This window comes from Carcharhinus amblyrhynchos, chromosome 34, assembly GCF_965287045.1.
Source record: "Carcharhinus amblyrhynchos chromosome 34, sCarAmb.v2.hapA, whole genome shotgun sequence".
Lineage (NCBI taxonomy): Eukaryota > Metazoa > Chordata > Chondrichthyes > Carcharhiniformes > Carcharhinidae > Carcharhinus > Carcharhinus amblyrhynchos.
This window is the reverse complement of record NC_137357.1, coordinates 8,213,659-8,437,073: the sequence shown is the minus strand read 5'-3', so window position 1 is coordinate 8,437,073 and position 223,415 is coordinate 8,213,659. Positions and strand designations below refer to the sequence as shown.

At 44.4% G+C, this 223,415-nt stretch overlaps 1 protein-coding gene across 3 annotated transcripts; it reads left to right on the top strand.

Moving 5' to 3' along the window:
• Positions 1–55,933: 55,933 nt before the first annotated feature.
• Positions 55,934–210,091, top strand: LOC145361388 (tetraspanin-15). Of its 3 annotated transcripts, XR_013889827.1 has the most exons (9): positions 55,934–56,080; positions 82,740–82,925; positions 105,308–105,382; positions 117,013–117,108; positions 146,562–146,678; positions 174,887–174,934; positions 184,129–184,245; positions 205,560–205,859; positions 206,170–210,091. XR_013889827.1 is itself a non-coding variant. In XM_080217085.1 (8 exons), the coding sequence occupies exons 1-8, from the start codon at positions 55,988–55,990 to the stop codon at positions 205,806–205,808; spliced, it is 981 nt and encodes a 326-aa protein (XP_080073211.1). In that variant the 5' UTR covers positions 55,934–55,987; the 3' UTR covers positions 205,809–210,091. The 3 variants fall into 3 exon arrangements, 2 of the variants coding, with proteins under 2 accessions (XP_080073211.1, XP_080073212.1); XM_080217085.1 differs by having other exon boundaries at positions 205,560–210,091; XM_080217086.1 differs by lacking the exon at positions 55,934–56,080 and adding an exon at positions 56,306–56,381 and having other exon boundaries at positions 205,560–210,091.
• The last annotated feature ends 13,324 nt before the right edge of the window (positions 210,092–223,415 follow it).

The following is a 223,415-nucleotide window of genomic DNA, read 5'->3' as shown; positions in this document are numbered from 1 at the left end:
AGAAACATTGATGGCAGTTAAGGAACATACAGATTCTAAAAAGGAATCAATACTCAAAAGAGAATACGCCATTTTATTTCTGCTATGTACACTAATAATACTTGCTTTAAGTATTTTATTTTTCCCAGCTCAGCTTGTATTTTATTGCTCCTAATACAACTGGGGGAGATTTTCACAGTGCTCAAGCTACACCAGAGAAAATGTTGTCTAATAAAAAGCAGCACGCAAAAAATGGTGTGTTTTACTTTAAGGCTGCAAAATCCAACTATTCCTTGCACTGGGTTCATACAAAGAGCAGCAACGAGGAGGGGTTCATGGCCTAGAGACTGGTTAAGGCTTATTTTCAAACACAAAGGTTGTGGCTCAAGGATTTGCCTGCACCCACTCCCGTTGAGGCAGACAGCATACAAATGTGGTGTTATTGACATAACCATGGTGTTGGCCTGAGTGAGTCTGCACTGCAGGCTGCCTTAGCCTTCAGCAGGGGGCTTTGCAGCAGGCACTTACTTCTCCATGTGGTGCAGCCAGCCTGCTCCTTTTAAAGGCAGTCTGTCCCTCTTACTCGGGAATTGCAGCCAGTGTAATGATGTTGCTGCTGACTGCCTGGACTGACTCTGATTGCAAGCTGAATCTGCCCAAGTTGAACACAAGGGAAGAGAGAAGGTTCCTAAGTTCACACAACAGCTCTGGGGGGGCCTTACTGGGAGATGAAAGGTCATGTTTCTGTGGGGCACAGGAGGCTGTCAGAGCAAATCCTTGAAAAGGAATAAGAGAAGATGGTCAGGGAGGTTAGTTCCCAGAGACTGGCTCTGAGGATCCGACAGCAAGAAGTTCAATGACTTTTTGCAGGGTGGTTAAGATCAGTGAATGCATCTTCACTGCATTGGGGAATTCCTACGCAGTGCACCACCAACCTTGCATGCTGCCCAATTTACCACCATCCCTGGGCGCTCAGGGCGCAGACTAAATATCTTGCTATTCCACCTCCTCCACTGATACATTGCAATGATGCCAGCTTCTCAATCTGTTCTAACTGCTTCTGAATGCCTTGAGGTATGAAGCTACGGTAGAGATATCACGTAAACACAGTGACGCACAATCAATGTCATTCTTCCCTCTCTCTTGCATTGTGGGTGGCATGATGGCACAGTGGTTTGCACTCACAGCACAGGGACCCGGGTTTGATTCCCGGCTCAGGTCACTGTTTGTGCGGAGTCTGCACGTTCTTTCCCTGTGTCTGCATGGTTTTCCTCTGGGTGCTCCAGTTTCCTCCCACAGTCTGAAAGTCATGCTGGTTAGGTGCTAAATTCTCCCTCAGTGTAACCCAAACAGGCACCGGAGTGTGGCGACTAGGGGATTTTCACAGTTACTTCATTGCAGTGTTAATGTAAGCCTTACTTGTGACACTAATAAATAAACTTAAAAAGGACAAGATGGCAAAAGAATACAAGGAATAGGAGCAGGAGCAGACCAGATTGCCCATCAAGCCTGCTCTGCCATTCAATATGATCATGGTTGATCTTGACTTTTCCATCTTTCTCTCCATATCCCTTGATTCCCTGAGAGAGCAGAAATCTGTTTGTCCCAGCCTTCGATGTATTCAGTGATGGAACATCGATATCCCATTGGGGTAGAGAATTCCAAACATTCACAATCCTTTAATTAAAGTAGTTTCTCCTCATCTCAGTCAACTCCAAACTTGTGTTTTCGATCCCCAACCCACTGGCACAATGGCCGGAATTTTACCGCTGGAATCGGAGCAGGCGAGGGACGGAACATGGAAAGGTTTTGATGGTTTTGGGACGAATGAGGCTGTAAAATCCTGCCCAATATCTCAGCCTCCACACCCAATCAAGCCGCTTCAGAATTTTCTAGGTTTCAATGAGGTTGCCTCTCCAATTGTCCTAAACGCCAAAGAATATAAGTTCAATTTACACAGCCTCTCAGCGTGGGACAACCCCTTTACTCCAACGACCAATTTAGTGAACCTGCAGTGTACCACCTCCAATGAAAGTATATCCACCTTTAAATATGGACACCAAGGCCGCGAATCTCCCATCCGCGCCTGGATCTGGCTGGGAGACTCGCATCTGCCACCTTGAACAGGGATTTGCACATCTCCCAGAGCCAGCAAGCAGTCACCGGCCAGACCAGCGTGAAGGCAGGTAAATCATTGAAATATGTTTTTAATCTATTTTAAATATGTATATTAGGTAATTATTGGGACCTTTCAGATCAAAATCGAAGCTCCCATCCCGCCAGGAATACTTCATTCTGGTGGGGTTCAGACAAGCTCCCCAGGCTGCCTCCAGGGGGATTTGACCCGGGGGGGGGGGGGGTGTCAATGGGGGAGGTGGGAAGTGAGGGGGTGGGGGGATCGCCACTGCTGGGTGGGAGGGTGGGGGGTGGGACCTCGGCATCGGGATGCTTCTGGACGGGGGGAGTCAAGGCCTTTGTTGTGGGGGCCGCGATTGGGCCATGGTGGGGGAAGCAGCATTGCTGAGATCCCGGGCTGGCCAGCAATCTTATTTGTGATGGTCATTGCCTGGCATTTGTGTGGCACAAATGTTACTTGCCACTTGTCAGCCTAAGCCAGGGTATTGCCCAGATCTTGTTGCATTTGAATATGTATTGTTTTGTTATCTGAGGAGTCGCGAATGGTGCTGAACATTGTGCAATCATCGGCGAACATCCCCACTTCTGATCTTATGCTGGAGGAAAGGTCATTGATCAAACAGCTGAAGATGGTTGGGTCTAGGACAGTACCCTGAGGGACTCCTGTAGACATCTCCTGGAGCCAAGATGATTACCTTCCACAACCATGACCATCTTCTTATGTGCCAGGTATTGTTCCAACCAGCGGGGATTCTGCCCCCGATACCCATTGATTCCAGTTTCACTAAGGCTGCCTGATGCCACACTCAGTCGAATGCAGCCTTGATGACAAGGGCTGTCACTCTCACCTCACCTCTGGAATTTACCTCTTTTGTCCATGTTTGAACCAAGGCTGTAATGAAGTCAGCAGCTGAGTGACCCTGACAGAACCCAAACTGGGCATCACTAAGCAGGTTGTCGCAAGAGGCTTTCGTGCTCCAATCCTCTTGCGAAAAAGGCACACAGTAGAAGATTGGGGGTTCAAGTTCCATTCCAGAGACTTGAGCACATAATTTCAGCAAGGTTACATTGTTGGATTACGTTTGATTTATTATTGTCACATGTATTAGTGTACAGTGAAAAGTATTGTTTCTTATGCACTATACAGACAAAGCATACCGTTCAAGGAGAAGAAAAGGAGAGGGTGCAGAATGTAGTGTTACAATCATAGCTAGGGTGTAGAGAAAGATCAACTTTGTGCAAGATAGGTCCATTCAAAAGTCTGATGGCAACAGGGAAGAAGCTGTTCTTGAGTCAGTTGGTACATGACCTCAGACTTTTGTTTTTTTTTTCCTGACGGAAGAAGGTGGAAGAGAGCATGTTCAGGGTGTGAGGGGTCTTAATTATGCTGGCTGATTTGCTGAGGCAGCAGGAAGTATAGATAGAGTCGTTGGAGGGGAGATTGGTTTGCATGATGGACTGGGCTTCATTCATGACCCTTTGTAGTTTCTTGCAGCCTTGGTCAAAGCAAGAGCTGTGATACGAGAAAGAATGGTTTCTATGGTGCATCTGTAAAAGTTGGTGTGTCGCAACGGACATGTGAAATTTTCTTTGTCTTCTGAGAAAGTAGAGGGGTTGGTGGGCTTTCTTAACTATGGTGTCAGCATGGAGGGACCAGGAAAGGTTGTTGGTGACCTGGACGCCTAAAAACTTGAAGGTCTTGACCATTTCTATTTCATCCCCATTGATGTAGACAGGGGCATGTTCTCCACTGCACTTTCTGAAGTTGATAACTATCTTCTGGATGACACATTAAACAACAGCCTCATTTGGTCTTTCAGGCCAAATCCCATGGCACTATTCCAAAGAAGAAGAATTCTCCCAGTGACTTATCCAATATTTATCCCTTAACTGACATCACCAAAGCTGCTTACCTGATCATTTATTTTGCTGATGTTTGTGAAATCGTGACGTAAGAAATTGGTTCTCGTGTTTCTCACATTACAACAGGAATCGCACTTCAGAAGTACTTCATTGGCTGTGAAGGGCTTTGGAATGCTTTGAGATCATGAGAGAGACTATATAAATGCAAATCACTTCTTTATAATAATTTCCTATCTCTGATTTGAAAGAATATTTTGTTTGAAAACACACAAAGTATTTGATTGCCCAGGTTCGGGCTGGTTCCTTATTGGTTTTCTTACAGTTAACTGATTGGATATTTGATTGGAAACATGTTTTCTTTCCAGTTATGTCTTTTGCTGGATGAATGTGCAAAGATTTATTTCATTCTCTGACCTGCCACCTTTTGGAAGCTGCTATCCATCAAAACCCATTGACCTCAAGACATCTCAGGCCCCAGTTCTGCTGCATATGATACCGAGTGTCTGACATTTAATTCCATTGGCTGCAATGGAACTGTGTTATAGTGCCTGAGCACTCACTGTGAGATGACATTTGGCTGGGTCCAGTCTTCTGTTAAATGAATGATAGCTAGTGGAGGCAGGATACTGCCATCAATGATGTACCAGTCTGTACTTGCAATTATGACTCCACGTTTCTCTCGGAGATGCATTTGAATCGTTTCTTCTTTCTCAATTTATGCTTTTGGACGATGAAAGGTGATTAGATAAACACAGGCTGTTTGTTACTGGGGATGTCTAGTCATATCCTCAAGATAACCTCACAGCTTATTTATTTGATTAAGATTTAATGCAAGTCACCTTCAGTACCCCAGGGGTCTGTTAGGCAGCACGGCTGTCTGACGCAGTGTCGGCAGGTCGAGTCGAATGAAGACATTAAGGAGTCAGCACCAGTTTGGAGATGGGGAGGAAACCTTGGTCTAATGAGATCATACATAAAATTGTTTGAACTAATGCAGAACGAAATTGTCAGAGCAAGCCCTCCTTAATACCTAACATCCAAGCTAATTTTGCTGCTAATCTCTTGTAAATTTGTTAGAGTTCTCTTTTCCCATTACCAAGCATCTGCAGGGACAACTGTTACCACTGACTTCAACATGATATTTAGACAAGTTATATTTGAGTCCCTTGTCACAGTGTAGACATACACTGAATAAATTTGAGCGCACAAGGAGGCAGTCTTCAGTTTCAAGCTGATTTTGCAGTTAACTTTGTTAATCCACGGTCATTTGTCTTGGAGATGCATCATTGCTTGCGGAAGGAACTTTAGAATGTAATTGTTGGGTCAAACAGCCTATTTCTTCATGGTTTCTGTGAAAATGAAGCTGCTGTTGTTGTTCCATAGCCTTACAGCTCAGGACAGGGAAGAAGCCAAAGGTCAGGAAGGTGCGATAGATCTGGAGACACTCAGCCAATGGGATCTTCTAGGTATCAGAGCTTCACTTGCCTCGTGTGTATCCAAACTCTTCAATGGAGTGGTCTGAATGGTTCAGCCTTCTTTTCACTGGACTCCTCATCAGAGGACTAGGCTATCTCCATCAATTCTACTTCTGCAAGGTCCGGCAAAGTAAATGTTCGCCATGAGAGAGACTGGCTGGTGAATGTTGGACACTGCCACCTGGTCTATTTAGGCATCTGAATCACACTTTATGACTTCATTATGATGACATCTGGGCACTTTAAGCATCAACCATTACTAAGAACATCGGTCCTTCAAAAGATCCTACAAAGTCAATGTCCACCCATTCCCAAGGATGCAGCAGTGATAACAGTGGCAGGTTTTGTACCTTCACATATAAAGAACACATTCAAAATTTATTCTAATCTCCGTGTCCAATTCAAGCCTCAGAAAAGCAACCAGCATAATTAAGGACCCCACACATACTGCGGACGTACTCTCTTCCACCTTCTTCCATTGGGAAAAAGATACAAACATCTGAGAACACATGCCAACCAACTCAAGAACACTTTCTTCTCTAACTGCCATCAGACTTTTGAATGGTTCTACCTTATATTAAGCTGATCTTGCTCTATACCCTAGCTATGACTGTAACACTACAATCTACACCTTCTCCTTTCCTTCTCCCCTATGTACTCTAGGCAGGGTATGCTTTGTCTGGATAGCTCGCAAGAACCAATGCTTTTCACTGTATCCCAATGCATGCAACAATAATAAATCAAATCAAACCAAAAACTTGTTCACATGTTTTAGTGCCTGGCTTTTCTGGTTGCACTAAACTTCTGAGGAGATTGAATGTTGTTCCCTCTCCCTCCATCGTGCTTAGGAACATGGGAACCCTGGTATCTTCTTCTTGTTTACCTGCACAAAATAGTGAAAACGCTCAGCATAGGATCCCATTGCTCCACATTTTCATTGAAGGGTCCTCCACCACCAAAAACTCCTGTTGTTTTAGTTCTAATGGAGATTCTTCATATCCACAAGGTGTTTTCAGCAGTTACCTTCTTTTTCTATTTAAACAAAGAAAGCCAACACAAGCTTCAGCCTCTTTTGCAAGTACCCCCAGCTCTATTATTCTCTGCAAGGATCAAAGACCATAAGATACAGGACCTGAATTAGGCCATTTGGCCCACTGAGTCTGCTCTGCTATTCAATCATTGCTGACATGATTCTCACTCCCATTCTCTTGCCTTCTGCCCATAACCTTTGACCCCCTTATTGATCAAGAACCTATCTACCTCTGTCTTAAAGACACTCAATGACCTGGCTTCCACTGTTCTCTGTTCCACAGATTCACCACCCTCTGGTTGAAAAAATTCTTCCTCATCTCGCTTTAAAGGATGTCCCTTCACTCTGAGATTGTACCCTTGAGTTCTTGTCTCTCCCACTAATGGAAACATCCTCTCAATATCCACTCTATCCAGGCCTCTCAATATTCTGTAAGTTTCAATTAGATTCCACCCCCCCCCACCCACTTATTCTTCTAATCACCATCGAGTATAGACACAGACTCTTCAACCACTCCTCATATGACAAATCGTTCCTCCTGGGATCATTCTTCTGAACCTCCTCTGAACCCCCTCCAAGGTCAGTACATTCTTCCTTAGGTATGGGGCCCAAAACTGCTCACGATATTCCAAACGGGCTCTGACCAGAGCTTTGTGCAGCCTCAGCAGTATATCCCTGCTCTTGTAGAACTGAATGCAAACATTGAATTTCTTCTGCCAACTTCACCAACATGTTAAACTTAAGGGAATCCTGAACCAGGACTCCCAAGTCTCTTTGTGCTTCAGATTTCCAAAGCCTTTCCCCATTTAGAAAATAGTCTACACCTCTGTTCTTCCCACCAACTTTCCCACACTGCATTCCACCAGCCACTTTTTCACCCGCTCTCCTAACCTTTTCAAATTCATTCTGCAGCCTCCCCATTTCCTCAGCACTACCTGTCCCTCTACATATCTTTGTATCATCTGCAAATTTAGCAACCATGCCCTCAGTTCCATCTTCCAGATCATTAATGTATACAGGAAAAAGTTGTAGTCCCAACACTGATCCCTGTGAAATACCACTCGTCACTGGTTGCCATCCTGAAAAGGAGCCCCTTATTGTTACTCCTGTTACTCATGTCCACTTCACCAGTGATGTCTGGAGCACATGTGAGAACTTTTCTTCTATGTTTTCCTTTCTGACATTCTGTTACTTCCCTTTTCCCCCCTCTTGGGTGGGTCACAAGCGTCATTTAAAGTCCTCATTGACAATTGTGTATTGACGCAAGGAAGCACGGAAGATTGAAAAATGAACGGAGCTCTATTTATAAGATGTCTTCACTACAGGCTGCTTTTTCACTCTGGCAGTTTCCCACTGTAGCAACATGCGTCATCACTGTCTTGATGCCATGCATATATTAATGCACAGAGCGTACTGCAACTACTGACACTTCATATCAATATATAACACCCATGTTCTTGCATCTCATAGCACAGTGGTCTCTGGCCAGCTGGCCTCCACCTTCTCCTTCTCCTCTTACCCTCACAAGGTGTCCCCAAGAGTTTGTACAATTCCCACAGGGACAACCTTCCACAGCACAAATGGTGCAGTGCTCAACAATACAAGAGTGGTTTCTTTATGGCTTTTTTACTGATGAATTGCCCTTCAACCAAAATGATATGAAATGCAACATTTCCAATACTACCTCAGCAGACTCTTCTGGTAAAGTCAAGCCTGTCACCCTTGCAGTCTTTACCTCTGCCTTTTCAGCTGTACCTGGGAAAGCAGAATTTAGCACTGGCTGTGTTTCTTGGGAGCCCGCTGCATTATGGTACGGGGAATGTTTTATCCCAGTCAATTGGATTAATTGCTTGTTAATTAACTATTCCAAAATGGCAGGTAGACTATCGATTAAAGCTCCTGCCCGCTTACTCAGAGAGTGGATGGGGTGTGGAATACATTGCCTGCTGTGATAGTGGAGTTGGACACTTTAGGGACTTTCAAGCAGCTATTGGATAGCCACATGGAGCACACCAGAATGATAGGGAGTGGGATAGCTTGATCTTGGGTTTGGACATAGCTCGGCACAACATTGAGGACCGAAGGGCTTGTACTGTGCTGTACTGTTCTGTTTATCATATTATAGTGAACTGACTCGATGCCATTTTCTTCATGCTGATTTGAGACATTAGTGGGGCTGTGGCAGTGCTGCTTTCCCAGTTTAAAATTCAGCCCATTCAACTCAGAATTCAAGGCTATAGACCAGGTACTGGAAAATGGGACTTTGATAGATGAGTGCTTAATGGCAAGCACAGACATGATGGGCTGAAGGGCCTCTTTCTGCGCTGTTAAAACTTGATGACGACAATGTAGGGACAATGTAAGAAATTCTCCAATTCTCTGTACTCAGCAGTAATGAGTGGGTGGATGTTCAAATCGCATCCGTCCCTTAGAAAAGAAATTCTTGTCAAGCCACAGCTTCTGGAATGTAAGAGGAGATTGATTTGTTCTGTTCTCTCCCTGTGGGGGTCACTGGAAAGGGGGAGGTTGCTCTCACTCAGTGAATGAAATCTTGCTGTTTGACCAAGTTGATGAATTGGTGGCCAGTTTGCAATTTAAGAAATAATAGATTTCTCCAAAGTCCCTGAAGGCAAACAAAAACACAAGAAAGTGCTGGAGCCTTATGTGTTCAGTTATAGCATTATGTAGTGCCCAGCTCTTGATGTAGATTGTAAAAAAAATGTATTCAGGTCAACACAGCCTTGAAGTCTCTTTGTTCGAGAGGTTTCTAATCACTCTTTGCCTCAAAGGTTTTCACCCCTCGAGCATGAAAATGAAAATAAACCTTTATGTGTGGGACAAAAGCAAAAGTTCCTCTTCACCTGAGCACCAAGCTTTGATAGAATTAGTGAGGTGAAGATTCCCCCTTCACCAGCTCTTAACTCGTTGGTATACACATGAGGTGTTTCAAGGTTGTCCGGTAGCCTGTGAAAAGAGGTAACTTGTCATCGCTGGATGGGCATGAGATTGCTGTTGGCCATTTCTGTGACACAAGGAACATTGAGTATAGCTACTATATTTCCGATAGTCAAACAGCATGCAAATGTTTCCTGATGGGACCCATAAGAGAAAAAGTATGGTTGACAAGCTAATGGAGGTATCTGCAATATTCATGCATATAGTCACTGAGGAAGGTGTAACTGGATCCAGATATAGAATTGACACCAAAGATAGAATCAGCACCAGAGTTGCCCTTGGGCAATTATTAAACAACCTAAATGTCCAGGACTTTACTATAATATGATAATGATTCATGCTATTGGTAAGGGCCTTATTGCAGCAGACCATCAGGAATCGTTCACTTGAGTTTCTGTCTAAGAGAGACAGAAAAGATACGTATGATATTATTACCAGTTCTAATCATGGGATATGGGCATCACTGGCTGGCCAGCATTTATTGTCCATCCCTAGTTGCCCCTTGAGAAGGTGGTGGTGAGCTGCCTTCTTGAATCGCTGCAGTCCTCGTGCTGTGGGTTGAGTCACAATGCTGTTAGGGAAGGAATTCCAGGATTTTGACCCAGTGACTGTGAAGGAACAGCTGATATATTTCAAAGTCAGGATGGTGAGTGGCTTGGAGGGGAACTTGCAGGTGATGATGTTCCCCATGTATCTGCTGCCCTTGCCCTTCTGAATGGAAGTGGTCATGGATTTGGGAGGTGCTGTCAGAGAATCTTTGGTCAGTTGCTCTAGTGCATCTTGTAGATAGTGCACACATGCTGCTACTGAGCATCAGTGGTGGAGGGAATGGATGCTTGTGGCTGTTTGTAGATGTGGTGCCAATCAAGTGGGCTGCTTTGTCCTGGACTCAAACTTCTTGACTGTTGTTGGAGCTGCTCCCATCCAGGCAGTGGGAAGTATTCCCTCACAGTCCTGACTGGTGCCTTATAGATGGTGGACAGGCTTTGGGGAAATCAGGAGGTGAGTTACTCACTGCAGTACTCCCAGCCTCTGACCTGCTCATGACCTCTGTGCTTATGTGGCGAATCCAGTTGAAATTTTGGTCAATGGTAACCCCAAGGGTGTTGACAGTGGGGGATTCAGTGATGATAACACCATTGAATGTCAAGGGGTGATGGTTAGAGAATCTCATTTTGGTGATGGTCATCTCGCATCTGTGTGGCGCGAATGTTACCTACCACTTAGCTGCCCAAGTGCAAGATAAGTCTACCAAGAAACACATATAACTGGGCCACAATTCAATATGCAGCCTAAAGGATTACAGAGTTTAGGACATGAGCAAATGCTGCAAGGCCCTGGAATTTCTTCCATCTCTTGCAACATACTATTCCCTCTGTCCCAACGGAATTTCCCCAGCAAAGTTCCAGACCTTCAGGCACCAGTTTCCTCCAACTGTTGTTGCCCACGGGTTCTCCTGCAATTACTGATATATTACCATTCAGCCATTCCACTGGCATTCTCTTGAAAAATCTGAGGGCTTCTTTGGCAAATTTAATTTCAACTCTACACTGTACATCCTAATTCTTTTAATACATTTTTAAGACATAAGTATAAATCACATTAAAAATTTAAAAGCTTCTCTTATTACAAAATGTCAACCCTGCAGGGCAGTGGTGCATGCATGATGGTTAAATAAGTTTAATTTAGTGTTTGCCTCAATCTCTAATTGTTTCCTCTCATTTGTGTCCATTTCAAGTTCTGAAGGGTTCTAGTGAGACTCATGGTCTAATTTAGCAACATCAATATGTGCTTACTTTCAGATCTAACTTCCAGATTGCACACTCGAGGAAACTCAAAGGTAGAAAGTCTTACAACATCTCGGAATAAAGAACTACTGCAGAATGTGAGGGGTAGACTGTAGAAAATGGTGCTCAATACATCACAAAGCTGCAATCACACTGTGACACAGATCTTCATGTGTTCTGGATAGTCAGAGACTGGACATACCCCTGAAGGTGTGCTACAGGAATCCCTCAGAGTTTCCACCACATGATTTTACAGTAATTGCCTGGGAAGTTTCAGCTTCCAATGGACAGCCCTCCTGATCCCCAGCACCCTCCGAAAAAGTCTCCAACTCCAATTTAGAGTCAAAAAATTGGGAGGGTTCCAGTTACCTTCAGTTACCGAGACAGGTACCCTGTAAATATTAGACAGAAAAGAAACAATGTCTAACTCCTCGGTAACTAGACAACTGGTCCCCACTGACTCTCTGCTGATCACCCCACCAAGTACAACACTACTCACTATTACCCCCTATCAACCCTATGACTCTATAAGCTACTAGAATGAGAGCAGGAAAGTTTGGTCTTTCTCAGTGGAATAAAGAAACATAGAAACAGAGAAAATAGAAGCAGGAGTAGGCCATTCAGCCTTTAAGCCTGCTCTATCATTTGTTCTGATCATGGCTGATAATCAAATTCAATATCCCAATGCTGCCTTTGTCCCTTATCCCTTGATCTCTTTAGCCCCAAGAGCTAATTTCTTCTTGAAATCGCAAAATATTTTGGCCTCAACTACTTTCTGTGGTAGTGAATTCACCACCCTCTGGGTGAAGAAATTTCTCCTCACTTCAGTCCTAAAAAGTTTACCTCTTAACCTCAAACTATGAGGCCTAGGATCCGGACTCCCCCGCCACAGGAACATTCTTTCCGAATCTACCCTGTCTAATCCTGTTAGTATTTTATAAGTTTCTGTGAGATCGCCTCCACTATTCTAAACTCCAGTGAATATAATACTAACCCACTTAATCTCCACTCATATGACTGACCTGCCATCCCAGGAATCAGCCTGGTAAACCTTCGCTGTACTCATTCTATAGAAAGACATCCTTCCTCAGATAAGGACTGCACACAATAGTCCTGGTGTGGTTTCATTGATATCCTGTACAACTGCAGTAAAACATTCCTATTCTCTCACTGTGAAGGCCAACACTGTTGCCTTATTTACTGCCTGCCTGCTGCACCTGCACGTCCGCAACCCCCCCCCCACCCCCGCCCTTGCTCAGTCCCCATGACAATTCTCGGGCCACTACTGACCCCCTGCCCTGGAGCACCCTGGTGTCTAGCCCATCCCCAAGCAGTGGCGATTCCCTCCTCCCATCTCCCACCACAACAGGCCACCACCCCCCCTCCCCCCTGGCAGACACAACCCACCCCACCCACCCACCACCCCTCCTTCCCCCTGGAGGCAGACTCCCCTGATGGGAGGCAGATCACCCCCCCCCAGCAGACCGCTCCCCCACCCCAGCCCGTCCCAATCGCTGGCCTCCTTCCAGCCCAGACTGATCCCTATGCAGAGTGGCAGCGGGAACCCCCACCCCCACCAATTGTCCCAAGGCCCTGCCCACAAAAGATCTTGCTCCCTTGGCACTGCCCCATGCCCAAGGGCAGTGCCAAAGTGATGCCTTGGCATGGGCACTTTGCCTCTTGGGCAGTGCAAGGGGGCACAGGCTTGGCACTACCTAGATCCCTGCTGTCTGACCCCCTGGGGGACCCTAATTGTCCCCCTTAACTCTGGTGGGGTCTCCAAGTAGCTCCCCGAATATGGGGAGTTACTCTAAGCCCCGCCGGAGTGAAGTACTCCTGGCAGGGTGGGAGATACTATCAGGCTCGGCACAGAACTTACCTGGCCCAATAATGACATTTAAACTGCATTTAAAATATATTTAAAACCTCTCTTCCCACTGGTTTCCAGTGCAGTCCCGACTGCGCCTGTTCCCTGGCTCTAGAAGGTGTGCATGCATCGGGAATGCAAGCGCGAATCCCATAAACTGGCTGACACACAATTCCTCTGACCCGACCTGCCAGAAAATTTGAGGGTTGCGATGGGAGAATCGCACCTTGAGTTCATGAGTCATGTATTTAGTTTAGGTTTTAGCAATACACAGCCTCAGAAGAAAACCGCCATGAACAAAGCACATATATAAACATTTTGGAACAAGTATTATAGAGTTAAACTGTAGTTTTGTATTTTCTTGTGAGCATTGGCCAACAAGCAATTTATCCCTCAGCACAACGGGAAATAAGTTTAATTAGACAGACCTCATTCTGTTGTAGCAATGAAGCAGTGAGCATATATCTGCAGGGGCAGGCCAGGCAACGACAAGCAACCAGGAGTTTTGAAAATGAAAAGAAGTATTTAGCCTCCAGTAATAAGAAAACAGACAAGAATGATGACTCCCTTCTTGTTCCCAGGACTGCAGGCGTTAAAATGACCCTTGAACCTACTGGATTTGCATATGTAAGATTACTAGGCAATGGGGGGAAGAACCTCTGGGTTTGGTTGACCAATGAATTCCTAATTCTGCTGGAAGGTAAAACGTTATTGGCCGAAGTAAGTGAGGTGTACTAATGTAATTGGACCATCCAGCTTGGATGACAGGTTGGGTGGGAAGATCAAATCTTCAGAAATGTATATCTGCTGTGCTCATGTGATACATTGTGGACAAGTCCCCAGGACCAGATGGAATGCATCCAAGGGTTCTGAAGAAAATGGCGGACGTGACAGTGGATGCCTTGGTGATTATTTTCCAAACGTCGCTGGATTCCGGGGAAGTGCCAGAAGACTGGAAAACGGCTAATGTTATGCCGTTGTTTAAGAAGGGTGGCAGGCAAAAGGCGGGGAATTACAGGCCGGTTAGTTTAACGTCTGTTGCAGGAAAAATGTTAGAATCCGTGATCAAGGAGAAAATAGCGAGGCATCTTGAGGAGAATTGTTTGGTAGAGCAGACGCAGCACGGTTTCGTTAAAGGGAAGTCGTGTCTGACAAATTTATTGGAGTTCTATGAGGATGCGTCTAGGGCGGTGGATAGAGGAGAGCCAGTGGATGTGGTCTTTCTTGATTTTCAGAAGGCGTTTGACAAGGTGCCTCACAAGAGGTTATTGCAAAAGGTCACGGGGCATGGAGTTGGGGGTAGGGTGTTAGCGTGGATAGAGGATTGGCTGTCAAATAGGAGGCAGAGAGTGGGGGTCAATGGGTGCTATTCGGATTGGCGGTTGGTGACTAGTGGAGTGCCCCAGGGGTCGGTGCTGGGGCCTCAGCTATTCACCATTTATATAGATGATCTGGAGGAGGGAACCGAGTGTATGGTGTTGAAATTTGCTGATGACACCAAGATTGGTGGAACGGCAAATTGCGCGGAGGGTGTGGAGAGTCTGCAGAAGGATCTAGATAGGCTGGGCGAATGGGCCAGGAACTGGCAAATGGAATTTAATGTTGGCAAATGTGAGGTTGTCCACTTTGGTAGGAAGGACTATTACTTATGTGGCGAAAAACTGCAGCATGCGACGGTGCAGAGGGACCTTGGGGTCCTTGTGCATGAGTCGCACAAACCCAGCTTGCAGGTGCAGCAGGTGGTCAGGAAGGCAAATGGGATGCTGGCCTTCATAGCGAGGGGGTTTGAATATAAAAGTAGGGAGGTCTTGCTGCAGCTGTACGGGGCACTGGTGAGGCCGCAGCTGGAGTACTGTGTGCAGTTTTGGTCGTCGCACTTACGCAAGGATATTTTGGCCTTGGAGGGAGTGCAGAGGAGGTTTACTAGGCTGATTCTGGAGTTGTGGGGGTTGAACTAATGAGGAGAGGCTGAATAAACTAGGCTTGTACTTGTTAGAGTTTAGAAGAATGAGGGGAGATCTCATTGAGACGTATAAGATGTTGAATGGGATGGATAGGATAGAGGTGGAGAGGCTCTTCCCGCTCAGAAAGGACAGTAGGACTAGAGGGCACAGCCTCAGGATAAAGGGGGGGCGGTTTAGAACGGAGTTGAGGAGGAACTTCTTCACTCAAAGGGTGGTGAATCTCTGGAATTCTCTGCCCGTTGAAGTGGTGGAGGCTGCCTCGCTCAATATTTTTAAGACGCGGGTTGATAGGTTTTTGATAGGCAAGGGGATTAAGGGTTAAGCAGGACATAAATAGGATGCAGGACTGGGCGGAGAAATGGCAGATGGACTTCAACGCGGATAAATGTGTAGTCGTCCATTTTGGCAGAACCAACGGGATGAACGAGTACACTATCAAGGGCAAGAGTCTTAGTAGTGTTGAAGAGCAGAAGGATCTTGGGGTCCGGGTCCACAGGACTCTTAAATCGGCCTCGCAGGTGGAGGAGGTGGTCAAGAAGGCGTATGGTGTACTGGCCTTCATTAATCGAGGGATTGAGTTTAGGAGTCGGGAGGTAATGCTGCAACTTTATAAGACCCTTGTCAGGCCTCATTTGGAGTACTGTGCGCAGTTCTGGTCGCCTCTCTATAGGAAAGACGTAGAAGCTATTGAAAGGGTACAGAGGAGATTTACAAGGATGTTGCCTGGACTGGGAGGCATGCCTTATGAAGTTAGGTTGAAGGAGCTGGGACTCTTTTCCCTGGAGAGACGAAGGTTGAGAGGCGACCTGATAGAAGTTTATAAAATGTTGAGAGGAATAGATAGGGTGGATTCTCAGAGGCTATTTCCCCGGATTGAAATGGTCGCTACGAGAGGACACAGATTTAAGGTGCGGGGAGGAAAGTACAGAAGTGATGTTAGGGGTAAGTTTTTCACTCAGAGGGTGGTGAGAGAATGGAATCGGCTGCCGTCAGTGGTGGTGGAGGCGAACTCGCTGGGGTCTTTTAAAAGACTTCTGGATGAGTATATGGGGTTTAATGGGATTGGGGGTTATAGATAGGTCTATAGATTGGTAGGTGTTGATGTGTTCGGCGCAACTCGTGGGCCGAAGGGCCTGTTTGTGCTGTAGTGTTCTATGTTTCTGTATGTTTCTATGTTATGGGGAGAGGACGGGAATGTGGAACTGAGCCATGACAGATCAGCCACGATCTTATTGAATGGTGGGGCAGGCTCGAGGGGCTAGATGGCCTACTCCTGCTCCTATTTCTTATGTTCTTATGTTCTTATAACGTCAGAGAGAAGTTGGAATCCTATAGCCGTGTCTCTCCCAACATGTATTGGTCAAATAAATAGCACCTAGAACTGCATTCGGTCTTTCGCAAGTCTTTGTGTTAGCTGAGTTTGGCTGAATATAAGACCCTCCCCAGAGGCATCCCCTGAGAAAATCCCCTGACATACCTTTATCGAGATTCAGAACTTTGGTCTCAGAACCTCATGATGCAAGTCGACAAAGAATTCTACCATATTATGGTCACTCATCCCCAAGGGTTCTCTCGCTACTGGATTGCCAACTAATCCTTTGTCATTGCACAATACACAGTCCAAGATGTCCTGTTCCCTTGTTGGTTAAGATTTTATAGGACGTAATAAAGGATTACAATCGTGTGAAAGATCTTGACTTTCTAAGTAGGGAAAATTGGTATGCTGGTTGCAAGTTGATAATGGAACAATAAATTCCGGATTCTCGTGAGAAGGATAACGAGTGGTTAGAAAACAATGCTTTGTAGGATCCAGAAGATTCCAATCACAAAAGCCTCATGAGATTACATTATCTGACCATAACGGACAGGGAATGGAACAGGTGGCTCCTGACATTAAGCTGGTACTTTCATGGGTGTGACTGGCTGAATGGCCTTCATTCTGCTGTCTGATTCTTAAGGAACTAGAATCAAGAGCCTGAGACACAACAGACATGAGGAGAAGAAAGGGGAGGACAATGGAAAGGCTAACTGCTAAGATCAAAGCATTTTCATGGCTTCAGATTGTGCAGGCAATTAGAAGCCTTCATCAGACCCACAGGACTTGAAAGGCCCAATGAATCCTTTAAAGGCAAACATCCATTTAAGCAAAGATGTGATTTAAATCAATGCTGCATGTATGAGGGCACTGGAACTATCTTCCCAGGTTACTACATAAAAAAAACTGGATCTGCAGGGCAAAAATCTACTTTGAAATACAAGTTGTAAGATGGACATTTGATAATCAATATCTAGCTGTAAGTTGTGTGGGCTACGTACCCCGCTGAGATTGCTCACTGCAAGCATAGAGCGAAAATCATATTTAATAGTCTGGTAATACAGTCATTACAGGGCTACACAAGTCCTTCATTTTATTGTAAGTCACCGACATAGCAGCAATTGGGATAGTTAAAGGTGCAGAATGAGGGCTAATATTAAGGTGTTGTTGGAAACTCAATGCTGGGTTGATTTATCAAGCTAAGAGATTGATAGAGATTAAAACTCTAGAAATCTGAATTAAAAAGGGAAAACCGCTAGTTCACAGCAGGTCAGTGATCAACCGAGAAGTAGATTAGCCTAGAATCCCTTCATCAAAACTGGTCTGCACAGATAGGATATTCCATTGCCAGAAGAATCATCGAAACACTACAGTGCAGAAAGAGGCCATTTGGCCCATCAAGTCACAACTGACCACAATCCCATGCAGGCCCTACCCCGATATCTCTACACATTTACCTGCTAATCCCTCTAACCTACGCATCTCAGAACACAAAAGGGCAATTTTAGCATGGCCAGTCAACCTAGCCTGCACATCTTTGGACTGTGGGAGGAAACGGGAGCACCTGGAGGAAACCCACGCAGACACGGGGAGAATGTGCAAACTGCACACAGACAATGACCCACGCTTTGTCGATGGAAAGGTGGTAGGACTGGAGGGTCTTAATGACATTACTGTTACTAGAGAGGCAGTGCTCGACAGACTGGAGGGGCTGATTGTGGACAAGTCCCCAGGACCGGATGGTATGCATCCGAGGGTTCTGAAAGAAATGGCGGAGGTGATAGTGGATGCCTTGGTGGTTATTTTCCAGACGTCGCTGGATTCCGGGGAAGTGCCGGAAGATTGGAAAACGGCTAATGTTACGCCGTTGTTTAAGAAGGGTGCCAGGCAAAAGGCAGGGAATTATAGGCCGGTTAGTTTAACATCTGTTGTAGGTAAAATGTTAGAATCCGTCATCAAGGAAGAAATAGCGAGGCATCTTGAGGGGAATTGCTTGATAGAGCAGACGCAGCACGGTTTCGTTAAAGGGAAGTCGTGTCTGACAAATTTATTGGAGTTCTATGAGGATGTGTCTAGGGCGGTGGATAGAGGAGAGCCGGTGGATGTGGTCTTTCTGGATTTTCAGAAGGCGTTTGACAAGGTACCTCACAAGAGGTTATTGCAGAAGGTCAGGGGACATGGAGTTGGGGGTAGGGTGTTAGCGTGGATAGAGGATTGGTTGTCAAATAGGAGGCAGACAGTGGGGGTCAATGGGTGCTATTCAGATTGGCGGATGGTGACTAGTGGAGTGCCCCAGGGGTCGGTGCTGGGGCCTCAGCTATTTACCATTTATATAGATGATCTAGAGGAGGGAACCGAGTGTATGGTGTTGAAATTTGCTGATGACACCAAGATTGGTGGAACGGCAAATTGCGCAGAGGGTGTGGAGAGTCTACAGAAGGATCTAGATAGGCTGGGCGAATGGGCCAGGAAATGGCAAATGGAATTTAATGTTGGTGTTAAGTGCGAGGTGGTCCACTTTGGTAGGAATAATGGTAGGAAGGATTATTACTTACGTGGAGAAAAACTGCAGCAGGCGACGGTGCAGAGGGACCTCAGGGTCCTTGTGCATGAGTCGCACAAACCCAGCTTGCAGGTGCAGCAGGTGGTCAGGAAGGCGAATGGGATGCTGGCCTTCATAGTGAGGGGGATTGAATATAAAAGTAGGGAGGTCTTGCTGCGGCTGTATAGGGCATTGGTGAGGCCGCAGCTGGAGTACTGTGTGCAATTTTGGGCGCCGTACTTACGCAAGGATATTTTGGCCTTGGAGGGAGTGCAGAGGAGGTTTACTAGGCTGATGCCGGAGTTGAGGGGGTTGAGCTATGAGGAGAGGCTGAATAAACTAGGCTTGTACTTGTTAGAGTTTAGAGGAATGAGGGGAGATCTCATTGAGATGTATAAGATGATGAATGGGATGGATAGGATAGAGGTGGAGAGACTCTTCCCGCTCAGAAAGGACAGTAGGACTAGGGGGCACAGCCTCAAGATAAAGGGGGGGGGGCGGTTTAGAACGGAGTTGAGGAAGAACTTCTTCACTCAAAGGGTGGTGAATCTCTGGAATTCTCTGCCCATTGAAGTGGTGGAGGCTGCCTCGCTAAATATTTTTAAGAAGCGGGTTGATGGGTTCTTGATAAGAGAGGGGATTAAGGGTTATGGGGAGAGGGCGGGAAAGTGGAACTGAGCCACAACAGATCAGCCATGATCTTATTGAATGGCGGGGCAGGCTTGAAGGGCTAGATGGCCTACTCCTGCTCCTATTTCTTATGTTCTTATGTCTCTGTGATGAATGCACCTGGAACTAGAACTCATCCATACAAGCAGGAATCTTTCAGCTAAATCCCTTCCTGAAGTTTTTAGTGTAATGTTACTGCACACTACATTAGAAGCTCATGAAAATGCCTAGACCGTACTGCACGTTGCATACAGGATAAAACTTTCAGATGGGACTGATGTAGCAGGGCAATTCATGATCCTGCACATTATCTATAAATGTATCCATCTGTCCAAGTACTTTTCTGAGAATTAGCATGTGATTGCCATATTGAGGTTGTGAACTGACTGGTTTATGCCACTTTGTCTTCCAGCAGCAATTATTAAAGATGCATCCATATACAAATAATGGTTCCGGGCAAGTCTGTTTAAAACTGCTGATAAAAAAATCTTATTATTTCGATGCTGTGTCCCAATTTTCACCTTGGGCTCGAGATAGGAATTACACCATCGCTTTAGTTTGCGACTGATTGCCTATCTCATTCTCGTGCTTATCGAGGTGTAACATTTCTGTGCTGGGGAAAGCAAAGCTTTTCTGTCCTATTTAGATAGGGTGAATGAAGAGGAGGTTGAGCGGTTGATAGCGAGAGTGCATAGATTTAGTGATGGAGCTAAAAGATGCATTTATATAGTGTTTTTCACAGCTACTGGCTATCTCAAAGCATTTACAGCCAGTGAAGTACTTTAGAAATGTAGTCATTGTTATAGTCTCATAAACAGGTCTGTACACAGCAAATTCCCACGTACAGCAATGTAATAAATAATAAACAGGCTGTTCTTTTTTTGTGTGTGACATTGATCGAGAGACACGTTTTTCCCAGGATGACTCCCTGTTTTTCTTCAGCATTGAATCTTTCTTTTATATGTGCTTGAGCAGGCAGCCGAGGCATTGTTTTAATTGTCTCATCTGAAAAATAGCACTTCCAGCAGCACTGGAGTGTCAGCGGCAAGCTTTGTGCACCAACCCTGAAGTGGGACTTGAACCTGGAACTTTGTGGCAGCAGTAATGCTACCAGTTAAACCTGAGCCACAGCTGGTTCCCAGGCGACAACCTTTTTAAAGCAATGATTGGTTCAAAATTGGAATTCACTGCCTTGGGACACTGGAAACAAATTCAACAGCGGTTTTCAGAAGGTGCTTGGAATAACAGCTGAACATAGGAATGTTGTAAGATGTGGAGAAAGGGCAGGGCCAAGTGCTGGCAAGTGGGATTCAGTGGGGGGTCAGGGCCTTTCGTGCATTGGTGTAGACTCCATGGGCCAAATGGCCTCTTCTGCATTGTGGGATTCTGTGATTCAGAGGAGTGGACCAAGCAGGATTGCTCTTTGAAAGGGCCAGTATAGACCTGGGCAGAATGGCCTTATCTCGTTCTGTACTATTCATCGTTCTATGATTCTGCTTGAACAGGAATAGCAGGATCAGCATTCCCAAGTTCAGATTCAGGATGGCCTGGGCACATATGAGCGAATCTTCCTCTTCTGTCCGCCACAGGAATCGGAGCAGGCGAGGAGCAGACCATGAATAAGGTCCATTGACCTCGGACAAGATTTTCTGGTTTCAGGGCGAATGCAGCAGGGAAATCCCATCCATAGGGCACGATTTTACCAGCTGTTCACAGCGCTTACCCACTGCAGTGCGGTCAGAGAATTGGGCACCCATTCAAATCTCTGTCCACTGCAGCAGGATGGGACAAATCCGCCATTGTCACAAGTTCAGGGAGTTCTTTGTATTGCACCACAGTGAGGTTTTCCCCATTTTCCACCATCCACATTGGTGATCCATTTGAATGAGATCAATCTTTTTGTAACAAACTATTGTTAAAAAAACCCTGCATTTCTGTGGCATCTTTCACAATCTTATCATGTCCCAAAGTGTTTCAATTTGATTTGATTTATTATTGTCACATGTATTAGTATACTGTGAAAAGTATTGTTTCTTACATTCTATACAGATAAAGCATACCCTTCATAGAGAAGGAATGTAGTGCGTAGAGACAGTGCAGAATGTAGTGTTACATTCAAAGCTAGGATGTAGAGAAAGATCAACCGAATGCAAGTCCATTCAAAAGTCTGACAGCAGCAGGGAAGAAGCTGTTCTTGAGTCATTTGGCACGTGAGCTCAGGCTTTTGTATATTTTTTCCGATGGAAGAAGTTGGAGGAGAATATGTCTGGGGTGCATGTGGTCCTTAATTATGCTGGCTGCTTTGTCAAGGCAGTGGGAAGTGCAGATAGAGTCAATGGATGGGAGGCTTGTTTGCGTGATGGATTGGGCTACATTCATGACTTTTTATAGTTTTTTGCGGTCTTGGGCAGAGCAGCAGCCATACCAAGCTGTGATACAACCAGAAAGAATGTTTCCTATGGTGCAGCTGTAAATGTTGGTGAGAGTCATAGCTGACATGCCAAATTTCCTTAGTCTTCTGAGAAAGTAGAGGCATTCGTTGGGCTTTCTTAAGTATAGTGTCGGCACGGGGAGGACCAAAACAGATTGTTGATGATCTGGGCACCTAAAAACTTGACGTTCTCGACCATTTCTACTTCGTCCCTGTTTCCCAGCCAATGAAGTAATTCTGAAATATAGTATTTGTTGTAATCAGCAAGAACATCCTACCGTTATATGCCGAATTAACATAATAAATAGTCCTCGTGTGTATGACAGGAACACTGTAAAACAAAATGTGCCCCTGAGCCACATACTTTTGGGTAGATGAGCAAAAGCTTGTCGGGACAATGGCAATAGTTCAGAAGCACCCATAAACAGCAAGGTGATAATGGTTGTTGAAGGTTAAGTGTTGTCTCAGAGACAGGGGAGAAAGGGTTCTGCTCTTTGTTGAAATAGCACTTTAGGCTGCCACTGAGACAGGCTCTCTCCACTGTAACCTTGCTGCCCATTGATCAGTAACATGGGGAGCGAGCTCTTTAGGAAATCAGAATGCTTTTGATTCTTGTTGTGAGAAAATGTGTGGTGAGGGATGAAAAAGACCACAGGCTTCTCCTGCAAATGGATTCAGCTGCTATTCAATCTGAGCTCCTGAAATTATCAAAACTTGAATAACCTAACATAACAGGAACCAAAATTGCTTCTCACTCCAGGTTTGCTGAGTACCCCTTGAAAAAGAGTTTGTGATTAATTTAAGAGCACTGCTTAATTGCATGCCTACTTGACGTCTAAGAACTGCGAAATTATAGCAGCCTTTTAGTGTCTATGTCTTAAAATGTATTTTTTCCTTTGATATCCTTTGGTGCATTACAATGATTTTCCCAGGTTACTTCTCCAGCCCTGAAGAGTCATAGGGATTTGAAATGTTGGCCGCGATTCTCCCAAAAGTGCCGAACTGGTGGGAGAACTGTTCTAGATTCTGACTGTTCTGTCAGTTCAGCTTCTCACCTGAATGCCTACGCTCTGTGTCCCAGTCATGAATCTCATTAGAAACCCCAAGGAGGCAGGGCCTATTCCTGCCAGAGTCTAACCATTCTGGAACTCTATGCATGTGTAGTGGTCCCAATCTGTCAGACTCTGTTTCCTGGCCAAGTCGATCGCTGGCCAGCCTGGGAGGACCGCATTGCTGCCCTTCCAGCTCCCCCCCACCTCACTGTCCGATTGCAGTGCCCACAGCAATTCCCGGGCCAGCCATGACCCCTCCCTACTGCCTCCCCGCCCCCCCTCCCCACCCCCGCCCCCAAGAATCCCAATGTCCAGCCTCCCTACACCCTGCAGTGGCAATCCCCACACACCTGCCCTCATCTGGCTGACCCCACCCCCCAGGGTCAGACACCCCCCCAGAGGCAGGCCTACCCCCCTGCATATCATTCCCCCCATCCCACTCCAATCGCTGCCCTCACTCCATCACAGACTGATCCTGTCTGCAGAGTGGCAACGGGACCCCCCAATTGTCCCTCGACCCTGTCCACAACAGCCCCCACCCCTTTGGCACTGCCCCCTGGGCACTTTGCCCCTTGGGTAGTGCCAGGAGGCACAGGCTGGTACTGACAGGGTGCCATGCACAGGGGACACCACCGCCCCACTGCCCAACCAGCTGGGGGGGGGCCCGATTGCCTCCCCTTCATTCCAGAGGGGCCTCCCACTAGATCCCTGAACGTCGGGAGCTAGTCTGAACCCTGCCGGAATGAAGTATCCTGGCGGTGTGGGAGATTCAATTGGGACCCGTAAGGGCCCTAAGATGAGCTCATAAACATATTTCAAGTACATGCAAAAAAGATTTAAATGACTTATCTGCCTTCCTGCTGGTTTCCAGCATGGTCTGACTGGCAACTGTTCGCCGACTCTGAGAGATGCACATATGCTCCTGGTGCATGGGCAAATCCCTGTTCAAGGCCGGAGACGTACATCTCCCACTGTGACCCAACAGGAAAGTTGCAGCTCGCAATGGGAGAATCATGGCCGTTACCTCTGTTTCTCTCTCCACAGGCTTGCTGAGGTTTGTATTTCATTTTTACTTCCCAAACTCTCCTCTCACTTTCAATAGGTGAGTGCATGTTGTGAATGGACTTTCATATTCAGCCCAAAACAAAAGTGTGCCTACTTTGCTCTGGAGTTGAGACCCAATGATCAAAGAAGAAGCAGCTTGGTGGCACAATGGTTGGCACTGCCACCTCACAGCGCCAAGGATCCCAGGTTCGACTCTTGGATTGGGTCATTGTTTGTGTGGAGTTTGCACGTTCTCCCCTTGTCTACATGGCTTTCCTCCGGGTGCTCCAGTTTCCTCCCAAAGTCCAAAGATCTATGGGTTAGGTGAATTGGCCATGTAAATTGCCCCTTAGTATCAGGGAGACTAGCTAGGGTAAATGCGTGGGGTTGTGGGAATAGGCCTGGGTGGGGTTGCAGTCGGTACAGACTCAATGGGACAAATAGCTCCTTCAGCATTGTAGGGATTCGATGAATTACGGAGTCATACAGCAAAAGAAGAGACCATTCAGCCTATCATGCCTGTGCTAGCTTTTTAACCTATGCAATTGGTTTGAAGCCCTTGCATTTTTGTCAAGTTTTCAATTTCAATTATTTATCCAATTCCCTTATGAGGGTTATTATTGCATCTTTTTTCACCAAGCTTTCAGTCAACACATTCCAGATCACAGCAACTCTGTTTAAATTTGACATTCTGGTCCTTTCGCAGAATCAGAGCTGCCATGCAGGAGTTGTGGAAATCTCAGAAACAAATGTCTCCAGGGGACAACATGTTCCTGTGATTTTATTTGTGAGCATTTTTGTTCGCCGTGTCGCAGAAATAAATTTGAAAAGTGTTGTGTGTCTGGGTCTTTTTTTAAATTCTGCTTTCTTTGATCTGGGTACAAGCCTGAAAAGCATTTTGGCTGATTTTTTCCTCTCAGTTTTCTGACTAGCCTGCTGTGTACACCCAACATTTTCAATTTTATTCTTTGCGTTTTTGCATACTATCTGAAGACTCAGTTATCTGAAGGTAAAAACATTCATTACAAATGATCAAAGACTAGCTAAATTGAAGCTCTCCACTGAGCTAGATTTCATGTATGGAATGAAGGCTTGCGACTGATGACTGAACTGTGTTTAGCTCCATTTTCAAATCTCCAGATAATGAAGCCTCAAGAGGATGACATTTTCTTGTGCCCACTGGAAGAAAAGCCTGAGAACATTTAGGCTCACACTGAAGATGTCACGTAACATTTGGGTTAGAGATGTGTCCACCTTCAACAAGAGAGAACCTAACCATCTTCCCATGATACTTAACAACATTGCCATTGCAGAATTCTGCCAATATCCTGGAGGTCACCATTGGCCAGAAAATTGGCTTGACTCACCTTGTGGCTACAAGGGTAAAACAGAGGTTTGGGAATTCTGCAGTGATGAGCTCACCTCCTGGCTCCCCAAAGCCTGTGCACTATCTACAAGGCACAAGTCAGGAGTGTGATGGAATCCTCCCCACTTGTCTGGATGGGTGCAGCTCCAACAATTCTCAAGAAGCTCGACACCATCCAGGACAAAGCTGCGTCAGTCTGCTTGGTAACCCATCCACCATCTTCAACATTCCCTCCCAACAGAGCAGGCTTGAGAGGCTGAATTGCCTCTTCCGGATCTACGTTCTTAAGCCACTGTAATTTATTTGCACAGAACTGCTCGTACTTTTACAAGAAATGTTTTAAATAAGTATGGTTAACACAATAACTTTAGATCCTTGTACAACATCTCCCAAACCCACCCAGAAGGACAAGGGCAGCAGATACATTGGAACACCACCATCTGCAAATTCTCCTCCAAGCCACTCACCATCCTGACTTGGAAATATACCGCCATTCTTTCCCAGTCACTGGGTCAGAACGCTGGAATTCCCTCCCTAATGGCATTGTGGGTCAACCCACAGCACGTGGACTGCAGAGATTCGAGAAGTCAGCTCACCACCACCTTCTCAAGGAGCAACTAGGGATGGGCAATAAATGCTGGCCAGCCAGCGGTGCCCATGTCCCACAAATGAATAAAAAAATTGTTTAAGCAATTCAGAGAAATATCAGATGAAAGATTCAAGATTGTGCGTTGTTCTTCAAATGTGTATCTGATTATTATAATAAGCCAAGGGTGGCCAGAATAAGCGATAGAGGAAAGCTGTGACAGTGAGGAGGTGGAGAAATCCAGCCCATATAGACATGTTGTAATCTTGCTCAAACATCACTAAACACCTACCATCCCTTTTCAGCCTTTTTGCTAAAAATCAAGCACAGATAGGGTGCAATGACTTTTCTTGTCAGCTTGGAAACTTGTGGGCACATGAACTGGATTCAGTTGGAATTTGCATTTGCTTTTTGGAGCAAGCAGGGAAATGGATTTGGGTTTGTTGTTTATTTATTGGTCACAGGTAGACTTACATTCACACTGTGATTAAGTTACTGTGAAAATCCTCTAGTCACCACACTCTGGTTCCTGTTCGGGTACACTGAGGGAGAATTTGGCATGGCCATTGCACCTAACAAGCGCGTCTTTCAGACTGTGGGAGGAAACTAAAGCACCCAGAGGAAACCCACGCAGACACAAGCAGAACGTGCAAACTCCGCACAGACAGTGACTCAAGCTGGGAATCGAACCCAGGTCCATGGCGCTGTGTGGCAGCAGTGCTAACCACTGTGCTGCCCCACCAGATTTGTCTGGTCCACTCTAAGCATTGGCTTTGTAACTTTTAGAGTAAAACATTTTTTTAAAAAAGTCAACACATGCTGGGAAAGGTTGAAAAAATACCTGTGGCCAATTCACAAAATTTGCATTTACATTGTGATTGAGAAATCATTAGACATATTTAACTCTGCAAAGTTAGTGCTCTGCACTCTGTGAACTCAGCAGCGTCAGCACTGTGGGTTCTGTCAACTTGGGATGCATTTTTCCACAACATGTGTGTGTTAATATACTTGATTTGTTTTATTATTGTCATGTATTAGTACAGAGTGAAAAGTATTGTTTCTTGCGCACTTTCCAGACAAAGCACAGTGTTCACAGAGAAGAAAAGGAGAGAGTGCAGAATGTAGTACTACAATTGTAGCGAGGGTGTAGAAAAAGATCAAATTAATATAAGTAGTCTCACAACACCAGATTAAAGTCCAACAAGTTTAGTTGGTAGCACGAAGTCACCTGATGAAGGGGAAACACTCTGAAAGCTTTTGCTACCAAATAACCTGTTGGTCTTTCACCTGGTGTTGTGAGACTACTTACTGACGCCAATCCAAGCCGTCAACTCCATATCACAACTTAACAGAAGGGAGGTCCATTCAAAAGTCTGATGGCAGCAGGGAAGAAGCTGTTCTTGAGTCGGTTGGTATATGTTCTCAGACTTTTGTATCTTCTCCCGACTGAAGAAGGTGGAAGAGGGTATGTCCAGGGTGCATATCCCGGATGGTTAGAAAAGTAGAATCATAGAACCCTACAGTGCAGAAAGAGGCCCTTCAGCCCATCGAGTTTGCACTGACCACAATCCCACCCAGGCCTTACTTCCATATCCCTATATACTTTACCCAGTAATCCCTCTAATCTAAGCATCTCAGGACACTAAGGGGCAATTTTAGCATGGCCGATCAACCTAACCTGCACATCTTTGGACTGAAAAGTGCATTTTCTGAACTCAGTTGTGCCAGCACAGTGGCTTGTCTGAATTTAGCTGCCTGTCTCACAACAGTCAGCTCCAGGTGAAAAGACTGAGTACATATGGCCCTCCTATGGGCCACAATGTGATGGATAGTAGTATTGTAATGAGTCACCAACACAACGACACTTAGTGGGGTAGAACCAAAATACTGCAGATGCTGGAAATCTGAAATAAAAACAAAATGCTGGATAAACTCAACAGGTCTATCAGCATCTGAGGACAGAAATGGAGTTAAAGTTTCGGATCTAAATGACCCTTCTACAGAATTCCTGCTGCGTTTACCCACTCATTTTCTGTTGATATTTTTATGAAGAGATGTGTTCTTACTTTGCCTTATAAATCTGAATTCATATGACAGTAATTAATACCTTATAGTTAATAGATTATTCTTTCACTGGGAAGCAGCCCCACTGTGTTGAAGATTAAAGAAAATTAGTATTCGTCTGACAGTATTGTGAGCTGCCGTGTGCCATCAGAAACTGTAGGGGATGGGTCCACCAACATTACGAAGAGATGGTACTTAATCTGAAAATCACTGTATGCAGTAGATTCTGGCGAGTCAGTTAGCAGTTAAAGGGTACACATAAATCATCTCCTCTCTTTGCTTCAGTCAGTTCCAGAAAGGATCTCCTCACTATTCCAACCACTGTCCTTACCCACTGACCTCTTCTACTGACCATGAGGACATTTTCAAGTCGCAACTTAGGACAACCTCAGACCCAAGCCCACGAATCATATTCAAATAATATTAAAACCCTCCCCTGTTTAACTGATACAGCTCCGTGCCTATTTTCAGTGCGGGGCTGACGGCACCAGAATTCTGGGAGAAGCGCTCGGGCCCGGACACCCCAGCACGGAAATCGCGCTAATCTGGCCCCGCTGATCTCTCCTGGCCTGCTGCACTAATAAATTAGGGATGGAAGAATCAGCCTCCAGTGTCTTCTGGCTGCTCTCCCTCAGCACTTCCGAAACAGATCCTTCGCAATGAGAAAACTTTCTTTTTATTTCGTCCCCACGAAGTTTGCACAAAACTTCACAAGATGAAGCACAATAATAAAGCAATCAGTCTGCTTTACTCCAAATCACAGGCCAATGATCTCTGACTGTAGGGGTGACCTTCAGTCACGAAAGGCCCAGCAATTATAGGAAATCTATTTCTGTCTTCTGGGCCTACACAAAGGATAATTCGTTTAGCCCTGTTGCCAGGAATCTTTTATGATTGACCATTTAATGAAGAAGTGGCTTTACCATATAAACCGTCTGGATCTAATTAAAATCCCAGGGATGGGAGCTCAGGCCCCCTTCTGCAAACCACTGTTGGCACAGAAGAGAATCAGCTTCATTGATCTTGGCTGCGTTTCCAGGAGAGATAACAATTGGCCTCATCATTCTTCCTTCCTGCAAGATTTTTCAGCAGACGGGGGACAAAATGCAATAACGTCTACAGCTTATGCAGAAGGAGCTGTGGACATTTTCTGAGTGATCAGTTTCCCAGGCGTAAGCTGCTCTAATCTTGGATGGTCACAAAAGGCAAATCGTCCAATGTTTAATAAAAATAATGGGATCAGAAAAATCTAACAGATACCCTTCTGTCACATGCCATATTCCATCAAGGCTTTTGTCAGAATCAAAGCCACCACAACTCATCATTGATTGACAATCACCAAATGCTTAGCTGCCCCAGAATGGAACCAATTATCTGAGGTTTAAAATAAATCCCTAATTTCATATTCCGCCTTGCATTCTGACAGCCAGAGAGCCACGTTATCAATGGATTGCATCAAAGATGATTCACAGCTTTATCATAGTTAAGCTGCGGCAGTGTGAAGGAAAGTGACAAACAGCAGTGTGAAGGAACATGACAAGATCTAGATGCAAGACCATCTTAACAAATGCGATCAAAAGCCAGAGCGCAGACAGTGAAAGATTCAAATCCATTAGTGACAAGAAAGCCAATCGCAGATCAACCTATAATGCTGCTCTTTTCTCAAAGAGAGGTTGTGTCTCATAAACTTGATCAAATTCTTTAAGAAAGCAACAAGAAAAATTGACCAGGGCAGGGCAGAGGGTGTTGTACATATGGACTTTAGTAAAGCCTTCAATAAGGTTCCTCATGGCAGGCTGACACAGAAGGTGAAGTTATGTGTAATCCGAGGTAAGCTGGATAGAAAATCAGGTTGGGCGTAGAAAGCAGAGAGTAGGGTACCCTTCTAACTGGAGGTCTGTGACAAGTGGTGTTCCACGAAGATCAGTACTCTGTTGTTGGTAAAATATATAAATGATGTGGAGAAAAATGTAGGTGGTCTGATTTGTAAATTTGCAAGTGATATAAAAATTGGGGGAGTAGCGGATAGTGAGGAGGATTGTCAGAAGATACAGCAGGATATAAACCATCTGAGACCTGGCCCGAAAAATAGCAGATGGAATTTAACCCAGACAAATGTGAGATGCTGCAATTTGGAAGGTACAGCAAATGTAGAACCCGTAGAAATATTGCCAGACAGAGGGATCTAGGGACGCAGAAGCTCCCTGAAGGTGGAAACTCAGGACAATATATCCAAGAAAGCATAAGGCAGGCTGGCTTCATCGTCAGGGTGTCGAGTATCAGAATTGGAAATTCATGTTGCAGCTGTATAAGACTTTGGTTAGGCTGCATTTGGAGTATTGTGTACAATTCTGTTCGCCACACTACCAGAAGGATGTCGATGCATTGGAAAGGGTGCAGAAGGGATTTGCCAGGATGTTACCTGGTTTGGAGGATATGGACTTTGAAGAAACATTGAACAAACTTGGATTGTTTTCATTGGAGCATCAGAAGACGAGGGGGTGGATGATAGAGGTTTACAAGATTATAACAGGCTTGGATTGAGTGGATAATCAGAGTCTTTGTCCCAAGGTCAAAGGGTGAATACTCAGGAGCATAGGTTGAAAGTGAGAGGGGGAAATTTTAAAAGAGGTGTAAGGGACAAGTTTTTCACACAAAGGGTGGTGAATGCCTGGTATGCGCTGCCGAAGGAGGTGGTGGAAACAGATTTTATAACAACGTTCAAGAGGCATTTGGATAGGTACATGAATAGGCAGTGAATAGATGGATATGGATCACGAAGGAGCAAGAAAGTATTCGATTAGAAAGGCATCTGTGTCGGCATAGACTTGGTGGGCCTGTTCCTGTGTTGTATTGTTCTTTGTCCTTTGTTCTTTGCTTCTGAAAGAAATAAAAAGAACCCAGAACTCTGCCTGTTCAGTGTGAAGATTCTGTCAAGGAGAGTAACATCTCCTGGCTGCAGGGGGGTCAACAACTTCTTTACAGGGAATCTTGCAAGGATCCAAGAATGCACACACAAAAAAAAACACAAGAATGAAAATAATGAAGTAGAGGAGGACTGGTTTCAGGAAATTGAGGAGGGGTCCAGCCTGGGTAAATTGTAATCAAAGACTGGCAGACAAAAAGGGAGTGAAGAAATGGGTGGTCCAAACCAGGAGATGGTTTCAGCAAGATTTGCCATTGAGCCACACTTGTACTTCTTCAGCTGTAAAGCACCTTGAAATCTCTCATTGTCGTGAAAAATGTTCTATGAATGCAAGTGTTTATTTTCTCTTTTACATAAGGGGGTTATCAATTGGCCTGATCTTACTTTGCATTGACAGTTCCTTCAGACATTTAGCCATAATTCGCTAGGCATAATAAACATAAGGCAAGCTTGATGATCTTTTCCTGTCTGACATTTCCATTTGTTAATGAAACTGGATTGCAACACAAGTCCACACATCATTGGAGAGTGAGTGAGTGATGGTAGTAAAGAGCTGCAGGCATCTCCAGCACACACTCTGAACTGACACTCCAGTGCAGTACCGAGGGAGTGCCACACTGTCACAGGCATCATCTTTCGGATGAGGCGTCAACCTCAGGCTCTGCTTGTTTTGAAGTGCATGTCAAAGATTCCTTGACACAATTTTGAAGGCAGTCGGGAGAGTAAGTTCCATTGCCCTGGCCAATGTTCATTGACATTACAAAGACAGATTATCCACTCATTATCAGATTACTATTTGTGGGAGTTTACTGTGCATAAATTGGCTCCTGCAGTTCCTACATTGTAGTATCTACACTTCAAAACTACTCCACTGGTTGTGAAGTGCTTTAAGATGTTTTACTAAGAACTTCAGAGACCGACTGCTTATTTGTACAGTGAGCTCTGCTGAGTGTCTTGTTACATAGAAAATAGTTTCAGGACAAGGCCATTTGGTCCTTCGAGCCTGCTCCACCACTCATCATGATCATGATTGTTCAACTCAACTAATTCTGCTTTCTCCCCATAACCTTTGATCCCATTCACCCCAAGTGCTATATCAAGCCACCTCTTGAATACATTCAATGTTTTGGCATCACTTACTTCCTGTGGTAATGAATTCCACAGGCTCAACACTCTTTGGGTGAAGAAATGTCTCCTTATCTCCATCCCAAATGGTCTAACCCAAATCCTCGGACTGTGACCCCTGGTTCTGGACACCCCCATCATCAGGAACATCCTCCCTGCATCTACCCAGTCTAGTCCTGTTAGAATTTTATAGGCTCTATGAGGTCCCCCTTCACTCATCTGAACTCCAGCAAAAATATGATTACTCTCAGTGGTGAGGTTAAATAAAATGACATGGCCCACACATGAAGAATGGAAACTGACTTGAGTGGCGACTGTAAGCCAAGTATATAAAAAAAATCATAAAACAGTAGCTGAAGTACTTTGGTCAGGATACATAAATATTCATGAGTGCATAAAAAGCTGTACTGGCTAAACTCATTCGTACAGAATGAGATGGAAGCTCGATCAATTTAATTAGTTGTTATTTAAGGTAATGAGATTCCCCAATCCAAGTTAATTGAATGTGGCTGCTCTGCATCTTGAGTTACATTTTGTATCACCTCCTTTATGATCTTGCACGTAAGCCGTGTTCTCAAGACGTGGGATTCCAATGAACGGAGAACGGGAAAATTGTCATCAGCGGCAATCTTAACCAGAAACCCTTTTCCAGCTCATTGCAAAATCCTAACGGGCTCTGTCTCGGCAGACTCAATCAGTGTGTTTACTTTACAGTCTGAATGCAGGGTTGTGGTCTTGCAGTGGTTAAGTTACCAGAGTGTTGGCTCCACGCCCAGGCTAGTTACAATCTCCCATACGTTCTGCAGTCCGTCACTATCCATGAAATTACATCCATGAAGATAAATGGTTTCATTTTCCTTCCTCTCAGTACTTTAATTTCCAATTTGTTCTCCCCTTTTAGGAAGTGCGATGCAAAGATTATTAGGAATTGGCCCACCTTGCCTTCCCATCACACCTTCAGTTTGGTTCTCTGAAGAACTGGATATGTTGATGTGTGGCCGTCGTGTTACTTGTGGTTACACAACACCACAAGCTCAAACCCCAGCACAGTTGTTGGAGACTATGAATTCTATTTCAAATTAAATTTGGAAATATGACCAAAAGGAGCAATGGGTGAAACTCTTCCTTCTGGGAAGGCAGGAATGTGGAGTGTTTCTCTTTGTGCAGGAAACCATGCCAAATTCTCAAAGCCTCCTTGAAAAATTGAAACATCCTCGTCAACACCAATGAATCCCTGGCCCAAGACCACCTGAAGTGGAGGGAAAGCAAGGGGCTAAGCGCCTCAAGTTTCATCACAGAGAACAAGCTGAAACTAAGCGTCGACATTGAAAGGTGTGGGTGGCAAACTGGGCACAACACCCACCCTGTCCTCCAACCATCACCTACCCCACCTGTAACACAGTCTGTAGGTCACATTTTGAACTCCTCGATACTTGAGAACTCACCCAGTGTGGAAGCAAATTATCCTCGATTGCCCAAGAATGAGAATGTCTCACCTGAAAGATGGTGCCTCTGACAGTGCAGCATTCCCTCAATACTGTACCAGCACTATGCTGAGGAAATCACAATGTAAAGTCAACCTCAGCCTGTCCTGTTTACGAGGTGTTGTTAGTGGAGACTGAGACCTGTTCCCCACCACTACTCTCATCTGGCTAGGGATCCATAAGTGTTGGGTGAAGGGAGTGTTCACACAATAGAAAACAGAAAAACAATACATGCTAAAGGTACTAGTAATGACACAGCTATTAATCTCAACATCCACGGAACGGAGAGAAAAGCTACAGGATAATCATTAGCTGGTAACTTGTTGTGTTAATGGATGTGAAAGTCTCCAAAGTTGATAGGCCACTGTGATTCACTATCATGAGCCATGATGATCTAGATCATGAAGGAATCCCTTAATCACAACTAGGAATCAATGTTTCAAGATGCTTTGATTTGATTTATTATTCTCACATGTATTAGTATACAGTGAAAAGTATTGTTTCTTTTGCCCTATACCAACAAAACATAGCATTCATCGAGTAGGAAACGAGAGGGTGTAGAATGTAGTGACACAGTCATAGCTCCAGTGTAGAGAAAAATCAACTTAATATAAACTAGATCCATTCAAAAATCTGATCGTAGCAGGAAAGAAGCTGTTCTTGAGTCAATTAGTACTTGACCTCAGACCTCTATTTTTTTCCTGACGGAAGGTGAAGAGAGTATGTCTGGGGTGCATGGGGTCCTTGATTCTGCTGGCTGCTTTTCTGAGACAGTGGGAAGTGTAGATGGAGTCAATGGATGGGAGGCTGGTTTGTGTAATGGACAGGGCTACATTCATAAAGCTTTGTAGTTTATTGTGGTCTTCGACAAAGCAGGAGTCATACCAAGCTGTGACACAACCAGTAAGAATGCTTTCTATGGTGCATTAAAAGTTGGTGAGAGTTGTAGCAGAGATTGCTGGGGCAAGAACATTTCACTGTATTGAAACTTGGTTACAAACTCCTTAAAATTTACTAACAGGTCACATAGCATTTGAAAGAGAATGCCCAAAAATGAAGCAAGGAATGATAGACATGATATTGAAAATAATGATTTGCGAGCCCATAAATTGCAGCATGAAATGCCGCTTTGGATTAAATTGCTGATCATTTGTGCTCTTGTCAGAAGAGCGAGAAAAATAAATAGCAGAACTTTACACCTCCAAATAGAAGCCTTATCTTATTATGTGGAATTGGAATTGCAGGCAAAACTCGATCTCCATCTGCAAAAAGCAATTTCCGTGTGCTCTGCCACCACTTGTAGAAATGTCCTTGTTTCTTGTCCTCTCTTAGCTCTGCACAAGGATGCATCCTTCTATCCGGCAATAAAGGCAGACAAAAGGTGCCTCTTCACCGCTGTAGGCTACAAAGTAATAGTTCGGAGGCCTAGAAATTTGCCAGAGCAGCTCTTCTTTCAGAAATCTGTCAGCTTTCCAACAATGTCCAGTAGCCACCTTTTTTGGTATTCATTTGTGAGGCATTGGCGTCGCTGGCTGGCCAACATTTATTGCCCATCCCTAGTCGCCCAAGTTCAGAGGGTAGTTGAGAGTCAGTCAGTTTGCTGTGGCTCTGGAGTCATGTGTAGGTCAGACCAGCTAAGGACAGCAGGTTTCACAAAAGCACAGAATACTACAGTGCAGAAGAGGCCATTTGGCCCATCAACTACACACCGATGTCCATAGCCTTGAATGACGTGCCAAGTACTCATCTAGGTACTTTTTAAAGGGATGCGACACACCTGCCTTCACCACTCTGTTAGGCAGTGCACTCCAGACCCTCACCACCCTGAGTAAAAACTCCCCCCCGCCCCTCATTTTTTACTTGCATCTCCTTGTAACTAAGGGGAACTGTTGCTCTCTAATCCACCCTGTCCATGCCCCGCATAATCTTGAACACCTCAATCAAGTCATCCCTCAGTCTTCTCTGCTCCAGGGAAACCAACTCAAGCCGATCCAACCTCTCTTTATAGTTTAATTGTTCCATCCCAGGCAGCATCCTGGTGAATCTCCTCTGTGCTTCTTCCAGTGCGATCATGTCCTTCCTATAACATGACCAGAACTGCACACAATATTCCAGCTGTAGCCTCATCAAAATTCTATACAACTTCATCATGACCTTTCTGCTTGAAAGAAGATTTCCTTCCCTAAAGACATTAATGAACCCAGATGGGTTTTTCTGACAATCGACAATGGTTTTATGGTCATCAGTAGATTCTTAATTCCAGATACTTTTTTTATTGAATTCAAATTCCACCATCTGCCATGGTAGGATTCGAACTTGGGGTCTCCAGAGTATTAGCTAAGTTTCTGGTTCGATAGTCTCATGATAATACCACTAGGCCATCGCCTCCTCACAACCTGCAGTGTCAGGAGATTCTTTAGAACATCAGAACACAAGAAGCCATCCGGCCCATCGAGCCTACTCCGCCATTCAACAAGATCATGGCTGATCTTTTTGTGGACTCAGTTCCACTCACCTGCCCACTCACTATAACCTTTAATTCCTTTCCCGTTCAAAAATCTGTCTATCCTTGCCTTAAAAACATTCAATGACGTAGCCTCAACTACTTCACTGGGCAGGGAATTCCACAGATTCACAACCCTTTCTGTGAAGAAGTTCCTCCTCAACTCAGTCCTAAATCTGCTTCCCCTTATTTTGAGGCTATACCCCCAGTTCTAGTTTTACTCGCCTTTGCAGAAACAACTTCCTGCTTCTACCTTATATGGTTCTATAAGATCTCCCCCTCATTTTTCTGAATTCCAATGAGTATAGCCCCAGTCTACTCAGTCTCTCCTCATAAGCCAACACTCAACTCCGGTATCAACCTAGTGAATCTCCTCTGCGCACCCTCCAGTGCCAGTATCTGTGCTGATGCTGCCTTTAAACTTACGTCAAGCATAACTTGTCCTGGTCGCTTTACACAATTAAGAAAGCCCACCAACGCCTCTACTTTCTCAGGAGGCTAAGGAAATTTGGTATGTCCGCTACAACTCTCGCTAACTTTTACCGATGCACCATAAAAAGCATTCTCTCTGGTGGTATCACAGCTCGGTACGGCTCCTGCTCTGCTCAAGACCGCAAGAAACTACAAAGGATTGTGAGTGAAGCCTAATCTATCATGCAAACCAGCCTCCCATTCACTGACTGTCTACATTTCCCACTGCTTTGGAAAAGCAGGCAGCATAATCAAGGACCTCACGCACCCCGGACATTCTCTCTTCCACCTTCTTCTGTCAGGAAAGAGATACAAAAAAGACAACAAAAGGTACCAACCGACTCAAGAATAGCTTCCTCCCTACTGCTATCAGACTTTTGAATGGATCTACCTCGCATTAAGTTGAACTTTCTCTACACCCTTGCTACTATGACACTACATTCTGCAATCTCTCCTTCCTTTCCTATGTCTGGTATGTTTTGTCTATACAGCATGCAAGAAACAATACTTCTCACTGCATGCTAAAACATGTGACAATAAATCAAATCAGAATCACAGAAAATCATTACCATACCTGGCCATCTTTGAGGAAACGGAGCCTCCGGATGTCCGGACCAAAAAGAGTCCAGCAAACTCTTCAAGGCAGGGAAAAAGAAAATGGATCAGTGCTCAGTCAAACAGACCACAATGGTCCCAAAACTAATCCCCAGCCTGTTCTGATTCAACTCATTTCCACTGAAGGAACTTTCATAGAGGGATGATTGTCTTTCTCCCCGCTGTGCTCTTTCCTCTCTCTGTCCAATTTATTTCACTTTCTTGAAGCTCCAATTGGACACATGGGTTTGTGATGTCTGGGTTACGTAGAATCCCTACCAGAGCAGAAGGAGGCCATTCGGCCCATCAAGTCTGGACTGACCACACTCCCACACATTTATCCTAGCTACTGGGACTTGATGGTTTGAATTACAAGGGAGAGGCTTGACAGACTGGGACTTCTTTCTCTGGAGCATAGGAGGCTAAGGGGTGATCTAATGGAGGTCTATAAAATAATGAGGGGTATAGATCAGCTAGATAGTCAATATCTTCTCCCGAAGTTAGGACAGTATAAAACTGGAGGGCATAGGGTGAGAGAGGAGAGATACAAAAGTGTCCAGAGGGGCAATTTTTTCACACAGAGGGTAGTGAGTGTCTGTAACAAGCTGCCAGAGGTAGTAGTAGAGGTGGGTACAATTTTGTCTTTTAGAAAGCATTTAGACAGTTACATGGATGAGATGGTATAAAGGGATATGGGCCAAATGCAGGCAATTGGGTTTAGCTTAGGGGTTTAAAAAGAAAAGCTGGCATGGACTGAAGGGCCTGCTTTCATGCTGTAGACCTGTATGACTCTAGCCTCTCAGACGCTAAGGGGGCAATTTAGCATGGCCAATCCACCTAACCCGCACATTTTTGGACTGCAGGACGAAATCAGAGTATCTGGAGGAAACCCATGCAGACAGAGGGAGAATGTGCAAACTCCACAGACAATCATCCGAGCCAGGAATCTAACCCAGGTCCCTGGCGCTGTGAGGCAGCAGTGCTACCATGCTGCCCCAAATTAGTTCCACTAATTAGTTCCACAAAACCGCTCCACTATTACCTGCTGAGTTTCACAGTCATTTGCTGAATGTCTATCAAAAGCCTTGTAGACCAAGCCCTCAAGCTGGGTGCAGAGATGGCCAATACTGCACAGAGGCAGGAAGCCAACACGCCCTATTGAACACATTCCTAGTAGCAGGTTTCCTTACTTCCAAAAATGCAAGCAGCAGCGGTTAAATTGTTTCAAATTTTATTTTAAAAGATGGATCTGAATCGCAGAATCATTTGAGTTTGGAGCCTGATCACCTTGGGAATAAGAGGCAGATGCTGCATCCCTTCACCAGCTTCTTTTCTTTATTATAACCATTTGCAAATCTGGACACACCGCAATGTGAATCAATAGCAATGAAATTGCTCGGCTGTGCTCACAGGAATGTAAATTTCATTATCACAAATAATATCATTAACGCCTCATGAATTTGCACTCCTTGCAGACATTGAGGACACCATTGAACGCAGGCTGCAGGAAAGCTTTCTTTATGTAGCTTTAACTCCAGCAGGGGTGGGGGAGGGAGTGGTGCTCAAACTACTGATGTCGAGAATGTAGAACACCAGCAGTCCAAAAGCTTGTGGTGCTGTTTAAAATGTTATTCCTTATTGAAGTTACAAAGCCAACGTGTAAAGTGGAAAGGGTGGAGCCCTGAATTGATTGCTCCAGAAACCAATTCAGGTTCAAATTGAATCCAATTCGCAGTCCATGATATAAATTTAAAATAGTAAAAAGTCTGACAACACCAGGTTTAAGTCCAACCGATTTATTTGATAGTAAACTCACTAGCTTTCGGGTTTGTCCCTTATGTAACGACGGGATAAACCCGAAAGCTAGTGAGTTTACTATCAAATAAATCGGTTGGACTTAAACCCGTTGTTGTCAGACTCCTTACTGTGTTTACCCCAGTCCAACGCCAGCATATCCACATCATAAATTTAAAAGCCACATCAGCCACAACGAGCACAGTGGGGGTCACACACAGACAAAGCATCTCCTGGCACTCTCCAGACAGAGTGTCACCTCAACTGATTCATGAGAGAGACAGAATGAGAGGGTGAGTTTCTTCCGGGTGCTCCTGTTTCCTCCCACAGTCTGAAAGACTTGCTGGTTATGTGCATTGGCCATGCTAAATTCTCCCTCAGTGTATCCAAACAGGCACCGGAGTGTGGCGACCGGGGATGTTCATAGTAATTTCACCGCAGTGTTAGGCCAACTTGTCACTAATAAACTTTTCTTTACTTTAAGCAAAATCCAAGCTGACAAAAAAAGGCATCGCACCTGATCTTGGGTTTGATCTGACACTTGATCTTAGCCAAAAGGCTGAGAAATGAGAAAGTACACCATCACTATCCCTGCTGGAAACTCAGGGGTGGGAGGGGAGTGAGCCAGAGGGAGTCACTTTCTGGTTAACTGTTAGGTACATTAGAACACATTTGGGTAGAAAATGACCAACTAGTTCATCACCTCTGTTCTACATTCACAAAAGACATTCATCATGACTAAGTGCTTCCTTCCCCTCACCCCTGCCCCAACTCCCCACCACTGTTACCTTTCAGCAGAGGTGAAACACCTACAACCAATTCAGGAAAGAATCCTTCACAGAATTCCTCTCCAACCCCTTCGGCGTGCAGAGCCCAAGAAATCATATGGACCACATGATGTCTGGAAAGTTACTTACATAGGAAAAGGAGAAGGCCCTTCAGCCCATCAGTGGTGCCCCACTATTAAATTAGAGTATGGCTGATCAGTATCTGAAGACCACCTACCTGCCGTGGTCCTTGACATCTGCTACCTTCCGGATGACACAATCCCTGCCTCGGTCACCTGCACCAAGATACAATGGACAGAATGATGATATCAGGCAGGTTTCAGTGGCAAATGAAAACAGTTGTCACGCGGAGTGAGTACCGGAGTATTGGACAGATTTGAACCCCGCGACTGTGGCTTTCCTTCGAGTTTGTGAACCTGCCACTGTCGTGAAGGGGCCACTCGGTGGGTGTGTGATCCAGTCACCGGGGCCAGGGTATGAATGAAAGATATGGACAAACTGGAAGTTGCAAAATGGCAACACCTTTGCTCCCAAGTGTCCCCTGAAGCATTGGCATTTAGGGAGATGAATTTTCAAGTCAAAGCCTTCAGGGTAAAGGCCTGTTGGATTGGAGATAAATGATGAGACTGTTCTCTGCAGAACACAGTTCATCAGGTTGGTCCAAAATATGACATAAAGGAATGGGCAAAAGGAGCAGAGAACCTGCTACAAACAATAACACAAATTTGATTGGGATCTACGATTATGATCATCAATTTAATACTTATGGTATGGGCTGTTGTACATCATCAGAAATAACTGTGTGACAACAGTAATCATTTACTTTCCATTAATGAGCCATTAAGATGATTCAGGCTATTCAAAACAAATGGGAGTAATTATTTCTGAACTCCCAAGTTTAATTTAAAAGGCATGGATTAATTTCTTGTAGATATGAAAAAAACTAATGATTCAGTATAGGAATGATAGCATTTTACAACATCTGACTGCAGGAATCAGATATATAGGTTTGAATTTCAAGCAAATTAGGGAGCCCGCTTCCAAAACACATGCAACCTGTTCGGGAGACTCGAGTACTTCTTCAGAAGTGAAGGCTAAAGCAGAGGGGAAATCGCTCAGTGAATGCAACAGTTGATTGGTACAGAAAGCTGGAAATGCCCTATTGCCCTCCTTAGGCTGCGCTGAGTCAATTGGTGCGGAGATAGGAATGCTCCAGCACAGTGTCTATCAAAGAAATCCCCTCCCAAAGTTAAGGAAAGGAACAGTCAGCCATTGTGCCTTCTTCTGAATGCTCTGGTGACACTGAACCTTCTAGTCAGGAGGAACTAGAGTTTTGGACTTTACACATTCTCCCCATGTCTGCGGGGGTTTCCTCCAAGTGCTCCGCTTTCCTCCCACAGTCCAAAGATGTGCAGGTGAGGTGGATTGGGCATGCTAAATTGCCCCTTAGTGTCAGGGGGACTAGTTCCGGTAGGTACATGGGGTTATGAGTATAGGGGCTGGGTGGGATTGTGGTCAGAGCAGACTCGATGGGCCAAATGGCCTCCTTCTGCACTGGAGGATTCTATGAAACGAGAGTGAGATTCCTCTGCTAGGACAAGCCAGGCACTTGATCCCCTGTGTGAGTGCAAAATCTGGATAAAGTGGGATCTTTGAGCTGAGCTCGGAGCTATCTATAAAGCTACATTTGTGTGACATATACATTAGGATGTAAAAAGGTAATTGGAAAACTTGTATCAAAATGTAAAAGCAGAACAAGGGGTAATTCACTGAACTTGGAATAAACAAACAGAATAGAAAACCTCATTAGATGGTGTAATGAATGGTTGGATGTTGGATCTATATTGATTGATTCCATTCAATTTCCAATTCCTTTTCCACTCCATCATTACCTCCACCTTCCGAACATCTCCAAGCTCTCATTCACATGATATGATGTTGAAGCCCTCATCTCGACCATTCTTGATCAACAATTCCAATACTTTCCTGGATGGAGTCATATCAGCCCATGCTCGGAAAACTGAGGCTCATATCCTAAGTCCTAAAGTATGATATTATTAAACTAGAAAGAGTGCAGAAAAGATTGACTCCGACGCTACTGGCACTTGATGGTTTAAGTTATGAGGGGCTGGATCGACTGGAACTTTTTTCCCTGCAGCACAGGAGACATAGGGGTGATCTTATAGCAGTCTATAAAATAATAAGGGACATAGATAGATAGGGGCATAGATATGGTAGATAGTCATTATCTTTTCCCAAAGGTAGAGGTGTCTAAAAGTAGAGGGCATAGGTTTAAGGTGAGAGGGGGGAGATACAAAAGGGTCCAGAGAGGCAATGTTTTCACACAGAGAATGGTGAGTGTCTGGAATGAGCTGCCAGAGGCAGTATAGAGGCAGGAACAATTTTGTCTTTTAAAAAGCATTCAGACAATTACATGCATAAGACAGGTAAAGAGGGATATGGGTCAAACACAGGCAATTGGGACAAACTTAGTGGTTAAAAAAAAAAGAGGGCAGCATGAACCTCTATGACTCTAAGTCACTCCCAAGTCCCATGAAACCATGGCCTATTGCCATAGGTCCTTGTGTTATAATGTGTATCTTCACATTCAAACCTCTCCGTGTCCTCCTCTCTTCCTAATCAGCCTGACAACCCTCTGAGCTTCTGCAGCTCCTGCCTCTTTGTGCATCTGACAATCCATTTCCCTCACCATTGTTCATTCAATTTCCAGGCCATATTTCTCCTTTAATCTGTTCTGCTCTCCACTTCTCCTCCTGTGAGAACCTCATTGAAACCAACCTTGTTTTTGGGCACCTCTCCTACTGTCCTATTCTTTGGTTTGATGTCAATTTGTGTCTGGTAAGTTATGTCGTTGTAAATGTCAGAGAATCATAGAATCCCTACAGTGCAGAAGGAGGCCATTTGGCCCCTCGGGTCTGCAACGACTCTGAGTACCTTACCCCCTACCCCCACGCATTTTACCATGGGTAAGCTCCCTTACCCAAACATGTTTGAAACGTGGAAGGAAACCAGAGCACCCAGAGGAGAATGCGCAAACTCCACACAGAAAATGGCCAGAATTTTACCGGTCCACCCACCCCAGAGTGGGCGAGGGGCAGACGATGGCAAGTTCAGTTGACTTTGGGCGGGATTTTACAGTTTCGGGATGAGCGCAGACAGAAAGTTCCGTCCATTTACTCAAAGCTGGAATCGAACCGGGGTCCCTGGCGCTGTGAGGCAGCAGTGTTAACCACTGTGTCACTGTGCCACACACCTTAACAAAAGGTGGATGTAGGGGAGGTTCCACAGCACTGGTACGTTGTTTGTATTGCATAAACAGATGACAAATCTGATCTGATTAACTATACATCCTCACAAATCTTACAGTCGTACACAATAAAAGAAAGAGGAAAGCTTGCTTGCAAGTAGATTGCAGTCGATTTAATGTACAATAGTTTAAGTTGACAACTTGATTTGATCGCTGTCAGAACATTAGAAGGTGGAGATTCCCTATAATTTAATTTGTTTGGACATACTAGAAGATCTGTGGCAGGATTCTACACAAAAAGATGCAAATTAGTCAGGAAGAAGATCAGAATACAGCAAAAGTTAAAGTTTATTTATTAACATTGCAATGAAGTTACTGTGAAAATTCCCCAACCGCCACATTCCGGCGCCTGTTCAGGTACACTGAGGAAGAATTTAGCATAGCCAATGCACCTACTCTGCATGTTTTTCAGACTGAGGGAGGAAACTGGATCACCCGGAGGAAACGCAAGCCTACACAAGGAGAATGTGCAAATTCGACAGACAGTGACCCAAGGCAGGAATTGAACCCAGACCCCTGGTGCTGTGAGGCAGCAGTGCTAACCACTGCACCACCATGCTGCCCCCTTTCTTTTTTTAACCGAGCACCCAGAGGAAGCATATGCAGACATGGAGAGAATGTGCAAACTCCACACAGAAAGTGACCCAAGCCAGGAATTGAACCCGGATCCCTGGTGTTGTAAGGCAGCAGTGCTAACCACTGCGCCACCGTACTCACCATGACATCAGTGTGTTGAGGCTGAAGCAGTTGAAAGTTTCTCCCAAGTCCTCTTACTCAGGGGATTTGCCGTTGAGCTCAGAGTCAGGATTAGCCACTTCACGCTATCGATTTGGGATGATGTGCGTTTCTCAGAAGCTGACCTGACGAGAGGATGAGCTGTTCAGATCTACAGCATGAATTGAAATGTCTAAACATAAAGGATTTGACGAGCAGTCCATTGGCTATCACTGCACTGAGAGATATTGAGTTTGCTCTGAGATTGCTCCACCAAGGGCACTGACTGTGAATCAAGGTTTAACCAACAATTGAAAATGAGTTCCGACTTTCCTGCTCTGCATGACTGCGTGTCGCATGAATCGTGAGCAATGAGTTTTATTTAATGGCTACAATATCATGGAGCTGTGATTTTCTAAATTGCAAAGTGTCTCTCACAGAGCATTGCAGGGAGGCCTAGACTTTAGATTTCCCTTTTACTGCACTCTCATGAAGCTAAAGAATTTGTAGTCTGTAAATTCAGCCACGTGCACACACAGTGCATCTTCCAGCTAGCCTGCCAGGGTCACATCACCTTAGCTGGCCGCCTCCCTCACCCTGCTGACCCCCTCTTCAATCTCCCAGCTGAGACACCACCTCACGTACCAGCTGCTTCTTTGAGCCGGGCCCTGTATCACAGATACCTCAAGCCTTCCACAAGCAAAAGGCGGAATACAGTTCCCTTCATTTCCTCAAAAATTGGTCCAGACCCCAGGGCCGGAAGGAGTCGCGCCAAGACACAATATTTGCTCCTCTCTTTTCATGGATGCAGCCAGGACTGCAGGGGTTTCCCAGAATGTTCTGTCTGTACCCCAGGAGGAAGAGGAGGAGACTAGACTGCAAAACACTCAGGCTGGGGCACACAGACTAGTTATTTCCAGATAGCTCTGGGTAAATGAGACATCATTTTCTATCATCTTTGCATTTATCCTATAAAACATTGGATCAGGTTTATATAGATATAGATAGAGAATCTGGTGAGCTGGTGCAACAACAATAACCTCTCCCTCAATGTCAACTGCAGGAAGCATGTCCCCGTCTACATCAAAGGGATGAAGTAGAAATGGTCAAGAGCATCAAGTTTTTAGGTGTCCAGATCATCAACAACCTGTCCTGGTCCCTCCTTGCGGATGTTATAGATAAGAAAGCCAACGAATGCCTCCACTTTCTCAGGAGACTAAGGAAATTTGGCACGTCTGCTACAATTGTCACCAACTGCTATGGATGCATCATAGAAAGCATTATTTCTGGTTGTATCACAGCTTGGTATGGCTCCTGCTCTGCCCAAGGCTGCAGAAATTACAAAGGGTCATGAATGAAGCCCAGTCCACCACAAAAACCAGCCTCCCATCCGTTGACTCTGTCTACACTTCCTGCTGCCTCAGCAAAGCAGCCAGCATAATTAAGGACCTAACATACACCAGACATCCTCTCTGCCACATTCCTCCATCAGGAAAAAGACACAGAAGTCTGAGATTACGTACCAACTGACTCAACAACAGCTTCTTCTCTGCTGCCATCAGACTTTTGAATGGGCCTACCTTGCATTAAGCTGATCTTTCTCGATACCCTAGCTATGACTGTGTAACATTACATTCTGCACCCTCTCCTTTCCTTCTGTGTACAGTATGGTTTGCATAGCACGCAAGAAACAATACTTTTCACTGTATACTCATACATGTGAAAATAATAAATCAGATCAAAATCTAGATTGAATATCTGTATGCAAAGCTGGCTTGCGGTCAATCTTATACAGAGGTGGATATGAGTCATGCATGTTAGCAACTCAAATTAGACGATGCTTCTCCAGATTATGTCATGATAAACACACAGTGGTTTGTTTCAGTATTTGTGTCTGCTGTTTAGGATGTCTTCAGCATGTGCGAGATTCCACAGGACAATGGAGAGACTGCAGCAAGGTTGTAGCATGCTGCCACAAGTTGTAACTTACCTTGATAATGTTCTCAGAACTTGATTGACAGCATCTTGTAAACTTAGAGCAGGTGCTGAAGAAGTTTCAAGAGCTGAAGTTTGCCTTAAGAAGGAGAAATGTATTATCCAAGCCACTGGAGGTAACCTAAAGTAAAGTTTATTTATTAGTCACAAGTAAGGCTTGCATTAACATTATGTAATTCCCTAGTTGCCGCACTCCATTACCTGTTTGGGTCAATGCATCTAACCAGCACGTCCTTCAGAATGTGGGAGGAAACCCATGCAGACAACATGCAAACTCCACACAGACAGTAACCCAAGCCGGGAATTGAACCAAGGTCCCTGGCGCTGTGAGACAGCAGTGTTAACCACTGTGCCACCTGGGATGTTGTGTAGATACAGAAGGATAATACTCCTGGGAAGATAAATCAGAAACACAAAGAAAGCCCCCACATCTGAGCTCAAGTCATTTTTGGGAATGGTAAATTACTACGGGTGTGTTTTTTTTAAACCAAGCTTGTTAATATTTTGTTAGCTTCTTTGCATATACTGATAAAGATAAGTAAACCTATCACGCAATTAGATTAGACGTGTTTACTCTCGTTCATCAGTTGTTGCTTGCTGACTTAATAATGGAGTATTTTTCCTCGCTGCAAGTGTCCCACCAGCAGATCTGTGAATGAACCACAATCTCGGAACGAAACTGAGCCTCGTGTTTCCAAATTTGCCTAGTAGGCAGAAGTCAGACAAAGCGGTCAGAAGGCAAGTCATGATTCACATCAGTCAACACGGTCATATATGGTGGATGACTTTGTGTATTTGAGGGATTTTGGTAGTGGGCCAAGCAGGGTCCCTCGAATCATTGCTTCTGAAACTGGATGCTCCGTCTTTTCAAGTGGACGGAGAAGGAAGGATCGTCCAAAACCATGTAGACCACTTGAGAAAAAGAGAGATACCCCAGCAGCCAGTTTTGCCATCTGGAAGTATATTGCTATCAGCAAGTGTTGCCGACTTGTTTCAGCACTGGTTGTTCTGCAACAGGCACAACCGAGTTTCCATGGGAACAGGTCGAACTGCCTGTCCCTGAATAGGCGCCTGTCATTGTGGTTTTGGCTGTGAAAGCACCCAGGCAGAGGAGTTACACCACTCCACAAGGATTTGGAAACTTCCTGAAAGACTTAATTTATAATTGACTAAATTCATATGCTAAATATTTAATTATCTTGTAAACTGAGCATGGACATCTGTACAATAGGATTTGGCAGGGGGAAGGATGTGGGGATTGTCCCTGCAGAGTAGGGGTCATATGGTGCGGCGACAGAATCAGGGAGCAGCGTGGGGAATTACCCTGGTAAGCACATGTCAGAAGCTGATTGTTGCCACAAGCCTCTGTATAGTTTTAACCTGTAAATAAACAAGTTATGTTTTCCCTAACCTGGTGAATAAGCATCTTTACTATGGGGTTTAAGGAGAGCATGGGAGGGTGTAAGGCATTTAAGGAAGGTGAGGAAGATATAGGGATTTAAGGGGAGTGTATGGAACTTCAGAACGGTGCGGGAGGGTGTTGCAGGTTTAAGGAGAGTAGGAAGTCTCACAACACTAGCTTGAAGTCCAACAGGTTTATTTGGTAGCACCAGCTTTTGCAGCGCTGCCCCTTCACCATTCACCTGATGAAGGGGCAGTGTTCCAAAAGCTCATGTTGTGTTGTGACACTTCTTACTGTGCCTAACCCAGTCCAACACCAGCATCCCCACATCGAGGTTTAAGGACAGTGCAGAAGGGTGTACAGGGATTAAGGAGGGTGTTGGAAAGTGTAATGGAATCATATGGCAATCAATCTAATTGCACTGGCCTGTAAACAGTGCAGTCAAGCAACCTTGGCAATGTAATAGTTGCTCATTTGTCATTTATGCTGGGGTTTTTATACAAATTCTTTAAACGAGCTTTTTCAGGATCAGTTGTATGCTGATCAGACACCAAATTGAGTAGGTTACATTTTGTATCGTTGTCGACAAAACAGCAAAGCACCAAAGTCAGCTTTGCACGGGGTTCCTTGCAAGGCACGGAAAGAGGGAAGCCCATCCATCGGGTACATTCCTGGCACTAATATTGGCGTCCTCTGGTGGCTGCTGCTGGTAACTGTTGATAAATTGCTGCTTCAATAGCCAACTGTTGGGACTATACCACCATCAGAAATATGGAGCAAAGCAGGAATGGATTGCTGAGTGGGATGATCATCCATGATTGCAATGAATGGTGGAGCAGGGCCGAATGGCCTACTACTACTATTTTATATGTTTCTACGGTAAGGCTCCTGCTCTGAGCAAGACCGCAAGAAACTACAAAAGGTTCTGAATGTAGCCCAATCCATCAAGCAAACCAGCCTCCCACCCACTGACTCTGTCTACACTTCACATTGCCTCAGAAAAGCAGCCAGCATAATCAAGGATCCCACACAACTCAAATATATTCTCTTCCACCTTCTTCCATCAGGAAAAAGATAGCGAAGTCTGAGATCATATACCAACCAACTCAAGAGCTGATTCTCCCCTGCTGCCATCAGACTTTTGAATGGACCTACCATATATTAAACTGATCTTTGTTTGCACCCTCGCTGTGACTGTAACACCATATTCTGCATCCCAGCCTTTCCTGCTCTTTTATGAATTCTATGAATGTTATGCTTTGTCTGTATTACGCGCAAGTCACAATACTTTTCACTGTATTCCAGTACATGAAACAATAATAAAGTAAATCAAATTAAATCAAAAAAGCCTGTAATAACCTTCTACCAAATTCTGCTCAAAAATCAAAATGAATCCATTCTTTCCTGGACCAGAAAACTGTAAATCCTCTTCCTTCCTTACAGTACTCTGGAGACCTCCAAAATTCACCCAATGCACCCTAGCCAGCACGTCTTTCGGATAGATTTTGAAGAAACAGGATGGCATGGTAACACTGTGGTTCACACTGCTGCCTCACAGCTCCAGGGATCCAGGTTCAATTCCCATCTTGGGCCACTGTTTGTGTGGAGTTTGCACATTCTCCTTGTGTCTGTGTGGGTTTCCTCCAGGTGCTCCGGTTTCTTCCCTCAGTCCAAAGATGTGCAAGTTGGTTGATGGGCCATATAAATTGCCCCTTAGTGCCCTGGGATGTTTATGTTAGAGAAACTATCAGGGTATAGGGCATAAGTGGGATTGTTGTCGGTGCAGACTCAATGGGCCGAATGGCCTCCTTCTGCACTGTAAGGATTGCATGACCTGTACATATCATCGAGTAGTTAATGTTGAAATTGTGGTGCAAGTTTAACTGGTCTGCACCCGGTACCTTTGGTACAGTTTTCCTGAGCACTGTCTGTGGAAGGTATTCAGTGAGATTTAATAGGGAGCTAGCTGTTCCAGCAACAGATCACAGCACAGACAGTAAGGTGGGAATGTTACTCCCATCATCGGACATGTAGGAGTTTGGGGCTGAGGGGAAAAAGCGACAAAGTATTTTCATTGAAATTTAAACAGATGAGAACTTAAACCTAATAATAAATTCACTCAAAGCAAGACTGACATCATAGGAATGGATAGTGCTGCACCTTAGTCAAGATACAGGCATTATCGAACACATTATTGCAAAATATCTTGATATTGCTGTGATATTGCTTGACACTAATAAACAGAAATAAATAATAGGCTTACCTTCACACTGCAATGAAGTTACTGTGAAAATCTCCTACTAGCCACACTCTGGCACTTGTCCAGGTACACGGAGGGAGAATTTAGCATGGCCAATGCACCCTAGCCAGCACCTCTTTCAGGCTGTGGGAGGAAACTGGAGCACCCAAAGGAAAGCCATGCAGACATGGGGAGAATGTGAAACTCCACACAGATAGTGACCCAAACCGAGAATGAATCCATGTCCCTGATGCTGTGAGGCACAAGTGCAAGCCACTGTGCCACCCACCTCACATTCTCAGATTTTGGGTACCTCTTGACAAGGTAGTTGGTATTAAGGAGGTGGGAATGGGTCACCTTCTTCCCCTACTGCAGTCTGTGTAGCAAAGCTACTGTGATAGTGTAAGGTAGGGAGGTCCAGGATTTTGACCCAGCAACAGTGAAGGAGTGGTGGGTGGTAGATCATAGAATCAAACAGGACAGAGGGAGGGTGTTCAGGCGACATGTGAGGACCAGTTCTTTGACAAAGTTGTCAAATAAACCTCTTTCTCCAGTTCTTTCCCCATCATTTATCCATGTTTTCCCTTCCTGAATTTCTTTTCCAGAGTTCTTTTTGAAATGTGAATCAGATTCACTTACCTCTCGGGCAGTTCATTCTGGTTCATAACAAGTCGCTCTGGATACAAATATATCCTCTGCCTACTGACATGTCTGCCTCTGTAATCAATTTTCCTTTAGTCTATCTAAAGAGTACATGACTTTGAACAGTTTAATCAAATTTCCTCCCAACTTCTCTAATCTCACTACATATCTGAAGTCCTTCATTCCTCCTACCATTCTGCGCATTCTCCCTGTGTCTATGTGGGTTTCCCTGGCTGCTCCGGTTTCCTCCTCTGAAAGAAGTTAGGTGCATTGGTCATGCTGAATTCTCCCCCAGTGTACCCAAAAGGCGTGGGAGTATGACGACTGGGGGATTTTCACTGTAACTTCATTGAAGCATTAATGTAAATCTACTTGTGACACTAATAAATAACTTCTTAACTTTTCTAGTTACATCATTCCTGCACCCTCCCCAAGGCCTTAACATCCTTCGCAAAGTCTGGGGCCCAGAGTTGAACACAATACTCCAGCTGAGGCCTAACCCCAGTGTTTTGTAAAAGATTAAAATAACTTCATTGGCCTTTGTTCTATTTTTCAGTGTTAATAAAACCAAGGATTCCTTATGCTTTTTTAAAGCAACCTTCTCAGCTGTCTTGCCATCTTCAAAGATTTGTCTATGTACAGCTCCAGATGGCTCTGTTCCCCATCCCTTTAAAATGGTATGATTTTGGTTATATTGCACCTCCTTATTCCTCCTTCTAAAATGCATCTCTTCATACATCTCTGTGTTACGTTTCATCTGCCATGTGCTTTTTCATTTCTCTACACCATAACTTATGACTTCAACATTATACTCTGCACTCTCTTCTTTCCAGCTCTATGAATGGTATGTTTTGTCTGTGTAGTATGCAAGAAACAATACTTTTCATTGTATATTAATACATGTGACAATATTAAACCAAATCAAAATTATATCCTCCTGAAGTCTATTAATGCCCTCTTACATGTTCACTACATTTCTGAGTTTCATGTTCTCTGCAAACTTTGAACTGTTGTTCTATATTTCCAAGTTCAAACTATTACTATTGATTTAAAAGACCAATGGTCCCAATACCGACTCCTGGGGAGCTTCACTGCAGACTTTCTTCCAGTCTGATAAACATCTGTCCTTCACAAATCTCTGCTTTCTGTCTCTGCACCTATGCCATTATCACATCGCTATTGCCCCTATCATCCCGTGAGCTTCAATTTTGTTCACAAGTCTGCTATGTTGAACTTGTCAAATGCATTTTTAAAAGTCCATGTACTTTTCTCAACTAGGCAATTTGGACTAGCTTAAAAGTTGAAAAAGGGCCTCTTTCTATGCTGTAAATCTCTGTGATTCTTTGAGTAGCTCAGATTTTCCCAATGCCAATTAATGTTGTCTCAGATTATTGTGACTATCAGTTTCCTCATCACTGATTTCAAGTCGGCTGGCCTGTAGTTAGCAGGTTTAGCTCTCTTCCTGTGTTTCAACGGAAGGATAACATTTGCAACCATCCAGTCCATTGGCACTTCACCTTATCTCAGGGAAGATTGTGGGGAGAGCTACTTTAATCTCCATCCCTCCTTCTCACAGAAACATCCCAACCAGGCAGGATGACTTTTGATTTGATTTGATTGATTATTGTCACATGTACTGGGGTACAGTGAAAAGTATTGTTTCTTGCGCGCGAAACAGACAAAGCATACTGTTCAGAGAGTACAAAGGGGAGAAGAAAAGGAGAGGGTGCAGATTGTAGTGTTGCAATTACAGATAGGGTGAAATGAAAGATCAGCTTGATATATGGTAAAACCATTCAAAAGAGTGATGACAGCAGGAAAGAAGCTGTTCTTGAGTCAGTTTGTATGTATTTTGAGACTTTTGTACCTTTTTCCCAACAGAAGTAGACAGAAGAGATTATGCCCGGGATGTGTGGGGTCCTTGGTTATGCTGGCTGCTTTCCTGAGGAAGTGTACACAGCATCAATAGATGGGAGGCTGGATTGCCTGATGGACTGGGCTACATTCACAACACTTCGGAGTTTCTTGCGGTCTTTGTTGGAGCAGGAGCCATACCAAGCTGTGATACATCTGGAAAGGACGTTTTCCATGGTGCAACCGTAAAAATTGCTAAGAGTCATAGTGGACATGCCAAATTTCCTTAGCCTTCTAAGAAAGTAGAGGTGTTGTGGGTTTTGTTTAACTATACCGCTGGCATGGAGGGACCAGGACATGTTGTTGGTGATCTGGACACCTAGAAACCTGAAGCTCTTGAACTTTTCTACTTCCTTCCTGCTGATGTAGACTCAGCCTCCACTATGCTTCCTGTCTTTTTGCTGACACTGGGGGAGAGATTATTGTTGCACCATTTCACCAGAAAGTCCATCTTGTACTTTGGAAAACCTCCTATCCTTTAAGTACCTCCTCTTTGCCTTCACACTGAAGTCCTGGGCTTGTGAAGGACTAAAGCAGGAAGAGAGAAGACAAGATAGGCGGAGCAGTAGGGATTAAGTGACTCCAATTTTAAATGACTGGAGAAAGAGAAGACAGAAGATAGTAAGAATTTCGAAATCTAGGAAAGAATTGGTTGGCTTTTAATGAATATGCTATTACATAGTGTGAACAATAAATTAGATAACAGCAAAATGCCTTCATTTACCAACAGCAGTCAGTGGATGGCGCCAGTGTTAGCTGTCAATGATTTTCCCTCGAGACTGCTCAGACTCTGGAAGGTTCCACTCTCACAAATCTATATCGGATGATTCAATAAAATCCACGTGAAAATGATGAAACACTTGACATTCCTACTTGGTAAATGAGGTCAGTGGTTAGCTGGGGATGAAGTATGAAATTTCCTCTGAAAACACACTTGAAAGGTGACAACTTTTGTGAGTCATGGAGCAGCTGACGTGAAGCAATCATGGAGATCTCCCCTTCACTCCCACTCAAGCCTGTTACTGACCATCTCGTGAACAACCTGAAGGACAATTCACATTAAATGGTAGTTTACCTCATCGCTGTTTTGGGATCTGGCGCTCTTTAAGCTCACGAGAGCGGCCTGTGAAACCTCCTTCATCGCTTGAGGAGCTCAATGGGTTGTCTGGAAATTGTGATCAACTTCAGGAGAAATCCAAGGCCTTTGTTCCATGGAAAAGATTGAACACTTTGGCCGGAGTTTCACCGCCTTCGGTTGCAGGCCGGGCGAGGCTCACAGAATGGAAATGTCCGTTGGCATCGGGCAGGACTTCGTGATCTCACTCGAGGGAGGTCGTATAATCCCGCCCTTCGTTAGTGTTCTGTATGTCGGGGCGTAGCCCCTTTAAGGGAATAGATCATGTGACCCAGGGGTGCCCGGAGACCTGACCCCCCCCTTGGGAGGGGGGCAGTGAGAGACACGCGCTCATAAATACCTGTGTCCCCTGACACGTCTGTAAAGGGACACACTCCAGGAGACAAGTACGCAACACTACTGACAAAAAGTTGGAGTGAGCGACGCTTTGTAGGGTGAAGAATCGGGGCAGTTTGAAGCGTTAGAAGATGTGTTAACCTGTATTTAAGATGTACTGAGGAGCCATGCAAGAAGAACGTGACCACAGACTGGAAAGAGGAACTTCAAGTTGAAGAAGGAAAGGTACAAAATTGGCCTTCATGCTATTGAGTACTTAGAACATGTGCTACAAAGTGAGGGATTGAAGCCAGACTGTAGTAAAATTGCAGCAGTTGTGAACATACCACCCCTGGAGTGTAAGAAAGACTTGGAGAGGTTTTGGGCATAGTGACCTATCTTGGGAAATTCTGGGCATGTCAGACCTGTGGAATAACACCGGGATCAAAGTTTCCAAAAAGTTTTGACGAGTTTAAAGACAACGGTGTCCCAAACGCCAATGTTAAAGTATCACAATATCAGTCAGGCAGTCAAAATATCAGTGGATGCTTCCAATAAAAATGGCCTGGGAGCTAGTTCTTGCAAAGTGAGGTATCAATGCCTTATGCTTCAAAGGCAATGACTAAATCACAGCAGTGTAATGCCTAAATTGCTAAAGAAATTCTAGCAATTGTCTGGCCTTGAATATTTCTATCAGTTTGTCTGTGGAAAAGATGTGGAGGTGCAATGTGATCATAAGCCCTTAGAAACTAAACATTTAAAAAAATCCCTAAACTGTGCACCACCAAGAACCTAAAGATTACTATTGTGCCTGCAGAAGGACCAGGTCTGTGTTAAGTACAAACTGGGGAAAGAAATGCGTATCTCAAACACTGTCATGTGCATACCTTACCCATCTTTTCATTTTACTTGAGAGCTAGATTGTATCTTTGTACCAAGAATCTTGACTCTTGCTGCAATATCTGAATTTTATGACGATCTGTGCCTGGGCAAGGATGGCTTATTTGTTCCCTCAGTAGGGTAACCCTCCCAGACTACCCAGCAGTCCCTTGGATTGAAAGGCCAATCCATTGTCTACAATCTTGACTGTGAACTGAGCTTCCAATATCATTCCCTCTGCCTCATTCTACCTTTTACCTCATTGCTCATGTCCTCGGGTTACCTGCTGCTTAAATCTTCAGCAAATGCTTATTTTCCCACCTCCTCAGCTTGACTTTCCTTGCACCTTGCGGAAACCCGAGCTCATTATAATCCTGTTACCTGCACCCAGCTCATATCAAGTCCCCTTCACATTGGTAGGCCAGTCTGGTGATACCTCCATTTTGAAATTCCCATCCTAGTTTTCAAATCTCTCTAGTGATCTGATCTCATCCCTTCCTGTCTCTGTCCCTTCCAACAGCCCTCTTAACCCTCCTGACACCTCTGCATTCCTCTAATATTGACCTTTTGTGCACACCCCTTTGTCAATGCTCTGTCATGGGGGACTTTCACCTGCCTTGGAGGAGAGGGGAAGGGCAATAATTGAGAATGTTGAAAATGATGGGAGTAGTTTCGATTTGATTGGATTGGGTTTGATTTATTATTGCATGTATTTGGATACAGTGAAAAATATTGCATCTTGTGCACTATCTGGACAAAGTATACCATTCATAGAGCACATAAGGGAGAAGGACAGGAGAGGATGCAGAATGTAATGTTATAGTCATAGCTAGGGTTTATTAACAACTTAATATATGGCAGGTGAGTTCAAAAGTCTGGCAGCAGGGAAGAAGCTGTTCTTAATTTGGGCAGCACAGTGGTTAGCACTACTGCCTCAGCAGTAGGGATCCAGATTCAATTCCTGGCTTGGGTGGAGTCTGTGTGGAGTTTGCATGTTCTCCCTCTGTCTGCATGAGTTTCCTCTGGGTTCTCCAGTTTCCTCCCACAATCTGAAGATGTGCTGGTTAGGTGGATTGGCCACACTAAATGTTCCCTCAGTGTACCCAAACAGGTGCTGGAGTATGGTGACTAAGGGATTTTCACGGTAACTTCATTGCAGTGTTAATGTAAGCTTATTTGTGATGAATAAATATAACTTTAACTTTACGTGATCTCAAACTTCTGTATCTTTTTCCCGAGAAGGTGGAAGAGATTATGCCTGGGGTGGGTGGCGGGGTGGGATAGGGTTTGGGAGAAGGAGATGTTGAGATCTTGGAAACAGTACAACTGTGTGGCTACACTAGCTTAAACAATAAGCACTCGCTTAAGTGGCAAGCAATTCCTGTTTGAGACGAAAATAGATCTAAAAACACAGACAGGGATTGAGTGGAGTTGCAATACTGGGGCTGGGTAAACTTACAATTTACTCTGCAAACAATGCAGCTTTTGTACCTGCTTTCGCTTTCACTTTCGAGACGGAAGTTGCTCGGAGTATGTATGTGTGTTTGTGTGTGTGTTTGCTATATTTTATTTCGGATCTCAGGTTAGGGAGTCAGTAGCTGGACTGGCTCCAGGATGTGTGAACCCTCCCGGCTACGCTGCAGGAACATCCAGCCCGGGTACCTGGTGCTGAAACTGACACTCGGGGTGTTCGCTACACTCTTCTGGGTAAGTGGCTGAGTTCGATGAAGCTGGCTCACCTACTGAAGGTAACTTCGCTGTGCTGCCTCTCCACAGCAAGAGCTTCGTATGCGAAAAAATGTGTATCCTTTCGGCAGAGAGGGCGACTGTTCTGCTTCAGTCCTGACTTTGGGTTCTGGGATCTTTGCTCAATTTCTCACTAAAGAGGAAGGCTCCAGCTTTCTCAAGTGGGATTTCTTTTTTTTTGTCTGCCGACGTGATTTGAGCTCCAATGTCTAGCCTATTTCGATCTTTCAGGAAAGAAATATAATTCTGACACGCCTGCCAGGTATTTTCAAATACAATGAAAATATTTTCAGTGTTTGATGGACTGTCAATGTTGCAAGAATGAAATTTGATTTACAGAAGTTTTATGGCACAAGGTTAAGTCAACTCATTGTTTCTGTATGGGTCCCAGTGTCTAATTCCATTCCCCATTCACTAATCTACAACTGTTCGTATTCCTGTTATTTCACCAACTAACTATTGATTGAAATAAAGCTGTTTCTATTTGTAAGCATAAGACATGTCTTTAGAACTAAAGCTCAAAGTTTATTCATGAGCATCACAAGTAGGCGTGCATTAACACTGCAGTGAAGTTACTGTGAAAATCCCCTAGTCGCCACACTCTGCCTGTTCAGGTACACTGAGGGAGAATTTAGCACCTAACCAGCACATCTGTTGGATTGTGGGAGGAAACCGGTGAAAATCCATGCAGACACAGGGAGAGAACGTGCAGACTTCACCCAGACAGTGACCCGAGCTGGGAATTGAATCTGGGTCCCTGGTGCTGTGAGGCAGCCATGCTAACCACTGTGCCACCATAAAAGTCAGTTGGCCTTTGTGTCTCTCTGTAAGCTGAAAGTCGTGCCATTGCCCTGTTCTCTCCCTAGTGTCCTGAACCCGCCTCTGTTTCGACTGTACTCTACCACAACCACTCCCTGTGTCAAACCACTACCTACTCCAACAACGTATGAAATCATTCTGCAAACATCCTTCCACTCTGTGACAATTGTAAATTGGTGTCCTGTTGTCACTGACTGTCCAACCTGAGGGAAAAGTCTTCTCCTGATCACACCATCAAAACCCTTCAGAATTTTAAAAAGCTCCAGTCTACCCAAAGGGCCAAGATTGAGAGGTCTGAAATCATTTCCTAACTTCACTCCTGAATGATCTGGCTCTGATTGGAATATTCATCTGTTGCAGGAGGACCTGGAATGATTAATTGCATAAATGGTGGAAAATAAATTCTGCCATTGGTTCCATTCAGGAGGAAACATGGAATTATTGAGGATTCTCAGAGAATCCAGCACTTTGCAGCTCCTCATCTCAGGAAATCTTCCAATTCCCTAAAATATTTGTGTTTGCAAGACCTAATTGCAAACTATGCTTGAGAAATGAAATTTAGAAATGTGGTTAACAGAGAAGAGGATAATAAGACTTCAGGAAGACTGGTGAAATGGCCAAGTTGACCATTTCACCAATGGCAGCACAGTGGCACAATGGTTAGCCTCAGTGCCAGGGACCCAGTTGGATTCCTGGCTTGGGTCACTGTCTGTGTGGAGTTGGCACGTTCTTTCTGTGTCAATGTAGGTTTCCTCCAGGTGCTCTGGCTTTCTTCCACATTTTGAACAATGTGCTGGTTAGGTGCATTGACCAGAAAAGTGCTGGAATGTGGTGACTAGTGGAATTTCACAGTAACTTCATTACAGTGTTAATGTAAGCCTAACTTGTAACTAATAAATAAACTTTAAAGTGTATGTCAGTCAAAACTTGACTCTATATTATGAAAACAAAGATAGTTTTAAGGAATTTACTTGTCTATTGGTAAACATTAGAATTTATAGTCTTAAGTGAGTTTAATTTAATGTTTCTGTGCCTGGAAAGGTAAACCTATAGTTAAATTCAGGTGTGTGTGTGGTTTGCTATGTTGTAACTGTGATTCTATTGTGCTCAGAGGGTTACAGCATGGAGAATAAATAAGAGCTTACAGAAGGATAGGGTGTTGCTTAGCAGCTGGAGACCTTTGTTAGTAAGAATGCTTCCAAGTTTTAGTTTTAGCTGGATGTATTGTAGTTGGAGACAGGAGTTTGGAAACAGTCATGTAACAGTCATCTAGGAGAAATTCACAGACAATAATTAGGGTTCAGACCAAAACATGTGGATTTGACCACAGTCATCTTGTGTGCTTAAAAGGGACTTGTGTTTTAATGAGACCCTTGTGGCTTATGATGTACTTTGTTTAGGTTAATACAGATTACGATCTGTGTAATTAAGACTAAGCGGTGGGGGGAAGTACAAGAGTTGTCTCATAATCCAAATATTTAATGTTGAATAAGTCATTTTTTTTATGTTAAAACTAGATAGTGGCCCTATAACTCTGTTCCTCCATCTTTTTATAAGAGAAAAGCTGTGGTCTTTTGAGCGAGGGTTCCTGATGTAACTGGACAGGAATCTTCCTGTCCAGCTACAAATCAACTGCAACACAGACAAGTGTGAAGTGATTCATTTTAACTGGAGGAATGTGGTGAGGAAATATGAATGAAATATTTCATTGTTAAAGTGGGTAGAGAAACAGAGGCACCTACAGTTTATGTACACAAATCTTCAAAGGTGGTAGCACCAATTGAGAAGGAGCCAAGCTTTATGAATAGCGTACAAAAGCAAGGAAGTTATTTTAAACCTTCATAAATACTATTATGTCTTAGAATAGACAGTGTGTTCAAATGTTAGTACCACCTTTTTTAAGAGGAATATTGAGGTGATTTACTAATTGTACAAGGGGTGAGGAACCTGAGTTATGTGGAAAGGTTTTTTAACAGAGCAGAGAAGGTTAAGATATTTGAAGTTCTAAATGATGGGTAACTTTAATGGAGTGGAGCTCCCAGCATAAATAGGTAGACAAACAGATGTCAGATGATTTGCCTAAACATCTGAGGGTAAGTGAGGAAATGTTTTTTGAGTGATGTTGTAATTTGAGATGCACTGAAAGGGGAGGGAAAGCAGACTCAGTAGTAACATTAAAAGAAAATTAGATAACTATGAAAAGGGGGAAATCATAACAGGTAATGGGAAATGGAATTTATTGAAAAGTTCTATCAAAGAACCAGCATGATGGGTTTGAATGGCTTTCATCTGAGCAGCATGCTGGTACAATGATTAGCACGGCTGCCTCACAGCACAGGGACCTGGTCTTGGGTCGCTGTCTGCACATTCTCCACGTGGGTTTCCTCCAGGTGCTTTGGTTCCTCCCACAGTCCAAAAGACAAGCCATTTAGGTGCATTGGCCGTGCTAAATTCTCCTTCAGTGTCCCTGAACTGGTGCCGGAATGTGGTGACCAAGGGATTTTTACAGTAACTTTATTATAGTGTTCATGTAAGCCTACTTGTAACGCAAATAAACAAGCTTAAACTTAAACGGACCCATTATAATGGCTCATCCAAAAGTCAGTGCCTGCAGCTGTGGCCTCAGGGCTGCACAAAATAGTTAGCCTATGTTTTGAGCTCAAGTCTCAAGGGTGAGAATCCCTGACCTTGTATCTCAGAAGTGAGCGTGTTAACCTTCATGCTATGGTTGGCCTGCCTTTCTCTGAACACATTCATCTTCTGAAAACTCTCATTGGAATTGCTCCCTGTGTAAATCCCTGCAGATCTCTAGGGAGGAAGTCAAAAATGTAATTAAAAATCTAATTATTCCCTTGCCACCATTCACTGTGTAAGGAAAGAAGAGTAAATAAAAAGCAGGATGAAACAGCACTTTCCCTGAAGCCGCCCAGAAGAAGTTGGCATGATGAATGTCTGTGATTGCCTGCTCTTGCTGCCTATCCCCTCAATGTTTTACAGAGCTTGTGCTAAAAAGGGAACAGAGGATTTGTATGATCCTAACCTATGTATTTCAATGTGCTTGCACATGTCTTGATAGGTTTGTATGCTTGTGTGCAAGTTTGAGTATTTGTTTGTGTGTCTGAGTTTGTGTGCATGTGTGTACACAAAGGTATAAGTCTGAGAATGCACACATGCAAGTGTGTGCAAGTTAGTGAGTGTGTATGTGAGTCTTTGGGTGGGATTTTACAGCCTCACTCATCCCAAAACCGTTGGCTGAATTTTACGGTTAACAGACCTTTCCATGGTCCACCCCTTGTCTGCTCCAATTCCCATGGTTGATAGGGCAGTGAAATTCTGGCCTTTGAGTAAGTGAGAGGGCCAGTGTCTAAGAGTTTGCTGCCACAAAATCTGTCAGGATTTGTGGTGCTTTGGTATCATAACGGTATGTGCAGGAATCTCTGGTAAGAGGGTTGACACCTGTGCTGGCACTATCTGCTGGAAATATGCAGGATAGCTAAGTTGTGGCATCAGTCACACTGAATGCTGTCATTTTGGAGTTCAACACTCCAGCTAACACTCTGTGCTCAGAAAGAGGGGGCAATCCCCCAACAGAGTTAACTAAATGAATCATTTATTATTTTTAGATGGGTTGCTGAGTTCTCTTGACTCTGGTGATGGAAGTATTTAGCAGTTTCCAAAGCAGTGTAAAATTTCTAAAGTCTACAAGGGAAAGTGGTGTGCTGAAGGATCGGTCCTGACTCCTAGGATTCTGCACAAACCCAAAACGTGGGTGTAAGCATTTGCAGTCCTGTCAGGATGACATTTAGCACATAGAGGCAATAGGGGGCAAGACACAATGCTGGAGGACAATAGGCTGGAGGAGCAACACCTCACTGAGAATCAGGATGTCAGACATTTCACCCTCATGATGGCTGTCTGCACTGAAATCTGCTATCTGTGCAACCCTAACAGCAGCTGCACAAAAGATTGAGGATATCATTGCCAGTGGCTATGAACGTGACCATGGTTATTTCAGTATCTGGTTCCTTCCAGACTGCAATGGGCAATATTTGCAACATTTCCCATTTTACAATCCAGCATTGCATAAACGAGGTCACTCAGACTCTGAAGAGACTTAATTCGGAAGATGAACCCGCTGACCTTGATAGCTCACATGAAGTTTTTGAACCTCTTTGCAGCACTACATAGAAGTGTAACATTGACCCACATCAGATGCCTGCTCCCATTACCTTTTGCATGGTTTTATAAATACTCCCAATAAAATGAATTGCCCGCCATAGCTTCTGAATAGCGGGTTGATGGAGCAGGTTTGTCTGGCAGGCCTGTGCTCCATGTTGAATTGGGACCTCTCTCCTCCTATCCACCTCCTTCACTGAGATGTCCTGATCAGAGATTGGGTACCTTGAAGCCTTCTCTCTGCCCTGTTGTGCCATCATTCAAGTGTTCCTCTTTTTCAAGTTTGCTGCATCGAGCTCCAGCAATTCTTCCACTTTGAGAGTGTGCAAGCTGACTTCAAGCACTCCACTGGTGTCGTACAAACCTGGGCTACCCAGCTGAGACGTGCAGCCACATGTCTGCAAGCAGTTATCGTGCAAATTACCAGTTTGCTCGCAGTGGAAAACAAGCAGAGTTTAATTATGCACTGCTATACCCAGCTCTGATTATACAGCCTAGGAACACAAATAAGAGCCTGTGCGTGTTTTGAAATCCTTACACTTCATTCTTATCATCTTGCATCCATTTTTTTTCATTCTTTTGTGCTTCGGTTTGTGTTCAGGGAACACACTGATAGCGACTCAACAGCTCTGGACCTCTTCCCACACTGTGTCACACGCAATTGGCATGATGGCTGGTTGTGGGATCCACAGAAACAGTGTTTAGTAAACAGAGCAGAAAGGTTCCCGCTGCTTCTCTTGCCGTGGCCTCAATCTCTGAGCAGGAGCAGCACAATGTAAGTATACATGATAGTGGTTTAAAAAAAAGTCTCTTAGGGATTGCTATACACTCTGTTCTTGCAGTCCAGATAGGGAGTCTGCTGGATGCCACAGCACATAGTACAGGTATAATTGTAATTGTAAGCAGTGACAAAGAGCATTTGTGAATAGCTCATGTGATATGAAGGATTGTCAACGATGATGGATGGGCAGTTCTCATAAGTATAAAATTTGTGATCTCTGGGGACTCAGTGAGACTGAACATGAGCTGATGTTCCTAAATTTAAGTAATAGTGCATTAACACTGCAATGAAATGAAAATCCCCTAGTCGGTACACAGAGAATTTAGCACATCTTTTGGACTGTGGGAGGAAGCCAGAGCACCTGGAGGAAACCCACGTGGACAACATGCAGACTCCACATAGGCAGCGACACTAGCCAGATATTGAAACTGTCCCAGGAGCTGTGAGGCCACAGTGCTAACCACCATACTATTGAGGTCTCCACATACCTCATCATAGCAATTGCTTTAATTCTGCTGTGCTTACTGGGGCAGTGACAGATTGGAGTGTGATTCCATGGAGATTGACTGACTGATCTGGAGCCTAAGGACCATTTCACTGCACCAGGCCTCAACCAGTCTTCACAGCAGCGCCCATTAAAATCAGAATACCCTGTCAAGAGGGACAGATGATGCTCTTAAGAGCAAATTCAGAGGAAATGATCCCACTCTGTTTAACCACCAAGTTCTGATTCACATTTTCTGCATTGGCAAAAGACTGTTGATGGATAGGAGTTTGATCTTGTAGAAGGACTTAGTGCATCATTTCAGCTGCAGGCGACATATATGCTTATGATATATTTGCAAATGAAGCACTGATTTGAGATGAGCATTCCTTGCGTAGGACTGATAGATTATGACAGCAGAGAGGTTATTACAACACAGCGAAATTGAGCGATGTGCGCAAGCCCATTCCATGCTTGCCTGAGGTTCGTTCTGTCCAACAATCAATAGCTGGGACTCTGATCAATTTTAAAAAATCAAAGGAAAGCAACCTTAATAGAGTGGATCTGGAGAGGACGTTAGTGGGGAAAAACTAGAACCAGAGGGTGCAATCTCAGGTTAAAGGGGCAATCCTTTTTTCAAAAAAAATGAGGAATTTCTTCAGCTAGAAAGTGGTGAATCTGTAGAACTCTTTGTTGCAGAAGGCTGTGGAGGTCAGGTCATTGAGAGTCTTTAAGACCAGAGACAGGTTCTTGATAAGGGAATGGGGGAAAAGGCAGGAGAATGGGGAAAAGAAAAATATCAGCCGTGATTGAATGGGGGAGCAGACTCGATGGTCCAAGTGGCCTAATTCTGGTCCTGTGTCTTATGGTCGAAAACAAGCAAGGATTATTTGAAAGCAATTGTGGAACCCTCTCTGGCCTGGTTCAGCTTAATTATCTCAACTTAGACCTCAGATGCCACAGGAAGGTTTTAATTTATATTCAGAAGTTACAAGATGGAATTTTTAGCAGAGCACTGTTCATTTTTTAATGGCTCCCAGGCCTAGCACACATACTCCAAGGTCATGTCGCTTTACATATTAATGTCACTTCTTCCCCCTTTCCATTTTCCTCTTTTGCCGCTGACGGACTGGAGCAGATGAATGGCCCAAACACTCTGAGGGATTTGGATTTATATATCAGGCTATTTCCTGCACACGTTTGAGGGAAAACATTGCTGCACAGTCATGGCTCTCGTGAGGATTTGTTTCACTTTAAGAGCAAGGACATTAAAGCTCTAAGGACAATTACTTTTGAAAGACAGAGATGGCCTGCCAACTGGACAGGCTCTGTCAACCTCACATTCAGTAGCTATGGTGGGCAATTCATTTTAATAGGACTCTTTAGATAGTGGCCATTTCTTTGGCTCACAAAGGTGACAGATCTCCATGACAAATGGAATGATTTGGATTATGGATTGATAAGTGTTACTGAGGAATAGATCAGGTATGAAATGTAAAAGAGATGCAGGGTGCAATTACCTCTATTTGGAACCTGCAGTTACCTGACTTTCCTGCAGCCGGCTGCTAGTACAGTGGGGATTAGTTAAAGATTGAGATTGGGGGATTTTGCCAAGAATTGGTTGGAAAAGTCACAGGATGGACCCAGAGGATGATGAAATCAAGAGGCTGAAGGGCTCTGAGGTACAAGGCTGTGTACTCAGCTCCTTACTATACTCCTTATACACTTATGACTGTCTGGCCAAATTCTGCTCCAACTCCATTTTCAAGTTTGCTGACGACACCACAGTGGGTCATATCTCAAACAGCGATGAGACTGAGTACAGGAAAGAGAGAATCTGATAACTGGTGCAAGGACAATAATCTTTCCCTCAATGTCAGTAAAATGATGGAGGGAGTTATCAACTTCAGGAAACGTAGAGGAGGACGTGCCTTTGTCTACAACAATGGTGATTTAGGGGAGATGGTCAAGAGCTTCAAGTATCTAGGTATTCAGATCACCAACAACCTGGCCTGGTCCCTCCATACCGAAGCTATAGTTAAAGTCCACCAACGCCTCTTTCTCAGAAGGCTAAGGAAATTTAGCATGTCCACATTCTGCACTCTCTCCTTTCCTTCTCTATGTATGGTATACTCTGCCTGTTCAGTGTGCAAGAAACAATACTTCTCACTGTTTACTAATTCATGCGACAATAATAAATCAAACCAAATTAAAAACTATATTCTCCACACTCCCTTTCTCCCCTATGTACTCCACAAAGCGTATCTTTATTTTGTATAGGGCGCAAGAAACACTACTATGCACCATATCCCAATACGTGTGATAATAGTAAATCAAATAAAGGGACAGATGGATCTGGATGCTCCAGTGCAGGAATCACAAAAGGTTAGTATGCAGGTACAACAACTAATTATGAAAACTAATAGAATATTTGTGATTATTGTGAGAGAATTAATTACAAAAGAAGGGATGTTGTACTTCATTGGTACAGGGCTTTGAGAGTCCACACCTGAAGTATCGTGTCAAGTATTGGCTTCCTTATTTAAGGAAAAATATAAATGCGTTCGAAGCAGTTCAGAGAAGGCTTATTAGACTCATAGCAGGAATGGGTGGGTTGTCGTATGAGGGAAGGTTGGAGGGGTTGGCTGGAATTTTACTGGCATTCTGGGCTGGGTGAGGCTCGCACAATGGCTTTCTCCATGGGCCTGGGGTGGGATCTTGAGCCTCAGGCGGGTGAGATGGTAAAATCCTGGTAGTTGGGTTTGTATCCACAAAAGCTTAGAAAAGTAAGAGGCGACTTGATCAAAACCTTTCAGATCCTGAGCGGTAGTGGTAGGGTGGTTGTGGATAGCAGGTTTCCTCTTATCAAAGAATCCAGAACTAGGGATCATATTTTAAAAATAAGAGATCACTCATTAGAGACAGGCAAATTTTTTTTTGTATCTCAGATGCTGAAGAGTTTCTGGAACTCCCTTCAAAAATAAGTGGAAGTGAAGTCCTTAAATAGTGCTAAGGCAGAGTTAGATAGTTGACATTAGCACCAATGCAGTTTTTACTGCCTCTTTTATTGTCAACATGCAATGAACCCAACTGAAATGCAAGTTCTGGTCAAAGCCTATGAAAAGCATACCTTCCCTGGCCTAAGGAGTGGGGTTAAGGAGTCTGAATGATGGTCACTGCCATTGTGTCTCCAAGGATACACAGTCTGTTGTTCCAACATCACCATTGATTTCAGGACTGGCAACGCCATCATACCGGAACATCACCACAATAATCATTGGGAGATCTGATTCTATTCACTGCCTCTAATATTGAAGCCAGTGCCCTTGGATATGGTTCAGCTGTGAGTTGATCAGTAGAAGTTCGGGTGATGGCTACTGGTGGTTAGCCATGGCTAGAGTTTGCCCATGTTGCTTCCATTGTCTCCAGGGCTGGAAGGTTCCTGATGGCTAGACCTGAAGATGAGGGAATCCTGCAGCCTGTCTACAAAGTGATATACTGTAACACTCAAGCAAATGATTGGATACTGTTGGGGAGGGGATGGCCTATCAGGGGATAATAACAGCAGCAGCAGCCCGAGCAGTGGCATCACAGCTGGCTCTATTGTTAAACAGGGAGGAACAAGAAGCACGAGAACAATATTTGGACGGGGCTTTATAGTTAGGGGTGCAGATCGGTGCCTCGATAGACGTGAAAGAGACTCCAGGATGGTATGTTGCCTCCCTGGTGCCAGGGTCCAGGATGTCTCTGAACAGACAGAAAGCATTCTGAAGGGAGAGGGTGAACAGCTAGAGAGGTTGTGGTACATATTGGTACTAATGTCCTAAGTAGGAAGAGTGATGAGATCCTGTAGTAGCAGTTTAGGGAGTTGGGTAGGAAGTTAAAAAGCAGGACCTCTAGGGTTGTAATCTCAGGATTACTCCCTGTGCCATGTGCTAATGAGGCAAGGAATAGTGCAGATCAACGTATGACTAAACAGCTGGCATAGGAGGGAAGGCTTCAGGTATCTGGACCATTGGGGTCTCTTCTGCAGCAGGTGGGACCTGTACAAGAAGATGGTGTTGCACCTGAAATGGAAAGGCATAAGTATTCTGGCTGGGAGTTTCCTAGTGTCACATGGGAGGATTTAGTTTGGCAGGGAGGGTGGGATCCAAAGCAAGGTGAATTAGCTGAAGGGGAGCCAGAGAGTAGGGCCAGTAAGACTCAGAATTAACAGGCAGGATGTGGTTGCAAATCAGTGTCTGGCGGACTGAAGCGCATTTGTTTCAATGCGAGAAGTGTAACAGGTAAGGCAGATGAGCTTAGGTTAGTACTAGGAACTATGATGTTGTTGCTGTGACAGAGACTTGGTTAAGGGAAGGACAGGATTGGCAGCTCAACATTCCAGGATACAGATGTTTCAGGTGGGCTAGAGGGGGATGGAAGAGGGGTGGGGGAGTTGCACTACTGGTTAAGGAGAATGTCACAGCTGTACTGCAGGAGGACACCTCGGAGGGCTCATACAGCGAGGCAATATGGGTTGAGCTCTGGAATAGGAAGGGTGTAGTCACAATGTTGGGAGTTTATTATAGGCCACCCAACAGCCAGTGGGAGACAGAGGAACACATATATAGGCAGACTTTGGCAAGGTGTAAAAGTAGCAGGGTTGAGTGGTGGGAGATTTTAACTTCCCCTATATTGAATGGGACTCACTTTGTGTTAGGTGTATGGATGGGGCAGAGTTTGGTCAGTGCAAGTTGGAGGGCCAAAGGGTCTGTTCCTGTGCTATAATTTTCTTTTGTTGTTTGATTAATTCCTCAGTGAATGTATAGGCAATAGGAGTGGAGTCAATCCCAAAATAATAATTGGCAGAAACTTGTACTTTACCTTTTAGAACTCATTTATGTCTTTAACATTCACATTTCAATCAAAATGAATCTATACCACACGTCTTTAATTTTTAATGTGTAAAGCCAATTTTCCATTCCCCCGTTCCTTGAGGTACAATCTTAAATTGGAGAGTACATTCCACAGCCATTTGCACATCGATGCACCTTCAAAAATGTTCCGACTGATAATGGATTATGCACTCAAAAAATGGCAGGTTTTCTTCCCTGATGATCCCAAATTGCAAACCTGGGCATTGTCCTCAGAATTTGCCAGTTTGCTGCTTGCACTGGAAATCCACAAAAAACCAGTTCCAGAATGCAGTCGCTCAAATAAATCACCCTTTTCAATTCAAAAGCAAAACGAAACAGGCTATCGGTTAATCTTTCGGGACTGTGTATCATGCAGTGCACTTTCAGAGGCTGAACTTTGCACCTCACAGCTTCTTTGTAAAATAAAGAAACAGAAAATGCTGAAAACATTACTTCTCATGGCAATCTGAACTTCTGCTGTCAGCCTTGAGCCTTTCCTTGGTGGTTATTTTCCAGACGTCGCTGGATTCCGGGGAAGTGCCGGAGGATTGGAAAACGGCTAATGTTACGCCGTTGTTTAAGAAGGGTGCCAGGCAAAAGGCGGGGAATTACAGGCCGGTTAGTTTAACGTCTGTGGTAGGTAAAATGTTAGAATCCGTCATTAAGGAGGAAATTGCGAGGCATCTTGTAGGGAATTGCTTGATAGAGCAGACGCAACACGGTTTCATTAAAGGGAAGTCGTGTCTGACAAATTTAGTGGAGTTCTAATGAGGATGTGTCTAGGGCGGTGGATAGAGGAGAGCCGGTGGATGTGGTCTTTCTGGATTTTCAGAAGGCGTTTGATAAGGTACCTCACAAGAGGTTACTGCAGAAGGTCAGAGGACATGGAGTTGGGGGTAGGGTGTTAGCGTGGATAGAGGATTGGTTGTCAAATAGGAGGCAGAGAGTGGGGGTCAATGGGTGCTATTCGGATTGGCGGTTGGTGACTAGTGGAGTGCCCCAGGGGTCGGTGCTGGGGCCTCAGCTATTTACCATTTATATAGATGATCTGGAGGAGGGAACCGAGTGTAGGGTGTCGAAATTTGCTGATGACACCAAGATTGGGGGAAAGGCAAATTGTGCGGAGGGTGTGGAGAGTCTGCAGAAGGATCTAGATAGGCTGGGCGAATGGGCCAGGAAATGGCAAATGGAATTTAATGTTGGCAAGTGTGAGGTGGTCCACTTTGGTAGGAAGGACTATTACTTACGTGGCGAAAAACTGCAGCAGGCGACAGTGCAGAGGGACCTCGGGGTCCTTGTGCATGAGTCGCAAAAACCCAGCCTGCAGGTGCAGCAGGTGGTCAGGAAGGCGAATGGGATGCTGGCCTTCATAGCGAGGGGGATTGAATATAAAAGTAGGGAGGTCTTGCTGCAGCTGTATAGGGCATTGGTGAGGCCGCAGCTGGAGTACTGTGTGCAGTTTTGGGCGCCGCACCTGCGCAAGGATATTTTGGCCTTGGAGGGAGTGCAGAGGAGGTTTACTAGGCTGATACCGGAGTTGAGGGGGTTGAGCTATGAGGAGAGGCTGAATAAACTAGGCTTGTACTCGTTAGAGTTTAGAAGAATGAGGGGAGATCTCATTGAGACGTATAAGATGATGAATGGGATGGATAGGATAGAGGTGGAGAGACTCTTCCCGCTCAAAAAAGACAGTAGGACTAGGGGGCACAGCCTCAAGATAAAGGGGAGGTGGTTTAGAACGGAGTTGAGGAGGAACTTCTTCACTCAAAGGGTGGTGAATCTCTGGAATTCTCTGCCCGTTGAGGTGGTGGAGGCTGCCTCGCTAAATATTTTTAAGAAGCGGGTTGATGGGTTCTTGATAAGAGAGGGGATTAAGGGTTATGGGGAGAGGGCGGGAATGTGGAACTGAGACACGACAGATCAGCCATGATCTTATTGAGTGGCGGGGCAGGCTCGAAGGGCTAGATGGCCTACTCCTGCTCCTATTTCTTATGTTCTTATGTTATATGTTCTTATTTAAGCATTAGTTAAGGGAATGGGGTGAATATTGATATTATCCAGTACTATTCTGGGTAAGGCGAGATGTCTGCTTTGCCAGTCAAACAAGGTGATTTGCTTTCCTCTGTTGCCATGACTCAACATTTTGCCAGCAGGACGCCTGCTGTTTCTCATGACACAGTAAGAAGTCTGACAACACCAGGTTTTAAGTCCAGCCGATTTACTTGATAGTAAACTCGCAAGCTTTTGGGGTTTGCCCCTTTGTCAGGCAAATGGAGAGTTCTGTTTCTCTTGACAGCATGAGCCACAAACCTGACTCGCCTTTTGAACCCAATGAACAAGGAAGCTGGAGAGTCAATTATACCTCTCCCATTTCCTGAATGATCACAACTGCAGTTAGCACCTATGTCAACAGATGATAGCCATCTGATTTGTTTGACAATCGCTCAGATTAAACTGTAGTTTCCTCTCTGGTGTTGTGAGGGGACATTAGGGAAAAGAAGCTTGGTTAGTGGCTCTGTGTCTTAATTGTTCCAACCAAGCTGATGTAAACAACTCATATGGCTTGTTGCTCCTCCGCTCTGCTTCCTATTTTTCCATTGTCCCTATTGTTTTCCAATTTTAACACACCCTAGCTGGAACACAGGGCCCTGTTTCCAACTTGCATCAGGAAGTTATTTGGCCAGCCAGATTGAAAGCAAGTTCAGGGGCTGACTGTGGGCCAGAAGGGTGGATTGCGCCCACTGTCAACCCCAGCGAGCGCATATACCCAACAGGTTAAAAAAAAATATGCTTGTTTCACTTCTCCAGACTACCTCACCATCTTCCCTGTGTTTGACTGAAATGCGGTAAGAAGTCTCTCAGCACCAGGTTAAAGTCCAACAGGTTTATTTTGTAGCAAAAGCCAGTAGCTTTCGGGGCTTCGTCAGGTGAGTGGGGAGTTCTGATCACAAACAGGGCATATAAAGGCACACACTCAGTTTACAGAATACTGATTTAGAATGCAATTCTTTACAGCTAATCAAGTCTTATAGGTGCAGACAATGTGAGTGGAGATAGCATTAAGCACAGTTTAAAGAGATGTGTATTGTCTCCAGACAGGACAGTAAGTGAGATGTTGCAATTCCAGGCAAGTCATGGGGGTTACAAATAGTGTGACATGAACCCAAGATCAGGTTGAGGCTGCCCTCATTCTAAATCAGTATTCTATAAACTGAGTGTGTGCCTTTTATATCCCCTGTTTGTGATCAGCATTCCCCACTCACCTGACAAGAGTAGCGCTCTGAAAGCGAGTGCTGACCAAATAAACCTGTTGGATTTTAACCTGGCATTGTGAGACTTCTTACTGTGTTTACCCCAGTCCATCGCCGACATCTCCACGTTTTGAATGAAATGCACAGCATCTCTAAGTATTTCCCTTGTCACTGATAAAAACAAAGAACTATTCAGACCCATAGGCCACCTCCAATATCTGTGAAGCCAAACCTTTTCCAACTCAGATTGGTCACACAGATTCTTCCTATCTTGATCACACAGACCCTCCTAGCACAATCGAGACATTTGGTATGCGCCACAAGTCTCCTACAGAGTTCCTTTCCCAAGCTGACTGAGTGGTCAGATAGATGATTCGCTCAGACTGAAATCAGAACGAGTATTTCCCTTTAAAATGATGCATCGTGCTGGTCTTAATGAAGAAAACAGATGATTTAGCTTATTGGTGTTGGGAGGAGATTGTTGTGTGCAAATTCACAGAATTACAGGATTGTTACAGTGCAGAAGGAGGCCTTTTGGCCCATCATGTCTGCACTTGCTCTTCAAATGAGTATCATGCCTTGGTGCTATATTTCTACACATTATTTCTCCTCAAGTAATCATCTAATACCTCCTTGAATGCCTCAATTGAATCTGCCTCCACCACACTTCCAGGCAGTGTATTCCAGACACCATCCACTTGTGAAAAAGTTTCTCCATGTTGATTTGCTGCTTTTGCAAGTCTCTTTAAATCTGTGTCCTCTCGTTCCTGATCCTTTTACCAATGAGAGCTCGTTATCAAATTGAATCGAATCGAATCATACAATCCCTTCAGTGCAGAAGGAGGCCATTCGGCCCATCGAGTCTGCACCAACCACAATCTCACCCAGGACGTATCCTCATGTATTTACCCTTGCTAGTCCCCCTGACACTAAGGAGTAATTTCGCATGACCAATCAACCTAACCTGCACATCTCTGGACCGTGGGAGGAAACCCACGCAGACACAGGAAGAACGCGCAAACCCCGAAAGTCATCCGAGGCTGATACTGAACACAGGTCTCTGGTGTTGTGAGGCAGCAATGCTGACCACTGTGCCGCCTTCCTAAACGTTTGTATCCATCAATAGGAATGTATTTGAGTTTGATACTTAAGTTAATTGCATGCGTTTACATGTTAAAAAACCGTGTCCTCATTTGTATTTGACAAAAGAGTTTTTCAAGACAAGGGACTTCAGAATCATCAGATTGTTGTTCATGAAAATCCAGCCAGATAATAGAAGATGATTAAAAAGTAAAATACATAAAACGGTTTTGGATTAATAATCTGCAAAACAAAATAATTCAGATGGAAACATTGAAAACCCAGTGGGAGAGTTAGTGTACTGGAGGGACAAACCTGATGAGCCTTCAATCCTGGTTTTCTTGACTGATTTATATAATTGGCTGGTTCTGGTTACAGCAGTTGAATGAGGGTGTGGGTTCAATAGGTGCCATGTCAACTGTGTTTTCTAAATGTCTTGTATTGAAAACAAGAGTATGTTGGGGAGGAAAGAGGATCTATTCTCATCTATTTCAGGGAGATGAATAAGGTTTAAATAGAACTCAGTATTTTGTTGGAGCTTGCTGATACAAAAAGGCTTGCAGTCTATGTGAATGAGTAAATGTCTTGTTATTGCCAGAATTGTGTAAGAAAAGGAGTGAGGGCGCAGAGCTACCATTGCTGCTTTATAAAACAAAATGAGAAACTGCAGCTGTGGGACGTTGCTGAGTTGATTCGGTCTGTCAGTAAATTAAAGAGAGATTTCTCCATTACCTCTGCAACTTGCCTTTTATTACATAAATATCTCTAGCTGCCACGCTCCAGATCTTGGGGATCCAGATTAATGAAACTCCTGCTCACATAAGTGTCTTCCTGTTTTACACTTCTTAATTTCTCTACAAAAGCAGAGTCTTTTCGCCTGTATTCATTTGATTTAAAAACAAGTTATTGCTTCATTGTCCTTTAATGGGAGCACTGCATGTGTTAGCTGCCTGAGTTAGTGCTTCACATTCACAGCTGAATTTTACATCCCGGGTCATAGTTCACAGCCATAGTCATAAAGGTTTACAACATGGAAACAGGCACTTCAGCCCAACTTGTCCAAGCCGCCTTTTTTTAATCCCTGAAGCTAGTCCCAATTGCCTGCATTTGGCCCATATCCCTCCCTATCCACCTTATCCATTTAACTGTCTAAATGCTTTTTAAAAGACAAAATTGTAGCCGCCTCTACTATTACCTCTGGCAGCTTGTTCCAAACACACACCACCCTCTGTGTGAAGAAAATTGCTCCTCTGGACTCTTTTGAATCTCTCCCCTCTCAACTTAAACCTATGTCCTCTAGTTTTAGACTCCCCTATCTTTGGGAAAAGATATTGACTATCCAGCTGATCTATGCCCCTCATTATTTTATAGACCTCTACAAGATCACTGCTAAGCCTCCTATGCTCCAGAGAAAAAAAATCCCAGTCTATCCAGCTCTCGTTATAACTAAAACCATTAAGTCCTGATAGCATCCTAGTAAATCTCTTCTGCACTCTTTCTTGTTTAATAATATCCTTTATATAATAGGGTGCCCAGAACTGTACACAGTATTCCAAGTGTAGCCTTACTCATGTCTTGGACAACTTCAACAAGACGTCCCAAATCCTGTATTCAATTTTCTGACCAATGAAACCAAACATGCTGAATGCCTTCTTCACCACTCTGTTTACCTGTGACTCCATTTTCAAAGAGCTACGAACTTATACCCCTAGATCTCTTTGTTCTGTAACTCTCCCCAACCCCTACCATGAACTGAGTAAGTCCTGCCCTGGTTCACTCTATCAAAATGCATCCCCTTGCATTTATCTAAATTGAGCTCCATCTGCCATTCGTCAGCTCACGGGCCCAATTGATCAAGATCCCGTCACAATCCAAGATAACTTTCTTCATTGTCCACTGTGCCACCAATCTTGGTGTCATCTGGAAACTTAGTAACCATGGCTCCTATATTCTCATCCAAATCATTAATATAAATGATAAGTAACTGTGGACCCAGCACTGATCCCTGAGGCCCACTGCTGATCACAGGTTTCCAGTTTGAAAAACAACCTCTACAACTTCCCTTTGGCTTCTGTCATCAAGCCAATTTTGTATCGATTTAGCTATCTCACCCTGGATCCCGTGAGATTTAACCTTTGCAACAACCTACCATGTGGCCGGTACCTTGTTAAAGCCCATGTAGATAACATCAATTGCACTGCCCTCATCTACCTTCTTGGTTACTCCTTCAAAAAAACTCAAATCAAATTTGTGAGACATGATTTTCCAAATCAAAGCATGGAGGGTTGAACAGGTTATTCCTTTGCTGTACTTTGTTCTTTGCGCAATCCAAACTTTGATACAGCAGGAACAAATAGATGTCCAAATCATCAGAGCTACCCTAGAGTGGCTGCCAATTATAATGTTAATCGTCTGCTAAACACAAAGAATATGTTCCCCATTTCAAGTGTCTGGGTCCCACTCCAGAAATGTGGGCAAATAATCTCAATGCTGAGGGAGTGCTGCACTGTCTAAAGTGCTGAAATTATTGATGAAACTTTGAACTGAGACCCTCTGAGTGCCTCATGACACCAATTTAACAAAAAGCAAAGGATATTCTTCTGGTATTCTGATTACCAATTTAACTCTCAACCCCTATCAGATGAAATAGAATCATAGAATCCCTGCAGTGCAGAAGGAGGCCATTCAGTCTATCAAGTCCGCACCAGCAACAATCCCACCCAGGCTGTATCTCCATAACCCCACATATATATCCTGCTAGTCCCCCTGACACTAAGAGGCAATTTAACATGGCCAATCTACCTAACCCGCACATCTTTGGCCTGTTGGAGGAAACCGGAGCACCCACGCAGACGCAGAGAGAATGTGAAAACTCCACACGGACAGTGACCCAAGCCGGGAATCAAACCCAGTTCACTGGAGCTGTGAGGCAGCAGTGCTAACTACTGGGCCACCGTGCCACCATGGACATTGATTTCAATGATACTTGTGTGACTTTGTTGTGTCCACGTAGATGGCTTGAATTCCATGTTTTAATAGCACTGTGTGGAAATAAAAATAACACTTTGTGTGACAGTATTTTTTTTCTATGCTCTCTTTAAATGTGCCTCCTTCCAGCACATCCGCTGGCAGCATGTCCCAGCCACCCACTACTCTCTGCGTGAAAAACATTCCCTGCACATCTCCCTTAAACTTACTGCAATGGTAATGGAAGTGATATGGGACCATGATGTGTGGAGCCACAATCAACATGGACTAGATGGGCCAAATGGCCTATTTCCTTGTTATAACTGCTATATTTATGTTTATTTCTTAGTGTCACAAATAGGCTTACATTAGCACTGCAATGAAGGTACTGTGAAAATCCCCTTGTCGCCATACTCTGCCGCTTGTCAGGTTCACTGAGGGAGAACTTAGCATGGCCAATGCACGTAACCAGCCTGTCTTTCAGACTGTGGAAGGAATCTGGAACACCCGGAGGAAACCCATACAGAATGGGAGAATGTGCAGACTCCGCACAGACAGTGACCCAAGCTGTTCTATGAATCTGACTGAGGTAGACTGGGCACCACAGTGGTTAGCACTGCTGCCTCACAACACTAGGAACCTGGGTTTGATTCCTGGCTTGGGTCACTGTTTCTGTGGAATTTGCATGTTCTCCCTGTGTCTGCATCGGTTTCCTCCGGGTACTCCAGTTTCCTCCCACAGTCTGAAAGATGTACTAGGTGCATTGACTGGATCAGGTGCTGGAGTCTAGCGACTAGGGAAATTTCACTAACTTCATTGCAGTGTTAATGTACACCTTACTCGTGACTAATAAATAAACTTTCACTGTGTGGCCAAATTCCCCAGATTTTCAAGTTTGCTGATGACACCATTGTAGTGGCTCAGATCTCAAACAATGATGTGATGGAGTACAGGAAAGAGAGAATCTTGTAAACTGGAGCGATGAGAGAGAGATTATTGTCAATGTCAACAAAATGAAGGAGATAATCATCGACTTGAAGCATAGTGGAGGCCATGCCCCTGCCTACATCAATGGGGACAAAGTAGAAATGGTTGAAAGCTTCAAGTTTTTAGGTGTCCAGATCACCAACAACCTGACCTGATCCCTCCATATCAATGCTGCAGTTAAGAAAGCCCATCAACGCTTCTGCTTTCTCAGGAGGCTGAAGAAATTTGGCATGCCTGCTACGAATCCCACCACCTTTTACAGGTGCACCACAGATTCTTTCTGGTTGTATCACAGCTTGATATGAATCCTGTTCTGCCCAAGAACGCAAGAAACTACAAAGGGTTATGGGCAAAGCCCGGTCCATCACGCAAGCCAGCCTCCATCCATTGACTCTGTTTATTTACACTTCCCACTGCCTTGGAAAAGCAGCCAGCATAATCAAGGACCCCACGCATCCTGGACAAACTCTCTTCCATCTTCCATCAGGAAAAAGATACAAAAGTCTGAGGTCATGTACCAACCAAACAGCTTCTTCCCTGCTGCTGTCAGACTTTTGAATGGACCTACCTTGTCGTGTTGATCTCTCTCGAGACCCTAGCTATGACTGTAACACTATGTTCTGCATTCTCTTTCCTTCTCTATATACTTTGAATAAGGTGCACGAAACAACACTTTTCACTGTATATTAGTACATGTGACAGTAATAAATTAAATCAAATCAAATCCAGCTCGCCAAACAGAATACTTCTTCGATCTGTCAAACTCTTGAGAAATTCTTGTTAATCACCTCTTAATTTTCTCAACTCCAAGCAGAACGATCCAAACTTTTTCCATTCAATCCTGAAACTCAAGTCCCTCATCCCAGTATTTTCAGCAGGATTTGTGATCGTTCTTCACTCAACCTCCGTCCTTGAAGGTTTGATAGTCATTTCCATGGCCTCCCAAGCATTCATCCTTTGCCTTCTAGGCGGACTTGACCTGCTTTGAAATGCTGCTCATGTATGTTTGTATCACAACCTATTTAACTGAAGCTGCACTTTTAATGACTTGGGTGCCCTTTCCTGGCTATTTAAAAAAAAATGTTTTTTAAGAATTTTTTTGTTAATTGAAACATCCTTGCAATCTCACCAAGGGTTTTCTAACAGCTCTGTGCAATTTACCCTGACTTATTAGTTAAATTGAATATTAATGTGAGCTGACAGCATAATTTTCATTACAATTGTATAATATGGAGCAAAGAAGAGTGGTTCCCTGAGCTGCTGATTGTAATAAGCCTTTGGAGGCAGAAGTCTCTTTCCCAAAATCCCTTTATTTACAATTCTAACAGCAGTACAAAGTGTGCTGTCAGGAGTCTAACTTCAGGAGTGCCAGACAAACTGTCACTCCCAGTTACATACAAGGAAAAGACTCCTAGACTGGCCCATCAGTTGATTGCTGAATCAGGGAGTTCATATTCCAATAAGCCAACCTCAACGGCCTGATTGAAGTCATTACGTTGATAATATTCAGAACAGCTCTCTGAAGCTAATAGTTCAGCAGTTGATGGTGATAGTTAGGCCTCGTGTGGCGGGGGTACATCGAGGCTTCACACCCACTCTTTATAGGAACTGTGAGTGTCCTGATACGTGTCTGTTTACCGGGCAGTGGGACCAACACAAGATGAGGAATTGGGTCTGAGTAACAGAGCTGGAATCATTTAATTTTTCTCCTTCGGCAGTCCCTCGAAGTCGAGGGTGATTTGTTTCCAGACTAAAAATGAGTCCAATGAGCGATCTACAGACTCCGTCACAGGCAGGGCCACAGTGTGGCTGGAGAAGTGACTGAACTGTTCTTCAACTCTGTCTACCTGCCTTGATCCCAGATCCCTTTAAATCCTCCCCTTGCAAGACTCTATCAATCCCAGTTTTCAAATTTTCAATTGACCCAGATTCAACAGCTCTTAAGGTAGAGATAGCACCAGATTTCCAGTGTTATACGCTTTTGTTCTGATTTGATTTATTATTGTCACATACATTACGATACAGTGAAAAGTATTATTTCTTGCATGCCATACAAAGTGTTCCATACAAAGAGAAGGAAAGGAGAGAGTGCAGAATGTTATGTAATTGCCATAGCTAGGGTATAGCAAAAGGTCAACTCAATATGAAGTAGGGCCATTCAAAAATCTGATGGCAACAGGGAAGAAGCTGTTCTTGAGTCGTTTGGTACCTGACCTCAGACTTTGTATCTTTTTCCCGAAGGTGGAAGAGAGAATGTCCGGGGTTCATGGGGTCCTTGATTACATTGGCTGCTTTTCTGAGGCAGCGGAAAGTGTAGACAGAGTCAATGTAAGGGGGGTTGATTTGCGTGATGGACTGGGCTTCATTCACCATGCTTTGTAGTTTCTTGCAGTTTTGGACAGAGCAGGGGCCGTGGCAAGTTGTGATCCAACCAGAAAAGATACTTGAAGCTTATACCTGTGTTTAGCTGGAGGAAATAGTTCCTCTCTATCTACCTCACCAAATCTTTTGAACACCTTTAAACATCTTAGCACCTTGACAAAGTTAACTTGTCATCTTCTATACTGAAGGGCATACAAGCTGAATTTGTGCACCCTGTTCACATAATGTCACGCTTTTGGCCCCGATGTTGTTCCGTGAATTGGTGTTACTGCCCCTGCAGGAACAAACGGAAATCACAATGATGGAAAGAAATGGGCTAGGTGGTTTTCCTTGTCAGTCATCCTGTGATCCTGGCATAACAAGAGGCCCTTATCGTAGCCACAAAGCCTGGGGGTGCCTGGGAAGTTCTGTTAATGACTGTTTTTACTTACAGCTGCCAAAGTCTCAGAATTCGCTTCTCAACTTGATGAAAATAGTTCTTGCCCCAAATACCAGTGAAGTGTGTAATCTGTACAGCATGAGTAGTGTTTGGGATAAACAGTGTTTCTGTCCAATGGGTGTTGAGATGGCATCCATTGACATGTCAGCCATGTTTGAGTTATGGTGTCCCAGAGGTGGAAGGATAATTCCTTCCTCATATCCTTACTCATTTTGTATCTTCTTCCCAACGGAAGTGATTTGTCTCAAGCCAGGCCAGGATATCCTCAACCAGGGTCTTGGGTTCATGTCACATTATCTGTAACCGCCACTGGGCTTGCAAAACCTCACTAACTGTCCTGGTTGGAGACAATACACATCTCTCTAACCTGTGCTTAACCCTCTCTCCACTCACACTGTCTGTACCTGTAAAGACTTGATTACTTGTTGAGACTCACATCCTACCCACTATCTTGTAATTGAGTCTGTGTCTATATGTGCCCTGTTTGTGAATCCAACTCTTCACTCACCTGATGAAGGGGCAGTGCTCCAAAAGCTCATGCTACCAAATAAACCAGTTGGACTTTAACCTAATGTTGTGAGACTTCTTATTGAGCCTTGAAATTGGAGGAAGGAGTCTTCCTGTCTGTCACTGTTGGGGTTCATATTGGTGAACGTGTGAGGTGCAATGGGAAGACTGCAGCGGGGAATGGAATATATACCACAGGAGAAAAAATAAGACTTATTAAAAAAACATAGGAGGAATTGTCTCGTCCCACTCACCACGGGAATCATAGTAGGCTGGTGGGGAGGCAGACCAGGCAAAGGTCCATTGACCTCGAGTGGGATTCTCCGGTTTTGGGGTGAGCGCAGCCGGATGATTCCCCACCACCACATTGGCTGGAACTCCCAACACCTCACTCCCCTGGAATCGGAGCAGGCAAGGGTCCGACAACAGAAATCTCTGCTGACTTCAGGCGGGAATTTCCAGTGTTGCCTGAGCGAGGCTATAAAATCCTGCCTGGAGGCTCCAGAGGCAGGAACATAGGTCAGCTGGGTGGAACATTGTCCTACCATAAGCCGGCAAGAGAGGAGGCAGTATAATTTGCAGAATCCTAAACGTGCTTTTGGGAACACTTTGTGTCCTCAATTAATAACACTTCTCCCTGCAGATGTACAAAAATAATGGATTTTTCACAGCAACTCTGCTTTGAAGAGAGCAGATAGCAGGGAGAAAGCCCCTCAAGGAGAGACTGATATTGAGAAACAATCAAACGTATAAACACATCTTGTTAGCACTGTGAAGAAGCAATGAAGATTGAAATTGTATTTTCCCAAGTGATGTCTTCACTGTAATTATTTCTGATACAAAGAAGGAAAGAGGCTGAGCGGCTGTCAGGATATCGCAGCGCAGGCTTTGTACGCTGTGTGGTCTGGGAGATAAAAGGAATCTTTTTTCTAAAAGGGATAAGCTGAATGCTTCAAACTTGATAACAAAGGGCCAAGTGAAAATTGAGAGACATGCCAGCCAACTTAACTCCAAATATTTATGGAGCCAAAGATCCAATACACATCCCCAGGACTAAATTCTCATCCTTGTCTTCAAAAGCTCCTTTGTATCTCTATCCCTCTCCTGGACTATAACCCTCCACCTTCTCTGTGCTACTCCAATTCTGGCCTCTTGTCCATACCAGCCTTAATTCACCCCACCAGTGGGTGGCACAGTGATTAGCACTGCTGCCTCACAGAACCAGGGACCCGGATTCGATTCCCAGCTTGGGTTACTCACTGTCTCTGTGGACTTTGCATGTTCTCCCCATGTCTTCGTGAGTTTTCTCCGGATGTTCTGCTTTCCTCCCACAGTCTCAAAGACGTGCTGGTTAGGTGCGTTGGCCATGCTAAATTCTCCCTCAGTGCCAGAGTTTGGCGACTAGGGGATTTTCACAGTAACTTCATTGCAGTGTTAATATAAGCTACTTGTGACACCAAACTTTGAACAATGGCAAACATGCCTTATTTAAAAATGCCTCCTTTTTATTCATTTTGCTGATTGTGGTTAAAAATGGTGGGATTACTGACGCACTTCCAGCGAAATTCCAGTGGCAAAGCAGGAATGACTCCAAATAAATTTCCACCCACTGTCTTTGACAGTTGTTTATCTTGGTTACCAAAAAGATTGGTTCACAAATCAGCAGGTCTGCAAAGAAAGAATACCAGTGCTAGTTGGATAGGTTTACCAAAGAGCCAGAACATACAGGAAGGGTAGAATGACATCCTTTTGCAATGCAACATTCCATGAATCTGAGTTAAATTGTTGGACTCTTGGGGGAAAAAAGACACCCCAATGATTAGCACTGCTGCCTCACAGCAGCATGGACCTTGGTTCGATTCCCGGCTTGGGTTACTGTCTGTGCAGAGTCTGCACATTCACTCTGTGTCTGCGTGGGTTTCCTCCAGGTGCTCCAGTTTCCTCCCACAGTCCAAAGATGTGTTGGTTAAGGGGATTAATGGGCTAAATACGCGAGGCTACAGGGATGGGGCCTGAGTGGGATGCTTTGTCGGAGATTTGGTGCAGACCCACACGTCAAATGGCTGCCTTCTGCACTGTGGAGAACCACAATGGGGGGAATTATCCCATCCAGCCTGCCACGGGAATCACAGAGAATGGAAAGGTCCATTGACCGAGGGCAGGATTTTCCAGTTTTGGGGAGAGCGTGGCCGGAAGATCTTTTCCATTCTCAGTCTCCTCCAAAGGCCTACTCTAGTTGGCGGTTGTTGAGGAAGATGAGGATTGTGCTTGCTTGCAGTTTGAAGAAAAACTTATGCTATCACACAGACGGAGGTATTGGAACTGTCAGAGACTAATAGAACCAATATCCAGCAACAACTCACACCTTCCGTGGATCGGAGAAAACGAGAAAAACACAATTGTAATGCAGAATATCAAAAAAATAATTGGAGCCACATGGAGAGGGGTCACTGCGTGGACTATCAATTACCCAGCTTGAAAGCAGTGCAAATGAGGCCTGCACAGCTGAAACTCTCGTGTCTGCGTGGGCGCTTGTTAGCTCTGATTTGTCCCTAACAATGCAGTTTTTATATCTTAGTTTTGCGATTTGGAAGTTTATAGATGAGTTCAGAACTAATCAGGCCCGTTTCTTTTCCACTCCGCGCGCACAAATGACTCTTAATGAGTGTGAGGGGTGCCAAGTAAAATCTGAATCTAAGGCATCTGAAAAGCATGAGAAATTAAAACCTTTTCAAGGGCAAAGCAAGGCAGCACCTTGGACAGTTGGCGCATCTTGAAGAGTTTGCAAGAAGTGTCCGGTCACGATGAATGGTTGTACTCAGTTGAACTGCGTGAAGATAACGCAGAGTAACGAGGCCACGAGACCAACCGTTCTCGGGATTTGTATGAGAAATCCTCCCTCAGCAAACAAAGTATTTTCCTGTTCATCGCCTTCTCGAGGTTGGATGCATTGGCCGCGCTAAATTGTCCCTGAGTGTCCCAAGATGTGTAGATTAAGGGGAAATTAGTGAGTTGGGTTACAGGATAGGGTCTGGGTAGGATGCTCAGTGGGAGACTCTGTGTACATTCGATGGGCCGAATGGCCACTTCCTACACTGTAGAGATTCTGTGATTCTGAGCCTTTCAGGTAAGGAGGGTAGTTGATGTCTTTAGATGTTGGCTGCTTTTCCGAGGCAGCAAGAAGTGTAGGCAGAAGTGAGGGAGGCTGGTTTGCGTGATGGACTGGGTTACGTTCATAACTCTTTATAGTTTCTTGGTCAGGGCAGGAGCCATAAGACATAGGAATAGAATTAGGCCTCTCGCCCCATTGAGTCTACTCCACCATTCAATCATGGCTGATATTTTTCTCATCCCCATTTTCCTGCCTTTTCCCCATAACCCCTGATCACCTTATTAATCAAGAGCCTATCTATCTCTGTCTTAAAGACACTCAATGACCTGGCCTCCACAGCCTTCTGAATTCCACAGATTCACCACTCTCTCTGGCTGAAGAAATTCCTCCTCATCTCTGTTTTAAAGGATCGTCCCTTTAGCCTGAGGTTGTGCCATCTGGTTCTAGTTTTTCCCACGAGTGAAAACATCCTCTCCACATCCACTCTATCCAGGCCTCGCAGTATCCTGTAAGTTTCAATAAGATTACCCCCTCATCTTTCTAAACTCCAATGAGGACAGGCCCAGAGTCTTTAAGAGAGCCACACCAAGCTGTGCTATGTCCAAAAAGACAGCACGTCCTGCAGTATTTGTTTTGGTTTGCAGGTTCCTGCGAAGCTGTTTTGAATTAATTTTTATTCTTCCCCGGTAACCATTGCCCCGATTGTGACGGTGTTTTGTTCTGAAATGCTTTTGCAGCTCCTGGGACTACTCATCTTGTGTGTTGGCATTTACGCTGAGGTGGAAAGGCAGCAGAACAAGACCATGGACAGTTTCTTCGTTGCGCCAGCCATCATCCTGTTGCTACTGGGGCTGAGCATGTTCACGGTCTCCTTTGCTGGCATGGTCGGAGCTCTCCGGGACAACAGGCTGCTGTTAAAAGTGGTGAGCTCCTTTATTCAGAAACTAATTGCTAACAGGAAGCAACCAGGCAAAGGTTTGAAAAATAGCTCCCAGCTCTGTTGCGGTCTTCAGGAAGCTCAATGCTGAAAACCTGGAGCACTTACGGGGAAGCGGTGGTGCAGCGGTATTGTTACTGACGAGTAATGCAGAGACCAGGGTAATGTTCTGGGGGACCCAGGTTCGAATCCCACCCTCGCAGTTGGTGAAATTTGATTTCAATAAAAATCTAGAGTTAAAAGCCTAGTGATGAGCATTGTTCGAAAAACCCATGTGGTTCACTAATGTCCTTTGGGGAAGGAAATCTGCCGTCCTTACCTGGTCTGGCTGACATGTGACTCCAGAGACACAGCAATGTGGTTGACTCTTAAATGGCCCAGCAAGCCACTCAGTTCATGGGCAATAAATACTGGTCCAGCCAGTTATGCCCGCAACCCTTGAATGAATAAAGAAGAATTCCAGTTACTGCCAGTGGGGCTGGGGAAGTTGTTTGCAAGAGTGGGGAGCGCTCAGCAGTGAGTCCAAGTGATGATTGCTGGGGGAAGCGACCTGGAAGAAGTTGGGGGTTGGGGGTTGGGGGTTTGGGGGGGGGGGGGGGGGGGCGGTGGTGGTTATGGGAAGTGAGGCAGGAATCAAAATACAAATCAAGATTCGAACTGCAAGACAGGACTGGGTTAACGTGGAAGTGTAGTGAAAGAATCATAGAATACCTACAGTGCAGAAGGAGGCCATTCGGCCCATCGAGCCTGCACCAATCCAACCAATCCCCACTCTATTACCGTAACCTCTGGTATTTACCCTGCTTGGCCCCCTGACATTAAGGAGCAATTTAGCATGGCCAATTCACATAACCCACATATCTTTGGCCAGATTCTGGTCAAAACAAATTATTTATTTAAAGGAATGAAAATTTAGAATCATAGAATCCTACAGTGCAGAAGGAGGCCACTTCAGCCCTTTGAGTCTGCACCGACCACAATCCCACCCAGGCCCTATACCCACAACCCCATGCATTTACCCAACTAGTCCGCCTGACACTAAGGGGCAATTTAGCCTGGCCTAACCTGCACATCTTTGGTCGGATTGATTCACAAGTGTGACCAGAAAAGAATTTCTTTACTCAAGAAGTGATCAGGTTTGCAGCAAACTGCCAGATTATGGAGAACAAAACTGTGTGTGTGTGTGGGGGAAGTGGGGAGTAGTGGGGTGGGGTAGTTGATGCGAAAGAGATGTGCTGTGTTGTCCTTGTGTGGGTTAATTCCAGCTGTCTCTCACTGGCAGTAGCGACACAACATGTCTGGTACTGCGTGGGCCTACTTTTAATTTTAAGTGGCTTGTCAATCACGTTGGCATATTTCTTGCTCTCTACAGGATGTTTTCTGTTTGCCGTGTGAATTGTAGCTACTAGCGAGCATTCTTTCTATCGCTGTGCCTCAGCAATTCAAGGACATATTTATGTGTTTGCATTGCACTCTGCTGATGAGTTTGCCAAGGTTAATTATAGCCCTTGTCTCTTCATTGTGCTCTCATGGGATGGAGCAAGGCCCTCGTCCCACCCACAGTTTGCCCTTTACACTCCAACAATACCTTGGCAGATAATAATACTGCCTTTCCATTTACATGCTGGCTCGGGGCCAGTTACTGCGCCCTTGAGAACGTTTGGAAAGGATGGGTGAATGTAGATGCAGACTCATTTTGCTGAAATTGTGGTAGGTGAAGACCCTATGGCCTTTTGAGGATTTAAAAAAAAAACTTTCAGAAGCAGTTCCTGCCTAATTATTCTTTGATGCATTGAACAATCTGAATTACTTGAAGTGTCTCACAAGAGTTGATTTCCTTCCCAGTGATAGGGAAATGGAACTTGCCTGAGTGTGGCCAGTCCTAACTGTGGTCTGCACTGAAGGACTGTCTACACTTCTCATCACACTTTAGAAACCTTTTGATCATCGTTCAAATTTTCTGGCACTGTGCACAGATCATAGCATCATAGAAATCCTACAGTGCAAAAGGAGGCCATTCAATCCATCAAGTCTGCACCTACCACAATCCTGCCCAGTCCCTATCCCCATAACCCATTTTCTTTTCACCCTACTAACACTATGGGGTCATTTAGAATGGTAAATCTCACAGCACCAGCTTAAAGTCCAACAGGTTTATTTGTAGCAAATGCCACAAGCTTTCGGAACACGTTATGTGGAAGGAAACCAGAGCACCCGGAGGAAACCCATGCAGACATGGGAAGAACGTGCAGACCCCACACAGACAGCTGGGAATTGAACCCAGGTCCGTGGCACAGTGAGGCAGCAGTGCTAACCACTGTGCCACTATGCTGCCTAATTGGGGACAGCACGGTGGCACAGTGGTTAGCATTGCTGCCTCATAGCGCCAAGGACCCAAGTTCAATTCCCAGCTTGGGTTACTGGGCGAAGTCTGCACGTTCTTCCCATGTCTGCGTGAGTTTCCTTCGGGTGCTCCGGTTTCTCCCCACAGTCAGAAGGATGTGCTGATTAGGTGCATTGGCCATGCTAAATTCTCCCTCAGTGTACCCGAACAGGCACGGAGTGTGGCGACTGAGGGGTTTTCACAGTAACTTCACTGCAGTGTTAATGTAAGCCGATTTGTAATACTAATAAACAAACTTAAACTTTAAAAGACTTTTTTATTAAAAAGAATGTTTCTGAGAGCTTGTTCAAATGGCCATTCACGATTGATCACAAACATTTGGTATCAGCAGAATATAATGAATGTAATGATGTAATGGTCTTGCTGCTTATCTTTGCTTGTACAGTGGTCCCCAAGAATCAGGAGCTGGAACCCTGTCCAATTTAGCTCGGGATCACAGACATCTTGTAGCGTGTACACTGTAAATATTGGCTGAGATCAAGCATCAGATCAAGTCCAAGATGGGATCTTGGACTTGATCTGACATGATGCCTTATCTTGTCAGCTTGAATCTTGTGAGAAATCTCATTACAGCAGGCTAAAATCCAATAAGTTTATTTGGTATCACAGGCTTTCAGAGCACTGCTCCGTTGTCAGGTGAGTGACCTGGTGCAGGAGCAGCGCTCCGAGAGCTCGTGATACCAAATAAATCTGTTGCGCTTTGATTTGATTTATTATTGTCACATGTATTAATATACAGTGAAAAGTATTGTTTCTTGTGCGCTATACAGACAAAGCATACTTCATAGAGAAGGAAAGTAGAGGGTGCAGAATGTAGTGTTACAGTCATAGCTAGGGTGTAGAGAAAGATCAACTCAATGCAAGGTAAATTCATTCAAAAGCCTGACAGCAGCAGGGAAGAAGCTGTTCTTGAGTCGGTTGGTACGTGACCTCAGACTTTTGTATCTTTTTCCTGATGGAAGAAGGTGAAAGAAAGAATGTCTGGGGTGTGTGGGGACTTAATTATGCTGGCTGCTTTGCAGAGGCAGCATGAAGTGTAGACAGAATCAATGGATGGGAGGTTGGTTTGTGTGATGGATTGGGCTACATTCATGACCTTTTGCAGTTCCTTGCAGTCTTGGGCAGAGCAGGAGCCATACCAAGCTGTGACGTAACCAGAAAGAATGCTTCCTGTGTTGCATCTGTAAAAGTTGGTGAGAATCATAGCTGACATGCCAAATTTTCTTAGAAAGTAGAGGCATTGGTAGGCTTTCTCAACTATAGTGTCGGCATGGGGGAACCAGGATAGGTTGTTGATGATCTGAAGACCTAAAAACTTGAAGCTCGCGACCCTCTCTACTTCGTTCCCATTGATACAGACAGGGACATGTTTTTCTTTATGCTTCCTGAAGTTGATGACAATCTCCTTTATTTTGTTGACGTTGAGGGAGAGATTATTGTCGTCGCACCAGTTCACCAGATTCTCTATCTCATTCCTGCACTCTGTCTCTTCATTGTTTGCGATCTGATTCAACCTGATGTGAGACTTCTTCGTGTGCCCACCCCAGCCCAACACCAGCGTCTCTCTTGTGGGGACCATGAATTGGGTGCAATTGGATTTTGATATTGGTTTTTGGAGCGAGCATGGAATGGATTCAGGTCTACCCTGTTCACTCTGAGAACTTTGTAGCTTTGTAAAGCTTTGTAACTTTAAGGATGAAGTTAAAAAAAATTATATGAGAAAACAGGGCATCCCAAAGCTAACACCATCTAGACTCTACACTGCCTTCAACAAGCCTTCTTCAGGAGAAACTAGCTCCCACAAACCCAACTAGATTGACAGGAGTCTTTAAGTTTATTTATTCATGTCATAAGTAGGCTTACATTAGCATTGCAATGAAGTTACTGCGAAAATCCCAGAGTCACCCATACTCCAGCACCTGATTTGCTAAAAAGCAAGCCTTGCAAACCTGAATAGTGCTGTCCCAGAGGAGAACCACACTCACCTTCTCTCCAACAAACAACTGCCTGCATTTATATAGCACCTTCAATATCGTAAAACTTTCCAAGGGCCTTCCCAAGTACCCTGTGAAGAAATCTTTGGATGGGTCAGAGCTACAAGTTTCAAGCTACCTCTTCAAGAAGGAGGTAGAAAGGTGGACAGGCGTTAGAAGGGGGTGGATTCCAGACAGTAGCTGAAAGCATGGCCACCAATGTTCAAGTGATTAAAAGCAATCCTGAACAAGTCCAGAATTAGAGGGGTGCAGAGACCACGAAGACTGGAAGAGGAAAGAAGGATGAGAATTTTAAAACTCCCAAAGTTTGACTGTACTTCTCTATCCTGAATAGGACAAATGGCAGTGAGAGAGGGCACCCCAAAATGACCTAACTGCAGGGATCATCAAAAAATGTGTTTCCCATTCCCTTGTGTCCCTGAGATTCTCCTTCTTGAGGGAGCATAGGCCTCTTCCTGCCATCCCCAGGCAGCGCTGAACCTTTCCTGGTGCTTTTGGCCAGCTTAATTGGTCAGCCAGCATGAAGGGTGGCACAGTGGTTAGCACTGCTGCCTCACAACGCCAGGGACCCAGGGTTCAATTCCGGTCTCAGGTCACCATCTCTGAGGCGTTCGCACGTTCTACCCTGCCGGGATTTCCTCTGGGTGCTCTGGTTTCCTCCCACAGTCCAAAGATGTATGGATTAGGTGGATTGGCCATGCCTAAATGCCCTTTACTGTCAGGGAGACTAGCTAGGGTAAATACATGGGTTTGTGGAGATAGAGCCTGGGTGGGATTGTGGTCGGTGCAGACTCGATGGAGTGAATGGCCTCCTTCTGCACTGTAGGGATTCTAAATCAAAACAATTCAACAAAAATCCTTAAATTGCACCTCCAAACCCCTGACCACTTCCATCTAAAAGGAGAAGGGCAGCAGATACATGGGAACACCACCACCTGCAAGTTCCCCTCCAAGCCACTCACAACATGATTTGGAAATATATCGGCGTTCTTTCACTGTGTCAAAATCCTGGAATTCCCTCCTTAATGGCATTGAGAGTCAAGCCACAGCACATGGACAGCAGCGATTCAAGACGGCAGCTCACCACCACCTTCTCAAAGGCAGTTAGGATGGGCGTTAAATGCTGGTCCAGCCAGCAATACCCATGTCCCACGAATGAATTTAAAAATAGCCATCTTCTGGGGATGGAGTCAACTGGAGGTACATGGGGGGGCGCGGTGGTTAGCATTGCTGCCTCACAACGCCAGGGACCCGGGCTCGATTCCTGGCTCGGGTCACTATCTGTGTGGACATTCTCCCCGTGTCCGCGTCGGTTTCCTCTGGTTGCTCCAGTTTCCTCCCACAGTTGGAAAGACGTGCCGGTTGTTTACCCGAACTAGTGCCGGTGTGTGTTGACTAGGGGAATTTCACATTAACACAATCAGTGCAATTAAGTTAATGTAAGCCTTACTTGTGACTAATAAATAAACTTTAGTTTAAAAAAACTTTAATGTTGTGCCCAATTGCAGGCCTGCTGAGTGTGCATTCCCAATGGACAAATAATTCAATCCCTCTTTCCTCTATTTGAAAATATCCATCATGGAACAGGCATTGAATGCAATGGAGCACTCATTTAGTGAAGTGTCTTAGATTGCCAAGTTGCCAGATATATTTATTAGGGTTTGATATTTAGTGAGGTTGGAAAGGACAGTCATTATTCTTCAAAGGAATTCTACATTTCCTTGAGTCTGTGTACTGGCTCAGCGATTAGCTGAGTCAAAGTGATCTATGCTCTCTCTTTCACACATTTTATCTCCTCTTTTTCCTCTTCCTTAACATGACCTTGTGGACTTGTTGCCCTTCAAACTCTCACCAATTCTTTCTCTGTTAAAGAACAGAACATCACAGGAACAGGTCCTTCAGCCCTGCAAGCCTGCACCGATCATGATGCCCGACTGAACTAAAACCGTGTGTACTTACAGAGGTGGTATCTTTCCATTCCCATCCTATTCATGCATTCCTCTAGATGCCCCCAAATGCCGTTATAGTAGCTGCCCCCACCACCTCCCTTGGCAGCACATTCTGGACGTTTACCACCCTCTGTGTAAATACCTTGCCCCGCACAGCCAGTGGCGGATTAACTACCACCTGGACCCCTAGGCTGAGCTTTAGTAAGGTCCCCTGATCTTACCCCCTGCCCCAACCTTCGTTGAAGGGAATAAACTGATGTTAAGTGACGTTAGATAACTTATATTGTTGTACAATGTATAATGTACGACATGTAAAACATCATAAAGTTATATGAATCAATTAGAGCCCTTTTATTCATTTATTTTTCATTTTCTTTACATTTGTACTTTAAAAAGCTTCAGTGTTTTTTTGGTTTACAAAAGTGTCGATAACAGCATGTAAACCAACAGATCGAAGTGTGTCTGATTCAATGTGCATGAGTGCCAGATGACTCAGTTTCTCATTGTTGAGCGCAAATAGATTTTGATCCTCTTAGGTGCTAAAAATGAATGGTTAGTGATCATTAAGGACAGATAAATTCTAAAGCAAATGTACGTATTTGGATTTTGATGTTGATATTGGTGAAGTATCAGATGGTGATGGTGAATTTGATTGCACATCGATAGCACTGGAGGCAGAGGTGATAGTCATCATGCTGTGGTGTGGGACTAACACTATGGAAGGATGAATGTTTAAAAAAAGTACTATATATAACTAAGTATGCACTAAAATAAGTATTTATACATGTTATAGCATGACAATAAACTCTTTGTTGCATTTATTTTGTATTTATTTGCATGCAGTACAAGTCCGGAGTGAAGCTCCTCTATTTATAGATATTTGTTACATTAATTTGTCCACGGAGTACAGTTATGAAAATTTATTCACTCTTAATACGGTTAAACCTATTTTATTTGTTCTTGGTCCCCTCTCCCTTAAGCCTAATGGTTAATCCGCCACTGCGCACGTCTCCTCTGAACTTCTCCCCATGCATCTTAAAGCTATGTCCCTTAGTTTCTTTACAGGGGAGGCAATGGCCTCGTGATATTATGGCTAGACTATTAATACAGAAACTCAGCTAATGTTCTGGGAGACCCGGGTTCAAATCATGCCACAGCAGATGGTGGAATTTGAATTCAATGAAAAATATCTGGAATTAAGAATCTGCTGATGACCATGAAACCATTGTCGGAAAAACCCATCTGGATCATCAATGTCCTTTAGGGAAGGAAATCTGCCATCCTTACCTGGTCTGGCCTACATGTGACTCCAGAGCCACAGTAATGTGGTTGACTCTCAACTGCCCACTGAATAAGGGCAGCTTGGGATGGGCAATAAATGCTGGCCAGTCAGTGACATCCATGTCCCACAAACGAATTAAAAGAAAAAGCTTGACTTTTCTGTCCTAAGAGAAAGCATCTGACTATCCACTCTGCCCATGCCACTGACACTCCCGTAAACCTCCATCAGGTCACCCCTCAATCTTCATCGTTTCAGTGAGAACAAACCGAGTTTATCCAACCTCTCCTCACACCCAACATCCTCCAGACTGAATAACATCCGTCAAACCACATCTCGTTTCTTCCAATATAGTTTACAGTATAGAGATTGGTGGAGAGATTCAAGTCAGGTTTTGCCTTCAAGGGGCAAGGTTTAAAGGAGATGTACAAGGCAAGTATTGTACACAGAGGGTGATGGGTGCCTGGAACTCGTTGCCGGGGGAGGTAGTGGAAGCAGATTCGATAGTGACTTTTAAGGGGCGTCTTGACAAATACATGAATAGGATGGGAATAGAGGAATACAATCCCCAGAAGAGTAGGGGGTCAGTGCAGGCTTGAAGGGCCAAAGGGCCTGTTCCTGTGCTGTAATTTTCTTTGTTCTTGTCCTAACCCAGGGGCTTGGAGGCTGATGGGAATGCTTTGCCACCACACCAACCCAGCTGAAAGAATTGTGCCAACTTTACGTCAAGCAGAGCCTTCCTGTTTTGTGTCAGACATAACCGCTGGTGAGGCGGATTCGGAATGAACCTGCCCGCCAGCAACGCCCGCCCACAAGGAATCGGAGAAGGGCAGAATAAAAAACCTTCTCCCCCTTGCGGTCTGTGTTCACCTGTGCGGCCAAAGTGGGGGCCAGTTGCCAGGTTCCTGCACTACAAAATCTGTTGTAAACCTCGTATTGTGTGATGGTGGGTGAAGAGAGCGGGATGGGGAGGATATTGCTGCATGGGAAACAATACAACAACGTGGCCTGCTCAGTGTATGTTAATGTATGATAATTGGGTTTGCTGAAAACAGGGGCTTAGAGGATGGTGAGCATTTATTGGGCTGCAGAGAATGAGCGCACTATTCCCAGACACAGTGGAGATCATGGAATCCCTACAGTGCAACAGGAGGCCATTTGGCCCATTGAGCCTGCACCAGTAACAATCCCACCCAGGCCCCAAGTATTAACCCTGCTAGTTCCCCTCTCACCAGCGTCAGTTTAGCCTGGCCAATCTACCTAACTCGCACATCCTTGGAGTGTGGGAGGAAACCGGAGCACTCAGAGGAAACCCACACAGACATGGGGAGAATGCACAAATTCCTCAGTCACCCAAGGCTGCAATTGAATTTGGGGTCCCTGGCGCTGTGAGGCAGAGGTACTAACCACTGTGCTGACCTTAAATTTCCCCTATCAGTCACACCAGGAAGGTGTCGCAACACAATGACTACACTGAACCTCCGCTGTCCATCCGGTGAACTTGCAGCCAACTTTGAATGTGTGTGCTGCAGATGAGACATGGTTCTCGCGTACTTGGGGTGCCAGTTCCAATCAAGTAATCATAACTAGGGTTATTGTTCTGTCGTGGAACCATAGCAACATCAGCGTTGGGGGTCATTTATTATCTAGGTAGTAAATCAAAGTGATAGGACGATAAACTTCAGATAAAACCATGGCATTAGCACAGCCTTTGTGATCATGGCTAAAATAATTTCAGTTAAAAGTGGTTGCCATAGAAACAAATGGGGCATTTAGTCCAAGTGTCACTCGTGTCAAATTAATCGGCAGGTTCCTTTGTGAGACTTTTTATGAATTTAAGTGGGAATGAGCTGTTTCAGAGTGGTAAATGTTCCTTTTCAGTCTGCGCGACTTATTCAGATTGTTATCCACTCATGTGCCAATCGTGGGTTCCCTAACTTTCTGTGATACTTGAACAGAGAGTTTTCATCACTCTCCTGATAATCTGACCACTCAGTTGAGGTTTTGCTCTCCAGAGCCTTTGGTGGGTGATTTTCTCCTTCAATTAGAGATCTCTGATGTTTTGACCCTTGCTGGGAGTGATTGAGAGAAGCTCTGCATCAAAGTGCTTCATGTCCAGAGAGAGATATCAAGGGATGATTCAATGAACTGAATCCTGGCCTTTCACCTCTCAGACCAAGGCTTATATGCTGATCCACTGGGGATACTTTTGACGTTGTGTGACAATTAGCCAGCGACTCCTTTTGCATCACACTTGAGTTTTAAAAGTTGATCGATTCATGCTGCAAGTCTGCTAACATTGGCTATTGTCATGTGTCAATCTAGTCATTAATCACGTTCTTTGTGGGACCCGGCAGAATGCAAAGTGGCTTACAACACTTTACAACAGTGATGACACTGCAAGAATATTTGGTTGGATGTTTTGAGGTGGTGAAGGGCACTCTTTAAATGCAAGTTCGTCAACTCTTTCCACGCAACACAGTCGAAGGCTGTGGTGATTGATGTGGTGAATCGAGTCCTAAGATAACACGTGGTATTTTTGCCACAGAGTAAAGGAATCAGAGAGGAAGCTGCAACACTGGAAGGGCAGCTGAGAAGTTAGCATCATAGAATCCTTACAGTGTAGAGGGAGGCCATTCAGCCCATCGAGTCTGCACCAACCTATCTCACCCAGGCCCTATCCCTGTAACCCCATATATTTCCCCCCTAATTCCCCTATCTTGCGGCGTAAGGAACAATTTAGCATGGCCAATTAATCTAACCCACACATCTTTGGACTGTAGGGAGAAACCGGAGCACCTGGAAGAAACCCATGCAGACACGGGGAGAATGTGCGGAGTCCGCACAGTCAGTTAAACTTGTGCAGCAGCTTTGTCTTTTTTTGAATTGTTTCTTTCTCTGCCGCATGCTGTCTCCAGCCCGTGGATGAAGTTGATTCTGATTGTCCCTTAGTGTGACTAATGCATTTGTGACAGCTACAGTTGCCATGTCAGTTCCTCGCAGTTAACAGTTGATCATTTTTGACCGTCTGGCAAATTAATGAAGTTATCTGACAAAGTGCTGTGGACAAAACTAATAGATGGGTTAAGGCTTGGGAATTCGGTGGAGAATTAGACAGGTCACTCGGCAGAGCTAGCTTCCTCTTTGTGTCTTTGCGTGGGTGGGATCATCCCAGCTTTCAATACAAATATTCACACTGAGAGTTAGATTTGACATCCCAAGCAGTGAGTCAATTACATCCATTTAAGACAAAGGACATGGTGGAAGTGCCTGCCACTGTGGATTAGTCAGTATGGAAAGCAGTGGACCAACACAGAGAGTGGGATCCCTTTCCTTATACACACAAGTAGATTGTTCCCACTATGGTACAGGTACCCACCCACACAGAGCAGGGGAGGGGAGGTACAGAAGCATACATAACCTTGTTAAGACTTGTGATCCAACGATTATTCCTGGAATCGGTACATTTTGTTAACATTATTATTGTTGTGGGTGGCACAGTGGTCAGCACTGCTGCCTCACAACACCACCCAATTCTGGCCTGGGATCACTGTCTGCATGGAGTTTCATAGAACACAGAACAGTACAGGCCTTTCGGCCCTCAATGTTGTGCCAAGCTATGTCCAATCCCAAGATCAAGCTATCCCCTCCACGTGCTTATCCAATAACTGCTTGAAAGTTCCTTCACCCGTTCCACCCCGTGTCTGCGTGGGTTTCCTCCGGGTGCTCCAGCTTCCTCCCAAGATGTGCGGATTAGGTTGACTAGCCGTGCTCAATTGTCCCTTAGTGTCAGGGGGATTAGCAGGGCTAACTTGAGGTCATGGGGATAGGGTCTGGGTGGGATTGTTGTTGGTACAGGCTCAATGGGCTGAATGCAGGGGCGGAGACAGGTTCTAAAGTTAGGGGGAGCGAGCACATAAAAAAGGCGCCACGACGCATACCAAATAATTTTAAATTCATTATACATTTTCATTTTGTATTTAAAGTCAAAACATAATAAAAACGTGTGTTATTTAATTATTTTACATTTTAAATGTGGAATGAAAACAAAACAAAGCAATATATAAAAGGTATGAAGCAATTAAAACAGCCTCTTTCATCTAGGCTTCATCCTAGCAAAGTTACGTATTACTTTATTATAATCTACCTCAGTAGCAGTCTGTAGTGATTTAAATTCTTCAAGTGATAATCACCAAATCTATTTACTCACCCAATCTCAGCTGGTGGCTCAGTGGCTAGCACTGTCACTTTGCAACACCAGGGACCCGGGCTCGATTCCTGGCTAGGGTCATTGTCTGTGCAGAATCTGCACGTTCTCCCCATGTCTGTGTGGGTTTCCCCCAGGTGCTCTGGTTTCCTCCCACAGTCAGAAAGATGTGCTGGTTAGGTGCATTTGCCATCCTAAATTTTCCCTCACAGTGAACCCAAACAGGTGCCGGAGAGTGGCGACTCGGAGATTTTCACAGTAACTTCATTGCAGTGTTGATGTAAGCCTACTTGTGACACTGATAATTAAATTAAAAAATGAGGGACTCAATTCTGACATGATGGCTATTCTCAGTACCAAAAGAGGCTGATAATGAGAGTTCTTTATTCAGACAGCACATTTATTTTAGCACCTCTGCAGCCAAGCAAATACACTCTGAGATGAATCTTCAGCAGTATTTAACCTGTATGTTGAAATCATTGTGGCAGCTTGCTTGTTTTAGGTGACTTTCAGACTGAAGTCAGAGAAATGAAACTTGCTCTTAGTTCGGATCCTTTGCAAACGCAAAAGGGCTGTAAAGTATCTTTGAAAAGCACTAGTGAGACCACATCTGGAGTACTAGTCGCAGTATTGGTGAACTTATTGCAGGAATGATGTAAACACATTGGAAGGTGTTCAGTGAAGGTTTATTGAACTGTTAATAACTGGAAAGGGCACGTTATCTCATGAGAAACGTGAGACATTCCTGTATTTGCAGGAGTTTGGAAGAGTAAGAGGCGACTTGATTGCAACGTGCAAGATCCTGAGAGTTCCTGACAGTGTTTATGGAGAGGATGTTTCCTCTTAAGTTTCATTAGTGTCACTAGGCTAACAGTAACACTGCAATGAAGTTACTGTGAAAATCCCCTTGTGGCCATACTCCAGCGCGTTCGGCTACACTGAGGGAGAAGTTGTTACCTTACCAGCACATCTTTTGGGCTGTGGGAGGAAACCGGAGCACCTGGAGGAAACCCACGCAGACATGGGGAGAATGTGCAGACTCCACACAGACAGTGATACAAGGCTGGAAGTGAACCCAGATCCCTGGTGCTGTGAGGCAGCAGTGCTAACCACTGTGGCACCATACTACCCAGGTTATTGATACACGCACCTTCATCTGAGATTTGTATCTGTTTATCCCTCTCCTGTGTCAAGCTGAAAACACCATCATTCGGATGATATCAGCCACTCCTGGCCTGTGAGTCAGCTACTTGTGGAGAAACAGGTTGAGTTATTGGAGGAGCCCCGTGTACAGTAATTAACTGCTGTTGACTCAGGGGAAAGTTGATGACCAGTGAAATGTCAAACTGCACTCCCTACGGCAGAATGAGGAGGTCAGGTGCTGTTTTTGTTCCCTGTGAAAAATGGGTTAATTAATCTCTTGGGTTTGTACTTAAGTTTCATGGCTGCTGCTTGAAAAATGGAGAAAGAGGTTCTGGAAATTGGTTTCAATGTCTGAGAGTGACGTCTGTGTTTAATACAGTGAATAACAGGCTAAATAAACAGAGTGCTGAGTTGTCAGAAAATACTGGGCTTCTCAGCCTGTTTACTTCTCAGCCTGAACGCAGTTTGCTCGTGTAGCCTTGTGTGTGAGGTAGTGTGCAGCCAAAGGATCAAAACCCAACAATCATATTAAAGGGGACCATCTCTATGGAATGCATTAGTGAAAGCTACAACAAAAACCCTCCATTCCCTTGCTCCAGCCATATATGCCTCTTCGATTAGGAATTTGTGACGTTAGCAAACAACAACATTGGATTTTTATAGCACCTTTAATGGAGTCGAATATCCTGGCAGGAGTGTGAATTTAACACCAAGCCACACTAGGAGTTGTTGGGATAGATGACTAAAAAGCTCAGTCAAAGAGATAAGGTCTAAGGATTTTCTTAAAGGAAGAATGAGGAAGAGAGGGAGAGACAGAGGTTTTGGATATCGGTGTATTCCCAAGCTTAAGGCCTAACCAGTTAAAAGGCACCACAGCCAATGGTGGAGTGATGAAAGGCCAGAGGGTAAAATTAGAGGAGCTGCAAGTTAAAAATGCATTGCCTAAAAGGGTGGCGACTGCAGATTCAGGAGTAACTTCCAAACAAAGAATTGGATAGGTATTTGAAGAGGGGGAAAAAAATACAGGGCTCCAAAGAAAGGACAGGAGGATGGACTGAAGAGGGTGGCTCCATTGAAAGCTAGCACAGACTCAGTGGACCAAATGGCCAGCTTGAAGATTTGGAGAGAAGCAGATAAATGGGTGGGATTGGATAGCAATAGGTACAGGAATCTGACCAGCCCCAGGTGTAAACGTGGGAATGGGACCAGCCCCAGGTGTAAACGTGGGAATGGGACCAGCCAGATTTCCAGATATAAATGCAGGACTGGGACCTCACCGCCACATTCAATCATTTTGGTGATCGGCATGGATATATTAAAATGAAGCAATATCTGGAAGGAAGGAATAGAATAATTGAGTGAGATATGGTGGTATTTGAGCTGAATGGCCTTAAAAGTCTTTATACCCAAATCTGTATATAACTGATGCATAGTTTCCACTTCTTTGTATACCAGATCCTCTTAGTGAAGGCTAATGTTCCTTTTGAATTTTTTTTGCGTTCACAATGTACTGACTTTCTATGAATTAGCAGCTTATTATATATATTCTGACCGTATGACAACTTCCCGGATTTTAATAATCCAGATTGGAAAATCAGCAATCTTTCTTGGTTGCACAGGCCACAGATAAGGCCTTATTTCAGAGAGGAAGACAGCTGAGAGACTCGTCGTGACTTCCATGATAAACCCCATTCTCTTAGCAACTATTCCATTCCATTCAGGATGGACGGTAGCACAGTGGTTACTGCTGCCTCACAGTGCCAGGGACTCAGGTTCACTTCCCACTTAGGTCACTGTCTGTGTGGAGTTTGCACATTCTCTCCGTATCTGCGTGGGTTTCTTCCGGGTGCTCCGGTTTCCTCCTATAGTCCAGAGGGTTAGGTTGATTGGCCATGCTAAATTGCCCATTAGTGTTAGGGGGACTAGCAGGGTAAATATGTGAGATTACGGGGATAGAACCTGGGAAGGATTGTGGTCAGTGCAGACTTGCCAAATGGCCTCTTTCTCCATTGTAAGGATTCTATGATTTTACGAATGGGTAGTAATTGCTGCCATGGCCAGTGATGCCCACGTTTTGCAAACAAATGGGCTACCTGCTAACTGGCTGCACTGAAACATTGGGGAGAAAGGTTCTGCTTTGATCTCTAACACAAACAGCTGCAACTGTAACATACACACAATGACAGAACTTCTTCTAAATCGGGAAGCCTGTATTCACCACGCCAATAGATTGAATTTGGAAGTGTGTTCTCGTGTGTTCTCTGTTCTCTTTCGGCAAACACAAGTTTATTTGGCCACAGCAAGTCCCTAGGATTATTGCTATGCTCCTTATACACCCATGCCTCTGCGGCTAATTTCCCCTCCAAATCGACTTTCAAATTTACTGATGACACCACCGTAGTAGGTCGGATCTCAAACTATGACGAGACAGAGTACAGGAATGAGAGAGAGAATCTGGTGAACAGATGCGGCAACAATAATCTCTCCCTCAATGTCAACAAAACAAAGAAGATTATCATCGACTTCAGAAAGCGTAGTGGAGGACATGTCCCTGTCTACCTGAACAGGCACAAAGTCAAAAGGGTCGAGAGCTTCAAGCTTCTAGGTGTCTGGTCACCAACAACCTATCCTGGTCCCCCCATACCGACACTATAGTTAAGGAAGCCCACCAACGCCTCTACTTTCTCAGAAGACTAAGAAAATTTGGCGTATCAGCTGCAACTCTTTTAAGGATGCACCCTTTCTCTGTCCAAGACCACAAGAAACTACAAAGAGTCATGAATGAAGCCCAGTCCATCACGCAAACCAGCCTGCCATACCTTGACTCTGTCTGCACTTCCCACTGCCTTGGAAAAGCAACCAGCATAATTAAGGACCCCACACACCCTGGATATTCTCTCTTCCACGTTTTTCTGTCTGGAAAAAGCTACAAAAGTCTGAGGTCCCATACCAACCGACTCAAGAACAGCTTCTCCCCTGCTGCCATCAACATTTGAATAGACCTACCTTGCATTCACTTGATCTTTGTCTACACCCTAGCTGTGACTACATTCTGTACAATGTCCTTTCCTTCTCTGAGTGGTATGCTTTGTCTATGAAGCATGCAAGAAACAATATTTTTCACTGTATACTAATGGATGTGACAGTAATAAATCAAATCAAAAGTAAGTGAATGAATGCTCAGACAATCTGCCTTATCTACTGAGAGACCACAATTAGCATGCAGAGTGGGGTCCAGACTGGCCTATCCCTGACACTTGTTAATTTTGACTGAAACTTACTGTCAGCCACAGAATCTCACAACTTCTGCGGGGCTGAAGTAAAAATCTCCAGCGTGAGGAATGTTATTGAGTGGTGAAGTAATGAGCAGCTTCCGTTCGAATTGACCAACTGTTGTCTTTTATCTAATATGTTTTTCTTACTGCCTACAGCAGGGATGTGACTCAATGCTCATTTTCCACCAGATGCTTTATAGTTGAAGGAACCAAGACAGTTAATTATTACCTAGTTTCATTTCTATTATGTAGGATTTGAAGTGAATATTTTCTGACGCTGGATTAGTCGTTTGGCCTGTCATGTGCACTGTTCTGATGCATGAGAAATGGAAGGACCAGAACAGAATCAGCAAAACATGCAGGGTGAATAATTACCATCGGAAAAATTAATAGACATCTTTCACCAAACTCTGATCCATAAATCAGGCAACCCACACTGCAAGTGCACAGCTCAGGAACGGGTGTTGCCAGAGTAGTCATCTCATTTTATTTGATTTGATTTGATTTATTATTGTTACATGTATTAGTATACGGTGAAAAGTATTGTTTCTTGCGTGCTATACAGACAAAGCATATCGTTCATAGAGAAGGAAAGGAGAGGGTGAAGAATGTAGTGTTACAGTTATAGCTAAGGTGTAGAGAAAGATCAACTCAATGTCAGATAGGCCCTTTCAAACGTTTGATGGCAGCAGGAAGGAAGCTATCCTTGAGTCGATTGGTACATGACCTCAGACTTTTGTATCTTTTTCCTGACGGAAGAAGGTGGAAGAGAGAATGTCCGGGGTGCATGGGGTCCCTAATTATGCTGGCTGCTTTGCCAAGGCAGCGGGAAATGTCAGAGTCAATGGATGGGAAGCTGGTTTGTGTGATGGATTGGGCTTCGTTCACGACCCTATGTAGTTTCTTGCGGTCTTGGGCAGAGCAGGAACCGTACCAAGCTGCGGTACTAGCAGAAAGAATGCTTTCTATGGTGCATCTGTACACATGGAACCTTCTTCCTTGACTTTCTTCCCCTTGTTTTTTCAATTATGTTGTTGTTTTGGATGGGATCTTGCTGTGCGCAACTTGGAAACCAGATTTGCCCACCAGCTCAAAGCTAACCCACCGTATCTAAGAATCATGTTGTCAGATCCTGACCCATTGAAGATTAACATGAATATTCCATGACTTCAACTATTTCCTGAGAGCTGCTAGTCATTGAGAAATCTGTAGAATTGAATGTTGACGGCTAATTGTGGCCATTTAAAAAGAGACCCTAACTCTCTCATGGTAATTGCAGTGAGCAATATTTTCAATTGGGGTCCATCAGTAATTTGTTCATTTTCATAAGTGACTACATCCTTGTTTGTTGCAGGTGATCATGTTACTTGATGCTGGTGACTTGTTGGAGTCTATCGTAAGCGTGTGCGCGTGTGTGCACTGAGGTCAGCAATCTGCCTCATTACAATACTTGAAGATTACTTTGAACTGACCTGCTGGTTAATTGCTCTGACCCCTAGTTATCCTGGGTCTTTATTTGCAAACCACATTATACATAAATTAAATATAATTATTCAAGGAGTATTTCTACCAGAAACTGAATCAGTTACCAGGATGTATAGCAGATTACTGCCCCTCCAACAGTGCAGTGCACCCTCAGCACTGCCCCTCCAACAGTGCAGTGCACCCTCAGCACTGCCCCTCCAACAGTGCAGTGCACCCTCAGCACTGCCCCTCCATCAGTGCAGTGCACCCTCAGCACTGCACTGAAGTGTAATCCTGGATCTATGTAGTTGATCTCAAACTGGTGACATTGTGCCCCAGACAGTGTGGAAATTAAGTTAGAACAATTGTGAAAATTTATTTATGACAAACAACTGTGTCAAAACAACCCTTTAAAAGGTGCTTACCTTAGAGGGTTCAACCTCATTGTTTCCAAAGGAGCAGTTGGAGTGGAGACTCAGTTCAGAGAGCTTGTCGGTAAGAGGGATTTTTACCTTAATTTTTTTGAGTTTTTTTCTAAACTGGGAGTGTAAAACAGGAAGTGGGCCCCACTGTCACCTGGGAAGGTTTTTTTTCCTCTTTAAAAGGTGCTTACCTTAGAGGGTTCAAATGCTTTGTTTCCAGAGGAGCAGTTGGAGTGGAAATTCAGTGCAGAGGGCCTGTAGGTAAGAGGGATTTTTACCTTAACTTTTTTATGAGTTTTTTTCTAAACTGGGAGTGTAAAACAGTAAGTAGGCCCCAGTGTCACCTGGGAAGGTTTTTTTTCCCTTTAAAAGGTATTTACCTTGGAGGGCTCGACCTCATTGTTTTCAGAGGAGTAGTTGGAGTGGAGACTCAGTGCAGAGAGCTTGTAGGTAAGAGGGATTTTTACCTTACTTTTTTCTGAGGTTTTTTTTCCTAAACTGGGAGTGTAAGACCAGAAGTAGGCCCCAGTGACCCCTGTGAAGGTGGAAAAGAGAATATCTGGGGTGTGTGGGGTCCTTGATAATGCTGGCTGCTTTTACAAGCAGTGGAAAGTGCAGACAGTGTCAATTGGTGGGAGGTTGTTTTGTATGATGGTCTGGGCTTCATTTATGACCCTTTGTACTTCCTTGCGGTCTTGGGCAGAGCAGGAGCCATACCAAGCTGTGAGACAACCAGAAAGGATGCTTTCTATGGTGCATCTGTAAAAATTGGTGAGACTCTTAGTGGCCATGCCAAATTTGCTAAATCCCCTGCGAAAGTCGAGGTGTTGGTGGGCTTTCTTAACTGTAGTGTCAGCATGTGGGGACCAGGACAGGTTGTTGGTGATCTGGACACCTAAAAACCTGAGGCTCTCGACCGGAGACTGGACTGACCTCTGACATAGAGGTGGGATAGGTTATCTTGAATGGCCTGAGTGACTCTGAGTAAGAAAGGGGGAGAATTGGCCAGGATTCTTGTCACTGCCCTGTGATTCACGCTGTAAAGGAAATGGAGATGAGGGGAGGCAAGGCTTAGCTTGGCTGTCCCCTCTGGTCATCACAATGGAAAAAGTGATTAGTTACTTTTGGCACCACTTGTGGAGCTGTCATCAGAGTCCTTTCGAAGGCTGAGTGAGGAAAGGGTATTAAGTTGCAGAGAGGGAGCTTGATGAGACAATAGAGATGTTGCCTATGGCAAGGGGAAGCCGAGGCATAAAAGCTTAACAGACCTCTGATGGAATTAGCCTTTAAGTTACTTGGAATAGACTGCATGACAATGAGTAGTTCTGTAATTAAAGACTGTTCAGACTTTAATTCTTGCTATTAGCCGAGTTTTGATATCTTTGCAATATTTAAGATGTGCAATGTGTTGATGTCATGGGAATAGCATGGGGATTGTGTCTGTATGACTAGTGCTGTAATTAATGTCAGATTGAAAAATTCTTCATCCAAGAGTGAAAAAGTAAATGTCGCTTCTGTTTTTAATAATGTGCTTGTTTTTGTTCTGACGTGTTTAAAGAAAGACATTCCCTGAAGATTTCATTTTCAATAGTGAACTGTTCATGACGTGTAAGCCTTTTTGATTGCGACAGTCTTTGTGTATACATTGAGTGTAAACTCCTAACTGTAATGACTCAGACTGCTGAATATTAGATTATCCTCAGGGGAAAACAAGCTAATTATAGTATTTGCATAATAAATGAAACCTGGCTTCAGGAGTCAGGAAATACATTTTCAATTAAATTCATCACAACACTACCAAAAGGCTGAGGATAATTTTCTGCTGTGGTGGGATGATGGATGATTCAATCCCCTCGTATAGCTCTCAAATCTAATCTCATAAACATAAGGTAAAGTCAAGGGATGAGAAATATCCAGTAGATGTTGTTCCCAATTACTGAGACTGTAGTTTGTCCCCTGTTTGTATTGAAGTGACAAGAAGTTGATGACCAGATTTGAATATCTGTCTTCAAATAATGACCGAACTATAGTACCAGGAGGAAGTGTTTGAATAAAACCAGTACCAAGCTGAGAATACCTGCAGTATTACAGACCGGCACAGTGGTTAGTACTGCTGCCGCACAACTCCAGCGATCTGGGTTCAATTCCCAGCTTGGGTCACTGTCTGTGTGGAGTTTGCACATTGTCCTCGTGTCTGCGTGGGTTTCCTCCCACAGTCCAGAGATGTGGGTTAAGTTGATTGGCCATGCTTTAATCGCCCCTTAGTGTCCTGAGATGTGTAGGTTAGAGGAATTAGTGGGTAAAACATGTCGGGATATAGGTGTAGGGTCTGGGTGGGATTCTGGTCAGTGCAGACTCGATGGGCCAAATGGCCTGTCTCTGTACTACAGGGTTTCTATGATCTATGAACGGACAGTGTTGTGAAGAATGGTACGGGTTCCAAGTATTAAAGTTTGTTAGTGTTACAAGTAGGCTTATGAATGAAGTTACTGTGAAAATCCCCCAGTTGCCACACTCTGGCACCTGTTTGGGTACACTGACAATGTTAAATTCTCCCTCAATGTACCTAACCAGCACGTCTTTCGGACTGTGGGAGGAAATCCACACAGACAGTAACCCAACCTGGGAATTAGGCTGAGGGGTGATCTTATAGAGGTCTATAAAATAATGAGGGGCATGAATCAGCTAGATAGTCAACATCTTTTCCCAAAGGTAGGGGAATCTAAAACTAGAGGGTGTAGATTTAAGGTGAGAGGGGAGAGATGGAGAAGTGTCCAGAGAGGCAATTTTTTCACACAAAGGGCAGTGAGCCTCTGGAACAAGATGCCAGAGGTAGGACTAGAGGCGGGCACAATTTTGTCTTCTGAAAAGCGTTTAGACAGTTACATGGGGATAGAGGGATATGAGCCATATGTGGGCAATTGGGACTAACTTAGTGGTTAAAAACTGGGTGGCATGGACAAGTTGGGCCGAAGGGCCTGTTTTCATGCTATAAACCTCTATGATTCTATGAACCCACATCTCTGGCACTGAGGCAATAGTGCTAACTACTGTGCCATTGTGCCACTCCATTGCACCAGTATTGGACACCTGCTGGTTCTAGACTGACTGAGCTGTTACATGCCTTTCCCACCTTTCTCAGCTTCACAGCTCTGGCAGTTTTGGTATTGGTGATGAATCAGACCAAGCTAATGGGGTGAAAGGTTCATTCCTCTGCTGTGTATATGAAAGGACTCTGCAAAGTGTCCGTCTCATTCCTGGTAGTTCTGACCCTCAATCCCAGCTCAGCACAAAGTTGGCTGCAATTCTTCTAAAGGTCTTAGGGCCTAGAGGGGAAAATCATCACAGTGGGTTGTGGTTAAGAGCAAGAAGATTAAATCTCTGAACTTGCCTGATCTGGATGGGATCCAACACCAGCCTTTGTTTATCTAACAATCCCTATCATTTGTGGCCACGCCTTCCATTGCCTAGACTCTAAAATTCTCTCCTTAAATCTCCCTGCCTCTCCTTTATTGACATCCTTGTTTAAGGTTTACATGTTTGGCCAAGCATTGAGTCACCTGTCCTCATAACTCCTCATTTCACTTGTGCAAGTTTTTGTCTGATTAGACTCTGACTGTAATCAGACACGATGTGGAGATGCCAGCGTTGGACTGGGGTAAACACAGTAAAAAGTCTGACAACACCAGGTTTCAGTCCAACCGATTTATTTGATTGTAAATTCACTGAATTCACTATCATATCAAATATCAGTGAATTTGAGTAAATTTACTATCAAATAAATCAGTTGGACTGAAACCTGGTGCTGTCAGACTTTTTGCTGTGTTTACCCCAGTCCAACGCCGGCATCTCCACATCGTGTCTGATTAGAGTCAGAGTCAGAGGTTTTGAGCATGGAAACAGGCCCTTTGGCCCAACTTGTCCATGCCGCCCTTTGAAGCATTTTGCATTGTTTTATTATTTTAAAGGTGCTATATAAATGCACTGTTGGTGGTAGTGGACATAACAGCTTGCCAGGAAAAACAGGAGAATCTATTTAGAAATAAATTCTGGAGATAGATTGATGGGGGAGAATTGTCAATCAGTGAATGGCAAATCTTCCATCAACAGTGTTCCCAATCAGTAGAACCTAACCTCTTAACTTAACCGTTGGATCAGAAAGTTGCTATGAATCCAAGTTATTGTTAGTGTTTCAGTTCATAATTGCATTATCTTCTTGCTTTTCCTGCAGTTTAAGTGGACGCTTGTCACTGTGGTGGTGTTGCAGTTGGTTTTCATAATCATCAGCCTTCTTTGCCAGAATAAGGTATGTAGGTTTGATTTTGTTTGTATAGTATACTTCCCTTCCATATGCTTTGACAAAGGATCATCTGGACTTGAAACGTCAGCTCTTTTTCTCTCCATACAGATGCTGCCAGACCTGCTGAGATTTTCCAGCATTTTCTCTTTTGGTTTCCTTTCCCATGCAGCACATTCAATCTTCTCTGCTCCTTCTGAAGGAAGCAGCTCCTTGACATATCATCTACAGGTATCATTCATTACACCTCTTTCATTCTCCAAAACCAATATTGTTCAGTGTGTGGTTCAGGCTTGGACATTCCTACTAACCTCTCAGCCAATCCTGTGTTTGACCTGTATCCCTCTAATCCTTCTCCATCCATGTACTTACCCAAATGCTTTTTAAATGTTGCTATTGTACCTGCCTCCACCACTGTCTGGCAGCTCATTCCATAAAAGCACCACCCTCTACGTGAAGAAGTTGCCCCTCAAGTCCCTTTTCAATCTTCTCCCCCTTACTTAAAAGCTGCGGAGGGGGGGTGGGGGGTTGGAGGAGGGGGTAGGAGCGGAGTGCAGGGGGTTGTGGGTGGGGGGCAGGTGAGGGGGTGTGGTGATGGGTGGGGGGGGCTTGGGCGTGGGGGGTAGGGGCGTGGAAGGGGTTGTGTTGGGGTGGGGGTAGGTCCGATGGCTCTCTGCCTGAGATCAGTGCGGTGGGGTGGGGAGGGTGGTGGTGGGAGATGAGGGGAGAAGAGAAGGGGCACACAATCGATCTGGGTGTCTAGGAGGGTGGGGGGGATAAGGGGTCAGTAATGTTGGTGGGTGGGAGGTGGTGAGGCAATGTCTGTGAGGGCCAGGGGAAGGCATTATCCAGCACGGGGTGATGTGGCAGGGGAGCCGCGTTCTATCCTTTTTTTTGTTCATCGGAGCTGCAGGGTTTCGAGCACATTAAGCCCCGGCCACAGGCTTGTGCAGCATGAATCGACCTCACTGATACCTTTTCAGGCAGAGTGCATATGGGAGTATTTCACAACACATCTAAAAGCCGGATCTGAAACACTCCCAATTTCAAGTCTGCCCAGCACTTAGAGCCCTATTTTATCATTTTGATTCTAAGGGTCAGTTTCAGCACGGCCAATCCACCTAACACATCTTTGGACTGTGGGAGGAAACCCATGCAGACACGGGGAGAACGTCGTCACAGACAGTGACCCCAAGCTGGGAATCAAACCCAGCTCCCTGGTGCTGAGGTGGCAGTGCTAACCACTGTGCCACCCATAAGAAGTCACTCTCTTTGCTTTTCGGAGCTAGCACTAACTCAACAACACATTATAGTTTCTGCTGTGCCATAACCATGGCCAGCACTAAGAACTCAAGTCAGAACTAATACTTGGTGCCTAGTGTGCTAAACTTGTTGAGCTGGTCAGTAACTGAGCTGCACAAGTCAGCAGTGTAATGGAATACTTCCCACTTGCCTGGATGGGTGCAGCTCCAACAACACTCAAGAAACTCAACACCATCCAAGACTAAAGCTTGATTGGCACCACTTCCACTCCCTTGGCCACCGATACTCAGTAGCAGCAGTGTGTAACATCTACAAGATATACTGCAGAAATTCATCAAAGATCCTTAGACAGCACCTTCCAAACGCACAACCACTTCCATCTAGAAGGACAAGGGCAGCAGATACCTGGGGAACACCACCACCACCTGCAAGTTCCCCTCCAAGCCACTCACCATCCTGACTTGGAAATCTATCGGCCGTGCTTTCGTAGTCGTTAGGTTAAAATCCTGGAATTCCCTCCCTAATGGCATCATCAGTCAACCCACAGCACATGGACTGCAGCGATTCACGAAGGCAGCTCACCACCACCTTCTCAAGGGGCAACTAGGGATGGCCAATAAATGTTGGCCCAGCCAGTGATGCCCATGTCCCAAGGATGGATTAAAAAAAGTTAGGCGGCTTCATTAACCAAACAAAGACAGTAGTAATGGTCTCGGAATTACCATCTGCATCCTGTAGAACTGTTCCCTCTCTCCCTCCCATTGAGGATTCACAGTCGACATGAAAGGGAGCAAATTGATGGGGAAAAGAGAGTATTAAAAATCTCCAACAGAAATTGTAAATGAATGAAGATATTTACTTTTATAGCTCGTAAATGAAGTAAAACACCATGGTGTTCTCAGTGTCAGTTCCATTGCTTTGTCATTAATGCTTTCTGGTGTGTGATCCGTTTATATAAGTGTATTGCCAAGTCAAACGTAATGCACAATAACTTGCGATTTTGCAACACTCATTATTTAGCAATGCCTTGCAGCACCTTGCAGAGCGCTGTGTTTAATGGGACGTGCAGCAGGGCAAGGGAAAAAAAACAGGATTTAAGGAGCTAAAGCACAGTTAAAAAAACAAGTGTGTTAAGGAGATCCTTGAAGATCGGGAGCTGGCAAGGCAACTACATAAGGAAGGAATGAATAGTAGTTTTGATTGCAGCGGGACCTGGGTGTCCTTGTGCACCAGTCACTGAAGGTAAGCATGCAGGTGCAGCAGGTGGTAAAGAAGGCAAATGGCATGTTGGCTTTCATTGCGAGAGGTTTCAGGTACAGGAGCAGGGATATGTTGTTGCAATTATACAGAGCCTTGGGGAGGACACACCTTGAATATTATGTGCAATTTTGATCTCGTTTTCTGAGGAAGGATGTTCTTGCTCTCGAGGTAGTGCAGCAAAGGTTTAACCAGGCTATTTCTGGGGATGGCAGGACTTAGATAAGAGGAGAGATTGCCTAGGATTGTTTTCACTGAAATACAGATGGATGGTGGGTGGGGAGAGATCTCAAAGACTTATAAAATTCTAAGAGGACTAGACAGAGTCGATGCAGGGAGGATGCCCCTGATTGGTGGGGGAGTCCAGAACCATGGGTTACAGTCTGAGAATTCAGGGTAGGCCATTTAGGATGGAGATGAGGAGACCATTCTTTACGCAAAGAGTGGTGGGCCTCTGGGATTCATTAGCACAAGAAATAGATTTTGCCAAAACATTGAATGTATTCAAGAGACAGCTTGGGGCAAATAGGATCAAAAATTATGGGGAGAAAGCAGGATTAAGCGTTTGAATTGGACAATCAGCCATGATTGTGATGAATGGCGAAGTGGGCTCGACGGGCTGAATGGCCTCCTCCTGTTCCTGTATTCTAAGTTTGAGTGTGTCTGTGTATGTGCCTGAAATGCTTGATCATCTGAAACAAAGAACTATCTGCATTTATAAAGCGCATTTCATAGCGTTATCCCAAAGTGTTTGACAGCCAATTCACTCTTACTGAAGTGGAGCGATGTTGGGAATGTCGGAACCAGGCCAGCTAATTTGTGTACAGCAGCATTCCACAAACAGCAAGGAGGTCAGATCATTCTTCTTTCTAATGATGTCAGTTAGGGGATAAATACTGGCCAAAACCGACAGTGAGCACCCCAGCTCTTCAAAATAGTGTCATGGGAGCTTATATATCCAACTGAGAAGATAGACAAACAGAACATCAGTTTATTATTTCAGACAGACAGATTTCTCCCATTTTCTATTTAGTTCATTTTTCGGGTATCCATTAGTAGGTTGGCATCACTATTTAACCAGATACCCATGCTGTGAACACAAAAGGTCTAACTTTCACTGACTTGTTTACTGGAACTGTAGTATTTGATCTGATACCAGCCTACAACGAAAGATACTGTACTGCAGATCAGTTATGTATTTGGAATTGACTGCCTCGTTCTGTCTCTGTCCGTGCATATTTCTTTCTTTCTCCTCTCTAATGGCCACATCTCCATATTTTTTTTCTCTCCAGAATGTCCATCAATCTGTCAGAATTAGGATTCTAAAACAATTGATTTCAGCATAAAGTAAATGCTACATTCCATATTCCATTCCCTGTGTTTTATTAAACAAAACTCAGTCAATGAATTTTGGGTTACACACAAATTGACTTGAATGAGTTTGCTCATTGTCTATGAATGACTTGCTTCTTTCATCTGTCTTCAGTTTATAAAACACAAGAAGGTTTCACTTTGATAAACACATCACAATTTATCTTCATTCAGCTTCCTGTTGCTTTTGGGGCAATTTACTGCTGATCGTTAACACTGTAAAAGATGTGCACTCAATGTTACAGGTGACAGGCTAATAAAGCCCAGAGCCATGTTACACCTCAAGGTAGCCAGTATTCTAACTGTGGGATTGCAGCAACTTAAGGTAGAGTTAGGGTTGGAGGTAGAGTATTGGATAACACAAACGTTCGCTGGAATTCTACCACCTTGCCCGTCACGAATCGGAGAGGGTGCGGGCGGAAATGTGCATTGACCGTAGGCGGGAATTCCCGATCAAGCTAGGCTGTAAAATCCACCCAATATTTACATCATTCTGCCTTCTGATCACATGCATCTCTCACAGGTTTGCTTCCTACTTCCACCCCATAACAGTTCTCAACTATTTCTTATGCTTGGTTATTTTGACAACTGCTTTGAAATCATTTGCTCGTATGTGACCCTCGTTGTTCCTAAGAGTCCTGTACAAGCGAAAAAAAGAGAATGAGGAATGTCATTTAGTTCTCTTTAGTTGAGCCATTTAGAAAGATCCTAACCTCCCTAATATTTATTTCTTAGTGTCAAAAGTAGACTTATATGAACACTGCAATGAAGTTACTGTCTTGAGTTGCTGTCTGTGTGGAGTTTGCACGTCCTCCCTGTGTCTTGTGTATATTTCTTTCTCTGTTCGTAGAGCATCGTTTATAATATTGAGAGTAAGATCAATAAGATTTTAAAGTTTCCAGCAATTGATTTTCTTTTGTTAATGAAAAGATGCAAGGGGTTTGCACATAGAAATGTTTACAAATTTAATGGTGAACTGCTGCCACTTCATATGATCTGGGGAGAGATTAATTCTCAAGTCACCTTCTCCTCGGCAATCTGCTTTGTCTCATAGACCATCTCTTCCTTTGACTGCAGAATGGCTGTTCTTATACCCTGCTTATTGATACAAACAAACTGCTGGCACTTTCTGCTCCCTCTCCCTTTTTTCCCCATATCCAAACAGCAGTTGATGTTTTACAGCATAGACATTTATCACTTTGCCAGGAAGCTGCCTTATCTGTAATCTCGCCATTTATATATCTACGAGAGTCCACAGTCTCAGCCTTCTAAACAATCAAAAGCAATAATATTATACTCTTCAAACTTTGGCAATCTTTCAGTCTTAGAACAGTCAAGTCAAATCTTTCACCATTTGCTTAACCATTACCTCACTGCTTTAGCAAACATATTGAAAAGTCCAAAGTCCTTCATCAATTATGGAGATGTTGACTAGTGAGGTAAAAGGTGGGGCAATGGGTTTTTTAATTTGATTTATTATTGTCACATGTACTGGGATACAGTGAAAAGCATTGTTTCTTGTGCACTAGGCAGACAAAGCATACTATTCATAGAGTAGATAAGAGAGAAGGAAAGGAGAGGGTGCAGAATATAGTGTTACCGTCATTGCTGGGATGTAGAGAAATATCCTCTTAATGTATGGTAAGTCCTTTCAAACGTCTGTTGGCAACAGGGTAGAAGCTGTTCTTGAGTCGCTTGGTAGAAGGTGGAAGAGCGTATGTCTGAGGTGCATGGAGTCCTTGATTATGCTGGCCGCTTTCCCGAGGCAACGGGAAGTGTAGGCAGTGTGAATGGATGAGAGGCTGGTAAAACCTCTGGAGAAATCTCCAGGAATATGTCTTGGCATATAGACTTGGCAGTCTTGGTATTGCTTCATAGGTACAGGTCCACGTTGGCTTGGCCCAGTGAGAAAGGCTGATTAGGAATACTGCAGTGGGATTCACATGGTCCTGTGTTCTATAATCGCTCAGCACGTTGGCGTGGCCTGGTGGGAAAGGCTGATATGGAAGACTGCAGTGCGATTCACATGGTCCTGTGTTCTCTATTACCTTACACCGTTCACAGTCATGCTGCAATTCATAACCTGAGGAATTCAGTAGCGGAAAGGTGGGCACCAGAGAGAGATGGTGCAGCGATTCAGATAAACAAGACAGTTCCTCCAACTGAAATATTAGGAAATTGAAATGAATTGTGAGCAGAAGGTAATAAAAGGTGCTTTAAAATATATTTGAGCCTTGGATAATTGATTTAAGTTAACCATCAAAGGCTGTTGATTCAGCCTCGTGTGGCTCAGCTGGTTGGGGAGATGGTGGCAATTAAGTAGGTGCCAGGTAATCCAATGTAATTCATTCATTTCAGCACTTGCAACATCAGTTAAACTAATATGCTTACTTTGGTATTGCTGTGTGGGGAAAGTTCAGCTTTGACGCTAATTGTTTTTGCTCTGCCCTCATTGTATAAATCATCACCCACCGTAAAATATTGGAGACGAGAACCATTCTCTCCCCACTCTTTTGTATTGGAGCACAGCAGTATATTACATAGATGTGCAGTTTCTGTGCGTGGAATGCTAATGACAGCAGCACACAGTCCTGCTATGTGTGCAGGCAGTTATTTTTCTTTTCCCCAGCTACTAGTGTTCACCGTGTGACTGAATAAAGAAAGCCATCCATTGCCGCCTACAAGCGACGCAAGACCTCTTTGTGAGAAATTGTTTCCATAGCACCCAGGAGGCAGCCTGGAGACGCAAGAGGCCAAGTTTCTGATGCTTGGTGTGACAGTGACTGATGCCCTCCCAACTCCTCCCTTCCTTGTGCAAGCCAGTCTGATTCCATTCACTTGTCATTTATGGATTCCACCGCAACCCCAGGACATTCAGCAAGCAGGAGGCTGGAATTGTGACTATAAAACAAATCTCTCTCTCTGCTGTGGAATCTGTGATATAAAGTGCCTGGGGCACTTCTGTGTCATAAATGCAAAGTTTCTTTCTGGTTCAGTGCAGTTTGTTTGAGGAACTTTTTGTTAGAGGAGGGTTAAGTAGTTTAAAGTTTACTTATTAGTGTCACAAGTCAGCTTACATTCACACTGCGATGAAGTTACTGTGAAAATCCCCCTGTTGCCTCATCCCCCAGGCACCTGTTTGGGTATATTCAGGGAGAATTTAGCATAGCCAATGCACCTAACCAGCGTGTATTTCGGACTATGGGAGGAAACTGGAGCAAACCCACAGAGAAACGGGGAGAAGGTGCAGAAACTGCACAGACAGTGACCCAAGCCGGGAATCAAACCTGGGTTCCTGGCGCTGTGAGGCAGCGATGCTTACCACTGTGCCACCATGTCGCCCCTAAAGCTTACATTCTTGAGAGAGGCACATGTGTGAAAGGCACCCATCCCTCTCGCCATACCGCACTGTGAACCAGCCTCCTCATAAGATTAGTTGCTGAAAACAAGCTGTATGGAGGAAGGAAGCTTTTACAAAGGGTCAGCTGGACTCGAAAGGTCAGCTCTTTTCTCTCCTTACAGGTGCTGCCTGACCTGCTGAGATTTTCCAGCATTTTCTCTTTTGGAACTGTATGGAGGATTCTCTCTTCACCTTAGGTAGGAAATTCCAAAAGCTTTCTGCTTTTATACGCCTGTGTGGAGTTTGCACGTTCTCCCTAGATCTACATGGGTTTCTTCTGGGTGCTCCAATTTTTGTTTTCCTCCCACACTCCAAAGATGTATGGGTTAGGTTGATTTGCCCCTTGGTGTTAGAAGGATTAGCAGGGTAAATATGTGGGTTTAAAGGATAGGGTCTGGGTGGGATTGTTCTCGGTGCAGACTCGATGGGCTGAATGGCCTCTTTCACACTGCAAGGGTTCTATGAGTCCTTTATTAGAGTGCTCCTTAAAACCCAGGAATCAATATAGCGAAGTCCCAATTTTATCTGACAGAACTCCTCAGAAGTGCAGACGTCACAGGTGCTGTATTATTGCTAGTCACTGTTTCAGTGGCTCAGTGGATTTATTCAGTGAGTGACACTGCTCTTTGTACTCAGAAGGGCCCAGGTTTGTGGTGTATTTGTTGCTTTTTGCTGGATTAATGCTAAAATAGGCTCTCACCAATAGGGGGCAAAAATTGCAATTGGCTTTTAAACACTATTCCTAAAAGCATGCAAACAGGAGACCTTTCGGCCCTTCAAGGTTGTTCTACCACTGCTGACCAGTACCTCAGCTTCTTTTACATATTGTCGATGCATATATCCTTACTCTGAAAGAGCCTTATTGCCACTGTCCTGGTGGCACAGTGGTTAGCACTACCAGTGAAGACTATGGAGAATCACTGGCAGGCCAGCATTTCTTGCCCATTCCAAGTTGCCCTTGGCAGGCAGTTAATCATCAGCCACGAGAGAATGTTCACAGTAACTTCATTGTAGTGTTAATGTAACTCTACCTGTGACACTAATCAATAAACTTCAAACTTTGCTGTGCCTCTGGAATCACATGTAGGCCAGACTGGCTAAGGACGGCAGATTTCTTCCCCTAAAGGACGTCTATTGATTAGTGTCATAAGTAGGCTTACATTAACACTGCAATGAAGTTGCACCGACATCTGTTCGGGTACACTGAGGGAGAATTTAGTACGGCCAGTGCACCTCACCATCGTATCTTTCGGACTGTGGGAGGAAACTGGAGCATCTGGAGGAAACCCACACAGACATGGGGAGAATGTGCAGACTCCACGCAAACAGTGACCCCCCAAGCTGGGAATTGAATCCGGGTATCTGGCGCTGTGAGGCAGCAGTGCTAACCACTGTGCTACAATCATTGGTGGATGGGTTTTTCCAAGAATGGTTTCATGGCCATCGATAGATTTTTAATTCCAGATATTTTTTATTGAATTCAAATGCCACCAACTGCTGTGGCGGGATTCGAACCTGGTTCCCCAGAACATTAGCTAAGTTTCTGGATTAACAGTCTAGCGATCGGCCATCTGTTCTTACATTCCTGTTTTTTCTTTGAAGAGTTGTTGATAGTTGCTGCTGTGGAATCAGGGAATTGTGGCTAATTCCATACGGAATGAGAACATTTGGTCGATCGTGCACGTGTCTGTGCTTTCTGAGGACTTTCCAACTAATCAATCTCCTCTGGCCCATTCCCAAAGTCTGATAATATTTGCTTCCCTTGAAGTATTTATCTGATTTGGCATTGAATCTTGCTCCTGAATCTACTTCACAGTATATTTCAGATCACGCCAATTTGCTGTGTTTAAAAAAAATGATTTCTTACGGCTCTGATTTCTTTTACCGGCAACCTTAACACTGTCTCCTCACTGGAAACAGTTTCTCCTTATTTATTCTCTCAAATCTATTGATCATTGAATCGTAGAAACCCGACAATGCAGAAAGAGGCCATTTGGCCCATCGAGTCTGCACCGATCACAGTCCCACCCAGGCCCTACCCTCTTATCCCTACATATTTACCCTCTAACCCAAGCATCTCAGGACACCTAAGGGGCAATTTTAGCATGGCCAATCAACCTAACCTGCTCATTTTTGGACATCAATTTCCATCTTAACCTTCTCTGCTCCATGGAGGACCCCAGTTTTCTCCATATTCTGCCCATAATTTCATAACGTTTTGGGTGGCACAGTGGTTAGCACTTCTGCCTCACAGGACCAGGGAGCCGGGTTCAATTTCAGCTTCGGGTCACTGTCTGTGTGGAGTCTGCACGTTCTCCCTGTGTCTGTGTGGGTTTCCTCCGGGTGCTCCAGTTTCCTCCCACACTCCAAAGATGTGCAGGTTAGGTTGATTGACCATGCTAAAATTGACTGTAGTGTCAGGGAGATTGGCAGGGTAAATACATGGGGAAGCAGGATTAGGGTCTGTATGGGGTTGTGATCAGTTCAAACTTGATGGGCTAAGTGGCCTCCTGCACTGTTGAGATTCTACGATTCTGTGAACTGAAGTCCTGCAATGTTGTTACTCTTCGGCTAATTGTTTCTGCACTTGCTCTTGACCTCCTTGCCAAAGTGCAATGCCAAATTGAACACCGTTCCTGAGCTCAGGCCCAAGAAAGGGTTAGCATAACTTCCTTGCTTTGGAATATAGTCCTTGGCAAGAAACTACAAAGGGTCATGAACAAAGCCCACTCTATCACTCAAATCAGCCTCCATACATTGACTCTGTCTACACTTCCCGCTGCCTCGAAAAAGCAGCCAGCGTAATTAAGGACCCCAAGCACCTCAGGCATATTCTCTTCCACCTTCTTCCCTCAGGAAAAATATACAAAGTCTGAAAACATGTACCAACCAATTCAAGAACAGCTTCTTCCCTGCTGTGGTCAGACTTTTGAATAGACCTATTGCATATTAAGTTGTTCTTTAACATTACATTCTGCACTCTCTCCTTTCCTTCTTAGCTATGTCTCGCACGCAAGAAACAATACTTCTCACTGTATCCCAATGCACATGATAATAATAAATCAAATCAAACCTTCATTAGTAAAAGTCAAAGGACTCATATTTGTTTATTTTCACGTCCTTCTTAAAGATTTGTGTGTCTGCATTCCCATCTCTCTCCTGTTGCGGTACCTCTTTTAAAATTATAAATTTTGTTGCCTCTCTTTCTTCCTAACAAAATGCACTTCTCTGAATTAGGTTTCACATGTCAAGTGTCCACTCATACCACCAGTGCTTGTCATAGAGTCACAGAAGTTTACAACATGGAAACAGGCCCTCCAACCCAACTTGTCCGTATCACCCTTTTTTTCAAACCCCGAAGCTAGTCCCAATTGCCAGCGTTTGGCCCATATCTCTCTGTACCCATACAACTGTTTAAATGTTTTTTAAAAGATAAAATTGTACCCACCTCTACTACTACTACCTCTGGCAGCTTGTTCCAGACGCTCACCACCCTCTGTGAAAAAATTGCCCCTCTGGCCACTTTGTATCTCTCCCCTCTCACCTTAAACCTATGCTCCCAAGTTTTGGACTCCTTTACCTTTGGAAAAAGATACTGATATCTAGCTGATCTGTGCCCATCATTATAGACCTCTATAAGATCAGCCCTCAGCTTTCTACGCTCCAGAGAAAAAAGTCCCAGTCTATCCAGCCTCTCCTCATAGCTCAAACCATCAAGTACCAGTAGCATCCCAGAAAATCTTTTCTGCACTCTGCCTAGTTTAATAATATCCTTTCTATAATAGGGTGACCAGAACTGTACACAGCATGTCCTGAAGTCCGTTAGTAAATGTTGACATTGTGCCCCTACCAGCAGTAGTTTTATTGGTAACTCTTGAGGAATGCCACTGTATACTTCACTGCAGTTTGAAAAATAAACCTTTTCTGACTGTTCGCTGTTTTCTGTCCCTCAGCCAATTTTGAATCCAGTTTACAAATGTCCCTTTAACCCGGTGGGCTTTAGTTTTGCTAACAAGTCTATTACGAGGTACTTTGTCAAATGCCTTTTGGAAGTCCATTGAGACAACATCAACTATACAACCCTCATTGAATCAAAGAACTCAGAGTTTTGTGGGTCCACACTGACTTTTAGTTATTTCCTAATAGCAGTTAATTTGATCCCAAGTTACAGTTTCTGTTGATACGATGGTGCACATCAGAGCGGGGGTTGATGAGTATAAAATCGCCAAGAGATGCAGACAGAAGATTGTTTTTTGGGCCAGTTCCATTAGGTTCTCACAGTCCTGATGATAGGTTAATTATGTTTTAAACAACTTCTGGATCTTGTTGAAATTTTGTTCCCTCTCAGGTGCTTTTGCTGTTCAAAGCCAACGTACGAGAGGGGATTAAACACTATTACGATGACTTGGATTTCAAAAACATTCTGGATCGCATACAAATCAAGGTCAGTCTCCAGCATGGATTTAATCAGTTGCTGTCTGTCCACTTCTGTAACTGACTGATTTCTTTGAAACTCACTTGACTAACATTTAAACTATGCCCATCACGCATTTCAGGTTGTTATTTACCCGACCAGTTGATTCCAACCAGGCTTGACTCAGCTGGGGGGGTGGGGGAGGGAGGGGAGTAGGTCCAAATGAGGCAGATGAGCTTCAGACAACACCTCTACTTTCTCAGAAGACTAAGGAAATTCGGCTACGACTCTCGCCAACTTTTACAGATGCACCGTAGAAAGCATTCTTAGTGGTTGTATCACAGCTTGGTATGGCTCCTGCTCTGCCCAAGACCGCATGGAACTACAAAAGGCCATGAACATAGCCCAATCCATCACTCAAACCAGCCTCCCATCCATTGACTCCATCTACACTTCCCACTGCCTCGGCAAAGCAGCCAGTATAATTAAGGACCCCAGCATCCTAGACATTCTCTTCCACTTTCTTTCTTCAGGGAAAAGATAGAAAAGTCTGAGGACACATACCAACCAACTCAAGAACATCTTTCTTCCTGATGCTGTCAGACTTTTTGAATGGACCCACCTTGCATTAAGTTGATCTTTCTCTACACCCTAGCTATGACTGTAACACTACATTCTGCACTCTTTTTTTGTTTCCTTCTCTATGAACGGTATGCTTTGTCGGTATAGTGCTCAAGAAACAATACTTTTCACTGTATGTTAATATAAGTGACAATAATAAATCAAATCATTGCTGCTAGATTCATGGAGGGTGATGAGGACATCTCACTATCTTCACTTGGTGTCTGTGAGCATTGCGTTTGTGTTTGAATATTGGCAGTGTACATACCCTCTATGAAAAGATTCCTGTCATCAGGAAGCAGACAATGCTCATAATCCCTACATTCTAGCAGGATGATGATGCTGACTCGTAGCAGACACAGTGCATAGATCCTCTTGGAGCTTCTGTGAATGTCTGACTCCTGTCTGGCTAACGGCAGCTCACTTGCTCTCAATGATGAGGCTTATATCATAGTGACACAGTGGGAGAAGTGTAACCGCTCCCGATCTTAGGGCACCCTTCATGAGCGATTCACTGGAGGCTCAGATGGATAGAATGGGTGGGGGAAGAGAGGCTGTTCCCTCCCACAATCCAAAAGACATGCTGGTTAAATATAGAAACGTAGGAGATGGGAACAGGAAGAGGCCCTTCGAGCCTGCCTCACCATTTATTCCAATCATCCAACTCAATAGTTAGGTGCAGTGGCTAAATGCTCCCTCAGTGTAAACAGAGTGTGGTGACTAAGGGATGAACTCAGTAACTTCACTGCAGTGTTAATGTAAGCCTACTTGTGACATGAATAAAATAAACTTTAAAAGAAAAAGATGGGCAGGCAAATCAAGGTCACCCTGTAAAAGTTGTGGAACCCGCAACAGAATTTTTTTTGCACTAAGTGCTAGGTGGGTCTATTGTGATGACTTTGACCCAGGCAATTGAGGTTGGCCAACTTTAATCTGAAGTTCTAATTGATGCTCTGTATTCAAACAAGCGTGTCAGTTCCTCTGGCACTCCAGATGTGCACTGCAGACTGAGAGCACTCTGTGTGGTGTTGTCGGATTTATTAAATGCATTCCGGTGAAGGGATTTCTGCCTCTGAGGACTTATAACAACCACACAGCAAGAAAAGCTGTGTTGGTGGGCTCAGCGCCACTTTTCCTACCCATCTTTTCCTAGATTTCCAAGACAATCTCACCCCCAGAGTGGGAAATGAACCTGGAACGTCCCAATTTAGAGGAAGGGGAGCCACAGCGACCATTAAATGTGCATTTAATAATGTTTATTTATTGTTTATATATGTATATGTTTAAAGTTTTTTTTAGTGTCACAAGTAAGCTTGCGTTAACACTGCAATGAAGTTACTGCAAAAATCTCCAAGTCGCCGCACACCGGCGCCTGATGGTGATGATGGGCAGGTCGCCAAGAAACTGCATAAGGCAAATTTACTTCTAGCTGTTGTTTTTGGCTGGTGGAAACAGGGAAATGGTCTTATCTGTTATAACTCAGTGTTATTAGTGATTGTGCAACTTTCAATTTCTGAGTCCCAATGTACAGAGATTATTATTGTTAGGTCACTTTGAAAACTAAAGTGAAATGCTGCTGCTTTATGGTGGGCTGCAATTTTGCAATTGCCAGGACGGTCATTTATCCTTAAGTTATCCTGACTCAGCATCCTACTGGAATGCCTCCGAATGCTCTAACTGCTGCTGTCAGTGAGAGACTTAATCGCTCCCATTGGCACCTACCCGCTGCTGTATGTAGATAAAAGTGATTGAAATGGAGCTGCAAAGAATGTGCCAAACAGTGTGTCGGAACATTCATTGCGGATGAATTCTACTGCAAAAATTAATTCATGCTTTTATTCGAGGTGTCTGACAATCATGAGTACACAGTGGTTAGCACTGCTGCCTCATAATGCCAAGGACCCAGCCTCGGGCGACTGTCTGTGTGGGGTTTGTACGTTCTCCCAAGTCTGTATGGGTTTCCTTCTATGCTTCAAAGATGTGTACGTTAGGTGGAATTGGCCATGCTAAATTGCCCCTTAGTGTCTCCAGACTGTGTAGGTTAGGGGAGTTGGCCATGCTAAATTACCCCCTAGTGTCCAAAGATGTGGAGCCAAGGTAGATTGGCCATGCTAAGTTGCCCCTTAGCATCCCAAAATGTTTGTGTTAGGTGGATTGGCCGTGCTAAATTGCCCCTCTCCGTCCAAAGATGTGTGGGTTAGGTGGAATAGCCATGTTAAACTGCCGTTAATGTCAGGGGAATTAGCAGGGTAAATACGTGGGGCTACGGGGACAGGGACTGGGTGGAATTGTTGTTGGTGTTAACATGATGGGCCGAATAGCCTCGATCTATGCTGTAAGGATTCCATGAACTTGCTTTGAATTGACTGTGGTTAAATGTGAAATTCAGTAACTCGAGATCGCCCTTCGACATAAGTGGAAAGATCCTCAATTTAATTGCTTGGAGCAACAGAAACAAGTGTTGTGTTTTGCAGAACTACAATAAGGCAGTATGCAAAATAGACTCGGGGGAGGTGGGGGATCTATATCAAGAAAACCACCAGCTTAGATGGCAGTGGTGGAGAATTCAGGCCATTATCCTAACTGTTCATTCACATATTGCTACCTTGAGGAAACTTATCCACCATTGTGAGCCCAGAAGAGACAGTTGTCCAAATTTGGCACTCAGAAGACAGGGCCACCAAATTTCCTGATATGGGAAATGGGTTGAGGAAGTAGCCCTGAGTTCTTTTAATTCTGGTGTCTGAAATATCCCCAGTCTCTATCATTCTGCCATTGAAGGCTGCATAGAGTCAAAGAACCCCTACGGTGCAGAAGGAGGCCAATCAGCCTAATAAGCCTGCACCCAAAACAATCCCACTCAGGCCCCACTCCCGCAACCACATATTTACCCTGCTAATCCCCTGACACTGAGGAGCAATTTAGCATGGCCAATCAACCTAACCAGCACATCTTTGGACTGTGGGAGGAAACCCACACAGGTTCGGTGAGAATGTGCAGACTCCACACAGACAGTGAGCCGAAATTGAACCCAGCTCCCTGGTGCCATGAGGCAGCAGTGCTAACCACCGTGCCACCCAAATCTTCAGCTTCCTTTAATCTCACGTGCGCACTTCAATGTTTGTTTTACTCTCTTTAAAATGGTTAAAGAATAAACGATGATTTTAATTTCCTGGCTTGCTGTCTGTGAGAAAGCTGCAATATGATTTGCTGTTTAGTCTGCTTGGTGAGTTCACTGTCACGAGACAGCGGAGCTGACACCAGATGAACACAATGGCAGGACAGCGGGAATCTGCAACGTAGACTTTGCTGGATTTTACAGTCAGAATAGAAGAGGCTCTGAGTAAGGGAAAAGTACATTAGTGATGCTTGACTGTTTCCTGCCTTCAATATGACAGGTGCAACTTGATGTTATTAACAAATGAGTCGATACCTCTGGGCATGGAGGTTTGCCCAGCAGTAACAGATTTGACACTGCAGCATCCTTAACCACCAGATCGGTGTTCTAACCCTGGATTTCTGAGTGCTTTAGCTAGTGCCAATTCTGAGTGCTTCAACCACTCCATTTTACTCAAGTTCCTGTCAATATACAAAGTAATGTTTGTAGTTAGCCATAAGGCTTCCTTATTATTTCTGTTCTATTCTCCTGATATCACTGTTCTTCATAAAGCTTTTTCACTGCAACGTGGCAGAAGTACACCTTGTAAGTCATGGAAAACCGGTTGTGTATTTTGAGCACAGTTGTACAGGACCACACTCGGAATACTGTGTACAGTTCTGGTCACCCTATTATAGAAAGGACATTATTAAACTGGAAAGAGTGCAGAAAAGAGTCACTAGGACACTACTGGCATTTGACGCTTTGAGTTACAAGGAGAGGCTGGATGGACTGGGACTTTTTTCTCCTGAAGCGTAGGAGGCTTAGAGGTGATCTTATCGAGGTCTACAAAATAATGATTGGCACAGATCACCTAGATAGTCAAAATCTTTTCCCAAAGGTAGGGGAGTTTAAAACTAGAGGGCATAGGTTTAAGGTGAGAGGGGAGAGATATACAAGTGTCCGGAGGGGCAATTTTTTCACACAGGGTGGTGAGTGTCTGGAATGAGCTGCCAGAGGTAGCAGGAGAGACCAGTACAATTTTTTTGTCTTTTAAAAAGCACTCAGACAATTATGTGGGTAAGATGGGTAAGTAGGGATATGAGTCAAATTCGGGCAATTGGGACTAGCTTAATGGTTTTAAAAAAAAAGGGTGGCATGGGCAACTTGGGCCGAAGGGCCTGTTTCCATGATGTAAACCTCTAACTCTAGAACTCTATCACTGGCTCTGGGTCAGTAATGCAATTTGGAGCATTCTGCTGATATTCATGCAAACGGCTGAAGGGAATTTCTGCTCCTGTAACCTGTGGCCTGACATTTGTCATCCTATATCTAATACATGGTTAGAGCTGCTCAAAAAATTAATCTCTGCCATTTTATCAGTTTCACACAAATGGGTGTACTTTTTTTTGCCCAATGGAGGGACAATGGCATTATCGCTAGACTATTAAACTAAAAACTCAACTTGTTTCCTGGGGACCTGGGCTTGAGCCTGCCACAGCAAATGGTGAAATTTGATTTCAGTAAAAGAATTCTGGAATTAAGAATCTACTGATGGCAATGGCTTTATGGTCAATGTTGAAAAAAAAACTGATCTGGTTCACTAATGTCCTTTTAGGGAAGGAAATCTGCTGTCCTTGCCTGGTCTGGCCTATGTGTGACTCCATATCCACAGCAATGTGGTTGACTCTCAACTGCCCTCGGGCAACTAGGGATGGACAATAAATGCTGGCCAACCAGCGATGTGAAGTCTAAAACTAGAGGGGCTAGGGTTAAGGTGAGAGGGGAGAGATGCAAAAGGGTCCAGAGGGGCAATTTCTCCACAGGGTGGTGAGTGTCTGGGACAAGCTACCAGAGGTAGTAATAGATTTGTCTTTTTAAAAAGCATTTAGACAGTTACATGGGTAACATGGGTATAGAGGGATATGGACCAAATGTGGCCATTTGGATATAGGTTAGGGGTTTAAAAAAAAAGGCGGCATTGACAAATTGGGCCAAAGGGCCTGTTTCCATGCTGTAAACCTCTGACTTTATGACTCCTAACTGTGTAAGTCCTTCTGCAACCCCCTTCTTCAATAGTACCTGACCCTCTACGTGTCTTTATATCATCTGCAAACTTAGCCACAGCGCCTTCAGTTCCTGCTCACAAATGGTTAATGTATTTTGTGTGAAGTTGTGGTCCCAGCACCGACCCCTGAGGCACACCGCTAGTCACTGGCTGCCATCCTGAAAAAGACCCATTTTTCCCCACTCTCTGCCTTCCGCCAGTCAGCCAATCCTCTATCCATGTCAGGATCTTACCCTAACACCATGGGCTCTTAACTTATTTAATAGTCTCCTATGCAGCATCTTGTCAAAGGCCTTCTGGAAATCTAAATAAATCACATCCACTTATTCTCCTTTATTTCACTTCCTTGTTACGTCGTCAAAGAACTCTAACAGGTTTGCCAGACGTGACTTGCCCTTGACGAAGCCGTGCTGATTCAGTCCTACTTTATTATGCATTTCCAAGTACTCCATGATCTCATCTTTAATAATGGATTCTAAAATCTTGCCAATGACCAAAGTCAGGCTAACCGACTGATAATTTCCCATCCGTTGCCTCCCTCCCTTCTTAAACAGTGGTGTTACATTAGCTGCTTTCCAGTCCTCTGGGACCCTCCCTGCCTTCAGCGATTCCTGAAAGATCACTACCAATACCTTCACAATCTCCTCAGCTATCACTTTTAGAACACTGGGTTATAGACCATCCGGTCCAGGTGATTTATCCACCTTTAGACCTTCTCCTTAGTGATGGCCTCTACACTCACCTGACTCTCCTGGAGCTCTGGCAACCCACTGGTGTTTTCCATCATGAAGCCTGATGCAAAGTAACTATTCACTTCCTCTGCTATTTCTTTGTTTCCTATTATTACCTCTCCAGCCTCATTTTCCAGTTGTCCAATGTCTATTTTTGCCTCTCTCTTATCTTTTATATATTGAAAAGAAAGCTCTTCCTCTCTTCCTGTTACTAGCGAGGAGACTGTTAAATAGTTGATGGCTTTACTTCCCCAATGTCAATGCTTGGGATGAAAATGGAAGGCTTGTGGTATCCATTAGCAAAAGCCCCAATGGGTTTGTCACAAAACAAGGACCAAAGGGTTTCTCACAGCACCCACAGGCTCCTGGGTATCTGGCATTCCCTGTGTTGCCCCTGATGGCTTTTGGCCCTTCAATCCTCGTCTCTCAACTGAAATGAATGTGTTTCTTCCTCCGGGCTTTGGAAGTGAGCGCCTGTTTCTGTCCTGCGAATCAATGCTTTTCAGGGCATGGGTGAACAAATGTGGCCTGTCGCTGGATGCACGGAAGACAATTTGTCCAGAGTGAGAGAATGGACACTTCATCAGCTCAGCAATTAACTGGTGCAGAATAAATGTCAAGTGCACTTCGATAACAAATAACTCACTTGTCACAAGCCAGCAGGACGGAGGCTTCAGGGAGGCAATGTTTGCCACCCAAATTATAACATTGGACATCATCACTCTAACCAGCTCCTTTTCTCTATTAGAGGGACACCGGTGCAGTGCTAATATCTGCAAGCATACGAACGACAAAAGAATCTGTGTGCTGCACCCTGTCCGACTGTATATGTGCATCTCCACACCCTACCCAGTGGCACAGTGGTTAGCACTGCTGCCTCACAGCGCCAGGGACCCAGGTTCGATTCCCGGCTTGGGTCACTGTCTGTGCACAGCTTGCATGTTCTTTCCATGCCTGCACGGGTTTCCCCTGGGTACTCAGGTTTCCTCCCACACCCTGAAATGCCTGCTGGTTAGGTACATTGCCCATGCTAAATTCTCCCTCAGTGTACCCGAATAGGCACCAGAGTGTGGCCACCTGGGGATTTTCACAGTAACTTCATTGCCATGTTAACGTAAGCCTACCTGTGACACTAATGAACAAAAGCCAAAGCATCTCCTGTAGAAATCAGATATAATAAATAAATATGGAAAGTACCTTGCCAACCCTTTATGTTAATGAAACTAGAAAAGGAGATTACTCTGGTCCTGATTAAAGTTGAGCACTAAGTATCTCTAATAGAGAGTGGTCCCGTCCGTGAGACATAGGAACAGAATTAGGCCACTCAGCCCATCGAATCTGCTCTACCATTCACTCATGACTGATAGTTTTTCTCATCCCCATTCTCTTTTCTTTTCCCCATTTCCAAATCGGAAATAATTCAGCATTCTTTTTGAAGGAATTCAGTGAATTGAAGGTAACAAATTGTTTTTCAGAGTTTTTTGAACTGCCATGAGTGCACAGATTGCCTGACACCAAATATCAGACAAACTATTGCCCGATTTATGGGGCTCAACTCCCTCAGAGTAGAACTTGAACCCATACATTTGTGACTCCAAAGTGGGAGTGCTACCATAGCTCAGTAACAAAGACACATTTTGTGACCTGATCGTGTGTTGAACTTCAGACGTACAGCATTTTCAGAGTTGCTCTATGCCATGCAGGCTCCCGGTTATAGACGGACTGCAGGACTGGTGTGTATCCCACCCCGGCTGATAGCAGAGGAAGCTTCAAGCAACAGAAGCTGCCCGGTGTCTCTCATAATCCTTCCATTGCCAAATGATTGTATCCTGTCTCAAATGTAAGGTAGAACAGTCTTCTCCAATATGTTTGAGGATATGAGGGGGCCCGGTGGCACAGTGGTCCAAAAATCATGCTGGTTAGGTGCATTTACCCCCCTTATCTGCCTAACGCTAGGGTCAATTTAGCATGGCCAATCCACCTAACCTGCACTCTTTGGACTGTGGGAGGAAACCCACGCAGACGTGGGAGAGAATGTGCAAACTTCACACAGACAGTGACCTGAGGCTAGATTTGGACCCAGGTTCATTGGCACTGTGAGGCAGCAGTGCTAACCACAGTGCCACCATGTCACTCTAGGTAAAGAATATCAGTGGCTGAAGATGGACTATGTATCTTTGAAATCTGTGATTTGAAGTCAGCCTAGGTTGATGGAATGGATGACCTCATTCCTTACAGATCATAAGGGTCTAATATTAATCTGCAAGATCTCAAACCAATTCTGAGCAGTTATCAACCAGAAAGACAAAATAGCAACTCTGAGTGTGACCGTCTGGATGGATCATGCAGAGAAGGTACCAGTTTTGTTTGCAAGGGGGAGGGGATTTATTTTTGAACAATAAAAGTTGAGTTCGTAAGTGAGGATAATAAATGCAAATGTTAAAAAAAGAATTATTGGGTTGGCGCTCATGGACATGGGCAGATATTGATGCTTTAAATATCTTTTAATGGTGTTTCTGTTAGCTTTAATGTATTTTTGTAGGTTTAAACCTGAATAATTAATGCAGATAATATCTACCAGCTCCCTTTCTGAAGCTTTAATTCACACATCTCTGCTGAATATTTAAGTCAGTCCATGAAAATAAAACATTTGGAAACCAAACCTTGATTAATTGAACATTTGCCATGGTATGTAATTCTACTGAAGCGGTAAATGGAAAAAAAATCCTATTCATAGGTTTTGGAACTAATTCCATTTTAAATTAACATTTTTATTGGCTTTTATTAACTGCAGAAAAGCATGCATGTGTCAAAACAAGTGTTAATAAAGCAGCACACAGAGGAAATAATAACAGATGAAATTTTAAGCATAATGCAGATCTGTGTCCAATGTCAGGTAGAAATATGCCTGTATGGTGGCTTATCCATGGTTGGAGAAGTAAGTGCTGCCACACTTGAAGTAGGAACTGGCCATTCTTTATTATGGGAAAGCTTTTTAATAGTGATCTCTGAAAATTTCACTAAGGGAACTGGACTGCTAGAGATACCAGAGATGGAAAACTTGAGGAAGACTTTGAGCTAGTTTATTCCCATTGCAGCAACAGGTTTTGTTAGCATGTGACATGTTCTGAGGACAATTTGGAAAAGAACAGTTCCTCTCCTTAGGGAGCTGGTGCTGGAGGTTCAGCAGTTAACAACGGACATGAGAAAGAGATTTGACGAAATGTATTTCCCCAAGAAAGGGCAGTACAGGTGCTCCTGTTTCCTCCCACAGTCAAAGATGTTCTGGTTAGGAGTATAGGCCATGCTCAATTCTCTCTGTGTACCCGAACAGGGGATTATCACTGTAACTTCATTACAGTGTTAATGTAACACTAATAAAAATAAACTTGGGCAGGCAAATCAGAGGTGGTTTGGCCATATTAAATTGCCCCTTTAGTGTCAGGGGGACTAGCTAGGGTAAATGCATGAGGTTATGTGGCCTGGGTGGTATTTTGGTCAGTGCAGACTCAATGGGCTGAATGGCCTCCTTCTGCACTGTAGGGATTCTATGAATCATCAGAAACAACTGGGACCCAAAGAAATGGCGAACCTCTATTAATATATTTCTTCTTTCAGTCTTGAGCTTTAAACTTTCTGTTGTTTGATCATAAGTCATGCACTTCAGACAAAAGACCATACAATTAGAGAAACATTTAAATGTTTAACGTGAATCGTAGATGTGGCCTGAAAATGCATTAAAGGAAATGGAATATTTGGCACACTGTTCTGTAAATCTTGTTAAAAACACCCAGCACAATTCAAAGACCAATGAGATGACTTTGTTTTTCCAGTGCAGCAGAGAATTACATTGCTGCATTGAGAGATCCCTAGTTGGAGCACAGCTGGATTGGAGAGTTGGGAGCTGGGCCTGTTTTGTGGGCAGAAGTTTCATTAAGCAGAAGGCAGCTTCAGAAGCTTTAAAAATATTTGGGCCACATTGTAAACGGCCCTCAAGTTTCTGTTGAGTTGGAAAAAGGTACAACGCGTAAGCACATGGTTGTACTAAGAATTACAGTCATGACCTATTTAAGATTATCAGTCAGGCTCACAGCTTGCAGTAGACTCTATTGTTGTCAAGGGATTGTCTGTTATTACGCCTCAGTATTTTATAAGTTTGTGGGTTTCTTCCTTTTTTTGTATTTTGTATGCTAACAGCTACATATCTTCACACGTAGGGTTCTGTCCTTTGCAAATAGTAGGAAGAGTCACCCTTTCCAATGCAGCAATGGGGGACAGCCATTCCCTAGTTCATTCTCCATGGTAATGCCTTGATCAATCAGAATTTAAACAAAAGCTTTGCAGTTAGTTGTTCCCTGGTGTATTCTCCATGGCACCACCACTACCAATCCGAGTCCACTTGCCTACCAATCAACACACTCTTTCCATGTAGTACAAATTGTTGTTCTCTTCATAACTGGTGTTCTGAGCATGTCGTGATAACTGTAAGACAAAAAGCTTCGTAAGTATATCTCCTTTCTCAGCAGTACTCAAGTTCCGCATGACAAGCTGAAAAGTCCCTTACATCGAAGGCTTTGACTTTCCCAGTCAGATTGTTAAAAGGCTCATTGTGGGTTTACATCAAAAGGAAGTTGTGTTGAAAGACTTCCATCACTCTTGATCCCATTTCTCTGTGTTCTGTGCTCCTCGTCACAAACCGCTTCATTTGCACTTGTCTCAGGGGCAGGCAACACAGCAGGTGTTGCAGTCAGTAAGTCAGTCCCAGTCCCATAATAAAACAAGACAAGCTGCTCTCAGGGAAAGCCTCGGGAGCTTTGAAGGATCTCCGACTTGGGCAAATTGCCTTGAAATAGAAACTTGCCTCTTGAAATTGGACCTAGTAGTGGAACTACTCTTCAAGTAAAAGACAAGGTTTGGCTTTCTCTGTAATTAGCCACAAACGAATAATATCACATGATTCAAAGCTCTGCAGTTCCCCTTTTGTCGTTCACTCAGTCTTACATGGAAATGAAACCTTCTGCCTACTGAAAGGTCTCTATTTCTTGCCACAGGCCCTGAATATTACTGCAGGCTGGGAAATTTACTGCAAACTCATTCTTTTTTTAAATCTATTTCTGCAAAGCGCGTTGAGATGGTTTTTTTCTACGTGCAAGGCAGCTCGGGTCGACTTTTTGATATTAGCAAGCCTGAGCTTCCATAATCAGCAATGCAACTGAATCCCATTTGCCTTTAAATCCATTTCTGCTCAGTCCTGAAGAGACAGTAAATCTTCTTCTAATGTTTTGCTCAAATGAGGATTTCTTGAGGCCTGGCAATGGAAAATCAATTTTGGTTGTACCGCGAGCGGGCCGTTTAATTGTTCACTCAGCAGGTCGATTTGGAATAAGAGCAACAAAGGAAATCTGAACACAAAAACAGACCATGTAATCGAATTAGATTTATCAGATGTGGTCAGCAGTTGGCAGTTCAATGCAGGAGGCCATTTGGCCCATCGAGTCTGCACCGACAACAATTCCACCCAAGGCCCCATCCCCACAACCCCACGCATTTAGCCCACTGACCCCTCAAACCTACACATCCCAGGACACTAAGAGGCAACTTAGCATCGAGCTAACCCGCACGTCTTTGGAATGTGGGAGGAAACCAGAGCAGCCGGGGGTGGGGGGGACCCATGCAGACACAGGGAGAATGTGCACAGACACTGACCCAAGGCTGGAATTGACCCCAGATCCCTGGCAGTATGATGCAGCAGTGCTAAACTCTGTGCCACCCCCATGCACACAAAAGGGGCGCATTTTCGTGTTTGAGTCGGGGAATGGTGGAAGTGGACTTTTCCCCATTTGGGAAGCAACGCGAAATAGCTCACGTCATTTGTAGGTCTCCCTTTTCCTCAGTTCCCCTGTGCTGTGGCGTTGGCACTCTGGGAATATCTGCTGCCACGAATTGGCCAGGAACTCCATGGATACAGTGGGCAATTTGCCAATGAGGCTGGCTGTTTGCACCAGGCCGTCTCCCTCCAACAGAGTATCTTACCCAGGCCCTACCTCTGGAACTTTACGTATTTATCCCGCTAATCCCCATCAACTACAAATCTTTAGACACTAGGGCCAATCCACCTAACCTGCATATCTTTGGATGGTGAGAGGAAACTGGAGCACCTGGAGGAAACCCACACAGACACTGGGAGAATGTGCAGACTCCACACGGACAGTGACCCAAGGTGGAAATCAAACACAAGTCCATGGCGCTGTGAGGCAACTGTGCTAACCACTGTGCCACCGTGCCGCGCACAGAAAAACTATTAAGTTCTTCTCAGAACCTAATTTCAAGGAATACTTGGAATTCTTCATAATACATTTCCTTGAGACTTGTGTTTTCTCGTTTAGCTTTTGCTAACTGTCCTGCTTGTTAACTAGGATTAAAACAGAACGGAGGCAGACAGGGCTGGTAGGTTTGCAGGAAGCCAGGTTGGATCAGTTTCCTGACCATATCCCCGCCATCAGGGAATTTTATCATTGGAGGGAGTGAGACCTGACAGACTCTCCGCCCCCAAGAAGACAGGCAACCAATATAAGGCCCTATTAACTGTCACTTTATGGTGTTGTTGACATTCTGCTGACAGCAAACTGACCTTTGCTGTATGGGGAGGCCACTCACTGCTAGCCCGAGCAAGATGGAAGGAATTATGAAGTAAAGTGCAGGGAGGACATCCTAAATCCCAGAGGGGTTCCCCCTCCAGCAATCATTGTCTCACGTTATTGGATTTTTTTTTTTGTTCCCTTTCCTGCCTCAGCAGCCACCATCTGTGGAGGCTACTGACCTGCTGGACCTCTGAAGCTCCAGCAGGACAGTTGCTCTCCATTATAGGACCCGTGGGGAATGTCCCGCAGGCCATGCCTGCATTGCTGGCAACACATTTTCCTTTAACGCATCAGCACAATTGGTAAAATTGTGCCATATGTGGTTGAGTGGGGTGGCACAGTGGTTGGCACTGCTGATTTGATTTATTTTTGTCACATGTATCAACATACAGTGAAAAGTATTGTTTTTTGCGTGCTATACAGACAAAACATACCGTTCATCGAGAAGGAAAGGAGAGAGTGCAGAATGTAATGTTACAGTCAGAGCTAGGCTGTAGAGAAAGATCAGCTTAATATGAGGTAAATCCATTCAAAAGTCTGACAGTAACAGGGAAGAAGCTGTTCTTGAAACAGTTGGTACGTGACCTCCGACTTTCGTATCGTTTTCCCAAAGGAAGAAGGTGGAAGAGAGAATGTCCGGGGTCTTGGGGGTCCTTAATTATGTTGGATGCTTTGCCAAGACATTGGGAAGTGTAGACAGAGTCAATGGATGGGAAGCTGGTTTAAGCAATGGATTGGGCTTTCTTCACAGTCCTTTGTAGTTTCTTGCAGTCTTGGGCAGAGCAGGAGTCTTACCAAGCTGTGATACAACCAGAAAGGATGCTTTCAGGTTCGACTCCCAGTTTGGGCCACTGTCCGTGTAGAGTTTGCACATTCTCCCCATGTCTGCATGGGTTTCCTCCAGGTGCTTCGGTTTCCTCCCACAGTCCAAAGATAGGTGAGTTAGGTAGATTGACTGTGCTGGATTGCCCCTTCGTGTCAGGGGGACTAGCTGGGGCAAATGCATGGGGTTATGGGGACAAGGCCTGGGTGGGATTGTGGTTGGTGCAGACTCGATGGGCCAAATGGCCGCCTTCTGCACTGTAGGATTCTATGAGTTAGGAGATATATGCTTGCAACAAATAAATATATAACTAAGCAACATTCTACATTAACTGGGTTTCTGGACTATAAGATGAGTTAATAAATGAAAGTTGACATAGATTTGTCAAAACCAAATAGTGTTTGCCCAACTTGATGAAGTAACAGAGAAAGTTGATGGGGGAGGGCAATTGATGCATAGCTGAATGTTCAAAAGGCGTTTCATCAAGTCCCACATGTAGCAAGATCAAACTATGGGATTAAAGAGATAGTGACAGAAGCATTGAAAATTGCCTCAGGGACAGCGAATAATGCTGAACAGTTGTGTTTCAGACTGGAGTGAAACATATAGTGGTATTCCATCAGCGTTAGTATTAGAAAGATAAGAAACTAAAAATAGGAGCAGGAGTTTGCCGTAACTTAGAATCATTGAATCCCTGCAGAAGAGGCCATTTGACCCATCAAGTCTGCACTGACTCTCTACCAGATTATTCTACCCCTGGCCCTGCTATTCTCACTAACCTATACATCTTGGGACACTTAAGGGACAACTTAGCATTGCCAATCCACCTAACCTGCACATCTTTGAACTGTGGGAGGAAACTGGAGCACCCGGAGGAAACCCATGCAGACACAGGGACAATATGCAGACTCTGCACAGACAGTGACCCAAGCCTGGAATCAAACCCGGGTCCCTGGCACTGTGAGGCAGGCCTTTGGCTGACCCGTTATCCTGTGATCATGACCCCTAATTTTCTGCTTCCAGTCATCAGAGGGCACACATTGGTAAAAGAACCAGAGGTGATATGAGGAAACAATTTCCTTCTTTACAAATTACATGATGAGTTGTTGTCAACTGAAACGTATTTCCTCATTCATTAGTAACTTTCAGAAGAGAGTTTGAAGGAAAAAGTTTTCAGGGCGTATGAGGAAAGTGCACAGCATTGGAATTAATTGGATAACTCAACCAAAGAACCAGCATAAGCTCAAGGGGTCAAATAACCTCCTCCTCTGCTGAATTGTTCGATGATTTGTGTACGCCAATAACACAGGAGTCTTCCTACACTGTAAATTCTATTTGTGTACTTTCTTTCTTTTAATGCTAAATGGGATTTGATGATTCAGAATCATTTATATATAACTCTCCAGCGAGTGTTTTCCGTTCACGAACCTGCAGAGTAATTCTGCAAATGTGAGCTGTTTGAAGTTTTAACTCAGGGCAGCTGTGTTTGTCATTTTCAGCAGTGACTAACCATTTGGTTATTTATGCTTCTTCAGAGAAATTCAACAAATGTACATGCGGCAGGGCAGTGCGTGCTTAATTGGCTGTAATAATATATCGTAAGCACCGGGTGCCCATAAATACAAACTCAAAGGAAGACAAAATAAGAAAGGCTCAATAAAGAGGATCATGATTCAGTGCCTAACTTCGTAAACCACACATAGGGGACGTGGCAAAAAGTGATGTGAAAAAAAGAACTCAACAGATGTTAAAGGAACTATATTAATTCTTTAACTTTTCTAATGCTACCCAGTATTAGATTGACAAAGAGTGACAATGGACACAGTCAGCACTGACTGTAGCAGAGTTTTTCCTTTTCCATGTAAAGTTATCCAAAGAATTATGCAGTACCAAGAGTACAGACTGAACAATGAAAAATCTGCATCAAAATGTCTCACTTAGAAATTGGCTTTTGCAAAGTTTTTGATGTAGTCGCAAGTTGCATATTTCGTGAGAAACTTTGTTCTTCTGTGAAGTTCAGAATTTCAAACAGAACTTGGATCAGGAGCAGTATTTCTTGTGGGTGGCACTGCTGTCTCTCAGCACCAGGGACCCAGGTTCAATTCCGGCTTGAGTCACTGTCTGTGTGGAGTTTGCATGTTCTCCCCATGTCTGTGTGGGTTTCCTCCCACAGTCCGAAAGACCTGCTGGTTAGGTGCATTGGCCATGCTAAATTCTCCCTCAGTGTGCCCAAACAGGTGCTGGAGTGTGGCAACTCAGATTTTCACAGTAGCTTCAATGCAATGTTAATGTAGGCCAAATTGTGACACTAAATAAACTTAAATTCTCTTCTGACAATTACTGCACATGAGGAAATCCATTCCAGGTCGCAACGACTCACCATACGTGAAAAACTGTTTCTTCACATCACCTTTGCTTCTTTTACCAAGCTACATTCTCTGATTAGTGGAACTTGGAAACAAAGGGTTATAATCACAGGATAAGTGGTCTAAAAACCTCAGTGGTCAAGTCTGTCAGCCGTTGCTGCTTCTTCAGAGATGTTGCTTATCACCCTATTGAACAGGTTTCCAAATATCACCCAGGTCTCACGAGCCAACTGTTACTTTGAGACAGCCCAATTTAAGTAGCTGTTGGAATGAAATCTCTGCATCCTTGACTTATCAATACATCTGGTCAGGTCCTGGAGACAATTTTAACAGTTGAAGTTTCTTTATTTGTGTCGCAAATAGGCTTACATTAACATTGCAATGAAGTTATTGTGGAAATCCCCCCAGCTGCCACACTCTGGCACCTGTTTGGGTACACTGAGGGAGAATTTAGCGTGGCCAGTGCACCTGACCTGCACTCTTTTGGGTTGTGGGAGGAAACCCACATAGACACAAGGAGAACGTGCAGCTCCGCACAGAACCCGGGTCCCCAGAACATTGGTTGGATTAATGGCTAAGCAATAATACCACTGGGCCATCGCCTTCAAAGGACTCATGGCTTTAACTTTCCCAACTCCAGGGATTTGCTGGGCCGTGGTCAGGACTCTGGCATCAGACAAACGGGAGCGTGTCCCATGCTGGAATGGATTGTGGCCCTGCTCCCTAATCTTGTCATGAACCAGTTAGATGATGGGATGTGAGGCCTTGGTCTGGCTGGCTACAAGCAGCAGTGTAATTCCTAGTTCGAATACCACAAACCTCTGCACTATAGGGAAATACTGCTCCCTCAAAATATAATGTCAAATGAGTAGTACTAACTTTGTTCAGTTCTTGTGCAGTAGAAGTTTTTGTTTAAAATGTGGAAATCAAGTTCCCTGCTGCTTCACTTGCTGCCCTTGGTATGTGGAAGTAGATAGAAAGAGGGACAACCCTTTATTGTCAGGATGATAGGAGGGTCCTCCAGACAAATGTCAAGCAGACTCTGTCAGGAGTATAGCACCAACAGAAATTTGTATTTGAATACAGCCTTTCCTCTGTACAACATCCTGTCACAAGTAGGCTTACATGAACATTGCAATGACATTACTGTGAAAATCACCTAGTCGCCACACTCCAGTACAGTGAGGGAGAATTTAGCACCTAACCTTGAGCATCATATCTTTCGGTCTGTGGTAGGAAACCGGAGCACCCAGAGGAAACCCACGCAGACACGAGGAGAATGTGCAAACTCCGCACACAGACAGTGACCCAAACAGGGAATCGAATCCAGGTCCCTGGCGCTGTGAGGCAGCAGCGCTGACCCGCTGTGACACTGCGCCACCCCTGAAAGAAAAACAGCAAATGCTGAAAGTAGAACTCAACATGTCTGGCAGCATCCACAGAGATATGAACAAAGCTAATGTTTCAAATCGGTATGATTTTCTTCAAAGCCAAGTTTATCCAGCATTTTCTCTTTATCCTGAGAATTTTGCAGTGCAGGAAGAAATGATATGACATGAGTTGTCAAGAAAAAAGTTACTATTCAAGTAGCTCATCTCCCTATCCTTGACAACTGCCCAATTCCTTTCCCCCCTGTCAACAATTTCTAGCTTGCAGCACTGGGCACCAACATATTTTCCAACACAGCGAGAGGAGGCAATGGCCCAGTGGTATTATCACTAGACTATTCATCCAGAAACTCAGCTAATGTTTTGGGGACCCGGCTTTGAATCCTGCCACGTCATTTGCTGGGATTTGAATTCAATAAAAAAAATCTGGAATTAAGAATCTACTGATAACCTAAAGCCATTGCCGATTGATAGAAAATCCCATTTGGTTCACTAATGTCCTATAGGGAATGAAATCTGCAGCCTTACCTGGTCTCAGTAAGATGTCTTACAACACCAGGTTAAACCCCAACAGGTTTATTTGGAATCGTGAGCTTTCAGAGCGCTGACCCTTCCTCAGGTGAGTTCCTCAGCACTTCAAAAGTGCTTCCTCAGCGCTCCGAAAGCTCATAATTCCAAATAAACCTGTTGGACTTTAACCTGGTGTTGTGAGACTTCTCACTGTGCCCACCCCAATCCAACGCTGCCTTCGCCATCTCATGGTTACCTGACCTGGTCTACATGTGACTCCAGAGCCACAGCAATGTGGTTGACTCTCAATTGCCCTCCAAAGGCTACTAGGGATGGGCAATAAGTGCTGGCTAACCAGCGACATCATCCATGTTCCACAAATAAAAAGTAAACAACAGCAGCATTACTGAGGCAATATCCCTGGAGGGTGGAACGGCTGAAGCTGCACTTCCTTCCCAGCAATTCTACTTCTGTGCCTACCGTTCTGCCTTGCTATTCTCTGTTAGCTCCTGGATTTGAACTGTTGCAGCCTAGGCCGAGATTTGCGGTCTGAGGTCGGAAGACCAAGAGGTCATCTTCGAAGGGCGGTTTCCTCAAATAAAGATCTGCAGCCTTCTGAAGAAGGACCCAGGAAAGGCATCCACGAAACAAGCACTGAAGCCATGCACAAGGGTGAATTATTGAGTAATCCTGGGCTGACTCAATGATCTTGCTGATGAATGGTGATCGTATTGAACGTTTGGTTTTCTATGTCTGAAATGAAGTGATGTGTGGTCAGAAGGAGAGCAGCATAATAGTTATTGGAAAAGGAAAGGTAAGAAATGTGGGACTGCTGGTAGAAAAAGAGACGGAGTGATTGTTCCTGAATTACTTGTTCATTTGCAGGCCTGATTGAACTCTGCTGTCTTAGATTGGCTGAAAAACAGCAAAGCCTCAGGTTTAATCTTCATCTGCCAGCTTTACATTTCTGAGCTTTAACAATAGAACACCCTATACCTGACCACGAGGCATCAACTGTAGCTCAGTGTTGTCTTTGATTTGATTTATTATTGTCATAAGTATTAGTGTACAGTGGAAAGTATTGTTTCTTGTACACTATACAGACAAAGCATACTGCTCATAGAATATATAGGGGAGAAGGAAGGGAGAGGGTGCAGAACGTAATGTTACAGTCATAACTAGGGTGTAGAGAAAGATCAACTTAACAAAAGCCAAGTCCATTCAAAAGTCAAAGGGAGTATGTCCCAGGTGCTTGGGGTTCTCGATTATGTTGGTTGCTTTTCCAAGGCAGTGGGAATTGTTTACGGAGTCAATGGATGGGCGGCTGGTTTGCATGATGGATTGGGCTATGCTCACGACCCTTTATAGTTCCTTGCGGACTTGTTCAGAGCAGGAGCAGTACAAGGTGTGATACATTTGGAAAAGATGTTTTCTATGGTGCATCATGCCAAATTTCCTTAGCTTCCTGAGAAAGTAGAGGCATTAATGGGCTAAATCAGGGGGACGTGGGTTCAAGTTTCACTCTGGAATTGGTGCACTAGAATCTCGGCACGCTGTCCAGTGTGGGGATGGGATGTTGAACTGGGGCTCCATCTGCCTGCTTGAGTGAATGCAAACCATCCCATGGAACTATTTTGGAGAAAAACAGAGGGGTTAACCCCAATGTCTGACTAAGATGTTTGTCCCTAAATATAGGGCAGGAGCTTGCTATGTACAAATTGGCTGCTTCCATTAAATAACCTTTCTTCTTTTAGTCCCCGTTGGATGTTGGGTGAGAGCAGGATGGGAGATACCACCCATGACCCCAAAATTGGACAACACAGTGGCAGGCATCTCATGATGAGTAGTCAGTTGAAGAGGGGGATGCCCTCAGCCAGAGGTTCAAGCTTCAGGGACAGGCATGAGAATCATAGAATCCCTACAGTGCAGAAGAAGGCCATTTGGCCCATTGAGTCTGCACCAACTACACCAACCCACCCATGCCCTATCCCTGTAACCCTACACTTTACCCTGCCAACCCCTGACACTTGGGCCAGTTTAGCATGGCCAATCAAACCCTAACCTGCACATATTTGGAGTTGGGTGAGGTCTTCAGAATTGAAGATTTTTGGACCCCCCCCACCCCCAGTCCTGTTGCAAATTGGCTCAATCTCTAAACAGCTCCATTATGATTTGTCTGTAATATTCTTTCTCTGACTCAATGGAAAATGCAATTTCAGTGCTTGATGTGTTGACAATTAACTAACTCCCTGGCTCTGACAATCTGAAGGTAGAAAATACATTTTTGACAAGGAACACAACTTTTTTTATTCAAAGAAACACAAATCTCTCTGCTCCCCAGAGCAGGAACAAAGTTGTTGAAGTTACATTTTTAATTATTGTGAAGGGCAGTAGCAGTTTGAAGCCAGTCCCACAGGTCCAAGTGCGCAAAAGAAATCATTTCGGGATAACCGTCATGGAATTAAATTCTGTTAAATGACACATTCGGAGAGAACACTCAAAACCCAAATGAGCTGATTGCAAAATTATAATTAAATTGTACTGTGAAACAGTGTGTGCAAAAGCAAACATCACATTCCAGCCTCATATCAAACATTTCTGGTGCTAACAAGTTGGAAGTCATTTTGAAATCTCAATTGCATACTCTTCTCGGAATTCCAGACATTTTCCTTTCCCTGTTTGCCCAGTTGTATTCCATCCTGAAATGAGGATTGTTCTATCCAAATTGATCTTGGATAGGGTGAGCAGATTATTTGGCTAATACAGACACCGTGGTCAAATGTGAAGCTGTCCTCACTGTGTTTTGCCCAGTCTGCAGGTATAAGACCATGAGATATAGGAGCAGAATTAGGCCATTCGGCCCATCAGGTCTGCACCGACTCTCTCTGACAGTGTGCTTCATTAAATTTGATGATCAGCCATGATCAAAGTGAATGGCGGAGCAGAGTTGAAGGGTTGAAGGCCTATTCCTGCTAGTAGTGTCCATGTTTTGAATAGCAATCATTGTTCTGAACCACTCTATACCAAGTCTCCTGTTAACCTCCTTTGCTCCAAGGAGCACGATGCCTGCTTTGCCCGTCTCTCCACACAGTTGGAGCAGCTGAGACCTGGCATCATTCTGGGAAATCTCTCCTGTTCCCTCCGCAATGTCTTGACCTCCTTCCTGAAGTCTCATGCTAGGAATTGAATGCAGTGTTTAATTTGAGCATTAACTAGTGTCTTATAAAAAAGAATGGTCAGACTTCCTTGCTTATTTGCACTCTGAATTACTGCACCTTTCTTAAACTTATCCTGCCACCATCAGAGATTACTGTACACACATCCCCAGGTCTCTTTCATCCTGTACGCTCTTTAAAACTTTAACATTTAATGGTATAACTTCTGTTGATACATTTTGGCAGATTTTTTAAAAAATGCGTCATTTAGTTCATTTTTGCCTCTCCTCAATCTGCCAAATCAGACATTATACCATTAAATTTCACCAGCCAGTTTGTGTCCTCCTGGAGTCTGTTCTTATCCTCCCCATTTTCACTGCATTTCCAAGTTTTGCATCATCCCCAAATTTTGAACTCATGCCCTCTGCGGTTGAGTCCAAATCATTAAAATTTATCATCGAGTACAGTGCTCTCACCCCTGAGGAACTGCACTTGTCCATTCTGTACCACAGCTATTCAGTGTTGCTCTCTGTCACTGAGCCAATTAGCCTTTAATTTTTGCTAACAAGTCTATTATGTGGAACCGTGATGAATTGCTTTTTAAAAGTCCATACACATGTTAAGTGCACTGCTCTAATCTAGCCTCTCCATTCTTTTTATCAAGTGACTCAACCAAGTGAATCAAAAATTATTTCCCTTCAACAAATCCACGCTGACTTTCATTTATTGATCTGCACTTTCCCAAATGCCAGTTTATTTTGTCCAGGATTATTGATTCCAACAGCTTTGTTACCATGGACATTTGACAGACCGCGGGCTATAATTGCTGAGTTTATCTCTCTCTCTCTCTGTTTCCAAATGGGGTGCAATTATTACAATCCTTCTGTCCTCTGGCATTGACCCCACAGTTTGCGGTGTTGATGGTCGTCATGCTGTGGAGATGCCACCATTGGACTGGGGTAAAGAAGTAAGAAGTCTCACAACACCAGCAGCGCTTCGAGAGCTAGTGGATTTTGTTGGACTTTAACCTGGCGTTGTGAGACTTCTTACTGTGTTTACCCTACATCCCAGGAGGAGGGGAAGTTTGTATCCTGCACAATTTCCACCTTTTGTTTTCCTCACTCACCAAAACGATTTGACCAGATGACTTTTCAATCAAATATTGTTGATTTTTTTTTGAATTCTCTATTTTTGTCCCATCCAATTTTCCTGCTAGCTGCCTCCTCCCTTACTGTGACATTGGCAGCATTCTCTTCCTCGAGAAGGTTGATGTAAAGTTATCGCTGCAGCCACGGGTTCTCTCCTTAACAAGAAGACCTCCTTTTTGATCCCTCATGGGCCCACACTTGGACTAACCTTTTAGTGGAAAGATGTAAGACTTCAGGATGCTTTCTATTTTAGCTGATAATCTACTTCAGCTCATTGGGCTGAACTTTAAGGCCTCGCTGTGGCAATGGCAGAGCCGTAGAGTTCCGCCTGGTATCTTTCTTTAGATTTGGTCTGTTCGGGGAGGCACAGTGGTTAGCACTGCAGCCTCACAATGCCAGGGACCCAGGTTTGAGGATTAAAAACGTCTCAGAAGCAGTTCCTGCCAGCCCACGTCTAATTATTCTTTGATGCATTGGACAATCTGAATTATTTGAAGTGTCTCACAAGGGTTGATTCCCTGTCAGTGATAGGAAAACAGAAGTGTGGCCAGTCTTAACTACGGCCTGCACTGAAGGACTATCTATGCATCCCATCATACTTTAGATACCCGTTGATCATCCTTCCAGTTTTCTGGCAGTGTGCACACATCGGGACGGCATGTTGGCACAGTGGTTAGCACTGCTGCCTCACAGTGCCAGGGATCCGGGTTCGATTCCCAGCTTGGGTCACGGTCTGTACGAAGTGTGCACATTCTCCCCGTGTCTGCGTGGGTTTCCTCTGGGTGCTCCAGTTTCCTCCCACAGCCTGAAAGACGTGCTGATTAGGTGCATTGGCCGTGCTAAATTCTGCATCAGTGCACCTGAACAGACGCCAGAGTGTGGAGACTAGGGGATTTTCACTGTAACTTCATTGAATTGTTAACTTGTGACATTAATAAATAAACTTTAATAACCTAGTTAGGACCAGATGAGGGGAAGGATGGTGCGGTGGACGCCTGAGGCATCTTCAGTCTCATCCAATGTGACTGAATTTGTAGTCCACTAGCCTCCAGAGGTCAGTATCTCACCCATTGTACCGACTACAAGTCCTGAAATGCAAACTTACTGTAAGTGCTTGGTTTTTTTTAATCAGGGAGGTAGAAGGGGAAATGAGAGGGATGGAAAGATACAATCAAAGTCTTGAAAAACTTTTTAAAATGCTTCCTTAATGATATCTCAACAAGAAGTGATGATAATAAAAGGCCAGAAAGCCCTGTAAGAGAGAGGAGGAAAAATGCTTGTAATTATTACATTTGTACTTTTTAATGGGTGCGGGATGGAACGAATTGTTAAGTGATGAGCAACATTGTGGTGTAAATTGAAATGGAGCCCTTCTTACAGCACTGCATCAGACTTAACACAGCAATTGTACATAAAATGCTTAAAGCACAACCTTGTGTTCAGCTGATTTGGAACCGCAGTTAAATGCAATTACACTCTTATTGTTGGCTATTCATGAGCTAGATTGGAAGTTGAATCACCCTTTAACATTGATACTGAACCATGGCTACTGATGGCACACCAGGAGGGAAATGGCATCTACTACTCATCTCTAAGCGTCTCAAGGGTCTGATTTTTCTTGGGATCCAGGAACTACAGGAGAAGCAGTGTTGGTTGTCCTATTCACTACACAATAACCAACAGCAATCATAGCTTGGTGTCTGTGAATGAATACTCTACTGGAGGGTGGGTAAAGGGGAGTCAAACTCTTCAGAAGGAGGAGATATTTGTGATGATATTGAAGACTACCAGAGAAGTAGTACTGAATTAATCCTACAAAGTGAAATGAGCGGTGGCATATTTATTTTTAATTCTGTTCTTTATTTATTCGTGGGACATGGGCGTCGCTGGCTGGCCAGCATTTATTACCCATCCTTAATTGCCCCTTGAGAAGGTGGTGGTGAGCTGCCTTCTTGAATCGCTGCAGTCCATGTGTTGACCCACAACGCCGTTAGGGAGGGAATTCCAGGATTTTGACCCAGCGACAGTGAAGGAACGATGATATATATCCATGTCAGGATGGTGAGTGGCTTGGAGGGGAACTTGCAAGTGGTGGTGTTCCATGTATCTGCTGCCCTTGTCCTTCTAGATGGGAATGGTTGAGGGTTTGGAAGGTGCTGTCTCAGGATTGTTGGTGAATTGCTGCAGTAGATCTTGTAAATAGTTCACAATGCTGTTACTGAGTGGTGGTGGTGGTGGAAGGAGTGGATATCTGTATTGCCAATCAAGCAGGGCTGCTTTGTCCTGGATGGTGTCGAGTTTCTTGAGTGTTGTTGGAGCTGCACCCATCCAGGCAAGTGGGAAGTATTCCATTACACTGCTGACTTGGGCCTTGGGGATGGTGGATAATATATCTCAATAACGTTCAATTGTTAATGCCTCTTGGATAGATGTGAAACTATGGGACAAGTTCATTGACCCCTGTGTCCTGGTCAACATTATCTCCTCAGCAGACATCATTCATTTGGATGATGTACTCCTTTGTGGGAGCTAGCCATATGCAAATTGACTATGATATTTCCTGCATTATATCAGTGAGCACACTTCATAAATACTTAATTGGATGTAAAACACTTAGAAAAACCCCAAGGTCTTGAAAAGTAATGTATAAATGCAAACCTTTTCATGTCTCCTAGATCACTGGAAGTGCAATGGAAAATAGAAATGTAAGATGGAGAGTGCTGTTCAAAGCCTCCAGCGCTGATGTTTCCTATATAATTGCTACTTGACTACATTCTACATTGTACCGCACTGAATGGTTTATTGAAGGGATTGGAGATTTACAAACTCAAGGCTCTTCTTTCTGATGGATTGCAGCTGGTATCAAGCACGTTGTTCTGCAGGGTGTACAGTGATGTTTTGTAGGGATTGTGGGAGAGGAGAACTGAGCTGAGCAGGTGACCAGGAAAATTAGCACATCAGCAGCAGCACCCTCACTGTAGACTGCTGTCTTTGCATATACATGAAATAGACAGCGCAGACAAAGGGGAGGTTTCACTATATCTATCAACAGGACACACCTGGATGTCTTTGCTAATAGCACCAAAACTGTAATAATGACATGATTAAGTTACCATTGTCTAAACGGACATTCCATCCATCTACTTCTAAAGATCATGACGTTACCGACCGGATACAATTAAGCAGCTGCTCTCTCGGGCCTCTTTGTATCATACGTAAATAATGTACTGGTATGCAATACTAGAAACAATTATCTTTACCAGAAATTGTAAATGCCGCATAAAAAAGGCTGGCTGTACACAATTGAACAGAACAGGCTGAAGAAGCCTGAGGAATTCTTCAGTTCCCCTCTTCTTATCGATAAGAAGGCAATAAAGGATTGATCACTCATGAATCCTGTGTCCAAGTATCTTTTTAGCTTCAACAAGATGGAGCTCTATTTCTCATAAAAGCTTACATAAACCACCACAATAGCCTCTGGGGCCGAAACTCTGTAATAGCAGCCACTGGTTTGAATGCATCTGACAACCTGACACCAGGAGCAATGGAGAAGTAGCAGTGTGAAATCTGCGCAATGGAAAGGGTCAGATTGAAGCAGAGACAGGGACAGTAACTTCCACTATACAGCAAGAACATCTGATAAAAATCGATTTCCCCATTCCTGAAGGAAATTAAAAAGGAATGAAATGTATGTATGAAAAAGGCACTTTACAGGACATCCCCAAGCCCTTCACAGCCCATAACCTTTGGCGAGAACAGTCACAGCAATTTTCACACAGCAAGATCCCACAAACAGCAATGAGATAATGGCCTGATCATCTGATTTTCTTTGTGAGGTTAATACCTCCCCTGGAATCATAGAATCCATTCGGCCCATTCAAGTCCGCACCCACTCTTTTTAGTAAGACCATCTTATCCAAGCCCTCTCCCCGAAACCCCACTAATCCTCCTAACTGCACATCTTAGGACACTGAGAGACAATTTAACATGGCCAAACCACCTAATGCAACATTGGACACCTAAGGGGCAATGTAACATGGCCAATCCACCTAATCTGCGCAACATTGGACACCAAATGGGTAATTTAGCATGGTCAATGCACCTAACCTGCACATTTGTGTGGTAGGAAAGCAGAGCACCCAGGGGAAACCCACACAGACACAGAGACTCGACACAGACAGTGAGCCAAGCTGGGAATCAAACCTGGATCCCTGGTGCTGTGAGGCAGCAGTGCTAACCACTGTGCCGCCGTGCTGCCCCGGAAGACAGAACTGCTGACAGGGCAACATTCCCTCGCCCGAATGTGAGCATTTCAGCCTGGATTGTGGGCTCAGGCTCCCCAAGGGGGCAGAACTCTCAACCTTTGGCCATAGGGATGCACGCTAACTCTGAGCCATGGGCTGACAGAGATTAGAATAGAGACACAATGATAGTTCGATTGGATGTCACAGATGTGTATTCAAATAGCTTTGCCAACCCAATGCGCTATGAGGAAATCAGCAACAAGTCCAGGATTGCTCCTCAGACTGGGAATATATTTTATCAAGAAGTTTAGCGATAGCTTGAGCTGCTTTATTACTCGTCTCTAAAAGCTAGATGCGTCACCTGAGCAACTATTCTACCTTTGGTAAAAATTTGTACTTTTCAAAATGTCACCTTTGTTTGAAATTCAAGGCCATCGCCATGACAGTGACGCACCTTCACAAAGATGACCGTGTGATTGTTCTGTCACATTTTGTTCTCAGTTTTGAAAAGGTTGTTTGTGCTGTGAAACCAGCTTCACAGAGGCCAGGTTTCATTCATTGCTTCTCACAGGCTCTCGTTTGGGGCATTCAGACAAGGGGACGCAGATTCAAATGGGAAATTTAGGGCTGATGTCAAAAAACTCCTCTTGAGGGGACATTTTTTCAGCTCATCTGCCAATACGGATTCTACCACCCGTCATATGAAAGGAAGCAATGGACGAGATATATATACTATATCTCTGTATCTCCACGGGTGGCATGATGGCACAGTGGTTAGCACTGCTGCCTCATCTGGGTTCAGTTCCCGGCTTGGGTGACTGACTGCCTGTGTGGAGTTTGCACATTGTCCCCGTGTCTGCGTGGGTTTCCTCTGTGTGCTCCGGTTTCCTCTGTGTGCTCCAGTTTCCTCCCACAGTACAAAGATGTACGGGTTAGATGCATTGGCAATGCTAAGTTGTCCTTAGTGTCGGGGGAACTAGCAAAGGTAAATGCACGGGCTTACAGGGATAGGGCCTGGGCAGGATTGTGGTTGGTGCTGACTCGATGGGCCGAATAGCCTCCTTCTGCACTGTAGGGATTCTATGATAAAGGGTAACTGATTATTACATTATTAACCCATGTTAAAATGTCCCCCAGAGAATGGATAGAGTGTGAAGCAGATTCCTGGTAAAGGACACAGTAGGCAGGGGTCACTTTACAAATACATGCCTGTTGTTTGATGGTGGGTGCTCTGTTACCTGGATGAGTCTGGATCTGAATGGCTCACTAGCCTGTGATAGTCAGAGCTGTATGTTCACACTGCACCTTTATTCTGGCGGCTCAATCATGCTTCCCTTTGAGGTGCACCCATGGCAATAAGGGGATCAGGCTGGAATTTCCCCATGGATCCTCCTGCTCTCTGGCCCAAACCTGGCTTGAAAACCGGAATAATACCATGGAGAGCAATCAACACTAATCTCCAGGGTCTCAGTCCATCATTTGCCAAAGCCTAAACAGGCAACTAAGGAAGAATCATGGACACTCAACCCCAACGTGTCTTTCCATTCGTACTAAGTTGACAAACGCTGGGCAGCTTGAGTGGAGAATGAGAGAAGATTTCACTCATACTGTTAGTGGGGGTTAGACATGCTTAGGGTGAGTATCCACAGGTTACACTGCTGGTTTGCCTCAAAGATAAGGAAATAGTTGTGGAAATGACAGTTCATAGATCCTCCCCTTCATATCATCTACCCTTACTTTTATCTACCTGCCCTGGCAGTGTTTGATGGCAACAATGCAGAGGAATCATTACTCTGTGTCTAACCCAGTGTGTAACTGTCCTGGAAGTGGTTGATGGGGACAGTGTAGAGGGAGATTTACTCTGCATCCAACCCTCTTCTGTATATGTCCTGGGAGTGTTTGATGGAGATAGTGTAGAGGATGCTTCACTCTATATCTGACCCCATGCAGTACCTGCCCTGTGAGTGTGGAGGGAGTTTTGTATCTAACACTGTGTTATACCTGCTCTAGGAGTGTTTCATGGGAACAATGCAGAAGGAGCTTTATTCTGTCTCTAACCCCATCTTCTCCCTGTCCTGGAAGTGTTTGATGGAGAGAGTGTATAAGGAGCTTTACTCTGTATCTAACCCCATACTGTACCTGTCCTGGGAGTGTTTGATGGGGACAGTACAGAGAGAGCTTTACTCTGTATCTAATCCTGTACTGTACCTGGGCTGGGAGTGTTTGATGGGACGGTGTCGAGGGAGCTCTACTCTGTTTCCAACCCTGTTCTGTACCTGTCCAGGGAGTGTTTGATGGGGACAGTACAGAGGGAACTTCACTCTATATCTGACCCCATGCTGTACCTGCCCTGGGAGTGTTTGATGGGGAGAGTACAGAGGGAGCTTTACTCTGTATCTAACCTAGTGCTATACCTGACGTGGGAGTGTTTGATGGGGACATTAATTGAGACACCACACTGAAAATATTCCGATGCATTGCACCTTGATCAACAGAGTTTACAGGATGAAAAGTGCTTGAAAAATTTGAGCTGATCAGTAGTGTCAATCACTACACCTGATTAAACTCAATTGTTTTCTGGCTGCTTTCTCCCACCCACAAATCTGACAAGTCAAAAAGGAATAAATCTCTAAGATTGACATCTCTGTAGGATTGTTCAATAATTACAATCTCTCTGTTTTTTGCTAACAGTTTTCGTGCTGTGGGGGAGATGAGTACAAGGACTGGGATGTGAATCAATACCATTCTTGTGATGCACCAGGGCCGTTGGCATGTGGAGTGCCGTATACCTGTTGTATGAACAAAGAGGTAGGAGTGATAAGCCATAAACGTGTATTATCCTGCCAGTTCCAAGTTCAAACTGGCTTTTCACTTTAAACTTGCTGCTTTAACCTTGAGCTGTCAAAGTATGTTTTAATGGGACCTGGATGGCATTACTGTCAGGGAATGATACACAGGTATTTGATAATAAGACTATTTTGCCAGAGTACACATAATGGCCTGAATTTTACCATCCACAGGAATTGGAGCGGTCGAGGGGCAGACTCCAGAAAGGTCTGTTGACCTCGGGTGGGATTTCACAGTTTCAGAATGAGTGAGGCTGTAAAATCCCACCCACTGTGTCCTGTTCAGTTACCTGGCATAGGTGGAGTGGGATAGAGACTTAATTTGAGTGCAGGGACCTGGAAAGTGGATGGTTTACATGGACAGTGTTATTTAATGATGTACATTGTGACCACAGTGGGTGTATGTGTAAATAATGTTTAGAAAAGTGCATATTGACTTTTAAATCTCACAACAGCTTGAAGAATTTATCATTTGAGCTGTAGAACTGCAGCAAAATGCCACGAAACAACATTTATTCTTGTCTCGAACGGTCTCAGTTCTGATCCCAGCTGTCTTATTATATCTAAGCAGAGATTCCTCAGGGGATAACTGGAAGTGCCACTGATTGGGATCTTTCTCCAATCTGTTCACGTTGTACCTGCGCCCCATAGCTCCCCCCCACTTCCTCATGAGGTGCTGGAGGTGAGGAGGGTGGAGGGAAACCTTCCAACGCACACTAGCAGTCAATTTCACTGTCAGTGTTGATAGATTACTAAGGTATGGCCACAGTGATCTGTTATTACCTTACATCCTCACGCCATCCTGCAGGACACCAAGATGATCATCTATTGAGTGGCGAAACAGGTTCCAGGAGATGAGTGAAGTCTCCGTGATCTGAGGAGTCTCGAGATAGGGAACAAGTGATTCAAACGGAATTCCCACTCTTGGTTTGGTGAAGATCAAATAACTCAGCACGAATCTGCATTGGAGGAATTGTAGGTGTACATAACTCAATGACAGCTATTGACTTGGATCTGTGATTTGGACAGGCTGAGTGTGTGGGCATGGCAGATGCAGTATAATGTGGATAAATATGTTATCTACTTCGGTAGCAATAATAAGAAGATAGATTATTACTTCGATGGGTATAAATTGAGGGAGGTGGATACTTGGAGAGACCTTGGAGTCCTTGTGCATCAGTTGCTAAAAGTAAATGCACAAGTACAGCAGGCAGTAAAGAAGGCAAATGGTATGTTGGCTTTCATAGCAAGAGGATTTGAGTGTAGGGATAGGGATGTTTTACTGCTGTTGTATAGAGCATTGGTGAGGCCACACCGAGAGTATTGTGTGCAGTTTTAGTGTCCTTAACTGAGGAAGGATGTCCCTATTATAGAGGGAGTACAGCGAAGGTTTACCAGGCTGATTCCTGGGATGGCAGGTCATATGAGGAGACACTAAGTTGGTTAGGCTTATTTTCATCGGAGTTTGGAAGAGTGAGACGGGATCTCACAGAAACTTGTAAAATTCTAACAGGGTTAGAAAGGTGGATTCAGTAAGAATGTTTCCAATGTAGGGGAGTCCAGAACTCAGGGTCATAGTTTGAGGATAAGGGCCTTTTAGAACTGAGGTGAGGAGAAATTTCTTCACCCAGAGGGTGAATGTGTGAAATTCACTCCCACAGAATGTAGTTGAGGCCAAAATGTTGTTTTTGATTTGATTTATTATTGTCACATGTATTAACATAGAGTGAAAAGTATTGTTTCTTGCCGCACTGTAGAGACAGAGCATACCGATCAGAGAGAAGCAAACGAGAGAATACAAAATATGCTGTTACAATCATAGCTAGGGTGGAGAGAAAGATCAACTTAATGCAAGATAGGCTCATTCAAAAGTCTGATGGCAGCAAAGAAGAAGCTGACAGAGTCAATGGATGGGAGGCTGGTTTGAGTGATGGACTGGGCTTCATTCACGACCCTTTCTAGTCCCTTGCAGCCTTTGGCAGAGCAGGAGCCCATACCAAGCTGTGCTACGACCCGAAAGAATGCTTTCTGTGGTGCATCTGCAAAAGTTGATGAGAGTCGTAGCTGCATTTCCTGAGCCTCCTGAGAAAGTGGAGGCGTTGGTCGATTTCTTAACTACAGCGTCGGTATGGAGGGACCAGGACAGATGTTGGTGGGCCCGGTGATTTCAGTCCTGAGCCCACTAATCATATGCTTATGATTATTAGCATAAGTTATACAGCTCCACTCCGATTTCTGGCATGGAGCTGACGGTGCTGGAAATCCATTGGCTGGAGAGTCACAGAGGCTGTGGTGCCCAGTGGGAACCAGCCTGCGCTGGGTCTACCTGCTTTAGCAACGCAGTGGGCTGCGAGAATTCACCTTGTCTGCATTATCATGAAGAAACTTGTTGTTTTGTCTGGTGTGACCTGACATTGCAGTTCTGCAGACCCAATGTCGATCAATTTTTCTGATTATCCTTCACAAGTAGATGAGAAGCCGGTGAGCAGAAGCGATTTTCACTGTTTGAGTGTTAAGCAATGCAATTTATTTCAAGAACTTTCCCATCTTGCTTCCAGCTTCTCACCTCTTAGACCTGACGGCACTTTCTCAAAGGAGCTTGATTGCTTGACTGTGGGTGGTCCTATTTTGGAGAGAGTTCCAGTCAGAGACCAGTGGCCATTTCACAGGAGCAGGCAGATTTGACCAGGTTCCATCCAGCAAGACTCTGCTGAATGAAGCAGATTAACAATGGCTCTCCCTCTCTCTCTCTCTCTCTCTCTCAGGATAAGCTGGTGACCTATCTGCTTAACTCACACAGCATTATATCAACTATGAAAGTGACCAAGTTGAGAAAGTAAAAAGAATATTTTGAAATTAATTGTCAGCAGCCTAAAGTGCATCATCCACCATATTGGGTAGGTATAGATGTCAAAGGGTTCACACCAGAACTATTTCAAGCAATGAATAATTACTGAGGCTAAAGGTGCTTTGTTTCGCACCAGACAATGCCAGGCACTAACTATCTCAATAGCAGGGAGTCTGACCATTGCCCCTTGACATTCAGTGGCATTACTATCACTGAATCCACCAAACAATATCACCATTGAGCAGAAAATGAACTGCTTTAGCCATATAAATACTGTGGTGACAAAAGGAGGTCAGAGGCTGGGAATCCTGCAGAGAGTGACTCACCTCCTGACTGCCCAAATCCACCATCTACAAGGCACAAATCAGGAGTGTGATGGAATACTCCCCACTTGCCTGGATGGGTGTAATTCCAACAAGAAGCTCAACCTTCCAGGACAAAGTAGCCCGTTTGATTGGCAACACGTCCACAAATTTTCACTCCCTCCACCTCTGCTACACCATATACAGGATGCACTCAACAAGTCTCCTTTGTTTGGACATTCAAGCTGCAAAAACCTATTGAAGCCCATTGCATTTGATAGTTGAAGATTGTAATTCTTGCCTTTTGAGTGCACTGCAGTTTGTCTAAATGAGAGGGAGAGATTTGTAAAGCAGCCTGGTGGGCTGAGGGATACCTGAACGTAGGAACCAGACCTTATCTGTTGATTTGACATGTTGCTGAATTACTCACTCCTGGCCCTCAAATCAAGATACAGTAAATCTGCCTCTAACAACATCACTAATTTTATCAATATATGTTGCCTGTGCAACCACTGATTTATAATGCTGTCATTACGAAGGATATGAATGGCTGCTTTTGTGTAATGAAGCTGCAGAAAGATTATGCATCTGTCGCAAAGCTGAATTCAGATTTGAAAGTTTTTGTTGAATTTTTTTTAAATTTTTTTAAAAAACTTTTAAAAAGAACACTGCCTACACTTGGCTCTAGGCAATGTGTGTCAACCCACACCACAGGGACTGCAGTATTTCAAGAAGGCAGCTCATCACCACCTTCTCAAGGGCAACTAGGGATGGGTGTTGATCCTCCAGAAGGAATTCTTCACTTGTAGGTCACAAAATAAAACAAAACTTACTCCAACTTATAAATCAAAGAAAAAAAGTTCAATAAAGAAACTTCATTACTCCAACAGCTGAGGCCTCACTCTGGGCCATTCTAAGATTTCCCCCCAGTTCCCAACAGATTCTTAGTTATACTGAGTCAGCTGACCACCACATCATCTTGTCATTGGTTACATAGTTTACTGGGTCAGCTGACCCTTACGCAGATCCAGTGTTATCATTGGTTACATTCTAACAATGGGCAATGAATGCTGGCCAGCCAGCAATGCCCATGTCCCATGAATGAATAAAAAAACTATATCGGAATCCCCAGAGATTGAGGCTTTGGGAACTAGCTGGGACATCTTCATGCCTTCTATATTCAGCTGTTGAGTTGGATGATCAGTCATGATCATGATGAATGGCAGAGCAGGCTCGAAGGGCCAAATGGCCTCCTCCTGCTCCTATTTTCTATGTTTCTATCTTCTATCACATTCCCCACCTCTCCTAAGGGAGCAGAGTAGAAGTGCCAGTCTGGACCCTTCCTTTTCTTGATACCCAGCCTCTATCTGCCCTCCTGGGCAGTGCTGAAGGATGCATTTCACACTGGAGTGCGTATGTCCGATGGATGACGAATTCAGGAGCCTGAATTTTTCTTGTCTCACCTCCTCAGAAAACCTTTCAGCATCCGCAGCTTCCTCTTCCTAAGCTGAGATGCCCCCTTGGCCATCAGATCTACATGCCTTTAAAAAGCAAAGTTTATTGAATGGCTCCAATAGATTGGGGCACCTTTTCTTACCAATTCTCATCTCATGATTTCACTATTGTCTCAAAGAATTGAGCAAACACGTAAGCCCATGTCGCATGACCCCCTACTCCACCAGAGCCAAATGAAATTTGGATCCTAAATGAGCTGACATGGGTGAGGGTGTAGCGTTAGAGGGGTCATATATATCCCTCAGTGTACAATGCTTGACTTCAAAATGCGCACATTAGTTATATCATTTGGTTCAAAGCTACTGATGCAAGCTTTCAGTGTGATACACTTTGATTTGAACATAATCCTGTACAAAGTAGCAAGGCTCTTTAGTCTGTATCTCATAAATATCAAAGTCCCATTTCAGTTCGAAAATACTATTTGAATCTTCGTGATTACAGGCATGGAGGAAACTTGTTAAAAAGGTTTAACTTGTCTTTCTAATTCTCTTATTTTTAGATATCATTTAGCGCTTCTGCCACTTTCTCCCTCCCTGTCCTCTTTTGTCTCGCTTTGTCTGTCATAGAGTAATAGAGGATTACAGCACAGAAGCAGGCCCTTCGGCCCAACTTGTCCATACCGCCCTTTAGTTTAAACCCCTAAGATAGTCCCAGTTGCCTGCATTTGGCCTGTATCCCTCTGTACTCATCTTACCCTTGTGCAATCTGATTTCCAGATCTTCATGATTTGTTTGACTTGAAACACAGTTTATAAAGATGTTCTAGAAAGGGGCAGAGACACCCAATGCTTTCAGAGAGTAACCAGAAGAATCAAAGGAAGGCAGCTGGGTGTGTGATAAAAGTGAAAATGTCTAAATGCTTTTTAAAAGACAAAATTGTACCCGCCTCTACCTCTGGCAGCTCGTTCCAGGCACTCACCACCTTCTGAATAAAAAAATTGCCCCTCTGAATCCTTTTATATCTCTCCCCTCTCACCTTAAACCTATGCCTTCTAGTTTTAGGTTCCTCTACCTTTGGGAAAAGACATTGACTATCTAGCTGATCTGTGCCCCTCATTATTTTATACACCTCTATAAGATCACCACTAAGCCTCTTACACTCCAGAGAAAAAGGTCCCATTCTATCCAGCCTCTCCTTATAACTCAAACCATCAAGTCCTGGTAGCATCCTAGTAAATCTTTTCTGCACTCTTTCTAGTTTAATAATATCCTTTCTACAATAGAGTGACCAGAACTGTACACAGTATTCCAAGTGTGGTCTTACCAATGTCTAGTACAACTTCAATAAGACGTCCCAATTCCTGTATTCAGTATTCCTCTCTCTTCCTATTCTGCTTTGTGCCTTTTATCCACTTTCACTGACATTTTCTCTTTTCCTTTTGTCTTTAATTTCCTTCTGGATGTTTTCACTTTTATCACAGGGCTGCCTGCCTTTGATACTTCCGGTTACTCTCTGAAAGCATTGGGTGTCTCTGCCCCTTTCCTGAACCTCTTTATAAACTGAGCTTCAAGTCAAACAAATCATGAAGATCTGGAAATCAGACCTCACATTTCTGAAAGCATGAGAAAGTAAATGCCTGGTGGATTATATTGTTATGGGTGGAAATGTCTTTGAAAATGCAATGCTTTCTTTTTGAATGAACGCCACGTAGAACACGAGAAGTAGAAGCAGGAGTCGGCCACCGAGCCTTTCACGGGACCCACTGTTCAACACCATTGAGGCTAATCTACATCAGCTCCAACCCCTTTTCTGTGCCATTTCCCCATAGCCCTCGTCAATCGTTTATCCCCCTCCACTTTAAATCTGGGTGTGCAGGTACACAGGTCACTGAAAGTGGCAATGCAGGTAGAGAAGGCAGTCAAGCAGGCATAAGGCAAGCTTGTCTTCATCGGCCAGGGCATAGAGCTTAAAAATTGGCAAGTCATGTTGCAGCGTTATAGAATCTCAGTTAGGCTGCACTTGGAATATAGTGTTCAGTTCTGGTCACAACACCACAAAAGAATGTGGAAGCTTTGGAGAGGGTACAGAAAAGGTTTACCAGGACGTTGCCTGCCATGGAGGGCATTAGCTATGAGGAAAGATTGGAGAAATTTGATTTGTTCTCACTGGAATGACAGAGGTTGAGGGGTGACCTGATACAAGTCTACAAGATTATGAGGGGCATGGACAGAGTGGATAGTCAGAAGTCTTTTCCCAAGGTGGAAGAGTCAAATACCAGGGGGCACAGGTTTAAGGTGTGAGAGGCAAGGTTTAAAGGAGATGTACGAGGTAAGTTTTTTATACAGGTGATGGTGGGTGCCTGGAACTCGCTTCTGGAGGAGGCAGTGGAAGCAGATCCAATAGTGAATTTAAGAGGCGTCTTCCAATACATGAATAATCCTCTACCCCCGGAAGGGTGGAGGATTTTAATTCAGATGTTTAGTTCAGTATGGTCAGTGCAAAGTTGGAAGGCCAAATGGCCTATTCCTGTGCTGTAATTTTCCTTGTTCTTTTTTCTAAATACTTCTACAAGAACACAAGACACTGTACCGCTACAATGATGGAACATACAAAATATATGAGTTAGGAGCAAGAGTAGGCCAATCAGGCCATCGAGCCTGTTCCACCATTCAGTAAGATCCGATTGAACTTCAACCCTACATTCCTGCCTACCCCGATAATCTTTCACCACCTTGTGAATCAACGAACAGTATGTCTGAAAGAGCTCCAAAGACCCATGCGTTCCAGAACAGATCTCATGCCAGTAAACTGGAAAGAGACTAAAGTTACATGACAAGGTTTCTTATTCCTTGTGAGTTGAGATCTGTCAATTGTTTGTAGGTGTACTAGTACCCTCTAAGATATGGAAGCAGGACAGGGCCTTCCACAGTTACATGTACCTGGGAAGGAAATTCTTGGCCAGGGCGAGCAGGGCAAGAACCTGCTGAAGACTGCAGCTTAAGAATGGAGGAGGTTAAGATGCACGGGGCCTGGGAATGATGGAGAGGTGGCATCTATGTAGATGCCAGCTAAGTGTGGGCCACTGTTAGAGATTGAATATCTATTTCCCTATGTCAGCCATGAGTGATTAAAGTGTAAGTTTAAAGTCTAGACTAGTAAACATAGGTGAAAACATCCATTAATTTACTACAGTTTTGAAAGGTAATGTTGAAGGGAGTCTGCTCTGACAAAGGCTCATCCAGACTCGAAACTTTGGCTCTATTCTCTCTCCACAGATGCTGTCGGAACTGCAGAGATTTTCCAGCATTTTCTGTTTGTGTTTCAGATTCCAGCATCCACAGTAATTTGCTTTTATCTCATTGAATGAAGCCTGTCCTTCAAAGAGCTTAGGGACAGTTAGCTCCTCAAATCTTGTTAAGGGAAGTAGCTTTGGAATAAACTATTGAAATGAATATTTTGCATCTTCAAAGGATTCAGAATAGATACAGGATGAGGAAATCTATAACATGCACCTCTGATGTGGGCAAAGTTGTTATGAGTGAATGAGTTTTTTAAAGCTTTTTAAACCCATCCCATTGTCACCGTAGGGTTTGTTGATTCAATATAGAGCACATAGTAGGAGAATGGGCATCAAAATGCCATATCCTGGCATGGAAGGTATGAGAGATCATGAGAGTGGAATAGTGGAGGGACATAATTTGATATGAGCATTCGAGGAGTCATTGGGTATGGGTGGGGAGGCATGAGGCAATATGGGGCATGTGGAGTATGGGGGGGGTGAGGATCTGAGGGTGAGAGGGCATTACTGTTTTCATTATAACTGGGACAAAGACTCAAAGGACAGAGATGGTCCTTTTAAAGAGTTGTGACTACCTCCGAATCCTTTCCAAGGCTCCTGTTCATACTCACCGCCCCGGAACAAACATGCCGGGCGGAATTTTATGGCCTCGCTCTCGTGTGACAATCCTGCCTGAGGCCAACAGAGATTTCTGTTCTGGGAAATTCAGGGGTGGGTGAGGTGGGAGAGTTTCAGCCACCACTTTTTTGGGCCCTTTCCCCCAAGGAGGGTGCAGAAAGCCAGGAACTCTGCCAACTCCTGCTACGTCCCTCAAAGTTGAAAATCCCACCCTACGACTCCTTTAAAGAGATACGGATGAGGGGCCCATCCAACCTTTCCGTAAGGTATATTGCACAGAAAAATGCACGTGGCTTGCTGGGTGTCTTTCCAATCACGGAGATAAAACAGACAGGGAAGCATTTTACTTAGCAATTATATTTATTCAGCTGATGTGGTGTGACAAATCAAGCAGTGTTTGTACTGAGATTGATGTGGATTTAATGTGGACCTGTCATAGCTCAAAGATATTTGTGAGACATGGGAGTCATTAGTTGTGCAGTGTCTTGGTAGATATTGGGACCATTTGTTTTAAAGATTTTATGTTGCAGCTCATTTTGAGGTCTTGCATTTAACCCCAGATAATCATCTTCCCTCACTCTGCCTTAAATGTTGCAATTTCATTTTAAAATCTTATCTTTAAAATTGTAATTTATTTAACTTTCGGCCCCATGTGGGCCGGTCAATGCACATCCTTCAAACAACGTCACTGAAAACACATGAAATAGAGCTTCCTGTTCAGTTGCATTGGTCTTACATAGGAAGATAAGAACTAGGAGCAGGAGAAGGCCATCCAGCCCCTCGAGCCTGCCCCGGCATTCAATAAGATCATGACTGATCGAATAGTGGGTTCAGTTCCACTTCCCTGCCTGCTCCTCATAACCCTTAATTCCCTTATTGGTTAAAAATCTATCTATCTGTGACTTAAACACATCTAACGAGGTAGCCTCTACTGCTTCATTGGGCATAGAATTCCAAAGATTTTCCAATCCAAAATCGATCAAACAGGAGGTACGCAAGATGCTAGAATTGGAAAATGAGGTTGAGATGCTGGCATTGGACTGGGGTGGGCACAGTAAGAAGTCTCACAACATCATCTCGGTCCCATGGCTCCAACAGCGACATCTCCCCATCATGGCTTACATCAACATCACAAACCATCATCTCAAAGTGGAGAGGACCTCCAAGGAGATCACGCAGGCATCAAGTTTGTACAAAGATGCAAGAAAGCAGAAACCCCGTGTTGTGTGACTTAGAATTGGAGAAAGGCAGAGTTCTCAAAGAGGTGTGAGGCTGGAGGTGGTTACAGAGATTGGGAAGGAATAATGTTGTGGAGGAATTGGCAGGTCATGGGGTGAAGTACAGTCAGACCGTCAATGAATATCTCAAAAAGATGCTTAGCTTTTAAGCAAAGTAGCTTTTTTGCCCAGCAGTTTCTTCAAGCCTTTGATTTTCCCCCCTTTAAATGAGAACACATTTAACGAGAAAACTTTCTGCAAGGATTGTAGTTTACCCACCTACTTCCACATGAATTATTTTTGATTCATCAATGGTTACTGATTCAAAGTGACAGCAGTACTTTGTCAGACATTAACTTGATTGCAGCACAATGGAGCTCCCATTTGAATTCACCTATCAGTTTGTCTAAATGGTAATTATTCAACCTTGTATCAGTAACACTTCAAAGTCAAACATAGAATCCCTACAGTTCAGAAGGAGGCCATTCAGCCCATTGAGTCCACACCAACCACATCCCACCCAGGTTCTATTCCCGTAACACCACATATTTACCCTGCTAAATATGTAGGGTCAATTTAGCCAATCAACCTAACCTGCACACCTTTTTGGACTGAGAGGGGAAACCGGAGGAAATCCATGCAGACACGGGAGAATGTGCAAACTCCACGTAGACAGTGACTCAAGCCGGGAACCTGGCACTATGAAGCAGCAGTGCTAACCACTGTGCCACCGTGCCACCCAACATGTGGAGTTTAATTTCAAAGTTTGCAAATGTTACAAAACGTAGAAATGCAGTAAAAATGAAATGATAGGAACATTCACCAGGAAGACTTGGAGAGCAGATGAAATGGGATGAATTTAATGCAGGGAAATGTGGAGTGTTACAATTCGGTCACAGTATTCATCTCTCATCGTTTTTCTTTCTTATTCCCATTGCCGCTGTCTTTGGCTTTTGCATTATCAAATCTTTTGTCAGTTAATCTCTCCTGCCCTCCATCATACCGCACAGCCTCTCTTTTCATAGAATCCCTGCAGTGGAGGCCATTCGGCCCATTGTGTCTGTACCAACTCTCTGACAGAGTATTTTGCCCAGGCCCCCTCAACTGTAACTCCACACATTTAACATGGCTGATGCACCTAACGAACACATTTTCGGAGTGTGGGGGGATATCGGAACGCCCAGAGGAAACCCACGCAGACATGGGGAGAACGTGCAGGCACCTGCCCCCTCTTCCTTTGAACTAGCTTCCATTAGGGGAATTTCACAGTAACTTCATTGCAGTGTTAATGTAAGCCTTACTTGTGACTAATAAATAAACTTCTAAAAACTTTTTCCTACCTTTCTTCAGTGTTGATGAAAGGACGCTGCCCTGGAACATTAACTCTGTTCCCCTGTGCGAACGCTGCCTGACCTGCTGACTATTTTTCTTTTTCTTATGATTTCAGATTTGCAGCATCTGCAGTACTTTTCAATAGTCATACATGTTTGTGGGATCTTGCTGTGTAAAATTTGGCTATTTGATTTGCATAGAGTTAGAACACAAAATAGAACCAGGGTATTAACTTCAACTAGTCTGTGCCAGAGTTAATTCTCCATCATAACTTCCTTCCATCTTACTTTGTCTAACCTATCAATATTTTCTCCTATTCCTCACACACTTATCCAGCTTCCTCTTCAAGTGTAAGGTTTATTTATTAGTGTCACAAGTCGGCTTACATTAACGCTTCAGTGAAGTTACTGTAAAAATCCCCTAGTCGCCACACTCTGTTCGGGTACATTGAGGGAGAATTTAGCACCTAACCAACACGTCTTTCAGACTGTTGGAAGATACCGGAGCACCCGGAGGAAGCTCACGCAGACACGGGGCAAGTGCTGATGTAATAGTGGTGGCTGCACAAGTCGTTGAAGGTGGTAGGGCAGCATACAGTATCCTTGGCTTTTTAATAAGGACACAGAGTACAAGAGCAAGGAGATCATGTTGAATTTATTCAGCCTCAGCTGGAGTATTGCATAGGAACATAGGAATTAGGAGCAGAAGTTGGCAAATTCAGCCCTTCGAGCCTGCTCTGCCATTCAATCAGATCATGGCTGATCGCTCCCTGATCTCAAATTCATGTCCCCACTTGTTCCCCAAATCCCTTTAACCCATTAGAAATTTATCCAGCTCCTTCTTGAAACCATTCAATGACTCTGACTACACGCACTATGGAGGCAGTGAGTTCCACAAATTCACTATCCTCTGCGGGAAGTAATTCCTCATTATCTCAGTTTTAAATCTCCCGCCTTTCAACCTCTGTGACCTCTTGTTCTAGTTGAGAGGAAACATTTGGTCTACAGTTCGTTTATCAACCCCTTTTAAAATGCTGTATGTCACAGAGTTAATTCACCATCATAACTTCCTTCCATCTTACGTTATCTAACCTATCAATATTTTCTTCTGTTCCTCCCTCCCGCGATCAGATCCCCTCTCATCATTCTAAAATCCAGCGAGTACAAGCCCAAGCTGTTTAATCTCTTCATACGTCAATCCTTTCATCCCCAGAATCAATCTGGCAAACCTCCTCTGAACTGCCTTCACATCCTTGCTCAAATAAGGGGACCAAAACTGGACACCCTATTCCAGATGTGATCTCACCCACAGTCTATACAACTGCAACAACACTTCTCTACTTTGATCTTCTAGTCCCTTTGCAATAATTGCCAACACCCCATTTGCCTTTTTTATCCTATGCTGCACCTGCACACCAACTTTCTGCGATTCATGAACACAGACACCCAGATCCCTCTGCCCGGTAGCATTTTCAATCTGCTCTCTATTTAGATAATAATTTGCCTTTCTATTTTCTCTGTCAAAAATGGGTAATCTCACAGTTATCTCACATTAAAGTCCATCTGCCAAATTTTGCCTATCCTATCCATATCCATCTGTAAAATCTTTATATCCGTTGCACTACCTGCTTTCCCACCTATTTTAGTATTGTCCGCAAATACGTCCTTGCTTGAAGATCATTTATATAGATTGTCAGTCCTAGTTCTGGGTGTCCCCGCTATAGGAGGGGTGTGAAAGCAAGGTGTGCAGAAAAGATTCATGAGATTAATTCTAGTGATGAGGAACTTCAGTTAAGAAGGCAGATTGGAGAAGTTAGGACTGTTTGGCCTTTGAGAAAAGAAGACTGAAAGAAGATTTGAAAGAGATATTCAAAATCATGAGGTGCCCGGACAGATTTGATTTGATTTATTATTGTCACATATATTAATAGACAGTGAAAAGTATTGTTTCTTGCATATGATACAGACAAAGCATACCATTCGTAGAGAAGGAAAGGAGAGGGTGCAGAATGTAGTGCTACAGTCATAGCTAGGGTGTAGAGAAAGATCAACTTAATGCGAGATAGGTCCATTCAAAAGCAAGGAAGAAGCTGTTCTTGAGTCGGTTGTTAGGTGACCTCCAATATTTGTATCTTTAGAGTAGATAGAGAGAAACGGTTCCCACTCACAAAAGGATCCAGATTGGGAGGGAAAAGATTTAAAGCAATTGGCAGAAAAACAAAAGCAATGTGGGGAAAAAAAAATCATGCAGTGAGTGGTTAAGGTGTGAAATGCAGTGCCTGAGAATGTAGTGGAGGCAGCTTCAATCAAGACCTTGAAACGGGAATTAGAAAGAATGTGGCAAGATTCTGGGGAGAGGACGGAGGAATGACACTGGAGGAATTGCACATCTAGAGAGCCAGTACAGAAATGATGGGCCAAGTGGCCTCCCTCTGTACGGTAAAAGAATTGTGATTGCATGATTCACTCCAGAAATAACTCGCTGCATGTTAAGCACTTTGGGATTCCTGAGAACACGAGATGCTGCCTAATTGCAAACTGTATTTTTTTATGTATTAATTTTAAATATGAAAATTTACTTTTAAGAACAATCTGGTATGCGAAGCAATACTCTCTGAAAGCCTAATCCAATCTCTGATTCAAGACATTTGTAAGTACGTTACAGCATTCAATTATCTTTGAAGTTTAATACTTCAAAGCACATTGGTATGTATTATGCAATGTGGAAGATTTTCTCAACCTAACCATCTAGGAAAATATGAAAAGTATGTTGGTTTAACTATTGCACTGTAATAGAAGTCTGCTTTGATAATGACAGGTAGCATGTCCATGTCCTGGAATAAAATGCTGAGATGTATTATCATTGGAACAGTCAATTTTTCAGTGTTGGTTTTAGATGAGTGAGTAGTTAATCCATTGAAAACTAATGATTTAATTTGGTTTGATTTATTATTGTTACATGTATTAATACACAGTGAAAAGTATTGTTTCTTGCGCGCTGTACAGGCAAAGCATACCGTTCATAGAGGATGAAACAAGAGAGTGCAAAATGTAGTGTTACAGTCGTAGTTAGGGAGTAGAGAAAGATCAGCTTAATGCAAGGTAAGTCCATTCAAAAGTCTGACAGCAGCAGGGAAGAAGCTGCTCTTGAGTCGGTTGGTACGTGACCTCAGATTTTTGTATCTTTATCCCGAAGGAAGAAGGTGGAAGAGAGAATGTCCGGGGTGCGTCGGGACTAATGCTGGCTGCTTTGCCGAGGCAGCATGAAGTGTAGACAGAGTCAATGGATGGGAGGCTGGTTTGCATGATGGATTGGGCCTTTTGTAGTCCCTTGCTGCCTTTGACAAGCTGTGATACAACCAGAAGGAATGGTGTATTTGTAAAAGTTGGTGAGAGTCGTAGCTGATGTGCCAAATTTCCTTAGTCTTCTGAGAAAGTAGAGACATTGGTACATGAAGAGAGGATGGTGTTTCATTGTTCACTCCTACGTTTCCACTGCACAATCTCTCCTCTATCTTCCTGTCCCAGGCCAGTGATTAACATTGACACGTACGCAATGACTTGTAAATGAAAGGGAACCTCTTGTTCCCCACAGGGACAGAACACCTGAAGAAACAAAGACATTAGCATTTAAATCGAATTGTTTACAACTTTGAAATGTCTCAGGAGTCGGATGTGGCTAATTACAGGCTTTTCCAATATAGACACTGTTGCAGCACAGCAGCTAATGTACATTCAGCAAGATCCCACCATGAGAGAAAGGACAGTGGACAGGATTCTCCGGCCACGCTCGCTTCAAAACCGGAGAATCACACCCGGAGTCAGTGGACCTTTGCGTGATGTCCCCCCTGCCTCCTCCCATGGCGGGCGGGATTGGAGAATTCCGGCACAGATTAATGTGTTTTTTTTTAATGTGGTGTCAATTGAGTGAAAGCCAGTGGCCAGCATGGCCTGAGAACCTTACTGTCATATATGCCTTGGATAAGGTAACTGAGCAAATCAAGGATAAAAAATTTGAGACCTTTTGTTTTCTAAGTATGTAGTTTCCCACATTTCCCTCACATTTCTTGTCCTACTGCATCGTTAAAGAGTTAAAAATTTATTTATTCGTGCCATAAGAAGGCTTGCATTAACACTGCAATTAAGTTACTGCGAAAATCCCCCGACCGTCCCACTCCGCTGCCTGTTCGGGTACACTGAGGGAGAATTTTGCACAGTCTTTCAGACTGGGGGAGGAAACCAGAGCACCCGAAGGAAACCCATGCAGACACAGGGAGAAACTCCACAAGCAAGCCGGGAATTGAACCCGGATCCCTGACGTTGTGAGGCAGCGATACTAACCATTGATTCGATTTGATTTATTATTGTCACTGAGTATTAGTTTGCAGTGGGAAAGTATAGTTTCTTGTGTGCAATACAGACAAGGCATACCATTCTTAGAGAAGGAAAGGAGAGAGTGCAGAATGTAGTGTTACAGTCATAGCTAGGCTGTAGCAAAAGATCAACTTAATGCGAGGTAGGTCCATTCAAAAGTCTGATGGCAGCAGGGAAGAAGCTGTCCTTGAGTCAGTTGGTACATGACCTCAAAATATTCTATATTTTTCCTGACAGGAGAAGGTAGAAGAGAGAATGCCCTGCATCAGCCACTTTGAGTAAATATTTCATTCTTAACTGTAATTCATACTATATTAAAAGCATAAAATCACATCTCCAGAAGTGCATTTCTTCCTTTTAATAAGTGATGACCGCTTATTGAGTTTTAAGCAATGGAAGCAGTCAGTATTTCTTTCACTGAACTTTATTCAAGACGTAGCGATTGATGAGAGGCAGACAGAATGTTACTTCATGGAGTTTCTCACCACAGGGCAATCATTTATATCGACCTCAGAAATGCAAATCTTATAAATAATGGATGGACCATCCTTTGCACTGCTTCATAAGCATTCCTCTGATGGAATGGGAGTTGGCTAGGGGGATTTTATTTTAACAGTGAGTCAAGAGCGCAGCCAGCTTGCAAGGGAATGCAGGAGCTGAGGTACCCGCAGTTGGAGCTGAGTGTATTGGCTCTGTGTTCATAGCATTGCTGTGCTCTGAAAGTCAGCTTTCTCTGTTGACATTATAAAATCATAGAAAGCCTACAGTGCAGAAGGCCATTCAGCCCTTGAGTCTGCACTGACCACAGTCCTATCCCTGTAACCCCATATATTAGCCATGCTAATCCCTCTAACCTACGCATCCTAGTACAATTTAGCACGACTGAGGCATCTAACCAGCACATCTTTGGACTGCTGGAGGAAACTGGAGCACCCAGAGGAAACCCACGCAGACACGGAGAGAACGTGCAAACTCCACACAGACAGTGACTCAAGCCGAGAATTGAACCCAGATCTGTGAAGCTGTGAGGCAGCAGTGCTAACCACTGTACCACCCTGAGATAAGAACATAAGAACATAAGAAATAGGAGCAGGAGTAGGCCAACCAGCCCTTCGAGCCTGCCCCGCCATTCAATAAGATCATGGCTGATCTGTCGTGGCTCAGTTCCACATTCCCGCCCTCTCCCCATAACCCTTAATCCCCTTGCTGATCAAAAACCCATCAACCCGCGTCTTAAAAATATTTAGCGAGGCAGCCTCCACCACTTCAATGGGCAGAGAATTCCAGAGATTCACCACCCTTTGAGTGAAGAAGTTCCTCCTCAACTCCGTTCTAAACCGCCCCCCCTTTATCTTGAGGCTATGCCCCCTAGTCCTACTATCCTTTCTGAGCGGGAAGAGTCTCTCCACCTCAATCCTATCCATCCCATTCATCATCTTATACGTCTCAATGAGATCTCCCCTCATTCTTCTAAACTCTAACGAGTACAAGCCTAGTTTATTCAGCCTCTCCTCATAGCTCAACCCCCTCAACTCCAGTATCAGCCTAGTAAACCTCCTCTGCACTCCCTCCAAGGCCAAAATATCCTTGCATAAGTACGGCACCCAAAACTGCACACAGTACTCCAGCTGCGGCCTCACCAATGCCCTATACAGCTGCAGCAAGACCTCCCTACTTTTATATTCAATCCCCCTCGTTATGAAGGCCAGCATCCCATTCGCCTTCCTGACCACATGCTGCACCTGCAAGCTGGGTTTTTGCGACTCATGCACAAGGACCCCGAGGTCCCTCTGCACCGTCGCCTGCTGCAGTTTTTCTCCACGTAAGTAATAATCCTTCCTACCATTATTCCTACCAAAGTGGACCACCTCGCACTTGCCAACACTAAATTCCATTTGCCATTTCCTGGCCCATTCGCCCAGCCTATCTAGATCCTTCTGTAGACTCTCCACACCCTCCGCACAATTTGCCTTTCCACCAATTTTGGTGTCATCAGCAAATTTCGACACCCTACACTCAGTTCCCTCCTCCAGATCATCTATATAAATGGTAAATAGCTGAGGCCCCAGCACCGACCCCTGGGGCACCCCACTAGTCACCATCCGCCAATCCGAATAGCACCCATTGACCCCCACTCTCTGCCTCCTATTTGACAACCAATCCTCTATCCACGCTAACACCCTACCCCCAACTCCATGCCCCCTGACCTTCTGTAATAACCTCTTGTGAGGTACCTTGTCAAACGATATCAGTCTCAAGAAACCAGCCTCCCATCCATTGACTCTGTCTATACTTCCTGCTGCCTCGGAAAAGCAGCCAGCATAATTAAGGACCCCAAGCACCTCGGACATTCTCTCTTCCACCTTCTGTCAGGAAAAAGATACAAAAGTCTGGGGTCACGTACCAACCGACTCAAGAACAGCTTCTTCCCTACTGCTGTCAGACTTTTGAATGGACCTACTTAGCATTGAGTTGATCTTTCTCTGCATCCTAGTTATGACTGTAACACTACATTCTGCACCCTCTCCTTTCCTTCTCTGTGGACAGAATGCTTTGTCTGTATAGCACTCAAGAACCAATACTTTCCACTGTTGACTAATACATGTGACAATAATAAATCAAATCAAAATCAAAAGGATTTCAGAGGAAAATCAGGAAATGAGCTGGTACCTGGGGAATGTCCAAGAGTTGGAAAGGGTTAGGAAATGTCTGACTGAACCGTTTTGTGCATTGGAGCTACCCTCTGGCTGAACGTTTAATCATTTAACATCAGGAAAATGACCACTAATTTTCAGACACTGAGATCCCACATACAGCAGGGAAATAATGACCAGATAGTTTGCTTTATGTTGGTGGAGGTATAAATGTTGGCCAGGGCACCAGGAAAATTACCCAGCTCTACTTCCAATACTGTCCTGGGATCTTTCACATCCAGCAGCAAGGGCAGATAGGTCTTCCGTTTAATGTTTTGTCTGAAGTGTCGCGCTCCCTCTGTTCTGTCCTTTAACACAGCAGCACTCCCTCAGTCCTAATCCTCTGACACTACGGAGCTCCCTCGCTCTTTGACGGGACGGAGCTCCCTCGCTCTTTGACGGGACGGAGCTCCCTCGCTCTTTGACGGGACGGAGCTCCCTCGCTCTTTGACGGGACGGAGCTCCCTCGCTCTTTGACGGGACGGAGCTCCCTCGCTCTTTGACGGGACGGAGCTCCCTCGCTCTTTGACGGGACGGAGCTCCCTCGCTCTTTGACGGGACGGAGCTCCCTCGCTCTGACAGCACAGTGCAACTCTTCTTCAGCACTGACCCTGCGATGTTGCAGCACCTCCTCATTACTGCCCTTCCTCAGCACTGTGATACATTGCACTCATGTCTGCGGAGATGCTGAGATAATGTGCCCTCTCAGACAGATGTGAAATAAAACTCAGTGGCGTTACTTGATTAAGTGCGAGGAACTCACCAGATGTTCTGCCACATTCCTGTTTCAACAAAAGACACTTACACAGATGCCTTAGTCATTGCTGCTTGTAGGAGGTCACCAGCAAAGCTTTGGTCACCTCCTACAGCTTTCGGTGCTTTGGGGAAGATTGTTGCATGGTTGTGTATGGGCAGCTCTTCTGGCGATGTATCTCATATCTGTGTCTTCAGATGTATTCATGAGAAAGTAAGATGATGATTAGGGTTGCCGTGGAAGGGACTCTGGTGCCTCAGGGATGTTGAGACAATTGTGCATTCAATTGCACAACAAAATAGAAATGTTAGCAGAAAGAGCAACTGGTCACAAGTGAACTGTGGCCATGTTCCACTGATGATACAGTCTGCAAGACAGCGTTCTGTGCTCTTTTTAAAAGGTTACATCTGTACAAATCACATTGGCTCATTACCCAGTAAGTCCACTGATCCCAATTTGAGTGTTATAGACTTTTTTTCATTCAAAAAAACAACAGCAGACATCTAAAATAAATCACTAAAAGGTTTCCTTTAACTTGGATGTCACCATGAGCATCCGACCATGGTGAATTCGGAGGCGTAAAATTCCTTCTTTTTGCTGTTGGAATCACTTTGAAGTGATTCCCTGCCGTACAGCTTCAAACAGGCAGGGAAATAATGCCTGTTGTTGTAAGTGAGCCACTTGTAGCTATGGCATTTGGTGGTGCCTTTTGGCTTAGATCAAGTGTAGTTATTGGCAGTCTTGCCAATTGATAGAAGAGGCTTCACTGAGGCTTCAATTGGAGCATTTCAGCCTTTTGGCTAAGATGCAATAGAAAGCGAGCACTGGAAGGGGTGCAGTGCCTGCTCCTATCAGCTTGGATCATGTAGATCAAACCCAAGACAGGGAGAGACTTGCCTGTCTTGTCAGCTTGGATCTGTCATGCTTCATTGTTTGAGACCTTGAATTGAACTTTGATTGGATAGAGATATAAAAAATATGTGGTGATGGGATTGTATTCAAATGGCTGCTCCTGATGATTTGCTGACTGGACATGTACTGTTTAAAATCCGAAGAAGGGTGAGTCAGACATTGGCTGCTATTTGCAATTCAAATGCAAATTGCCGTGACCAGTTTTCAGATCCTGATATGCATATTTAAACCACTCCAGGCAGAACCACGAGGCCGTTTCTAGGTCCACCTAGAAAATGGAGCAGGGATGTCAGCCGCTGGGGACCCCCATCCCCAGTGACAATCTGAAATTGGCCCTTTGTTGGGCCCCTTGCACCTGACACTTTGAAAGTTGTATTGAAACAATGTCACTACCATTTCAAGCTACATCCATTGACTCTGTCTACACTTCCTGCTGCCTTGGAAAAGCAGCCGGCATAATTAAGGACCCCACGCACCCTGAACATTCTCTCTTCCACCTTCTTCCATTAGGAAAAAGATACAGAAGTCTGAGATCACGTACCATCCGTCTCAAGAACGGCTTCTTCCCTGCTGTAATCTAGATGTTGTGACTACTCTTTCAAGTGAGTTCACAGCACCATAACCTTTGTTAAGTCTAGCCTGAATTTCTTTGATATGCTTCACATCTTCTGTGTTGATTTGAATTCAATTGATTTATTACTGTCACACGTACAGTGAAATGTGCTGTTTCTTGCATGCTATACACACAAAGGACTGTTGATAGAGTACATAGGGGAGAAGGAAAGGAGAGGGTGCAGAATATAGTCTTACAGTCATAGTTAGGGTAGAAAGATCAACTTTGACCTATGCAGCAGTCAGTAAATTTAAAAAGGAAGTGGCATTGGACATTTCGAAGAGAAGTGATAAGAGGGGAGGGGGTAATTCTCAGCTTAACCATTTGGACAGTAAACTGGCAGAACCCATCCAGTATTTCACCAGCCAAAGGGCCTTGGTTGAAATGAACCCCATGGTGAAACTTCAAAGCCTAAAACAGAGCATGACACTTAAGTGGAAACCTTCCTTCTCTTCCCAGTGCTGGTTGACCTGTGTTTTCCTGTGTTTTTTCTGTTTTTTGTTTTATGATTTGCAGCACACACACAGTTTTACTCGTGGAAGGCAAGTTGTTTCCATTTCAATGGATCATGTCCTCCAACTCTTCGTGAAACCCAAGCAGAAAGGATTAATCTGGCAACAAAATTGTGCCACAGCTCTGTGATTGTAACTTTGTTCCCAGTGAGCATCTGTTTCCCAGCCTTTAAACCCAGCAAAGAGTGGAGAGAGTAGGAGTTGGTCATCTCAAACTCAGCACTCTTTTCAGTTAATGAAGGTAGCACTGAACTATACAAATTAGGAGCTGCGAGGCCTTTCTTCCCAATTTCTAGTTGTAATCTCAGCTAAGGTGGGTGAGGGCAGCATGGTGGCATAGTGGTCAGCGCTACCGCCTCACAATGCTAGAGACCCGGTTTCAATTCCCGGCTAGTGTCACTGTCTTTGCAGATTCTGCACGTTCTCCCCATGTCTGTGTGGGTTTCCTACGGGTATTCCAGTTGCCCCTCTCAGTCCGAAAGTCATGCTGGTTAGGTGCTAAATTCTCCCTCTGTGTACCCAAACAGGCGCCGGAGCGTGGTGACTAGGGAATTTTCACAGTAACCTCTTTGCAGTATTAATGTAAGCCTACTTGTAACACTATAAATAAACTTTAAACTTACTTGTAATGCTGGACTAAGAAAGGAAAAACCTTGTTACTGTCCTGTTTCTGAATCTGCGCTTCCAACCCCTCCCATCCCCCACCGCCCCTCACCCTCCTGCCATCATCCCTGCCTCCTCCTCCTCCTCCTCCTCCTCCCCCCGCCCCACTGCCATCCCATCCCATCTCAGTCGACATTTGTATTTGTAAATATTACAACGTTCCAATCTCCCATTATACACAACCTTGTGACGAAGCACAAGCTGAAGGGACCTATTAGCCTTTCAGATCAGGAGGGGGATGCTCAGACAGAAGGTGAAGAGTACAGGAGCAGTGGTCCAGGCCGGTTCATGGAGTTCATGTCCAAACATTAAGAGAGAGTTCATCCTGTCCAAGTTACATAATCTGTTCTTGAGATGCACAACATTTTGTTACAGATGGGGCACAAACAGCTCCTTGAAAGTCATTCATTTCCCTCCTGAGCAACTTTGGAAATGTTGTTGCCGTTTAGAAAAAGAACAAGCCGCCTTCTTCCAACCCAAACACTTTACATTCGGTGAAGTGCATCTAAAGTGCAGTCACTAATGTAGGGAATGTAACAGCCAATTTGCACGCAGCAAGCTCCCACGCAAAGCAATGCGATCATGATCAGGTCATTATTTCTTTTAGTTGTATTTGAATAGACTCTCCTATTCATTTTTGAAGACTGGCCTTTCCAGTTCAGCAGAGAAGGCAGCCAGGGCCTTGGTTTAATATCTCAACTTTAGGATGGTACCTCTAACAATGCAGCACCTCCTGCAAAAGACACTGTGTTTTCAACATTGAGCTTATGCTAAAACGTTGTGGCTGCTGCTTGAATCTGTGACCTTATGGATGATTATGAATGCTTGTTGGAGTTTAGAAGGATGAGGGGGGATCTTATTGAAACTTACAGGATACTGTGAGGCCTGGATAGAGTGGACATGGACAGGATGTTTCCACTCATAGGAAAAACTAGAACCAGAGGGCGCAATCTCAGACTAAAGGGATGATCCTTTAAAACAGAGATGAGGAAGAAGCCAGAGAGTGGTGAATCTGTGGAACTCTTTGCCGCAGAAGGCTGTGGAGGCCGGGTCATTGAGACAGAGATAGATAGGTTCTTGATTAATAAGGGGATCAGGGGTTATGGGGAAAAGGCAGGAGAATAGGGATGAGAAAAATATCAGCCATGATTGAATGGCGGAGCAGATTGTTTGGGCCGAGTGTCCTAATTCTGTTCCTATGTCTTATGGTACGAATGATTTGAGCTTTTGTATTGCAAGAAATGACATTTAATAATGGAGCCGACCTTTCTTTTCTTAAAAGGAATTTAATAATGGTTTATGGTGGATACAAGAAGCTGGAATCGTTCTCCAGCAGAGAAGGTTAAATGGAGATTTGATAGAGGTATTTAAAATCATGAAATGTTTAGAAAGATTAAATAAAAATTAACAATTTCCAATAGTTGAGAAGCAGAGGGCACAGGTTTAAGATGGTTAGCCAAAAAAACCCATTTTCACATTTGGACTGTGCTGCCTGAAAGGGGATGAACACAGATTCCATTGTAGCTTCAAAAAGGAATTGAGTAAAAATTTGAAGGGAGAAAGAATTAGGGATATGGCCAGCATAGTGGTTAGCACTGCTGCCTCCCAGCGCCAGGGACCCAGGTTCGATTCTTGGCTTGGGTCACTGTCTGTGTGCAGTCTGCACGTTCTCCCCATGCCCGCATGGGTTTCCTCCGGGTGCTCCGGTTTCCTCCCACAGTCCAAAGATGTGCCGGTTAAGTTGATTGGACATGATCAATTAGTCTCATGGGATTAGTAGGGTAGATGCGAGGGGTTACGGGAATAGGGCTTGGGTAGAATTGTGGTTGATGCAGACTCGATGGGCTGAATGGCCTCCTTCTGCACTGTAGTGATTCTATAATTCTATGAACTCAACTGCTCTTTGAGAGGGGAGATACAGAGTAAATGGGCTACATGGCCTTCCTTTCTTGTCACACTCGATGAAAGGCTGAAGGCACTTTGCGGATGTGTCACTAGACAGAAATTAGCCAAAGGGCGAGGCATTAGGAACAGGCTTGATTAAAGCAGCATCAATGATCTGTGTCGGAAACGACCAGTGAAACCAGTTTTTCTGAACATCAAACTAATGATCTACTCCGTAACAGTGAGAATTTACTGATGATCCTATTGACTACTGCAAATTAACCAAATTCTGCAGTAATCAGTGGATTTTTTTAACTCCCAAAGGATAGCTCTTCGCTGGGCTTTGATTCCAGGTCAATATCCATCTAGCCTCGCTGAGGTCTGGTTCCCTGATAAGCTACATCCGAAAGAGGGAGACGAGGCAAAGCTTACAGGGGGAATTTCAGAATTTTCAGCTGAAGACACAGTCAATAATAATGGAAGGATTAAAACTGTGGAGAGGGGTTTAATCAGTTCAAAACAGCGCCACAGCAGAGACTATATAATCCGACAGCAGGAAATTGGTGTGGTTCTTGATATGAGTTAAAAGGAAGTGAAGGAGTTGCTTTGATGGGAAAAGGGAAGATGTAAACCTCAGGTTGGATTTGAAGTTTATTTATTAGTGTAACAAGTAGGTTCACATTAACACTGCAATGTAGTTATCGTGAAAATCCCCTAGTTGCCACATTCTGGCACCTGTTTGGGTACAGTGAGGGAGAATTTATCGTGGCCAATGCACTTAGCCAGCACATCTTTCGGACTGTGGAAGGTAACCGGAGGAAACCCACACAGATACGGGGAGAACGCGCAAACTCCCCACAGACAGTGACCCAAAGCCAGGAATCAAACCCTTGTCCCTGGTGCTGTGAGGTAGCAGTGCTAACCACTGTACCACTGTGATTGGGTCTGAAAGTGAAAGAAAATAGCTGGATGGAGCGATAAGCTAAATTCTTTTGGAATCCCATGCCAGGAAAACTGGAGCATTGAAGGGTTGATATTTTCAGATAACTGAATAAACCAGAAACACATCCATTGTGTCACAGTGAGGGGGATGAAGGATAAACAATTTCTCCAGCCTTTCAATAAAGGACTCAAGCATGAAATCATTGTAACCTAGAAGGTTATTCCATTGTGTTTTGTCGTCTCCTTGGAAACCTTTTACTGGGCTGATAGTCTGAAGAATCTTTTACTGCAATTTGTTGCTGCCATTGGACCATTTAACTAAAGAGTTCCCCACGGACGAAGCCCAAAAGGATGATGGGAGAATGAACGGAACAAGGGTGGCAGGGAGCCCTGAGTTCAGTTTAAAGTTTATGTGTTAGTGTCACAAGGCTTACATTAACACTGCAATGGAATTACTGTGAAAGTTCCTTATTCGCCACACTCAGGCACCTCTTTGGGGACACTGAGGGAGAATTTAAATATAGCCAAAACACCTAACCAGCACATCTTTCGGACTGTGGGAAGATCTTCAGAGAAGATTTCCTTCCCTAAAAAGGGACATTATCCATGGCTTTATGACAACTGATTGTCATTTTGTGGCCACCATTAGGTTTTAAGTTTATTTATTTATCAACGTCACAAGTAGGCTTACATTAACACTGCAATGAAGTTACTGTGAAAATCCCTAGTCGCCACACTCTGGCACCCGTTCGGGTTACACTGAGGGAGAATTTAGCACCTAACCGGCACGTTTTTCAGACTGTGGAAGGAAACCAGAGCACCCAGAGGAAACGCATGCAGACGCAGGGAGAACATGCAGACTCCGCCCAGATAGTGACCCAAGCCAGGAATCGAACCTAGGTCCCTGGCACTGTGAGGCAACAGTGCTAACCACAGTGCCACTGTGTCATCCACTTCAGCTGACATTAAAATTAAAAATCGGCTGCCTTTTTTTGTTGCAGCTTCAGATTTCATAGAATCATAGAATCCCTCCAGTGCAGAAGGAGGCCATTCGGCCCATGGAGTCTGTACAAACTACAATCCCACCCAGACCATATCCCCATTTAGTCTGGCCTTGCCAGGCACTGCACAGCAGGATCACAGGTGGTTAATTAACAGTAGGGATTGGTGAGCGGGCACCTATGATATGCCGATCACAGATAGAGAGTAATAGTGGCAACCCTTGCCTCCTGCACCTGCTGCCTCCAGTCAGCAGGATTTAACAGAAGAGACAGGTACATAGAAACTAGACACTGGAGTAGGCCATTCAACCCTTCAAGCTGCTACACCATTTGTTTTGATCATGGCTGATCATCAAATTCAATATCCTGATTTCCCCCCTTCTCCCCCATATCCCTTGATCCCTTTAGCCCCAAGAGCTATATCTAATTTCTTCTTGAAATCACAACATTTTGATTTTGTGGTAGTGAATTCCACACATTCACTACCTCTATGTGAAGAAAGTTCTCCTCACCCCAGTCCAAAAAGGCTTATTCCCTTATCCTCAAACTTTAACCCTTGTTTCTGGACTCGCCCACCATCGGGAACATTCTTTCTGAATCTACCCTGTCCAATCCTGTTAGAATTTTATAAGTTTCTATGAGATCCCCTCTCACTCTTCTAAACTCCAGTGAATATGATCCTAACCGACTTAGTCTCTCTTCATATGATAGACCTGCCATCATTAGGTATGGCCAAAGAGGGCATGAAGAGTTGGCCTACAATGCAATAATGGATCAGTGTATTTTATGAGACTTCTCTAAACCTTACTGCTCAGGGCTAGAACATGGGCAGCCCATTGAATCGAAACTAATACTAGTCCTGTTTGACAGCTGAGGGGTATGCTTTATTCCAATATGAGGTTGTTTGGATTAAGTTCACAGCCAGTGTTGAATGACCAGACCTTATGACTTTACTGATAAGTTTTCAGTTGCTGACACCCTCAGCCATGCTTTTGGGCCAATGAATTCAAATCTTCTAATGCACAGACGTGTTTGAGCCTCTCGGTTGCAGCTCAGTAAGGGAGACACGAGTTCTGCTTCTTCGTGAACTTCTTTTATTTCTCTGATCCGACCCCACATACAATTCTCCACCAGCACCCAATGCCAACAGTGGCCCCTTTATATCAGTGACTGCTACTGAACAACTGACATCAAATTGGAAGGTCTGTTATCACATACCTGGGCTGGTTTCCCTAATTTCACTGTCTATCACCCTGAGCTTTAATCCAAAACTTCGCTGCCTGTGTCCTAACCCATACCAAGCATTGTTCACACATATCATTCCCGTGCCTGCTGACCTACACTGGATCCTGCCATTTGAAAACGCTCATCCTTGTTTGGAAATCCTTGCCAGGCCCCCACCCCCATCCTCCACGCTCTCTCTCCCCCCCCCGCCCCCACACACACACACACACACACACACACACACACACACACACACACACACACACACCTCATCTCCTCCAACCTCGCAATCCTCTGAGATTTTCTATTTGCCCCTCTGATGATGGCCTCTTCAGCCAAGCCCGATTTCATTGCTCCACCATTGGTGGTTCTGCCTTCAGCTGCCTGACCCCAAGCTCTAGAATCCCCTCCCTAAGATCTGTCTCTCTCTTTCTGTCTCTTGGTTTCCTCATTAAGGCACTCATTAAAACCCACCTCTTTGACTAAACATTTGGTTTTGATTTGCTGTGATTTATTATTGTCACATGTCTTGGGACACAGTAAAAACTGTTGTTTCTTGCGTGCTACACAAACAGAACACACCGTACGCAGAGTACACTGGGGAGAAGGAAAGGAGAGGGTGCAGAATATAGTGTTACAGTCACAGCTAGAGGAAAGAGAAAGATCAACTCAGTACAAGGCAGATCCATTCAAAAGTCTGACAGCAGCAGGGAAGAAGCTGTCCTTGAATTGGCTGGTACATGACCTCAGGCTCTTGTATCTGCCCCAATGAAAGAAGGTGGAAGGGAATAAGGCTGAAGACTGAATCGATGAAATAATTTATAAGTATTTTGAGAAAATTCTGAGTTCCACCCAGGCAAGATAAGTAGCCAACGAGCTCCCAAGAGGTAAGTTGGCATTTTAGATTTGAATTGATTTATTATTGTCACATGTATTGGGATACAGTAAAACAATTTTTTTGCACATTATATAGACAAAGTATACCATTCATAGAGTACATGGTGGGGAAGGGAAGGAGAGGATGAAGAATATAGTGTGACACTCATAGCTAGGCTGTAGAGAAAGATCAACTTAATATATGGTTGGTCCATTCAAAAGTCTGGTGGCAGCAGGGAAGAAGCTGTTCTCGAGTTGGTTAGTACATGACCTCAGACTTTTTTTAATCTCTTTCTCGATGGAAGAAGGTGGAAGAGAGAATGTCTGGGGTGCATTGGGTCCTTAATTATACTGACTGCTTTTCTGAGGCAGGGGGAAGTGTAGGCAGAGTCAATGGATGGGAGACTGGTTTGTGTGATGGGGTCATCTGTTCTCATATTTCCTTATGTAATCAGTGTCATACTTTGATTTTGAGTGTTCTTGTGAAGCTTGTTGGGAATGTTTCATTATATTAAAGGTGCTTTATAAATTATACTTTGTTATTGTATCCTGATGGATTAAGAATAAAGTCCTTTCCCATTTACCCATCTCGTCACAGGGAGATAATTGTTTGATGTCTGACAGTGGATAATATTTGTTTTCTTTCCTTTTAGGGAGATGTCATCAACACTCAATGTGGATACCAGACGCTATCCAAAGAGGTGAGTAATGAGCTACACCCAAAACATCAATTTGCCTTTTCTACACCCAGGTATCCATGTTTTAATTCTGTTGACTCCTATGCTCAGTAATTTGGCTTGCCGTCATTTATTCCTGTCTGGGTGTAACACAGACCAGATTCTTCTCTCTCTTGATACTGAGTGTCAGTGAACTGTTCAACTGCAGAAGCAGCAGAGCCAAGTACCAATTCTGTCTATACGGGAATGCTGGATAGCAAATAGTTGGGTGAGACCAGCTGTAATGGGCAGGCACAGTGGTTAGCACTGCTGCCTCACAGCGCCACGGACCCAGGTTCGATTCCTGGTTTGGGTCACTGTCTGTGTGGTATTTGCACATTCTCTCTGTGTCTGCGTGTTTCCCCTGGGTGCTCCAGTTTCCTTCCACAGTCCGAAAGACATGCTGGTAAGGGTGCATTGACCATTATAAATTCTCCCCCCGTGTACCCAAACAAGCGCCGGACTGTGGGGATTTTCACAGGAACTCCGGTTTCCTCTCACAATCCAAAGACGTGCGGGCTAGGTGCTCTGGCCATGATAAATTGCCCCTTAATGTCCAAAGGTGTTCAGGTTAGGTAGTTTGACCATGTTAAATTGCCCGTTAGTATTCCGGGATGTTAGAGGGATTAACAGGGTAAATGTGTATGGTTACAGGGATAGCGCATCAGTGGGATTGTGGTCGGTGTAGATTTGATGGGCTGAATGGCCTCCTTCTGCACTGTAGTGGCTCTATGATCTTCCCTGATGACTGATGCAACAAGCTGAATTACAGTTGTCCTCCTGGTTAAAGGCAGCCTAATGATTGAACGTGACTGACTCTCGAACTGTACAGCTTAAATACCAGCGCTGGGGAAGCAATTCACTGCTCTTCAAATTCGACTGCCTTCCCCTGGGGGCCTGAGGAGCTGAACCACTTGACATTGTGTGAGTCATTATGTTGTAAGCTCCTGTCTCTTAATCTGGCTGTACTGGAAAAGTGTTGACAAGGTTTTAAAGTTATTTGTTATTGTCACAAGTTGGCTTACATTAACACAACAGTGAAGCTACTGTGAAAATCCCCTAGTCGCCACACTCTGGTGCCTGTTCGGGTACACTGAGGGAGAATTTAGCACAGCTGTACCACCGAACCAGCTCACCTTTCGGACTGTGGGAGGAAACCAGAGTACCCAGAGGAAACACGCAGATGGGTGGAGACTCCATGCAGATAGTGACCCAAGTTGGGAATTGAACCTGGCTCTCTGGCGCTGTGAGGCAGCAGTGATGTGAGGCTATGCCACCCTGCCAATATTCCCTGTGTAATATCATCAGTTATAGGAGAAACAAGAATATTGGTCATCTATAAAACTGGTTAAACCTAATCTAGAATATTGTGGCCAATTCTGAGCAGCATGCAGTTGGAAGAATGTCAGGTTCCTGAGGAGTGTGAAATGAAGACTTGCTGGAGTGATATCCAGGATTAGGTACTTCAGTTACACGGAGAAACTGGGGATGACCCGCCCCCCCCTCCCCCCGGGGCAGAATAGGTGAAGGGAAATCAGAGGTTTCCAAAATTATGAATGGTTTTGACAGAGTAATTCAAGAGAAATTATTTCTCAGGGCAGACAGATCTCAATAGTCAGAGGTAACGATGGTCATTGGGAAAGGATCATCGAATTCTACAGTGCAGAAGGAAGCCACTTAGCCCATCTGCACCAACCACAACCCCACTCAGACCCTATCCCCCTCAGCCAATGCATTTACCCTTGCTACTCCCAGATACTAAGGGGCAAGTTAGCATGGCCAATCCCCCAAACCCACATATCTTTAGAGTGTGGGAGGAAACCAGAGCACCTGGAGGAAACCCACACAGACACGGGGAGAATGTCTGTGCGGAGTTTGCACAGTGACCCAAGCCAGGAATCGAACCCAGGTCCCCAGCGCTGTAAGGCGGCAGTGCTAACCACTGTGCCATACTAAGGCAGGGGACAAGGAGTTTTTTTCCACACAGTAGGTTTTATGATCTGGAAAACATTGTCTGAATTGGTCGTGGAAGAAGATTCAACAGTAACTTTCAAAAAATAATTGGATACAGGTTTGAAAAGGGAAAAACTAAACTGAAAGGCTGTAAACAAAGAGCAGCATGAAATGTGAATAATGAGACAGGCACAGTGGGCTGAATGGCCTTATTCCCAGCACTGCACTTACCACCTCACCAGAGAGGTGATAAAGGCAGGCAGGCTGGTAAAATTGGGCATGCAGCTTGCTAATCGCTTTCCAATGAAAGCTAAAACCTTTTAAATTGACATCGTGCCTGTTTTGGGCATGCTCCCAATTTGTATGGATCTCTGAGAGTTGTGGATGATTCTTGTTGCGTCATACACCCACAGTGGTTAGCACTGCTGCCCCACAGCGGCAGGGACGCAGGTTCAATTCCCAGCTTGGGTCACTCTCTGTATGGAGTCTGCACATTCTCCCTGTGTCTGCATGGGTTTCCCCCGGGGGCTCCGGTTTCCTCCCACAATCCGAAAGACATGCTGGTTAGGTGCGTTGCTAAATTCTGCCTCTGTGTGCCTGAACGGGCACTGGAGTGTGGTGACTCAGGGATTTTCACAGTAACTTCGTTGCAGTGTTAATGTAAGCCTACTTGTGACTGATAAATAATCTTTAAAAGTTCACTTGATATTTGTTGTTACTTGAACTCTAGAGCAACTCATCAAAAGTTTTCTCAGCAACCTGCTGGTGTGTCCACTTAGAGAGATCTAAACTGTTCCCTTCACCTCAGAGCACGATCACCATCTGAACTATAAGATGCTGTTCAGTCTCTGTGGCTTCCTCTCTTTGGACCCCTGTTGCTAGGCAATAGCACAGTTTTTCTCAACTTTGTTTTTTTAGCTTCCTGACAAAACCTCTAGAGTCTTAATGCCTCATGGGAAATGCAACTATACAAACAGCCCCAGACCTGCTCTCTACTGTAAACTGAAGCCAGACCCAAGTTTAAAACTTATTCCTAATACCCACAAGTACAACTTAAACAACTCTCCATTATGCATTTGAGGCAGCACGATGGTTCACACTGCTGCCTCGTGGCTCCAGAACGCTGGATTCAATTCTGGCCTAAGGTAACTGTGTGGAGTTTGCGTATTCGCTCTGTGGATTTCCTCTGAGAGCTCTAGTTTCCTCCCATACTCCAAAAGATATGCTGGTTATGTGGATTGGCCGTGCTAAATTGTCTCTTAGTGTCTAAAGATGTGCGGGTTAGGTGGATCGGCCATGGTAAATTGCCCATTCGTGTCCAAAGATGTGTAGGATAGGTGGATTAGTCATGATAAATTGCCCTTTAATGTCTAAAGATGTGTAGGTTAGGTGGATTAAGCATGCTAAATTGTCCCTTGGTGTCCAAAGATGTACAGGTTTGGGGGATTGGCCATGCTAAATTGTCCCTTGGTGTCCAAAGATGTACAGGTTTGGGGGATTGGCCATGCTAAATTGTTTCTTCGTGTCTAAAAATGTGCAGGTTAGGGGGATTGGCCATGCTAAATAGCCCGTTAGTGTCTAAAGATGTGTAGGTTAGGGGGATTGGCCATGGTAATTGTGCAAGTTCACGGGGATAGGGTGGAGGGGAGGCCCTGGGTGGGATGCTCTTTTAAGGAAGCAGTGTAGATCCGATGGACCGAATGGCCTCCTTCTGCGCTATAGGGATTCTATGATTTCCTCACAGCAGCCCTTGTTATTGTTCCTCACTCATTCATTATACCAAGAGCTGATTCTTAAACACTTGATCGGTTTCAGTGAGTTACCAGCAACACCCTAATACAAAACCGAATGGAGACCAGTAGCATACAAAGTGCTCTCGTGGAAAAGGATACAGTGTACACCAGTTTGAGGGTTTATTGTGTCTGATGTAAAACTGATATAATTACATAAAAAGCCTTGTCAAAGTGCACTTGAGAGTTGAAGTCTGCCACCTGATATTCATTGATATTCTTGGGGCAAGCTGTAGGTGCATCATAATGGAATGTTATTTTTTGAGTTTGTATCAAGTGTTTCTCTGATTTAGTTTGTTCCCTGTGCCGTGAGAGCTCCAGCTGTTGCAAAAATAAAATAAATATATATCAAAGATCTTCAGAATTGTCACCTGTCGAACTGTTTGCATTGCTCAGACTCAATTTTGACAAAGTGAATAGCACTGAGGGGGCGTAATAAGTCTTCACCAATATCCCTTTATTTACAATTCTAACAGCAGTACAGAGTGCGAGCAGTCAGCGATCTACCTTCGTGAGTGCCAGAGGAACTGACAGTCCCGTTAAATACAAGGAAAAGACTCCTGCACCGATCACAATTTCACCCAGGACCTATCCCCGTAACCCCATGTATTTACCCTGCTAGTCTCGTTGACAATAAGGAGCAATTTATCACAGCCAATCCATCTAACCTGCACATTTTTTGGAGTGTGGGAGGAAACTGGAGCGGCCAGTGGAAACCCACGCAGACACAGGGAGAATGTGCAGACTCCACACAGTCACCCAAGGACGAAATTGAACCCAGGTCCCTGGCACTGTGAGGCAGCAGTGCTAACCACCGTGCTGCCCTTACACTCTCTTACCTTAATCAAGGAGTTCATACTCCAATAGCCAACCTCATTGGCCTGATTGAAGTCATTATAGAGGGAAGCTTTATAAAATCCTGGTACGATTCAGTTTTGGGTTGCAGGATTCCTGCCGAGCTCCAGCCCACCCACCTGCCTGCCCCCTCCCTGCACGGTTATCTAGGGTGTAGTCACACACATCACATTAGCACACCCAATTAATTTCTGTTAAATGCAAAAACACAGCAGTACTACCTGACCTATTGCTGTAAACTGACCTACTTCCTGTTGATCTACCTTGATCCAGCTTGACAATATTTGGGCCTTGCCTGGTAATTATGAGAATCAATAGGTGAGTGGGAGTGGGTGAATCCTCAAGTGTCAGATTAGTGATAGTAAATTTGTCCCTAAATCAGAAGTTTGAGAGTTCAGGTCCCACAGCAGAACCTGTTAATGTTGCCTTCTTCTCTTCAACGTAAACATGCACATGGATTAGTGAAACAATAATGTGGATTCTTTATTTAAAGATGTATATAGATAGTCTTCACCCAGAGGTTAAGCATAATATGTCTTAATCTCTACCCTGCTGCTTGCAGACTGACTTCAAGTTGTGGCACTACCACATCACATCCCCTGTCAATGTATATAATGATTGACTGCAGTTTTATATACCCTGAGAAGTGCATGCATATCATATCACAACAGTGTAAGGGCAGCACGGTGGCAAAGTGGTTAGTGCTGCTGCCTCACAGTGCCAGGGACCCGAGTTCAATTCCACCCTTGGGTGACTGTGTGAAGTTTGCACATTCTCCCTGTGTCTGAGTGGGTGTCCTCTGGCTTCCTCCCACAGTCCAAAAATGTGCAAGTTAAGTGGATTGGCCATGATAGATTCCTCCTTATTGTCAGGGAGATTAGCAGGGTAAATACATGGGGTTGCAGGGTTAACAGGACATTTCTAGAGGGCTAGAATACAAGAGCAGGGATAGAACATAGAACATTACAGCGCAGAACAGGCCCTTCGGCCCACGATGTTGCGCCGACCAATTAAAAAAGCAATGACCCTCTAACCTAAACCAATCCCTTTCCATCCATAAACCTATCCACGGATCTCTTAAACGCCCCCAAACTAGGCACATTTACAACTGCAGCAGGCAGGGCATTCCAATCCCTCACCACCCTCTGGGTAAAGAACCTACCTCTGACATCCGTCCTATAACTACCACCCCTTAATTTAAAGCTATGCCCCCTCGTGCTAGCTTTCTCCATCCGAGGAAAAAGGCTATCACTGTCCACCCTATCTAAACCTCTAATCATCTTGTATGTTTCAATAAGGTCCCCTCTTAGCCGCCTTCTTTCTAACGAAAACAACCTCAAATCCCTCAGTCTCTCCTCATAGGACCTTCCCTCCATACCAGGCAACATCCTGGTAAACCTCCTCTGCACCCTCTCCAATGCCTCCACATCCTTCCTATAATGTGGGGACCAGAACTGCACACAATACTCCAAGTGCGGCCGCACCAGAGTTTTGTACAGTTGCAACATGACGTTGCGGCTCCTAAATTCAGTCCCCCTACCAATAAATGCCAAGACACCATATGCCTTCCTAACAACCTTATCTACTTGATTCCCAACTTTCAGGGATCTATGTACACATATACCTAGATTCCTCTGTTCATCAACGCTATTCAGAGTCCTACCGTTAGCCCTATACTCCACACATCTGTTATTCCTGCCAAAGTGAATTACCTCACACTTTTCCGCATTAAACTCCATCCGCCACCTCTCGGCCCAGCTCTGCAACTTGTCCAAGTCCCTCTGTAAACTATGACACCCCTCTTCACTATCTACCACACCTCCGACTTTGGTGTCATCAGCAAATTTACTGATGCACCCAACTATACCCTCATCCAGATGATTTATAAAAATTACAAACAGCAGTGGCCCCAAAACAGATCCCTGAGGCACACCACTTGTAACCAAACTCCATGACGAATACTTACCATCAACCACCACCCTCTGTCTCCTATCTGCTAGCCAATTCCTGATCCAATTAACTAAATCACCCTCAATCCCATACATCTGCATTTTCTGCAGAAGCCTTCCATGGTGAACCTTATCAAACGCCTGTACTGCTGAGACTGGATGAGGTTCTGGTCAGACCGTATTTGGAATGTTGTGAGCAGTTTTGGGCTCCATACCTAAGGAAGGATGTGCTGGCCTTGGAGAGGGTCCAGAGGAGGTTCACAAGAATGATCCCAGGAATGAAGGGCTTGCCACATAAGGAGCGGTTGAGGAATCTGGGCCTATACTCAATGGAGTTTAGAAGGATGGGGGGATGGGATTCTAATTGAAACTTACAGAATACTGAGAGGCCTGGATACAGTGGACATGGAGAAGCTGTTTCCACTAGTGGGAGAGACTGGAACTCAGAATACAACTTCAGAGTGAAGGGACGCTCCTTTAAAACTGCAATGAGGAGGAGGGTTTGGTGAATCTGTGGAACTCATTGTCACAGAGGGCTGCAGAGGCCAGCTCATTGAGTGTCTTTAAGATAGAGATAGATAGGTTCTTGATCAGTAAGGGGACCAAGGCTTATGGGGAGATGGCAGGGAAATTGGGATGAGAATCATATCAGCCATTATTGAATGATGGACCAGACTCGATGGGCTGAATGGCCTAATTCTGTTCTTATCATACCTTATGGTCTTATGATAGGGCCTGGGTGAGATTGTTTCAGTGCAGGTTCAATGTGCCAAATAGCCTCTTTCTATGCTTTAGGGATTCCATGATTCTGTGAGTGTAGTACTGAATGTGAGTGTAGCACTGTAGGAGGTGCTGGTCTTCCAGTGAATGTAATCTGTCCTCTCAAGTGCAATTCTAAAAAAATTCCCATGGAGTTCTTTCTGAAGAACGTAAGAACAAGGAGCAGGAGTCAGCCATCTGGCCCCTTGAGCCTGCTCCGCCATTCAATAAGATCATGGCTGAGCTTTTTGTGGATTAGCTCAACTTACCCGCCCGCTCACCAGAACCCTTAATTCCTTTATTGTTCAAAAATTTATCTATCCTTGCCTTAAAAACATTCAATGAGGTAGCCTCAACTGCTTCACTGGGGAGGGAATTCCACAGATTCACAACCCTTTTGAGTGAAGAAGTTCCTCCTCAGCTCAGTCCTAAATCTGTTCCCCCTTATTTTGAGGCTTTGCCCCCTAGTTTTAGTTTCACCCGCCAGTGGAAACAACCTCCGTGCTTCTATCTTATCTATTCCCTTCACGTTTCTGCAAGATTCTCCCCTTATCCTTCTGAGGTCTCCTGGCTCAGAAGGTAACGTACTCCCCTCTGAACCACACCTGAGGGGAAGAGTTTCAGGTCCCAGGAAGCAGTGAATGAGTGAGTCATGCAGACTGGGGCAAAGTTCTGGGTATGAAGTGATTGGAGAGGAAATTGAGATGACAGGAACAAGAAGCACGTCGTCTCCATGTCAGTAAATGATGTCACAGCACAGATGAAATTGTTCCTTGGGGAAGAAGCAACTGATCTGAAACAGAATTTCAACATAACACAGGCTATATCAGTAACTAAATGTAATAGGAAGAACTTTCCAGATAGTACAGTCTGCTGCTGGCAGTAATTGAGGTGAGAGGTGACCTGAGTTTTGTGTTGAGCTGCAACATGTGAAATAATGATAACAAGAGGACAGGTTTCAGTTTCAGGCCACTGACAGCACTCTTGCTGGTCTCTACATGAAGCAAACAAAATAAGTATTCAATCAGAAACCGGAATGGTCAACTTTGAACATCACCTTATCTGCTTTGAGCAGTTGGCAATCCCTCCTGTTCTTGGAAATGTGACCCTGTTCGAAAATTCACAAATTCAGAGCACCATTGGTGACCCATTGGTCTCTTTCCAGACGTTTGCTCACGTGTGTGTGTGTGCATGTGTGTTTTGTGTGTCTGTGTACGTGTGTGTGCGTATATGAGCGTGTGTGTGTGTCTGTGTGTCTGTGCGTGTCACATTATTACACAGTTACTGCTTTTTGCTCCTATTGAATAGCAGCAAAAAAAAATTGTCTAGATTTTGTTCTCATTCACTGTATTTCCCTCCCTTCAGGAAGAGTTAGAATGACTTCTTCCTTTCAGAAGAGGTGAATCAGCTGAATATGACAGAGCGCAGCAGGGCTAAGAATAAGTCAAATGGACAATGGATTTTGCTGTCAGCTTTCTCCTTGCCCCACTGCTGGCAGCCCAGGTTTTCTGAGGCTCTGAAAACAAAGATACATGCTGGAATTTTACCGCCTCACTCCCCCAAGGCTTGTAAGATCACACCCGAGACCAACAGAGTTCTGCAGGGCCTCACCCACCCAGAATCAGGGCGAGGCGGTAAAATTCAGACCTTGCTCATGTTTAGTGTCCTTTCCAACATGGCCCCATCCACAGGCCAACTGTAACTTCAGTAGGCAAGCAACAACAAGGCTTTTCAACCAGCCAGATCGGAAAATCCTCATCCAGATGTGCAGGGCTGAATTTAGCTGTGCCAAGTCCAGATTCAGTCAGAAATGGTTTAGGGAGGAATCATTAAACACAATGCTGATCTGTTTTTCTTCTGGTTTTATACACAGCGCTTCGAGGTCGATACGATCATCCACGTTCGAGGCTGTGTCGACGCCGTCAATCTGTGGTTCCAGGATAACATTGGCATCACGGTGGGAATTCTTGCTGCGTTGCTCCTGCCGCAGGTAATCTCTTGATTCATGTTGCCACGCTGTTAATCCTCTTTCTGTACTGAGGCTCGAGAAGAAAAGAGTGACGAACAGGTTGCTAAATAGCCCCCTTGGATATGTGACAATGCCAGTGACTTTACACAAAACTCTGAGTCATTGACATTTATGAACAATGGGGTTGTTTCATTTTGTTCAGGTTTCTGCATTCGTCAAAGTCAGCAGCGATCGTTTATGAATAGGCAACAGGGACAGGCCGCTTAACATCTTCTGCCAGAGATGAATTTTCCCCAAAAAATATCATTTCATACAAGAAATTGGCATGTTGCCCTTCATTGCGAGAGGTTTTGAGTACAAGAGCAGGGATGTGCTGTTGTAATTATACAGGATCCTTGGTGAGGCCACACCGAGAGTATTGTGTGCAGTTTTGGTCTCCTTCTCTGAGGAAGGACGTTCTTGCTGTCGAGGTAGTGCAGCGCAGGTTTACCAGGCTGATTCTGGGGATGGCAGGGCTGATGTATGAGGAGAGATTGACTAGGTTAGGATTGTTTTCGGGTGGGGGGATCTCATAGAGATTTGTAAATTTTTAATAGGACTCGACAGGGTAGATGCAGGGAGGATGTTCCTGATGGTGCGGGGAGGCCAGAACCAGGGGTCACAGTCTGAGGATTCGGGGTAGACCGTTTAGGACGGAGATGAGGAGACATTTCTTCACCCGGTGAGCCTGTGGAATTCATTCCCACAGGAAGTAGTTGATGCCAAAACATTGAATGCATTCAGAAGGCGGCTGGATATAGCACTTGGGGTGAATGGGATCAAAGGTTATGGGGAGAAAGCAGGATTAGGCTATTGAGTCGGACGATCAGCCATGATGTGATGAATGGCGGAGCAGGCTCAAAGGCCGAATGGCCTCCTCCAGCTCCTATCTTCTTTGTTTCCATGTTTAAAACCAGTATGATCCCCACGTGAAACGCATCGGTTTGGAGTCTCCAGGCGTGTGACTTGCCCGAACTGGCTCACAACTGTACACTGTTAACAGTAGCATTTAAACACTCCCTCTGCACTCACAGGCAGTCAAGCCAGGAGGATGGCAGTGCAGAGAGCACTGGAGCCAGATCTCGAAAGGCTTCTGGACACAGTAGAGGAGAGGGCTGTCACGCTGTATACCACCCCCCCCCCAACCCCTCCCCACCACCACCAGTGGGTAGGTGACCCAGAAGCAGGGAAGCAAGTGCGGCCTGGAATGTAGTGGCTGCAGCAGTCAGTGCCAGTGGACTGGTGACTGCTGCCCAATCCCGGAAGGAAATGAGCAACCTCTTTCAGGCTGCAAGTATGAGTGTATATCTGTCACACCTGGAATATCCACATCAGTCCCCTGTGCTAACCACTGTGCCACTGTTGCCCCAAGAGTCTCATGCTCTACCGACTGAGCTAGCTGGGCATGCGGCTTACTCCACGCAGCTATTCCACGGGAATTGGAGCTTTCCCATTGTGGAGTCCTAGTCAGTTCTGAATACTTGGTTCTGGTGGCTTCTGGATGCTCTGTGCAGATCTAAGTAGCTGCTCAGGGGTTCATGCTGCATTTTGAAGCATAAAATTCAACTGCATTTTTAAACATTTGTTCAAAAGATATGTGTGTCGCTGGCTGGACCAGCCTTTATTGTCCACCCCTAATTGCCCTTGAGAGGGCAGGGTCAACCACATTGCTGTGGGTCTGGAATCACATACAGGCCACACCAGGTAAGGAGTGTAGGCTACCTTTCCTCAAGGACATTAGTGAATCAGATGGGGTTTTGCAACAGTGGTTTCATGGTCATCATTAGACTTTTAATTCCAGATTTTTATTACATTCAAATTTCACCATCTGCCTTGGTGAATTCAAACACAGGTCTCTGGATTACTAGTCCAGTGACAACACTCCATTGCCTCCCCAGCACGTGCAAAGGGCATGATCCTCCTTGACAGTTTTGTTTTATGCTTCTGTGGGATGTGGATGTCATTGGCTGGGCCACCATTTATTGCTCATCCCTGGGGGCATTCAAGAGTCACCACATTGCTGTGGCTCTGGAGTCACATGTAGGCCAGATCAGCTAAGGACATGCCTCCCCAGCATGTGCCGAGGGCAGACTTCCTTCCCTAAAGGACATTAGTGAGCCAGATGGATTTTTACAACAATCGACAATGGCTTCATGATCATCATTAGATTTTTAATTCCTTTTTTTTATTGAATTCAAATTCCACCATCTGCCGTGGTGGCATTTGAACCCAGATGCCCAGAGCATTACTCTGGGTCTCTGGATTACCAGTCCAGTGACAATACCACTTTGCCACCTTCTCCCTGTACGTGGTACGCAGTGGGACCTTCTGAATTTGTGTGGGATTGGGGATTCTCTAATATAAACTTCCATCGTACTTGGCAGAGTTGTGCATTGACAATTACCCAGAATAAAACACACAATGGAATTTAGGAATTATTCTAATGCAGTTGAAACATCTTGAGCCACTTCACACTCTACTGCCACTCCGTGCACTGCGAGCAACATAGAATCTGTGGGGAAACGTCTCCACAAATGTCACAGAAACAAAAATCCTCTTGTCGTTGAACCCAGCTGCATGGGAATTTGGCTGAGGGGAAAACTTCTGATTGTTAGATGAGAATATATTGTCGAACTTGCCGGACAAAATTTGATGTAGCATTTATTGAGGCTGAATTTGTATGATGGATTCTTTAGTGCGGGTGCACCTCTCAGTTCTTCGTCCTGTAGTTTTGCGAATTGAACGAATCCGGAAAGAATTGTGAGTTTAATAGCACAGAGTCAAATCTAATTGATAGATCTCTAACAGACCCTGGCCTCGAATGGGCTCGTGGACAAAAGGTACAAGACACTCAGTCCTTTTGCCCCAGCAGTTGTTGAGTAATTCCTGATTCTTCTGTTGACAAACATGGGTTTGAAAGAAATATTCTTCAGTTTACTCATACTGAATTGACTCTGCAGTTGTTCAAAGAATTTTTCAAACCTTGTTAGAAAAGCAGAAAGGTCAGGTGAAAGCAGTATTAATCTAGATGAGAAGTTAGCATGTCCTTGTTCTCAGAAAAGCTGATGGGACAGAATGTTCTCACTGAATAAAGATTGTGTACACTGCATGGGCGTAATGGGATTGAAGATTTGAACTGACAGATATTTCAAAGAACCATTAACTTGGATCAAGGATGTATGTGGCATTGTAAGGTCTACATTCTGTTAGGAATAACAGATGGTGCTTGTAATTCGTGTAATGAATTAGTTCATCTGATCGAAGGCCAGGCTGCACAGGAAACGCACTCTCCTGAATTCACAAAGATTGCTAGTCAGAACAAATGATCTCTGGCCATTAAGATAATCATTGAATAGTATTTTAACCCCTTCTGCCTACCCAGCCTGGCCATGAGGTGGAGATGCCGGAAGTAGATGTGGAAGTAAGAAGTCTCACAGTACCAGGTTTAAGTCCGACAGATTTCTCCAACTAAACCTGTTGGACTCCTTACTGTGCCCAGCCTGGGGGAGGGGGCACGGTGCAGACAGGAAGTTAAAATGGTAGACGGGAAGGATTTATGCCATCTGACGAGAATGTGATTTGACAGCTGTGAGAATGAAAAGATTTAGTTTTTAAGCTTGCTAATTCTGCTGTGTAAATCTTCCTCCCTGTTGCCACTTTCAACACCTGCTGCAGTGGGACTGCTCTTTGTAACGGGCACAGGAGGGATTTTAGACAGTGGACCGGGACTGACAACCTGGCAATGCTGCCAACCTAGTCCCCCGGGAGTGTCTTAAAAGTTGAGTGTTTTGTGACTTAACATTCGATGCCTGCGTTCTGGATAGATACTTTGAAAGGTTATTTGTTAGTGTCACAAGTAGTCTTACACCTACACCACAATGATGCAACTGTGAAAATTTCCTAGTCACCACACTCTGGCGCCTGTCCGGGTACACAGAGGGAGAATTTAGCACCTAACTAGAATGTCTTTCAGGCTGTGGGAGCACCCGGAGGAAACACACACAGACACAGGCAACATGTGCAGACTCCACACAGATAGTGACCCAAGCCAGGAATCGAATCCAGGTCCCTGGCACTGTGAGGCAGCAGTGCGAATCACTGTGCCACCCTAGGGTTGAGTGATGCCAGGCTAATCTCTGAGTAAAATGTAAAATTGCACGTGCGTCATTAGGTATAAACGCCCCAGTGCTTACTGAATAATGGAGCATCTTGGGTTATGGTCTATGTCATGTAATGTACCTATTATATCCAGTTCAAAACATACAGCCTTGCAGTTCTGACTGTCCTTTCATGCAGACCACAGCAAATGCACTGACATTTCACTAACTACCCCAGATCAGATGTTGGAGCTGTTTCTCGCTATCTGAAGTATGTGCTCTCCAGGATTATTTAAAAAGAAGTAAAGCCTCCTGGAAAACAAGCTTGTCTCCACTCTGCATGGCGAAAGCATAAAAGCCAAGTTAGCAGAAGCAGCTCGATAATATTCATGATTGTTGAGGAAGGAGCACAAACTTTTTCGCAACCACTCCATAGCAAAGGGGCCACATCATTGGAGAATCCAAAGGGATCAGAGAGGCATAGGATCCCTACAGTGGAGAAACAGCCCATTTTGTCCATGAGTGTGCACCAACTCTCCAACAGAGCATCTCACCCAGACACTATCCCTGTAATGTCACATACTTACCCTAGTAATCCCCCTAACCATCGCATCCTAGAACATGTAGGGACAATTTAGCATGGCCAATCCATCTAACCGGAGCACCCGGTGGAAACCCATGCAAACATGGGGAGAACGTGCAAACTCCACACAGGCAGTCACCTAGGCTGGGAGTTGAACCTGGGTCCCTGGCGCTGTGAGGCAGCAGTGCTAACCACTGTGCCATGTGCCACATCTTCTGTACTTTTGGTTACATGACAAAAAACGTCAATGATTAACCGAAAGAGAAGCCATTACAGTAGCTTCTCAAGAAGTGTTTTATTTGCAAAGTTATGATTGAACGTGGAACCTCCCTGTGACGATAATCACTCTCTTATTGAAGTGACTTGTATTATTGGGTGGAATTTTACAGCACAAGGCTGGAAAATGCAGCAAGCCATTCAAAATCCCAAGGCCTTTGGCAGGACTGGAAGATCCCGCTAGCGGGGAAGGCTGTAAGATTCCACATGTTCTTTCTAAAATGAGTAGCTACTGCTGTCCAGCATGGTGGCACAGTAGTTGGCACTGCTGCCTCACAGCACCAGGGATCTGGGTTCGATTCCCGACTTGGGTTACCTCTGTGTGGATTCTGAACGTTCTCCCCGTGTCTGTGTGGAGTTTCCTCCGGGTACTCTGATTTCCTCCCACAGTCCAAAAGACATGCTGTGGTTAGGTGCTAAATTCTCCCTCAATGTAGCTGAACAGGTGCCAGAATGTGGTGACTAGGGGATTTTCTCAGTAACTTAATTGTAATCTTAATGTACCCTACTTGTGACTAATATAGAAACTTTAGTTATTGATCATTTTAGCTGAGTGCTCCAAGTATTTTAGTACAATCAATTAGTGGGTTAGTAGACTTTGTATTGTTCTGCAGTAACAACATTGACCACTTAGTTTCCTGGTTCAATTGCCTTGCATTACTTGAAAACATACCCACCTCTAACAAAAGCTTCTATTGCCTGAAACCCTTTCTGTTCTTGAAGATAAGGAATGTTCGTGCTGGGGAATGGAGCCTATTCCTGTGAAATGTTGCCATGTTAACATTGCTTGGCCACATTATCAGATCAAGCTGCCTGTCATGTCCCATGCAGTGTGTTCCAGTCTGGACCTCAGTGTAGCATCCCCACTGCAAACAACCAGTGATTGGCCTGGATCCCAGTTCAGAGGGCCACTTTTAAATTTGAGGGTCAACGTTCCAGCTTGAAGCATTTTGCAGGCTGGAACATGTACTTCACAGAAGCAGTTGAGACAACACTGAATCCAAAATCTGTCGTCTGTTTCAGAAAGAGCCACAGATTAGATATGCTGAATCCTCATCCATCTCAACCAGATCCAACAAGCTCAGAGCTTGTGCAGGCAAATCTTTGTCTGAATGATACCAGATGCTAGTGCCTCCCACCCCCACCCCGCCTACCCACCCCCAAGGTTCTTAGCCTGTTCAGTTTCAGTGTAGAACAGGCAACCATTAATAGACCTGCAGAAAAGTGTTTTTTCCTGGAGGCTATAGTTTGCCCAGTTACAAAGTGAACATAAGGGCAGCACGGTGGCACAGTGGTTAGCACTTTTGCCTCACAGCTCCAGGGACCTGTGTTCAATTCTGGCCTTGGGTGACTTTACACATGTGCAGTTTTGCATATTCTCTCCATGTCTGCATGGGTTTCCTCTGGGCGCTTTGGTTTCCTCCCACAGTCCAAAGATGTGCAGGTCAGGTGGATTCACCATGCTAAATTGCCCCTTAGTGTCCAAAGATGTGCGGGTTAGGTGGATTGGCCATGCTAAATTACCCCTTAGTGTCCAAAGATGTGCGGGTTAGGTGGATTGGCCATGCTAAATTACCCCTTAGTGTCCAAAGATGTGCGGGTTAGGTGGATTGGCCATGCTAAATTACCCCTTAGTGTCCAAAGATGTGCAGGTTAGGTGGATTGGCCATGCTAAATTACCCCTTAGTGTCCAAAGATGTGCAGGTTGAGTGGATTGACCATGATAAATTACCCCTTAGTGTCCAAAGATGTGCAGGTTAGGTGGATTGGCCATGCTAAATTACCCCTTAGTGTCCAAAGATGTGCAGGTTAGGTGGATTGGTCATGCTAACTTGTCCCTTTGTGTCCAAAGATGTGCAGGTTAGGTGGATTGGTCATGCTAACTTGTCCCTTTGTGTCCAAAGATGTGCAGGTTAGGTGGATTGGCCATATTAAATTGCCCCTTAGTGTCCAAAGATGTGTAGATTATGTGTATTGGCCATGCTAAATTGCTCCTTAGTGTCCAAAGATGTGTAGGTTAAGGGGATTAGTAAATACTTGGGGCTGAATGTCCTCCTTCTGCACTGTAGAGGATTGGTGAAAATTGTTTGCTCTGTTGACATTTTTAACCTTTTATTAATATAGTCCCGCAATAATCAAACTCCGAGGTTATTCGTGCAGGAAAGAATGCTGAATGAATTCAAAGTAAAAAAGTAATCTTACATTAATGAAAAGAGAGGGATCAAAGCAATCCTTGTCGGCACGGCTGATTGAATCAATAGCGTTATCTTCCTACAATGGCCACTGAACCAGAGAGTCGGCAGTTCATTCAGAGATTGCTGCTTATATTTTTGAGGTTAAATGTTGAGGTTTAGTGGGCTCAGTACAATATTAAAATCACTGGCTTTGCTTTTTTTTTAAAGGCCATTTTTAATCTTATCTCAAGATCTAGAGCTGTGATTGATGTATAAAACTGAATTGGATCTTGCTCTGTTACTATGTGTGAGTACGGGGTGTCAGTTCTTTAGGGTACTGTTACACCAAAGTTGTACACAGAATCATAGAGTTGTTACGGTGCGGAGGAATGCCATTTGGCCCATCATGACTCAGAGCCATTTTCCTGCCTTTTCCCCATAACCCCGCACATGAAATAATCATCCGATTCCCTCTTCAATGGCTATATTGAACCTGCCTCCACCACACTTCCAGGCAGTGCGTTCCAGAGTCAAACCACTCGTTAAGGGAGATGTTCCCATCCCACCCAACACAGGCTGTTGGGGGGTGGGGGTGGACCATGCAAAGGTCCATGGACCTCAGGTGGGATTTTCCAGTTTAGGGGTGAGCGCCGCTGGAAAGCCCCGTCCATTGTGTGAACAAGATTTCTCTCACATTGCATTTGCTGCTTTTGCAAATCACTTTAAATCTATGCCCTTCTCGTTCATGATCCTTTTACGAGCGTGAGCAGTTTCTTCCTATCTACTCTGTCCAGCCTCTCCACTGTGTAAGTCCCAGCTGGGAGAAGATTGTGGAAATGCATTCCTGCAGAAGTCAAGCCTGACTGTGTGTTTTTGCCTGAAATTATTCAGCTGTGAATTCTGTGTTCTTGGATCTCCTCCGATTTTGTCTTATCATCATAAAGTGAAGCACAGATGGAGGCATGTCCGGCCTATGTTGGCTCTGGAAAGGGCAGATGTCGTGGTCAGTCTTAAACCTTTGCTTTTTGTGTTTATTGTAACATTACGTTCTGCACCCTCTCCTTTTCTTCCCCGTGAATGGTGTGCTTTGTATAGCACGCAAGAAACAATACTTTTTACTGTATACTAATATGTGTGACAATAATAAATCAAATCAAATTCAATTGGTGACCCTGCTTCTGAACTTTTGGAGTATAAGAGATTAAATCCTTCTTATCTGATGTATAAACTGTTTTGTCAAAATGTACATTTGTCTTTCTATATTAAGGTTCTATTTCCATTACATTAACATATAACTGGTGCATGTTGACATTAGTCCCGACGTAACTCATCAGCTCAAGTGGATTTGTCTTGCTTTATTTGAATTTGACTCAAAATTTGTCTTAATCTACATGATAACTTGGGCCTGATGCTAACACAAAGTGGAGCACTGAGGAATAAAGCGACATAGTGGTTTGCACTGCTGCCTCACAGCACCAGGGACGCAGGTTTGATTCCAGCCTCGGGCCACTGACTGTGTGGAGTTTGCACATTCTCCCCTGTGTCTCCGTGGGTTTCCTCTGGGTGCTCCAGTTTCCTCCCACGTTTCAAAGATGTGCTGGTTAGGTTGATTGGCCATGCTAAATTGCCCCTTGGTGTCAGGGGGATTAACAGGGTAAATACATGGGAATAGGGCCTAAGTGGAATTACGGTTGGTGTAGACTCGATGGGCTGAATGGTCTCCTCCTGCACTGTAGGGAATCTATGATTCTATTCCAGGTCTGATGCAGTACCCATGGGGAAACTCAAAGGAAAATATTCACCACCCTTTGCCAGTGTTCCTCTTGAACTGGTTGTAAGAGGCTGGATGGGAATGGTACAAGCTGACTACCCCCTTTTTCCCATTAGCTGCAATGTTTACAGAGCCCCATCACATCAGCAAAACGCCAGGAGGGAGATTTGTGACCGGGGAGAGTGGCGCCAACTTTCAGTCCATTCAAGAGCGAGACTGAGTTCAACTTTATAAGTGGGTTGCATTAAAATGGATTACATTTCTGAGCCCAAACGAATGAGCCTCAGTCCAAGTAAGCATTGGCTTGCCAATCTGGGAATGAAAGGATCCAACTGGCATAAGGAACTGATCAGGAATGTTACCTGGACTTTAGACAGAAGGATATTGTCAGACTGTCTCTTGTCATCAGTATACAGCTACCCTATCAATTAGAATAAACTGCTTGAGCCATTTCTCAAGCGTCTTCTTTCCTCACTATATTATGCAAATGATACATAATCACTGCATTACAATTAGTGTACTTCATTAACCTACAGTTACAGTTCATTTGATACAGAGGCAGCTAATGGTGCTGAGCTTCCTCTGACTCGGGAATTAGCAAGTTTTATTTCACGCCATCTTCCTTAACTCACGCCCACCTGGAAAATCCCAGCAATGCACGTAGTATAAGCTTATTCATTTGTGTCACAAGTAGGCCTACATTCACACCACATGAAGTGAAAATTTCCCAGTCGCCATGCTCCGTTCGGGTAACACTGTGGGAGAATTTAGCACCTAACCAGCATGGCTTTTGGACTGTGGGAGGAAACCGGAACACCCGGAGAAAACCCACGCAGACATGAGAAGGGCGTGCAGACTCCACGCAGGCAGTGACCCAAGCCAGGAATCAAACCCAGGTCCCTGGCACTGTGAGGAAGCAGTGCCATCGTGCCACCCACATGAATTCAGAGCCTTGAGATCAGAAAGGGTTTGAAATTACCAGTGTTTCCCTCAGTGCATGCATTTTTATCCAAGTGTAGAATGATGCTCAACATGTTCCAGATTAGTTTTGCTATCCTTTCCTTTCCTCATAACACTGCAAATTCTTCCCCATTCAAGGATTTCTCAAATTCTCTTTTGAAAGTTCTCATTGTTTCTGCCACTCTTTCAGTCAGTTTCATCTTGTGAATTCATGGAGCTCAAATATTTTAATAAAGTTCAAAATTTCAGCACGTAAGGGAGCACAGTGGTTCACACTGCTGCCTCACAGCACTGGGGGTCCCGGGTTCGATTCCCGGCTTGGGTCACTCGCTGTGCGGAGTCTGCATGTTCTTCCCCCCCATATCTGTGTGGGTTTCCTCTGGGTGCTCTGGCTTCCTCCCACGGTCTGAAGGACGTGCTGGTTAGGCGCATTGGCCATCTAAATTCTCCCTCAGTGTACCCGAACAGGCACTGGAGTGTGGGGGTTTTCACAGTAACTTTGTTGCAGTGTTGGTGTAAGTCTACCTGTCACACTGATTTAATAAACTTTATAAAGCTTAATTCTTTACAAAGTAATGTCTGAAAATAGTGGATATACTTTAAAGTTATGTAAGTCAGAACAATCTGGTCAAATGTTGCTTCTTATGAGAACATTTCAAACAATCTGCAGCAACATGAATAGGATTGCATATATTTTACAAGTAAGAATGCGTCAGGAGCTTTTACTGTGGTTTCACAGGACAGACTGATTTTATTAATTACTTTGATGGGAGGGATGAAAGGAAAACAAAAAGAAGGAATGGTTGCAGGCGGAATATTTAAGACTGCATCAGTTATTGAATGGGTAAATCTGCTTGGAATTGCCAGACTTAATGCAGTACATCTAAAAGAATGGTGTACAATTGTCAATGGCATTAGCAGTTTTTATTACATCTTTTTACATTAAAACAATGTCTTGTTTTTGATCGTGCTTTTTCAGTTCCCAGTTATAACTGGGTTGCGATCTCCAGTTACAACAATGAGTCTCCCTTAGCCCACTTTGAGTTGACTGGTGGTGATCTCCAGCTATTAGGCCAGAGACTACCCCAAAAATACCAAGAAGAGGACTTGAGTTATTTTCCTTTACATCAATGGAAGAGGCGATGGCCTAGTGCTATTATCGCTGGACTATTAATCCAGAAATGTTCTGGGGACCACAGCAGATGGTGGAATTTGAATACGATATATTGAAAAATATCTGGAATTAAGAATCTACTGATGACCATGAAACCATTGTCGGAAAAGTCTGTCTGATTCACCAATGTCCTTTGGAGAAGGAAATCTGCCGTCCTGACCCGGTCTGGCCTACATGTGATTCTGAGCCACAGCAATGTGGTTGATTCTCAACTGTCCTCAAAGGGCTACTAGGGATGGACAATAAATGCTGGTCCAGCCAACGGCACCTGTGTCCCACAAATTAATACAAAATAAAGGTTGCTGTTGCAGGGGTAAGGTCACGTCTGAGGGAAACAGAGGCAGTGTTAGCCCAGCCGTCAGTCATTACAGAAAATGGATTCAGCTAGAACTGAAAGAAGGAAGTACTTGTATTAATATCACTGCTATCAGATGGTCACCGGAACCAGTTGGAACTAGTTAGTCACAGTCAATTACTACCGTTGGCCCTTTGAGTGGTTAAATGACCATTTCCTGTTCTAATCGTCCTCATGTCTCATCTGGCCCATGGTTTGATGAAGCTCCTGTGAATGTTTCCTAACATTGAAGGTGCTACAGAAATGCAGCTTCTCACTGTGGTTGTTGTTGCACCATTCTTTTCACATTTACAGGATTACAATTATCCACTCCCATGTGAATCCATTAACAAGAGCTTTGTGAATAGTTAAAACAAAGCTGCAGAAAGCCAGAGGCACAGCACTTTATTGTGAGTGATGTCCCCATAAACACTTCTTCCAGTCATTAGTAACCACCAGACACCACGTTGACACCTCGAGTAAGGTCATGCTTTGAACCATGAGAAATATCAAGTAATTGCGCGCAGGCAGTTGGCTTCCTGAATATGGTGAATTAAAATACAATCTGAGAGCTGTCTTATTCATTTGTTTACGTGCCAAGTTCCCCAGACATGTAATTCGAAGATTATTTGCTGTCCAAGCTGCCACTTTGGAGTTTTGCTAATCATTCAAGTCCTTAAATTTCATTGGTTAAGGAGGTAGATTATTGTCCCAAGTCCCAAATGCCCTTCGACCTGGAGTGTCATCACCACATCTTTGGATTTTTCTCCCTCCCTTTCTAATAAATGTTTTCAGAAGGGTGGTACATTACAGAAGGAGGCCGGGGGGCAGCTCGGTGGCACGGTGGTTAGGACTGCTGCCTCACAGCAACAGGGAACTGAGTTCGATTCCAGCCTTGGGTCACTGTCTGTGTGGAGTTTGTACATTCTCTCCGGTTTCCTCCCACACTACAAAGCTTTGCAGGTTGATCATGCTAAATTGACCCCAGTACCAGGAGATTAGCAGGGTAAATATATGAGGTTATGGAAATGGGGCCCTGGTGGGATTGTGGTTGGTGCAGACTCGAAGGGCTAAGTAGCCTCCATCTGCATTATTGGGATTTTATGATTCAGCCCATTGTGCTATGTCATTTCTTTGACAGAGCCATCTAATTCATCCCACTTTCCCGTTGAAAAGAGAACATTCATTTCCCTTGCAATTCCTGTTCTAGTCTGTCTGTTCCCTGGGAGATCTGTTCAGAGACAACCCCCCATTCCACTCGGAGCTACCGAGAGTAGAGTTCACTCCATCAGCCTCACCCACAGAAGAGAACAACTCTTTGAGCACTGGTGACTTTCCATAAGTAGTCTTGGTGGGCATTGCCTCGTCTCTGATGTGGAACATAAGCAGTGTCTATGACATTTGCATTAAAACCCAATGGCTTCTCGAATGTCCCTCAAGGAGGGGAAGCTGCCCAGACTTGGACTGGCCTACACGTGCCCAATCCCACACTACGTGGTGGGACTTTCAATTCTCTTAGAAATGGGTAAATTAATGTGTTCCTTTGCCAACCATCAATCATGTCCCAAGAGTAATTTTATCAGAAAGCTAAGATCGAGTGTTTGTTAATCGGTTTCCTGCTTCATTAAATCATTAAATCCAAGATGAGCCTTATTATTAGTCAGTGTCATCCTGGCAATGTACTTTTTGCAGTTTTTATTTATTCATCTCGAAAAACAATGAGTGGGTGCTAACCAAGGTATTGTCAAATCTGGTTCTTTCCTAAAAGCTAAACCTAACATCTGCGACGGCAAGTTCAAAGAATGGTGTTGAGATTTTGACCCGTCATCCTGATTTGTTCAGAGACTGACAAATAAGTGCATTCTCTGTTAAAAACTTCACACATCCTGCTTCTCACTGATGGCTTTCTCCCACTCCGTAACTGTTGAGTTCATCTGACTTTGACATGCACTAAGTTACTGCCTGAATTGTTCAAATCTTCTTCCCAAAACTTGACTTGAGCTTGTTTGAGCCAATAAAATGGGGAACGCCTGTGTGTCACTGAAGGTTAATCCTTCTTTTGAAATCGCTGCTTTACACTTTATCCTGGAAGTGCTGTGATCTGTCCTTACAGGTCTAATTGCACTACCTTGCCTTGTACCTTGCGAAGTGTGAAGGGGGAATCTGAACGAGCCAGTCATCCCCATTTCACAGCCCTGTCTGTCTGTCTCTCCCTGGAGCACAGGAGACTTGGGGGTGATTTTATAGAGGTCTATGAAATAACGATCCACTAGATAATTGGCACAGTGGCACGATGTTTAGCACTGCTGCCTCGCAGTGCCAGGAATCTGGGTTCAAATCCCAGCTTAGGTTTCTGTATGTGTGGAGTTTGCACGTTCTCCCTGTGTCTCCTCTGGATGCTCCGGTTTTCTCCCACAGTCCAAAGATGTGCCAGTTAGGTGGATTGGCCATGCTAAATTGCCCCTTAGTGTGAGGGCGATTATCTAGGGGAAATGCATGGGGTTATGGGGCCTGGGTGGATTGTGGTCAGTGCAGACTTGATGGGCTGAATGGCCTCCTTCTGCACTGTAGAATTCCTTGAGTATATATCTTTTCCCACAGGTAAGGGGGTGTAAATCTAGAGGGCATTGGTTTGAGGTGAGAGGGGAGAAATACAAAAGGGTCCAGAGGGGCAATTTTTTTCATAGAATGCCTGGAATGAGCTGCCAGAGGTAGTAACGGAGGCGGGTACAATTTTGTCTTTTTGAAGCATTTAGACAGTTACATGGGTAGGATGGGTAAAGAGGGATATGAGCCAAATACAAGCAATTGGGACCAGCATAACATTAAAAACTGGGCGGCATGGACAAATTGGGCCAAAGGGCCTGTTTCCATGCTGTAAACCTCTATAACTCACAGGTCAACTTACTGTCTGAGGGTCTCTGTATGGACATCAGGAGCAGTAACCTGGGATGCCCCACATTAACCAGGTCAAAACAGAAATAATTCGCTTGCCAATTCCACAAAGTGTTTTCCAGCCAATGAAATGTAGCCATTGTTGTAATTCAGGATGGGTCTGGGCCAGTTGTGGTGCCACCTTAGTTGAGATCAGCCTAGAACCTGACGTTATTTCAGATGTAGCACAGTTCCACAGGCTCTGTGTTAGTGAACCAATATTGGAATCTTCCATCTTGGACGTTATCGTCAACAGTTTAGTTAAATGTTGTTATCACAAGATTGCATCCAAAGTGAATATGCAATGCATTTCGACACGAATGCAACAAGCTGAACAGATACAGGTTAGATTTCTGGAACTGCTCTTGGGAGACTAATGGGCAGTGGTTTGGGAAATAATTCCTCTGATTGCTGGTTAAGGTTTGGAAGATTTAGTCTAGTCATTGTTTGAAAGCCACACAAACTAGAGGAATTTTACCCACACAACAAATATTGAATGTAATATGTAGAAGGTAGCACGGTGGCACAGTGGTTAGCACTGCTGCCTCACAGCAACAGGGACAGGGTTCAATTCTGACATTGGGTCACTATGTGAGGTCTGCATGTTCGCCCCATGTCTGCGTGGGTTTCCTCCGGGTGCTCCGCTTTCCTCCCACACTTCAAAGATGTGCAGGTTAGGTTGATTGGCCATGATAAATGTCAGGGGATTAACAGAGTGAGTATGTGGGGTTATGGGGGTAGGGCCTGGGTGGGATTGTGGCAGGTGTAAACTCGATGGGCCGAATGGCCTCCTTCTGCACTGTAGGGACCCTGTGAACATCACAAGCATGCAAATTTGAGGGAAGGAAATAAGAATCAATGGCTTCCAAGTCGTCTGTCAGGTGGAAGCTTCAGTAAGTGTTAAGCCTGTACGCCATGATCCAAGGTAGAACTGGCGTAGAAAGGAAAGGGACAACATTTGAAGTTTCTGGCGGAAGAGGCTCGAGGAACTGAATGGTCTTTTTGTCTTTCTTTGCTGAGCCACTTTCCTGAAGCAAAAGTAGTAGAAACTGATGAGAAGCGACTGTTTTACGGTAAAGCCTAACAGATCAGTATGATTCTGGGTTAATCCCTGGATTTGGAGAAGCTTTGAGTTTGCTGACCTAGAATGCACAGAGAGAATAAGGAATAGTGGCTGACTGTGGCCTTCCTGATGGTGACGGAGCTATACCAACCCCATCGCAAGTGTGGAGACTGGATAGGGACAGGGTCAGGTGAAACTCAGCCTGTTGGTATTGTCACAGTTCACAAATCACGGCATGGCTGCACAGTGGTTAGCACTGCTGCCTCATAGCGGCAGGGATCCGGGTTCGATTCCCGGCCTTGGGTCACTGTTTGTGTGGAATTTGCACTTTCGTCCTGTGTGTCTTTGGACTGTGGAAGGAAAGTGGAGCACCCAGAGGAAACCCACACAGACATGGGGAGAACGTGCAAACACCTCACAGACAGTGACCCAAGCCAGGAATCGAACCCAGGTCCCTGGTGCTGTGAGGCAGCAGTGCTAACCCTGTTTCCTCCGGGTACTCTGGTTTCCTCCCACAGTCCAAAGATGTGCGGGTTAGACTGATTAGCTAAATTGCCCTTTCATCTCAGGAGGATTGGGAGAGTAGATGTGTGGGGTTACGGGGACGGGACCTGGGTGGGATTGGTGTCGTTGCAGACTCGATGGGCCAAATGGCCTCCTTCTGCATTGTAGATTCAACAGAAATATAGAAGGTAGGAGCAGGAGAAGGCCATTTGACCCTTCGAGCCTACTCTGCCATTCATTGTGATCATGGATACGTGATAACTTGGGAGAGGTACCAGAACTACCAAGGGAAGCAAGGGATGGTTTAAAAGGACGTTAAAGCAGGTGAGAAGAATGTTAAATTGAGCCCATGCCATGCTGTTATTAACCTTGGTTGTGTGGGTTGTTGAGCAAACAGCTCATGCGGGCATTGAGCCTGGTATAGGCTACCATCTGGAGACCAGAATGCGCATAAGTTAACGTCTCTACAGACGTGCCATTCAGTCAGATCCACCTGCTACATTTATGCTGAATCCCATAACAAACCGAGTTATAATTGGTGACAGTCTTACTGTATAATGAGCTCTCTGGTGCAATTAAATAGGACATTTACAGATCACAGATTGTGGCCCATCATATTAATGACTTTGGTATGGCTTTAGTAAATGGTTAACGATTAGCCAACTGCTCATTTGAATTTTGTTTTGAAAGCACTGTTGTGCAGTTCTTTCTGTTAGCAGATATTAAATTACCATCTGTTTTCTTGTCATTTATCCATTAGAGCAAATGAAACAAAAGCTAGCTTCGATTTCACTTCTTGGCACACATTTCACTCACTTGGCTCCGTTAACCCGATCTGGCCCAAGCAGGAAGGAAAAAAAACTCCAATTTCTGCCTCCTACCACCTCAGAACATCCCAAAGTCACGGCCAGTGATGCACTTTTGAAATGCGCCCCGTAGTTGCAACGCAAGAAATGTGGCAGCCAATTTGAGCAAAGCAAGTTCCCACAACCGGCCATATTATCCTGACTGGATCAGTTTGTGAAACAGTCATGGAACCATAGAATCCTAGAGTGCAGAAGGAGGCCATTCGGCCCATTGAGTCTGCACCAACCACAATCCCACCCAGTCCCTACCACATAACCCCATGCATTTACCTGAGCTAGTTCCCCTAACACGAAGGGGCAATTTAGCATGGCCAGTCAACCTAATCTGCACATCTTTGGACTGTGGGAAGAAACCGGAGCACCCAAAGGAAACACACGCAGACATGAGGAGAACATGCAAACTCCACACAAACAGTGACCCAAGGCTGGAATCGAACCCGGGTCCCTGGCGCTGTGAGGCAGCAGTGTTAACCACTGTGCCACCCATTGTACTACCCTGCCACCCATCATTTTCCAGTCACACTTGCCCCAAAACTGGAAAATTTCGTCCAAGGTCAGCAGACCTTTGCATGGTCCACCACTCCCCCATCCCCTACGAATCCGTGCAGTTCGGGCGGGAAAACTCCCCCCTTAGGCTTTGGGCTCGGTGGTGAGAGTGAGCCAAGGCTTACTTGCCCCTGGCTGGCATTCTCCAGTCCGGCTGCAGTGAATGGCATTTTGACTGATGCCAAATTATCCATTCTCATTGGCTGCGCGTGGACGGGGGTGGGTGTGAGGTAGGCGAACGGGATTGGAGAATCCTGCTCTACATGTGACCTCAGAAGTCCCAGTCCCGGTTAGTCCTGCCCCTGTGGCAGCTGCTATAAAGGGTAAACATGATTCCCAGGAACATTATTAATAATTCAACTCTCAATTACGCAGTTTTAAGAACACAGTAGATATTTAGAGTTGATAAAATGAATTTGGCAGAAAAATGAAGCTAATTAAAAAAACGATGTCTCAAATACAATGACAATACCCGCTGTACCAATAGATTTCAAATGTGTTCACGAGTGATGGAATCTGAAGTTAATGAAATCTGCTTTATTGTTCAGTTGTTAATAAGGATTTCTTTAGGAGAGTGTTAATCATCTCTATGTCATTTAGTTTTGAAGTCAAAATATTGTTACAAATTATACAAGAAAACAAATCATCAAACTACTCCCACTTCCCAGTCCCAGCCTCTGTCCCTGGGCTGCAGTGTAAGTTATTAGATGACCCCAGCTCTCGCAGTATGGGGAAAGTGCCAGGTCTCAGTCTGGTACACCTTCCCCAAACCCTTTACTTTTCAAACTACCCTTCCCAGCCAATGTCACCTCTCATCCCATCCCTATTTCCGACCATTGCCCCCTTCCCAGCAACCCCATACACTTACCATAGCTAACCCACCTAATCTGTGCATCTTTGGATATGGATGAAAATCCCCACGCAGGCAGGGGGAGACCATGCAAACTCCACACAGACAGTCACCCAAGGCTGGAATTGAACCTGGGTCCCTCAGGCAGCAGTGCTTACCACTATGCCACCTACAGTTGTAGGTTTCAAGGTTACATCAGCAAGATAGTGAAATGCACAGAAATATGGCTTATGGAGTACAATGAGTGAAATATAAAGTGGGGAGGAGAGATATAGAAAGACAGTATATCAAAAATGACTCAATTTTGCGAAGTGTTGATTAGCAGAGACCCTTGTTCTCCATCTACAAACATCTTGAAGGTGAGAGGACAAGCTGATGGAGTGGTTAAAAAAAAAACACTTGGTTTCTTGATTTCATAAATAGAGGAATTGAGTATAGCAAAGATGTGAGAACTTTATTAAATATCAGTACAACCTTAGCTGGAATATTGTGGACAATTGTGAACACCACGCTGAGGGAAAGTTGGAACTGCTTGAGGGAGGGTACAAAGGAGGTTTACTACGGAGGAGGGACTTCAGTTCTGATTGAAAAAGTTAGGAGTGTTTTCTCTGTGGAAAGAGAGGTGACAAAGGGGGAGGTTTGAAGATGATGAGATGCTTGGATAAAGGGAAGCTCAGGATTTGCTCTGAGAAGTGGGTCAATAACAGATATAAAAGCACTCATGAAAAGAACCATGGAATGGCTACAGTGCAGATGAAAAGACCTAGACGAGAGTATAGCAAAGAAATAAGAACGATTGGCGCAATGGATCAAATGGTCCCCTTCTGTGCTCTTACATTCTCAGCCTTTCAGCAGAGATCAAAATCAGAGCAAACACAAGATGATGTGTGGTGCCTTTTCTTATCAGCCTGGATCTCGCTTGTCGGGAACTGGATTCAATTTGAATTTGGTGTTTGGAGCAAGCAAGGAGATGCATTTGGGTCTGTCAGGCCCACTCTACCCATTGGTTTTGCAACTTGGGGTGAAACACTTTTTCACTGCATTTCTGTGGTTGAATGGGTAAAACTTCTTCACAATTCATTGCTGCCTTTATATCTGGAATTTCACATTAGCTCTGTGTCAAGTGCAGACACTGCATTGTCAAAGAATAAGAATGTACCCTCCTGTGATAACTTGCCAGCTCCAGACTGCACCAGTCATTGTTGACCAGTGTTTCCACTGAAAATGTCAATAATGAACATGACTGCGCTCCAATAATAAAGGTTCTGAATAACTCTTCACTTTCCTTCCTTTGAGCGTTTCCTCCTTATTTGACAAGAATCGCACTGACTTAATTAAAAGGGAACCTGATTCATGGCTCAATAAGCAGATACCTTGGCAAGCTAAGCCATTGTATGAGTTTAATGAAATCAATGTGGTTGCTGTCTCATTGTTATTCAATTAGACAATATCACAGGGAGCTGGCTGTGTGCACATCACATCACCGGTAATAAAGGAGATCTCAGTGGAATTGAAGAGTTTTGATGGTCTTTCACAGAGGAGAAAAGGAATTCAGATGTTGTAATTACACAAAGATAGATAGAATACGGCACAGGAAAAAATTGAGTTCACAAGGGATGAAGACTTAATAAGACAAAGACATGCATCTGTTAGCCTTTCAATTGGAATAAGTTTACTTAAGTGCTTTCCCTATTGAATGTTCTATCTAAAAAGTAATTCTGCAATATTTCCAAATTATTATGAATTTGCTGTCTTGTGGATTATTGTCAGATGAACAGTCAGTTAACACTTTTTCTTAAGCCTTGCTTTCTCCAGATGTAAATAGCTGCCATGTTCAAATTTCTCGGGTGGGATAGGTGGGATGCCTTTCAAACCATAAGGAAGTTGGATTCCTCTCCCTACCCATTTGTCTATTTCAATTGTTGTGGGTGGGTGGATGTGTGTTGAATATGTCCAACTGGCTGTGTGAGAATAGCACGGCCTGTGAGCTGAGAACAAATGAGTTAATTTATCACTTAGCTTGAGGAGAAGAAAGAGAGGTTTGCACCCCCGGTTTCCCTTTTGCATTTTGCAAAGGTACATATTTGAATTGAGCCTTGAACTAAAAGAATCTGAAAAATAACAAATTACACGGTGGGAAATGACGGTGCATCCATGCCTGAGTACAAAAAAAAATCCAACTTGCTCCTCCCACCAAAGTGACTAGTGATTATTCCTGTTGCTTTACTTATCTCATGAAAATCAGTGAGAAATGATTAACAAATGGAGCAAAAATTAACAAAGGTACATGGTATTGGCCAGCTGCTAACTACCTGTGGGCATTCAGCCGAGTTTGACCCATATGTCAGCCCTTGCCCCTTCCCCTCCATCCCAAGATAGGGGTTCCCCCTCACCCTTACTTTTCACCCCACTAGCCTCCACACTTGAAAGGTCACCCTCCACATTTCCACCAGCTCCAGATGGCGCGATCACAAAACACATCTTCTTCTCACTTTCCCACCCTTGTCAGCATTCCGCAGGGACCGCTTCCTCTGTAATATCCTGCTCCACTCCTCCATCATGTCCAATTCCCCATTCCCTTCCCACTGCATCTCCCTTTACAATCGCAGAAGGTGCAGCAACTGTCCCTTTACCTCTTCCCTCCTCACTGTTCAATGGTACAAATGCTCTTTTCAAGTTAAGCAGTGTTTCACTTACACTTTTTTTTCAATTTGGTCTGTTGTATTTGCTGCTCCCAATTCCTCCTCCTCTACATTGGAGAGACTAAACGCAAACCGGGTGACCACTTTATGGAACACCTTCGCTCTGTCTATAACCATGACCCTCCAGAACAAAGAACAAAGAAAATTTCAGCACAGGAACAGGCCCTTCCAAGCCTGCACCAACCATGCTGCCCGACTTAATTAAAACCCCCTACCCTTCCGGGAATTATATCCCTCTATTCCCATTCTATTCACGTACTTGTCAGGATGCCCCTTAAAAGTCATACTGTATCCATTTCCACTCCCTCCCCCGGCAATGAGTTCCAGGCACCCACCACCCTCTGTGTAAAAAAATCTGCCTCGTACATTTTGTTGAATGGCGGGGCAGGCTTGAAGGCTAGATGGCAAACTCCTACTCCTATTTCTAACGTTCTTACGTTATTTATTGATTATTTATTTCAGGTTATTGGAATAGTGTTGAGCTCCCTTTACCTGAAGACACTATCCCAACACAGCGATGAAATGGACGGATTCAGAGCGCACATTCCATATGAGCTGTTGGATCTTTCAGGGGCTGGGTGGTGTCTGTGCCTGCCCAGAGAGGAAGGCTACCAGCCAGTAGAGAGAGCCGTGAGTGACACTGACATACCAGAGGCAGCGTATCCCGAACAAGGAATCCAACTGACCCGCGCCGAACAAGAAGTGAACTGAGATTGCAAGAGGCTGCAAGTGTGGGAGCCTGCCGCTCAACTGAGCAGAGAGGTACTGGGTTTGATGTTTGTAATGTTTGTCTAAGTGTGGGAGACCATCTCATTCTTTTGCTGCTCAGGAGGCTTTGTCACTGTGAGGGCAAAAGCCCAATGACAAGTTGAAAAGTGTTCAGATTGAGGATGAATGGAAAATGCTGTGCTCGCTGGAAATCTGAAATAAATCAAAATAGAAAATGCCGGGAAAACCCGGCAACTCCGGAAGCATCAGTTCCATCAGTCCTTGTGGACTCACAACATTAACTCTTGTTTCTCTCCCAGCAGATGTTGCCCAACCTGCTGAGTTTTGTTGTTTTTGATTTCAGACTTACTGGGTGGAATTTTATGGCCGTTTACACTGGCGGGATTTCCCGCTGCGGTGGACAGCGATTTGGCTGAGTGCCAAATTCTCCGTCCTCACTTGCGGTGGGGTGCGACTGTCTGGACGATCCCAGCCGCTATATTTGGAGAAGATGGTGCAGTTCCCGTCCAACTCACTCATCCCTTTATATCCTTAATTGTTCTGTGATTCACTGAAAATTAAATCACTGTTTGAAAAAGAAAGGGAACCCTCTGGAACTTATCCGGCTAAACCTGCTGGAGAAACAACAGAAGCTGGAAGTATGGACCACCTTGTGAGCAGCATCCTAAACCACAACCTCAGCTGTTGGGCACGGTTAACCCATTGGAGGGATTATTAAGGGGCTTCTGCTTTGAAATGATGCAACACTACCAATACATTAGCTTGGCCAATTTTCACATTCCTCTTGACATGGGGCATTGAAATTCTGCAAACTTACACTTCTCAGTGCCATGATACATTATGTTTTTTCCATCATGGAATAGCCAATGTCCCTAATTTTAAAAGTGGTTTTACCTTCTGAAGAGTGATGATTATGCTATTGTCTGTATGGGGACTAATGGAATTAATGTAAGTGTTGGTACAGAATTCCTACAGTGCATTCAGCCCATCGAGTCTGCACCAACCACAATCCCAACCAGACTTTATCCCCATATTGCCACATATTTACTCTGCTAATTCCCCCCCGACACTGAGGGTCAATTTAGCACGGCCAATCAACCTAACCCACACGTCTTTCAGACTATAGGAGGAAAGTGGAGCACCCGGAGGAACCCCATGCAGGTACGCAGAGCAAACTCTGCACAGACAGTGACCAGAGGCGGAAATTGAACCCGGGTCCCTGGCACAGTGCTAACCCACTGTGCCACCCTCAGGTTCAAACTAGCTTGACAGCCTTCAGCTTGGTACTTTAGGCAGTGCAATCAGAGCAAAGTTTGTAAAGATTCTGTTTGCATTCACAGCTAACCTGCATTAACAGTGATTAATCTGGAATTCCAATGGTAGTAGCAGCTCCCAGTCAGGAGATAATGCGGAGATGGCAGTATAACGGGACTGCAACCTTTGTGTCGATTTAATAATTATGGGTGCGGCGGATGCTGTGAATAACATTGCTGAGAGTCTACTGTTGTGTGACTCCTCGGTTTCTTTCCTGACACGGGATTGCATTGATTTATTCTCTGTTAGTTCATGTCACTGCCTTACACTGCTTTATCACAGTTTCACATCACAGCGCCTGGTTTTATCATTTCAGGCACTCACTGATGTGGGACTGATGATAAATTGTCAAATTTCTCATGAGGCACAAGAAGGAATGTTCAATCAAAGAGGAAATAATCAGCTGATCAGGCAACCTTGGTGGAAAAGGAATTGAGTAAATCAGCAAAACTGATAAAAATTCATTGACCTGAAATGTTATCTCGGATTCTCTTTCCGCAGATGTTGCCTGACCTGTTGAGTAGCTCCAGCATTTTCTGTTTAATAGTTCAGCCTTCCAGTATCTCCTGTATTCTGCACTTGAGTGTTTGACATTGACACCCCTTACCCAAATTCACCCACAAGGAAAATGATTCAAGGAAAACTTCAAAAGAAGCTGTTCCTTCTCCCCGTGTCTGTGTGGGTTTCCTCCTAGTGCTCCGGTTTCCTCCCACACTCCCAAAGATGTGCCGGTCAGGTTGATTAGCCATGCTAAATTGACACTTAGTGCCCCAAGATGTGTAGTTTAGGGGGATTGGCAGGGTAAATACAATGGGGGTTACAGGGATAGGGCCTGGGTGGGATTGTTGTCAGTGCAATCTCGATGGGCTGAATGGCCTCCTGCACTGTGGAGATTCTGTGACAAACAGGGAAGTCTGATGCAACACAGAAGAATTTTTTATTGAAGGTATGAGTAAGCATGTTACTGTGAAAATCCCCTTGTTGCCACATTCAAGAGACATGACCTTCTCCGTACTAAACCATGCCGCCTGTTTGGGGACACTAAGGGGCAATTTAGCAAGGCCAACGCACCCTTCTGGCTGTGGTAGGAAACCAGAGCACCCACACAGTCAACATGCAGACACGGCACAGACAGTGACCCAAGTTGGGAATCAAACCCAGGACCCTGGCGCTGTGAGGCAGCAGTGCTAACCCACTGTGCCACCGTGTCGCCTGATGAAATGACAATGAGAAAATGGCACAAGACAAATGGGAAACGTAAAGAAAGAAATGATGTGCCACAAGGAGGTGTAAATAGGAATAGCAGAACTGTTACCAACAGCTGCCGTTGACAACAGAACCAAAAAACACTACCCAAAATCAGGGAGGGGACATAGATTGTTATCTGATGCCACAAAGAGAAAAGCCAAAGTTTTCCGACCACTACCACTGACAGTATCTTCTGGTCCCACTAGGGATGATTTCGCCGTCAGTGGGCTCCCTGGTCAAGTACGGTGCAAACAATGGGAAGCCTATTGACAGAGGTGGGATTGAAAGATCCCACTGCAGGCCAATGGTGGGCCACTTACACTACTGCAAAATATAGCGTGGGGGAAGATGGGTTTGGAAAATCCCATAGGATTTGTTTCCAGTATATTGGATCCATGGGCATGTGTTTTTTAAGAGTTTAAGAGGTTTGCCTGGATGGGTATTGCTTTAGCAACACTCAAGAAGCTCCACACCATCCAGAGCAAAGCAGCCTGCTTGGTTAGCATCCCAACCACCAGCACTCACTCTCTCCACACTGACGAAGAGTGGCAGCAGTGTGTACCATTTACAAAATGCATGGAACTCACTCAGGCTCCCTAGCTAGCACCTTCCAAACCCACGACCGCTACTGTCCAGAGGGGCAAGGGATATGTGAGAACATAGCACCTCGAGTTCCTCTCCAAGCCAATCACCACCCTGACTTGGGAATATATCATTGTTCCCCTTCACTGTGGCTGGGTCACAACCCTGGAACTTCCTCCCTAATGGTGTACCTACACCACAATGACCGCAGCGTTTCATTAAGGCAGCTCACTACCATCTTTTGAACAGTAATTAGGGATGGACAACGAATGCTGGCCTCGTCAATGACGCTCAAATCCCATAACTAAATGAATAAAACAAGGGGCAAAGAATGCTAGGTTAATGATCTGAAGTCTTTGACTGATGGGACATGAGGGATAATGATAAATTTCCTTCCTGTAAGAATGCTTATGGTGATTCTTAGCAAATGAAATCAGTTAAGGAGTTTTCATTGATTCTCTTTCGTGGGATTCCCTTGAGGATGAGTCAACCATCAAAAGAAAGAAAGGGCGATTGGAAAGCACCCGGGAGACCGTTTTCACAGAAAATTTTATTTCAGGAGTGGGGAAGAATCAATGAGGACTGTGTATACACGATGATGAATGAATTCCTTCAGCCGCCTCCTCCTTTCAGCCAAATCCAATCAATCGGATAGCAATTTAAAATGGGATAATGCCATCAAATTTAAGAGGGAAGTGGATCAGCAATTGGCAGGTCAAGTGATTAAGGGGTCTGAGATTTACTGGAGTGGTATTTTTTAAATGTTAATGCCTTGATGAACTGTTTAGCCTTGGCCCTCTTGGTCCTTGGATATTCCTCTGATAAACACGCGGAAATGAGAAAGTCCCTCATACTTGATCAGTATGAAATTCTCAGCAGTACGAGGTTCGAGGGAACAGATAAATTAGTTGCATTTAATAGCAAGTTAAACCACGTGAATATCTGAGTGGATGACCAAGTCTCCAAAAGTAGCTAAGGCTTGCCAGGGAAAAGTTGCATGGGAAATATTGTAAAATTATTATGTATCTTTGAAAATGTTGACGCAATATTTGCTTTTGCTTAAACCTGGAATATTATTCCTTATTATTGTAAGATGACTGTTTCCAAAAATACAAAAATGAAGTTGTACTTTGAAATTAAAACGATAAAAAGAAGTTTGACGTTTATTTATTAGTGTCGCAAGTAGATTTACATTCACACTGCAATGAAATTAATGTGAAAATCCCCTAGTCACCACCCTCTGATGCCTGTTCAGGTACACTGAGGGACAATTTAGCGAATGCATGGAACCAGCACGCTTTTCGGACTGTGGGAGGAAATCGGAGCATCTGGAGGAAACCCAGTCAGAAATGGAGAGAATGTGCAGAATCCGCACAGACAGTGACCCAAGCCAGGAATTGAACCCAAATCCCTTATGCTGGCAGTTGAGAATTTTGTGGCAGCTTCTCACATACCTGTCACTCTTTCAGATTTATGGGTGCACTATTTGATTGTAAAAGTCAGTGCTGGGTTCTGAGATGTTAAGTGAAGATGGATTTGTTTTAAAAATTGAATTGCATTGATTCTTCTGGAGAAAAAAAAATTACTTGCCTGTATAATTTATAGAGGTGTCATCGAGGGCTTAACATTGTTTAGCAAATGAAAGAGAACACTGATGAACTGGCCTTAATGCATACTTTGTAAGTGAAACTGATAGCAACCTTTCAATCCAAGACATCCAAGCTTTGCCTTTTTTATATGGTGACCAATTTGCATGTTGACCTTCAATCATTCTCTTGGCAGAACAGCATTCCATTACATCTTCTCATAATTATCCTTAACCTATCTGAATATCACAAAATATTTAGTTCATTGCATCTGAGCTGGCAATTGCAAGCCAAACTAACCCCACTGCCCTACATTGCCCTACATCACCTCTGTATCAAAACTTTACCTTGTTGCAATCATTCTTCATATCTTTATCAACTTGATCACTGAGATTTGGAAGGCAATTTGGCCAGAGGAGCACTGCAACAAAGCCCCACCCCATGCACAGCAAATTTCTAGCAGTGATAGCAATCAGGAATGCTGGTTTGATTTCCCTTCTTAACCAAGGAGTTGTGCGACTTTCAATAACATGATATTGGCTGAGATCATCCAATTGAATGCAAGCCAGAGCAACACAGAAGCTGGGAACTTAACGCTTTCTGTAACTGAGCACATAAACTCACCTCTTAATCATACAGCCTTATGTGCTAGCTTGACATTGCTGTGTCAGGAACCTTGACGTGTGTACGGTTGATGGCCTTGTGGAAATTAAGTTACAACAACAAGGCAACTTTGTCAGCAAGTCAAACAAGCCCTCATTTGAGGTCAGCAGTTGCGCATTCAGGATAAGAGATGAATCTAACCTTGTGTCAGTTTCATAAACACTGCATTCTTGGCCACAGCATGGAAATAAAGTCTAGTTACCATGACAAATATCAAAAAACAAGATATGTTGATGTACTACTCTAATGAAAGAGGTGGTTTTCTATTGGATATGAAAGTGCAGAAAGCTATGCAATGGTTGGCAGACTATGTATGCAAATGAAGGGTTATAAATTCTGCTAAGTACACACCAAACTGTAAGGCTATTGGTGTTTTAACCGGCATGTTCTCTCTCATTAGCTAAAAAAGTACACTGTGGAACTCTGTTAGAATACATAGCGAAATTCACTGTGTCTGTTCTCCTTGCTAGCTGGTCATAAAATCTTCAAAGATTTGAGTACTCACCAAGCATTGTCTGGTTAATCCTCAACAGCCTCAACTGAGTTTACCTCTATGTGATAAATCGCTGTTCAATGGAGTCTGTACCCAAACATAAGGCTGCACGAAGTCCTTTGAAACATTTTGGAATATGTGGCTTCTCCGTGCAAACAAACTCATCTTTAATAATATTTTAGTAGTCAAAGTGAGATTGCAACATTTTGTGTGATTGTAGGAATCTAGCTTAGGCCCAATTGAATTTGGGGCAATAATATGACTTTTTATCCCTTATTGGTTTTGCGGCTTTTTTTTGGTTATTGTCAATAAATTAATCAGGGCTTGACCACCCTGATCTATAGGGTCCAATCAGGTGCTGCCACACCGGTCTCTGGGTGTGTATTCAACAGCCATGCCTGTAGGTGCTGGAGGCACATGGTCACATACCTTCCCTCCCAAATAAGGGGTTAAGGCACCCCTGTGTCTGATAAACAATCTTGTTTGATCAGAGAGTGACTTTGAGATGTCCTGTGTATTTGGGAGTCTGGGGCTGTCTCTGTCCTTTAAGTTGCAGCCTGTCTGTTTGTACTTGGCCAGTTATCCCAGCATGCTTTGTAATTCGCCATCTTCAATGGCCCATTTGGCCACAGTCCACTCAAAAGTCTGGTGGCAGCAGGCAAGAAGCTGTTCTTCAGTAGATATCTGTTCACAGCAATCCATCTCACTTCAGATTTCAAACCATTATCAGTCGGTCATGCAAGTCTTCAACTCACATTGCAGCTCAATCCTGATGACGAAAAACAGCCTTCTTTTATCCTCCATGGCTTTTGCAGTACTTTCCTCAATGGCTTCCCCCATTTCACCCCTGTGCAGACTCTAACCTGTTCCCCTTTCACCCCAGCGCAGTGAGCTGTTTGACGTACTTTCCACAACATTATGTCTTGTTGGTAAACAAAGAGATTTTGCGCTTCCCTCCTCAGGTGACGAGCAGTTCCTTTAAGCTGTGGAAGGCAGCCAAGTGCAGTGACACCGGCAACTTTCAATGTTCCCAGTGGCAAGCTCATTAGTGTCAGAGTAACACCTTCAAGTGATTTGAGGTTATTCACTCCATGCATTAACGCATTCCACAATCTCATCATGCACTGGGTAGGAAATGACTGTCGGAAGCCTCACAACACCAGGTTAAAGTCCAACAGGTTTATTTGGTAGCAAAATCCACTAGCTTTCGGAGTGTTTGCTAGCTTTTACTAGCTAGCTGTAAAGATTGGCATTCTAATCAGTATTCTGTAAACTGGGTGTGTGCCTTTATATGCCCTGTTTGTGATCAGAACTCCCCACTCACCTGAGGAAGGAGCAGCGCTCCGAAAGCTAGTTTGCTACCAAATAAACCTGCTGGACTTTAACCTGGTGTTGTGAGACTTCTTAATGTGTTTACCCCAGTCCAACACCGGCATCTCCACATTAAGAAATGACTGGGCAGAAAGGTAACTGGGCATCGATCCCTCCTGCGCTGCGATCATCTCGACCTGGCATCATTGCTTTATTACCTAACCTTTGCGCAGTGGCCCCTTTCTCTAGCCTGTCACAGCAGGTTTTTGTTCCTGCTGGTACAATTCTGCGCGTGTTCAGGACTCTTTTAAGCTGTCACTCATCATGCAGCACACAGGTCCCATGCAGCAACTGCACACTGATGTTCTCTCGCTTCAGGCGAGTTTCATGGGCTGTTAGTGGTGTGAAAGACTGTCAGCAGACTGTCCTCCTGAGAGCAACTATCTCCTCCGCTTGCAACAGCGCTTTCTTCCAGACTCCCTCACTCCAGGGAAGCTCATCTCAAACCTTTATCTCCAGCCATCGAGCTCACTTCAGCCTAAGAATAAGCACAGTTAAGGGAACTATTTGAAAAGCAATCTTCGGTTGCCTTCATGTTATTGAGATGCTACCCCCTGGAGATCTTTAAGTAGAAGAAGGGAAGGTATTTAGAAATCTGAGTTATGAATTAGGGAATGAGGCCCTTAGGATGGTGAAATGGCCATAAACTTACTTCCTAGGGGGAGAGATGATGCTTCATGCTGAACCATGTAAAGGTTCAGCTTTGTTGAAGTGAGGAAGTTACAGACTTCTTTTTTGAGTCAGAAGTCCATTAATGCAAGCATTCGATTCCCCCGTGCCTTCAATTTTTGTTAACTTTTGTCAAGGTGAATGACGCTGGTGCCTGGAGCTTTTCTGCATTGGCATTAACTCCCGGGTTAAGTATAAAGTCAGCCACCTGAAGAAGCAAGTCTCCTCAGCGCGTCCCAGCTTGGAAAGGGCTCATTGGCTGCATCATGTCTGCCATGTCATTTGCTAACGATTTCCTTCTGTGCTTCAGTTACATGGAGAAAGCCAAACTTGGATTGTTCTCCTCGGAGTAGAAGAGGCTAAAGGGAAACAAGCTACTGAAAATCATGAAGGGTTTCAGTAGAGTGCATTTGCACTGTCAGCGGGGCCAGTAGCCAAAGTGAACCATCTGATTCACTAATATCCTTTGGGGAAGGAAATCTGCCATCCTTACCTGGTCTGGCCTACATGTGACTCCAGACCTACAGCAATGTGGTTGACTCTCAACTGCTCTCCAAGGGCACCCAGGGATGGGCAATAAATGCTGCCCAGCCAGTGACGTTCATGTCCCATGGATGAATATAAAAAAAAGATGGCTAGTAAAAAAGATGTCATTGCTGCCAAGTAAACTCTCGGCCCTCCTTTTTCCCAGTGCCCTGTCTGAGTTGCTCGTATTGATCATGTGGTCCATGCAGGAGGACACCGAGGGTGGTCTTAATGAATCTAGAGACAGCTTTGCCTCCCCAAGGACACCTCAGCTCTTCCTCCAATGGACAGACATTTATGGATGGAAATATGGAATAAATGTACAACTCCTCAAGGTGGGAGACTTTCCTGATTATTAAAATTTCTGCCACCTATGAGGATTGACATAGTTGGCAGAGATTAACTAAAATGTAAATATGATTTACCTCGCCAGGCAGAAAAATGCACAACCCTTCATTTTGTCTGATTAGATTCACTGGATTCATCATCTGATGGGTCACCTGACATCCGCCAAGGAAAGTTCACACTCAACGAAAACTTACTGAAGAGCTGAAGAGAAAACTTCTTAAGGCTGTGAATAGAGGTAAGTCCGCAAACAAAAACATCATTGATAATTTAAGCTTTAGAAATAGAGCCATAAATACGAAGAAACTTACAGGATACTGAGAGGCCTAGATAGAGTAGACATGGAGAGGGTGTTTCCACTGGCAGGAGAACTGGAACTCGAGGGCACAACCTCAGAGTGAAGGGATGCTCCTTTAAAACTTGGATGAGGAGGAAACCCCCGGAAGGTTTGGTGAATCTGTGGAACTCATTGCCACAGAGGGCTGTGGAGGCCAGGTCATTGAGTGTCTTTAAGACAGAGATAGATAGGTTCGTGATTAATAAGGGGATCAAGGTTATGGGGAGAAGGCAGGAGAATGGGAATGAAAATCAGCCATGATTGAATGGCAGAGCAGCCTCAATGGGCTGAATGGCCTAATTCTGCTCCTATGTCTATGGGAGATAAAGAGGATATGGTAAATTTGTTCAAGCCAATGGCTAGGCCAGAGTTGTGTAATGTTTTAAGGAGATCATTAAAGCTACAAACTGCATTTGCCAAGATGAGAAACTGGACTTTCCTCCAGACTCTTCCTCGCAAAGCCAACAAGACTGATTAGAGATTATTAAAGATTTTCAGAAGAATGAGTGGGGAAAATATATTTCCATTTTTTTTGGAAGTCACTAAGATTGATGGCAACAGCAGGGAGTGAGGGAGCTGTTCACAAAGAAGAAGTTTTACCACAGAGTGGAATCAAAGATTCAAAAGTAAAGCTGGGAAAATAATTAAAGCAAAAGACTTTGCTATTTTGATGCAAGTGGAAAATATCATGGAGTCATAGAAATCACAGCATCCCTACAGTGCTGAAGAAGGCCATTTGGCCCATCAAGTCTGCATGAAGCACAATCCCACCCAAGCCCTAACCTCACATATTTACCATGCTAATCCCCCTGACACTAAGGGGTAATTTAACATGGTCAATCAACCTAACCCACACAGCTTTGGACTGTGGGAGGAAACCACAGCACCCGGAGGAAACCCATGGTGATGCGGAGGGAGAACGTGATCTTGAAGATGGTGGCATTGCACCTGGGGCAGATTCTAATGATTAGAATACAGGTGTTTGCCTCCCAGTGCCAACTTTTGATCTTAATTGCATTGTTTGCGCTGGATGCATTTTAATAAGCAGTTGCTCGGCAATGGGTTTGAGGCCAATTCAGAATTGCAGGCAACATGAACAGCCCAGCATTACTCAATTTGAGCTGCTGTCCTCCAGCTCCCTCCCAGATTTAGTTTTACTCAGAATGATTGATGTTTCGCAAACATTGGCTCAGCTATATTTAAGATCTAATTAAGGAAATCGATGGAGTGCTCTTTCTGCAGAATGAACAGTGCAGCAATAAGTGAAAACTCTGCTTTGAGCTGGAGACAATACACAGCTCTTTAACCTGTGCTTAACCCTCTCTCCACTCACACTGTCTGCACCTTTAAGACTTGATTGCCTGTAAAGACTCACATTCCAACCATTATTTTGTAAATTGAGTGTGTGTCTTTATATGCCCTGTTTGTGAACAGAACTCCCACTTACCTGACGAAGGGGCAGTGCTCCGAAAGCTAGTGGCGTTTGCTACCAAATAAACCTGTTGGACTTTAACTGGTGTTGTGAGACTTCGTATTGCGCAATCTCGCCATGGTCTATAAAAATGCCAAACTGGCAAAAGTGCCACATTGCCAGAAGTGTGCAGTTTGCAGATCACTGGTAATGTGAATGCAGAAATTCAGATAAAAGTTTATGATGGATTTGATGTTGTTTGTAATTCAACTAGAATTATCCTGGCCTAAAAAGGATTAGAGGTTTAAACAGGATCTTCTTAATATTGTTGGTGAGCACTGCTGTGTCACAGTGCCGGGGACTTGGGCTCAATTCCAGTCTCAGGTCACTATCTGTGTGAAGTCTGCATATTCTCCCCATGTCTGCCTGGGTTTCCTCCAAGCACTCTGGTTTCCTCACAGTCTGAAAGACATGTGCATTAGGTGGATTGGCCAAGCTAAATTGCCCTTTAGTGTCAGGTGGATTAATGGGATAAACTGGTGAGGTTACGGGGATAGGGACTGGGTGGGATTGTTGCTGGTGCAGGCTCAATGGGCTGAATGGCCTTCTTCTGTACTGTAGGGATTCTAAGATTCTACAAATATCTTTCTCCTCATTTTAGATTGTATACTTTGTGATAATTTGTTTGTTGAGTCTATTCTTTGTCCTTGTTTTCTGCCAGTCAAACAAACTCTCAGGCAAGTTCTCCGTAAAAATCCTCCCTTGTATGTCATTCAGCTGATAGCAGGAACGGTTTTGGGATAAAATTTAAACACGTGACATTAAGAAGGTTATCAAAATCTACGAGTGAGCCAGAAGGCTGGTGAATGTCACTGCTACCCCAAGGCACAGCTGCTGACTCGCATAAGCAATGCTCGCGAGCATTATCAAATTCACTTGGTAACCATCCATCCATTAATAACTTGAGCTCTCACAGAAAATGTTTAACCTTTTGAAAAAAGCCTATTCCGGAGCTGAGGAGATCTGCCCACAGAACTCCAAGGAACTTTTTTTACATTTTCTTCTGCTCCATTGGAGAGCTGATGCCCTGATCTCTCATGTGGTACAGGGAATAACCGAAAAGAACTTAAGAACATAACAACTGGAAGACGGAGTCATCCACTAGTGGGAGAGACTGGAACTTGAGGGCGCAGCCTCAGGGTGAGGGGGCGCTCCTTGAAAACTGATGAGGAGGAATTTCTTCAGCCAGAGGGTGGCAAATCTGTGGAATTCATTGCCACAGAGGGCTGTGGAGGCCAGGTCATTCAGTGTCTTTAAGGCAGAGTCAGATAGATTCTTGATCAGTAAGGGGATCAAGGGTTACAGGGAGAAGGCAGGAGAATGAGATGAGAATCATATCAGCCATGATTGAATGACGGACCAGACTCAATGGGCTGAATGGCCTAATTCTGCTCCTGTCTTATCCTATCTTATGGCCTTATGATAGGGCCTGGGTGGGATTGTTTTGGTACAGGTTCAATGGGCTGAATAGCCTCTTTCTACACTGTAAGGATTCTATGAGTGTAGTACTGAAGGAGTGCTGCACTATAGGAGGTGCCAGTCTTCCAGTGAATGTAATCTGTCCTCTCAAGTGCAATTCTAAAAAAATTCCCATGGAGTTCTTGCCGAAGGACATAAGAACTAGGAGCAGGAGTGGACCATCCGGCCCCTCGAGCCTGCTCCGCCATTCAATAAGATCATGGCTGATCTTTTCATGGACTCAGCTCAACTTACCCATCCGCTCCCCATAACCCTTAATTCCTTTACTGTTCAAAAATTTATCTATCCTTGCCTTAAAAATATTCAATGAGGTAGCCTCAACTGCTTCACTGGACAGGGAATTCCACAGATCCACAACCCTGTAACAACCCAAAAACGAACGGAATGCTGGCCTTGATATCTAGAGGGCAAAATGACCTCGGGTGGGTTTTCTAGTTTTTGGATGAGAACTGTCGGAAGATCCCGCCCTGTGTCCAAGTGGAAGTATTTATTTTGCTTTTCCCATTTGAAGTTGATGATCGTTCCACATAAATGATTCAGCATTTTCTAAAACTCATAGAAATCCTATCGTGAAGAAGGAGGCCATTTGGTCCATCGAGTCTGCACTGACAACAATCCCACCTCAGCCCTATCCCCATAACCCCACATATTTACCCCCCAATCCCTCTAACTTACACATCCCGGGACACTAAGGGGCAATTTAGCACGGCCAATACACCAAACCCACTCATTTTTGGACTGTGGGAGGAAACCAGAGCAGACAGTGGGAGAATGTGCAAATTCCGCACAGACAGTGACCCAAGCCAGGTCCCTGGAGCTGTGAGTCATCAGCGCTAACCACTGTACCACCATGCCACCCAACTCCTTATCAAATATTCAGAGTGTATTAAATGCATTTAATCTTATTCACGGTTAGTGAACAAGCCCAGTTTCAATCTGCTGAAATGAAGGAGAGTCTCTCACCAGCCTGGGTTGCTCATCTTCGGTGTACAGTGACTTGACAAATGGATAAATGATGTGTTGGTTCTCAGCCATGATGCTGGAATTACCTGGAGTGATTGGAAATTGTGGAGCCAGTCACAGTGAGACATGACATCTTTTGCAGGAGCAGTAATCATTAAGACACACTGTCTAAAATACACAAACACTCACATTCTGTTTGACAAATTGATAGAATGCATCTTGTGCAAGACTGCAATAAGTGCTTGAAGAAACTCCTGTGCCTCAAGGACTGAACTGAAATACATGCAGAATGAATAGACTTCAATCTATGAAAACAGCCCATTCTCAAGGACAACTCAAGAGAATGCAACTCTTCAGCTGAGATACAATGGAACAGGGAAGGCCATTCAGCCCCTTGGATCTGTTCAGCCACTCTTTTAGATTACGGCTGGTCCCACCTCAACAATTTTCCTGTCTTCGCTCCCTATCATTTGATATTTTTGCCTAATGAAAATATATTGATCTCAGTCTTGCCAATTTTAGTTGGGCCCTCTGCTAATCCCATACCCCCCTCCCACTAACTTCCAGAGATTTTTCAGGGAAAGACTTGTAGATTTCTATTACTCTCAGAACACAGCCCAGTCGGAAGAGTAGAAATAGCTGGATGACTGCTGGCTGGTAGACAGTGCAGAGACATTGATGAAATATCTAGTAATATAGAGGATACAAGCGCAGAGATATATCATTGACTGAAATTGGACATGAACTATCACCTTCAGGTACAGATCCCATATAAGCTCACTAATCAATGTCTGTGCCACTGTCTACTAGCCAGCAGTCATGCAGATATTCATAAGACAATAAGGCCATAAGATATAGGAGCAGAATGAGGCCACTCAGCCCATCGAGCCTGCTCTGCCATTCAGTCATGTCCGATATTTTTCTCATTCCCATTCTCCTGCCTTTTCCCCATAACCCCTGATCCCCTTACTAATCAAGCACCTATCTATCTCTGTCTTAAAGACACTCAATGACCTGGCCTCCACAGCCTTCTGCGGCAAAGAGTTCCACAGATTCACCACTCTCTGGCTAAAGAAATTCCTCCTCATCTTGATTTTAAAGGAGCGCCCCTTCAATCTGAGGTTGTACCCTCAAGTTCTAGTCTCACCCAGTGGAATCCATTCTATCTGGGCCTCTCAGTGCTCTGTAAGTTTCAATGAGGTCCCCCCCCTCATCCTCCTAAGTTTCAATTAGATCCCCTCTCACACTCCATCGAGTATAGGCCCAGACTTCTCAACCACTCCTCATATGACAAACCTTTCATTCCTGGGATCATTCTCATGGATCTGCTCTGGAATGATACATCACGGTTCCACCATGCCTGTGCTGACAGGGAGAGTTCTCACAATTGCAGCATTTGAATGATATCAACATAACAGAGCCAGATTAATGATGGTAAGCGCGACCTGACGTGTTATCAGGACAAACTACCTCACTGTCAGATTGGAAAGTGACAGGAGGGTGAAGATAACCAAAAATGATCTACACTGGAGTACAATAGGTGTCTTGCTCAGAACTAATTCATCCAGCCACCCCTGTTTGCTGAGACAGACCAGGATTTCAGTAGTCAAGGCTGGTTGCTGAACCGTACCTGCCTGACCAGTGATTGTGAAGTTGGAACCATTGTAAAAACAACATTTACTGTCAGCATTTGATCATATCACAGCCAATAACCTCCAGGGACATGCCTGTGCTGAGTCCTGTATTGTCATCTCCCTGTGGCCTTGAAAACTTTTTACGTAGGAATAGAACTTTGACTGAGAGTCTCTGTGTTGTTGCTAGAATCCTCTAGCTGCAAGAACAATGGAACAGGAGGAGGCCATTCAGTCCCTCAAGCCTATTCCATCACTCAGTCCGTACATTTAACCTAACCACCTTGGTTCTAAATCATTTAATTTCCTTGCAACACAGAAAATTATCCAGCTCAGTTTTGAAGTTTACAATGGGAGTTCTTCACAGGGGCTGAAAGGGGTAAGACACAGATACAGGGTTAATTAGTAATGAACATCCAATTGATCTGAATAAATGTGATGGTTTTTGATAGCGTGAGAACGATAGAGTTTGACATGTGGATGAAAGTAAGAGAAAACGTGATGATTGGAATCAGTGCAAAGAAAAGATGCAAAAAATGTCTGATTGAGAAAAGTTAGTAAGAAGTCTCACAACACCAGCTTAAAGTCCAACAGGTTTATTTTGTTGCAAATGCCACAAGCTTTCAGAACAGGCTGTCCCTTCGTCAGGTGGGTAGGAGTTCTGATCACAAACAGGACACAAAGACAGAAACTCAATTTATATGACTAATGATTAGAACGTGAGTCTTTACAGCTTATCAAGCTGTCTATCTGGTCACAACTGATCATGAACAATCACGTTGTCTACCTGGTACACTGCAGGAAAGGATGTCCTGAGGCTTGGTACACTGGGGAGACTATGCAGACGCTACAACAACGGATGAATGAACACCTCTCGATAATCACCAGGCAAGACTGTTCTCTGCCTGTTGGCGAACACTTCAGTGGACACGGGCATTCGGCCTCTGATCTTCGGGTAAACGCTCTCCAAGGTGGCCTTCACAACACACAACAGCGCAGAGTCGCTGAGCAGAGACTGATAGCCAAGTTCCGCACACAAGAGGACGGCCTGAACCACGATCTTGGGTTCATGTCATACTACCTATAACCCCCACAACTTGCCTGAACTTGCAAAAAATCTCATTGACTTTCCTGTCAAGACTTGATAAGCTGTAAAGACTCACATTCCAATCACTAGACATGTAAATTGAGTTTGTGTCTTTGTGCCCTGTTTGTGATCAGAACTCCCACCCACCTGACGAAGGGACAACCTGTTCCATAAGCTTGTGGCGTTTGCTTCAAATAAACCTGTTGGACTTTAAGCTGATGTTGTGAGACTTCTTGCTGATTTTACCCCAGTCCAATGCCAGTTTCTCCACATCTTGAGAAAAGTTAATCAGAGGTTTCTAAGCGTGTTTCAGGGAGCGAGTGTGATTGATGAATATCTGATACAACATGAACAGGAGCAGAACACTGACACCTTCTGGAGAACCTATTGTGGCAGCATCAAGTTGTGATCGAATTGCAAACACCAAATACCATTTGATGAATTCACTCCAATGTCTGGATTCCTTCCTTCCCGCTTTAACTCTCTCTCTCACTTTCATCTTCTCAATCATTCTTACCGAACAGGCAGCAACTGAGGTTGTTGTCAGCTTTCTGTCAATATCCATAAGCCAGGCAGTTCCAATATCCAATTCAGCAAGAACACAAGCTTATTTTAATAACAATTGGAAAAGTCGGCAGCCTCGGCTCAGACCACTCTGATACGAGGAAATTGAAGGAAGAGATTTTGATGATGATCCATGTAATCCATGTGAAATCATTCGCAACATGATTTGCATTTATATTACAACAACTAGCATTTATATTCCGCCTTTCATGTAGAAAAACATTTTATGGTAAAATAAGGAGAATTGACACATCAAGTCAAAGTTTTTAAGTGATTAGATCACCAACAACCTGTTCTGGTCCCTCCATATGGATGCTATCGTTAAAAAAGCCCCACCAATGCCTCTACTTTCTCAGGGGGCTAAAGAAATTTGGCATGTCAGCTACAATGCTCACCAACTTCTACAGAAGCACCATAGAAAGCATTCTTTCTGGTTATATCACAGCTTGGTATGGCTCCTGCTCTGTCCAAGACAGCAAGGAACTGCAAAAGGTCATAAAGGAAGGCCAATCCATCACACAAACCAGCCTCCCATCCATTGACTCTGTCTACACTTCCCGCTGCTTCGGAAAAGCAGTCAGCATAATCAAGGACCCCACGCACCCCGGATATACTGTCTTCCACCTTCTTCCCACCAGGAAAAATACACAAAAGTCTGAGGTCATGTACCGACTGACTCAAGAACAGCTTCTTCCCTGCTGCAATCAGACTTTTGAATGGTCTTACCTCAAATTAAGTTGCCTGTGTGGAGCCTCCCTGTGTCTGCGTGGGTTTCCCTCAGGTGCTCCGGTTTCCTCCCACAGTCCAAAAGACATGCTGGTTAGGTGCTAAATTCTCCCTCAGTGCACCCGAACAAACGCCAGAGTGTGGCAACTAGGGGATTTTCACAGTAACTTCATTGCAGTGTTGATGCAAGTCTAACTTGTGACACTTTTTTAAACTCTCTCCCTCTTTCTTTTCCTCTTTCTCCATCTCTCCCAACTGGTTGAGCTTTCTGCTCATGGCAAATGCAGGATTTGTGAAATGTTGGCCGCGCGAACTTGCATTATGCTGACATGAAAATGCTTAGCAGATCAGGTTGCATCTGTGGCGAGAACAGAGTTCATGTTCCAGGTCCTTTTGAAAGGCAAGAATCCGCAGCAAGCACTGCAAGAGTTCTCAGTGATAGAGCAAGAGTTTTAGGCAGAAGACTTTTAATCCACTTGTTACTAATAAGTCACAATCCTATTTGTTGACAAGAACCAGTCTAATGGCTTCTTTT

What these genes read in the sequence shown, in the direction of transcription:
- LOC145361388 (XM_080217085.1), top strand. Translation starts at nt 55,988, where the DNA reads ATGTGTGAACCCTCCCGGCTACGCTGCAGGAACATCCAGCCCGGGTAC. An exon ending in GCCTTCTTTGCCAGAATAAG is followed by an intron (nt 105,383 to 117,012) that starts GTATGTAGGTTT and finishes GTTCCCTCTCAG; the next exon opens with GTGCTTTTGCTGTTCAAAGC. An exon ending in CCTGTTGTATGAACAAAGAG is followed by an intron (nt 146,679 to 174,886) that starts GTAGGAGTGATA and finishes CTTTCCTTTTAG; the next exon opens with GGAGATGTCATCAACACTCA.